Source organism: Mytilus californianus, unplaced genomic scaffold, assembly GCF_021869535.1.
Source record: "Mytilus californianus isolate M0D057914Y unplaced genomic scaffold, xbMytCali1.0.p SCAF_2, whole genome shotgun sequence".
Taxonomy (NCBI): domain Eukaryota; kingdom Metazoa; phylum Mollusca; class Bivalvia; order Mytilida; family Mytilidae; genus Mytilus; species Mytilus californianus.
Window position 1 is genome coordinate 85,235,833 of NW_026262668.1, and position 288,358 is coordinate 85,524,190.

The 288,358-nt window shown below is 32.1% G+C and overlaps 3 protein-coding genes across 6 annotated transcripts; 2 read left to right on the plus strand and 1 right to left on the minus strand.

Moving 5' to 3' along the window:
• Positions 1-34,380: 34,380 nt before the first annotated feature.
• Positions 34,381-151,238, minus strand: LOC127730341 (muscarinic acetylcholine receptor M2-like). 2 transcript variants are annotated; one of them, XM_052238709.1, is made up of 5 exons: positions 150,966-151,238; positions 112,538-112,616; positions 93,704-93,809; positions 56,275-56,363; positions 34,381-43,198 (listed from the first exon to the last, which is right to left on the minus strand). In XM_052238709.1, exon 5 carries the CDS (start codon positions 43,163-43,165, stop codon positions 41,108-41,110), a length of 2,058 nt encoding a protein of 685 aa, XP_052094669.1. In that variant the 5' UTR covers positions 43,166-43,198; positions 56,275-56,363; positions 93,704-93,809; positions 112,538-112,616; positions 150,966-151,238; the 3' UTR covers positions 34,381-41,107. The 2 variants fall into 2 exon arrangements, with proteins under 2 accessions (XP_052094669.1, XP_052094670.1); XM_052238710.1 differs by lacking the exon at positions 150,966-151,238 and adding an exon at positions 116,420-116,692.
• On the plus strand, positions 149,556-229,922 carry LOC127730342 (low-density lipoprotein receptor-related protein 6-like). 3 transcript variants are annotated; one of them, XM_052238714.1, is made up of 8 exons: positions 149,556-149,585; positions 208,333-208,368; positions 212,297-212,477; positions 212,791-213,012; positions 214,872-214,987; positions 223,161-223,436; positions 224,529-224,561; positions 229,817-229,922. In XM_052238714.1, the coding sequence occupies exons 3-8, from the start codon at positions 212,392-212,394 to the stop codon at positions 229,888-229,890; spliced, it is 807 nt and encodes a 268-aa protein (XP_052094674.1). In that variant the 5' UTR covers positions 149,556-149,585; positions 208,333-208,368; positions 212,297-212,391; the 3' UTR covers positions 229,891-229,922. The 3 variants fall into 3 exon arrangements, with proteins under 3 accessions (XP_052094674.1, XP_052094672.1, XP_052094671.1); XM_052238712.1 differs by lacking the exon at positions 149,556-149,585 and adding an exon at positions 197,291-197,368; XM_052238711.1 differs by lacking the exon at positions 149,556-149,585 and adding an exon at positions 204,669-204,793.
• A 12,442-nt stretch (positions 229,923-242,364) lies between these two features.
• On the plus strand, positions 242,365-272,876 carry LOC127730343 (low-density lipoprotein receptor-related protein 4-like). Its single transcript, XM_052238715.1, has 8 exons — positions 242,365-242,465; positions 246,377-246,412; positions 250,194-250,374; positions 251,728-251,958; positions 258,522-258,637; positions 260,930-261,208; positions 269,061-269,093; positions 272,377-272,876. Exons 1-8 carry the CDS (start codon positions 242,408-242,410, stop codon positions 272,445-272,447), a joined length of 1,005 nt encoding a protein of 334 aa, XP_052094675.1. The 5' UTR covers positions 242,365-242,407; the 3' UTR covers positions 272,448-272,876.
• Positions 272,877-288,358: the final 15,482 nt, after the last annotated feature.

Genomic DNA, 288,358 nt, shown 5'->3' on the forward strand with positions numbered 1-288,358 from the left:
TTTAACGTCCAGAGATCATGGAAAAAACTACACAAGAGGTATCGTATTTTACGTCCTTTTTCCGACTGGAAAATATAATCATAGCTGACGACAGAATCACGCCCGTATCGTGCAGTGAAAATCCAATCTTGAACAAAACAGCAGTAAGTTTGTTTATTTTTTCGTTATTCTATTGTGATACATTGGTACTGAGTTATCTCTATTTATCATGCACTAAGAAAAAATATGTTCAGTTCTGCATACGTATTAATAACAAAACTTATTTCATATCGGTTAAGAATTAGCTCTTCTTATTGGATAACAAGGGGCCATATGACATTCTTTATTCTTCAGTAATAAATTATATCGGTCTTTAACAGAAAAAAAACGGACCAGAAAACCGGTCGTTAACGGACTTTTACATGTTAATTACCAGTGGGGCGTGGTTTTTCTGTTAAGAGTGATGTCGTTAATCATAGAATTAAAGAAAACTTTATTTTGTATTCATATACTGAAAAATTGCACCTAAATGAATGGCAGTGACTTATAGTAATCACTATGACTGGTCTTCACTCTTTCCTAAAGAAATCGTACAATAACTCGAGTTTGCTTTGAACAATTTGAATTTATGAGAATTTATAAAAACATGGTTCCTTAATGAAATAAACATAATAGTTATTGAAGAACTGGTCATTGTTGTGATACATGGACTGCCCGTAGGACAGTGGTATTGACTGCGACAGCGATAATGAACTCGCCTACGGCTCGATCATTATCGTTGTCTTAGTCAATACCACTGTCCTGTGGGCAGTCCATATATCACGATAATGACCATTTGTCAATAACTATTATGTAAATACAACATTCTTCATCATCGGCCCTGTTAACATCGCTCGACAAATGTCACACTCTCAGTTAGCGCCTCAGTTAGCGCCTCGGATTAGTAGAATGCTGTTTTATAACCTTGCAGGTATGCAAAATGCCACCATGGATTAATCTATATTTAATATTTAAAAAGTATATGTATTCTTCCATATACTACATATACTTATATAAAAGTACGGCTGAGTCATTATCGCTGTCTTATTCAATACCACTGTCCTGTGGGCAGTCCATATATCACGATAATGACCAGTTCTTCAATAACTATTATGTTTATTTCATTGAGGAACCATGTTTTTAAAAATTCTCATAAATTCAAATTGTTCAAAGCAAACTCAAGTTATTGTACGATTTCTATACGAAAGAGTGAAGACAGTCATAGTGATATCTATAAGTCACTGTCATTCATTTAAGTGCAATTTTCAGTATATGAATACAAAATAAAGTTTTCTATAATTTTATAATTCTTGTTGTTGAGTAGTTTGCCTCTATCAGCATCGGAAAGTACGGCAAAACGATCATTTGAGTTGTCTGTAAAAGACGTGCCTTCCAGTTCAGCCATGTTCCAAACATCTGAATCGCGATTGCGTTTTATTAAAGGAACTCTAAACAGAGAAACCACGCCCCACTGGTCATTAACATGTAAAAGTCCGTTAACGACTGGTTTTCTGGTCCGTTTTTATCTGTTAAAGACCGATGGAATTTTTTACTAAAGAATAAAGAATGGCATGTGGCCCCTTGTTATCCAATAAGAGAAGCTAATTCTTAACCAATATGAAATAACATATATTTATGACCTCATTATTACACTTAAAGATAATTTACCATTAGTTGCCGGTATCTTTCAGATTTTCTTATCGATATATTGTGGCATCTATGGACTGATATTGTATTTAACTTCTTTGCTCCATTTATAGAGTTTATTGGTGTCTAAGCAAAAACAAAAACTCATCAATGGATGTCAGTGTCTGTGCGATACATAGCCAGGAAACATTGCATGACAACGGAATGATAAGAAAACTTCCGGCGGTCATTACAGCTATTAAATTCTCGTTACATTCTCATCACGCAATACTTCATTCAAGTAGACCAGTTTCTTCATTATCAATATATAGACTGTATCAATTTAAATAGAAGTGTTCTGCAATCAATTTAGTCCTAAATACCACTGAAAAGAAAGCCGAGAAAAGTTTGTATGTAAAATTTTATTCGATCTTCTGAATAGCGATAACATTTGTATTTTATCAATTTGTTTCCTTTTCATGATAGAAAGTGAAGTAATCGGCTGATTTTAAAATCTGAATAGTGTAATTCAGAACCCACCAGTGAATATTTTTAATTGGAGTCATTTGCGCGTTCATCACAAGTTAAACAGACGGCTGTCAATTAGAGATATCAGATTTAATTTCTTAGAGGATTTAATTTACAATCTTGTTGAAAACCTGTTAAGTAGAAACTTGATATATTAACTAATGTTTTCCTATTTTGAAAGTGTCTTTGTATGTTGCTGTATACCGGAGGCTATTCAAGCAGAATTTAAGAATATTTCATCTGTTCGAGAACGTGAACAATAAGAAGACTACTTTCCAGGCAAAAACTACGATGTACAGATAGAAATAAAATTTGAGAATTTAAATAACTTTGAATTAATTGCTTATCTTAAAATGATCAAAAGATATTAAGACTATACCTGCAGGTCAGTTTCTTCAAGCAAGATATCAAAAATCTAAAAGCGTTGTTTTATTCCAATTATAGTTCCGATGAATTTTAAGCTTGTGATCGTTATCTCTGACTTTTACATTAACCAAATGAGGAGATATGAAAATGGCCGTTTTTTACACTTGAAATTGCAAATATGAAAATTGCTAAAAAGTAAAACCATTGAAGCCTTTAAAATTTATGTAAACTTCATTGAAAAAAGTGAACAGGTTAATAAAATATAGATACATAAGTGCAGAAAAGTCACTAATAATGTCATGAAAATGTCGAAATTGACATATTTGACCTAAAATGGCAATTTTACACAAAGGTTTTGGATAAAATAGTTCTGAGAAAAGGCTTTACCCGAAAAGATATTTACACACATTGATATTTTTGTAGAATACATCTAGAAATACAACACAACTTTAGTACTTGAAAATCTGTCACAGGCAAATTTTAATTTTTGTTCATGACATAACTAGTATTACGAACGATGCAGTTTCTAATTCTTCTCGCAACATTTCAATTTTGTGGTCAGCAAAGTTTTTGATATTTCTTATTGTCAATTTTTTCTTTTTTGTTTGTAGAAAAAGGGTAGGATATACAAATGAGTCAACCAAAGACCCCAAGTCGAAGAAAAACAGTCTACACCATAATGTCAAAAGAAACCTGACGACAAATCCAACAACATTCTACAAAAGCATAGACAACTAAAGACTGCCATCACGAACACCACCAAAAATCTGGGCTGACCGCAGGTTAACCGAAAGAGTAAGCAGTTCCTACTGAACTAGTATACTATATAAAATGCAGTAATATGTTATGCTAAAAATAAGTGCAAAATGAAGACTACGGCTCTTCATATTTACAACGATTTGAAGGTTTTCAAGAATAAGCTCGAACACAAATTTTGTATAGGATTAGTTGCCGTATTGTCTTCATGCAATGCTACAATTACATTCACTCAAGTAATCTCTAAAAAGCTATCATTTGTACATATCACAATATTTTGTCTGAATGTCTGACTGTTTATATGAAACGAATGGTTTACAAACATGGGTCTTTAATCAATGGAATTACTACACTGGATTCATTAATTAAGTATCTGCATGGAATAAATCAATCACAAAGAAAACACATCTGAATGCCTGTGATTGATAGATGTAAATTTCACTATACAATACAACTTGGATTACATAAATTTGGAATCAACGACCTGGCGTTTTAATTGACGTTAGTAGAGCTATCCTTGATTAATGAGGACAAGATAGGAGAAATGATTTTGATTAAACAAAATTTTGATTTATTTGAGAGTAAACTATCCTTAATGGTATTATTTTCATCACTATTACAATGATATCATCCTTGAATTCAATTTGATTTACAAATTTTTTCCCCAAGTTAGTTTATTGCATTTACACGTGAAAACTGTGGCGTGCTCTATTTAAAAGGAAAATAAAATGATTCGATATGCAATTTGTTCCAGTATTTAGTACAAGTAAACGCTCGATTCATTTTTGAATATATAAGAATAAAAAGGTACAATATATTACAGCTTAAAAATGTAATGCTTATGTACGCAATCTTTTACATGTGATTGAAGAACAAATTAATTTTTTCAATGTTTGAAAATGTTTGGTTCTCGGAAATATAATATCGATTATGCATATATGTCTTTAGCCAAATGAGGAACTACTTATTGGAACTTTGTGATTTTAATGCTCTTCATTTCTAATTGTTTTGGTTTGAGTGCTACTGATATGTCTTTTGAAACAAAATGCTCTTATCGCGTACTAAATTGTAAATATAAATAAGAAGATGTGGTATGAGTGCCAATGAAACAACTCTCCATCCAAGTCACAATGTGTAAAAAGTAAATTGTCGGAGCCTTGGCTCACACGGAACAGCCAGCTATAAAGGGCCCCAAAATGACTAATGTAAAACAATTCAAACAGGAAAACGTAAGCCTGGTATCTACGATTATTTTTGAGTACCAATGTGATTTTTTCTAAATTTCACATTGGAATGTGAAATATAGAGTGAAATGGGAACATCGGCGGTCTATGCTTCCTTTAACCATTTCACGAATAAACTCTTATATATTGTAGATTTTCATCTTTTATTTTGTTGAACTCGTCTAATTTTGTTCTTATATAATTTTTGATGCAGAACAATTAATTATGTGACATGTGTTTTAGTATCACTATAAGACGCCAGCAAATTGAGGGTATGTGAATTGGATTAGTATTAAATTATTTAACAACACTTAAAAAAGTTGAAGAGGATATACTATTTTTGTCTAGCGCCTTTATTTTTTGTAAGATACTCCACAAATTTGAAAGAAGGTTTCCATAATCAATGTTAACCATCTTTTTGCAACGATGAAGAACTTGATCTTCTTCACTGTATTGGATACCTAAATTACAAACAACGCTAACAACAAAGCAAATGACACGTGTACAAGCATTTACATCAGTCTGATCATTCAAATCGTTCTTCCCATCATCGAAAAAATGTACCACAGGACTAACAATCCTCATCTTACAACACCTCTCCGAAGAAAAAGGAAGACTACTGTATTCGGGAATTGGGAACTCGGCGACACCATATTGTTGCAATGAAAAACTGATATTATATCTAGTCCTTCCTGTTTATTTTTGTTACGTTTGGAGGACGTGTTTTGTCAACAAACAATCGGCATTCCCATGGTAACTAATTTTGCTCCTCTTCTTGCCGACTTGTCCTTTATTCGTATGAGGCTGGCTTCATACAGGAGCTTCTTAGAATGAATGAAAAGAAGTTAGCATTATCCTTTAATTTCACGTTCCGCTATATAATTTCTTTTCTCTCACTAAATAATTCAAAGTTTGGTGATTTATTTTAAATGCATCTATCCCAACGAACTTGAAAGAAAAGACACAACAAAGAGATAAAATTAGGTCTGCCTCATATCTTGAATTACTTTTAGAAATTGATAATGAGGACGGATTGAGAACAAAACTTTATGACAAAAGAGATGCTTCCAGCTTCCCAATTGTGTACTCTTCAAAGCTATAAAACTAGGTTTAATCCACCATTTTCTACATAAGGAAATATCTGTACCAAGTCAGGAATATGGTAGTTGTTTTCCATTCGGTGGATGTGTTTAAGCTATTGATTTTGCCATTCGATAAGGAACTTTCCGTTTTAAATTTTCCTTGGCGTTCTATATTTTTGTTATTTGACTTTTTCTATGTAGCAACATTCCAGCAGCGCCTGCATATGGAGCAGATATCTCCCAGTTGGTACGATATTCCAGAGCTTGCGTTTTTATCATAACTTCCTTGATAGAGAGTTATTGCTTACAAGGAAGCTATTGGACCAAGAATTCCAAGTTGTGAAGTTGAAATCATCCCTTCGAAAATTTTACGACACTCGCGAGTTGGTTGACCTTTATAGAATATCTGTTTCACAGAGTGACGACGGATATGTTCCAATTGTCGTAACCAAAATCCCGTCTTTTCCCTCGAATGTGACATACCGAATTAGAATTGACATCAGGTTTGAACTAAAATAATGAGGATAACGGGTGAAACATGTGGAGCAGGATCTGCTCAACCTTTCGGATCACCCGAGATCAACCCCGGTTTTTGGTTCGTGTTGCTCAGTCTTTAGTATTCTATGTTGTGTTTTGTGCACTGTTCGTCTTTTCGTCGTTTTATGTTTTTTGACATGGCATTGTCAGTTTGTTTTCGACTTATGAGATTAAATATACCTTTGGTATCTTTTGCCTCTCTTTTTCCACTCATCAAAACTATGGATGAGTCTGATTATCAGAAAAATCTGAAAGCGGGAACCATTTAACGAGAGGAGATTTTAAGATTTTTTAAAATTATTGTAGCCGGAATACCGTCTTCGTTTCTTATCAGCTACTCTTAAGATTGTGATTAGGGTTTACACTCATCAATTCTTCGAGTGAGTTATATAATCAGAAACATTTGAAGTTAGACACCAATTTTGTAAGAGGATGAATTTTAAAAATATCCGATATTAATTATGTAGATCGTAGGGCATGTGAACTTGCTCAATAAAGTTTTTCTCATTTTCAAAATCTTTGGTATTGTCAACTGACAAAGAACATGCGATAATTTCTCAGTCTTTAGTTTTCTATGTTGTGTTTTGAATACTGTTATTTGCCTTTTGGTCGTTTTTTCCATGGCGTTGTCAGTTTGTCATCGACTTATGCGTTTGAATGTCCCTTTGGAATCTTCCGACTCTCTTCTACTGTTTAAAGGTTTTTATCGGTTGTAAGCCATAACTTTTGTTCAGTGACAGACAAGCCGCTTAACTGGGAAAAAAAATCACATAAATCCTTATATAAGGTCCTTTCTTGGGTCAGTAATGTATTTTTTTTGTTCGTTTTTGATTTGATATGTGGTGTTTTTTAAGTAATATCTTTCGTTTAGCGGCAATGTGCTCAAAACGGAAATGGAAGTATCGAAATAAATCCTAATCGGCAGTACGGGAAGGGAATTTAAGATATATCTTTTCCAAATAATTTAATAGATAATAAAAATGAAATCATGAAAAAAGGGAGCATAACAAACAATACTGTGGATGTAGCTCTTCAACTGTTTATGTTCTTATACATCCTTGGCGTTCAAATATCCCTCTTTCAGCATTCCTGTTGAAGGTAAATCATTAAAAAAAAAACGCTTCGAATGCATGAAATATGTAACTTGTTGTTTTCATTTTCTTCAGGACACAAGCTTTGTAGTTAGAGAAGCGACGCAATAAAAGTTTATTTATTTATTAATTTAGTTTTATTAGTATTAAAGATTGTACTATGTCTGTAACTGACACAGGGATGATGTAAATTATTGTTATTTTTTCAAATTGCATTTACTTCAGGATTTTCTGGCGTTTATTATCCTATTAGTACTAATATTAACCTCAATAGGTGGCTCAATGTTTAGATAGAAGGTAACTCAACTTGACTTCTCAGGGCCAGTAGTAAAACCCATCTATTGTTGGACTGTAGCATTGCATTCTTTGACCAATGATAGGACTCTATAGGTGGCGTGTTGCAATACAAACAATCTGCCTTTGTAAAAAATCATTATTTTTTCAAGAAGCAGTATGAATTTCACGCACTTCCAAGTTCAACACCTTTGTAGAACCTACTTATTGGATTTATAGTAAATATTTTCTCGTACCAAATATTCATGAAATGTTTAAAACTGGACAGTCAACAAACAACAATCGATCATACCACAATCATTTTATCAGTCCTTTTTTATAGAAGCATTATTTAAAATAATATAGCAAAAAGGGAACCATAATAGATCGTCTTGAAGTTCGTTTTGTACATTAATATGCGTGATTGTAATTGGCGTTGTTAAATTTGAATATGTTTTTAAATTACGATCAGCAGACATATTTTCTTCTATTCTTGGAAATGTTTGTCAAGAACCCCGTTCTAAACAACAAGAAGAACACCAAACAAAAGTAATTCACTTTTTAATTAAGTACTTACAAAGACATTTCAGCACTTAATAAGTGTTTTCTCTCTCAATAAAACGAATCATTAATATTGAAATTCTTTTTTGTCCTCTTTTACTTGTTATTTGTTTGTTCACTTTTTTGGCTGCTGAATACAACCGTGTGCACTGTAATTTAATAGTCTCAGTAAAAGATACATTCAGGCCATAAACACTAAACTGTTGTGTGGTATGAGCTTTTTCACTCATTGCTGACTACCTAGTGATATCTGTTTCAAAACGTTACTGTGTTGCCTAAATGTATACTTACTATACACTCGACCCTTTCTTTGAATACTTATTTCAATATAGAATATCACCACAAATGTAACATACAATCACTCATTCCTCCAATTTTCATTTTCTTTTTGTAAAAAATGCAATTAATCTCTGTCATCTTTCTACAGAAAAGTGATGAAAAATCAGAAGGTGTTGTACAAAATAACTTTTCTGCTGCTGCGTTTTACAGGATAGGTGAAACAAATGTTATAAATAACGACAAAACAAAAAGAAAAATAAACGCTGGAAAAATTTATTCCATCAGTTTCTTTCTTTTCGTGAATAAGCGCATTTTTTTATATTATATAATGAAAATGGCATACACAAAGTAAAAACAACGTGGGAAAAGCTTCCATTCTTCTTTAGGAAAACAAAATATGTTATAGAAAAACAAATATTTTTACAACATTGCTCTTTTCAACTAACAATAAATTTAATATACATAATATGAATATGTCTTTTGTGTTTCATCAAAAGTGCAATGATAAAGAATTCATGGCATGCCTGCTGTTCAATGAGATAGTATCGAAAATTTCCAATTTAACCAGAAACTTGTGATATAAAACTTCATTTGAAACATGATGATTTTCTATATTTTTTTTCAACTTGTACAGTTAAACAAAAGTGCACTGATGATTAGATAACGTTGCATGTTTACTGTTTCAATTTGTCTTATTATAAAAAAGTGGAATTTAGATGCAAAGAAAACTTAAAAGAATAATTGCCTTTCAAAAGTTCTTTTGTAGTAATTATTTAAGGTTCTAAAATGTATCGTTGCAGAGCAGAAATTGAAATCACGTCAATTATAACTAATTAATGCACTTAAAAAATGATATACGGCTTGAAATATGATTTTTTTTTTATAGAAGTATGAATTTGCAAATGCCATTATAATATTTTTCGTCCTGAACAGAATGCGTGTTGTTACTCCACTGGTCTAGATTAAAGACTAGAAACTTAAAGTTCGTGTTCCAGTTTAAAGTTAGTATCAGCATCAGTGGTTTGCTTTAGTGTTCTTTTCACATATTTAAAACAATATCAGTGCAGCCAATTAGTAGCAAGCTGAATTTTTGTTCTAGCACATCTCTGATAATTTTGTGTATATTTTTTTTATTTTACCAGGTGGGTCGTTAATAATATTCATCTCCTGTACCTTATTTAAAGTTAGTTTTTTACTTCCCTGAACTGTTTTGTTTATTTCTTGCTATGTCTTATAAAACATTTTCTTTTGTCATCTTTTTAATTCACCATTCCCCTGAATCAAATTTATCAGAGAGTCCCTAAATTATTCTGTAATATAAACATATGATATAGCGGTTTCAGTGGACGCGACAGTATAAAGTGTTTCTAGAATAAATGTTATAGCGGTTTCAGTGGACGCTACAGTATAAAGCGTTTCTCGAATAAATGTTATAGCGGTTTCAGTAGACACGACAGTATAACGCGTTTCTGGAATAATCTTTATCCGGTACGATCATAAAGCGTTTCTGGAATAACCTTTGTCAGGTACGATCAACATTCAAAGTTTGAAACAGATCAGTCAACAATGTTCTCAGATTAATTCGGTCTGTAAATGTTAAATCGATGATCTTAGTTATTATAGAATTATAAACAACTATCATACAAGTGGGATGTGTAGCTAGCTATAAACCAGGTTAAAACCACCATTTTCTACGGAAAATGCCTATACAATGTCAAGTATATGACAGTTGTTTTCCATTGGTTCTGTTGGTTGATATAGTCTAACGTTTGATTTTGTCAGGTTTTATGGACTTCCCCCTTTTTGAATTTACCTTCGAGTATTTTTGTCAATATTTTTTTTTAATACAGAATAGCCTAAATCAATTACTTGGCAACGGAAATGAAGGTTTCAAACATAGTTGTTAATTTCTGTGTCATTTGGTCTCTTGTGGAGAGTTGTCTCATTGGCAATCATACCACATCTTCTTATTTTTATATAACTCTTCTATTTAGTTATGTTGCTTTCCACTGTTAACCAATTTTTTAATAGAGATTTTCAATAAAATGACATACGTACGTAACTCGACGTACGTAACTTACGGGAACGGATATTGCCAACGTACGTATGTTTTTAATACGTCGCTGAAGTTTAAACAAAGAATAACAAGACTTTTGAAATTATACACTGGAATTGTCGTCTATATCAAATAATTTTAAAGTGATGAAAATTGATTGAATTCGTGCATTCTTATTTATCACGTGGTTATCCTGATTCCCGCCTTGATTTTCACTGACATAAGATCACGTATCAACACACAGATCCCTTACCCATCATACGATAGATTTTAGTTATCTTTCATGGTTTTGGTTATTTTTTTCCAATATACTTTGCAGATGAACGCTCCGTTATTCTATATTTTACATGCTTATTTTTTCTTTATTTGATGTTCTTTCTTTTATTATCTATCTATCTATTTTTTAAGGGAAAGAATTTTTAGAAGGATATTTTTCTAGCAATTCAGAAATGTCGAAATCAGTGATTTTCAGAATTTGTCTCTTAATGAAAGTTGAAAATTACACATACATTTGTACATACTCTTCATAGAACCAATACATCATTATGATTTTAAAAAAAACTAGAAGTGAAAAAAAAATAACTGATTAAGTAAAGAGTTATATTTTTTTTCTTGAAGATGCATTCTCATAAATTCCATTTGATAACATTCTACGGAAATATTACAAAGTACTATCAGATAGATGCATCAGTGATCTGAATATCTGCCTCTGACACAGTGTCTTGAAATAAGTTATCAAAGTGTGCTTAAATATGAATAAGTCGTGTACACCTTCGGCGTGTTTAAAACTCCTGTTTTAACCTTATTACTCAAAACTGAGATTATCTTATCATCTCGCTTCAGATTTCATGAATTTTTATTTTTTCAAACTTAATTTTTATTTAGTAGTTTTAAGAATTCAACCTTTGAGAAATAACTATTTGGATCAAGTGAGATGACCAAGTGATGATAGGTGCATTTGATAACCGGTAACTGGATTAATTATTCCCTTAAAAGGGTGTTGTCAATAAAATAATCCAGAATTTAATAACAAAATATGTAAAGATTGAAATAGCAGATTGTGTTAACTTTGAAATAATATCTATTCCAAAAAAGTATGTGTATTCAATGCAATAGGCCGATATACGTTCAGAAAGGTTGGTTATGTTGAGTAATGTCATTTTATTGGAAATCTCTAATATGACATAAAAGTCCGGGTAATTCCATAACAATTTGTTCTAACGAGTCTATTGGCAATATTTTGGTTCAGGGAAAAGAGTGAGTCTAGCAAACATGTGAGATATTAGTAAAGGAAGATGCTACTTTAAAAATAGCATAGCTGTGATGCTTTAGTAAAACAATACGACTAGCTGTATAATTTTAGTGTAATTTCTGCAAAATTAAATTCGATCCTTCCATCAAATGTTTATCAATTCATTAACACATTTTGTTTGCTTCCTGTTTTCAAAAGACCTTTAACAGACTATGGTTGATAACGTGAGAACAAGGCTAAAAGGTTGATAATATGAGAACAAGGATAAAAGGATTTATTTGATAAGATTGTAATACCTTTTATTCAGAAAACAGCACTTAAAGGATTAATTTATCAGTATTTTGTTACAAAAAAGTACATTATCTGGAATGGTTTATGTTTATATTTTTACCTTTAAGACGAGAACAAAAATATGTAATTCATTATATTAAGACGAATTTTAAACTTAATGTTAAATCAATGTAAAGATTTTCATTGTACCTTTATGTCTGCTTAATCGTACTAAGAAAATCATGGAAAATTAACATACAAAAAAATTACTTTGGTATTCATTATGCCTTTGTAGTTTAAATAGACATAACTTTAACTTCTTCTACACTTTAAAATTGTGTGATGGTATCTCCATTGCTAAATGCTAAGTTGTTTTTTTTCTATCCTTTTGCGTTTTTTTTTTATCTCAATTTCAATTTCCTAACGTTTTCGTGTACATGAATTCATAATTATTAATTCTTTCCTTTTTAAAATTATGTAGTGTTGTAAGAATAATTCAAAATGACATTTCTTTATAGTACATTAAAACATATAAAAACATTTACGGACCAAGTAAAGGCCATGATGTAAATGTACAATCTATGAAGGAAAAACATGTGAGCATCTTTTAGCATTGTGTTATCACAAAGACATGGAAACGAATTTACAAAAATCAAAAACATTTTTGTATGTAAAACAAAATTGAACAGGTTAAAAAATGCTATAAAAAAAATTTCTTACGTCCGAATTATTGTCAGGAGCCTCTGGCCTTTGTTAGTCTATCATGTTTTTTAAAAATTTTGGTTCGTTTATATGTTTCGGAGTTTAGTGTGACGTCCATTTTCACTGTACTAGTATGCATTTTGTTTAGGGGCCAGCTGAAGCCCTCTTCAGGGTGCGGGATTTTCTCGCTGTGTTGAAGACCCATTGTTGGCCTTGGGCTGTTTTCTGCTCTTTGGTAGGGTTGTTGTCTCTTTGACACGTTCCCCGTTTCCATTCTCAATTTTATTGTGTATACTTTTATTACAACATGGTGTAATTTAGAATTATGTTATAAGTAAAATAGTAGGTTGGGCTTGTCCCCAGTCAGGGGCCTGTAATTTAGTGGTTGTTGTTGTTTGCTGTCTGTCATATTTGTTTGTTTTGTTTTTTTATGTAAACAAATGTTGGTTTAATGTTTGACTTGTTTTACATCTATCATGTCGATGCCTTTTTATAACTTTCTTCACGGAAAAGGTTTTTCTCATTGTTAATGCCGTACGATGACCATTAGTTGTTTACATCTGAGTCATGAGTCATGTGGAATCTGATGAGCAGCTGTCTCATTGGCAATCATACAATGTATGATTTATTTAATAGACGAATTACGCTTGTTCTTAGTTATTATATCATACATGATCTTCTAACTGGTGCTTTTACCCGAAAAAATGACGTCATTAAACATCTTCACGTCACAATGTCCTATGCCGCGTTTTCCTCAAAATGAACCTGGGTTAACCGGGGACAGTTGATTCTTAAGATCGAAATTGAAAACTCACCTATTGGTAGAGGGAATTCAAATTAACAAGATACCAAAATTCATTTAAGCCACAAATGGATATTTCGAAAGTATTATATTATCAGTAGTGCTTGCGATTAAACATTGGAAGTCTGAAATTGTCAAATGTTGGAGAGCGATGAAACCAACACGCGAGTGATTTTTTTCAGAGAAACCCTAAGTTAACGACTTTAATACACCTATCTAATACTATCTGTATTTTCTGGTCTGCTCGGTCGTCAAATAGTATTGTGCAATTTTTGTTTAATCAAGGTTAAATGTCAGACGATATGCAGACAAACATATTTCTTTTTCAACAATCTGCAAAAAGATGTGTTCTATCTATGTGACATTATCAGGAATGGCCGCCTTTTTTTGTGACTTCATAATAGCAAATTCAAAGGAAGGCAAGAACATTTGACGTCATAATTGAATGTTGACCAATTTGAAGGAGTATTGCTACTAACAAGAAAGCTATTGAACCAGAGTTACTCATGGTTGATATGAAGTTAATCTTCAAAGTTTTAAGGAACTACCAGGATGGCGGATGGTACTAGTGAAGAAGGAACTACTTTCCTTACTTTTACCTTTGCTTAATCAGAACTGATAATAAATATCAAATCAAGTTACACTGTATTAAATAGGAGCATACATATCGTTTTGATATAAATAAAAATCTCTTTTTAAAATTCTCTTAAAGCAATGTGTTGTTCTAAAGTAATATCTGATATAACTTTATCTGAAAACGGTACGTTTGTCAAAATCGAGAACGCATTTAAGTTATGACGCGTATTAACCCATAAAGTGCTAAAAAATCCCCCCCCCTCCCCTCGAAAAAAAAGAAAAAAAAGTACTCGACGTGTCATTCACTACAAACCAGTAAAAGTCTGAAATGGCCCATATCTGTACTCGACTGTACTGAATTTTACACGACCAGTCTGAATTGGTCTGATTTTTACTTGACCCTTATCTTTGCAACTGAAAATAGTCTGAACTATTACTCGTCAAGACTGAAACAGTCTTAACCCATTCTCGACCTGTACTTTACCAATGCTATACCAGTTCTGGACCTATTTTTTTCAGTCTGAACCATACTCGACCAAATTCTAAACAATACCCGACCAGTCTGAACCATACTTGACCAAATCACCTCTAGTTTTTAAATTTTAACTGTTTATATAACTATCTTTTTGAATGACATGACAACAGCCTCAATAAAGTAAAGATTTATTTACAGATTGTTACATCCTTACGTGATTATCAGATTTATCAAATCGAGATGGTCAAATTATCTAAATTTAAAGTCTGATTCTTGTTACAAAAATATATTTTCTTTTACCTGAAAAACACACCTGTATTGAGGGTAATAAAACCTTATTAAGGTGCTTCTTGTTTGCCATGTGTTTTATTTAACAAAACTCTTAAATTAAGCTCAAAAGATTAAATAAAAACTACATAGGTTTCATGGTTACAGGTTGCACTTTGTAAATGCAGCTGTTTCTCAAACCACGCCTCTTTTGGGGAGATATAGAATATTCATAGATAATTAATTTTGTTTACATACTGGTTCCCAGTTATGATCTCTATGTTTCATCTCATAGAGACATAACTTTGGTATGTTACCAGTTAATATACATATGCATATTGTTTATATTGAAATCTGTGGTAATCCTACAGTTAAGGTAGGGGTAGTTAAGAAATTTAGTGTTAGTTTAAACTCTTAGAAGTTCGGGGCATATAAACGTTGAAAATATGCCGCACAGCCCTATATTTTGACCTTTGAAAAAAATAGTAGTGCATATGAACTTTCCATTCTAGGATATGATTTTTTTCAAAACTTCATAGTAAAAGTGTTACAGTTTTAGCCGTAAAAGGAGTTCCTATGGGAAATTGCATTAGCAATATTTACAGAAATGCAACCTATATTGGGTGGAAAAAGAGAACATACAGAATTTTACCAAATTTGGTTTATCTCAAATATTTTAATGAAATTAACTCAAATATGAAGTTTTATAAATATTTCATGAAGATTGAGAAAATCCTTGGCCTTAACTATGATGACTCAGCATAAATTCGCAGTTTAAAGTATGCATAGTTTTACTCTGAATGCAAAATAAATTCATAATATATGCATATTTGTAAGATAAATTGTTTAGAAGTGCTTATATTTACTCTTCGCAGTCATTGAAACTCACAGATCCTTCCTGAATATTATTGGTGGGGTGTTTTGTCCTGTCAATAAACCAAAAGTAAGCCGTAACACCTAAATCTACTTTTTTGTCACCGCGACATAAAAAAATACAAGCTAGAAATACAAAAATATCTCAACAAAACTTACAATAGTGTGTCCTATCCTGAATATGTACTAAATATTCCATATTGCTAGAAACAGCAGAATAATTTAGAAAATTTGAGGCCCCAGGGGCAAAAAACAGAGAAAATTGTCTACCCCCTGGGTCATAAAATAAATAATTTAACTTGTAAATGCTATGACTTTATGATTTTAAAGGTCTTTATATAGAAAACAATAACTGTGCTTGGAAGTTATGCAAAAATCAGATGTTAGCAGTCATTTCTATAAAATTCTAAGTGAATTTGTACATCAGACTAGTATCTAGATATAGGAAGATGTGGTATGAGTGCCAATGAGACAACTCTCCATCCAAGTTACAATCTATAAAAGTAAACCATTATAGATCAAGCTGCATACATACAACTATTGCAAATATGGCTTTGTTTTAACACTTCTAGTTCATATATAAGCTAAATATGTCAGATATATGGTTAGAGATGATACTGTTGTGACAAAAATTCTATACTGACCACTTGAAGCAGAAATTGTGAACTTTCATTGACAAATAGGCATACAGTAAGATGTGGACTGGAGACAGAGGTAGGATTGGATACTTTATATAATCTTGAATGTTGGAATGATTGACTGCTAAAAATTACATTTTCAGTATTCTGAAATGCTTTCAATTTGTTATCAGAACAGTTTTAACCAGGTTCTAGGCATTTCATGTCAGAAAACATGCAAATAGGGTAAGCTGGCAATAAATAAAGTCTTGTTTTCAAATTCTTTAAAAAACTGAAACAGGGGAGGGGGTATAAAATGTACAGTAAAAGTAAACTTAGAGTATATGCAGTGATTTCTTTAAGGCTATAATTCTGATAAATAAGTATTAATGTGAGAAAAAGTGTTTTTATAGAGTTTTCTATTTGAATAAATGTCTGTATAGGTTGCACTTTGTAAATACAGCTGTTTCTCAAACCACGCCTCTTTTGGGGAGATATAAAATATTCATAGATGATTAATTTTGTTTACATACTGGTTCCCAGTTATGATCTCTATGTTTCATCTCATAGAGACACAACTTGGGAATGTTAGCAGTAAATATACATATGCATATTGTTTATATTGAAATCTGTGGTAATCCTACAGTTAAGGTAGGGGGATAAAAAATTAAAGAAATGATTAAAATTGTTCTTCTTATCCCGGAAAACTATAAAGTAATACCTCCTGCTTGGGGCACACTCATTAAAAGGAGCACACCTGGTCAGGGAGTAATAAATTCTAAATAACATTAAAACTTAAATCACAAGGCCTTTTGAATTCACTAAAAATAATATAAGAGTTTAAAGAAAAATAGGATTTTGATTTTACCTGTAAAACACACCTATACTGAGGTAAACTTTTTAAGGTGCTTCTTGTATGCCATGTCCTTAATTTTGACAAAACTTAATTACTCAACCTGAATTTTTACTGGAACATAATTCCTTTTTTAAAAGGTTATCATGGATTGCTATGGAAGTTTTATAATATAAAATTCTTGATTTTACAAAACAAAGGTGTCATTTTTAAAACTTATTAAGTTTTTTTTATATACAATAAAAAAAAAGTTCAATTCGTTATTAACTTAAGTCGACTGACACCATATATTTATACCAGGCTAAGTTAGTGTTGAAAATTTGCCAGTAACCATAAACATATCTAAAACATTCAAAAACTTTGCATCATTAAAAAATTTGAATAATGGTCGATATTTCTAGTATTTTTTATTTACATAATGCAATGTGAGCATCATGTTTATAAAAATTTATTTTACCAAAAACATAATTTATTACAGGATTTTTTTTTAATCCGACCAGAAATCGATTCCTTTGATCATCTTGTTTCTATTTTAATTTTAGAGGTGATATATATTGTATATTTACATATATATATAAGTGTTGATGAATATGATATGGTGTTGATGACTATATTATGTTTATTGTGAAATATTGGTTTCAATGTTATATTAAATACATTTTGGATTTCAAATTGTTGTTCACATTTCTAGCCAAAGGAAATAACTGTTATTAAAAATAGTTTCTAAATTAATGAAATGCAATAGATAGATACATATATAGGTCTAGGTTGGTTAAAACTTGGTCGAGTATGGTTCAGACAAGGTCGAGTATGGTTCAGACTAGGTCGAGTATGGTTCAGACTAGGTCGAGCATAGTTCAGACTGTCGAGAATTGTTAAGACTTGGTCGAGTATCATTCAGACACTTATAACATGGTTAAGTTTTGGATGAGTAAGGTCAAGTACAAGTTCAGACTGTAAAGTATGTTTCAGACTACTGTCGAGAAATGTCGAGCAAATTTCAGACCAATTCAGACTGGTCGAGTGAAAATCAGTACAGTCGAGTACAGACATTGGCCATTTCAGACATTTACTGGTTTGTAGTGATTGTCTTACGCATTCAAACAAAACAGCTGTTTGAAAGAAGAAATAAAAGTCTTTACCTGAAGATAATAGCAGTACTCCAATAATGAATAAAATGACAGGTGACGATAATCAGTCCTACAACAGCTATGTTTTGTGATCGTCCTTTTTCAGTGATGATGTTGTAATTATCTTATAGTTGGCAAAATCAAGAAAATAAGAATTACCTCTCAAAAGTGAGGATGCTTACTCCTCTACTTTTTAGTCAAAATAGGTTTATAGATTTAGGCAACAGTAGTTTACCGATGTTGAAATCTCATAAATCGAATTATTCAGAAGATACAAATCAAGGTTACAAACAAAAAACTAAGGGAATCGCATGAATTATTCAAAAGGCGGAACAGGTGCGTCGACAGGATAAGGATCTCTTCCATGCATGCATCATCATCCATGCTATTCAACACTGAACAAAGAAGTCACAATCGGAAAATTACAGTCAGTCGACTATTCGTGTTTTAAAGATGTAAGACCGCAAAAACATGTCTCTAACGAGTTGAGATATAGACATATATATCGTGTCGGTCAACTAATTTGTAATGGTGATCGTAAAATTCGTAGCGTCAATTTAAGGCGTTCTTCCTCATATCTTTGTTGGAGCTTTTTCTTTTACAAAAGGAACACAACCCTGTTAATAAAGACCGTATAGTGTGATCATGCACGAGTGTAACATATTACTCGAGATATGTAAACGCCAAGCGATAGGGTAGAAGAGGACATGTTAATGATGCGAAATGGGAAATTGACAATTGGAAACTTGAAATCATCACGTTCGTCGTAAACTCTGTGTCAATATCGAGTTATGCGTTAGATCTTTTGATTTACTAAATCGTAGTCAAGCAGTTCACACTAACTTCATTTCATTATGTTCCATGAATCAAATAAATTAGATGCTAGATACTGCATATGTAAATGGGACATAGAACCTATTGTATATTTGGGAAAAGTATATTTAATAGATTGGAGACCCGGAGTGGAAAATGGAATGGTGCGAATTTGAGAAAAATAAATGACACAGAAATGAATAGTTTGTACTATTATAGCCTTTGAAAATCCACTTGAATATAGAACAACCGTTTCTTTTATTTCAAAATATATTTATACTCAAAAAGGTTTTATTCATCTTAGGTTTGACATATATGGACCACCACCGATTTCTGTTTTGAACCTCGAACAATCAATGAAATATTCTAAAATTGTTTGGTATTTATATCGCAGAATACTAGTACTAACATTAAAAAGCCACCCGAGGTCAAGATATCATGTACAAATGTCACTTAAATATCAAACCTCATATAAGAAGGCAACATAACTAAATTATTGTCTCTTTAACGAACATGCAATGCAGACTAGTAGAACACGAAAAAACTATTAACAATTATGCACGTATTTTTACTCTTGGGATTTCAAAATATTATTTTGATGGCTTTTGGAAATAAGTAGAGTTTTGTTGGACAACTTCTATAATATTGCTATATTGTATATAATATTTTCAATAAATAGTACCATGCAGTTGTACTAAAGAGATGAGTAAATGATCTGTCCTGTAAACTTAAAAATACTTCGTGTATTGTGATAAGTCGTCCTTGTTTAATACCTACGAGAAGGTAACACCTCTCAAAACGAAAGCAGGTTTTTTATCAGCTATGGTTAGAGGATCGGATAAGGCGTCTGCGCAATGCTATGCAGTGTTGCCGTAGAAGTGAAAAGTCAGAGTACAGGTTCCAGCCCCGGTTGGGGAAGAAGTAAAGAATCAAATGAGAAATCTATTGAATGAAAGGAGTTCATCAATGTATCGGTGAGTGGAATTAATGGATTTTGCTCAATAGTTTTTCTTCTTGTCTTTAAAAAGGTTTGCAAAATGTTACAAATAAGTACAAAAACAGTCTTCTAGCAGGGGAGCAAGATCAGTAACAGTATGAATGGAATAAAAAAATTCAGTGGATGCTACAAGGACTAGACAAGTATGTATGACAAACAAAGAAAAAAGTATACGAACTGCAGACATATCAACTAATTATTTGGGCTATACGAATAAAGATCAGTCTATGTGAAACTTAAAAAAAAATACACGACCTTCATGCCTAACGTAAATTCCTTTCCTATATTTAATTGTTCTTGTTGGTCAACGAGGCGTTTCTTTTACGTAAAAAACAAACTCCCAGTACTGTTTATTGTGTCCTATTCCCGATTGTGACATTTATCCTATATTTGAATTCGCATGATGGGTGCATGCATGCATATCAGGAGACGCTTACTCTGTCGACGCAACAAGTCTCAGTTATTTTGTAGTTCATGCTATTCTCAAGGTTTTTTTTGTAACCTTGATGTGTCTCTTTCTTATCAATTCCGAAATGTGGACATCGGTAAACTACTGTCGCCTTAATATCCAGATTCTATCTATAGTATAGATACTACAATAATACATATAATATCACTTGTAAAGAAATCGTTTGATATGATTTCGGTGCACATAACACGCGTTTCTGGATTATCATTCGTCAAGTATACCTAGTAGACTACACTTAGAAATAAAAAAAAATATCAAACAATTCAGAGCATAAAATCTGAAGGTCTAAAAAGAGCAGCCTAATCCTTCATAATTCAACTTTGCTTGAAGGAGGTGAAACCTTAGTTTCATAACAAATAACAAAGTTTTATGAACAGGAAGATTACAGACAAAATGCCTCTTTTAAATCTTGCTAATACCGAAGCACTAGGTGGAGGGTACCTTCGGGGACTGGTAGTCCACAGCGGCAGTACTGACCCAGAGCCATTTGAAAGATTTATTTAGTACAAAAACGGTATTTCAGACTAATAATATTTTGGTTTCATTAACAAAGCATTCTAGCTTATAGCTTCTCTTTTTTATCTAACAATTCAGATGAATAAACCTTTCGGAGAAGTAAAGCCCCATTGCAGTGGTTACGTTATAGGTTTTGGTTTTAAAATAGGAAAACAAGATTGATTCAGTTGATTATTTCTAATTTAACTTAACTTAATGCTACAGTAATTATCAGCATTAAGTGCATGGATTTGATGTTCTGTTTTCTATTTTAGTATGTATAATGAGCAGAAGTGGTGATGAAGTTCTCATCTTATTAAAGAATACAGATGAGTCTTTTGTAGAATAAATACGCGTCTGGCGTTCAAAATTTTAATCGTGGTATCTATGATGAGTTTATTTCCTTTCACTAGGTCAAGTACTTTAATAGTTTTGTAAGGACTTGGAGAAGGAATTTCTAGGGTTATGTAAAGAATTTTTCATCATATCCCTATGTTTTTTTTCACTGCCATTAGAAAAATAAGAAATGCTTCCTTTCAGTTGTTAACGTTTCATTGGTTTTATGTTTTTTTCATTATTGTAGTCTCTTTGCTAGAGAGAAATAGAGGGCTCTTGTAAATTAGATCATGATAATGATATAGATATACATTTGTATGCGTTTCCTAAATGTATTTTAAGCTTAACAACATATATCGTGAGTAGTAATTTTCAGTCGTTTTTGTTGAATTGTTGCGTAACGTAAATTTTTAAGAGTGATTCATTATCACCTGAAAATTTTGTGTAAACTTTTATTCATTTTTCAAGGCGATAGGTCTGTATATTGTTACCTCTTTAAGTGTTAATGTGTTGTGGCAATGTCTCTTTGTTTGCATATCTCAGAGTGTATATGAAATCATACTGTACACGATTTAGTCTATCTAGTTATAAGCCTGGTATTCACCGATCTATATACAAAGATCCATGCAATTAAGAGAATCGTTTAGGACAACAGTTTTCTTATGCAAAAGTATTTTGTTATCATAACGTTTTCATTTCGTATGTCAAATTGTGTCAGAAATTTTTATCTTACTCAGTTAAATTTTAGTTGTTAAAATAACATGGTTCCCTTTATTTATTTATTACTTTAACGAAATTACACGCTTTTCAAATAGATCCCTCATCTATATCTTTGTTATATGTTAACGGAGAATATATCGAAAAGCTATTTCCAGTTATTTCTGGTACACAACTTCATTTGTTCTTTGATTCAGCATTTTTATCTGTTATAATTCGTGACGATGGATTTAAAATGAAAAAAAAAAATTCACATGCATCAGGAATAGAGTAATTTCTGTCAAATAAGATAATAATTTTAGTTTTGAATATACATCACTAGAATTTACTATCTTTTTAGAATAACGACTTTTTTTCAGAACAAAATCTGATAATGATAACTATTTGATGGCTTGATTATACCACGTCATATTAATATAAATGTACTTAAATGTGTTTACTGCTTATTTCAAGAATCAATAGACCCATCAATCAAATGTATTGCATGTTCATTACTATTAAATTGTATAGAAAAATTAGAAACAAGATCTGAATGAAGATGAACTTTGTCACAGTCGTTAAACAAGAAAACCATTCCATGTGAAGCAATTCTGAAATAAAATTCATCGTGATACGACTTCAAGATTGTTTGGAACGCAGAATTCAATCTCATCGTTCACAATGTTTACGTCAGCTGAATGTTTTATCAATAGTTAAGCAAATCATTAAAAAAATCGTAGGTCGAACACAACATTTTCGTCAAAAGAAAAATTCCCTTCCAAAAATCATCACGTACAGCATGTTTATGATAAGGGCGAATAAAAAATTGTATTTGCTTTAAACATGTACCTTTTAACTAGACTAATAAGTTTAGTTTTTACCTTCTTGAAAGTCTGTTCACTTAATTTTGACATTGCATAATATTGCGTCTTATTATACTGTTCATGACGTTGTTGTTTAATCCGAGGATGGTCGCCGATTTAAGGTCAAGTTACAGTAAATGGGCCATGTCACAGATTTTCACAAGATTTTTCGTGTCACTGGGGTATGTTAAACCTAAAATCGACTAAATTGTGCATTATTCTTTGTTATTTTCTGCAATATTTTTGCATGAATCTTTTCACAATTAATGTACTTTTTCTTAGAAAGTACGTTGAATGGTTGAAAACGGTCTAAAATTCATCGAATCTCCAAATCTTGTTACAAAGGAGCAAGACGGTTGTCCAATTTTATCTTTGAAGATAGACCCGATATTATGCATCGTGTGTTCAATTAACCGTTAAATTAATTTAATTCTAATTTATTTTATGAGTGTCAACACAGACTTAAAGCATTCAGAAAGAATGTTCTTTGTTTAATTTTGTGTGTGGCACAATAATCTACAAATAACAGAATGATATTAATAAAACTATGTTTTTCTTTTTTTATATAGAAGTTTGACAATGGTGATAATATTTTTGGTATACTTGTAAATCGAAACAGGCTGATCTTAAAACCGGGAGGAATTGTGTACAGTGTGCCTGGAAGGATTTTGCCCTAAATTGGTATCAAAACTTTTTTTTGCCAAAAAAAAAACCATAACCGTTGTCTTCTTAAATTTGGTTGTTCTTAAGGTAACGTACCTGTATCTCATTCTTATTGAATATTAACCTACTGGATATTCTTACGTAAAGTTTGTAGGTTAAAATCCTTTTTTCAAGATACTCTGTCTAGTTTTATTGTCTCACATGCAATATGCAAGACATTGGGATTATTATTCGGCGGCGGTGTAAACTATTTATATAAAGCTTTATATTTTAGAAGGTAGAAGACCTGGGTGCTTCATACCTTGTATGCAGATACCTTATGTTACGAAGTTTCTGTCTGACATATGTCCATTGTCCCTGACCTCATTTTCAGCGACTGCTTGTAAAAAATTATTGTGTTTTGTCAAGAGAATTTCTGACTTATTATGAGTAATAGGATAACAATATTTTGATATATGGGTTCCTTGTATTCTCTACATGTCTGTCAGACAGGGTTCACCTGACCTTGATCTCATTCCATGGATCGGTGATCAAGATTAAACTTACATGAAAAGGGTTCGTTTCTCAGATACTATAAACAGTTTGTCAACTATATATGCTGCATGAAATGACAGTCTGGCAGGTTTCATCTGACCTTGACCTCATTTTCATGGTTCATTGGTCAATGTTAAGTTTTTTTGTGTTTTGGTTTGTTTTTCAAGTACTTTAAGCAATCGGTCAACTATATGTGATGTATGGAATGAGTGTAAGGTTTACATGCCGCTGTGTTCACTCTTGTTTGACCAAACAGTTAATTCCGGGAAAATCGTATTGTAATTTTTAAAACAATTACGTAATATAACGGCTTACTAACATGATTTATGTGTTCTTTGTTATGTTGGCAACATTAATAAAAGGGGATGTAGATCATATCCCAACGATACAGCAACCTAACAAACAAACCCCCGAATGACAGCTAAATATAGCAACGGTTCATCTCAGAATTGTAATTAAATTTGGAAAGATTGTAGGTTTAAATTTTGAAATAAAATACCAGAATTATTATGTTCTTAAGTTCCATGATTACATACATGAATATTCGAAAACTAGAGACTCTAATGAGTCAGTTTCGCTCTCCTGGATTTTTGTGTATCTTTAACTATGGCCACTCTACAACTATGTAGAATAGAATATGATTGAAGACTAAAATATCTTTTTCATGATGATGTCTAGCTAATAAATTTTTGCTGCCTACAGGTTCTCTCGGACAATTATAGCTGTAACCAAAAATTCAAAAAGGGATAAATTTTTTCCTGCTGGTCATATTTTATTGTAAAGTTTCTCACTATCTTTATAGTTTCCAAGATAATTGATAAAACCGTAAACTATTCGTAAAAATCGTCATTTAACAAAATTCTTTCAATGACGTTTATAAATAATAGCCCAAAGAGAAGCTATTAATTTCCAATCTTTATTACCCTTGTTTAGCATGTGAACTTATCTATTAATGCAAGGCGTGTAATTAATTGTATTCAATTAACGTAGAAGTACATGTAAGAACCATTCTATTATTGACCCAGTCATAACATTATACATGATGTTAGAACACTGCCATTGTCCGTATGAAATAAATTGCTTTATTTTAGTCATCATAATTACATCTTCAAAAAATGTAGAAGATATCAAGGTGACATTCAAGGTGACATTGAGGATTTATCAGTCGAAAAAAAACTGACAGCGCCATGGAAAAATTAAGAAAAACGACGAAAAGTCCACAAAAGACTAAAGACTGAGCACACGATCTCCACTAACAACATATGTCCAACTTTGTCTCTATTTTACCCTATTTTTGTTTATCTTTATGGCCACATAAGATGTTTCAAACAGATTTGTGCTATTTGTATATCTTACCATCAGTATATATGTTTTCAGCAGCAGTAATCAATACATATTCAATTGAAGGTATTATACGAACATAAAAAAAGTAACTCTAAAAACATATTTACACTACTGTGCACTCACGAGAGAAATAGTGGCTCAAAGATGAGTATATAATACTTCCCACCTGCTTCCTAAAGCAACCCAATAAGCAAAACTGCTGAACAAACCTAATCACAGCGAAACAATGTTTCAAACTGAATATATTAAATTGAAATCTGATTTCAGGAAATGGTAAACTAAAAACCACTGTTTGTATTTAGTCACTCTTCCAACTCATTTTAAATTTTAACTAATGGCGGAAGTTAAAATGACTTTTTATTGGTTATTATTGGCTTTGATCTATCTTTCAGTCACTGCGAGTACTCTCAGATCTGTAATTTGTGTCTTTCTGTGTTTTTTCTTTGTATAAATCTGATAAGGTAAGCTTTCAAACTGATTTTATAGTGTGTTCTTTATGTTGTGCGAAATAGACTGAATTTTCAGGCAATTTACAAAATGTCTAACCTTGACAGGCATTATATAAAATGACTAAAAATATCTAGTCATTTTGTAAAATGACTTAAATTTTTAAACCAAATTTAAAAACAAAACTGCCTCTTCAGTTTCATGTAGTTTGTAGAAATAGAGTATCATTGAGATATGACCTAACACACAATATTTTGTAAAGAAAATACCTAATGGTACATAAAAATTAAGTTTATTTTTCAAATACCAACTTGGAAAGTTTGTATGTATGTCATAGGTGTTTTTTTTTGTGAAACTACTTTAGATTTGTACTTACTTTTCATTTCAGATAGTTTTTTTGACTTTCTTGTCATGGTGACAGAAGAACAAATTGTTCTGACAATAAAACAAAATTAAAACAAAATTTACAAACAACTTTTTAGAAAATCTAGATTAAAAACAAACGTGTGTAATATGAGGCAGAGAATAAGGAGCGTGTTGTTTGATTGACTGATTGTTGTTTGTTCAGTGGCAACTACTTGTTTAGGACGGGAACACTTCTATAATTAATCAAATAGGTAAGTTCTGCAATGGATTGATCGGATAAAGCACAAGAATTTAGATTGCCGCTTGAAAAGAAGGTAAGTTGGATATGGACAGATGTTACCTTCTAACAGGCCACGTTCAGAGAGCGTGGCACTTTTAGTACACAAGGCATCATTTAATGTTTCCATTCAGAAATAATGCAAATTTATATATGCTGCACAGAACAACGTATTCCCCTCTAAAGCATTGGTTTCACCATACAAGGTCATGGTTGGTTGTGAGGTAAAGCAGATGCAAGTCAACCCAATCACGCTTATAATATTTTCAATCTTTTGGAAACACATGAAAAGAAGATATTCATGTGTGTGCTGTTTGCAAAACCCAATATTTTTCAAACGTTTAAATGTTGACAGAGATGAAAAAGTCATAGTCCGGGTTTCACTAAATGTGGTTGTAGTGCTAAGACCATATTTAACGTATTTGTCAAAAAATCAGGACAAACGTGCAACAGAACCTGACATCCAAATATTGTATGAAATAACAAATGATTGTCGAGTTCAGTACTTGTTGGAATTCTAAATAATTCGGTTGCATTTTTTTTTATTGATAATATAGAGTGCATTTCTTTCTAGCACACATGATGCAAACGACTAAGCCATACATGTTTTGATCATTTGTTTCAAACATACGTTTGCAAAGTTTACATACACTTTGACAAACTATGCACTCGTTAAAAATGCGTCTGCAGTTTGTCGTTTGTCGTTTGTTAGTACAAACGCTACATTTGTTTCTAACTTCAACATTTAATATATTAAAATCAATCGGGTCCAGGACCAATCCAGTATATCTTAGTATAATCCTTCGTAATTCATCCATTTTCTATGTGCATATATTTAAAGTAATTTAGGGCTGGTTTAACTCTGTGAATGATACATATTTTTTCTTGTGGAATACATTTTTCATAATTCATACTTGCATGCTTGTAGTATGAGACTTATGTGTGTATTTTAAGAATAGAAATTCATATCTGGTATGTGTTTTTATTACCAGTATTACAAAGAGGTGTTTCGGTTATGGTCATGTAGACCTAGGCCTATCCTCATCAAGTATCCCCTATATTTTACCTTTCTTGTAATATTTTAGAATGGTTCGAATTTGATTTCACTTATGGGGATACATCTGTTTACCAACAACACGTGCATGCATTATTGAAAGTTCAAAACAGGGTCAGAAAACACGGATTAAACGATGCATTTGTTTCTTCTTTTTTAGCGTTTAGCAAACGATAACAAACGCCACACAAATGCACTCTAAATCTCTTTAAATACAAGCGTTAAAGTTCAGTTATTATCATAGATAAACTTGCAGTGTTGTTCTATACTTTCAATGGCTCAGTCTTTGTGAACATTTCATTCTATAAAATAATTCAGGCATTTTGTAAAATGTCTTTCGATTCATCTAGGCATATGTAAAATGCCTGGAAAAAATCAGTCAATATATAAATTGCCTAAATCTTACAGGTATTTTAGAAAATGCCTTAAGTTTTCAAGCATTTTACAACATGTCTAAATAAAGAAAATGTCTGTAACATATATAAAAAAAAAGAAACATCTTATGTTGAATGTAGTATGAATTTTGCCATTTATAAAAACACATGCAGATGTAACTTAGAACGATTTGTTCTTCGTTGTTTTCTCATTTAACGACTTTAAAACTCGTGAATTGTTTGAGATCTATCTGTCTCTATCTGATCAAACTATAATGAACCAATTCCAACATTTGTCACTCGAAGGTAATTTATCAATAAAAATATACATTTTACAAAATAATGCGCAGACTACTTTTAACTATTCTAGTAGGGTGCAATGCAGTGCATTAAATGTTTAAATTATAACTAATGGATCCGCCTATTACGAATGCGCGATGGATTCTGGCTAATCAAAATCAGATATAAACCTGTCATTTACATAGATACTTTTCGATTGATGTAATTCAATTGCGAGGATATTGTTTTGCGTCGCGTTATTTCAAAACAGAAGCACGGCTCATTTTTCAGTTATATAGCAAAAGTAAGTGTATTTTAAGGCCAGTTTTTGGCCTCTTAATTCAAAAATCCCAAAATAGTATATCATTAGCAAATTACAGAGATTTTAAGTAATTAAAACAATTTAGGGGGAGGGGTGTCTTGAAGATCCCGGTTAAAGATGTTAATCCCAGTCTAGTTTTCAATGATATTTTAACATGAAATAAAGCACCAAAAGTTGTGGAGAAAGGAGTTCCACCATTGGTTATCAATAATATAACGTTTTATTTGTTTATTGTATAAAACTGAATAATGAAATTAACAGGACCAATTTGACTTAAACAGATGCGCTAGTGATCATCGAAGCCAAAATATTTGAATATTTGAAAACCGAACACAAACGCCGAAGAGCTGATTAAACCAAAAAGGACTATCATAGGTTAAGCAAAACCTTTACAAAACTTTCCTTATTCTGAGATTATCCAATCCATGTTAATGTATGAGTAGAAGCCTTATTCTAAGATATTTTGCCAGAAGATGTCTTACATATTATTTTCACTTGAGTCAAATATCTTCTGGATAAACCAGTTTTCCATAATTACACCAGACAAATGTGAAACATTTTGGATTTCAATGAACGTAATCTATGCGTTACTGGTAAATCATTAAGTCAAGGATTTCGTTACCACAAATTACTTAGACTTTTACTAAAGCTTATCATAAAAACAAAGATTTGGTTTAAAAAGTTACCAATTCAACACTTTAATTTTATTCTGAAAGGTTACAATTTCATTACGAAATTAGATTTTTGAATATTGTTTTTATCGGTATAAATATTGATTTTGTAATCAATAAATTGAAACTCAACTAAATATCATTGATGTACACTTATGTACATTCATGGTCCTAAAGTCTATGATACCTATATTTTGGCATTACACAAGGTCATTTTTTTCTCTGGTAGTTAATGACGTCTTTACACTAAATCCATTGGACGTTGGATGTGTACTAATTGAAATTTTAGTCTTAAATGAATGACTTTTTTATTGGTGATTATTGGCTTTGACCTATCTTTCAGTAACTGCAAATACTCTCAGATCTGTAATTGTGTCTTTCTGTGTTTTTCTTTTTTGTATAAATCTGATGAGCTAAGCTTTTCAACTGATTTTTATAGTGTGTTCTTCATGTTGTGCGAAATAGACATAGTGTTTGCACATAGGCTACATGTGAATTTACGTGGGAGATAAACTGTAACAGCCGTTAATATGTTTATCTCCGAGTTTGCGATAAATATAGATATATATATAGAAAATTTTATCACGCTGTTGTTTACAAAGCGAATGAAGCACGTGATACTAGAATGACATATACATTGAACATTTGTAAACTACCGCCATATTTGACCAATAAATTGCTTTGATCATTTAGTCAGAAAATGTATCCATCTTAAACTTCCAAATGTTTGGCTTTTTGATGAAAGTAACTTTAGAAAAGCCTTTTGGACATTTATAAAGTATCATTTTCACTTAGTAACTGTCTCTTTGTGGTGTTATAATTTAGAATTTAAACAGTGTTGATGACCTATCGTGGGTTATACCTGCATCATTCATTCGATGACATACATGTACGTTTAATATATCAATCTATACAGACGTTACGCACAATGTTGGTGACGTTTTCTGATTTCATGTACCTTTGACAAAAAAATCAGCTTTAAATAAGAAAAAAACAGGACAGATAAAGTGTAATTTTGTGTATAAAACCTTTAAAGCACTTAAGAATTTAAATTACAGATGGCTTATTGTTTTTATTCGGTTTTGTCAATCTGCTGTCCGAATACTAACGAGAAAAATCTTATATTTTCCGTGTAGACGGGTAACATACTAATGTTGTTCTTTGAGTATTCCTCCTATTTTAGGTTACTTATAAGTATATGAAACATAACAATGCTATACTATTTGGAAGAGTTAAATTAGTGCTTTGGGATGACATGTGTTTAAGACGGAGAAAACGCAATTTTAGAATTGATTAGACCTTGAAAGAAGTCATTATTGATTGTAGACACCAATGATAAATGTCACTCCCTTACGGCATAACAGTTCATAGTCCATGTATAGCGAGAGATTTATGTTATCAAATTCAGGATAGCGCATATCCTTTTGTAAAACAAGTTTGGAAAACTCTTTGAAAGCAAAGAAATCCAATGAAAAAGAGCAAATCCCAAGAATACTTCGATATCATTATCAAAAACCTAGCCTGAAATTAACTGTCACAACAACGTTTAAAAAAACTGTTGTATAAAGAAATTATCAATATTGAGTAAAACTGTGCAAAACATTTCATGTAGTCAGAAAATGTAACATGTCTCTTAATCTATAACATTTGAACAGCATTTATTCGGACATCAATCTCATTTTTAGCATTAAATCAAAAAATACTAGGTATATGAATTTCTCAAAGGTCTCCCGTCACAAAACTTTTAATTAACGTTTAACGTTAGTAATTCCGGGGTGGGTTACAGAAAACAATGTAAAATAATGTGTAAAACATTTTAGAACGAAAAAATGAAACCAGTATGATAAATTCCAAATAAAAAAGAAAATATTCAATGCATTCAATTATGTTTTTATCGATTAGTATCGAATATCAATGCGTTGAAAGGGTGTCTACCAAAATGTCACAATGTTAGCGTCTTCATTTTTGCTTTGAATTACGAAGGACAAGTTATTACAAATCTTCAAAAAAAAAGTGAAAACAACATCAGTTGTTTGAAAAAAATAATCATAATATCAAATTCCTTTGCAAAAGGAACCTTTCGATATATTTGAAATAAAGATTAATGCATAAATCATCAAAATAAAGCGGTCACATGGTGGTCTACCAAAATGTCACAGCATCTCTAATTTGACGTTTTTGACGTTAACTATATAGGCAACGTATGTTCGCATTATGGTGTATTATTATGTATTTGTAACGTATCTATTCTAATAAAAGAATAACTTATATATGAAATTAGAATATATATTTTTCATTTCACCTCGTTGAAATGGTTCCTCTTTTCATTATAACATTTATTTTTAATAAAACGTGATATGGGTACATTTCAATGAGACAGCAACTCAACAACAACAAAAAAATACATATTTACTAAAATCTTCCAATTACCAAAGTAGAAATTCAAATATTACTTACATCATATACAACATGTAAGTATAATATTCATATTAATTCAAATGTTGATCGTTTTAACTTATAATAAATTAAGCCAAACTTGGGTACAACTGCAATAAATCAAATTCGGATTTTTTTAATAACTATAACAAGTTACAGTTAAATTACAAACAAAAAAAACGTAATAAAAGATATATTCCATACGTATTTGTTAGTATACAAATAGGCTTAACCCCGTACAGTGACCGTTTCCGTTGTGGATCGGAGCTGGAACTGCCGGGGAATTTGCAAATAGGCTTACGGTACATATCCAGTTAACATCCGTAAAATGCGTGTGGGAATACTATTGTTCATTTATATATACGAAGCATTTGTTTCATTTTTTATGAGTTAAACTAATGAAAAAAAATCTGTGAGACAACACCTAACTTTGCCCCCTACTTTCAAATAGTTGCCTAAATATCTTCAAAGGGGACTTAAGTTATTGAAAAGTCGACATTTGACTTGATTTATCTGTAAAGTTTTCTTAAAAAGAGACACAATGAATTTAACTGAAGAAGAAAATGATATAGTTTTGGAATGTGCGAGTGTGTTGTACTGTTTCACCACTGTCCCAGATTAAGGGAGGGTTTGGCATCAGCAAACATGTTTAATCCCGCCACATTATGTATGTGCCTGTCCCAAGTCAGGAGCCTGCTATTCAGTAGTTGTCGTTTGTTGCTGTACATCATATAAAATTTGTATTTCGTTTATTGTTTTGCACATAAATTAGGCCGTTAGTATTCTCGTTTGGATTGTTTTACATTTTCCATTTCGGGGCCTTTTATAGCGTACTGTGCGGTATGGGATTTGCTAATTATTTATAACTTTTATAATTGTTGAAGGCTATACGGTGACCTACAGTTGTTAACTTCTATGTCATTCGGTCTTTGGTAGGGAGTTGTTTCGTTGGAATTATACCACATCTTTTTATTTTTCTGTTATTTCCGAGGCCTCGTTTGCCGAGCGATCTTAGAAGTTTATCTACAGTAACTAGGATTGCCAGTCGGTTTCCTGTCGAACGTCGGTTGTTTTCTCCGGGTACTCCGGCTTCCTCCACCAATTAAAAAAAAATGGACACCAATTTTTCTATTTTTTTTTTTGTTGTTGTCTAAAATAATGTCTTATATTGTATCATTCTCTTTGTAAGCCCATTTGATGGAAATAAAAGATCGTCATCTCCTTCTATAGCAAATGGCGCTGAGAGTGGCGTTAAATACCAACAATCAATCAATCAATCAATATTCAAACATTTTCCGTTTTATCTCGTGCTACAGACAAAATGAGAGTACTTGCATATTATTCCTAGCAATACTATTTATTAGTTTAAAAAGAGAATTTTTTCATTATTTTACTCATCCATTTACTATTTAATGAAGCGATTAAGCAATGAATGTTTTGTATTGATCTTTTTCACGATTTGCAACGCTTGTAATTTCAAGAAAAACTAAGTTATCTTTTGTTATACATAGTCTGCACTATATAACCTTGTTTGAAAAATAATCCTTAAAGTTGCTTATTCCGCACTCCCTTATTTAAAACATACGTATTCCGTACTGTGCACAATGTATTTTTTTCGATATTCGTTTTGGAAATACATGATAAAATCCTAAAAAAAAAAACATATATAAAAACGCAAAAGTTTGAGCTCAAACTTCTACCAGTATTCCATACAGCTTTGAAAAAAATGTGAATAAGTTTTAAAAAAAAAGAAAAAAAGAAAGTCAATTTATCCGAAAATTTCAAAATTAACAGCGCTACTTCTCTTCACTCTTCGTAAATATAGTTTATCCAAGTCTATATTATAGTTCCATAATTGTTGGTGTTCGGACTCAATGGAAGAAGTACGTTCTTTTTGCCTTTATTCTATGACCATGATCTCCGGTACTCGTATATTTTATAAGTTCTGACTTTCTCAAACACATATAAATCGGTCAGTCAAGATAAAAATTAAAATTATTTAATATAAAACTACGTTTAAAAATACTCTTCTTTAGGATTTTCACAAACCATGTGTTGAAAGACGCAGCATTGCCTGAAGTGTAGTTGTTTATTTGGTCATATTTTTTTCTTCAGTTAATTTTTTTCCCTCCTAATGAGAATAAGTATTGAACTTATATATAATTTTATTTGGTTGGAATATATAGAAAAAAATTTCGGACAAATAATAAAATTTTGTGTTTATATCATCAGAAATTGGTAACTAACGTTTCACAACAAATATATTACCACTTAAAAAACGTATGACAGTTCTGCTTCTATTGGTATTAGGTTAATTAAAATCCAACCAGAAATGGCCCCTCAATATTTTTTTGAAAAAAAAACCACATCGATTTATACGAAATGTATAGCAAAATATTGTAAGTGACGAATTCTTATGGCCATGTACTCACACGATATATCCCACATATTCTTTCATTCAAAGAACACAATACGTATTCTATACATTTCGTTTTACTACAGAACACAAACTGTATACCTATATCTTGTTTTAATCACATAAGACAATGTATAAAAAAGATATACTGAAACGCAATATTACAACACGTCAATATGTATATATGCTTTTTTAGTTTTTACGTTAACATTCGACGTTACCAAAAGTGACACCAATATCGTGCGTAACGTCACAATCAATAGAAATTATAAGACCGTGTAATAAATTAAGGTAGGCAAAAACACAATAAAAATATTTTGAAAATCATGTTTAATTTTTATTTATGGCAAGGGTATTATATACACAACAATTATTCGGACAATACAACAAGCTTTTGTGATAAAATTTGCTCATATCTGCTCATAATGATACCTTCGCGCTATTTTTATTCAGTTGTACAAATATTGCGTCATGTTATTAATAACAATGTTTCACATATGACAAAAGAATATATGAAAATAAAAAAAAGAAATAAATAAAAACAGAAAAATTAAATTCCACGTGCATATAAGGAAATCAGGCGGTGATGTTATGACATTACATGTATACAAACATGCGTTCTTGTCCCAAGATTTAAAATCTAAACCTCCAACCAAATCCACATCTTATTCTTGCCTGACGTAATCGGTTATCAAATTTGATATTAAAATGTATGCAGATCAATTTACATATTGCTATATGTGTTTGTAGTTGGTGAATGTATGACTAGGTTTATAAAGAAATGTCGGGAAAATGATTCTTTATCACAGGCCTTTCAGGATTTTACAATGTGGGACTATCCGAACAACTGGTATCCATAACATTACCGCGAAAGTTCATCATGTTTGTTATTGATTTGTGGCAACTAAACAATCTATAAGGTCCCTCGAATTTGGAAAACATTAAGACTGTGAATAGGTTTCGATTTTTTATTACGGGATAAACGGGAATTAATATTCCAAACCTATATCTACAAATTTCATCTAACGGATATTTTGGTCTTTAAACTTGTGTTTTTGATGATAATTGGTCAAAACCGATCTAATTGTACAATAAAAAAAAAAATACAAAATCAAAATGATAAAATCTATTGAGGTGTTAGTGTAATTGTTTCTTAAAATTTGTCTTTCATGTGCTGAGAATATCTGTTCAGGTTTTACGCTTCATTTGTAATGAAATCATCTAAAAATATAGTTAATAGAAAAATGGCGAGCTGAACAAAATTATATCTTAAGAGTGTAATTATGGAATGAAACGAAGCTTGTAGACAAATTTTCAGAGGCTCTTTCCTTTGAACTTTTTCGTTTATTTGTCATTATCATAAATGCTGAATAATCTTAAACTTCTAACATAGTTCATACAAATTGAAACTCGAATCTCCTTTTTCAACAATATAGAATTAAGGAGATGCGATATGATTGCCAATGAGACAACTTTCAATTGCTTATTGAATCACCAAAATCTGAAACACATTCGCACACAATGTATGTGTCATAGATTCCACAATTCCAATCGACATCAGGAAACGGGTTGCACGAAGGACGGTATAATATCATAAATAACATATAGCTGAGAAGTTGATTGAGCAGATTGTTACACCGAGAAAAAGTTGTCAACCGAGGCAAAGCCGAATGTTAACAATATTATTTGATTGAGGGATAACAGTCTGATCTATCACCCTCTCAGAAACATTAAAATTCTATGATATTTAATTTATTATACTGATAGTTCTGTTATTACTGTATACTAATTACTGATTTAAAATCAAAATCATTGTCTGTTAAACAATTGATTTAAAATTATATTTTAAAAAAGTAACCCGTTTAGTCATGTGTTAGAGTAAAATGTCACCCCCGTATTAACCAATAAAAAATAGCATTTTAATATGAACTATAATAATAAGTAATACTGTACATTTATTTTAATGGTAGGTTAAACAACACGTGCTGTTAAGATCCACTTAAACTCATATATATGATACTTCAAGTTTAACAAAAAAGATAAATAACTTGAAGTTTTACACTTTCTTTTGAAGGAAAATCTTTTATTTTATCAAAATCGTCATTTTAGAAAGGTACTACTACTTTATTATTGTCTTCACGGAATGTAATTCGCCGATAGCTTTTCCGTATGCAGAGACCTTAATCATCGCACCTTCGTAATAAATTCGGCTATCGCACATCACAAGCGCGAAGGGAAAACTGTGATAGAAGAAAAAATAAAAAAAAAACGTGGAAGAAAGATAGTATCAACTGATTCTGAAAGAAAAAAATAATACACCACAGCATTTAACAACTTTTATGACAAAGTTCATTTAACGAATAGAAAATATATGTAAAAAAAAAAACAAACATCGCTCTATCATCTCACTTGTTAAACACATACATCATGATAAGTTGTGTTTTTTGTTTAACAAGGTCCGATCGGTAAACTTCGGTACAACAACCAGACAGTTAATTACTATCCAAAGTTTTCGATTAACAATCATAGTATGAAACATTTTTGTCGATTAAACGTTATGGATTTGCAATAAATGTAAAAAATGTGTACAGAGGACGCAGTTAAGTATATATGAATGCCTCGGTTCAATAGTTTCTTTAACATTACAATTACCAAAAACTCTTTTAAAATGACTTTAATGATGTTTTCATTTCAACAAATTGATTTAATATGTGATTCGGATGACACGAAGATAATGTCTGCATATATGTCATTTTTGTCTAGATGTGTCAGACTCGATTACGCCTATCCGAAGTAAATAACGTCAGTAATTCCGTCAAAGTTTGGCTGGTAGATGCTCAAGCCGCACGTTCCATGTAGTTTCATAGAATAAATAAAAGGCCAAATGGACGTAATTCTACACAAGTAGGTCATTTATTTGTTCTTTTTAAAGTTTTGTTCTGCTGACTTATTGGATATCGGGACGGAAAAAAGTCGCAATTTCTACTGCATGATCATTTCTGTCACGGTATTGTATCAATCTGGAAAAGTTTTTTTTCTTGAACAAAAGGCATAAACACAAACCTACAAGGTCCATGAAAACCCGCATTCAACAATAGTAGACGTATCAATATCAGCTTCTTATAAGAACTCAAGATATAATTTAGGGGTAATTAAAGATCCATCCATCAGATATATTGAATGGCAAAAGCAAACATCCATCTACATCAAGTGCATATGCGTGACGCTTACGACATACATTTATGCAAGTCGATGACGTTGGTTCAAATGACCCTTTGAGTCGATAGAAACTGTGCGGCTTTCATGTACACGTATCTTGTCATTGTGTTTTCACAATACAAAATTTGTTTACCGAGTGTTTTACATAATTCTTAATATCAGTAGTTCTATAGGCATGTTTAGAAAGGGTCAATTTACATACTTAAAATTGAAGGCAAACCATTTCAAAGGATAATATATTGAAAGAATAAAACAGATCGCTATCTTCACAATACAAGTTAAAATATGGCGTTTAAAAATACCCATTAAAAAGTTAAAACCATGACTTCCATTTCATGTCATTCCAGTCATAATATAGATAGGTTGTGACGTCTTTTATTTTTAATTTCTACTGATAAGGTAATCTTGTTACTTTTTGATTTCCCGTATTCCAGAAAGGAATAAAAATCCAAATTAAATAAATTATTTACCTAGGAGTATCTGAAAATGCAACTGTTTTGAGTAAATAAAATGCACAGACGTTTACTAGAAATACACAATTACACTTCACAATTCGGTGTACATGTTCATACAGAATGAGTAATACATGAGTTGGTTATATTTACGTTGGATATTACGAGTTATCAAATACAATCAAGGCTGCATTTCTTTAAAAATGATGTTTTTGTCATTCAATATGTAGCATACAGATGTGGGACATGTACACGAAAGAAACTATTTCATTGTCTAGATGTCAAATCATTTTACGTTTTTGAATTCTTTGCAAAAGTATCATGAAATAATGTATGCTTCATAACTTGTTTTAGAATGAGAACATACATTCAAGTTAAGATGAGATTATGATGATCTAATGTGTTCATTCGGACTTTTTCATTTCCATTGCATATTGTTTCTTTTACCTTCTTTCTAATTTAAAAAAACATAAAAATGATACATCTTTCAAAAATATGGTCGTTTTAAATAGCAAAATTCTCCTTTATCCTCTAAATGCAAAACATGATGAATTACGTTAAACTTCAGTATGCTAATATTCATTTTTTGTCTTTTCCTATTTTGATTTTTTAAATATCACAAAGCAAACAAACACATGCTATATAGAACATTAAAGAAGACAATACATATAAAAAGTAAAGCTTACTTTAGTACATTATTCAAAAGAAGACGAATCACAGAAAAATGCTTAGTTGAATAAGAACATTACTTTCCCCACACATCTGTATTTTATAAGGATATATATAATTTTTTTTGTTTTAAATGAAAGTAAAAAAATGTATTACAATCGGAAATCTCAAACACAAAACTTATATAAAATTATTCATACCGAGTCGCAGAATTATTGCAATTTCAAAATTAACCATCAATTCAGCATTTTGTGTTTAAAGGATATGCACTAGACTTTCATTAGACCGAAGAGTGGATCAAAGGAATACAGCAAGTGTATTTTTAAATCACGTGGTATGATTTAGTTCGTGAGATTTGAGGCGATGAAATGGATATCCCGAAGTTTAAGTTATTACTTTTATAAATGAGGTCAATTTACTTTTTCATAAATATGAATGTTTATAAGAATATTGCATGAACTTTCACTGTGACAAAATAAATTATTTTCATTGTTTCAATAGCTTTGTTGGTCGTGTGTGTGCCGGTGTTGGCTATTCTTTTCGCTTTTGACGCTATAATTCGTACAGATATGAACAAGTTAAGTGACTACAAACAGCTGCGATGTACCTTTCATTAAATTTATTCATATTTGTCCAATTTGCAAAATTATGTTTTAAATTGTGTGCAAAATCAGCCACATTTTTTGCTTAAACATCCATGTACATAGTAAATATCATGAAATGGCGGTGAATATAAAAAAAAATGGCTCGTAAAAAATCGGGACTGTTTGTTACATACAGCACAACACGCGCATCAAAATATTTACAAAAGAATTGTATTTTGTGATTATCTACTCGCTGGCAAAAAAGATATTGACGGACAGTTCGGCTGTATGGTGAATTTTCAAAAGTCTCCTTTTATATTAGGCGTACTTTATTCTTTATAAATTCTTATACATCACTCTCTTGGGTCACTTGTGGATCATCGAGCCACAATACACATTTAATTTTTGTTTAAGGCTTGGTGCTGATCTATATTAAATGTGATTAATAAAAGTGCATGTACATCTTATACCGTTTTTGTTATTTTCGATTAATTTACTGGACCAAACAGACCATAAATTTTACTCTCCCCTTTTAAAGCATTTTCATATTGCTTTGGTATTATTTGAATTAAATTAAGTATTAAAATGATGCCGAAATAATGTAGCAAATTAGTATACATGGCAATTGCAAGGAACCAAGCGTTTGACACATGTAGCTGTGTAAAGTTCTTCCGTTGAGGATATGCCAATGTCCAGTATGCATAAATCCTTTAAGCTTAACAGCTGATTGAGTATTAACCTAAGATTTGGTGTAATATTTTCTAAATTAAAAAGAGAAAAACCTGTTTAAATCGTGGTATTTTCTCTATAAACAAAAACAAAAATGGAATCAATTTCAAATGTTATAATATTCCACCAAATAATGCTATATTATAGAGAAAAGGTATATGATCATTAATCATAGCTGAAACGAATGAGGAAAATGTAAGTGTCAAAAGGTCTACTAAAAAATTCGACGGTAACTGCATCAAGCACCTTTGATTCATTATCAATTAATTACCATTTCATCCAAATGAAATATTGTCCGGAAAAACGAGAGTACATACAGTTTTTATAAGTAACAAAAGTTTAACACATTTGTAACACATAATTATTGAATATTTTATAGTCTAGATGGTAAAAACATACGTTTGACTATATGACACACTCTTATATACATGTAGTATAAATTGTTGAACAGTTACATCTAAAATAAAAGTTGAAAGACATAAATAAAATCAATGATTTTCTAGACTGAAAACGACGGTTATATTATAACAAACTCGACTTTTTCATCAGTTACATTAAAACGTAATATTTTTTTTTGTTCATTGTTTATAAACAAATATTCTTCTTAATTTTTCATCGGTTAAAATAAAGCTAAAACATGTTTATCGGTGACAGTAAAACTAACCCTTTCCATTAGTTTAAAATAAAAAAAACTCTTTTATCAGCTATCACATAATATGAACTCAATTTTGTCATCATTCATCAGACAATTATTTTTTTTTATAATAATTAACTCTTTTTCATTAGTTATAATATAATTTAGCCCAGACAAACCGACTCATGAAACCTGTCAACATTGTCGAAAAACACTTATAGCGAATGTAAAGTCATGATTTATTAACCTTCTCTTTGATTTAAGTGGATTTTGTGTAACACAGTAACTAGATACATTGTGAAATAGTATACATATGAATTTCCCTGCATATTGTACTTGGATTCCTGATAACCAAACTTGTAATGTAAAATTGGCAGTGATATTCTTCTGTTGGTTGATTTTTGACAGATTATTAAGACCGGATATATAAGATGTAACTTACCCTTTAGAATACTAATACTAAGTACAGCGTCTGAACGGTATCAGCCTGATTATATATTAGGTATTAACAGAACACATGTATGTTTCGAAGTGACAACATTGCAGCCATCAATTTGACTGACATGATGAATGTATGCAATCTTTAAACCTAAAAGCATATGGACGGTAAAAGAAATTAAAGATGAATCATAGTTTTATCATTTCTCCCTTAAATATTCCCTTTTACAGTAAACCATTTATTTAAATATTGTCACGCAAAGTTTCATAAAGAAACTGTTTTATTTCTGAGTAATTGTTTGATTTTAACACATATGTTATGTTTTATGGAAGTCAAGTCTTAACAAGCGCAAGAAAGTTCTTTTAAATTGTTGGTTGGCAAAAGCGTAACAGAAAGGGTTCACAGGACTATTCAAGTAGCATAGCCAATAACAAATATTATATAATGTAGCGTTAACACAACTAAAAGCTCCACAAACACCGATGATGAATACTATTACGTGATAGGGTGTCCAACAAAGAACGTAAGCACCTAAAATAAAACTTATTGTCCTCAATGCCTTTCTTGCACGATTCTCCGATTTAGATTTTCTACTTTCGGTTTTTTGTTTTTCTCGTTCTCTTTGCTTCTGTTTTGCCCTAATTGATTTAACCAGGGCATGGAAAGGACTTCCAAATTTATGAGGTTTATCTTCTGTTTCAACAGTACTTAGTTTTTGTACCGAATTTTGCTGTTTAACTAGACTTACAGCATTGTTCCATGATTTCCCGTTAGCGGGTAACGGACTCAAGGTTGTATTAGTATTTGTACCAGTTTGATCATGTTCATCATGCATATCTACGCCACTATCTATTATCGATACACTTGTTGAAAACTCCTCGGGTATCGGTATAGGGAGATATTTATCCTTTCTCTTTTTCCACACCGGGGAGTTACCACCATCATCTGTAGATGAAGCGTATTCAATCATTGGCTCAGACAAGAGCCTAATATTTTCGGAAGAGGCCAATGATTTCAAGCTTTCCTCGTCAATATATTTACATCCTTGTAGTATTTCATTTTCAAGTAAAGCGTCCGTTGATTTTGGAGTGTTTTCAATATGTAACACTTTATTGTGATAATTGTTTATTTCCTCTGATTGCCTCTCTGCAGTGTCACTTTTTTCTTTGTCATCGTCAGAAGATGTTGGTGCAGTTATTGACAGAGCAATTTTAGAAACATGATTAAATGACTGACCTAACATGCCTTTTAATGATGGTCGATATGTTGTGTCCGTTTGAACAGCACTATTAACAAAACAGGTTTGTTCATCGTCAATTTCGTCATGTTTATGTTTAGATTTGTTATTAGATTTTCCATTTCCATAAGCTTCATGACTATCACTGTTTTCGTCGTCCGAAGCAAATGCTGGCGAACTAGACCGGTCTTCCTCTGCATGCTTTGTAAAACTTGTTGTGTCTATATGTTTTTGGTTCTGTGTATTATTTTGAACTACGGTGTCATCAATAACAGGTGATTTGACACTCTTATTGTTCTTTTTAGATTTGTTTTTACCTTTTGATAGTCCCATGGCAGTGGTCAGTCGTTTGTGCTTCGCTTCAGATTTTTTCTGAAGAGATAATGCAACTCTGTATATTCCAGCATACAGTCCAATCATTACAGCTAGCGTTGTCCAATAATATCCAATTGTAAGGAGAAAAGTAAACAAAGGATCACCCATAAACTGAACTTCACATGTCCCTTCAGGAACCGTCCGCTTACCAACAAAGTACTGCCATCCGATTATAGAAATGAAAAACACCGCTGAAGGAATTATCCACGTGAAGGCAACCATTATAACAACTCTCCTTTCAGTTCGCCAGTTTCTATATTTTGCTGGTAATTTAACAGAAAAGAATCTATCTACAGTGATGAAGAAAACAGTGTATTGTGAAGCCAGACATACTGTCCAGTCTAACGATAGCCACAAATCACATAACATTTCACCTAGAGGCCAATAACCGAGTAACAAATATAACGTGAAACAAGGCATAGAAAATGTTCCTATCAAAAGATCTGAAACTGCTAATGATGCTATAAAATAATTCGTTGGTTGCCGTATATTTCGTTCTAGAGCAAACGATAACAACACAAGTATATTCCCGCAAATAGTCACTAATATGACGATGGACGCCATTAAACCAAGTAGAACCGTAAGCCATAGTGGATTTGGGGGTGCATATCCTATAGAAGCAGTCACATTAGTACAAGTATTGTTTTGAATGCTTCCATTACATGTACAATTATCGATTATGATACTGCCTATATCACAAAATATTTCCGTTGCTGTTCTAACATCCATCATAGAATCGACTGATATGTTTTCGGTATTCATAATGGTCTATGTTTATTCACACCATCTTAATATCTGTAAAATCAAATGAAATACAATGTTATATAATTTAAAACTTAATATGTAATAAATGATTTATTCAAATAACAAATAATATTTTACATAAAGATCCCTACCCCGATGAACCTAATGTAAATGACGTTTTTCGGTTTTACACATTTGTATGTTTGGAAGAGTAACATTTCACTACATTTGTATATATGTATACACAAAACTTTCCTTGCATCATTGCATACATTCATGTAAAAAAGTGAGATGTTGAGTGTAACTAGGTTGGTTCTTTATATACAAATATATTATCCTTTCATAAACTCGACGAAAGCAAAGTTCTGAGGAGTAAATTGTCTCGGTTTTTTTAGTCCGAATCAAACGGGTTTAATACGACATCTCAAATTGTACTTTGCATGACTAAGTCCTAAGGTCAGAGTTGCGTGAGTTGAAATTTTCTTGTATTGATCGATGATCATGAAATATGACATGCAACTAGGACTTTGGAAATACATTTGAATATTGAAAAAAGAGAGTCTTAAGTGCAACTTTAATATTCCCAGATACATTATAGTTATACTTAAAAAATGGAAACTAGAACTTGTTAAATGCAAGTACGTGTAAATATCACTAATAAATTGAGTTAATTCTCTTATAGTGTAGTCTTTCAACATTATATCATTGTCACTAAAGCTATAGTTGTATTGATATAGTCCGAAAAAGCGTTAAAAATATGAAAATAATTAAGTTATCATTGTCTGACAGCATTGTGAAGGGAGATCTTTTCATAAACGATATTTCACAAGGATGTTTTATACAGCAGTTCTGTGATCCGATAATTTTTTTGAAACCATGAAGAATATGAATAATGAATAGTGTTGTTGTTCCCCAAATAGCTGTTAGAATTTCTTCATAAGCTTTTATGTTAGTTCTGGTATTGTTCGGACAATCAAACAGAAATAACATTCATTGGATCAAAGTTACAGCAAAAACAAAATTTTCCACATTTTATCAAAAATAATCATCATTGAAAAGTATTAAAAAAGTTAAATACCTAAGTAACAATGAAACATCGTAGTTGACAAAAAAAACATGGGCGAAAGACAAAAAACAATGAATTGAAAAAAGCGAAATCCAGAAAATGCTTCATAGAAATCAAATACTGATCTACACAACCTCACCAAAAGCAGTGGTAAAGTTAGTGCTATAAAAGAACAGTTCGTGCTCCAACAGTGGCACCCATTAATAAGCGGTCAATTGTATTGAATAGATTAAATATGTACGTCAGAATCAACTAATTTATGCCACTAATCGTGAAATTCTTTTCTATACATGTCAGTTAAATTATTCTATAATTATAGATATAATTAAAATGAATGATAATTCTACACTAGAAGTGACTTATTCTGACAGTTTTACCTAAAACAGATCCTGGCAGTTCTAATATATAATAATCTATAACTGTTTTGGATACCTCTATCTATTTATATACATGTAATTTATTTTTTTGAATTTATTTTATTAATGGTATTTAATGAATTTATTTTATTAATTGTATTAATCGTATTTAATGAATTTATTTTATTAATTGTAATTAATGAATTTATTTTATTAGAATTTTATTGAATTCATTTTATCAATCGTATTTTTTTGAAGTTATTGTTTTATTTATTGAATTTATTGTTTTATTTATTGTTTTATTTATTGTTTTATTTATTTGTTTCTTTTTTATTCGTTTTGTTTGTTTCTTTTATTTATAAACCTATTGTTTTTAAAATCTATTGTTTTTAAAAAAATAATCTTGCGTTGATAAATTTAGAAATTATTAAGAAACGAAGGTTCAAACTCAGTTGACCTAAAACAATACTCGAATATTTATTGATATTTTGATTGAACTTTGTTTGCTTAACGTTCACTGGCAAATATTTCATGCGCAGTCACAACGAAAAATAATTAACAATAAATCCAAAAGTTAGGTTCTTCAAAATTGGTTGACCGGGATGAAAAGTGGCGATTTTAAGTTGTTCATGAAAAAATAAGGTTTGTTGGATAGGGACAAGAACTTTGCCTTGCAACACATCTCATTCGGACCTCTTATGGTATTTTTTTTTAAACGCACAGAGAGCATAACCTGTCCCTACACGAGAATTAACGTCCCTTTTCCCACCGGACGATACTGTGCATTTCTACATTTCTACATCCTGCACATCCCCGTTATCAAATTGGTCCACATTAAGGAACAAAGTGTCCAGCATGTGTTTTTCTGACAGACGGGATAACAAAATATAGGTGACCATATTGTATACAAAAGTCAGCCGTTTTGGGGATTTTGTTATTTTGTTAAAAATATATAGGAAAAAATAAAAATGTTCTTGATTGCCTCTTTTATAAGTAAAATAATCAACATGAACGTAGGAAAAAAATACTTTACATTACAATCTTTTATGGCTATTAAACTTTTAGATATTAGAAGCTCGTTTTTGTTCATGAAATACATTTACAAATGCAACCACGTATAAGGTCTTGTGATTTGCGTTTAATGTCATCCGCCTATGCGGAAAGTCAAATAGTTTTTGCTGATCATTCTCGAGCACCGCAGAAATTAAGAAGTTCTATGTTGAATTACACTACAAATGTACGTTGTGTAACAATTAACATTCACTCACATTAGCTTAGATTAAGTCTCATTTACTTTAAAAGACAATCTGTAACTAAGTTTTAAAGACGGTTTGAAAGAAAATGCGAAATTTGCCTATGTGCTTGATTCGTTTATTTTGTTGCGTCTTCGTTGATGGTTCATAGATGCTAACACTGTACCACTTTATATATATTTCGAATTAAAATGCAGCTTTGAATACACTTTTCAGTTCTTTTTAAGAATAATGTTCAGGTGAAGTTATTGCTTATATATAATTTATCTCAAAGAACTTAGCCTTGATCATATAGACATAACAATAAATACATATATACACATTATAATCAGAAGAAAAAAAACGAAGTACGTTTCTGTACTCGCCGCGATGTTTACCAAATCTTTCCAGGACGAAAGTCTCTAAGGCTGAACTAATATTAAAATCTTATTAGATTGAACAACTCGCAGCGTTTCCAATATTATAAGACAATTCCGAACGTGTATGGTTTCTTCTACTGTCAACCGTCATTTATAAAATTTGTTCAGTAGACACCTTGTAAGTCGGCTATATTAAATTATTGGCTAACGGAGATAGGAATGGTATTACTTGATACGATTTAGGCAAATCAAATTATATTTGTTCATTTGCCATTATCTGGGCAGGGAAATGGTCAATTACTAAGTTAACAACCTTTAAATCACCAAAATGTCAGTCAGTAGATAATACATGTGTCGGTTTCATCTCGAGGGACTGAAAAACCCTGAGTTCAAATGAATAATAGGCTCCACAGAGGACAACTTGTTAAATGTTGTGGCTAATATTGTTTGCCAATGTGTCTAACAATGTTTGTTCTGGAGAAAGAAATTCGTTTTGTCTATATTTTGTTTAATAAAAAATCACAGATATCGCTTTTATCGAAAATAATCAATAGCTTTTATCAAATACATAAGACTCTTCAAAGGTCAGACTCTATAGTAAGGTGTTGAAAAGGAATAACTTTGTCAATTACTTTATAAGTTGTATGTATACATTCATAAGACCTTGGAAAAGTTAAGCTTATTTCATTTCAAAGCACGTGTCACTGTGTATTCCCAAGCCATTCTAGTGTTTCTGTGAATAATTCAACCATTGCTTCACTGTAAATATGAAAAGACATTTCGCTAAAGTAAGCAATCAAAGTATTCTGAGTCCCAACATATAATTAAGGCATTTTCCGTTGTCTTATCGCATAGTACTTTGCATATATTTCTTCGATTTTTCACGTTTACATTACTTTGTTGAATTCCTATGTTGATACTGAATTCGGATAAAACAATTGTCGTAGGAGTGAGTGTACCAAATTTAGGTCATAATTTGTATTCAGTGAGGAATGGTTCTTGCATTGAGTGCGCAAAATGGATTTGTATCATATCTCGATCCTCTTCCTGGAATTGACCCTAAATGAAAAGTAAAAACTAAAACCAATGCCAATTGGCATGATTACCGTTCTATTGTCAACTTCCTGTTCTTTAGAAATATCATATCATATGTCCTTTCTGTCGCGTAAATAATCTCAGCGGATACTTTATGCCAGAGATTTGTATCATAAAAGTTATCTTGCCAATAGAAGTATTCTGTCTCTTAAAACTCTACTTAAATTATAATTTTACGAATGAATGATATCATGACTTTACAAATTCTATGAAAAAATTGCTGTTATTTATATATTCCACACAATGTTGTTAATAAAACATTCATAAATGTTCTTTAGCCTGAAACGTCGCAGCTATAGTAGTCATATTTTACACTTTATCATGCAATCATAATACTTGTCTATTTCCCTGGGTTTTGTTGCCTTTTAGGTTTGGTCTCTCGTTGGCGTACATCCTACATATCTTATCAATATAAGTTGTAAATCTTAGTACGTATATTTGAGTTCGCTAAATTGTGTCATGTTAAAAACGATATCCTACAGGTTATCTGAACAATAGGAGTTTTATAATTCTGTCATAAAGCCAAGAAAGTATATATTCGACAATAAGAATTTTTGTGGAGATTGCACTTTATTGTATTTGATTACACGTGGAGGTAATCTTGGATTTTATTCTTCATCATCACTTACTGTTTTTTCCGGTAACGCATTCGCATTATCATTTGCGTCAATAAGTCTTATATTTTCCGTTAAAAAAATAGAGTAGTATACGGTCATCTCTTTTATCATGCACTAAAATAGTGTATTCATTCAGTTTTTAAAAGCAGGGAGACATCGTTTTCGTCATGACATTACAAGTTACAAATTTAACCTCTTAAAAGTGTATGTTATCCTATTACAACTGAATTAAAAAAGAAACACCTCTCTGTTATTTTCTTTGTGTGCTGTTGAAATGGAAGAACGTTTTCATTGTGACACGATGAGTAGTTCATAACCAAAAATGACCGTTTTACTGTTCACGTTTATTTGGTTTATTTACAAAAAATATATTATAATAAAGCAAACTGACTAGAATCGAAAAATAAGTGTTACTCCTCTCTCAAGCAATATGAATTCAAAGAAGCCAAATTGCATCGCTGAATTATGATATTTTCATGGTGACCAAATTCATTGCATTACACAATTTGTTTTAAAACAAATATGAGAAACAGGTCAAACGAAAGATATTGAATCCATTTAACATACTGATGAAGAGAAAAATAGGTTGCCAATGATGCGTTAATAGAGAAAAAAAAACCCAGAAAAATTATACCATAAAAGTTGCCTCAGGTTTAGATTTACCATCACTATTATGGTATGATTTACCATCACTATTATGGTATGATTTACCATCACTATTATGGTATGATTTACCATCACTATTATGGTATGAGCAACAACTGTACACAACACAATGAGACAACTATCCACAAGAGAACAAGGGACACGGATAAAAAACCGGCTACTAACAATGACACTTTATCTACCAGAGACCGAAGGACACGGATAAAAAATCGGCTACTAACAATGAGACAACAATACACCAGAGACAAAAGGACACGGATAAAAAATCGGCTACTAACAAAGAGACAACTATCCACCAGAGACCAAAGGACACGGATACTAACAATGAGCAAACCCCATAATGTCTAGTAAACTGTAAAAAGCCACGAAATGACAAAATACGAAACCATCCAAAAAAAAAAACCAATGGCTTGATTTCTGCTAAAAACAACAAACGAAAAACAAATAAAGGAGACAGCAACCGACGACCACCACGGACTTAAGTTAAATATGTTTGTGAGCACTAGACCTTTCACAAAATCTGGCACAGTTGTGTAAGAGCATAACATAAGAACTAAATATTAAAAGAAGTGTGGAAAGTCTTTACTAATCAAATCGCCACTAAGTATACAATAAAACATAACAAACAGATAAGGTATCGGTCTAAAAGTGTACCCGCAGTTATTAAAATCTAGTTCAAGCTTAATCCAAATAGTTATAGATAAACCAGGTTTTCCCAGACTAAAATCTGCATCGCTAAATACCCAATGGATTTATTGTATAGACGTCATAAACAGTGTGATAAAATCATGGCCTTTAAGTATGGGAAGCCCCCAAATATCCCTGAGATAAGAATTAAGACAGCAGGTGCACAACGTCATTTCCTGTAGAATAATGTGTGCAAGTATGGTGTTATTTCTTCAAAATCATTTATTCAACAGTTATATACAGAAATGCGGAAGTCCATGTTTTTGGTGTAGGAAACCAAAAATTCATTTAGATCAAAAATTATAATAGCAGGTGCACAACTTCATGTCATGTAGAAGAACCTGTACATGACTAGCTGAATTTTCTGGAGCTGTTTTCAAGGATTAACACAGTCGAGGACCCGGACGACGGTGCAAGCGACATCCATATGTGTTTCTGTCGGACGAATGTAATGATCTAATTCTCATCCCATGCTTCCAGTACAACCAAATTCATAGGACTAAAAATTGTATACCGAAACAACCGGACATCTTTAAACGATTCAATATTAGTACATGCATTTAAGAACTTTCCAGATGAAAACAAAATTTATTTGGAACCGTACAAAAAATTGCGCTTTTTCGTGGCAAGTCTATCAAATAAGAATAGTAATATCTAGACTCAATGTCAGCGTCTTTTCCAAGGTATAATGTACAAATAGAAGTTTTATACATTGTAAATACATTGAAGTAATGTGTAGGATAATCTAAACACTCAGATTTGCAATCTGGTAACAAAAGAGGAATATTTTACAATTAAAGGAGTGCATTAAATATATTCACTTTTACTTACAAGAAACCCGTAAAAAAAATGCACGAGCGTTGAAAATACTAATAGAGTTTCGAATAGGATTAATTGATCGTTGGTCGTTTAAAGTGAAGTGACAAAATGAAAAAAAAATACAAGATGAATATCAATGTGCATATGTTTGAATACAAAAATAAACAAATAAAACAAATCTCAAATGAAATTTCGCAGATACGATAATATGCTGAAAACAGGTATGACCAATTTCCCCTGACTTTATTTCACACTAGGACCTGATAAAACCGAAAACCATAATTTAAACAGATTTTTGCAAATTTTGAGTAAAATCATCAAAAGAATGAATAAGAAAGACATGCTTAACCAAAAACAAACTTCTACTAAAAGTAAAGCTTTGAATATACATTATTTCATTTAGATTAAAGACGTCCGTTTATGCAAAAGTTTACAAAAACATGCAAAATACGCAATTTTTTTGATCGAATAGTCCTCAAAAGAAACATGTAGCGTCGAATAGCATTTTGATTTTACAAAAATATGTAGAATTGTTTAAAATTGTTTTTTAAGCATATAATATAGATACCTTAATATTCAATGAATTTCTATATCTCAAAATCTATGATTATAATTCAAATTCTCATATTTTGATACTTTGTGGTAAAATAGTTTACTCGTTTCTAGTTCAACCAAATTGTATTTATCGTTTATGTTTGATATCATTTTTTTTCGAAAAATGTACTAATCCATGTGTATATTAGTAAGGTTTACATTTTATTATTGTTATTATTATATACATATATATCACTGTGGAAGTGTATACTTAAAGAGATGAAGAGCCATATAATTTTTTATATCAATTCAATAAAATTTCTGAGCTGAATGAAAGTTACTAATTGTATTATTCCATACATGCTAATTAGCATTAAGGAAATATTTATTTAGTTACAAGTGAAAAGTCTAGATGCTTTAAAAGTAAATCGATTAACTTACATTTTGAAGATAAATAATTAATCCAAAGCACTCGGATCAATGCTCTAAAACATTTCTAAGATTAATAAACCTCGGAAATACAAACATTGATCATTGTGTTCTCCTAATTATATCGTCTAAGCTAACGATGAACTCAATGAATCCAAACAAGGATCTATTCGTCGAATGACCCAATCATTAGTTCTTAAATGTATATAAACAAAACGCTCAGAGGACTCAGATGTGACGGCCATATTCCTCAATTCCTTCTTTAATGGCTTTTATTACTGCACGCAGACGATACACCAAGAAATAAAATGACGTCAGAACTCCTGAAATTTAGGTTTGTTCTCTAATTAAGTTTCGAAGAATATTTCAATCTGTTAAATTCGAGTTTTCACAAATTTTTCGACCAGAATAGAAAAAGTCAATTTTGGCGTCAATTCAATTGTCTTAAATTGTCTTTTTTTTAAATACCCCGTAACGTGTCATGTTCAAATAAATAAAGCAAGTTTATCATCACATTCATTAAAAACGTATTCCAAACTTTTTTAGAAAATGCACAAAATTTACTATAGTTTCATCATCAAACATTCGTTCTTTTTCATGTAAAATCCTTAACACAAAGCTTTCCGATTAATTGTCAAGTACTGAAAATTCCATTGCACATCTAAATCCCCAGCTGCGTTAGCTATTTCTGCTTTTGTACAATTAATGCGATTATGAAATAAATCAATTCTTTTGAAAATTCTAAACGTCTCATCCTTTTAACATCTCAATCCAATACATGCAAAATCGACATAAAAACACAGGTAAATTCAAAAAGAGATATAGAACAAAAACACGGAATTTGCTACAGAATTGATCTGTATAAGGCAAGTCAGCTTTCATCTTTATCTAGAAAGGTTGTTACTTTTTGTCTTAGAAAACTTATTTAAAATACAATTTTACACAATTGATTCGCTTTCTCTATTGACAAGACGAAAGCAATTGATGCCACGGATTCACGCTTAACAATTCGCTACATTAAACATCCGGCATGAGGGTATTATTGATCTACCGGAATCAAACAATTTCAGTACGATTTTAATATTATACACTTGTGAATCAATACATTAAGGCAAGTAACAGTCTCAGTAAAATGTTCTTATTTAAGTTTCTTCAAAATGCGGTTACATACAAAACTACTTCATGTTACAATATTTGTCTTGGAAATTATAAAAAAAAAGAATCCGTTTGATAGAAAAAATTAACAAGTTTAAACCATACGCCGTCCACACAATTCACACATTTTGGTGAACATATTAAGACAGACGATGCTAGTACATTCATTGTACTGATATATTTAGAATTTATTGAACTGGGATCAAATCATTTGACTGTTGATTTGTTTGATCTGCCGGAAAATAATTCATGTGAGAAACTTTCAAAAGGCATAATCATGTGTAATAAATTATATTTTATACAATAGTTTTTGATCTTTTCATATTTAATGATTTCTCTTATTGATGTTTTTATAAGAAATGTCAGTTTTATTTTTTGTTCTAAGCAGTTTGTGATTTCCTTTTGTTATAATTAAATTAAATGACGTGTTTCACATGTATGTTTTTGGACTGTAGAGCTGGAAGTCAGCCAGAAATTAAACCGCTTTTATGCCATATAACACCAATTGAAGGTCGTTTTAACCAGATTCTTGTAACAGGGAGCCAGACTAGTAACATTTTGTAATTGTGCGACTTTGGGTATCTGTTTATACGCAATATGAAGATAATAATTGATGGAATGGTCAATTTTTCACTTTAATTACAGCCAGTGATTATTGTTAATATTTGTAGTGTTTCATTTGTTGGATTGGTATAAAATTTGAAAAATCTATACAAAGTAAATTCAGGAATTATTTCTCTAGGTATAAATAAACAAACAATCCTAGAAAAATATCAGTCCAACAGTGCATACCAATCTTTCATTATATGCATGAAATATCATCGTGTTTGAATCTGTATTGTTTTAAGGTAGACAAGTTGTATTATTGCATTTGTTTTTATTATTTTGCTATTGTATCATACATGTAACACTTCTTTTGTTAACTATGCCATCTAAATATATCTAATAAGTCAAAGACATTTTGTGAATAAACTTTCAGTAGTTTTTTTGAAATGTTATGTATGGGCTTGGTAATTGTTGAAGGTCAAACGGTAATCTATAGTTGTAAACATCCTTGTCCTTTTGGTCTTTGATAGATAGTTATCTCATTGGCAATGCTAGCAAATGCATGTATCCCTTTTTTAACAAGTAAAGCAAAACATATCTTCTTTTTTTATTATATGTGACCTTATATCCAAGTTAGGTTGCAATCCCAGGTGTAGTATTCGTTTAAGCATCAGGAAACCACTTTTCTGCACAAATTTTAGTCTCTTTGAAGAAACTACGACATTGACCTTTGAGTTATTGACCTCAAAATCAATAGAAATAATCCTCTCATTATACGTGAAATTAAGTTCGAGTAAAGTTGCAATCCTATATAAAGTATTCGAGTTAAGATCCGGAAACGAGATGACTGACGGGCTGACTGACTGATGGACAGACGGACGAGTAAATACTTATTTAACCCTGATACTTTGTAGTGTGGGGTATAATAAATTGCTTTACTAAATTACTTTACAATCTCTCCAATACACGAATATTATGAAATAAAAGAAAGTTATTCTTTTTCCTCAAGGAATTAAAGTATCGTGTCTGATAAAAGTATCATGTTATGGGAATATCTAAAAGTATGCTATTAAATGTCATACATTCTGTACTTGTATTTAGTTTCTAAAACCAATGCATCTTTCCTTAATTGTACTTGTTGGAGGTCTAATGTATCATCAGATTAAGAAATGAATAATGTAAAACATCATTCCTTGTTTGCACAACTAACATACACTTGTGTACCGTACTACAACCGTTTCAGCCAATACAACTTGTTGCATTGAAATGTTTAATTAATATATACATATAGCTACACGTATTTTCAAATATGAAATTAATAATTATTTGACGTTCTGACCAGGGTAAATTTTCAAAATTTTGACAGGATTTTAGTCAAGTCTTTAAGTTATATTTCCACTTTCAATATTATACTGTTTGAATACTAGTATTCAAGCTCTAAGCAATTACAACATGTATTTACAAGTACACATAGACCAGCGAAATAGGCTTTTTTACCGTCTAAAAGGAAAAGAGATCGATTATTCATCTTTCGATTTTGGCACCTTTTGCCAAATAAAACATCCTTTTGAAATTCGCTGATTCCGCCATACAATTTCTTATATTACTATCATTAATTTCATATGTCATAATATTTCATTATTTCATTATGACATTATACAAAGATTTATAAATGTAGCCTATATTTGGTATGAAAGTTAAGCCGTGTTAAATAAAAGCATCATTTTGATTTCAGGCCACGATTAACATTAAACGTAATTCTGCTTAAACATACTATTAGTAACTTCGATTACTATGAATGTAACGAATTACAAACTAAAACCTTTAAGAAGACAACGCATTTTAATAGACGTTTCTGATAAAAGGAAGAGAACTCTAACTTTAATAATAACCATTGATTCATTCCAAAACTATTATACCTTTATTTTGATAGGTTTAGCAAAAAAAACGGTAGTTAATTGGAATTTCTCTATAATATCAGGTCGGCATGACTTTTACATGAATCAAGAAATCTGAATCCTATTCTATAATATAAAAAAAAAGATCACTGAAACTGAAATGTCTCGACTGCTTTACAGATTACGATCGATTTTTCATTGAAAATCTTTAAACGAGAGGTGGAAGATAGCAAAGGGAGTTTAAACTCAGAAGATGAAGATAAATGGACAACGCATGGTAAAATAAAAACAAAAACGACGAGAAAATAAACAACAGTCTACCAAAAAACAAAACATAGAAGGCTTAGGACTGAGCAACACGAAACCCACAAAAACCGAAGTGATAAAGCTCTACTACATGTATCACTCAAACTGAACATTATCAATGATTATGAAAATTGGGTCAAGGTCAGATGAACGTGCGTCTGGCTTTTAAAATTTCAAGCCTGGTACATGTATCTAATGGACAGATTCACCTTGCAATCAATATGTAAACCGAATGTAGTTGACATTTTACTTATAGTCTCTGTGACACGACGGACCTTATCATGAAAATTTAACGTTGACCAATAAACAATGAAAAATGAGGTACTTAATTGAACCCTATTGGACGAACATAAACACCTTGAAATCATTTTACACACCGAATATAACTAGTACCCTTTTACCCGTAATACATGAGCAACGGATATAATAGCGATTATTCAACGTTTAACAAACAACTATGAAAGTGGGGTCAAGGTCATATGAAACCTATAGTCAAATGTACATGTAACACCTAATACAATAATTTTATATACAGAATATAATCGACTTTTTAGTTATAGTATTTTAGAAAAGGACTTGATCACTGAACCGTAGAGTCAAGGTCGGATGAATCCTGTATGGTGGACATCTATGCCTTTATATATATGTAAATATTGTATTCCTCTTAATTGTTACACGTATGCAATGTGTCTGAGTTGAAGTTGTATACTTTTATATATCTATTGATCATACTTACCGCATTCTTGTCGAGACTAAAACAATTGCACCACACCCGATTTTTCAAGTGTGAATTGTCTCCACCATCAAAATGCATGTGCATTTATATGGTGCACATGTGAATTATACGCATAGTAGTAAATGAAAGATTTCGGAAGTTTATATGTAAGACGCGTAAACACATTTGGCGAACAATTTGTTGATTGTTTTAACTACTTCTTCAATTTGCCTCATAAACAAAAGATTAATGAAATCAAAGAGTTTTTTAACGATGATAATAATGTTCTTTGTAGAAAAATGTTCGTAATTATTTGCATGTGTCAGTGTTTATGCTCATTCATTACTATGATTTATATTGGGAAATAATTTATACAATGTGTGCAATGCATTCGTGAAATTTAAAAAATAAAATAAATCAAGGAGATGTGGTATGATTGTGTCCAGTATTCAGAAAATCTACCAAAACTTATCACATTTAAATTAATACAGTTGTTGGAATTTTTTTCTGCAAATGAAAAACAATCGACAGTACTCTTTTCTACAACATTCATAAACCTTATGTATTGTTTCATATGTAGAACAGAGATTGCATGTAAAAAGTAATACTATTGTGAAAAAACTTACCACAAGATTCAAAATTATAAAACTGAAATTAGCTGCCAAACGGTACACATGCATGTAGGTGGAAATATTTCCATAATGGTTCTATCGATCTGAAGAAGAAAAAAATGAAAACACAAACATGTAACTAATAATTTATAGTAGTAACATATTTGTAATCTATTTTATTTAATTATTTATTTAGTCTTTTGAAGTATTAAATAATACAGAGAAAATGGAAATTCGCTGGTATAAATTAATACAAAACATATACAAGGTTGTAATGATACTCGACTTTTTACAAAAGACTCTTCACTGTCGGTGATGCATAGATTTGCATGTAAAAGATTGAGTTTGGTTAAAACAAAACAAAAAAATCTCAACGACATAAAGGATCAAATGATGTCTTAAAATGTTCTATATAATGTACAGAATCACTGGCTAGGAACCATTTCCTCCAACACAGTGATTTAACATTGAGCTTCGTGAGACAAGACAAGAAGTAATACTTATACAGATACAATGAATAATAATTAAAGTCAGGTCACAGAGTAACAGATCAAGTCATAGCATGGTAATTATTTCATAATGATTACTATATCAGTATTAGAACGCGCTATGCAATTTGATTTTTCAATAATGTCGTGTTCTGCAAATTAAAATCAGCAGAAAAATTATTTTATACACAGCAGGGCGGAGAAAATCGGAAGTTTGATACAAGATTTTAGTTTTATATTAATTACAATTTAATGTTCAAAATCGAGTCTGTATTTGAATGTATTTAGATATGCGTCAAGGAATGTTTTGAACTGATGACGCAGGAGAATAAAATACCAACGATTTTCAAGTTCTGAAAATATGTATCCGAGGTTGAATGTTTCTGCTGTCCATATAGAAGAAACCCGCATATATTTCGTGTACTGTTATTTACATACGCGTCCATCCATTTATCAAGACCTAATAACATTAACTGTACCCATTTTACTGCACTAGATCCAGGTGCGCATCTTGATAATTAATGTCTCTTCAGTGATGATGGAGGCCAACATATTTGAAAGTGCTAAACCTTATACAAATGTTGAAGAGATGATGAACCAATAGGATCAAAACTAAAACCAGAATAGGACATGAATCTGAGCTATGCATGATGGAGATACATTTCTTAATTCAAAATGATTTCAAACATTTTATAACAGCAAATTTAAGTAAAGCAATATTCTGTCGTAGTTTCATGCCAATACCTAAGTAGTGGCTACTGGGCTGGTAATTACCCCTAGAACTACCAGGCATCGAGTTAGTTGTGTTTTCATGGTCAACATTTTTTCTTTATATGTATATGGAATATTTGTATATATTTAACCACTTAAACTATTTTTGCCGTTTCCGTAACTAAAAATATGTTATACAACAGCTTTATATATTGTAACTCAACTGAAACATAACCTTCAGGTATTGTGTTCGTTCATATAGTTAAATGTGTAATAACCATTACGTTTTCAAAACATCACGCCAAAGCATTTTTATTATATTGTATTGCATCTTTCATAAATCATTGATTTCAGCATTAATGAAATGTCATTGGGATAAGTAGAATGCTTTACCAAGCCACTGTTTTATTCTAAAATGTTCGCATCACTTCTTCCGGCAGTTGTAAAACTAAGTAAGCTTGATACATACAAAATGACGGCAAAATGTTGATAAACAACTCGACTGAATCTAATAAAGATCGATTTACTTTTAAAACAATACCGGGGGTCTATGATTTTTCTGCTTTCAATATCTTCATTATTCCATTAACGTCTTGTAAATTGTGCTTTATCAAATTTACCGGATCAAAGTAATTTTGACGTATACGTTAAAAGCAATTTTACTTTGATAATGGACAAAGTGGGAAATGCTGCGATACTGAACAAACGAGGTAAACGTACGGAAGTCACGTTATCTAAGAAGTCAAGATCCACGTGAGAATATCAAGAAAATAGTGTAATATGAAGTCGCCAAGATCTACTTAAAACAACTAGAAATGAATAATAAACAAAACCAAATGAAAAGACCTCAATGCTTTGAAATACTTTAATTTAAACGAAACTAGCCTATTGTGTGTGCTTTAAAATTGGGTCGACACTATGATGTCACTTCAGTGGCGCCACAGCCTAAATGCCTCATTAAGCATAATCTAATACTTATATATATAAAGGTAAATGTCTGTTAAAGGCCCCGACCCTTAGATTTCTAAGTAAATTCAGTTTATACGTCAGGACAACCTACTCTCTCCTTTATCAAGAAATATTAGACAATCAACCTAACGATTACGTAACAAAATGGCCTTTTAATGTTTGTTACGTCAAGTCGAGTAAATATATCTTCATTTTAAATAAGAAAATTAAATTAAATAAGTATTGATTAGTGAAATGTTAGAAACACTTTCTATTACAGAATGTAATTTGCGAGCAGGTTTGTTTTTAAAAGTTCGCAGTAAAATAAAACATAAACAAACGACAACATGTTCACATATGAAGAATATTAAGTTAAGTATAGCTAACATAGTAATTTAAAAGCAGAGGAGTATTTCCACAGAAAACCTTTTCTCTTAATACTTGAAAATATTATTTCAAGCATGAAGTTTTGGACTTTACCTAATAAATAAACAACGACCAATATGAATGTTTTTCAACATAACAACAAGCAACAATAATAGTAAAGATGTTGGTCACATGTTGTTGGTTGACTGAAAAACATCGTATACCCGTCTAATTAAAAAAATATAAAAGCAATATACCCATGCAATCAAAAGTCAATCGTCAGACATGTTACGTTCACAACCAAACAAAATACCAAAAGCAATGAAGAAAATGATTGCATTCTGAGATCAAATCTACTACTGTTCTGGAACGAAACATAATTGCAACAATTTATAATGACAGTATGACAAAACGTAAAAATAAAATGGAAACAGTTATTTATTTGATAGCCATCCATAAGGTAAGCAGATCAATATTACAAAAGTTGTACTAAAGAGAACATTTGAACATCAGGGTAAGAGTAAAAGGAACAATATCTCAAGTATTTAACAGTTTAAAGCAAATCATCTTACATGTACCTTAGGTCAAATATAGACACAAGAGATCAGGTTTGCTTAAACATCCGGTTCAAACATAATTAGTTAAAAATCAATAAATATGATTAAACTCGCCAGTTTTTCTCAGTATTATTGCTTAATTTTGTAGAACGCATCTGCTATTCTGTTTCATATACTACATGCCGGTATTTCCATATTGAAATTTTCATTGTTTGTCAATGTCGTTCTCTGAACATAATTATCCTGCTGTTTATTTTTAATTTTTGCTTATTAATTATTTAATCTAATTCTATGATGAAATTGTCCAATCGCAAATTTGAATTAAATGTTAATAGATTCATCAGCAATGTCACAGCAAGTCATTTTATTTAGAAATTTTGTCCTCACAGAATTTTACAGTGGGTCTAATCGGTGAAATTGGTCTAACTATGAAAACATCGATGGTAGAGATACATTTGCAGTAAATAAAAAATGTGAAGTTAAAAGAGGACTGATTGAAAATCACTTATTGACCTTTTGGAACTTCCCTACCGTACCACATGAAGTTTCCGCAAAATATATGTAACATATATAAAGCAAAAATTTCCGTTTACGACATGAAATAACGTGTCTCCGGAAAAATCTTAACTTTCATATTTAAGATATACATGTGTAGCTAATGAAGTGTATTACTGTGTCATACTGATACAGTTAATTGTCCGGAGAAGGTGGAACACGAATGATACTTACGAATGAATCCATTTATTTTTAATAAAAGATATGTTCAGACTCTTTCTTATTCTTTTCATGTCTTAAAAAAAATATGTGTTGTACAAAAAAAAAAAAAAAAAAATTTTATATGAACAATAGTTCCTTTGCAGTTCAATCAATCAGAGCCAATTACTAGTATTTTTATGTGTCAGTTCTTTTCAGAGTAATTGGATAACTGGTCTATTGGATAGACAGTCTTTCATTTAACCTTTGTACCTAGTCCATTTATTGATCATTATAATCACCTTTGCTCAATGTCAGACAGTTACATATACTAGATGCCGCGTATAACTTTTCCTTTTATGTTTTATTATTTTCATTTTTACACTATCGACTCTGAAAAAATGAGTGTAATTGTAACTTATTCTTTTAAAATGTATTCACTTCTGCAATGATGTATATTTATACATAAATGCACTTTTTTTGTTAAATAAAACCACAAGAAATTTCAATATGTCTTTTAATTATTTGTTCTGCTTAATGTATTTGAAAAAAGAGGAGAGGATACATGTAACTAGTTTCTCCTGTTAAAGTCCGTTGATGAGACATTTTAGGTAGGTAGACATTCCACAACACTTACTGATAGAGAGTTGATGCTCACAAGGAAGCACCTAAATAACGAAAGACGACAGAAAGACAAACACATCGACAAAACACTACATATAACCGTAAAGACTCACTCACAAGTCGAGGAGAGACTGGCAATGTCTTGGTAAAAAACGAAAGACGACAGAAAGACAAACAAATCGACAAAACATTACATAGAACACTAAAGACTCACTCACAAGTCGAGGAGAGTCTGACAATGACAGATAAAAAACGGAAGACGACAGAAAGACAAACACATCGACAAAACACTACATATAACCGTAAAGACTCACTCACAAGTCGAGGAGAGACTGACAATGACAGGTAAAAAACGAAAGACGACAGAAAGACAAACAAATCGACAAAACATTACATAGAACACTAAAGACTCACTCACAAGTCGAGGAGAGTCTGACAATGCCAGGTAAAAAACGAAAGACGACAGAAAGACAAACACATCGACAAAACACTACATATAACCATAAAGACTCACTCACAAGTCGAGGAGAGACTGACAATGTCAGGTAAAAAACGAAAGACGACGGAAAGACAAACACATCGACAAAACACTACATAGAACCATAAAGACTCACTCTCAAGTCGAGGAGAGACTGACAATGTCTTGGTAAAAAAACAAAAGACGACGGAAAGACTAACTAATTGACAAACCAAACACCTAAATAGAAAACAAAAGACTCATTGAGCAACATGAATGGATGATCTCGTGTGCTCCGGAATTACAATACATTATAACAATAAAAGAGAAATCGCTAATCAATTTTATATAACAATTAGACTGATGTCACAGTTGGATTTAAAGTCAATTTTATAGACATTTTAATGTATAAAAAGCGAAGCATAGTTTTAAGTGATGAATTATTTTCCAAAAGTAATTTTCGTTAGCTGTATGTTGACCTCTAGATGCTTTAGTTTTTGTCGTTGGGTTGTCGTCTCATTGATGTTCATCCCACATCTAATTGTATTCGCCTTTCTGGCTAGTATTATACCTACAAGTTTATTCCTTGTAATATGGCATTCGTATTTGACATTCGGTAGTTTATCTTGTAACTTCGATTATATTTTGCCCATTACTATCGGATTTTCTATCTATTTAGAACCAGTTATACATTGTATGTGCTTATAAGACATTGAACAGATATATAGCTTTCGTTATTCAAGCTTTAAAATTGCATTAAGTAATGGAAGAAGTGTATGAAAAATTGACATTTGGATGGCTGGAAAGCTAATTCTATGAAAACCCGTCCTTTATAGAGTAATTGTGTCGATCATCTAACGATAAGCCGATTTGGCTAAAGTAAAATTTACTACTTTTTCTGCCTAAAATTCAATGGTTACAACTATGCTGACGATTACAATATACAATATTAAAAATTATATAAATTGTCTTTGGACGTGTTTAATTATTTTCTACGTACTAGTAAAATTGAGAATGGTATATACTAGTTATCAAGCATTGTCTTTTATACCATCATACGAATTGAAGTCAGTAGTTTATATTCCATAAAAATAACAGAAAACTGTATTTGGCCAAAATTCCGACTTTCTAAATGTTATCACATTGCTGCAGGTGGCTGCAAATAGTTTCTTGTAATAACCAATGCTTTCCAAATTTTAATATGTTGTTACTGATGACAAATTGAGGTTCGATATTGACGATTTCCATTTTTACCGTTCAGGACATATGATCCTTGATAGATTGGAAAATAGACACATAACGTGGCAGGCAGAAAAAGCGCCATACATTAGTATACATAAATTTCATTCGTACTATCTATCCTCTTAAGTTCAACAATCACGGTTACCTTCAAAACACAGAAATCCCAGTTTGCTTCAATTTGACAGCTCATTTCTTGTTATTTTTTTGTTAATTTGTACTTTACTTGGAGCCTGCTGACATCTACATCATGCTGGAAAACTAGCATAATTTTATACAAGTTTATAAATTTTATTTTTGTGGAACCCACAAATGCTATAACATTTCCTTTGACGAACCTTCTTTTCATTTCCGCACAAGTAGTTATTATAAGCTCTGATGTTCATTTCTCTGTCAGTAAATACGGTATACGAAGCGATTTAACCTATATTTTTACCATTGCAAAGCGATCTAATTGATTGATAAATTGGTAAAGTGTACAGTGACCGTGCGTAACCACTTATCGACCGGTATGTAAAACTAATAAAAAAAAATCCTATGTTACTGAATAATTTACTAGTGTTATCTTTTAAAACAGTTGATTACATATGACGTATCGGTATAGACTATTTGCCCTAATCAATTACAAGGACTATTTCCCTTATCAATTCAAAGGAGATCAATACCCTCTATCTTTCTTCTACCCGAAGATACAGATTGAACAGTAAAAGTACACAGATTAAATGGTACCGTTTTTGTACATGCACATGTACACTTGAGCATTGACCTATCACAAATCCTAAATGCAGGTTTTATGTAATACAAATAAAACATATTTTACTTTGGAGCTAGAAGAAAACATCTTTGAAAATATTTACGATAAATCGATTGAACTGTAGATGAAAGAAACTGGCATATCGTGACACATATAGTAATGAAGAAAAAATAATTTTGGGATAACTGAAATAACTTTAAAGTAAAAAAACACTCTTAATCTACCAAAAGTGAACATTTATAGTTCATTACGCGATCCAACCTTCGAAAATTTCACATGTGGGCGCCCTACAATAAAACAAAATCCTCACACCGAATATATATAAACATGTCATTGAGTACCTCACTAAAATATGGGTAAAGTTAGATTCGTTTGGCAAGCTTTCGGTGATCATTACATTTTACCATGATAAAATAGAAAAATGCTATATTGGCGTAAGTTGTCAATTTCAGACAGATTAGCCCAAGTGACTCGCGGTTACTGTTGTCTTTGTATAAATTTAATAAGATATGTGGAAACTTAAGTGAGAAAAAATCCAGCAAGAAAATGAATCGGAACAAAACATTTTACGAAAGTAAAAAAAGACATACCACATCTCACATGAAAAGCTCCTAATATAAAAGTTGTGAACGAAGTCATCGGATGTTAAAAGTCTGTTGTCAACACCAATTCACTTTCTTACCTAATGAAACAATAAATAAATATAAATGTATAAAAATACAAAATACAGAGAACAGCGCATTAACAATCAGTCCAGAAATGGCAATCGACACAAGGTTAACATTGAGTTTAGTACTATATCTTTTAAAATTCATACACAAGCAGTTACATGTCGTAATAATGTACAACTGAGAATAAAAACACGTGGCAGCGAATGAATTTCACAAGAATGATTGTGAATTTTATAATCGCTCTGTCTTTAATGGTGCTTTTCATTGGTTTATAACGTTTTCTATAAAAGTGTAACAAAACAACACATCGCATCAGCCAACCACAGACCAATTGTTTGATTAATACTGATACATGTGAAAAGTAAAATAACAAAAATACCGAACTCCAAGGAAAATTCAAAACGAAAAGTCCCTTATCAAATGGCAACATCACATCAATGAATGGAAAACAACAGTCATATTCCTGATTTGGTACAGGCATTTTCTTATGTAGAAAATGGTGCATTAAACCTGGTTTTATAGCTAGCTAAACCTCTCACTTGTATGACAGTCGCATAAAATTCCATTATATTGACAACAATCAGATATAGATTTTATCATGCATTTGTCATGTTATCTATTCAAGTCATTACTTAGCTCCCGGGCTTTTCGAATCTTTTTAACGAACCAAATCAATTGTATACCATTACAAAAGCATATGAAGATGTAGTACTAATTGAGCGAGTTTTTGTGCTCAATAGTGAGTACGGTGGATACTCTATAGTAATGTTACTGGAGTTTAGCAAGCAATAATCAGACAATAAATTATTTCCCCCCTGAGGTAATTTTTTTTAATACTTTAGGTTGGTAACGGATATATTTATATCATTTCTCTCCGATTTCGACGAGAAGAAATGACCACTTACTATATCTATGCTATAATTAGTTATGCACTAATCTATCGATTTTGTATGTTCTTTTAATTAGAATTAACAAAGTAAAATATGATTCTGATATTAGTATTCGATTGTTATTTGCTTAGTTATTATTATTCACAATCAAACCGTCAAACAAAGTACGAACTGCTGTTCTTAAACAAATTCATTGCATCTAGGATTGCAAATTAATATTCGTTAATTAATCTCCAGTTAATACTTTAGTGTTCATCAAAAATCCCGATTGAATCCAGATTAAATGACGTGATATGTTTTGTTAGTAATTTGGAAACACAGATGAGATGAAATGGATTAGATCATCCCCAATGGGAGTATGATGTTTAATTTAAAGCTTTGTTCCCAAAGGGGAAACATGGCTAATGTTTGATTAAATCTGCTGCATCTGAGGCTTAATATTGTAATCCAAACATTGAGTGGAGCTATATATGTTGAAGAGATCATGATCTTCCAGTGCTTATTTATACTTTACTTTCACTTATTCATACCCCGCTAGCCACAATGTAAAACTATTGGAATATCCGTCCATCCATACGTCATTTTATTCGTCGGCAACCAATGAATAGATTATATAAAGCATGTGGACAATGTGAAATAACAGGCTTGTGGATATAAAGGAAAGAATAGTACATATTCAGATATTAGTATACGTTGTATCTATAATATTAAATGAGAACACCTGTTTTTTTTTACTTCTCCGTCAAATCAAATCAAATCAATCAAACTGGCTCTCTACACTAAAAGTAGAATGCAAACTGTAGTTTGTTATCCTCACTGATGATTATTCATTTTTGCTTAGTAAGGGAATAATTCGGGGAAAAAATAAAACCCAGATGTCCTTTCTGTCATAACCATTTCGGATTTCTTCTTATGTCATTAATGTTATCTCCCTTTAGCATGTACCCATTTTCCACCTTCACAAATATTCAAAGACGGGTGAAAAATCAAAGGTATTTGATAAACACTAACGATCCTGGTTGTGAGAATGTTTTAGATATTGGCATATGAATTTTTATTGAAATAAAGCAAATGTAGAGAAAGACTCTGAAATATTCACAAATACTAAGTACCTATATAGTTTAAAGTTTCCTCGCGGGTGACTTTGGACCCGAATCAATTTCAAGCATAATTTAATATTTTGTCAGTCCTCTTTAATTTTAAGATACAATGATAATATATATTGGAGTATAACATCAATGAGATCCTAATCGAACATCAAATAAAAAACAATGTACACACGCACACCAAAACAATGTACATACACACACTAAAAAGTAAAATAGCAAAAATACCCAACTCCAAGGAAATTTCAAAACTGAAAGTCCTTTATCAAATGGCAAAAATCAAAAGCTCAAACACATCAAACGAATGAAAAACAACTGTCATATTCCTGACTTGGTACACCATTTCCTTATGTAGAAATGGTGGATTGAACCTAATTTTATAGCTAGATAAACATCTCACTTGCATGACAATGTACATACCATCACCAAAAGTGGAAAAAAGCATTAAGATGTCAACATGAATTCGTCAACAATAGACAAGTGTCTGTATTATATGCCAGATTTAAATTTGAAAGAATCTAGACCACTAGTATAAACAAATACAGATACGAATTTCCTTACTTATCATTTCGTTACCTTGAACCTGCATGTTCCGCCAAGAATGAACATTTCTTAAATTTGTTAACTTCGCCTTCTGAATGTTGGCACAGATTTTTAAAAAGGCGCTTAATATTCTATATTCAGATTGCGCTGAATAAATGTCGAACGAATGTCTTCCTTTCTGCTTTCTATAGTGCACTTATTTGTTGTTTCTGCTGTAATAAACTTTAAAATCTGGGAAAACTGAACGAATACGAACATAATCATGCAATTGACGTGTCAAGTATTTGAATATTATAGCCAATTTAACTTCTTTTTCAATCCATAAATTATTGCTAAAGGATCAGTAATGCAATCAAGAGTAAATGATTAATTGGACAATCACGTGATAGTGTGAAGCTATTTGCGACCAATTGGTTTATCACTGCAATAATCGGCTTCCGGCTCTTGTTTTGAGTTTACGATCCATCTATGTTTCTATGTTGCGATTTATAGTTTATAACAAGAATGCATTGTATAAAAGCATCATATAACCAGTGAAAAGTCAGTTTTAAATGTACTTCATTTTCCCGTTAAATCGAAGGAATAAACATATTAAAACTGAATTCAATTTCGTCCTTAAAAATATCGTTGCAATCTCAGCATTCCTCGTACGCACACTAGGACAAACAAAAAAACTGAACAAACAAAAAAAAACCTAAAACGGTGACGGCTCTATATTAAAACACTGCTTTGTTCAGTAGATAATGGAAAAAATATGATGTACTATTCATTTATCGCGTATTTTGAAGCATTTATTTGCAAATGAACAAAAAATCTTTAAAGTTTAGTGATTTTTAATTAGAATATAAAGTTTATTATTTATATCTTTTCAACATTTCTTTGTCAATATAGACTCCCCACTCCTCCTCGCACTATTAAATGTCCATGTTCGGTGAACCGCAAAATCTAGACCAAGCCAAAATCATAATATGTTAAAAGGTTCCCATCAAAACGAACATGTGTCTTAAGTTTCAACTTCATGGTACACTATCTAAAACCTAAAATTTTAATCTGATTCGGGATCGACGGACGCACATCCCGGAAAACATAACTCCTCCCTACTATCGTAGGCGGGTCATAAAAAGTAACATGTATTCATGATCGTAGACAATGTGTGACTTTTGTTGATATTATACAAACTAATTGACCTCGAGATAAAAATTTCTGCGAAAATGAACAATCAATTTTTTTCGAGTGGCCCTTTGAATATCAGATTGATATGAAGAACTAAACAGATGGTTCAATGATATCATTCATAAAAGAGAGTAAAACTTTACAATGTCATAATGTTAAAGTAACACGAGTGGAATTTTTACTACGACATATCAAGAGTCGTGTAGAAACAAGTACTTCATGATGGTATTTAGTAGTTTAAAGTCACGTTAATGGATTATTAAGAGGTCTCAATAAGACAGAGTTGTTGACATCTGAATATCAAAATAAGATAACAATAACAAAATTTCCAATTTCAAAATTTTTGTTTGCATTTTCATATGTTTATACGTGTACGGCCTGCTATCGATACACAGTTATCTATACAGCTTTATTTGGCCTTAAAAAAATTATGTAGCATGACATCTGTTATATTGTGTTGCATTTAAAAACTTATCAAAGATAACATTCTTCAAATTAGCTACGACAGACACTCTTTTCGTCTACACAAGACTCGTCAATGACGCTCGACTCAAAACAATTGGAAGGCAAAATCAAATACCAAGTTGAAGAACATTAAAAACCGCAAGGCCAAGGCAATCTATACCTGGGCCTTAAAAACCGCAAAGCCAAGGCAATCTATACCTGGGCCTTAAAAACCGCAAGGCCAAGGCAATTTATACCTGGGCCTTAAAAACCGCAAGGCCAAGGCAATCTATACCTGAGCCTTAAAAACCGCAAGGCCAAGGCAATCTATATCTGAGCCTTAAAAACCGCAAGACTAAGGTAATCTATACCTGAGCCTTAAAACCGCAAGGTCAAGGCAATCTATACATGGGCCTTAAAACTGCAAGGCTAAGGCAATCTATACCTGAGCCTTAAAACCGCAAGGTCAAGGCAATCTATACCTGAGCATTAAAACCGCAAGGTCAAGGCAATCTATACCTGAGCTTTAAAACCGCAAGACTAAGGAAATCTATACCTGAGCATTAAAACCGCAAGGTCTAGGCAATTTATACCTGAGCATTAAAACCGCAAGGCTGAGGCAATCTATACCTGAGCATTAAAACCGCAAGGTCAAGGCAATCTATACCTGAGCATTAAAACCGCAAGACTAAGGCAATCTATACCTGGGCATTAAAACCGCAAGGCCAAGGCAATCTATACCTGGGCCTTAAAACCGCAAGGCCAAAGCAATCTATACCTGAGAATTAAAAACCGCAAGGCCAAGGCAATCTATACCTGAGCATTAAAAACCGCAAGGCCAAGGCAATCTATACATGGGCCTTAAAAACCGTAAGGCTAAGGCAATCTATACCTGGGCATTAAAAACCGCAAGGCCAAGGCAATCTACAACTGAGCCTTAAAAACCGCAAGGCTAAGGCAATCTACAACTGAGCCTTAAAAACCGCAAGGCTAATGCAATCTATACCTGGGCCTTAAAAACCGCAAGACTGAGGCAATCTATACCTGAGCATTAAAAACCGCAAGATTAAGGCAATCTATACCTGAACATTAAAAACCGCTAGGCTAAGGCAATCTATACCTGAGAATTAAAAACCGCAAGGCTAAGGCAATCTATACCTGAGAATTAAAAACCGCAAGGCTAAGGCAATCTATACCTGAGCATTAAAAACCGCAAGGCCAAGGCAATCTATACATGGGCCTTAAAAACCGTAAGGCTAAGGCAATCTATACCTGGGCCTTAAAAACCGCAAGGCCAAGGCAATCTACAACTGAGCCTTAAAAACCGCAAGGCTAAGGCAATCTACAACTGAGCCTTAAAAACCGCAAGGCTAATGCAATCTATACCTGGGCCTTAAAAACCGCAAAACTAAGGCAATCTATACCTGAGCATTAAAAACCGCAAGATTAAGGCAATCTATACCTGAACATTAAAAACCGCTAGGCTAAGGCAATCTATACCTGAGCCTTAAAAACCGCAAGGCTAAGGCAATCTATACCTGAGGGTAGAACAACCATAGTGTTTCGAATAATTCAATATTTTATAACAATAAATTTACAGAAAATCAACATATACATGATATACATGTCAACACAAAAGTGCTATCTACTGGACTGGTAATACCCTCGGGGACGAATCATCCACCAGCAGTGGCATCAACCCAGTGGCAGTTAAAAATCATCAAAGATTCCAGGCTTAAAACTTGGCACGCCAAACACGCGTTTTGATGCATAGGACTCGTCAGTGGCGCTCGATTCAAAGCAGTTAGAAGGCCAATTCAAATTCGAAGATGAAGAGCATAAAAAAAACAGAAAATTTTAAAAAAGTTGTGCCGAATAAAACTAAGATAATCTTTATCTGGGGGTAGACAAACCATAGTTTTCGAATGAATCAACATTTTATAAACAGTAATTTTACAGAAAATCAACATATCAATAATATACATGTCAACACAAAAGTGCTAACTACTGGGCTGGTGACACCCTCGGGGACCCTAACCATATCGACCCAGAAGTAGTAAACTTAAAGTGCACTTACATATATACTGACGAATTTCATTGCATAGAAACTTCTAGAACTTTCTAACAATGTTTGATTAAAACTTACAAGCACCATCTATATCTGACTACGGGTAATGCAAAAAAATTCGGATGTTCCAAATAAACTTTCTGTACCAAATAAGATTGTACTCTATGGGACTTGGAAGGAGAAATGAATAACTCGATTTTAAGGATTTTGTAACATATTTTTAGTTATCTATTTATCTTTCAATTAACCTAGTTTTCTTTAAATCGGTCGAAAAATCAAACAGTAGCACAACAACACAAAAACCAAAAAACATCTAGAGTTCAGCATACGACCTTCAACAACAGACATAAAGTCTGAGATAATCATTTCGTTCTTAAAAACAGACATCTAGAGATATAAAATGTTTCAATTTTCCTCGAATTGACATCACCGAGTTTGTACTTGCATGAGCAAGGTAGAAAAGGATCATCTAAATACCCTTCTGGAGCACCTGAGATTATCTCCGGTTTTTGGTAGGGTTCATGTTGCTCAGTCTTTGTTGTGTTTTGTAGACTGTTGTTTGTAAATTCGTCTGTTTTTCAGGGTTTTTTTTTTGCCATGGCGTTGTCAGTTTGTCTTCCATTCATTTTTATAGATATCAGTATACGGTCTTCAGCAGTAGACCGGTGTCTATACATCTTTCCAAACAATACATCTGCCTGAATCACAAGAAGTCGTGAGTAAATTAAATTGAGGCTACCAAAGAATTGCCATCAACCCAATATCCACCCAAATGACAAGAAAACATATCATGATAATACAAAACTTAACTATATTTTTTTTCTTCTTTTACAATTCGCCTGTCAACAATTTTTTTGTATTCCTTTACAATTCGCCTGTCAACAAAATGTTTTAAAGATTTAAGATTGCACACGAAAAGATAATAGTCGAGATGACACAAGAAACAATTACGAACATTTAGCCAAACAAAATGGAAATGAAAAAGCAATAACAGTACTATTTTTGAAAATAGTGTTTTTACAAACGTTTGTACAAAATTTTATGATAAAGCCTATTCCCAAATTACTTAATGATGTTATAACATAAAAATGGATCGTCTTAAAACAGCTGCATTTATTTGAATTTTATAATGGCAATTAATTCAAATTGGTGTTTCACGTGTTAGGTTTTGTTTTATTACCCTACAATTAAATAAAAGACACGCGTCATTGTACTTCAACTGAAAAGGAAATATAACTAACAAATTTTACAGAAAATGCTAAAATACATCGATCAAAATAAATAGCTATCAATATTTGTGTCAAAATGATACAGAATTATGTGATCTATTATTGATACTATAATTATTTCTCCATTTGTTATATAATTATTTATAAAATAGTATTATTTACGTTTTGAAATGAAATATTAAGTAAACATAAAATAACTGATGTTCTTATAATCTACTGTGTAAAACATCTCGTAAATTAAGCAAAGAAAAACGACGAGAAGCATATTTTAAAAGGTGTAATATCATTGATATCTGAACTTGTTCAAATGTTTTTTATGAAATTAAAATTGTCTTTTGAATAGTCCGATTCGCAGGAGTTAACTTGTTATGTTAAAGAGGGAGGATTTGCCTGTGCAATATCAGTATCAAATGGGAAAATGATGTCTTTTTCACATCAGCCATTTTGTTTGAAAACGTCTTTATTGTGAAAAAGAGGCAAAGGATACCAAAGGGATTGTCAAACTCATAAGTCGAAAACAAACTCACGAAAAACGACAAAAGAAATACAATACACAGAACACAACAGAGAAAACTAAAAACTGAGCAACACGAACCCCCACCAAAAACCTGGGTGAATCCAAGTGCTGCGACAGGGGAAGCAGATCCGGCACTACATGCGACATCCGTCGTGTTACTCCTATAAAATATGTCGATAAGTTTTATCAAGTGATTAGGCATCACAAAATAGCGGATTGGTAATTGATTCTTATCTAATCATAAGATACCAAATTAAAAAACCATCGGTTAAGTAAATGTTCTAAGCCTGAAACTTGACCGACTGTGAAAATGTGAAATAGAAACACGTTGTAATAAGCTATATTTTTCTAGCTGTCAACAAATGTCTCGTATTTTAATAATTGGGATTGTTCTGCAATCTTAGATAAAGGAATGGAGTATTGACAATTCACTTGGAAACTCAACATGTACTAATACGACACTTACCAAAGAGGAAATCCTGAACAATTAGAGGTCTTTTCTATGTTCTTATGGACTATCTGTAAAGTAAAATATTGTCCTATGAAACATTGCCCCCAAGACAATATTTCATGACTTTGTATATTCATTATGAAATAATGTCCGCGGACAATATTTTATATGAAATTTTGTCAGACGGACAATATTTCATGGAGGACATTATTTTATGTTACAATCGCCGTTCTATTTCTATGTAGAAACACTCCAGCAGGTCTGGCCATAGAATAAATATCTCAAAACTGCTAAAATATTCCAAACATTGCGTTTTCTATCATGAGTTTAATTGAAAGAGTGTCTGCTACTCACAAGGAAGTTATTTAATCAAGGGTTCCTAGTAATAAAGTTGAAGTTTAACTTGCGCCATCATGAGTTGGTTGCGGTTAAAATATCGATATCACAGATGACCACGGATTTGTTCCAATCATCATAGCAATTCTTTCGTCCGACGTCTTTGTAAGATTTATTTGTTTGTTTGAATTTTTATTCAGTTGTTTTGAATGTCTGTGATGTATGTTTACACAATGTTGGCTGCTGGATCTCATTTATTGTCACATTAACCTATTATGTCTGTTTAGGTTACTCACCCAATTTTGTCAATATAACGGAACTAAAAACAATTGTAATACCAGTGGGAGGTTTAGCTAGCTATTAAACCAGGTTTAACCCACTATTTTCTTCGTAAAATGTCTGTACCAAGTCAGGAATATGACAATTGGTTTTCACTTGTTCCGTTTGTTGATAACAATAGATTTGATCAGTTGTTATGGACTTCCCCCTTTTTGACTTTACCTTAGAGTTCGGTACTTCTTTCCCCGTCTGTGATATCACTAAATGAAACTAAACACCGAATTCGTACTTAATAAACTTATCAAACATGCAAGGCTTAAAATTGTGTACGCGTTTTGTCTGCAACAGACTCATCGGTGCTCCTCGAATAAAAAACGACCAATTAAAGTACGAAGTTGAGGAATATTGAGGACCAAAAATTCCGAAAGGTTTTGCCAAATACCTCTAAGGTAATCTATTCCTTTGGTAGAAAATGCTTAATATTTCGAAAATTCGAAGTTTTGTAAACAGTTAATATATAGTTATGAAACTATCAATGATAATTCATGTCAACACAGAAAATTACAATGTCAAAGAAATGCGGAAAACAATTACCGCGATATTCAACAAAATTCCACATTTACAAAATAAATTTATATTTACTTCTGTTTTAAAAAAGACTGCTATGAATATCATGCAAAAAATATCGTTATTGCTTCCTATAATATAATATATAAAAATGGAAATAAACGAATTATAAAAATGTCGTAGATGTTTGTCTTCAAAACCGCATATCCAGTTAAATATAGATTCTACCACTGTATCGAGTGTGATACGATATTTATCCACTCGAGACAGTTAAATTTTCAAATTTAAAACGCGAGGCTCGCCGAGCGTTTTAAATATTTAAAATTTAACTGTCGAGAGTGGATAAATATCGTATTACACGAGATTTGGTGGTGGAATCTGTTTCTCTAATGATTTTCAAACAATACGCAGGCAAATTTATTCCTTCTTTTCGAATGATCTGCAAAAAGATGTGCTCTTTCTATGTGACGTCATCAGGCATGGTCGCCTTTTTTCATGCCGTCACAATAGGAAATTCAGAAGAAAGCAAGAAAATTCGACGTCATAATCGGATGTTAACCAATGAAGAACTGAGATCAAACGAACCACACGTTGATTAAATTTTTTTTATACAATGGGTGCAGAAAGGGATAAATTGACGAAGAATTAGAGAAACAAGATTAACACAAAACGATACTATCTTTTAGAATTTACCTAAGTGATAACAAGATGAAATTGCTAATACGTAGTTCTAATGAAAGTTTGTGCTAGTCACCTACATTATAGTATTTAAAAATAAAATAGAAAATGTTATAATCTTGTTGATTATGAAACAATTAGAGAACTAAAGAAAATACAAATTTATTGAATACTACAAGAAAACTGTGTGTGTTTATACCGGCTTACAAAGTAGCAAATACAATAGCGAAATAATATAGCAAATTCAACTATATAGTTGGGATCAATGCTTTTAAAATTTGTCAGGAACTGCCAGGAGACCTGTTCTATAGTACTTTATTTGACACCTTTAGAACAGTTCCTGACAAGCTGTTCATTTGTTACCTTTAGAACAGTTCCTGACACGCTGCTCAAGCCTAGAACAGTTTTGGACTGTTCTAACCTAGAACAGTTTTAAACAGTTATAACCTGGAACAGTTCTTAGGCAGTTTTAACCTAGAACAGTTTAGGGTATAGAGATATGATGTCAGGAACTTCTCCCGTTCTTTCATTAAACCCTTGCTAGAGCTGGGTGTCTGTTTTGCAGGATGTATAAATACACAGCAACGCCGAATGGGATGTTCAATCTGATTTCTCATATGTGTAAGTCGGGGGGTCAGTAGGTGACCTGTTGCAAAGCAAAATGTCTGCTTTTATCCGATATACCCATATTTATTGTGGTAATTTAAGTGTCAGACCCTTAATCACACATTAAACTATTTTCTTAATGGTTAATATGTTCTCGTCCTCAATAAGAATGAAATAATTGCCACTGGACGCTCAATTAATCTTTAACACGTGTTTATATATATATATATATATATATATATATATATATATATATATATATATAGTAGAGCACAGTAGTAACCGATGTTCACATCTCGTTACTCATTTCTGAAAATAAAAACCGTGATTAATAGCATAAACTACAAACAAAGTGAAGACAGGAACGCCAACAAGGCGAGCGTCTACTGCAGGTGAGCGTCTACTGCTTAAAATGCATCGTAGATGTACGCCATGCAGATCCAGATTCATTTACAATGACGTAATAAGGAATATGGCATATTTTGTGCTTGTGTTAAGATCAGAATAAGCCAAACATTAAGATTTTTCTAGTCACTATTATATTTGGTAGCTCCACTTTTAATTTGTAAACACGCGAATTAATACTATTATCGAAAATATTATAAGCAAATTCATACCGTTGTCATGTGTCTTGATGTTCAAAATCGTACTTCGGTAATTAAATTTACTGTCTTACATCATTGAAACAATAATGATTGATAGGATCTGTGTTTGGTTCAGACCGAATTAACATTTGGAATAATGTGGGCATAATTGATGTTGAATATATTAATTTGTGTGATTAAATAAGTGTAATAAGATTATTATAGACTACTTTGGACAAAACTAACATAACAATCACAATTCCCATACTTTACAACAAATTTATTTAGAAAACTGCAAAATCATAAAACTTGTGGCGACAGCACAATGTTCCTTAAAATGTGCTTGTTCTGAGTGAACCGTTTGACAACCTGTGTTACCCAACACGACCTTACATAAGCTCAAACAGGCAAAAATCTAGTGCAAGTTTCTAGTTTGAAGAAAATCCTGATGCATTTAACGAGTGTTTTACTATTTCCTGTACATATAGTGTATGTAAGCTTGGTATTGTGAATACCTCTTTTGTCTAAGCATTCGGTGCAATACTTTTTTATTCACTAAAACGGCCTAAATAATTAGATATCTGCCGAATTTTACCGATCTTTCTTGTTTGAAGCGACAAATCTTGCAGTTTCCACATGATGCCACTCCATGTCCAAATTATGGCACTGGACACGGTGATTTTTGAAGTTCTGCCCTCGTCTACATAAGACTCGTCAGTGGCTTTCGAATCAATTCCAAACATTTGGAAAGCCATAACAATTACAAATTTAAGAGCATTAATAACGAACAATTCTGAAAAAATTATGCTAAATACTGACATGGCAATCTATACCTGGTGGTAGAAAAACTTAGTGTTTTGTATATTTTAACATTTTATAAACACTATATTTACAGAAAATTAACATATAAATGATATTTCATGTTTATATTATATTAATTTTCAGATTATATTTTGCTTATTAACCTTGTGGACCGTTGATTTTAATTGTTGCTTGCTTTGCGTCCAGTGACATTATACCTAATTATACTAAACCACATATGTATTATTACATAAGATTGTATAATGTCATACATATGATAGATATTCAATCTGGTAAACTCTGGTATATGATAATTATGATCACTCCGAAATCAAAAAAATTAACTGTGATAAACACCAAAAGTTGCACTCGAAAATGTATAACAGTCTTTCCAAAGAGAATTATGTTATTTATGCTATTAGTTACATACGGAAATATAAGTAGTATAGCTCATCTTCTGCTTAAGTATTTATTACTCAAACAAAAATAATTTTGTATAAAAAATTAATTAGAAATATGGAGATTTAACAGAACGAATGCCATACTGAACATATAGTTGCTTGTATCCATGTTATTTGAACTCGGGTGGGTAGTAGTCTTATTGGCAATCATACCACTACTATCTTTTTGTTTATTCAAAGCTGAAATAAGTTTTTTGATTCGAGCGTCACTGATGAGTCTTTTGTAGAGGAAACGCGCGTCTGACGTACAAAATTTAAGTCTGGTATCTTTGATGAGTTTATTTACCTTTAATCGTATATATGCCATATAAGGAAAATCCAACTACTAGTAACTGCCCCTGACTTCCTCATCAACTAAAATATTTTAAATCATGATAAGAAAGCTGCTCTTGTTTACGCAATTTAGAAATGGTTCTAGCCTAGAATTAATTCTGTCAGTTCTGCCTTAGAACAGTTTTGGACAGTTCTACCTTAAAACAAGTTCTTCTCTAGAACTGATCGTGACAGTTCTGCCCTAGGACTGATTGATTCTGTTATACCAAAAGAACAGTTCTAGGGAGTAAATGTTCTAGTAAACACATCATAGATACCAGAGTTTTAATAGTGAACGCCAAACGCGCGTTCCGTCTACAAAAGACTCATCAGTGACGATCGAATCACATAAGTTAATAAGACCAAATAAAGTACGAAGTTGAAGAGCACCAAAGAAAGAACTGTTTGTGAACAGTTCCTTATAAATATAATATACTGGCAGTTCCGAAGAGACTTTAGGAATGACCATAACTGTACTTAAATTCTTACAACAATATGCACCATTGAAAACAAAATCGCTTCGGAGGCATGAACTTTATAAAGTGTTGGGTTTTTTTAATATTTTTTACAGCACTAGGTCGATACCGCTGCTGTTGGACTATTTGTTCCCGAGGGTATCATCAGCGCAGTTGTAAGTACTTCGGTACTGACATGATTTATAACAAATCTTTCTTAAATTGTCCGTTTATTAACTTATAAATTATTAAGAAACTAAGGTTCTAACTCCCTCAGGCAAAGTTGACCTTAGATGAATTTGCATATTATTTTATGTACTTTTTGGCCATATAGCTTTTCAACTGTTTCGGTTCTTATACATCCCTGGCTTTCAAATATTTGGCTATGAGCGTGCCTGATGAAGGACACATGAAATTTATAAAGTGTTGGTTTTTTTGGACAACCATGAAACAACAATGACTATCATTAAATAGAGAGAAACGATATGGAGGGTGCAATAAAAAACATAATAGTTCAACAAAAGCAGACGACACCATAGCTAAATAGTAAAAAGAGACGAAAAGACAAACATCAATGGCAAAACATTGCACAGAAAAACTAAAATTAGTAAAACACTAACCCCAACAAAACCAAAACAAACTTAGATGGTCCGGAAGGGTCAGCTTTTTCTGCTCCAAAAATAACCTCCTTCGTGTGGTACTCTTGTTAACATACATTAATGAGTCGTATCCAGTCTTTAAGCACATTTTAAATAGCTGATTGATAAATACTTCTGGTCTAACTCTAAGATCTGGTCTAACTCTAAGACATCATTAAATTAAAAAAAACCGTCGCACATGTAAATTAAAGCTTTCACCGAGCATCTCATTGTGTCCTCAATCTAAGTTTCATCAATTAAACAAGCAATTTCGACTTATATCTGCACCAAAAATATATTTGTTTTGTGGTGCTTGGTTGATATTTGATGAATTGATAAATACCTCTTACTATCATTTATTTCGATTGTTAAAGAAACTATCATAATTTATCTTTTAAATTGTTGTTACCGTTTCAACATTATTTTAGTGCTAAAAATCATGTGGATATCTTGGACAATCTACATTCCTTTGTATACCTTCATCTCCGTTCATAATGTTGGCTTCGAAACTGCCAAATACGTAAAATGTGCCTTGATTAAATGGTATTTCGATAACTCTCGATAAATCCGAATTAAATTATATCTTTTGCAGTTTTTATATAAAAAAATTGAATATAATTAGTATTTCGTAGTGTCAGAACAATTACAGGGGCAATAACCACTGAATTATTCAAACTCTCAAATTTGATTTAAGATATACTAAAAGTTAATTCTGAACTGTAAAAGTTCAATGGAAAACAATACACAATATCTGGTCAACATAGGCCCGTAGTCCAAATTAAGATTTTAATAAACGTAATTTATGTTTAACTTGTAAATTATCATGTTAGGATTTCGTTATCATTAATTAATTTAAAATTTTACTGTATTTCATCAACACACAGATTTGGTTCGGCAGATTGGCTGTACTGGTAGAATTATTATTAAAAATATCCTAATTTTAACGATGATGTTGTTAATAGAGCTCATAAATTTAGATACAATCCATGTAAACTCATTGTACCTGTTCCAAGTCAGGAGTCCGTAATTCAGTAGTTGTTCTTAGTTCATGTCTGTCATATTTATTTTTCTTATATTGTATTGTTATTTTTTAGTTGTTGGGGCCTTTTATAGTTGACTATTCGGTATGGGTTTATCTCATTGTTGAAGGTCTTCCGGTGACATATAGTTGCTTATATCCACGTTATTTGAACCCAGTTGATAGTTGTCTCCTCATCTTTGCGATGGCAAAAAAAAAAGACGACGAATACACAAACAAGTACATAGAAAACTAAAGGCAGTGCAAGCCAATCATACATCAGTGATGATTGCGAGCTTATTTGACAAAATTGAACGACACTGACTGCTAATAGGAAAATATTATATCAATATTCCGCTTTTATTATTATTTGAAACAAAGCCGTAGCTAGTGCAACTTTAACCGTCTGGAAACACAAATAAAGAAAAATGAAATAACCAAAAATAAAGATAAAATGCCCATTATTTTTATTGCTCGATGCTTTCAGGTCATAGAGTATTTGTATTAAATCTGAAAAGACTAGCTATGGCTATCTCAACGCAGATTAAAGAGTGTCATTTGAGAGGAATAAAAACATGACGAAAACTAAAACGTTGAATTCAATTAATCTTCTTTATTTGTTTTAGCAACAGTGATATCATTCACAAGTTGAAAGATATTTTACTAATCCACTACAAAATGGAATTTACCTGGATATGATAAGGTATGTAAAAATCAATTAAAATTTCTGATGATGGGCTCCAGCTGATGTTCCAAACAAGTAAGCACACTTTTCAAATTAATTTACCTTCGAATAGTAAATGTTAGTACGGAAGCTCTAGGAAGTCGTCATGACATATACATTTACATGTAATTACGGGATGAAGTAGCCAATAATATTAAATTCACTTTGAATCCATTCCGTTATAGCTGTATCGACATACGATCTAAAGAGATGTTTAAAAATATCCCAGAATTGATCAAGCCATACTTCAGTGTCTTCCCGATAAAATGAATTAAATGTAAATTGAAATTGGACTTGGTCCATTTCACATACAATGCAATCAACAAAGTGAGTGTTTAGATAGGTTGATTAATTGCTTTGGTCATAGGGTTGAATTTGATTGTCGGAGTAGAAAGATTTGAAACTGATGTAAGAGCCATATATTGATTGTCCGTCGTTTTTCGAACAGTATATGACAAATATTTCGTAAATACCAAAACGACGAAGACATGGTATAGGGTCGTAGTCAATAAAAGAACAAAGTTTAAACTTTTTTGCATCACACACAACTTCGATGTTACATAATATTTGATACCAAAAATGGCTTTAAGCACACAGATCACACAATAAATGCTTTTTTTCGTGTGCTAAGTCATTTTGTTGAACAAAATTAAGATTTTTAAATTTCTTTATTAAAATCTGTCATCTAAAGATGGCATATTCCATAAAAAGCAGATATGCAACATTATTTCGATGAAATATTTAAACTATCATCTTACAATTGCAGCTCGAATCAATTCCAATGTATATATTTTATCAGTTGAATAATTGGAGAGTATGAGTCGACCTCTAGATACCTTTGGTGTTGAGCCGTTTAGTTACTGCCTACGTCATGTTTACCCAAACAATTACTTTAATAGGGAACTTGATGTAACAATGTATATGCAGTATTGTAAAATTGTCACTACTGCTTTGAGTCTGGTAGAAACAGACGGAAGTTTATTACCCGGTACCAAATAATCTATATTAATAATCAATACCAGTATTATAATAAAAGTTAAGGGAACAGTCCAACGGGAATATCTTATGTGCAGTTAAATTTTCAAATCTTTGGTAGAACATACAACAAACAACACAAAAGGTTAGCGAACAGCTGTGTAGACTAATCGTGAAAGATCATAGTGTACTCCCAAATCCAATGTGTATGCCCTTAGTCAGGAACCTCGACAGTGGTTATTTATATTAAATACATTTTTTTGTCATTGAGGATTTGGTGGCGACGCCTGTACATTGTTGTCTTTGTTGACTCGATGATCGATTCATGGTATAGACACCTGTCTATAATTGAGGCCATATGTTGACCGATAATAACTGTTTCGATTGAATTGCAATGTTTGGTTGCTGACATAAACAAATGATGAATTACTGTCATTTTAGAACTACATGTATGTATGAATGGGATGTTACAAAATGTTGGAAATCTGTAATATCTTATTACTTTAACCTTCATTCTGAAATGAGAGAAAAGACATATGTCAAATGAACTAAGTTCCTTTAACCTGGGAAAACATTTTTACTTGAGTGCCTCTTGCTGCATGCAAAACAATAAAAAAAAATCCCTAAACAGTAAAAAAAAAACATCAAAGGTATAGCTTATTACGCCAGACACACGTTTCGTCTACATAATACTCATTAGTGACACTTGAATCAGGGTAGTCGGAAGGCCAAATCAAATCTGAAGTCGAAGAGCATTGACAGCCAAAAGATACCGAAAAATTGTGCCAAATACAGCTAAAAGACATTTAATAAGATTCCATAAACATTTGTTATCGTTTCTGAAGTGTGCTAATATAATGGGACTCTCATTTCACTAACTGACTATATCGCTTTTTTCCAAGTGATTAAATATTCGTGTCCAATACTACAAATAATTGAGGACGATATATTCTTTCCAACGCGTGTTCTGAAGTGGAATGATTGCGAAGTAATGAGAAACAGTTGGTTACCGAGTGTTACAACCTTAATACTAAAACAGGATAAAATCAATCGCCCCATCAGTTATGAAATACTATTTCCAATTAAATTGGGGTCTTAAGTTGGTCAATTGAAGAAACAAATGTTAAATCCAGAAAAAAATAATGACTATAATGATGATAATTAAAAGCATATTGAACTTTCTATTGCTGTCTTCTTACAGTATATGTTCATAGTTGCATTTATGCAAGAAAAATGTGCAGTATGCGTAAATGAAGCGATAAAGATTTTAATAGTGAATTTTCCAAAACACCGATTGAATTATGCAGATATTTATCGCTTTCAACGAAAAGAGATATGCTACTTTACATGTGACCTTGAAAAATATAACATTTTCTGAGTTTAATTGAACACTGAATCAATTTACATGTAATTTGGAAAGTTTTATGTGAAATTTCTCTCTTTAAAATGTGTGGTTATCATTTGTTTTATCATGTCATTGACCCCGACCCGTTGAAAGTTACTTGTAAAATGATGTTTTCAATTTTACTTATAAAATGGCTATCAGTTTGTTTAAATTTTGATCTAAATGGAAATATGTAAAGACAATTATAATATTCTAACTAGGTTCAATATACCCATTGTTTAATTCCCTGCAGTAGCAAACGACTACATACATTTATGTAGTCCAGTTCACATATCTATGTTTTTTTTTTGGTTTAAATGGTTAAACAAATAGAAAAAGTTAACAGGATTCTGGCTACAAGTGGGAAGTATCTGTGATCATCGGTGACACAGATATACCATCACAGTCAATTAAATCACGATTGCGTCCGGAAAATGTTTGAAAATATTACTGCATTTACGTAACCATCTGAACCCAATTACTTCAATTCGCTAATTTATAGTTTGATATAAATAAAGGGTTCTTTTCCTATTGAATTCAAATTATGTACAAAATTACTCTGTGGATCGTGTCCTTCTGGACATTTTATCACGTTGCTGTAAAACATAAACTGCGTAGTAAATCCATCGATAGAACAGTGAAAGACAGCATGATATACTTTGTTTCTGGTAATTGGAGGTTTTTGTCAGGAACTGCTAGCATTTCTTGTCACGGGATTGGGTATCATGACTTATAGGTATTGGTATTTGCTGCCTTTCTGTTAAGTCAGTGGCATTCTGGAGTAAGAACAAAGAATGAATAACTCGCAATTCCAATGAGACACGTCTTCCTGCAAATCTTGCACGTAAAATAGTTCATCATGTCGGTCTAGTACACAACAGGATATCTTCATAATTATACATAAGCATGTTTTTGTCATAGATGTGTTTTAAGTTTTGATGAATAGTGTTAAGAAGTCACCAATTACATTTTTGTAATCTACAGATGTAGTTGCTAACTTTTCTAGAACTTTGTGACATGCATGTATTTAGCTTCAAAAACTAAAGATTTCGGGCGTACCCGATGGCGTCATTCCAGAAACACATACATATACTATGTAGCAATGAAATATGGATCAGTGAAATCCCAATGCGACATCCGTAGTATTTGGTCGGTTTGTTAAACGATTTTATACAAATTATATGTTGAGGTCTGGTTCATTTATTTCAACATATAATGCCTAAAAAACATTTCACTTCGTTGTTCTTTTGTGTCATGACACACCTTTTTCTTTTAATTAAAATCGAGGTTTTGTATTAATGCGAGTATATTTAACTTGTCGTTCGCACAAAAGTTGTATAAGGTATATATACTGGGAATAACTAGACAATTGATTTTCTTCATTTGGACCTTTTAATGGGATTTTTATAATTGATACTTTATAGTTGTCAACGGCTGTTATAAACTGAAATTGGGTAGGCTTATTAAACTCAAGAATTTGTTCAGCAAGTGAAAAAAAATTATAAGGCTAATGTTTATATATCACTTTTTTCCTGAATTATATTGATAATCACACATTTTACATGGGAAATCATTTTGTAAACAATTGATTTATAATAACACATCCCACATAAGTGTGATTTTCAATTAGAAAAGTAGCATCTGAAACCAGAAAAAGCTTTTCGATCATGCAAATTGTGATTTCACGTGAGATAATCAGATTAAAAGATCTGAAATTGATCGTTTATAAATGTAACAAAAAAATGCTGAAATGTTTGTACATGTAATTGATTGTCTATGTTCACATGAACGTAAAGGTATAACAAAAGGCAGAAGACTTAATTAAATAGTCGAGTTACATAATGGCTAGGTAAGCAATAGACGACGATGATTAAAATGTCATTCCCAATAGGAGAAAAAAGTTAAATTACAAAAATACCGAACTCCAAGGAAATTTCAAATCCGAAAGTCCCTTATCAAATGGCAAAATCCAAAGCTCAAACACATCAAACGAATGGAAAACAACTGTCGTATTCCTGACTTGGTACAGGCATTTCCTTATGTAGAAAATGGTGGATTAAACCTGATTTTATGGCTAGCTACACCTCTCACTTGTATGACAGTCGCATAAAATTCCATGATATAGACAACAATGTGTGAGACATAATGGATAAAAATGTCAAAAAAAGGGGTACAGCAGTCAACATCTTGTTATAATCTTAATCACTATAAAAACAAACAAATATATAAACATAGAAATACAAAATGGCATATAGGCAATGCACATAAGCAAAAATGAATGACACGAATACAAAAAATGACCACAGCACAACAACACAATATAAAATATTGGAAAACCCCAAAGTAATGTTTATTTTGGCAATGCTGGTATTTGAAAAAAAACACCTCCATATTGCCTGATGAATATGCAAAAGATATTGGTTGAAAATTACGAAAGCAAAACAAGCAGAAACTTCGGTACCCTTGGTAAAATATTGCTTCTAATGAAGCAGTACAACAGTCCTAAAATTTCGGAAAACTTAAATATTTCAATTATGTGTACTAAAAACTTTAAAAGTGACAAAACATTTCTATGAAGACTCAAGTATTCGACTAAAAACTAAGGGATTTGACTGTAATAACCCATACAATTAGAATGATTGTACAAGTCATGTTCAATGTAACCGTGTTTCAAATATTAGAATATCCTTAAAATTTAATGATAATTCATGTTTTCTATTACAAGATAAATAATAACGTATTTAGATAGTCAATGATGTATTATATATTTGCATTTTACATTATAAATTAGCTCTTAGATTCTCTTCAACAACACACGAAATACGTAAAGTAAGTATAAAAAAGACGCTTAAGATACCAAGGGGATATTTAAAGCTCATAAGTCAGACAAAAACTGACAAAATCATGTCAAAAAACGAAAACCGACGAAAAGATAAACAAGTCCACAAAACACTACCGGTATATAGGAAACTCAAAACTGAGCAACACGAACGCCATCAAATATCAGGCGCCCTAGAACGGAGCACAAATTATCAATACAATTAAGAGTTTGATATCAATGTAAAAATGACAAATTTGGTACATTTGACGTGTTTTTCTTCGACTAACATCTAAATGTTTCGAGTAAAATATTTTGAAAGTCAAAGGTATACAGGGAAACAAAATTACTAAAAAGGCGTATAGAACAACTTCATATCTATTTTAGCGGAGGGAATATGATGTTGTTATACTAGAAATAATAACGAATCACTCTTTACAAGGCCAATAATGATTTTAAAGTTTGGAAAAAAAGTAAGATAACAAAAATACCAAACACCAAGGAAAATTCAAAACGGAAAGTCCTTTATCAAATGTCAAACTCACAAGCTCAAACACATCAAACGTATGGAAAACAACTGTCATATACCGGAATTGATACAGGCATTTGAAACATGATAATACAAGTACACAAAATTTTCTCAGGGTTTATATATAGTTATATAGTTACGTTTATGTAATGCTTATATAACGTTGATATTGGTTTTTTTTCAAAACTGTGCAAATATTTAAATTTGGAAATTATACATCAACATTCAACGGGAATGCAACTCATAGCTGTATTGTTTTAGAAAAACTAATTGACGACATAGCTTAAATATTTATCTTCATGCTACATAAAACTAATAGCTTACAACGTAGTGCAATAAATCTGTTCAAACGAGAAAATAAGTCAGTGGTGGTGTTTGAAGACGTGCTAATATATTACGTAATATATGTTTATCAGTTTGAATTAATGTTCTTTTTAAGAAAAAAAATCACCCTAGTTTAAACTATGACTGCCTGCGAAACAACAATCCATTACACCGACGAACGGGCATGCACTTGAATATCTACATGTCAAACATCTGCTTGAAACTTTAATCGCAAACATGTAGTTGGTTGTGATGAAAATGTATAATCCAAATCTTCTACGATACACTTTTTAAGAAAAAAATGTTAATGTATATTTTTGGAAGAAACAATTCACTTGTTCTCGTTTGAAATAAGTCTTTTTAATCTTTAGTAGAATACTCGGACTCGATCTTACATTGCATGCCACGATACGCTATTTATCCAATAAGATAATTTTGTCCTGAGCATGCATGGAATGTTTGCCTCTGCGCGTTATAATCACACGTTAATTGATAATATAAATACATACTGTAATCAAAATTTACACTTTGTAGTTTGAACCAAAGCATGATGGGGAAATATATTCATCGTTTGGGAGCATAAAAAACGAAAAGAACAAAACAGCATACTGTTCTGTCTTTAATAATATAGTAGACATACATGGTTTGAACGTATCCCTTAAACCATGCCCGTACACAAGCACTGGCTACATGATTCTCTCGAGGACTGACAGCTTACCATCAGAGATGCCGTACGGGTGCACTATGTTAAATTGTTAACTTAGGGTACGATCATGTTAAACAAATCTCTCTGCTTTAAGTGTGCTATTAGTACATAAGTGAAGTAATGCTTTAATTATCGCACTATACCTATTTTCAGTTTACGTTTACGCAGAATTATTGCTGTAATCAACTCATTTGGACTCTTTTGGATAGTTGTCTCATTGGCAATCATGCCACATCTCCTATTTTATATTGTATCTATACTATTAGATGAGAAGACCTCATTTTGTGTGTCGCTTCTCTCCCTTCCACAATAAATAAATCATCATGCCTCTGTGTCCTATAGGTACCATGCATAGTCGCATCTGTCATCCTCGCTTATGATTATTTCTTTTGGGTTATTTTGGGAGAAAAACGAAAATAAAGGCGTCCGGAGATAGTTTCCGTCATCTTTTAACTTTTAACTCATAGACGAGACTTCCGTTTAAGACTGTTTAAAATTACACATAATATTTTCATAGCCATAGGTACTTGGGGACAGAACAATTATTTTCGTGTTTTTCTGTATACTATGAACATATATATACTATAAATAAAGTGTATTTGCTATTTACTATCAATTACAAGTTTACTATCCACGGCGGTCATTGACATATTAAATAGAGTCTCTATATAATATAGCAATGACCGCCGTGGATAGTAAACTAGGAATTTATATTAAATAGCAAATACACTTTATTTATAGTATATGTATGTTCATAGTATACAGAAAAACGCGACAATAATTGAAATTAATAGAAAACAAAAAATAACGGATTTTGGAAAAAAGGGGGAGGGCTAAAAACAAATTGTCCTGTCCCCAAGTACCTATGACTTTTGATACCTTTCCTAAAATTATCCAGTCATAAAATCTTTTACAAAAATTCATCCTACAACAGTTTACATACTTTCAACCATGCTCTAAATGCCCGCGATTTCGCGGGTGTGTTCTAGTAAGTTATTAAAGTAGTTCACAGTAACATAAAAAAAAGTTAAAGTAAATTATTTAGATATTTTACAATGAAAATTGTATCTTTTCAGGGTGTCGTATCGCTTTACATCCATAGTCAGTTTCTACACTAAATATGTACCCTCTTTCTTCACAACAGAGGATAATGAGAAATGTCATAACAAAAGTTTGTTCAGAGTCTCTTCATTCCCCAGATTTTTGTTTATGAAATATGTTTTCTTTGAATATAATAAACATGTAAACAAAAAAACATTTTCTTCCAACATTTTGAAAATATTTGTGGGTTCAGGCAAAAGAAAACAAGACCAATACCGGGTCTCGACCTGCATCGCCGCTTGCAATTGATTGAGGCAACATGTATTGGAGCATAACTGAGCATTTCTTTTTTTTTTGAAGCCAGGAAAATTTTGACGAAATTCTACCCAAGGTCTTTCGGACGGACGGATAATGCTTTCACCGTTAAAGGGCATAAGCTACGAGAAAAAAAAACAAATAAAATTTGATTTCTTTTTGTTCAATCATTAATGAAAGTGATATAGTGAAATAATAATTCGCTTTTAGCAGCCAGTTTGGTTCAATTTTGTCAAAATAAGCTAAGAAATATCGCTGATGAATTATACACTTGCAAGTGAATAATTCGACCTCATTAAATCCGTATTCATGTGACCTTTTATTTAACTCCTTAGCTAGAGATGGGTTACGCATAGGCGTGTTCAACAATTAAAAGGATAAGAATGTCAACATTGAAAGTGAAACAAGGATAAATCACTTGATTGACTGATTCGATCCACAAAAACTCATTCTTATACAGGTAAAAACGATGATTAACATATTTGTTTGATCTATAATATGAAATCAAACAGACCTAGAAAAATTCAATTGCACGTGTTCGCTATTTATTTATATGTATTTTTATGTTTATATCGGGTTATATGACCTTCTGCAATCTTCGGAGGTCACTTTCGATGGTTAATTAGATGGCATCTAGACTTAAATACACACGAAATACGGATACATATTATCTAGTCTATGCATTGTTAATTGTTCATTTTAGACTTTTTGTAAGTTGGATATACGTTTAAGTAGGTTATAAATCAAATATGAGAATTTGAATCAAATCGGTGAACATGAATTTGACATCTAATGCCCCTTTAATATATATATAAAAAAAACATGTTTATAACATTATTTAATAATCATGAATTTTTTTTGACATTTTGACAATGTTTTGGGGGAAACATTTTTATAAAGTTTAATAAAAAAGAGTGTTTTTTCGCCATTCATTGACATATTTTTATATATTTTTACAGTAATTTTTAATGATGACATTTTTATGACATTTTCATGACATTTATATAACATTTAAAAAAAATATTTGTATTTGCTGGATTGAAATTTAATACCACTACAATGACTTCAAAATGCAACACGAAAGTCTGATTGAATAATAAGCAAGAATTAGGAACATAAAAGGTTTGTATTTCCACCAGGACATAATAAGTACAGAGAGCCTAATGGGTTGTAATTTCTTTCTTACGACAATAACCGTTCCTTTCAATAGTACTCCAACCGCGAAATTAAAGCATTATTTCTACTCTTGAGAAGACATGATTTTGCGAGACAGCGGTAACAATCCAAATTTAATTGAACTCTCGTATTGATTGTAACCAATTTGAACATAATAATAAATCATTATAGCAATGTTTTAGGCGATTTAAAGTTGTGCGTTGCTAGTACAATAATTAAGTGGCAGTAGTTAGAAGATACACTTTGAGATTGTCCATCTGGATAATAAGCATTTAGAGATGATTTGCAATGTTGATAAATACTTAAGAATAAACACTTCAAAGAAAATTACAAAGTATCGACTCCATCTAACAAGAAAGCAATAAAATGACCACAATACAGACTGCACAAAGAATAGAGCAGATGATTATATTGCACAAAAAAAACAACACCATTTTAACTTAAGTAGAGCAGGTAACAAAAACTAATAGAATAATGTTTTCTAAGAATGACAACACATAAGTTCAGGGAAACATTTTTGTCATCAATTAGTTACATTAGATCACCTACCATTGGGTATCTACTGTAAAACGACGTAAATATTTCAACATTCCGATAACTTGATAATAAAAAAAAGATGATTTATTTAACCTCTTGTTTTTTTCTCTCTTTAATTTGCTTTCATAGTCTTTAGTATTTGATATTATGTTCTGTTATTTGAAAACATTTTTTTGGAATTGTAATAAAACCAGACAGGATGCTAAGATCCTTTTATAGCATCTATAAAGAGATACATACTTAGTACTGTTAGCTGTGGTTGTAGTGATATCAATTAACATTAAAAAAGATACACAACAACAGTGCTTGGAAACATTGACGAATCAACACGACTTGAAATCATTAAGTATTATTCATCCAAAAGTATCATGATTTGTCACCAATCACCTATAGTTCTAGTGATAATCGTTTGAATAGAATCGCCAAAATAGGCCAGTACATTTGACTTTTATTTACAAGCGACGAAAGTCGAGCTAAGTTGAGGTAGAACTACTTTGATGTTACTTTTCCATCAACATAAACCTTATCAACTTATTCCCACTTTCGTGTAGGTAGAAAATTGTATGGAGAGTTTTCATTATTAGACATTGTTTCCGAAAAAACTCATCAAAATTTACAAAGCTTATTATATTGTACGCCTAAACGAGCGTTCGGCTACAAATGACTCATAAATACCGCTCGAATCAAAAAAGTTTAAAAGGGCAAATAAAATACGAAGTTGAGCATTGAGGACCGATAATTCCGAAAGTTTTAAAGTTGCCAAATACAGCTATGGTAAGTTATTTACACCTATCTTTAACACTAATTTCACGTTCCAGTTGATTGTATGATATTTTTGATTCGAGTTTAACCTCAACTATTGCTCCAGTGATCAGGTTGGGTTTTGTGATATCAAGCTTGTTTCTTAGTATCTTTTAATACAATAATAAATAATATTTGGCATGTGGGTTGGTTGTTAGGATATAGGTCAGTAGGACCATGACTTATAAAACATATTAAAACAATCAGAATATATTTTAAACTATACTTAGTTCTAGTGTTATATAAATATTTTATCAAGCCATAAAATAAGTTTTCGGCTTTATCTATTTTGATATTAAAGGGATACATGTAAACCAATATAGTTGAAATTTTGTTTAACGATCTTCGATCTGTAAATTATAGTGGAGTAATTGGATAGCACTCTGTTCACGAGAAAAACGTCTTGTCTAATTTCGAAACCCGTACACTATTTATATTTAAGTTAAATTTATGTAAAAGTCAAACTTTATTCATGAACAGGAATTTTAACAGACACATTTATTTCTTTTTTAATGTATTTCTGACTATTGATGCTCGAAACCAAATATTGGAAATCAAAAAGCATTAAATGTTAAAGTGGAATGAACCAACCTAAAGACCACAAAAGGACGCCAACTGAAATAACAGTTAGGGAATACATGTAAATCAAAAGGATAACACTGGATTTTAACGAATTAAACTTCTTTTGACGACTGAAATTTTTGAAAGTATAAAAATCAAAATAATTTCATGCAAATACAGAAGCACTGACTAGATGACTTGTTACAATGTATAACTAGGGAGGGACTCTGTGGGATTTTTTAAAATGAAATACATACAGAAAAGGCATATTTTATTTGAAACATATAAGTGGTAGAAATAATATAGGACCAAAGTTTTCATTTTTATTTTTGACCTTTGACCCCAAGCATTTTCCTGATATTCATGAATATATACATTTTGTCTGCCAATGTTTCAATTTACAATAAAAACACACTTTAAGACTTGGTAATATAGCTACCACAGCACACATCATACCCAGAATGGGCAGAAAGGATGCAAAAACTAACTATTTTTTATAGCGTATGATCATTATACATGAAAATCTTATTTCGCACAGGAAAATACTGGAAACTTGAACCACTGTGGATTCATTTATTTTCGTGGGTACCAATTTTCGTGGATTGAGGAAAACTTGCATTTTCGTGGATATCTAATTTAGTCTGCATACATTCCTTTAGAAAATTTATAATTCGTTGAAATTTTGAATTCTGGGTCCACTGTACCCACGAAATCCACGAACATTGGCATCCAACAAATATTAATGAATCCACAGCAGTTAACAAAAAACATTGAAAAACGAAATTTTCAAATATTTTGATTTTATTTTTAATTTTACATGTAGTATAATTATGACCAAATGACTTAAACACATATAGCATTTTCTTGTTTTAGAAGTGTATCAAGTATTTTGTAAGGCTACCATTGTTGGATATAGATGTCGGTTTGTTTGTCAAGTGGAAGAACGGACCCTCCCCCACATCCACCCCAGTTTTTCTACCATTTTTTTAATATAACAATGAAAATTAATTTCAATCTTTCTTTCCTTGTGAAACCCTCTACATCAACCATGATGATTTCAAGATATCAGGCAGTAATAATAGATGAAGCACAAAAATCATAACTTGAAGCAAAGTTGCATGTCTTTCTTTTCGACCCCTTTGAGTTAAAATTTGCAGTAAATATGAAAATCAAATTATGTTTTCTATGTATTGTGTGCGATTTTGTCCCATGTACATTTACTTCATATCCGTTCATTTTCTATGTGCATAATAAATATTATACGTGCCTGCATTTGTGTAATTTTTAATTAATTTTGTTGTTTTGTTGCTGTCTTGTTGCGTTATACAACTCCTTTCACTCTTGAGTCAAGATGAAAATTTATTGCAATTTGTTTCATGACCAGTGGCAAATATTTCAAATACATTCAAGATGAGAAGATTCAAAAGGTAGGTCTTGTTATAGGGATTTATCGGGGAATTAAGAGAGGAATTTCAACAGCCACCAGCTGAAAATGTATGTATAACGAATATGAACAGAACTTTTCTCCCTTGCATTAGCATGCAGGCCCCACGAAAGAGTTGTTGCAAAAGTTCTTAACATGCTTTAAACGTGGAACTCTCTCTTCACGAGGCCTCTGACTCTTCCCTATTGTAACCGGACGTGGTTGCATATTCATACATCCCGCACAGCCAAACAGATTCTCCATTTTGGCAAGGGTTTTACTTGCGGTCGGAAGAAAACCATATTTCCATACTCCAGCCAGCATGGTACAGAAAATGAAAATAACACAGACCAGTATATACGTAACATATATATGTACAGCCACTCTTTCTTACATTCAGTTCAAAATATGAGCAATCTCATTATATGTTGTGAATAACCATGTATTAAATATGGCCATGTTAAGATATTATTATGCTGGTATCTTCCTCTGAAAATGGTAGAGCTAAATTTCCCTGAATATATTCTGGACTAGCTCCAAAGAGGCTTTATCATTACTAAAATTAAAAGTATGGTATCTTCTTGGGTATACTTTGAAAGTCTAACCACAACATTGTGACATTTCTTGAAAAAACATTTTAACTAATTATGGGTCATAGCTGCAACTATGTAGATTGTTACAAGTATGCACATGTACCACAACAATGGAGAAGAATAGTATACTTTAACAAAACCAATAAAATGAGAATGGAAACAGGGGATGGACTCAGAGACAACAATCCGACCAAAGAGTAGAAAAAAAAACGAAGGCACCAATGGGTCTTGAACACAGCAAGAAATCCTGCACCCCGCTGCCCCCTTAACAATAATGTTTACTAGTTTTTTTTAACTGGACGCCACACTAAACTCCGGAAGTAAAGCTATTTTTGATATTTCAGATACATATCAATTAAAGTTATTTTAAGGATGTCTTTCAATGCAAGATTTTAAATATCATTTTATGATATTTTGCCGCAGATATTGTTTTAAAACTGTCACCACCAACAATACATAGAACCGAATAACAATTTGAATCGGGAGATATATATGTAATGTGTAAATTTGTTTTTGAAATATTCAATTAGTATTATTTTAGACTCTAGAATACTTTGGATTTGTAACCTCCAAGTGAAATAAACTCTTTGAATAATAGAATGTTATTTTTTTTCAATATTCGATCGAAATATTTCAATACATAAACCTTTTGTACTTGAATAAATCTGTATTGTGGTGGATGAAAACGCCAACTATTTCACATACGGGAACATTTGCTCGTTACAGAATTATTTAAAATACTATTTTCTTGTCTTCAACATGCAAAGTGTTCGTGTTGGAGATTTATAAAGCAATGTGTAAATATTTTGCTTTACAAAAGGAATATTCAATATTTCTTTAAATTTATTAACATTAATTCATAAGTTTACTTACCCTTTCAAGTTGGACGCATAATTCAACAGTAATTCGTTATAAGTACTGTTCAAAAGCAGTAAAAGATCTGCCATAGTTCAGCTACATTTTGGTATACGTAGTATGTCTAAAAACAAATATATACATGTAGATATAAAACAAATGTTAATGATATCTTTTAGTATATTCTTTATTATAGAACATATTCTAAGGACAGTTCCGTACAATTGTTTTGCTATGTTTTCCTTTAGTATGTTCTTCTACGTCTCTTACTTATTTTGAATTCTATATAGGACACTTGGTAAATTCGGTGTAGTATCGCATTTTATTTTAAAAGAAGCGACTTTTAATTGAGTGGACATGGTTATTATGAGATAAGGGGTGAACATCAACGTGGCAGCAACACAGCAACACAAAAAGAGACATCTAGAGGCTAATATACGGTTTTCGTCAAATAATAGACTAAATTCTATACAATATTTCCAGCTCTACAACTGACAACAATAGCTTTTTACTTAAAGGAAAAATGTTATAATAATAATCATGCATATGAAAATTCATCGTAAACGAAAGCAAGTAATTTTATTTTTCAGTCCGTTTTAATATCTGAAAAAACTTAAGAATGAGCAACACAAGCATTGAAAGAAACCGGGGACGAACACGGGTGGTCCAGAAGGGTAACCAACTCTTGTTTTACTATTGACACCCGACTTGGGTACCTGGGTGTAAACAAATGAAAAAAAAACTGAGATTGATACATACAATGTTAATGTAATGTTTCTTGTTATCTGTTTTATGTACCTGTATGAATATTTTATTGTGTAAATATATGTAATTGTATGTGGTGAGACTATAATAAAATATTGAATCTACATATAATGATACATTCGACCCTCGTATGGAAAGATATTTTATGTTGCTAATGACAAGTAGAAACCCAGTGATCAGTCATTAACGAGGACTGAAGGTTGGGATAACGGCTACGGAATAACTCTGTGATCATCTGTGACACAGATCTTCTATAATTGAACTGGGGACCGAACAATGCTGATAATTCACGCAATGTGGTCCTCAATTTAAAGAATTTAGTGTTATTTGGTCACTCGTATAACTTTCAATATTTGAAGTCTTGGATTAGTTATTTAATGAAACCTATATTTTTTAATTTAAAGACATATATTCAAGGTATCTATAATTATTTTCAAAATCATTTAAAAACAACGAAAAGCAAAGTAGAAACTGTTTTTTCTTGAAAATCACCCTATACTACGGAGAAAATATCAAAAAGTTTTCTTTGAAATGAACACATCTTAAAGAATTATCATTCGTGTCAAGACTTTATCATGAAAACCCCATCTGTATGTCTAGCAAATCAGATTGTCGATAGTAAGTTCATACCGTGTTAAACATCAATAAAATTTCTTATCCATATTCACAAAACTCTTTGAAAGAACATTATTCGAGTGTTTGAAACTATTGTAAGCGCTATCATTACTTTGTTCTGTACATAACATTTGGTTAACATTACGTCTTGTTGTTCATTATGTCAATAAGAATAGAAGGAGATGTATACTTCAATAAGGCAGCATTGAGGCAGCAACCCAACGCCACAAATTAAAAATAACGACATCTAGTGGGCAACATTCAGTCTTAAAACAATAGACATAATTTTATGTCCATATATATACAATTCATCAAGCTTTATACCGTTACGAGTCTATAAGAAATGAAAACAAGACGTTAGAAATGTCATGCGTCCGAAGCGCTTTTCTAGATTTACCTTCACCAGTAAAGCTCAAAGCCGAATATTTGAAAGCCAAGGATATATAAGAACCGAAACAGTTGAAGAGTTTTATGATAAAAAGGGACCTTAAAAAAATAGCCAAATCGATCTAAGGTCAAGTTTGCCTGAGGGAGTTGAAACCTTAGTTTCTTTATAATTTAAAATTTATAAACGGACAATTTAAGAGTTGTAAATAGATTAAATGAAAGGACCAAAGATCTACTAACAACTCTAAAGTCTCCAAATTACAAAAACATTAAGATATGACATGATGTAGTTTATAATGGCTAACAGTTTTTCAAAACACCCGTTTAGTCAGCTTCCCGTAAATAAGTATTATGCAATTTATTTTTACAATTATCGCAACTCTAGTTAATTTCATATAATTTATACTTGAGATTAATTCATTAATCATAGTGCGGATGATACTCGCTTCTATGATAATCTGTTATGTCAAATGTGTCGATAGCCACACAGAAATCGACACATAAACTAAACAAAAATAAGCTATACAGAACATAAAATAAAACTTACGCTGGCATAAAAACTTTGATTGTAGTTATTCTTCATGTACATTATTGATAAAAAAAACTATCTATTCCAAATAAATTTTAAGGAGTGAGTTCTTTAATCCAAAGTTGACAATGTTTCAATAACAACCATGACAGATCGCTGAAGTGAGCAACACGACCGTTGTTACAAAAGGATCATGATCTGTCTACCATTCAAGAAGCACCGGAGATTCGCGATGGTATCGAGATGTTTCTATTTGCATAAGAGCGATTATATAAGTTTTTTTTCGTGTATTTTAGGAATGTTGTCTTAGATTTCTTCTTTTGTCCGGAATATACTCAGTCTTATCTGTTTTAGCCAAGAATTGGTGATAATGAACTAACAGATTTCTTTTTAGAAGAAATTTAAGATTGATGACGTTGTAAGAAAAATCTCCATGCAAACAAATTAAGTTAAATTTAACAATGCACGTAGAATACGGAATGCATGCAAATGAAATTGAAATATAGTTAAACCACTATACATATGTAGTGTTCATCGCATTACGAAGTGTCAAATCCGAAACAATATGATATATATTGTAAGTATCTATTGCAGATATATGGGCCTTCGTATATATAAACATATATTATATGTAGTACGGAAATCATAAACTGCTGTATAAATTAAAAGGAGATGTTAGATGCATGCATATACCAATGAGACAATAAAAAAGGGGGGAAAGAGATACAAAGGGACAAAAAACGAACTATGTAACTTATTTACTTAACACGAAATAATGCAAAAAGGGAAACAATGAAGTAATTTGGAACGTTCATTGTAGTCATTCCACATTTATTATCTCATTTACATGTACCCAACATCTCCTTTATACATAATACGATAGTTTGTTATTGTACGTACACTCATTTATCTCATCTGCAAAGCGCGTCAAGGAAAATGTCCACATAAAGAACGGAATTAAAATACTGATACAATTTACTCTTCAATATTTAAGAAACAAAATATGATATGCTTAAGGAAATTATACGTAATGCGCAATTCAAAACAGGACCAGTTCGAGTAAAAACTTCGTGTTTAAAATCTCAATCAACAGACTTCCTTCAAGTGCATATGAAAGAAACAAATTATTTTACTGTAAAACTGTTTCCAATCTTGTTAAATGTGTAAGTGCCAAACCAAGCCTAAAGAAGTTTAATTGGTGAATTGAATGACTGTCAAATATTATGATAGAAGGCTAAGACGTCCTTTGATAATTGGAAATTAACTTTGAAAAGCTTTGTACTTCAAATTTGAAATATTGCAGAAAATCGCAATTTTGTAAATTGTTGTTGCTGAAAATAAATGTTGCTTTTAAAACTTGTAAGGAGGAATGACTGGTGAATATAAATAAGAATATTTAGTCATATTAGGTTATATTAAATATTGTTTCTAATTTTCAAACAAGTAGCCGATGTATTAAATTTACTGCATGGCACTATTCATAATTATATTATCAGGTTATATGAGAACGCACGTTATCCAGAATTTTAAATAGTCAACTTTTGCATTATATTTGTTTGTATAGCGTGAATAAATGTCGTTTTTATATTCTCTAGAAATTGATGAGAGCTTTTAACAACATTTTGAGTTACGAATTAACAACAAAAACTTATGAACACTATTATAAATTATAAGTGACACTTTTACAATAGAAGCTCTGTTCATTTACCCTTTTTCATGCAGTTTTATGGAAATAAAATTTACATGGCGCCAAATATATAAGATACTAACTGAGAGCAATTTTAATGTTGGAACTAGAAGTAATATAACGTGATTGGGGAATGGCCCTTATTACTATGAATATAAAGCTTTTAATCTATTTTGAAAATGAATATATCATACAATCATTTTCTTAACAGTCAAGCATGTTAATTGAAACAAGTTGAAGCCACATTGCATTGACTTTTTGTGCAAAGTCTAATTGAAAACTTGCATATTGTATATTAGTCTACGAAGTCAGCGAAACCTTTTACTGGTTTTCTGTATGGATTTTGCCATAAATCATATGTTCCGCCATGTCATTTTTAGAAAAAATAAATATATCTGGTTAACAACAAGCTAACATACAGCTTTTCATGATTTTGATTTCTAATTTTTTACAATGAGTTTGAGAAAAAAACAAAACGTATTCAATTTTTTCTTTTTATAGTTCTGTTTCAAGTTCTGTGGCGTGTTGTGTTTTAAAATAATAAATTATCAATAAATGAATGATCCATTCACGAGTTAACAACAACAAAACTGCAGTTCCAAGAGGTTCCATTGTTGTTCACTTAAAAGCGAGCTACGTGAACTTATAAAAAAGCAAGCATCTGAAGAATAGGGAAGACAAAAGTGAAAACTTAATTATGCGGCATTTGTGAAATTATTGGATTTTTTCGGGCAACAAATGATAGAATTTGTAGAACCATTCTCAAGATTTCACATACAATTTATTTATCCCGTATGCGTGCCTTCAAACGCAAATATACATCGCTATCGTTGAAAATATCAGGTATCGCTTATTTTATGCTTGGGAAAATCTTGATGTTACTGTTCATTTTGTAAGATATGAGCTTTTTAGTAAATCTTTACAGAGCTTTTAGTAACTGCAATAGGCCAGTGAAATATGCAATCCGACATCTACTGGTTATTCCTTGTATTTAATTGAAAATATTGTGTAATTCAAATCTACTCTAAAAACTTTTCCCATTCAATGAATTTGTTCTCGAAACGAAATACGATAAAATATTATGCTAGCCGAACTTTGCATCACTACCTTTTCTTAAGCTTCGCACAAATAATGTTTTTAAAAAATTACAAAAACCTACTGTCATTCTAAATAGAACGAAGTTTATGACACATCTTAAATGGAACATAAGCAACAGAAAGAAAGTTGAATTATTCATATATATTAGAAAATCTGGGATCCATTACTATAGACTCGGGTATGTATTTTTTTTTCTTCCAGTTAGAACATAGAATCCGGCAATTGTTTTATTACTTTTATACTTTTCAACAATGCTGAAAATTAATGTATGTAAAATGAGCATGTACAATGCCGTTTTTGTCCTGTTGCGTTCTTATCAATTTAAACGGCGTCTAATAAGACCAATTACTTGCACATATTAAATTTTAATATATATTTAGTTAAAGAAGACACAAATGATGTTGTTGTCTGTGTGTAAAAAGACTCCATAAATGAATATGCACTGCCAAATCACTTAGAAACACAGCATAAACACTTTTACGGACTTATAAATGACTCTTAATGGTAAAGCTTAAATAACGTATTCGAAAGTTTTATAGACGCCATCCTGACTTGGTTTAAACTTGTAGATAATAGCGCTATAACAGATGACCATAAATATGTTCCATTTGTCGTATCAACATTGCTATCCTCGTTTTGAATGATCATTGAATTTAGTTGCTATGACGGGTGCTACGTCTACTAATGGAAAAGGAGATTCTTTCCTTCCCTTCTGGAAAACATGTTTACCCTGGTATTCGGTGTGATTCAAATTGTTCAACATTTCGTTTTCTGCGTAGAAAAAGTAAAATGTGTCAATATTATTTACGCAGCTAATACATAGGCAAATTAAAAAAAAAATTTAAATAGAAAAAAAAAAAATAATTAAAAAAAATTGTACTCGAAATCAAACGCATATTTGTCTACTGGTTGACGTGTAATATTTCGTATCATGAATGAAAGCATTTGATTTTTTTTCATTAAATCTTGATTTGACGGCATGAATGACTACAGTTGCACTATTTGACATCATTTATGACTTTTCATTTGTATATATTTTAAAGACATACATATTGAAGATAAGGAACAAATCAATACAAGGGCAAAATTGTATTCGGAATGGCGAGGACCAATGCAATACTCGAGTTTGTTGTTGAATATCAAAATAGGAGAAGGTGCTTGTTGGTGAAGAACAAGAAATGAAGTATCTGATGTCGTTCATATTTTTAAGATTGTCTAGTCATGCAAAATATTACACATAGCAAAAAAGTTGTATTATATCTGCAAAATTGGCGCCAAAAAAGGTAGTGATAATTCATTTCTTTCTACTCCAAAGATTTAGTAGACAACCCGCGTATAAAGACCGTGGTAATGAATGTGTTATCCTTGCCTGCACACAGGAAATTCACAATTTGGCAATATAGGCGTCTTCATGTGGGCAGCAATATCCTTTGACTTAAAACTTAGTGCATATTTAAAAACAATTAAACGGTTGATCTTTATAAAGACAATATTTTGCAGCCACCTAAGTCAATATTATTGGCCGACAGAGGGAGATGTTTTAGCAGAACAAAACCCGGCCCATACAGCAAGGGTAACCATGGATTCATTTCTAACTCAATACAACACTTGTGATGAATGTATTGCCATGGCCTCAAAGTCGCCAGATTTGAACACCATAAAAAAAACTTGAAACGAATTTGATAAGACATGTCCTTCAATGCCAACCCCAACCAAAATCATTGGACCAACCCAGTCAAGCGTTGCAGCATAAATTGCAATGGATACCACAGGTCAGATTACAAAATTTGATTCGACCCATGCCAAGGAGATGCAGAATATTATCAGCTTCATATAATTGTCACCATAGATACTGACTTTAACGTCGCCAGAAATTTGCCTTATTCTTGAGGATTGTTTTTCTTTGTACATGTAAACAAATCTTTTTGAAGAACACGTCATAAAATTTAGAAAAATCCAAAATAATTTTCTCTTTTTGCTGAGTATATATATTTGAAGCGTCTTTTAAAGACTCTAGTCTGTAGACTGTATTAAATTGTCAAGGATAAATGGACTCCTTCGCACTTAAGCAAACTAATCGACGATGGTATGTTTTATAATTCATATTATCTATATTACTAAATGAAAAGAGTTGAAATTGGGTGTCGCGTTTTCTTCTTTCACATAAAATCCACGAATATTGTTTAATACCACAAAGAGGTAATGACCAGCGTAGTTTATTATGTGTTCATTTCAAGATCTTTTGGGGGTATTTAGGGGTAATAATCGGAAAAAAGCCAGTTCGTATCGACCGTCTTTCGCGACGTTCGGCTCTGAAATTAACGTGCCGTCATCATTTCCGTCATTGCACATCTGCCCGGCAAAATTAAATTTTATTTCGTAGCAGATACGGTAAATATTGACCTTACACTGAAACACTTTGTGATACACATTCCCTTGAAGGTCTCAGCAATTTAACAACAGATTTTTACACGTCAAGAGCTTTTCCTTCCGGGGAACCGCATCAATTCAACATGAAAAGGGTGGGGGGATTACTTCAGTATTCGGCTAAAAATGGGTACCGAAGTACGGCTGGAATGTGACCCACCACCACTCATATATTAATGCATAAAATGTTCAACCCTCTGATATATGGGGGTGGTTCTGAGCACGGAAACACCAGAAATCAGGTGCGGATCCAGGATTTAATGTTAGGGGTGGGGGGGGGGGGGGGTGCAAAATATTGTTCTGCCGGACGGATCATGTTGCGAAATATTTTTGGGTAAATTAGCAAAAATTTATGTGCCGTCATCATTTCCGCTTTGTCTGAAGTATTATGGTCTGCTCAGCAAAAAGTATACCCTAAAGGGTGGGGGGATTACTTCGTTTTTCGGTTAAAAATGGGTACAGAAGTGCGGCTGGAACGTGACCCCCATTCATATATTAATGCATAAAATTTTCAGCCCATTCATACATGGGAGTGGTTCTGAGCACGAACATATTCTGTGACACGCTTCAAAAAGATTTAAGATCTTAATATCGCCTTACACCAAAACAATATATCTTCAAATTATGAACCAAAGTATATCTCGCGGGTATTTTCTAGTAGAATAAATAAGAATGAAACATACAAAAAACCTTCATATGTAGTAGAGATCATATGAAACTGCAATGTGACACACCGATACAAAGCAAATTAAAACTTAATTGTACAATTCAATAATTGACAGTCATCCTTAAAGTAGTATGAACAATGTCAATTTGTATTCACAATATGAACAATGTAAATTTGTATTCACAATATGACCAATGTCAATTTGTATTCACAATATGAACAATGTCAATTTGTATTCACAATATGAACAATGTCAATTTGTATTCACAACTTAAATGTACTCATTTGATGGACTGTTCGTTTATGTTAGTTCTAAATCCTGTGTGTTATGCTAGAAGATGTATTTATAAGCTCTCCCAATCAAAATTTTAAATGAAATATCATAAGAATATAAATAAAAGTTTAATTTCAGACAATCAATTATTCATATCTTACTTCATAGTGCACATTTTCTTTCATTTTGTTATAAATGTAACAGAATAAAATTATGTTTGGTCTCCCAGATTTTTGCGTCATTTTAATGCATTGCATAGACCTATTTTTAAAATCTAATCTACCTAATGGGCCAGGCTTTTTTATTCTTTGATCGTGCAGTCAAAATAAATCCAGCGCATAAGCACTACTACTTTAGTATTTTAACTGAAAGGATGGCATTCCTACACTTAATTTTTTTTTACTAATTTGATCATTTGTTACCATACTGTATGTATTAACAGAGAGAAAAGGACTGTTTGTCCTGTCAATATGGATTTACCTTATTTGGTTGGAACAAACATAAGAACATCGTGAGGATGTTGTCAGGATTAAGGGACAATTATGTCCACTCACTGACCATTGACCAAAACTGACTATCATTTGACAAATTCAATGTTAAAATTATTATACGAGACCGGCAAATACTACAGTTGTATAACTGTGTTAGAAGAAATTAGAATTTATTGATTATCTGTGATGCAATAAGCAATCTATTCTAATTATGAAGAAAAAAACCCTGCTATTTAGTTCTGTGAAGCTATGTACATTACGTCAACGTTGATCGGCTGTCACCTAATTCTGCTTAATCGAACAATAACACTATAATACAATTTATAGAAAGGAACCTAAAGTGTTATATTTCTCTTTAGAGTTTGATAAGACCATGGTATCTGCAAAATAACCAGTTGATTGTCCTGAAAGCAACACTAATTTCACAAGAGGACGAGCGGAATATTTCTATAGATCAGCATATATCAATTACAAAGCTATGAGTTCTGTGGACTTTGATGTATGTAAAGGTTAATGGTTATTTTATCTCTCGATCATCCAACAGCACGGAATCAATCGGAATCATAAAATGTATAGATCATCCATCCTTTTGTATATATTTTAAGTGAAATATTGCAAAAGGGAATATTTATTGACAAGTTTTGTAATACAACTTAAAAGAAATAAGCTAGATCCCTTTAAAATTATACGGACTCAAAGACTGTGATAAATAAATAAAGAATAACATTTATATGTTGAATTGTTTTCTCGGAAACAGTGACTGCGTCTCGAATCAATATTTTGGTATTTTTTCTCTACGACGACGTCATCAATCATGGCTTTGAAGTAATACTAAATTACGTCAGAAATTAGTTTGAATTCAATACTTGTAGCAGTGCAAACACATATTTTGAACAAAAAGCTAGCATACAAGATCAAATTACATTTGTATATGCGCAGAATGGCTAACACAATGAAAAGATGTATCAACAATATACATGGCTGTATGCAATTTGATTTTTGCAAAGTTATACGTATAAATATTGGGTACTCGATATTTTTTACTTAAAAATCGTTTAATATAGACGTATCAGTTTATTATACTCAAAACACAACTAACAATTAAGATTATCTTTCAAAATAAACATATTTGCTATACTGTAACGTGTATTTAGATAAGCAGTTCTATGTAAAGTTTATTGTAAATTAATAACAAGGTTGCATGCTGTTTGTTTGTTACATACCTCAAGAGCGTGGAACCGGAGTCAAATTTATGCATAACTATTTAAATATTCGTTAAGCTAGTGCTTAGCTTAAAGTTAACTTTTAAAAATGCAGTGGGGTAATAATTACATGTTTTATTTTTGTCTTAGTGGTTGCCCGGTTTTAAACCAAAAACAAGACTTAGTATTCTTTTCAAATAAGAAACTTTGATATTGAAGGCAATTATTTGCATGCATTTTCATTTTAAGGAAAACAATAAAAAGTTATTTCTTCGGAAGTATCACCATTTTAACCAATTTAGAGAGTTCCAACTTTCGATAATGTGAAAAATTAAAACCTCCTGTTCCATAGTTATAATACAAGGTAGGTCTTTATATCTTAATCCATGCAATATGTAATTTCAATCACCAGAATTACAGTCTTCCATAATATATAAATAGTAATTTTATTGCATATTGGGTATAAGCGTTCCTGATGAAGGTAAATACAGAAAAGTGTTAAGAACAAACGTTTAGTGTTATTTTTATTTCATTTTTAATTTGGTTCATCCGAAGTTCTTTGCTGGATATTATACCTTCATCAGGAAGTTCTTTGCTGGATATTATACCTTCATCAGGAAGTTCTTTGCTGGATATTATACCTTCATCAGGAACATTCAAATCAATAAAAACTGAAAGTCAAAGATGTATAAATACTCAAGGATTTACATGACCAAATGAAAACTAATAAGAATAGCCACATCCTCCTTAGGTCAACTTTAAAATCAATCTTAATCTTTTAAATTATCGAAAGTTTGAACTATCTGAATTGGTTAAAAATGATGATACTTCAGGAAAAATAACTTTTTATTGTTTTCATAAAAATGAAAATGCATACAAATAATTGCATTCAATATTTAAGTTTGCTTATATCAGTACGAATATTTTTTATTTACAACCTTTTACCCTTGATCTACATGGATGTGTGTTCCTGACAGATACACATTCCAAGAATGAAGATACTAAAATACATATCATAAAATAACTAGTTTTGGATTCAATAAGACTCGCACATGCATAATATTCATTTTTTTTTGCAATTGCAAAGTTAAAACAGAAATTTTCACCTCATTTACAAACAAAAACGTTCCCAAATCGATGATTTGTTGCGTGCATGAAAATGTGAAGACACTAAAAATCGAGGCAAACTCACACATTTAGGACACGTATTCAATAATCAGAAAAATAAAATTTACAAAATAGAATAGAAAGATTTCAAGCACGACTTTTATCGTTTATCAGTTTATCAGGTTGAGCTGTACGTCTGCAAAAATGAATAGTTAATTTTTAAGTCTAAAAAGTATGCAGGCATAGTTGAACTCTAGAATTTAATTCTGATGTGTATTTTTGGTATATGCTTACGTTTCTCATCAAATAAAACGTGCACAATAAAATGATCCAACATCTTTATTAAACAATACGATGTGCACTTTGCAGCTTTTGCATTTTACATAATTTGTACAGCAGAATTTTTTTCTGTAGAAAAGAACATAGACCCAAAACTCAACTGTAATATACGGTAGAAGTAGTTCCTTACCCAATTACATATTTATACAAAATATTCGGTCAAAGTGAACTGAATGAAAAGAGGAGATTATTGCGTACATGTATGTATGTTTTAATAGAGAGTTGTACCAAAGTGGCTATATATACAATTATTATAAATTTCGACTATAATATTAATACAAGTAATAGCTTTTCTCAAAAACTTGCCATTGATGAAACTGGATCATTCAGAATAGCATTGCATTGGAATTTTTAATGGGGTGACCAAAAAAAAAACAGGACAATACAAATTATAAGATTTACTATTTTATTTTTGAAGGAAATGTGTAAACACTGGAAAGGCTTTAATATCGTACTCATCTGCGTATGTATATATATATATATTTGTAAAAATTTGGCGCCAATAAGTAGTTGTGATTTTATCGGCCCAATTATCGGCAAATATTTTATTTATCTACTTTTTCGTTGTTGGCTTGTTCTTTGTGTTGGGAAAAAATGGCCACTTCAGCCTATATCTGTTTCATTCCAAGTCAGTATTGAAAAAATGGTGAATTTTAGGGAAAATTTAACATTTAGGAATACATATGGTTGACTTTTTAGATGTAAATATTTGAGAAAAAATACTCAAAAGATGGAGGTATGGTAAGAGCTATTATCAGCTCTTCGAAGTTTGGATGTACCTGTAAAAACCTTAGTAAAACGGGATATCACATCCTATTTTTAACGGTGATGTTGCCTATAGTGACCGTACATTTTGATTCGATAGTAAACTATTCCTGTGAATAAACATTTTTTAAAATGTTTGCAATTTAACACTCAGTCTGTAATACGATATTTAAATATTGCATTTATCGGTACTAACAGTGATTCTGATTTTAATAAATTAAAACATAAATAAATATACGTATTGATATAAAGTGATGAATGCTTAAGGTCCTACATCTTGTCAATACTTATATTTTGCATTGAACAAGGTTATGCGTTGCCCGGACTATTTATGGTCTAAATACGTTACTGATTGATAGTTTAGATTGGAAAAACATGGTTTATTTATTAGTTGTAATAGGCTTTGAACCAGCTTTATGTAATTGCGAGTAAATTAAACTACTAATCTCTGCTGGTACTTTGTGTTTTCTTGTGCTTCGTGCCTATACACAATTTGAATGAAATACTTATCCTGTGTCAAAAGAAAGTAGAACGGATAGCTATCTTTGTAAGCGAAGCGTGGACAGAGGATCAGTATTTCAAAATAAAGAATCAAGTCCTTTGGAACTGATTTTTACAGTTTGTTCTAATGTTGTGCTGTTTCACCAACTGCTGCAGGTTAAGAAATGATAGAATGCTCACAAAAATGTTTAACCACACCAAATTATTGATATGTATGTTCATTTATGTATATCGTTCCTTGGTTTATGGTGAATAATTTTCTTATTGACAATCATAACACACCTCCTTATTAGGCCCCCGCCGCAGCAGGGGGGCATTAAATGTTACCCTTGTCCGTCCGTCCGTCCGTACGTCCCAAAATTGGTTTCCGTTCTCTAACTTCAGTTTGCCTCAACCAAATGTTATGAAACTTATACACAATGCTTATTACCAAAATAACACAGATCAAGCTTGAATTAGGGTGGCGTCACTGTTATCGTTCTTGAGTTATGGCCCTTTATAACATTATATGCAAGCGGGGGGCATCATCTGTGTCCCATAGACACATTCTCCATTTTTTTATGCTACAATCAAAAATGTTTTTAAAAATTTAGATATACCAATTAAAAGTTTTGTGTATGAAAGAAAAAGTGATCTAAACTTATATGTGCAATAGTCAAGTAGCTATAACAGTCTCTGTACAATTTATTAAATGACACGACTATTGGTATTGATGAAATGTCAGTTTCCCATAATGGTGTAGAGAAAGCCATTTGACATTTGGAAAATTGCATTAATACGAAATAAATGTACTCTAGATATTCCTGACAGTGAGTTAGGATGACACTTATTCAATACTATCCTCTTACCAACCATCAAAGGCATTCCAGCAATCAAGTATAAAATTACTTTCCCCTCGTATACGTGGACTGACCATTTATTCATGAGAGTAGGAATTAAAAAGCCTGTCTTTTTGTATGTTTTATGCAGTAGCTTCCCTTTTTGGTTAGACTTAAACATGCTCATACAAAGACCGTACTTTGACCTATAATGGTTTACTTTTATAAATTGTGACTTGGATGGAGAGTTGTCTCATTGGCACTCATACCACATCTTCTTATATCTTTATACAGTTACAACTTATCTTCCTTTTATTAATTCATTAGATGCTATCCTTACGGTAGCAGTATGTTTTTTTGAATAAGATAGAAGATGAACATTGCAATATACATAGTTGACATACACTTGGAATTGTTCAGACAATTGATGGAAATTCCAATTTATGTGTATTTTTATTTTTTTTTAGATAATCGTTGGAACAAAGAGAGTAAATAAAATATTTAAACCACTATCAGTTTAAAAATTCATAGTTTATACAACTTGATTACGTATTACTGTAATATAAATATAGAATACTGATATTTAAATCAATGAATTTAAAAAAAAAAAAAAAATGTGGTACGATTGTAAATAAGACAACTCTCCACCAGAGACCAAATGACGTTAAAGTTAGAATCTAAAGGTCACCGTTCGGCCTTCAACAATGAGCAAAACCCATACCGCATAGCAATTTATAAAAGGCTTCGAAATGACAAATGTAAATTAATTCAAACGAGAAAACTAATGGCCTGACTTATGTATATATCAGAATTATGAAAAGATTGAAATGAGGTTCTTGATATTAGTACATGTGACAAGAAAGATTTAATTAATGATAAAGTTTCACTATTGTTATTGACGTATTATTGAAAACATGACAAAAGTAACTCGGCATAACCTTAGTACACGAATAGACAGTATTTCATTATTTCCCTGTATTTGAAAGACATATAAAAAAAAAATACCCACATGTTTCATACCCATGACTTAGTGTTTTGAATTTTCATTGGAGTTCGGTATTTTTGTTATTTTACTTTTTTCATGATGTACATAAAGGAAAATTAATGGTTGATTCCGGTCTAAGTTCTGGTATACGAATTGATAAGGAAAACCACCTGTACAAAATGGAATCCAGTAAGATTCAGTATCCTCCTTATACAAATTGAATTCTGATTTATATTTCTTTAAATACAATACAAATCTGACTTTCAATGTCTACTAGTAGATATTTGGATATCCAGATTTGTACTAAGAAAATCTTAGATTTCAATGAATTTCTAATAGGATCCACGATATAATAAATTACTACTAGTTTGATTCCAGATTGTGTTGGATTTTTTTTATTTTGTTTTACTCTGAATTTTACTGGAAAACAAATATCTACTAGTAGATTTTTGTTGATTTTGTTCTACTCTGAATTATACTGGAAAGCAAACATCTACTAGTAGATTTTTGTTGATTTTGTTTTACTCTGAATTATACTGGAAAACAAATATCTACTAGTAGATTTTCGTTGATTTTGTTCTACTTTGAATTATACTGGAAAACAAATATCTACTAGTAGATTTTTGTTGATTTTGTTTTACTCTGAATTATACTGGAAAACAATATTAATAAATAAAATTCATTTATCGATCTGTATTACTAACAAAATCTGATAAACAATTTGTTTACATTTGACGTAAACTTTATCGAATTTCTTTTCAAATCGTTTATTTATAACATTTTTCTGGTATTTTTTGTTTAGCAATCAATTTCGGCATAAAAGTATGAACAACGAAGAGTATTACATTTTACTTCACAATTTCAAACAGAAACCAACTGACAGTCTTCACTCGAGTTTCTATGTTTTTAAATGCTGGAATATGTGAAATTTCCGTGTACTATGAAGGGTCAATGGATTTGATTGATTAATGGCTGTTTAATTTCCAGTGGCAAATATCAAATGTATATTCAGACGATAAGGTATTAATGAAATATAACACTCTCACTTCAACTGTTATAGGAACAAACTGAGAACTACTACGATTGTTCTGGTGGTATAAAAAGGAAAACATAGTAAAACATGTTTTTATTCTGAAAAGTAATGATTTAAAGGTTAATTATTTTAGTATTTTAACACAAACATTATTATGAATTAAGTGTTTATAAGTGTCCATCTACTGCAATCCAGAGTTTACCTACTACAAATATGGATATCTCAAGTTCTATTAGTACAAATGTACATATTGGAATTTAAATAATAAGTTTTGATAAGTATGATTCATAATAAATCAGAATTCCGATTTGTATACTAGGAAGATTCTAGATTCTATTAAATTCCAATTTGTACTATAGCATTTACATGCATATTATATTCATGCAAACATTCTACAAATAAGATATTCGAGCTTAAAATACGGTTTTAACAACCTGTCATTCTGGAAATATCTTATGAAAATCATAATTCCGAAACTGACACATCATTTTTATATGTACATACAGTCTGCAAATTTTTTACCTTGTAAATTTGGAGTTGAGCGGACAATCGGTGTAATGCAATGTTTATCTATCAAAGTTCAAATAAATCAGCTATCCGTAAATAATGATCAATTCAATAAAATCGAAACCTTTGGAATATTCATATTTGAAGTATGTAAACAAATATTACAAAAAAATATATTAATCTTTCTTAAAGCTTTGGAAGAAGTAGCGCATACAAATAATAATTATGGTCCGTTTCTACAAAATTTAACGATTTAGGTTATTTTGTTCAACTACTCGTCACTATCACTCATATTTCACGAATTTTATGCTCCTGACAAAATGAACAACTTTAGTAGGTTTCAAAACACTCTGCTAAATTTACACATTCTATTCAAGAAACTGTGGAAGTCGAGTGAAACAAGTCATAACAGACGGGTGGACAGTGCATAGTAATCTACACTTAAGCAAGGCTTGGTAGAGTTTAAAAAAATTAAATTTAGCTAGACATTGATGTGAATATATTTTACCCCTATTACACTGCTAACAGACAAGAAAGTAATTAAAATCTTTCATATGACAGTTTTATACGTGTCTATCCAAGCTTTGCCAGGATACGTCTGCCAAGATAATGATATAAAAATGCAAATTGTCAATTTTTGATGTTTGATCTCTTACACAGTGTTTACAGTGCTAGATCGCTAAGAATTTTATTTTTTTCTTATTTCATATTACATTACTAAAACATATCTGTTGATTTAATTCCATTTTATACAAATCTATATCACGCTTCATTGCTTTCGTGTTTGATGCATTTGATCCCAGTACACTAAAAATCATACTTGATTAAAATATACCAGGAGCAATCAAACGGCCGGTATTAAAATTGTACTCGATGATAACTGTTATCATGATCTCTCCAGCAATGCAGCTTCTGTGGAACATATATGAGAAAATCTAATTCTTTGATGATTCCCTTTCAATTTTGTATTGTGAATATTATCTTATGTAAATCTTTTGTATAAACAGTTTTTGTCTCATCTTTTGTCAGCGCTGTAATTATGTCTCTCGGTATAAGGTGTAGATTACCATGATTACTATTTTGTATTTATACATTTTAAGATTATGATGTGAATGTTCGTGAGAGACTATATTTTTAAACTGAAATAGGAAGAATATGGTTTTCAAATAAATTCAAGTCATTCGATTCATACAATTGACCTCCTTAACCCCATTATTCATAAATAAGTCTCATGATGTATTTAAAGTAAAGAGCCTTTGTTCAAAATAGAATATTTCATGGCTGTACTACATCTACAAGTCATATTGAAGGAATGGTTGTGTGTTGTTCATTCAGCTCGTTATTTTGAACTGTTTTATGTCAACCCTAGTTTTTACTCTCAAGTCTTCCTACAAATATCTTGAAGGTTCCTAGAGATATTGTATTGTCGGATAACGAATAGCAGCATTATTTTGTTGATAACGTTACCAAATATTTATTTAAATTATTGATGTCCCCTAAATATTTGTAGGGATTAAAGATCAATATCAAAGAATATCAATAATGATGATGCGTTACGTTTGATTTTGCTATTATAACACATTTGGGTGGTCTTTGAAGGCCTTTTAGCTACTTTAAGATGAAGAACAGCAATACGCTGTTCCTGTTACTTATGGTTATTTTCCAAGCAGTATATCTCGGGAATATTGTTTCATGTATATTCCCCTTTAATTTCGTTTTCCTAACAAATTATGTGTAATTTTAATATTACTAATTTGACATTTCTGAAAAACATAGCTTTAACATACGACTCTAGGTGACAGTGAACTAAAGTATCCAGGTCATATTCCAACAATCTGAGTCTGAATCATTTTTGGGTTCAAGTTTAAAAATATTCCACCAACTTATCACGAATATACTGTTAAAATTTAAGGATATGGGTATAACGGAATTTTCTTGAATAAGCATCTTTGATTGCTCGGAGCCAAAATGTTACAAACAACAACAAAACAAGTGTGAATAAACAACTTTGCTCTTAGAACCTTTACCTTTGTTCATGTTGTTTATGTGAATATTGCAAAATTTGGTCAAATGAGTCTTAAAAACCCATCAACATGTATGTTAGAAAACGTTATCAGTGTAGAGACCCTGATGTACGAAAGATCATACACTCAAGCAAACCGTTTTTTTTTTTCGATTGGAGCGCCTTACTGAATTTACCTCCATATATCAATGATAAAGAAATAAAATACAAATCTAGAATGCACAATTATTCCATTACTAAAGAAAATAACAAACAAAAAATATTTTTCCGTTACGTAAATCCAGATTGTTCCCTAATGATATCCATTTTACGGAAGATTATAACGGAGAACGATCTAAGATTGCAGAAAAATAAATTCCATCCGAACGATGCAACAATTCAAAGCATATTATAGCATTGTAGAAGAATATGGTGATAGTGTAAGAGATTCTGAAAAGAAGGACATCCTCCCCCCGAAAAATAACAAACAAAACATTAAAAAATAAACCGAGAAAAAAAAAGCACATTGCCTTCAATACTGCTGAAGATTTAAAATGCATTGTATAGTTAACTTGCAATTCTTTTTTTCCTTTCATCATTAATTTCTACTGAAATTATCTAGACATCACATTTCAAAGAATAGATAAACTTACCTAGAAGTTCTAATTGATCCGGGTTTTCTCCTTAGATGTGTTGTATTAGCAATAATTTATCTTTCCTCGTTATTGATTCCTGGAATAAAAGAATGCATTTACTCAGCAGCAATATATTAATCTTGGATCCACTTTACATACAATGTTATGTTACAAGGCATTTTTTGTTCGGATTCTTTAAGTCCATACTGGTACAGATACGATAATATTGAATTTCTATTAGATATTTAAAATAGTTGTTCTAAATCCCACGTGATCGTCGAAGAATGGTACAGCTGGTAACCTCAAAAGGAAATAAAGCAGAAAAGGACGACAAATGTTAAATAACGCCACGATATCGGTAATATTGATAAATCATCGATTTCAAATCATAAAGTGGCATGATGTATGTTTTTGCCAATTGAGGTAATGTATTTCAATTAGATTAATTATTACATTTTTTTTATACTTCAACAACACCTTAATTGAAATTTAATTACCATGATTTTACAGACCATTGAACTTTTTAAGAACCAACACCGAAGACAAATGGTAAATTGATAACAAACTGTTTGTTCCTTAACTACATTAATTGTTGTATTTGTGCGTGGCTGTTTTAATACTCCAACTTAATGACTTTTCCCGAAAGCTATTACATGAACTTTATATTTGTTTTGATAAACGGGCTGTTCATGATTTAAGAAGATTCACTCATAATTGAAAAGGTAACTAATTTAAATATAACCTGCCATAAAACTAAACTTATCGTAAGATCTTCTTATATTAGTACAGTTATTATAGGTACTGATAATAGAAGAACTCTTCAAAAACCACCGTAAACTTGAATCCAAAAATGTATGTTATATCAAGTAGCAAACTGTTTGTCAATTATACTTTTATGTTGATTGATGACTGGAAAGATAGATAGTTTGCAGAAACATTGCTTATGACCGATATTTGCTTACTATATAGCTACCGGAGGTCTAGTAGAAAGGCTTATATCTTTCCACGATACATACCTAAATTTCTGTACTAATATTAGGTTGTGAAGATTGCTAATTGCAGAATAATAGTAAGAATTAACAACCTGTTGATATTCAAAATATACACAACATGTGTTAGTTACTTATTCTTAAAGAATTGCAAAACATTTTTTTACCAAGAACGAAGTCAGAATGCTTCAATCGAACAATGATACTTAGGCTAAAAGACAATTACCGAAAAATTGAAAAAGAAAAAGAAACAATATCTACTTTAATAAATCAAGTGAGAAAATAATGACCTTTGGAAGTTTAACACAACTGCTTCATGTTACTACTTTAAATGCAAAGAGGTAGGACCAATTTCCTCTGAAGTTATTTTAGACCAGGGGCCTGTTTATCGAAGCTGTCCTAGGATTTGTCCTAAGACCTCTCTTAGGAATAAATAAGGATAATGTTAGGACCGACTTACGAAATGTCTCAGCATGTCTCAGCATGCACATCGAGGCTATTTTATGACTATCTTAGGTCCTAACCGCTGTCCTAAGTGTTAGCGTAAAAAAAAATAAAATTTAAAAAATTTAAATGTTTAAGAATGCATTGAATTTCACCAGTAGTTAATAATTACAAGAATAAAAAATAGAAATATTATTAGTATTATCATAAAGAAAAGAAATAATATTTATCTAATAATTTTACATTCAAACTTTATGAAACAAAAACAAAAATTCATGGATCACATGTCATTTGGTCTCTTGTGGAGAGTTGTCTCATTGGCAATCATTCCACTACTTATATATTATTTAGAAAAAAGGGGATCCATATATAGGTGGTGGTCGTATTTGTTTACAAATTAACCATCATTAAATATATCCTAAAGTTATGACCATCCTAAGACCATCTTAAGACACCTACTTAGGTGTCCTAAAGTTAGGACGATTCCTATGACTTTTCCTAAGTTACGACATGTTTGATAAACGCACTTAGGACAAAGATGCGTCCTAAGATGATCTTAGGACATGTCCTAGTCCTAAGAGCGCTTCAATAAACAGGCATGAGCCATGTCCGTAGAGTCCTTTAATCTTTGATCTACAATTCACAGCATCACAGATTCAAATGCATAGTTAAAGGATCTAACATAATTTTACTATTTTACTGCATTTTGGATCATTTGATGTCCGAAGATTGCACAAAAACTGCAATTTTGACAATTATGGCAATGTTGGTGGTATGATTATAGCCTTTTTTGGCCCTTGGAATTGCAAAAATATTAAAATTATTCAAGACTTTTAAAATAATAATTTTATTGATAATCGAGCAAGTTTATATGATCTGGAAACTTTAGTGCAGAAAGGTCACTAGTGTTGTCACTATGACGTCGTAAAGATTCTGAAATTGACATATTTGACAAAAAAAAGGCAGCTTTTTACTCATAGTTTTTAGATATGACCGAAAGCTTTACACAAACAAGATATTTTAAACACAATGACATGTTTATAAAAAAAATGTTTTTTTAGCAAAATAATTGTTATTTTCGGTAAGACTAGCTCATATTTAAATGTTAATAAAAAGATCACAAGGTTTCGACCAGTTTTGCACTTATTTCAAGAATATGTGAAACAAACTTCAATATTCATAATTCAAAAAAGTTCATTCGGACTAATATCTTATGACCTGAAGGATGTTATTTGGTAGATTTATAATGCTTTTTGGTTTTCGAATTCAAGGGGCCAAAAAGTTACCTTATCAAACCTCCTCCATTTGAGAAAATGTATTTATCCAAAAAGTATGAGAAGGGCATTCTCTACCAAAACCGAAATTTGGTGGAAAGCAAAGCTATTCAGTGTCCATTGAATAAAAATTCATTCATTTTGGATAGAGATGTCCTTCGATTCAAAATTTATCGAAAACATGTAAAATTAGCAATATTGTCAACAGCAATATGTAGTGCTGAATAATATTTTTATGAAATTTAAATTGGTTAAATTATTGATAATGTGTGTGAGAAAATTATGTAGACTGAGTCTTTTTAATATTCAATTATCAGTAAGTTTAAACAACTTCCAGATTTATGTCCCTTTGAGTGAAACAAATACAGAAGAAATTGACACTACATCCTCTCCACCATCTACAATGTACATGTAGTGTTATATTTCTGCATTCAAAAAACTTATCTTCAAGTCATTATCATCAGAGTTAGATTCATAGTAAGACCAAGGGATGAGTCTCAGGACAAATTAAAAGAGAACCCGATTCAAACTAAAATTTACAAATACATATAAACATAGCAAAAACAATAATGACGGCTTTCAAGGTAAACAGAAAGTCCCTTATTAAAGAAAAAGCATTAAACTAGATATAATAATATTTTATTAAACTCAAAATTTATAGACATAAAATCTGTTATTTATAATTCAATCGGAAGAAATAAAAAAAAAACCGAAGACTCTAATAGAATGAAAAAGACTAAGTTATAACTTCCTAACAACTTTTCGTTCCAAATGTGCAAATGAGATTCGTATCATTATATTTTCCACGTCACATGTAAATGGAAATTTGATTACACATTTAAAATCAAAAGATGAAAAACAACGTGAATATAAACATATCTATAATGACGTTAAAACATAGTAATTATTTAGATATACTTCTGCATTCAATTGATTGTATTGTAAACACTCTGAAGAACAATATGGAATATTAGACCATGTAATATCTGAACAGTTTAAATCTGTACGTTTTTGTTACTTGTATGTGAATAGAAAAAATGTTTATCATATATATATTATGTATTAAAACAAAATACAATTTTAAAAATATTAACCGATAAAAATATTTCAGTCAAGAAATTATGATCTCATAATATCTATAAAAGAAGAAAAAAAAGATAACACTTTATGGTAATACATGAAAAATCACTTACATAAAGACTCTAAAAATATGTTGAAGTTCATTATCGTCTTATTTAGGTACCCAAACAATCTGTTGTTAGAATGCACTGAACGTTAAATCTTTCCCTTTATTTCATGTCCATTCGCAAATATTGACATTTCCTCAGATTTAAATTTGTTTAAGTGTAATTATTTTTTACGAATCCCGCAGAAGTAAAACACTATTTCTTATTTCACAGTCGATGTCTAATCAAAATGAAATTCATTTTACTGATTAATCACACATTTTCCTTGCGTTGCTAGTACAAATGTGAAACTAACAAGCATTAGTTCTAAGCTGAATCATTCAGATTCTTTATCGTTATTGGATTCTAATTGTAAATATTGATGGAAATAAACGCTGCATTGATCAGAGTAATTAAACAAACATTGGTAATATTTATCTTCCCATCTACCGAATGTATACAAATCAGAAATATTATTCGTCCAAAAACCAAACACAGCAAAACTAAAATTGTCGCATCTTTGTAAACATATCGTACTGATAGCTACTCATTGACGCATTCTGTAGCTGTGATAGTAATCAATTAACATATATTTGTCTAGTGCAGCAGTTTTGGTAATATTTACATAAATTAATATTATATCGATTTCATTTACCAAATATAATAGGAAACAACAAAAATAGATGAAATGATTAATATTTACATTGCTTTGCAGATCGCAGTTATTACAGATCTGACGATCAGCATCTGACGTTCATATACAGGTCATGTACTTTTATTTAGATTGCGTTGATTGATTATCAAAAAATTTCTGAGGGAGGTTTTTGTAGTTATCATACTAATTTAAAAACTGAAAAAAAAATACGATCTTGAGAATATTAATTTCATTTATATCATTGCAACGAACTGGCTGTGGAAGTCCACACGTTCAACGGCGACATTTAATCAGCAATGGGTTACCGAACACTCTTCTTTCACTACTTTTAAAATAACCATATAATAAAGATGGAAAAATAAAAGGAAGAAAAACATTGCAATGTATCGAAAGCTTACCGAACAGATATGTCTGCTAGACTATAAATTCAGTTTAAGTACTTAAAGAACTGACTTGTCTCTATAATAGATGTCAACAAACCTTTAAAAGAACAAACATTTTTAAGGACTTGTCTATTTTTATCCATAACAATTCAAACCAAAAAATCTGATCAAATGGACAAACATGTTCTAAAACAGAACTAACAAAAGACATATAAAAGTACATACACATAACTCAAATCAACAATTAAATGACTGTAATATTAATATTTTCTATGAAAAAGTACTACGCTAACACATGCGATTTGAAATTCATACCTAGCCCAATAATTGGGCCTTTCATTTTTAGGAGTCAACTAAGTAATATCCATTGGCGGATTCATACTGTCTATGGATTTTCACGTTGTCCTGATGACGAGAAACTCCAGCTCTGAATGAAGTATAAACATATGGTAATCTTAGAACTTAATCCGTCCGTCAAAATGTCCCCGCTAAAGTGGGACTTCCTTTTGCCTCGCAGCGACACGCTCAGTCGAAATGGGGAAGTTAAATCCAATGCTCAGGGTAGGGTGAGTGCACGCTCTTTGCACATTAAAAACACTACATATGAGTAGTCCGTAGATGTTCTCTTGCAAACAAAATCTGCCTCTATCCAACATACCCTCATTTTCTAGTGACATCCGTAATCCCGGTCGTCTCATCTTGCAGAAGTCGTCTTGAATATGCATGAAATATTTGGTTATGCAAACAACAATCAATCAATCTGGATGTTGAGAATTTTGAATATCTAATGAATGACAACAACTTTCATATTTGAAGCAATAAAGAATAACATATACATGCATTTAGTAAATGCACCATCACCTTCTTTTATCTCTTATTTTTATGTCTTTATTATTTGTCTAAATTTACATATTTGAATTTTTGCCATATTATTATGCAATACAAGAACATGCCATCTTTCCACTTATTGATGCTCACAAAGAGCAAAACTTTTATTTAGCGTTACATTATGGGTTTTTAGTAATACAGAGTGATTGTCGTTGGTTACTATATGCCATATCAAGTTTTTCGTGCATTGTAATGGTATACACCAGGCCGTTGGTTTGCAATTTTTGTCATAAGGAGCTGTGTATAGCTTACTAGTATACATTATGGATTTGGTTCATTGTTGAAAGTCGTACGTTGACATGTAATGTTTCACATTTTTAGGTCTTTCCACTGTTCTGTGAAAAGACCTGTTGTATTTGTTCTGATTACTATTTTTTTCTTCCGCCAAATTTTGTTATCGCGTAAATTTTTTGTTTCGCAATATGTCGCTAAGATATTTCTTATTTAGTATCATACAGTTTATGCGCTTTTTATTTTAACCCATTCTAAGCCGAACAATTTCCTTTGTAAGAGTTATCTCCCTATTCACTGTTTATCAAGTGTGTGCATCTCCTTCGTAACAAAAAAAGATATCGACAAAATTCTTTTTCTAAATTGTTCGTTACATCCTCAGAAATGTTTGGCTAATTTGGATCGAAGCGATTTGATGAAATTTTAAAGGAGTTATCTACCTTTACCAATAAATTTGTCGGTATGTTTTTTAACTCATAAACAGTTAACCGTATAACCCTGGAATCTTTTTATTTGAGGTCCCTAGGTCCGAACTTAGAAAATAAAGTCAAGGTCAAAGGTCAAGGTCAAGTTCTCAATTTTGACTTTTCCTTGTTTTTGCATTTTCTCAAACACTTTTAAAGATATATATGAAACAACAAGTGCAAAATATTTGCTTTATTGTAATGAAGATAAGTTACATTTGGTCTGAAACAATCTAATGGCATCTTATAGGAGTAAGTGCCCCTGAAATGTCCAATTATAAGGTTAATTGATTATTACTGCAACTTGGTTCATTATAAAGCCATATGACCTTTTACAAAAGGTTGGATGACATATGACCTTGAAAATTGACAACCGGAAGTGACCTTGAGAAAACCAGAAGTAGCCATTTTTGCACTTTCTTCATGGAAAAGTACTCGGAATCCATATATTTTGTAATTTTAATACATTAACTTATCACTGAAGGCTAGAAATGACTTTAGATAAACCGGAAGTGGCCAATTATCTCCTGGTTTACAAGCAAAAGTATATAGAAACTATATATTTTTGGAATCAATGTGAAAGAAACTATTATATGAGACCGGAAGTGACATTTTTTTCACCGGAAGTAGCTAATTATCTCCCTTATTTCACTCAGAAGTATATAGAAACCACTTATTTATCGCATCAGTATGAAGACACTGGTGATAAGATGACAATTTTAACTTTGAGTAAACACGAACTAGCTTCTTTTCAATAAATTTAAAAATTGCTGTGGAAAGACCTTCAATTGTTCTCTGAACAATTGGTTTTTAATTGTCCTTGGTCTTTTTGGATACGTGTCTTATTGACAATCATACAACATTTCATTATTTTCAAACACAATTATTTCTTACATTTTAGATCCGACCGACATAGCATAGCTCTATAAAATTATGTGTTTCTCTATAAGGTATATGTGTAAATGCTCTTTTGTTCCGACGTTGGAAAGTTCCGGGCGGAAAGAACTAACTAGCCGAAAAGTTCCGGAGGAACTTATCAACTAGTTACTTTGTTCTTCCTCTGGTTTAAAAGTTCCACCGGAACAAAGTGACTAGTTGAAAAGTTCCAACGGAACATATCAACTATTTAGAAAGTTCCTTTTTGCCAAATTAGTCAAAACCGGAATTAACAAACTAGCCCAAAAGTTCCAACGGAACTTATCAACCATGCAGAAAGTTCCATTTGGAGAATTGATGCAAAGTAAAAGCGCAACATATTATATTTGAACCTTTCAAAGGGAAACCAAGATACTGATTACAAAAGTCAAAAGGAACTTATCAACTAGCCACAAAGTTCCTCTTTGGCAAATAAGTCAAAACCGGAACTAACAAACTAGCATAAAAGTTCCAACGGAACTTATCAACCAGTCACAAAGTTCCATTTGGAGAATTGATGCAAAGAACCACATGAGGAGGGGGGTATTCTTCCCTATCTTGACGGTACTATGAATACTAAATTTGCATGATAATGCAACTTATTCCGTTTTATGTGAGCTATGAAATACAACTTAAATTTTGCATATTTGTCCCCAAAGAAACCCCTTTCAGTGCGTTGGGTATTCTTGTAAATTAATGATTTGCTCTTATATATACTGATACTCATTAATCCCCCTCTTTCTACAAAAAGGACGAAATATGGTATATTCGGAACGATGTAACTAGTTGTTCTGTTCCGCCAGAACTATTCAACTAGCTACATTGTTCCGGGAATTTTCAACTAGCTACTTTTTTCCGGAACTTTTCGACTGCACTCGGAATAAAACAACTAGTTGGAAAGTTCCATCGGAACGAAATAACTAGTTGAAAAGTTCCGCCGGAACAAAGTAACTGACGGAACATAGTGGCTGTTACATATGTACAAAATATACATGAATACTGTGTTTTGACCAATTAAATTATATATACACGTGGGTGCGTGTTTAATTTTGAAAGCTGAATATCGCCTATTCTAACAAAATACACACCTTTAGAATTAAAATAAAACTACATAATTATGATTTTTAATCACATTCCTGCACTTAAATATGTCTTCAGGTTATATTAATCCCTAAACAGACAGCTTTGTTCGATTCCACGTAGTTTGCATACAAATGATAGAAAAACGTTAACAAGAAAATCTTATAAGACTTCATTAGAATTTAGACAGAACTTTGAAACTTGGTTAAGCCTTATCGACCCAATAAAACAACGATTATATACATCAGCAAGATGTTAATACGTTATTATATCCATATAGCAGATTGATCATAGGTATCACAAATAAAATATATTGAAATTTTATGATCTAATGAACAACAGAAATAGAAATATGTAAATTTTACAGACTAATTTAACAAAAGGTTGGACTCAAGGGTAACAATTCTAACATTGTTTTAATATTGAACTTAAACAGATATCAGCTGTAACTGTTTTAAATCATTTCATATCATTCTGATTCATCTGGTGCTTATAATGTCTCTTTACCATGCATTTTGGTTTTTGAGAATACAGACATATATAAATAACAAATAAGAAAGCTACATTGTATCCAAAACCAGCTATGCTGAATAGAAAATCAGAGATGTAATTTATCAAATAAAGCAGAAAAGCCATAATTAGATAAGCAAGTACGAAAAGGAAAATATGTATCAATTTTGAAAAGTGTTATGTTTAAATTATATTACATTTTTGTCATTTAATCACGATTTCCTAGGGTTGCTGCTCATAAGGAAGCTATTAAACCAAGAGTTCCAAGTGGTGAAGTTGAAATCATCCCTTCGTAAATTTTACCGACGCCATCACGAGTTGGTTGACTGTTATTGAATATCTGTTTCAAAGAGTAAAACGGAGATATGTTCCAATTGTCGTGACTACAATCCCTTCCCGTTTTCCCCTAATGTGACCTAACGAATTAGACTTAACAGTGGGGTTGTACTAATATGAGCAACACGACGGGTGCCACATGAAGCAGTATCTGCCTACACTTCCGGAGCACCTGAGATCACCCCTATTTTTGATGGGGTTCGTTTTGCTCTGTCTTTAGTTTTCTATGTTGTGTTTTGTGTAGTTTTGTTTGTCCTTTGTTTGTTTTTCTTTTTTAGCCATGGCATTGTCAGTTTATTTTCGACTTATGAGTTTGAATGTCCCTTTGGTATATTTCGCCCCTCTTTTAGTTTGATTGTAGTCTCCTTCCTAATAAGTGAGGTACTGACACTATTTGTCCCTGTAGTGATAAGAAACATCAGTTTACAAACTAATCTAGTTTAATTAACCCGTGTCTATTCTTATAAGGGATGTAGTGATAAGAAACATCAGTTTACTAACTAATCTAGTTTAATTAACCTGTGTCCTTCCTTATAAGGGAGGTAGTTACACTATTTGTCCATGTTGTGATAAGAAACATCAGTTTACTAACTAATCTAGTTTAATTAACCCGTGTCTATTCTTATAAGGGATGTAGTGATCAGAAACAGCAGTTAACAAACTAATCTAGTTTAATTAACCTGTCTCCTTTCTTATAAGGGAGGTAGTGACACTATTTGTCCCTGTAGTGATAAGAACCATCAGTTTACTAACTAATCTAGTTTAATTAACCTGTGTCCTTCCTTATAAGGGAGGTAGTTACACTATTTGTCCATGTTGTGATAAGAAACATCAGTTTACTAACTAATCTAGTTTAATTAACCTGTGTCCTTCCTTATAAGGGAGGTAGTGACACTATTTGTCCCTGTAGCGATAAGAAACATCAGTTTACTAACTAATCTAATTTAATTATACTGTCTCCTTCCTTATAAGGGAGGTAGTGACACTATTTGTTCCTGTAGTGATAAGAAACATCAGTTTACTAACTAATCTAATAAAGACTGATAATCAGGATGTAATGTGTTTTTAATATTTTCTTATACAAATGATTCATGCACGAAGAAAAATACAAAAAGGGTTTTTTTTTTAAATGCAACCAACTCATAATGATGTCTCTAAATTAGACAAGAGATCAACCCGGCTGTTGTTTTTTTTTTTTTTTTGCAGGGTTCTTGTTGCTTAGTCTTTAGTTTTGTGGTTTGTTGTTTTTCATTTCGCCGTGTATCTTTTTGACCATGGTGTTGTCGATTAATGATTTTGAATTGTTTCCTTGGTATCTTCTTTCTTTCATAAAAGACATTACAACCAATTTGAAAGAATATTTAATGCTATTCTAAAATTCACCATATTGTAGCTTCGTATGTGCACTTTGAGGTTTTCAAAATAGTATATCTATACACGTATTTTTAAAGAAGATGTAGGTTATACATAAATGAGACAGCAAGTGGACGACACAAACATTTTAGAAAAAAAGTGTATCATAATCTATCATTCATAAGTTATGCGATTAGACAAAAAGTAAATTTGCAACTGCCTTAGACAATGTAAGCCTAAGACATCTGAGCAGACATCTTTGTTTGATTCCACGTAGTATTAAAAACGTATATAATCTATCATGTAAGTGTTTTAGTTTATTAGTTATGCGATTGGACGAAAAGTAGATTTGCAACTACTTTTGACACAGTTAACATAAGACGTCTGAGCAGACACCTCGGGTTATTCTGTTTATGCCATTTTGTTTTGTATGTTTTTGAAAACGTTTTAATTTTCAGTTTTCCAGTAGGCTACAGCTAAAACACGCAATACAAAACATGCACAGTTCAGAAACTAAAATGATGACATTAACTTGAACCAGGAAATTAAAAAAAAACGGTACATAAGTTTGAAACAGGATCAAAATGTGCTCGTTGCTACAGGAGTGGGTCTAAGGTTGGATATTGCCGTTCAAGAAAACAAGTAATTATAACCCGTTCCATCTAATACAAATCAACGGTACGGAATAAACATCACACTTATGTCATGTTGTTATTTCATTTTCTTTAATACAGAGTTTACATGTGTTTCATATATGGATTATTTAGCACATTAGTAGCCTTTTTCTTTATCTTCATGTAAATCATTTTTGACATTTAATGTAATAACCAGGATAAACTACGCATGGGATAAATCTACATCTTCTTGGGAGGTTGATAAGAGCTTTTTAAACATCCGGGTTTCTTTGATTGGCCAGGTGATTGCAGTTTGACAGACAATATATGAATTGTGCACATTTTTGTCATATGCTTATCATAACAAACTGTACCATCTATGCGTATACCCTCAAAAATGATAATCGTACGCTATATATTGTACACAGTTTATTTTGTTTGCAGTCAGACGTTACTAATGACCGTTGAGAGAATTTTCTCTGAATATCTTGTATGTATATATTAGCCAAAAATGATTGATATAAAATTATAGAAACATTGACAAGGAATACAATTACCAAACGATTCATTAATCAATAATTGATAATAAAAATACTACTTATTAAACAAAACGTTCCGAATTGTCCAGAAAATTATCCTGTCCAAACATTTCAACAAATCCTTTAGGTGGTAAGAGGAAACCAACAGTATCTGTCTCTCTCAAGTTTATAAACCCGTCACATATGACGAAAACTGGGAAAATGATCATGTATCATATTCAGTTAAGTGTATCCAGAAATGTACAAAACCCACCATTTTATCACTAGAGTAGCTGGGATAGTTTTGTATGTGTATAATTGCCCTTAGATATCATTTATGTTTTATACCATCACTTATTCGGATAGATTGCCCCCTAGGTAGGAAATTTAGAAGACAAGAAATAATACTGGATCTGACGTCGTGCAATATAACAAGAACCGATCGAGACGTCACCACGGATACCAATCTTACATCATGGATAGCAGTGTGCCTTTACCGCCAGATTCGACAAACAACTCGGATAATTCACATTCAGATCATCATCCGAAGGACAGTAATACCAATCATCGCACTATGTTGTGTTCATTTACAGTCTATTTTAAGAATCTTGGAGATATCTAAGTAACAGTCAAACGGAAGACTTCTGAATTCAGAACCCTATAGTTGACGAAAAGGTATTCGATCACTACTGTGACTCGCTGATTACATTGGGTAGATATTCCAACTGTACATGTTTTGGGATGAGGTTATATATTAGATGTACATAAGTAATTTCAATTAAGTGCTGTGAATAAATCAGTTGTGTATATTGGCGACTTGCAGGTCAGTTGTAATGGCTTTTTAAAATTCTGCCCAAAAGATTACAACACATATGGTTTGTAAAGGATTTTCATTATGGGAAAAACAATTCTGCACATGACAAGAAAGGGAATCATTTTGACCGGATATATAAAGTCTTATTTGTGTAGACTTATAATGAGCCATATTGAGATTTAATAAATAAAAAGGGTCAAGGTTAAAATATAAAATACAATTAAGATCCGTCAAATATTCATGGCTCTGCTCCTAATTAGGAAACTCTTCATTGGTTGTCTAAAGCCATGTCTAATGTTGTTTTGTTTGGTGTTGATGATAGATCTTTCACAGTATTCCGTTAATCTATTCAAATCTTTTAGAGACTCCGGACAATTTAAAGCTATAGTTTTGTAAAGAAAACTGGCTTTAATAATTGTTGAAGACAATTGATTTTTTTCATAATTGGATTAGTCCTATTTTTAACGTTCATAAACCACATGCAAAATTCATCTCCCAGTTAAAGAAAAAAATCACAATTCTGGAAAATGAAGTGTGTATTCAATAAAAATTATCTATTGTTTTTATGGTTTTTCACTTGTTTTCCTAAATATAGTGGCGTTTACTTAGATAAGAAAATAATCAAATTTCTGAACAAAAATAGCGGCGGCTAGAAAAATAATTGGTTAAAATGTGTAAAATGTACAGAAATGCACTCTACAATTGTTATCTTAAACGCCAATCGATCTTTTATAACATGTTTAGTAATTCTCATGAGGTCTCATTACATTGAAAAATGTCGGTAATTTGCAAGGAATATGTTAACTTTTTAGTACGCCTAATGTGAAGCAAAATATAAACAGCATCACAAAGCAATAGAAAACTAGGTTTTTCAATAAACGATCAGATTTATTAGTCATTTTGCATCAATATTTATAAATACATGCTCGTTTGTAAAATTCCTAAAGGTTATATATTTTGATCTAATACAGTTCTATAACATATAGGAAATCCGAATATGTAATCGATTACAACGCGTTTAGCCCATCGTATTGAGTCAGATTTACCTGTTCGTTTATCTTAATTTCATTGCCTAACTATTATTATTTCATATCGGTTAAGAATTAGCTTCTCTTATTGGATAACAAGAGGCCACATGACATTCTTTATTCTTTAGTGAAACATTCCATCGGTCTTAAACAGAAAAAAAACGGAATAGAAAACCGGTCGTTAACGGACTTTTACATGTTAATGACCATTGGGGCATGGTTTCTCTGTTTAGAGTAATGTCCCTTTAATAAAACGCAATCGCGATTCAGACGTTTGGAACATGGCTGAACTGGAAGGCACGTCTTTCCGATGCTGATAGAGACAAACTACCCAGCAACAAGAATTATAAAATTATAGAAAACTTTATTTTGTATTCATATACTGAAAAATTGCACTTAAAAGAATGGCAGTGACTTATAGTTATCACTATGACTGGTCTTCATCCTTTCTATAGAAATCGTACAATAACTCGAGTTTGCTTTGAACAGTTTGAGTTTATGAAATTTTTTAAAAACATGGTTCCTCAATGAAATAAACATAATAGTTATTGAAGAACTGGTCATCATCGTGATACACGGACTGCCCCTAGGACAGTGGTATTGACTGCGATAGCGATAATGACCTCGCCTACGGCTCAGTCATTATTGCTGTCTTAGTCAATGCCACTGTCTTATGGGCAGTCCATATATCATGATAATGACCAGTTCTTCAATAACTATTTTATTATTAATTTAAACAATTATCATACTAGATTATCACGAGAGCTCCAGACTGGAAAAACCACGACTTGTTTTACATGAAGGATTTTCCATGTCAGAATTTATATTTTTTTGGGGTCTTTATGTGTTTTGGTAGTTATAAATCCTTACTTTCAATTTTGGGGATGAGCGTTCAAAATGAAGGAAGTTAAATCTAGAAAAGTGCCTCGGACGCAACAAAGGAGTAGGTTTACTAACACATAAATAAACTCATCACATATACCAGATAATTTTGACCCTAGAAATCGGAAAATTTTTAAATGCGTTAAGGTTGTGAAAATTTGATGAATAGATATGTTAAAATGTCCTATTGTTTCAGTTTTTCTGAAATATTGTTAATATACCATATTCTTTACTGTTCAACCAAAATTTCAATGATCGAGGGGTGGCGCCAAATATGAAATCATGAAGAATAGTATAAAAAAAACAGTAACATATTTATACAAAAATAGACTAAAATGAAAGCTAATCCTATTTCCATTTAATATATTTATAATATATGAAGCAGACATTTCTTAATATACTTTCAAAAAAATATTAATTTATTGATTGATAAACATAAGATTTACTCAAACAATTGAAGATTTACAAATACACCTTTACAGGGCCGTTTATTGGGGTTGCTGGCTCTACCTCTTTATATAGACAGAGTTATTTTCATTTTTTATGCTATTTTTAATACATTAATACCTACCTACAATATTTCAACTCTTGAAAGAACTGTGAAGAACTTGATCTTTTCAAGCCTATAGAAGGAACTTAAAAAGCTAGAGTTGAAAACAGTTATTCGTACAGTTACACTTAATATGACTATTGTCAGTGAAACCTGCCTTTCCTTAATTCAGTTATCTGTACATGGTGGTAAAAAGTCTTTACTTGATATGAAACAACACTAAATTGCATTGCTTTACAAAACTTTTATGAAATAGCAATTAGCGAGCGATAAGACAATGACGAGACAGAACTATTAACGGATATTAGTGCCAAATTTATATCACGAAATTCGTATTCATAAACATTTATTATAAGATTGTCACGCACAAGGCACATTGTTTATGAAAAACGGAAAACGGCTAAACCTGATCGGCATTTCAATTTAGAATGTAGGGTCACGTATAGACAAATGATCAATTAGTTCATTAAACGAAAAGATAAAAGTATTGGAAAAGAATTTACTACAGTATCTTGAAATATAAGGATATATCTAATATATATTAAAGGAACAAATCGTATTTACTCCTGCTCTTCAACTAGAAAGTATCTGGAAATTCCTAAATAATGACCTTAATCTTTCAACGGGTTAATCAGGCTTAATCAGGACGGTCAATGAGAACATAAACCACAGTATCACACATAAGATGAACTAATAGAACCATGGGAAATTACCTCAAAACAAAACCATTTCTATATGGAACACAATACATTCACAGGACACATTGTATGTAGATGTATTCTATCCGTGCAACATTAGAAATACACTATTAATATAAATCAAAGAAAGGATATCAATATGCTGTGGGATAAAAATACACTTGAAAAATACACAAAGAAATAAACAATGGATAAATGAACGTCGTTTTTCATGTTGGAGGTTGCTTAAAGATGATTAACGAAAAAGACCACATCTAACAAATTATGTCTTTGAAGTAAAATATGCTAGAGTTATCAATACACTGTACATAAATCTTGTAAGGAAGGATGAATTTAGGAAATAAAATCATATAAACTCCATACATAGTAAATACCACAACTTTGATTAAAATGAAGAAAGTAAGACGTTGTAATGAAAAGTAATTGTGTTGAACTTACCAGGAAATAAAGGGGATCATTCACCTGCACACATTGTCTTTGAATATATATATAGCAAAACTAATTAGCAGCACGTGTGCTAATAATTAAATACTACTAATTTCATAAAATATCAGAATTAAAGTACTGTAGTTGATTCGAAATGAAACTGATAATTTTTGAAAACTTTTCAAAATATAGATAATCAATGCATTTTATCTATTTAAAATATAGTAAGTAACCATCTGAAGGTAATTATGCCACACCAGTGAAATTAGCTGTTATCAGAATGTTATTACTTTTTTAATAAAAAGATATAAATATTTCATAAAAATATTGCAAAAATGTACCATACCCTTCAATATCCTCACTTCTCATTTAATTTCTAATTATATGTTAGGCTTGTATACTCTTCTTGACATTTACTTTGTAATTTGCTGTGAAAAATAGGAACCAGTGGGCTGGAAATTGAGGAAAATGACGTTAAACATGAAGATATATGGGTTAAATCTGCCAGCCAGCAATGATTTCACACCATTACACAGCATACTGACAGTTCATCAATAGTTTATTAAAATATCATATACTCTAACAACTTTAACAGTATAGTATGAAAAAAACAGTTTTTGAACGACTGTCTGATTTGTAAACCGTCGGACTAAGTTCTTTTTCAGCTTGTTAAATGCAAGTTTCTGAATGTTAAGATAAACAAACTAAACTAAAACATAATAAAACACAAAAGAAATATAAATACAAATTATTAGCTATAGCTATTATTTTCCCCCATCGTCAATGAAATTGGAGGCTCAATGCATGTATGAGCATTTTTAACATTGAAGACTATGATATAATTCAGGACTATGATCTTTTTTTATGTTTGTCTTGTGTTGCTGTTAATTTTTGCTATTTTCATTTTTTCTTTATTTATAAATAAACTCATCATAGATACCAGGCTTAAAACTTTATACGCTATACGCGCAATTCGTCTAGAAAAGACTCATCAGTGACGCTCGAATCAAAAAGTTAAAAAAGAACAAATAAGTACGAAGTTATAGAGCATTGAGGACCCAGGTTTTGCCAAATACAACTAAGGTAATCTATTTAACAGTGTTTGCACAATACAAATATGGGTAAACATTACCATTAAGGACAATAATTCCTATTAGGTATCGATTGACAATTTCGTCCATTTGATATATATTTAGAGCTTAATTGTCTTATTGATCTTTTATGCTGTTTACAGTTTTTCCTTACCTACTTTCGTTTTTGTCAAAAATGCAAAAATGGTAAAATAGAGACAAAACACCTATAAGGAATCGATTAACAATTTCAGCCATGTTGACCTGTTTGTAGATCTTGCTGATATTTTTGCTAGTTACACCCTCTATCTATTATCTATCTATTATAGTTATCGAGATAATATGTCAAACTGAAAAGAAAAGTGTAAAAATTGTCATTTAAGGGCATAACTCCAATTAGAAGAAGTCTGACAGTCTTCTTGTAAATGGACAGTAGGAAGATCTCAGCATTCTTAATATTTCTGCTCATGTCAGATTTTCTCAATCTAAGACATAATAACAAAGATTTGAGTTATAACACTACATCGTTGTGATGTACGCAAAAGAATTTGTATTGACGAAAATCGAATTGAAATTGCACAGACTTCACACTTCTGGAGTATGTTAAAGATATTTCATAATTGTTTGGGTATAATTACACATACATTTGCATTTTTCCATAAGACTGCATATCAAGAATAAAAAAATCTCTTTAAATCAATATGTAAAAACTGTAAAAATCTTACATCGAAAGACAAGTACACGTTGTGTACATTTTGAATAATAAATGAAAGTTCATATTTCATCTCTAAATAATAAAATAAATAATACGGTTCTTAAGATAAACAGCCATAAGATAAGTAAACACAATGAATCAGAGAAATCTAACTCACCATAGGTTGACCGATACGATTTGTCTGTTGCTAAATTCACTAGCGACATGTTTCCGCAGTCTTAGATCTACAGATATCAGAAAAGTTGTCTAATCTGTAATTGTATCGATAATGATATATTAACCGAGAGTGGATTCGCATGGAAGATGATGCATACATAACAGGACATACTTACCCTGTCGACGCACCCGCTCTCGCTCCTTTTGGGGTTCATGTGATTCCCTCATTTTTTCATTTGTTGTCTTGATTTCTCGTTTTAATCGATTTTATGAAGTTTTAACATCGGTAAACTACTTTTGCTTTAATTAACAAGACTGGTCATGTGCTTTATTTATATTCAGATTAGACAATATATGAAATTAACGAATATATTGTCCAATTTGTGATGGCGGATTTTTCGTTGGATTCTTTTTCGACATGTGGAAACCCCTGTAGACTTTAAAGTAATCTTTTATTAAGTCTTCGAATACCTTCAATGTAGGTAAAGTTCTGTTAACAATAAGCAATGTTTTAAAACATAAAATATTGTGTACCACTGCTTAATTGAAGTATATTTTCCTGCTTGCAGAACACTAATTATTCTATCAGTTCTTTTTTTTTATCTCTTAGTAAAATCCACCTCTGCTAGATCAGAAGCCTATAAAAATCCAGAACACTAATTATTCTATCAGTTCTTTTTTTTATCTGTTATAAAAATCCACCCCTGATGGAATTGGATGTCAATATCAATGCAGAACTATAAACGGAACACTACCTCCTATAGTAATGTACCCAAAAGTACACGAAGGCCGTTGATTTATATATATTTTACATCACTGACCACATCATTTTATACAATTTCTTCAATATTTTTCCAAATTTTTTAAGATAAATGAAATATTTATGATCATTTATGCTTAGACAGGTTACCTTTCAAATAAAAATGAAGCGAAAATAAAACCATAAAGAAGTATACCACCTTTAATAACACTTAACTCGAACAACAAGCAGGACGAGTTCTAAGTCCTGGTCATTTTTTGGATAGTCAAGCTTTACCGCTTATGTGGGAACTAACAAAAAATGACTTGTAAACTTCTTTTTAATTTGATTTTATCTTTTATTAAGTCTTCGAATACCTTCAATGTAGGTAAAGTTCTGTTAACAATAAACAATCTTTTAAAACATAAAATATTGTGTACCACTGATTAATTGAAGTATATTTTCCTGCTTGCAGAACACTAACTATTCTATCAGTTCTTTTTTTTTTTCTTAGTAAAATCCACCTCTGCTAGAATCAGAAGCCTATATAAATCCAGAACACTAATTATTCTATTGATATGAAATAAAAAAAAACTCTTCACTTCTTATTTGAACTGTAAAACAACTTGAACTTTAAAATGTATTTCAATCAAATTTCAAATCTACTCAGTCTTTTAAGCCACACATAAATTTGAAAAGTTATTTGGCTTTAATAATTCATTTCAAAAGGCCAATACTGCCTTAAGCTAAGCAATACACAATAACACATATCTTTGCAAAATACTATACATGAAAAAAAAGGTATTTTCCTACAGTTTCGTCGCGTCGAAAGGTTAATGCAGCTAGATAAATAGATCTCTTAGTTATAACGGAGGCTTTCAATAGCAATTTAGTAGATAAGGTCACTATAAAGGGTGATTTATCAATGTGTCGAACGTATGTTTTGTGCGTGTAAGTTTCCAGATCGTGGTTGTTTCTGCTTTTTATTATCATAACCATGTTCAATAGTCTATTTTCCAATTACCCATTTGTTTCTGTTATTACCCGATCTAAATACAAATTGTTTTCCATACGAAAATTTTAGAGTGTTCTACAACGGACAAAATGAGCTGCAGCCCATGTAGAGCTAGATAACGTGAAAGCGTTATATAGACGTTATTACCATTTATTAAATGAAAAATAAAAATATCGATATCAAGTGTTTAGTTTAAAAAAAAAAGATTAAATGTTATTAAAAAAATAAAAAAATTAAAGATATCACACATTTCGCACAGATAAATTTGCACTTTCCGTTAGCTCTTCATTGTCCATGAAAATATATGTCACTCCTAAGGGAAACAACTCACAAAATGGATCTTTAACTACAGTGTCAATAAAGGAATTGGAAAATAGACTATTACAAATCGAAGAAGAAAAAAAGGATTTTGTTCGATTATCATTTGAGGGTTTACATTAAGAAATCACTTTCGTATGACCTCTAAGTGTAAAGTGCATATCAAATATTCAAATTGTCATTTTCACTTGTATGAATAATTCTGGTATATATTTTTACCCATTTGATGCATTGTGATTGGAAAGATGTGATATGTAGACGATTTTTCTACTAAGGAACTCAGATTTTTCAACTTGAGTAGGAAACACAAAAAGAGGATGGGGAAGTCAACACAACCGTTCTAAGTAAAAGAACTTCACAAACGATATCATGTGAAACATTAAAATCAATAATATGATTTTCTTAATATGTATGCTCTTTTGCATCAACTATAGAATTATGATTATTGTATTATAAATTTTACGTTTTTTTCATTTTTAGATCAACTCATATCGAGCAACTAGATAACATTTAAATGTTTTTGATAAAATGCCCTTTTTACTTATTTATATGGGATATGCATCCTTTCGGAGAAGTTGATAACATTTTCTGATTAAGAAATATACACTATAAAAAGAAAGACCTTCTGTAAGTTATATATTGCATTTATTTTTATATTTTTGTAAATGATAAAAATCTCAGCATTTGTAAATGTTGGTGCCTCTCAAAACAAAAACAAGCAGTCACACAGGTTTCAGAATGTAGAACCATCTATAAATAGATCCACGTTAAACGATTAACAAGATGAGTAGCAAAGTTCAAATACTTCAAAAAATAAATATAATGGACGTTACCCATATTGTTTTACTGATCCTCGTTATGAATAAGCCAACAGAACAACACGTTGGATCAGCATTGATCAAAAGGAAAGTATGGACAATCCAGCAATCAGATAACAGATTAACGGAAGATTCTGCATACCAATAGCTTACTTTAGGCAACTGTTGTTTACCGATGTTCAAATCTCATAAATCAAATAAATCAAATTTGGAAGATACAAATTAATGTAACAAACAAAAAAGTGAGGGAATCGCATGAACTCAAAAAGGAGCTAGACCGGGTGCGTCGTCATGATAAGCGTCTGCTGCAATGAATGCATCACTCGCAAAACAAATACACACTCAATCAATTGGAAGTTTACAAATGAAAAAAGAAAACGGACGATGGAATATACCTGACTAAATGGAAAAGAGGATCACTTGAGCACCTGAGATCACCCCTAGTTTTGGTGGGGTTTGTGTTTCTCAGTCTTTAGTTTTCTATGATGTGTTTTGTGTACTGTTGTTTGTTTGTTGGTCTTTGTCTGCTTTAGCCATGGCGTTGTCAGTTTATTTTCGACTTATGAGTTTGAAAGTCCCTTTGGTATCTTTCGCCTCTAACTTTTTTCAGAATAGGGAAATATTTGATATTGAACCGTAGGAGAAAACTAATGCCCGCATGATTGGTATATCGATTTTGTTTTTGTTATACGTCCAATGGCAAATATGTCGTGCATGTTTAGGACGAGAACAAATTGACAATTAATACAATAGGTACATGTCGGTCTTGCAATAGGAGGTTCGACTGGGGTGATGGGCGAGAAATTTAGAATGTTACAGAAAAGGACGCCCAAGGTTTGCAAGGGTTTTACTGCCGGTCGGCAGAACACCTAAGTGACCATATGTATATGCTACACTCACAATTGGAGTTAAGTTCGGCATTAGAATTATATCCAAATCTAAAATAATTCCCGTAAATGGATCATTTTGGGGAACAAACAAGCAATGCATTTACTATATTTTACTCTGTGCAATACACTGCTAGATGAATAGTTGGATCTAACTTTCTGTTTCAAGGTCACCTTGCGAAAATGTAATGTAGTAATAGGGTATGATATATTTACGAACTTAACACTCTGTACTTGATGACGTTAGAACTGATAAAACAAATTTCTATCCAGGCTTAAGATATCGAGTTTTAACCGCACAAAGAACATTGAACTTCATTGAATGGTACTGAGCCCATTACTAAGAATTTATTTTATTTCAAAAGACGATCACAAGATGTAAAATTCTATAAACAGATAAAATGTTGTGCATTTCGAAATAATAACGAAGTTCTAATCGACCTTGAATTGAGAATTTTCAATTATTTTCTTCTTGGATTTCAGCTGATTGACATAACATTTAGACCAATGTTTTGTTTTACTGCGGATGCATGTAAAGATCTTCAATCTTACTTTCAAGAAAGAAATATATGCCATGTTTCGGAAAAGTAACTATTGAGTAAAATGTAATTGGCCACTTTTCACACGCGGCAAGTAACAATGTTACGAAATGGTATATACTCGACGGTGAGGTTGTCAAATTAGACTTTAAATGTGGGTATCGTATCAAAACACAATAGTGCTTCAAGGATTTAAATTACCTGTGTATCAATTGAATCTTGTGTTTAAACTGCATATTACTGATGTCCATGTATATTTGTTCCTTATAACAGACGTCCCTTTGAAAACTTTATTATACATAGAAGATTTCAGTATAACTTTTTCTTCTAAAACAAATATTCCATAAAAATAATTCTGTGAGGAATAAAAATTTATAATTTCCCATAATATTTCTTCTTTTTGGAACACTGACAGGAGGCAAGGGTATTGCAAAAAGGATATAAAATCTAGAAGAAAAGAGAGAAGGGCAGCCGGGAAAAAGGAATAATGGATGAGAGAAAAAAATTCCCACCAACCCTCATAAAAGAGAGGCAAAAGATACCAAAGGGACATTCATTTATAAATTATAGCAATATGTACTTGTTATTTAAAATTTTTGCGTTTTCGAAATCAATAGCGGCGGACCATTTAACTTAAAGGGGGTGTTTACCTGAGGTCGGAACTTTTTTCCTAACCTAGGAGCTTTTAAAACTTTGCACAAAGTGTTTATATACATAGAAAATGTGCAACTCCTTTTATAGATTTTTTTTGGATATAGTTTGCCGTTTGTGTCGGCGGTTGAAACTTCGTGAATTTTTGGCAATTATACAAATGACCAACATGACACCTTTATGGCCTCGCTAGCCCTTATTAGACCTTGGAAAAGATTTTATTTATACATGTAATAATCTGTTAATACCTACTGAGGAAAATTTTAATTTCCCTTACACTAGTTTCATGTAAAATGTGACTGGTTCGACCCAACGAAATGAGGATCTTTGGAAAAGACATCCTTTACATATTCATGCAAAGTTTCAAAACATTTCGCATTGTAATTTCTGAGGTATGAAATTATCTAACCAGTTTGACCAGCCTTTCAAAGAATCCGAAAAGTACTACCTGTCATATGGTCATTTTTGTATTCTTTTCTTTCATTTTTTGCTTATGTACTTTGTCTATAGAGTGTCTTTATGCCATTTTTTTTTTTTTTGTTGAAATAGATAGTTATTTTTATAGTAATTAAGATTATTACACAATGTTGACTGTTGTACACCAATTTTTGACGTTTTTACTTATTATGTCTGTTTGTTTTGCTTACACATTGTAAATTTGTAATGGAATTCTATATGACTGTCAAACAAGTGAGAGGTTTAGCTAGCTATAAATTCAGGTTTAGTCCACCATTTTCTACATAGGGAAATTCCTGTACCAAGTCAGGAATATGACAGTTGTTTTCCATTCGTTTGATGTGTATGAGCTTTTGCCATTTGAATAAAGGACTTTCCGTTTTAAGTTTTCCTTGGAATTTGAAAAAACAAGTTTAAACTGAAATTGAGATTTGTTTTGTAAAGGTTCTATGTAAAATGTGACTCGTTTTTCGCCGGTTTGACATCCTAAATACATATTCCTGCATATTTTTCTTTGAGGTTTCTGTTCACTCTGCGAGTGCACAAATACATGCTTAGATACCAATTCTTTGTGAAAATCTATGCACGAGAAATACTTCTTAGTCGACCGTAGAAAAAAGGCGACAACTACATGGTAGGTGACATTAAATGCCCACAGTGTTAGCGGCAATTGACAGATATTTTCATGTCATTTACAGACCACACATGGAGCCGCGTGAAAAAAAATTTACTCCAGATACCGACATCGCATACATACGCAAGTATATAAGATTCACACGCATTAGTTTCCAAGGACAACAGGATGATGCTTTCTAAAAGTGCATACTTGAATTACCACCAACCCCCTCCCCTCGCACACACGTACACTTTTCCCGTCCTATAATCACAACTAATTATATTAGAAATGATTATTCTAAATTAATATAATTTAAAATGAACCAAGATTTGTGTAGGATACCTGTTAATCATCACGCAAATTGAATTTTACCGGTTTCAATCGATAATCAATGTTTTGACACAGTCCCCACACAGTGTCCACACATTTAAAACCTCAGCAGCGTCGAGTACGTATATACATTTTCGTAACACGTTAATTATTGTTTACGATTTGCTTTGTATTTATTTATGAACAATTATCCAAGGAATGCTCTTTTGAACAAAAAATACACGTATGGAACTGAGTCCAAAAGTACATATTATAAATATTGTTGTAGCTCTATCATTCAAGATTCCAGAAAATAGTAACTTCCCAAAATATACACTTGAGCATAGTGTAGTTGTTAAACCAATACGTTTCCAAATGATATAGTGCTTATTATTGAATTCATCCGACCGCTACAGTTAAGACCATTAATATTTAGAGAGTGCAAATTCGTTTTATATAGTTTTTTACAAGCTTTTAAGTTTTTACGTAAGACTTTAGTCGGTTAACCTTTCTAGCATCTACTGTGAAAAAATCCTCTGTATATATTCAGGTTTTGCAGGTGATAGTTATTCAATCATAGCAGATACCGAATTCATTGGTGAAATATATGCTTCTCATATCACCTTCCTTAATACTACTTTACAAGTTAGGGATGAAATTATGCCAACAAGTCTGAACTACCATATTTTTATATAAAAACAGTTGTATTTTCATTGTTTTACAAAAGTCTGCATACAAGCATCGAACATTTGAATTCTAGGTTCACCTGTACTCACGAAATCCACGAAAGTTGGTACCCCACGAATAATGATGAACGACAGTACCAAAATTTTAGATAAATAAATACACAAATGTGTGTCTATGTTTTGAATGTATATCAAAATACATTTTTTCTTTCTTTCTTTAAGTTTCTAGCGATCCTTCAATTATTGAAGATTATTCGCCGGGCGTCGACTATAAAATTTTATAATTTACATTGTAGCAAGAAAAATAAAAAGAAACAAAATGAAAAAAATCAAAATAATGTATGTACATTTGAAAAATTTCATTTAGATAAAACTATATATACATTTGATAACAAAATAGTTAGGGATAGAAAATGGGGATGAGAACAGATTCGGAGATCATACTCTTGAATCCCTGTACTGTACTGCATGATACTATTTGTTGTGGCAGATGATTCCAATTTATAACTGTTCGTGGGTAAAATTAGTATTTATAACTGTCTTTAGATGTTTGTATTTGCCTAAATGAGTGTGGATTGCTATGTCTAGTTCTATTGTCTAGTGGGATCAACAGGTTATACAGTATGTAGGGACTGCAACAATTTCGTGTATAATTTTGTAATAGAAGACAAGTCTGTATCGTAAACGCCTAATTTCAAGTGGGTACCAATTTAAGTCTGTCATCATTTCAGTAATTGAGCTGGTGTTATGGAAGCGGTTGCATGAGAAGCGCGCTGCTCTTCTCTAAACTTTTTCAATTTGTGAAATTTGCTGTTTTGATGTGGATCCCAAATAGTTGAGCAGTACTCTAGTTTTGGTCGGACAAGAGCTTCAAATGCATGAGCTTAAACTTTAGGTGAGGCTATTTTTAGGTTTCTACGAATAAATCCAAGAGACTGATTCTAGGGATAAATATATCATAAAGTCATGTACGATTTCTACATGTACTAGTTACTAGTACAGTCGTGTACGGTAATTCCGCCCGTCCGATAACTCCGCCTGTCCGATAACTCCGCCTGTCCGATAACTCCGCCCTTTACTTCCGTGTGTGTCTCTACAGAAAAATTTTCGTCTGCTATATTATTTTATTTTTGAAGAAAACCATTTGCTTACGTCATATCAAAATCAAAGGGAGATAATTCAATTTTAAAACTATGAAAAGCCAAAATAACAAAATTCCAAAAAATCTTTAAGATCCCGTATCTTTAAGAAATATGTATATGGAAGTTTAACACAAGCTTTCTGGGTTTTTTTGTGATATTTTTTCGATTCAAAAGAATAAAAATAAAATATATTGTCTCTGAAATAAAATGTTGGGTTATATTTTTAAATCACTATATTTACTGCACAGACTTGGAAATAGATAGTTGACAAGCATGATGGTGTCTTAGCTGCATTTCTGAATACTGAATGATGGAAATTTTGTTATGGGAATACTATTAACCATTCTATTGACATTCTTATCTTTTTTTATAATCATATTTTTACTTTTCTTTATTTTCTGATCTTATTAAAAAAATGTTTTTACATTTTGGTTTGTTCTTCTTTTTCACCAATTTCTTTATCATATTGACGTTAATTTTTTAATATTTCGTTCTCTTTTCTTATTGGTCCATCACTAATACATCATTTCCTAACGTTGTAGTTCGTCAATATATAATGAATCGGTCTTCCATACATGTTTACTACGCATGCGCGGACTTACCGGACAACCGCACTTCCGTGAAAAACACAGGTGACCCATTTGTCTGATTGTATTTCTAATCATTTCAGATATATCTTTGCGGAAATAAGATAATATACGTAACATTGAGTTTTCAGTGAAAAGATTTAAATACAATTTGATGCAATTTTTTTATAATAAAGAAGAAATATACACGACCAAAGCCTTAGGTGGGCGGAGTTACCGGTCTGCATCGTAATTGTGGCAATACTAATATTTGTAAATGCATATCTTGCAATTGCTTTTACGTTTAAAATATTAAAAAATTTGAAAATTTAACTGTCTCGAGAGAAAAAATGTCTATCATACTCGATGCAGTGCTGAAATATATATATTTTAATGAGTATATAACAAATGTGAATGAGTTGCATATTTGATACTAACAGATTAATTGAGAGAATCTATAGGGAAAATATTCATTAAAATATCTACAGTTGTTAAAAAAAACGCAAGTATATTATAAATTCTTAAATTCTTATTTTTATCATAAAATAATTCAAATAATGTTTTTTTTTGCTTTCTAAACTTTACAAATTTACCATGGCAAGAAAATGCATAATTACCTAACAAAACACATCAGCAACACTCACACACAAAAACAAATAGAAAAAGATCGAAAAAAGGAAAAATAACGGCATCTAAACATCGTAACACAGATCGTAAAATCCATGGTAATTTCTTTGTTATGTTTACCTGCGGAAGCTGAACTTTTTACTGTAAGAATTCTAAAAGCTCTTACAAATTTTTCTGCTGAAATATTTAATGATGCTGGCAAATTTACGACCTTAATAAGCTATCGATAAAGATCAAGCCATTATATAATGAAATGTTTGCGTTTGTATGTGTACTAAAACAAAGAATTTACCTTCATACTTGTCTGACTATAAACATAAAACAGGGGTATATTCAGATAAGAAGTGTAGTTCACAAAGTTTTAAGTTTTAGATGGTTCCTTTGTTCGTATGCACGTTGGCTTATTTAACGAACACCTGTCTTGTTGCTTTAGACTTGTATCGTGCGACAATTGTCCTTAAAAGATCTATTTTACTTAGCCGACAGTACGAAAATGAAAGTATTCAGCGATCGTAAACATGCAAATATATTGGAATTCTAAAGGTGTATTTTATATAAATGGCTGTTTTAACAGTTGATAAGTTTGTAAACTTGTACAGAACACTGAGTTAATAATAGGATCCTCTGAATAATTAATATGGCAACCATACTTGACAGTTTTCACTAAGAAGATAAGTAATGCCAAAAAGTCTTGGTTTTATGAACTGCCACTGTGTTAATTGCACGATATAATGTATTAGAATGCAAACTTATATAAACCTTATTTACTGGTTGTGTCCATCAATCTTCCAAGAAATTTGCTACATTCCTGTAAGATCTCAAATGGCATGAAATATTTTAGACGCCAGTCATTTCTGACGCAAACTGATTTTACATCTTTACTTTATTATCAAAATGGTGTTTGATTTTGAAATCAATATTTAATGTTTATTACTTGTTAGTGGAAAATATGTGTTTTCAAAATTATGTAATTTGTAACAGTCGATAGATCAAAAGAAATAGTATTATGTTTATAGAACAGAATTTGTTTCGATGAATTTGATACAAATTGTATATTGTTTTCGGTTATTCTACGATCTGTTAGCAATATTGACTAACGAGACAAGATCAACGATAAAACTAGGTGTACATATTCATTAAAACAAAATGTTATAGCTAAGGATTATGTTGCTCTAAAACGATATCACTTGAACATGAAGTAATCCTTGAATTTGTCAAAACATGTGTACTGCATTTTTTTTTTTGCACATATATTAAGTTTGTGCTTTTCATTTTAATTAAAATGCAGATTCGTGTATTGCACTGACTTATTGAGTATTGCTATTCTATATCTCTCGTTTTATCATTTGTCTTTAGTTACTAGTATACAAGTATATGGGTTTTGGTTGCCATATGGTATATTTTATTGTTTCACAGGATCTTTTAATGAATTATGGTCATTAAAAAATGAAAACATCACGTTATAAATTTCATGCTTCCGAAGAGCTTTTCTGGATTTAACTTCATCAGGAACGCTCAAAGCCGAATATTTGAAAGCCAAGAATGTATAACAACCTAAACAGTTGAAGAGCTATATGACCCAAAAGGACCTAAAAAATAGCCAAATTTATCTAAGGTCAACTTTGCCTGAGGGAGTTGAAACCTTAGTTTCTTATAATTTCAAAATTTATTAACGGACAATTTTAGAAAGGTTGTTATAGATCATGTCAGTACCGAAATAGTGACTACTGATCTGATAATACCCTCGGGACTGATAGTCCACCAGCAGAGGTTTCGACCACTGCTGTAAAAAATGTAAACAACACGTTATAAATTTCATGCGTTCGAAGCTCTTTCTGGATTTACCTTCATCAGGAACGCTCAAAGCCGAATATTCGAAAGCCATGAATGTATAATAACCTAAACGGTTGAGGAGCTATATGACCCAAAAGGACCTAAAATTTTTTATCTAAGGTCAACTTTGCCTGAGGGAGTTGAAACCTTAGTTTCTTATAATTTCAAAATTTATTAACGGACAATTTTAGAAAGGTTTGTTATAAATCATGTCAGTGCCGAATTAAACGACTAAAAGGGTTTCTCGTCACCACACATTTTTATATAGAAAAGTAGAAATATATAGGGAACAATGGGTCTGCAGTTCCTTCTTCATTGAAGTTTATTTTATTATAAAATTGAGAATGGAAATGGGGAATGTGTCAAAGAGACAACAACCCGACCATAGAACAGACAACAGCAGAAGGTCACCAACAGGTCTTCAATGTAGCGAGAAATTCCCGCACCCGGAGGCGTCCTTCAGCTGGCCCCTAAACAAATATATATACTAGTTCAGTGATAATGAACGCCATACTAAACTCCAAATTGTACACAAGAAACTAAAATTAAAAATAATACAAGACTAACAAAGGCAAGAGGCTCCTGACTTGGGACAGGCGCAAAAATGCGGCGGGGTTAAACATGTTTATGAGATCTCAACCCTCCCCCTATACCTCTAGCCAATGTAGAAAAGTAAATGCATAACAATACGCACATTAAAATTCAGTTCAAGAGAAGTCCGAGTCTGATGTCAGAAGATGTAACCAAAGAAAATAAACAAAATGACAATAATACATAAATAACAACAGACTACTAGCAGTTAACTGACATGCCAGCTCCAGACTTCAATTAAACTGATTGAAAGATTATGTCTTCATCATATGAATATTCTTTGGTATCTTTAAACTTTAGTAATGGAAAAATGAGATGATGTATCAACTCATGACACGAAACAAAAAACAAAGGAACAGAGCTATTGTTGCTGTTCTTTATCTGAAAGTCTCAGTGAGGCCTTCAATAAAGAGAAACAGCTTTTATCTCACTGCAAGTTCAAGATTGTCCCGAGCAGCAGATTAAGCTGCTTTCTTTGCTAGCTGTCGATCACACTACAACTGTCCATTGAAGAATACAACAGGGGGGTAATATAGAAATATAGTTATATACTAGTATTTAATCCTATCTGGCAATGAAATCTAACAAAATAATACCAGTTTGTATGCGGCATGCAATATTTTTTTTTAAAGTTGCCTCACACTGCATGGTTTTGAAAAGAGCTAACGAAATATTTCAAAGTTTGTATAAAAAGATCAATTGACACAGATACATCATGATGTATCCCTATAAATAAGATTTTATATCAGACTTTTATATAACCAAAAATAATTTGTAAATGATCACTCAGGGTCTTCACTTCAACTAAATGGTTCTTTATTTGTTGTAGGGTTCAACTGCTCAATTTCAAGAATTTTTTATAATATTTTGCGAATATTTTCCTTTTTATCATTTTCCTATTGAGTTGCTTCGACTTCTACGGCATATGATATTTATTGTAGGTTTGCTGTTGTTTAAGTGACTTCTACCTGTTTTGAAGAATGCTGTACGCTAATATAGAGGTATCTTGATTTGGAAATATAATTTGTTGTCAGTTTAGGTCAATTTGATTAGATATGACGAAATTCTAAATCATTTTAAAGTTTCAAGGTAACGCGGAAACACATATCCATTACTGACATTGTTAGCATTGATATCATTGTCCTTTATGGCTGAAAATTTTTATGCAAATCAGTTATTTACATTTGGCATATCAATACGATATACATTACTTGTGTCATAATAAATTACTTTGAATGGTTGTAATTCAAGGATAAATAGTTAGTGAAAAGATTAAATCAGTGATGTTTTGTATTTTATAGAAATTACTTTTTTTCGGATCAATGTTTACACTGTGTACAACAAAACCGACGACTGAAAATTAAAAAAAAAACGACATCAAAGATGAATCAGAGGATGACTATTGAACGGTAAAAGCAGATAAGAATCACCTTTCGTTTTATTGTGATGATTGAATTATTTCATAAATACTGAAAACACTATATATTCTCATTGCATAGCAATGCTAATTTCTTTTCTTGATATGAGTTAACAATATACGGTTCCACGTAAATTCTTTGTATACTTTTCTTCGGTAAATGAAATAACTATAAGGCTAATTGGATCGTAATTCATTTCATAGAACATTTACTGTGATTTTTTTTAAATTTTAATTAAAATAGACGGCAACCCAATGGTACATATAACCAAAAGACATGTAAGGTCGAATCAGAACTCTAACAATAGACATGTGTCTATACAATAGTCGTACATGTACCTATTTTGGTTTGTGTCTTGGTTTGGCTTGAACAATCGACGTCATTCAACGATCACTTTTGTAATCAGGGAAAAGAGGATGGGGAAAATTGCTACGACAAGTTCAACAAAAGGAAAGAAATGAAAATGATAAAAACTCAGTGTTATTTTACAATCTGGATTTTTACAATAGCTTTGAACTTGCACAGTAACGTTTTTTGAGAGATTTTGGAAGCAGCCTTGGTGAATAAAAGATAAACCAAAAATAAAAATGCCCTGTTAGAATGGAATACATATCATTACCAAAGAAATGGTTTGGTGCATATATTTGAACATATGTTAAATATTTATTATAAGACGACAGCCGGGACGTGACTTAGATCATTATCTATTATTGAATATTCAGATGGGTTGATCGATGTCCCGAGAGTACATGTATCAACCATATGTTTACACACTTTCTTTATTCGCACACCTCTTACTCTACAAACCGAATGACATTGGATGGTGCTATATAATTTATCCAATATGATAACAAAGTTATCTGTTTAGTCGTAAGTATTGACCCCAAAGGTGAAGGCTAGTGCAAAAATAAGATATATTCTTGTTTATGTAAAAGACCGTTTTAGTATTACCCTCCAGGCGTCTTTTGATGCTTATTTTTATTGTCGTTGTTTGTAGTCTCATGGACGAATATCCAAATAACATGGTATCCATATTTCAGGTCTGTAATATCCTTAATTAAAGAAAAGCTCACTGGAACTGATGGTATCAAGAAATTCATTAAACTTGGAATTATGAAGTGAACGTTCAATCAAAAAACAATCAGCAACAGAAGTTTAGCATGGTAAGTTACAGCCCCAAATCACAATCCTTACAACACAATTAATTATTTTTACCGCCAATATAACTCTCGAATTTGCATTGATCACCTTAACGATAGGCTCCTCAGTTCTTAGAAAACATGTCATACACTCTTTATCTTCCGATGTAGTTAACAGACTACTAATAACTATCAGTTATTAATTAAAAAAAATGTAGCTGGGTAGACAACTCATACATACTTTTGTTTGTAACTAGCAGTTGTTAATACAAGATGTAGTTTAGTAAACGACTACATTGTAATAACTAGCAGTTGTTAATACAAGATGTAGTTTAGTAAACGACTACGTTGTAATAACTAGCAGTTGTTAATAAAAGATGTAGTTTAGTAAACGACTACATTGTAATAACTAGCAGTTGTTAATAAAAGATGTAGTTTAGTAAACGACTACATTGTAATAACTAGCAGTTGTTAATACAAGATGTAGTTTAGTAAACGACTACATTGTAATAACTAGCAGTTGTTAATACAAGATGTAGTTTAGTAAACGACTACATTGTAATAACTAGCAGTTGTTAATAAAAGATGTAGTTTGGTATACGAATAATAACTAGCAATTGTTAATAAAAAATGTAGTTTGGTAGACGACTCATACATAATTTTATTTGTAACTAGCAGTTGTTAATACAAGATGCCACTGCAGTTACTTAGCAATCTATAAATATTCACATTCAATATTATCCGATTTTGTAGTTTTATGAAAATTTTAGTTTATAAGGTGACCGGTTTTTGACAAAGGGATTCTAATTGTTTTTTGTTTGTTTTTTGAGTGACGAATGTGTTGTAAATGTAAATGAAATCAGACCTGGGTTAGATTGAATTAACACTTTACTTTAACTAAATTCCATACACACGAATAAAAGACATCGACCTGTCTACAAAAAGACATAAAGTGTTATCGTTAGTGTGATCATGAAATCACTTCATTATCAGTTGGCGAAAGTATGGAAATGAGTGCAAAACAGCTTGGAAATGCATTGAAGCATGTTCAAGGCTTAGCTATTTGATAATTTGCAAGGAATGATCGATAAAACTATTTATTTTTATCAATCTCTAAGTGCTTAAACGATACAGAATATGCAAAAGCGTACTTACCGAAAACAAGTAGGGCTAGACATGTACTTTATGTGATTTTCTACATGACTGTGTGACAGAAGTAGAATTCAATGAATTATTTCACGATAGAAAGACTAAATGTAATTCTTGAAATAATTCTTTTCTGAAAGTACTTCTGCACATTGTATACTGCTGTGTGTAGTATGAAGTAAACTAAAAACAAAGAATATTCTGAATATATCAATTTTAGATTTAGAAATAAGACTGAAGAAGGAAATGGGATGAACTGAATGAATGTTGAAGCTTTAAGTCTCGCAGGTATCATATTTTGTACAATTTTTCCTCCCGAAATATAAAGATTTAGCGAGGAATTCGAAGTTATTACTACCTGCAAAAACTAAAACTAAACTTCATATCATATACTGCCTATAAATCAAACTAGTTAAGGAACTGTCCTTTCATATTTTCTTTTTAGTTAACATCGAAAGGGATAAAATTTATAGTTATACTTTTGTTTGTCAATCCTTGCTCTGATATAATTTTTGATTAACAACAGTTTGCTAGTATGTAGCCGTGAACAAGACTTAATGGTTCTTCTGGTTTTTTTCAGCGTTGTAATTCTGTGGAGATTTACTCAGGAAATTTCCCAAGATCTTGCATTATAATAGTGTTGCCGTATGAAGTCTGCTCCGAAATGCAGTCCCCTATATCTATGGCTTTCAATGTTTAGGTTTGAGCGTTGCTGACCAAGGTAAATATTCGGACGTACGGAATTTATAAAGTTTTATTTTCATTTAATACCTAAATGTTAAGAACTGAGCTTGCATTCAGAATCTGCGACAATCCGTTGATACAGTATGGTTCATTATGCACGTCGATTGGAGTTAGTAAAGACAGTTGTCTATTATTAAAGACCGTATATGCTTAGTTAGTTCTTGTCCTAAAGATTCACTTTATTCAAAATGAAATTACCCATATCATAAGGTTAGCTAAGAATGTATTATTTTCAGTTATTATACATTGAAACTCGTAAAAAGCTTGTAATTAGAGTAAATAATAAAAATTATCTAATCGCCTCAAATAATGATTAAAAGAATCAACAATTTTCTCAATTTACAATTCATTGTAATTTTCTTTCGTCAAAAGAGAGATAACCAAAGACTAACACAGACCTGATACTTTTTAACCTGCCGGTTCTTTCTTTTTTATCAAAATGAATGAAAACATGTTTTTCCCGATTAAGATGTAGTCATATCAACTGAGATAATAAATTTCTAAAATAATCAAAGAAAAATGGCCTTTTGTATTATTCAGGTGATTTGCTAAACAATTTTTACAAAGATGGGTATTGATTTTGAGCAGAGAATAATAGAATGATACATACATTGCAGAAGTAGTCAATGTGTCTAATGAAAAGTGCAAATCTGCAAAGGAAATTAACTGTTGAAATAAATGTTTAAAGAGGTTTAATATCACGCGTCGATTCAATTACCCCCATACAAAGCTTCATATTCGAGTTGCAGCTGATATTTCACAATACATTTTTTTTTATATTTTGTTACCCTGAAATTATGTATACATGCATGTATAAATTGTTCGGTTTATTTTCAGTTTTGCGGTGAATTATATTCTAAAAATACAGACGAAATATAGCCAATTTTTTTCCGAATTCAATTACTATAAATAAAAAAAAACGCAAATATAGGGTCCGGGTTTTTATGTAAAAATAATCTTAATCTTAATTTATTTCATTATCAAATTAAAACATAACTAAATAAGTATAGTCATAAATCCCGTCGATAATTATATTTTGGCATTGCACAAAGTCGTTTTTTCCGTAGACTTTGTGTCGTCTTTATACTAAATCACATGAATGTGTACATATTGATATTTTATAAATTAGATTTATTTATTAGGTGTCACTGACGACCAGATTTATGTTACTGCCATCACTCTAAGATTGCTACTCGGTGTCTTTTGTCTTTTTGACTTTTTGTTATTTGTTTTATGTGCTTTTTGCCGACCTAAGGTGTAATACCACCATTGATTTTCCCCTATTAGTCTTTGTTAAATTTGCACTTTTCAAAAAATTGTGCAGAATTTATCTTTGTTTCAAATAAAGAAATACTTGGCATGAGTAAAGATTTATCCTGTCCAGTTCTATAGAAAAAATTTCACATAACATTTCATTGCATATAAGAAAATAACCATCACTGGAAGTTAACCAATCAAATTTTTCCCCTTTTTTAACCTGTGTACAAGCTTTAGTAACCATGTAACCTCAAGTTTCCAAAATATTCTATAGAAACCCCAAATAAAGAAATAATGGTGCTTTGAAATACCCAAGATATATGTTTATGACTCAGAAATGTTTTACTGCAATGAAATGTAGGATCAATTACCTACAACTGTCAAATTCAAGGGAATATTTTTTTTCGACCTATTTTCGTATGATGCAACCGGATGTGACGTACTATGATTTGGTGGTATTACACCCTAATGCGTCATGCCTTTTTAAACCAATTGATTAGTTCATTGATTGTTGTTTGCTTAACGTCCAGTGGCAATTATACTGGTTTTAATAGTTTGTTCTTAATTATGCTGTTACACCACTGTCCCAGTTTAGTGCGGGGTTGAGCCCTCAAAAACATGTTTAATCCCGCCACATTATAGGTGCCTAACCCATGTCAGATGCCTGTAAATCTATGATAGTCGTTAGTTTTAATATAATGTTCAATGGTTCTTTAGGTTTAAACTGTGATAACTTATGTTTGCCAGATGTCTATTTCCTATGTACCTATGTTAACTAATGACATACTGTAAGGTTTTATTTAAACGTTTGCAACTTGAATATTGTTTTCCAAATTTGCACATAACATTTGTAATTTACTAAAATTTAAGGCATCCAACATGTCCTTATTTATAATTTTTTGATATTTTATGTCTTCTCCTTGCACAAATTACCATTCTAAGCAACACTTTGTCAATTCCTTTCACGCGGCCTACCGATAATAAGATTGAGGTCATTAATTTTAATTAGGGGTATTGTTCCCCGTTACGTACCCCTAATGGCCGTTGAGGACTGTATGATATGGCAAAACAACAACGCGTCACTATATAAAAAATTGAGGATATTTAAAGAAAACAAAACCATCAAGATGTTCAAGCAAAAAACGATTAAGAGGTATCGTCGTATGTTGTTTGTTTTCAGTCAGGTTGCAGATCATCTGAAAGGTCATAAAACATTTACGTAATATTTGTCTGTAATTACTCAAGAGATACTTATTTAGTTATTATAAACTAAAGTTTGACAGCAGTCATTTCTTGCAATGGCTGCAATGAAAAACCTTGATTTCCCACTCTAATAAAAATTGATATTTTACACGTGAAATAAATCCAATATGTTCACTCCTCCGATGTCAGGCGCTACATCAACATGAAGTGAGTACAAGTAGAAAAAAAAAGTATTTAGTTTCTTGCATGTTCTAATTCATTTACATAAACAATTAATGTTATATATAAAAAGAATAACTAATCCAAGATGTCAAATATCTAAAACTATTCATGTCGTGTGCTAACGACAGGGACAACTCACTCTACGCTTCGCGCATTCGTGAATCCATACGTTGTGCGGTCAATCGTAGAATATATAAATTATATATATAATATTTTTTAATTTTAACCCAGAAAAAAACCTAAAGTTTGCAAGCAAGTACGGTAACGATTAATAATACAATAGTCAAAAGACAAAATTACAGAACAACAGCAGCCATATTTTACATTTGTCTAAAATACAGATAGAACTAGTCTCCTCTTGAATAATAGGTTTTCTTTAAATGTGAAAAATTGTGATATGGGTATACGTAAATGAGACAGCAACCTAACGAGATAAAAAAAATCAAGTTACACCTAGAGGTTTCCAAGCTTTGATCAACTATCATAATAGACAAGTGTCATACAATATGTCAAGATCTAAGTTGTCCCGATTCGAAGTATCGAATAAACATCCTGACCAGTTGAGCTCGGTCTGTCATATGTAAAACACACATTTATGTTGTCTATATAATCGTGAACATCTATATCGTGCAATAATGTGACAGTTCTTCCCCGTCATTTATATATCGTGCAATAATGTGACAGTTCTTCCCTGTCATCTGGGTAAAATGACTGCACCAGAATGTGTAACAATAAGTACCAAGTTTTTGTAGATAGGTTTCGTCTGTTTTCTTTTTTTATATGCAAGCTATAACCGTTTCGTGTGCTTAATGGTAATTACGTTGGGATAAGCTGAAGGAATATATGAAAAGAGGGAATTTGAATACTATATATACGTAATAGTGTTAAATCTTTGGAGATAATCTTAAATTTGCTTACTTTATACCAGAGATAAGCACTAAATCTGAAATAATATATCCAAAATGTTTGCTTTGGATGAAAATTAAGATACATGTACTGTCATGACTACCATCTGGGAACAGAGATTGAACATGTATTGAGTAGAAATGTACATTTCTAAGAAAAAATACTCAATATGTCATATCTAAACAGTTTGATTGGAAGTTTGATTTAAACATGTAAAATAAAAAACATCAAGGAATAAGAAATAACGTCCAGCCTATATTAAACAAGGTTTGGCGCAAAAATGTGTACATTGAAAATATTGTTTAACGAAATAAGTCGTATTTCTATAATGCCGGACAAAAATCATCACTGATATTTATTTGGTTACTAATGTAACCGTGAGTAAATAGAGACTGATAAAAACACTTAAAAAAAGAAACAAATCAGGATATAAATACTTAAAATTCACATTGATCTTACCTTTAAATACTTCCGCTTTCACCAGAATTTACAGAAATCTCATTTAGTTGTTAAAATCCATCCTTATTTTATGTAAAAGCAGTTTCCCGAGTCATCGCTTAAGTAGCTCTGCATTGATCTTGGTTCAAACAATCAACGCTTTATCGAAGAGACAGGTAAATAAGGTAATTAAGGTATACTCTGAAGAGCTGATTATTCACTCAAAGTCAAAAGCAGGTTGCTTTTCTGTAATTATGACTTTCTTTTGATTGGCAGGTATAATGCTTAAATGATATATTCAGGGCGTTGTTCATATAATTTTTACTTCTGACATGTAGAAATGTAATGATTTTTCACATATTTTTAAGAAAAAAAAGGTGAATACATTGTTCATAATACGTACAACGTTCGTGTATTCTATCGATAGCCAACGATGAATAAAATTTTAGTTTAAAATTAATTTTCCTAGCAATTATTGATATTCAAACATAAATGCATCGTGCATCGGTATCACTACTTACTGGAGGAGAACATCCCTTATTTCTGCATAATGTATATCTGTATTTTCCAGAAATAAATTACGATTCCAGACATAATTTATAAAATGGTATTCACCACTCTTCTTTTTCTCTCCCTTATATATGTTAGCGGCAATAAGTAAAATTAGGCATTAAGCTTAAATCCTAGGCAATAAGCAGAAATTTTCAGGCATTACGCTTATTTCCTGAAATATAATGATGACTATTCAACCTATTGCCAAACATCATTTCAGGCAATAAGTGAATTTTTGGATTTTTTTTTATCTTCCAAGTAGATATACAATCGTAAAATATTCTTGATTTAAAGTATTTCTTAAATTGTATTCCAAATATTGATATACACTTGGTCTAATTTAAAAGATTTTACAAAGATAATTTTTTAACTTTTAACTTTTAGAATCCCCAGAAAAAACTATAGACTACTGCAATTAGAAAAAAAACGTATGACATTTTTTTACCTTAGGGGACTTTGAAAGATTGATAAGTAGAGTAAAGGAGAATGATGAGAAAAAAAATCAAAATCTATTTTTTTCTTTATCGTGGTACTTTGGAAAAGAAACATTTAACATTTTTCTTGTTTGGGCCTTAATTTTATAGTCGACTATATGGTATGGGTTTTTCTCATTGTTGAAAGCCGTAATGTTGGCTATAATTTCTTACATCAACTTCATTTGAATTTTTGTGGATTATATAGTTGTCTCACTGGCAATCATACCACATCTCCTTATTTTTATATGAACAGGTCATGGCGACAGAGACCGTATGATTTAGACAACTTAGTAGTGACTATATACAAAGTAAAGTAATAAAAAATACCGAGCTCCTAGGAAAATTCAAAACGGAAAGTCCTTTATTAAATGGCGAAATCAAAATTTATGCTCAAACACATCAAACGAATGAAAAACAACTGTCACTTTCCTTATGTAGAAAATGATGGATTAAACCTTGTTTTGCAGCTAGCTAATCCTTTCACTTGTATGACAACAATTTTTGACCAAAACAAACAGACATTTTAGGTAAAATGTCAAAAATTGGGGTACAGCAGTCAACATTATGTTATAATCTAAATCACTATAACAAATAATAACAATTTCAACAAAGAAAAACGAAATGGCATATAGACACTTTATAGACAAAGTACATAAGCAAAAATGAAAGACAAGAATACAACAATGTCAATATAAATATTTCTTCTGATTCCATGGCTATGCAAATGTTTCCATCGAACAATGTCTTTCACTTTTGGAAAATTGTAACACGAAGAAAATGTATTTAGGAAAGGGAGTAGAATGGAAAGCCATTTTATCCGAAGAGTTCAATAGTAGAGGACAGGTTGATTTAATGGATTTCCAATTAAACCAAAATGAAAACTATAAATGTCTTATAGCATACCAAAATCAACTTACAAAAGTTTTTAACATTAGATTTTGTACGTCAAAATGTGCTTTTAAAAATAGAGGTTACTTTTGTTTTAATGAAGGGCTTCATATTTTTAACGTTTTTATTTTTTAGTGCGTCCCATAAACTACATTATCACAATGGTCGTGAATTTACAGCTTTGGTTATACCCGAGTTTAAAAATAAAGTGGTCAGAACTGGTGACTTTATATCAAGGAGTTGACATTTTAAACTTCAGTTCTAATCATGTTATTATGTACCAAATGTGTTTTAATTTTGAACAAATATTTTTTTTTACTCGCATTTACATTTTAGGCATTGAGATTAATGCCTTGGGACATTTTTCAGGACTTAAGATTAATGCCGAACACTATTTAGGCAATAGACTTATTGCCTAGGCGTTAGCTTATTGACTAGGATTTAAACTCAATGCCTAATTTCACTTATTGCCGCTGACATATATATATTTATATCATACTGTAATGAAATACACCGGCTAATCCTGTGTTTTGATTGGTCACGTTGACAGGATATATGAGCTCATATCCCCTGTGAACAAAAACGAAGATCAGAATAGTAATTAATGTTTAAATCATGACAAATTTTTATATTCTGACAGAAAATATAAGCCCATATCCCCTGTGAAGATACCGAATAACATATAATATGTACATCACGTATTGTGTTACAAATCCAGAAAGAGTCGACTAACGAAGGCTGTATTTCAGCCTAGTTGGACGGGTGGTCTATGTCGCTTATTATTGTCACGATGTCACAGCAGCGTATGTTCTAAGCCACTGTAGGAAGAACAAACATTTTCATAAGAAAATTTGCAAATCTAACATAGTGGTGAATTTAAGCAAAAGTATATGTAGTTAGTTATGTCAGCCCCATAGCCTTAGGTCATCAGATGGAGAAAGTCTGAAGTAAAGCTGTCACACATTTAAACGATTAAATATAAATATATGTATTTGCTTTGCTTTTGCGCCAATTGACATTTCATTTGAGTTAACAAAATCTTTCTTTTGCTTTTTCTGTATTGAAAGAGACTTTTTACAATAATGTTATAGCATAGTTTTGGTAGCATAATATAATATATTTATAATAAACCCCATTCATCAATAACCCAAAATGAAAACATTATACATCGATTAGTTTTTTTGAAATGCTGAGATTGTAGCTGAGATTGTACTGTTTGCATGTCTAAATCATGTTTGACTGTATCATTCAATGTTTTTATATTGGGTCTGTTGTCTGTTCTGATTCGGGCTTTGCTACTTGTTTTGGTAAATCTATACGGTTTGTCTCCGTTTTTTTTCTCAGTACATCAGATATACTAAATGTGAGGTCTTAAAATACAGACGTATAATCTTTATTTGGCTCCGAGTGAAGTATGTGCATTTTATTACCTCGAACATGTGAACATTATACAATTTTATACCTTTAAGTGACACTCAGTTTTGTATAAGAAATGAGCATGCACTCAATTACTCTACAACATTTCGTAGACGAGTTTCGTATTCAGGATACAATTTATATTAAAACGTTTCCGTTATATTTTACCTGTTGATTTTTGACGCAAATGAAAACAATCATGTAGCGCAAATGAAAAATCCGAATAAACGATAAATAGTTAAGGTGGTACATAACACTACAAGGAGATAACTCTGTAAAAATCAGCTGAACGTTTTAATCACGTTCTATTGTTAGGGAAATATTAAGCTTCTCAATAATCAAAATTAGTGTTTTCAAACTTCTATATATCCAATGAAATTTTTTCGATAAAGTGTGTGGTTTAAATTTTTTGAAATTTTTATATTTTTGTTAAAGGATCAAAGTAAATATTTTGAAAAATTTTTGTGAAAATTAAACGAGACAAATCAATTTTAGTCAAGGTGTTTGGTACCACCTTAAAGAAATGAATCCGAATAAACGTTCATAGCTCCAGTTCGTGAAAGCGTATATTGCATTGCAACACTTTGAAGTATCTGTGGTACCCTATCCAAATTATAAGCGTATATTGAATTAACTTTTTGGAAGTTCTATTGTACCCCTATCCATCGTGTTCTTTTTTTCCGCTGCCAGTTTAAATTTCCCTTCCTTCATTTTGGTCGAATCTACTGAATGATTTATTGTTGCTTATTTGTTCTAGGCCCGAAAATGCTTCAAATATTTGCCTCTGGCTGCTAAGCCATCACCAAAGAATGAACCATTAAATATGAATTCAAGTCAGCCAATGCTGCCTGTAATAATTTCATATTTAAAATTTGTTTTAATGCATACCCCTTTACAAATTGTACTTGCTGAAAATCTGCGATATAAGTTTCTTCCATTGGATATATAAATAACTATTCTCTTGCAACTAGAACACATCACAAATGGATGCTTAATATGATACAAAATGAGTGACTTTTCCTCTAGATCGAATTCTGAAAATGGAGAGTAAGTACACATATTTTATTTCAATTCGGAGATCGACTTACTAATGAGAATAGTTGGGTTTTTTCATTATCTTTATGTATAGGCTTATACAGATGTGGTTTCATATTATACCAATCGATATATAGACTTTGTTTTAATATATGATCACATTGTCTTATCCCAGCTGTTACCGCTGCATACAAACGGTTTTTAGCCATAAACCATTTTAATGTCATAAAATAATGTTGCCTTTTATTATATGTGTTAACATACGAAAAAACGCCTCCTAGATCGTTATTGGAAAATCGACTAAAACACAGTCTCTAAAAATGAGTTTGTTTTCTAAAATTAGATTTTTATTGATATACAATCCAAAAACTTCTTAATAGTTGAAAGAACTCGACAATCAGTTGATGCTTCAAGTTATAATTAACGAACTGAAATGTATATATTGAACTTATTCCACATTTTGAGGTGTCTATGATTACACAAATCACACAAGAAATCAACCTCAAAATGAAAATAGAATTAAGCCAAAACATGCTATTAATGATAAAATGAAGTTTCATTTCGATGCTTCTCTCACGCAACGTTTTACTTGTAAAAGACTTCCAGGAAGTACCACCAGCTGTATTTAATGGATAGTTTCTTCTGATCTTGCACGCCATACATTCACTTTCACTGGTAGCAAAATACTACCGCGCTCCATGCCCGTTTCAAAACTAACGAACGTGATGATTGGAAACTCTTTCTAATGAAAAGGAAGTTTTAAGAGTTAAAATAATCTTGGGTTCTTCAATGTACAGCTGTAGTGTGGTCAACATCTAACAAAGAATTCAACCCAAACCGAGACTAAGGACCATCTTAAACTTGCAGTGACGCGAAAGTTTTGTTTCATTGTGCATGTAGTTTTTGTCACGAACTGAAAAAATATATCCTTTCAATCTTATTAACAGAGTTTGTCTGTTTTGAAGTATGAAGGTCCCGTTTATAAGCTCTTATATTTGTACAATTATGACGTATTTAGCGCAGAGTTTACAGTTGAGTGAAGAAATCAATCGTAAAAATAATCAGGATTGTGTTCATAACTTAAATGAAAACATGTCATAAATGTCCGTAACTGATAATTTTGATGTCCGTACACAGTTCTCTGATTATTTAACATAACTGGTATATGGTGGGCTCGAAAGTTGTTTTAAATTAGAAAATCATCACAACAAAAAATAACAATAATTTACAAGTGATATATATCATAATTATAAAAAGAAATGTTCAGCAGCTCGTGAATTGTTTTCCAAATTTATTTAAATTAAAGAGATACAAAGGTTGTATGAACGAATCCTACAACACAAAGAGATAAAACATATTTCGAAGGAAAGAAAAATGATAATCTACTGCAAATATCTTATCTATTGAGGATATTGCCGTAGTTATTTTGAAAATGACTGTACAACACTCCCTATCACCCTTATCTTTACTGGGGTAGAGAAAATCTATACATGAAACCAAACACTCCCTATCACCCTTAATCTTTACTGGGGTAGAGCAAATCTGTACATGAAAGCAAACACTCCCTATCACTCTTAATCTTTACTGGGGTAGAGAAAATCTATACATGAAAGCAAACACTCCCTATCACCCTTAATCTTAACTGGGGTAGAGAAAATCTATACATGGAAGCAAACACTCCCTATCACCCTTAATCTTTACTGGGGTAGAGAAAATCTGTACATGGAAGCAAACACTCCCTATCACTCTTAATCTTTACTGGGGTAGAGAAAATCTGTACATGAAAGCAAACACTCCCTATCACTCTTAATCTTTACTGGGGTAGAGAAAATCTGTACATGGAAGCAAACACTCCCTATCACTCTTAATCTTTACTGGGGTAGAGAAAATCTATACATGGAAGCAAACACTCCCTATCACCCTTAATCTTTACTGGGTAGAGAAAATCTGTACATGAAAGCAAACACTCCCTATCACCCTTAATCTTTACTGGGGTAGAGAAAATCTGTACATGAAAGCAAACACTCCCTATCACCCTTAATCTTTACTGGGGTAGAGAAAATCTGTACATGAAAGAAAACACTCCCTACCACCCTTAATCTTTACTGGGGTAGAGAAAATCTATACGTGAAAGCAAACACTCCCTATCAACCTTAATCTGTACTGGGGTAGAGACAATCTATACATGGAAGCAAACACTCCCTATCACCCTCAATCTTTACTGGGGTAGATAAAATCTGTACATGGAAGCAAACGCTCCCTATCACTCTTAATCTTTACTGGGGTAGAGAAAATCTGTACATGGAAACAAACACTCCCTATCACCCTTTATCTGTACTGGGGTAGAGAAAATTTATACATGGAAGCAAACACTCTCTATCACTCTTAAACTTTACTGGGGTAGAGAAAATCTGTACATGGAAGCAAACACTCCCTATCACTCTTAATCTTTACTGGGGTAGAGAAAATCTATACATGGAAGCAAACACTCCCTATCACCCTTAATTTTTACTGGGGTAGAGAAAATCTGTACAAGGAAGCAAACACTCCCTATCACTCTTAATCTTTACTGGGGTTGCTAAAATCTATACATGGAAGCAAACACTCCCTATCACCCTTAATCTTTACTGGGGTAGATAAAATCTGTACATGAAAGCAAACACTCCCTATCACCCTTAATCTTTACTGGGGTAGAGAAAATCTGTACATGAAAGCAAACACTCCCTATCACCCTTAATCTTTACTGGGGTAGAGAAAATCTATACATGAAAGCAAACACTCCCTATCACTCTTAATCTTTACTGGGGTATAGAAAATCTGTACAACACTCCCTATCACCCTTAATCTTTACTGGGGTAGAGAAAATCTGTACATGAAAGCAAACACTCCCTATCACCCTTAATCTTTACTTGGGTAGAGAAAATCTGTACATGAAAGCACACTCCTTATCACCCTTAATCTTTACTGGGGTAGAGAAAATCTGTACATGAAAGCAAACACTCCCTATCACTCTTAATCTTTACTGGGGTATAGAAAATCTGTACAACACTCCCTATCACCCTTAATCTTTACTGGAGTAGAGAAAATCTGTACATGGAAGCAAATACTCCCTATCACCCTTAATCTTTACTGGGGTAGAGAAAATCTGTACATGAAAGCAAACACTCCCTATCACCCTTAATATTTACTGGGGTAGAGAAAATCTGTACATGAAAGCAAACACTCCCTATCACTCTTAATCTTTACTGGAGTATAGAAAATCTGTACAACACTCCCTATCACCCTTAATCTTTACTGGGGTAGAGACAATCTATACATGGAAGCAAACACTCCCTATCACCCTTAATCTTTACTGGAGTAGAGAAAATCTGTACATGGAAGCAAACACTCCCTATCACCCTTAATCTTTACTTGGGTAAAAAAATCTGTACATGGACGCAAACACTCCCTATCACTCTTAATCTTTACTGGGGTAGAGAAAATCTATACATGGAATCAAACACTCCCTATCACCCTTAATCTTTACTGGGGTAGAAAAATCTGTACATGGAAGCAAACACTCCATATCACCCTTAATCTTTACTGGGGTAGAGACAATCTATACATGGAAGCAAACACTCCATATCACCCTTAATCTTTACTGGGGTAGAGAAAATCTGTACATGGAAGCAAACACTCCCTATCACCCTTAATCTTTACTCGGGTAGAAAAATCTGTACATGGAAGCAAACACTCCCTATTTACCTTAATCTTTACTGGGGTAGAAAAATCTATACATGGAAGCAAACACTCCCTATCACCCTTAATCTTTACTGGGGTAGAAAAATATGTACATGGAAGCAAACACTACCTATCACCCTTAATCTGTACTGGGGTAGAGAAAATCTGTACATGAAAGCAAACACTTCCTATCACCCTTAATCTCTACTGGGGTAGAAGAATCTATACATGGAAGCAACCACTCCCTATCACCCTTAATCTGTACTGGAGTAGAGAAAATCTTTACACGGAAGCAAACACTCCCTATCACCCTTAATCTTTACTGGGGTAGAGAAAATCTGTACATGAAAGCAAACACTCCCTATCACCCTTAATCTTTACTGAGGTAGAGAAAACCTGTACATGGAAGCAAACACTCCCTATCACCCTTAATCTTTACTGGGGTAGAGAAAATCTGTACATGAAAGCAAACACTCCTTATCACCCTTAATCTTAACTGGGGTAGAGAAAATCTATACATGAAAGCAAACACTCCCTATCACCCTTAATCTTTACTCGGGTAGAGACAATCTATACATGGAAGCAAACACTCCCTATCACCCTTAATCTTTACTGGGGTAGATAAAATCTGTACATTGAAGCAAACACTCCCTATCACTCTTAATCTTTACTGGGGTAGAGAAAATCTGTACATGGATACAATTACTCCCTATCACCCTTAATCTGTACTGGGGTAGAGAAAATTTATACATGGAAGCAAACACTCCCTATCACCCTTAATCTTTACTGGGGTAGAGAAAATCTGTACATGAAAGCAAACACTCCCTATCACTCTTAATCTTTACTGGGGTAGAGACAATCTGTACATGGAAACAAACACTCCCTATCACCCTTAATCTGTACTGGGGTAGAGAAAATTTATACATGGAATCAAACACTCCCTATCACCCTTAATCTTTACTGGGGTAGAGAAAATCTGTACATGAAAGCAAACACTCCCTATCACCCTTAATCTTAACTGGGGTAGAGAAAATCTGTACATGAAAGCAAACACTCCCTATCACCCTTAATCTTTACTGGGGTAGAGAAAATCTATACATGGAAGCAAACACTCCCTATCACTCTTAATCTTTACTGGGGTAGAGAAAATCTATACATGGAAGCAAACACTCCCTATCACCCTTAATCTTTACTGGAGTTGAGAAAATCTGTACATGAAAGCAAACACTCCCTATCACCCTTAATCTTTACTGGGGTAGAGACAATCTATACATGGAAGCAAACACTCCCTATCACCCTTAATCTGTACTGGGGTAGAGAAAATCTGTACATGGAAGCAAACACTCCCTATCACCCTTAATCTTTACTGGGGTAGAGAAAATCTGTACATGAAAGCAAACACTCCCTATCACCCTTAATCTTTACTGGGGTAGAGAAAATCTGCACATGAAAGCAAACACTCCCTATCACCCTTAATCTTTACTGGGGTAGAGACAATCTATACATGGAAGCAAACACTCCCTATCACCCTTAATCCTTACTGGGGTAGAGAAAATCTGTACATGAAAGCAAACACTACCTATCACCCTTAATCTTTACTGTGGTAGAGACAATCTGTACATGAAAGCAAACACTCCCTATCACCCTTAATCTTTACTGGGGTAGAGACAATCTATACATGGAAGCAAACACTCCATATCACCCTTAATCTTTGCTGAGATTCCTCAAACTAATAATAACAAATAAAGTACATTCACTATTATAATGATATATACACAATATACAATTTAATATAGATATTAATGAAAAAGCATATTAATTTGCACAATTCATGAAAACATGTAAAGTAAAGTAAAATCTAGACTTTGGTAAGCATATTCAAATACTTGATATCCGATAAGGTCAGTTAATTTATTGTTATACAATTATTATTGCAGTTCTTGATTACTTTTAATGTAAAAAGTATTTTCTATTGTTTTCACAGTATAAATTTCAACTCCGTCCATGACGTTAAGGATTTATGGGGATTAAAACACGCTTTAATCTCAGTAAAGAACATACATTTTACAGTTACTTACATCATCTATATTTTTACGGTTGATTTCTTCACTAAAGACGTATAACATGTGCACGAGATACGCTCCCGTTTAGTTTCCCATTTTATATAAACGCTGACACATACCAATACATAGGCAGAATTATTTTTTATTCCTACGATTTAAGAAACGATTAACTTATTCAATTTTCGTTTGCCATCTTTGGATGTAGATAACGCCACGGACATCTTTTTACCTCAGTAGAGGTACAACCGAAAGGTACAATGTATTGTTAAGCTGTTTTAGAGTAAAAATACCAAGTCAACAGTCTTACATTACCAATTTTTCTTTTTTTTTAAACATTCCTCTTATGCCATTCATTAACATTTATCGCAGGGATTGGTATAAATTTATTTTTAATCTTAAATGAAGAGATAATGGAAATGAATTAATATTTTTCGACAACATGGCAAAACTGATGGGTATTGTCAAGCCGTATTAAAGGGAAAATACCAAATCAGCAGTCATACATTTCTATTAAAGTTCTTTTGTGTTTAAAACTAAAACTAGGGGCTCTCAAGAGCTTGTGTCGCTCGCCTGTATCTACCGTGGTTTTGGAAATCATGTAAAATAAGGTCAAAATTATAATAAATAGTATTAGATACCCTAATAATGATTGAGGCCAAGTTTGGTTTAATTTGGCCCAGTAGTTAAAATAAAAGCAGGTCATCCCATTGTAGTCTTACAATAGTTACTGAAGACCCCTTATCATTATTTAAATTAATTTTCAAGTTGTGACCATTTGAAATTGTTTTCTTACAATTTTCCCATCGACTTCTATAGTAAACCCCTATGTTCTACTTTTAGCCATGGCGGCCATGTTGGTTGGATGGCAGGGTCATCGGATACATTTTCCAAAGCTAGCCTATTGAAAAATGTGGCTAAGTTTAATTCTATTTGGCTAAATTAAGTGGAGAAGATTTTTGTAAAAGATTACAAAAATTTAAGAAAAATTGTTAAAAATTGACTTTAAAGGGCAATAACTCCTTAAGGGGTCAATTGACAATTTTGATCATTTGTCTTATTTGTAGATCGTAATTTGCTGAACATTATTGCTGATTACAGTTTATCTCTATCTATAATAATATTTAAGATAATAATCACAAACTGCAAAATTTCCTTAAAATTACCAATTCAGGGGCAGCAACCCAACAACGGGTTGTCTGATTTGTCAGAAAATCTTAGAGCAGATAGATCTTAACCTGATGAACATTTTTATTCAGTCAGATTTGCTCTAAAAGCTTTAGTTTCAGAGATATAAGCCAAAAACTGCATTTTACACCTATATTCTACTTTTAGCCATGTCGGCCATGTTGGTTGGCAGTCGGGATCATCGGACACATTTTTTAAACTAGATACCAAAAATGATGATTGCGGCCAAGGTTGGTTAAATTTGTCTCAGTAGTTTCAGAGGAGAAGATTTTTGTAAAAGATTACAAAAATGTACGAAAAATTGTCAAGAATTGACTTTAAAGGGCAGTAACTCCTTAAGGGGTCAATTGACACTTTTGGTCATGTTGACTTATTTGTAGATCTTACTTTGCTGAATATTATTGCTGATTACAGTTTATCTCTATCTAATATAATATTCAAGATGATAACCAAAAACTGCAAAATTTCCTTAAAATTACCAATTCAGAAGCAGCAACCTAACAACGGGTTGTCTGATTCGTCTGAAAATTTCAAGGCAAATAGATCTTAACCTGATGAATATTTTTATCCAGTCAGATTTGCGCTAAATTACTTTCAGAGATATAAGCCAAAAACTTCATTTTACCCCTATGTTCTATTTTTAGCCATGTCGGCCATGTTGGTTGGCAGGCGGGGTCATCGGACACATTTTTTAAACTAAATACCCTAATGATGATTGTGGCCAAGGTTGGTTAAATTTGGCCCAGTAGTTTTAGAGGAGAAGATTTTTGTAAAAGTTATTGGACGACGGACACCAAGTGATGAGAAAAGCTCGCTTGGCCCATTGGGCAAGGTGAGCTAAAAAAGATACGTTTCGTTTTTAAATTGAAACTTCTTATTGACACAAGAATACAAAATATACATGTATGCCGCCGTCAAAGCAAAATACTAGGCATACACTTTCTAAATTAAATATCTGAAAACAAAGTAAACAAAAGGACCACTGAAATGTGGCTCGTTAAACTGAAGACCACTGCCAGGATTTCAAGTTAAACATGTTGTTAATTGAAAATTGTACAAAAATACGTTATGGAAAACCATTGATAAAAGAGAAAAGTCTGGGAGAACATAGTTTATTTATTAGTTGAAATTTTGGCTTTGCACTAGCTTTCTGTAAAGGTGATTACTATTAGATCTGTACTTTGTTTGTGTCATTTGTCTTTTTTTAAAGTCTACCTTTCGACAACGGGAGGAGATTCTATGTTTTAGCAGTATTTTGTCTTTTTCTCCTAGTTTTCGTACAAACTTTCCAAGACATTTATCTTATCTTAGACATTGACTTATATTATAATATTTGCAATAAACAAGTGTTACTATAAGACGACAATGACCTACATGTGACATTAAACTTTGACATCAAAGTCAGAATAATTGAATTTTGGGATATTATCGTGTCCGGAACCTAACTTTTATTCTTTGACATAATACTTTTGATATTTGGCTCATTGGGGCGACAGTTCAGTACGACCGACGTGTCGTGTTACATTGAAGATGCCCTCAATTTGACTTTTGACCTTCAAGGACCATCATAAACAACTTTATTCTTGTTTTCCATGACAAAGCCTTTTCAGCGCAGCAACATATTTGCTCCTGCGGGTCATGGCTCAACCCCCTCATATATTAAATCGTTAAATTTATTAATAGTGTGTCAGACTACCAATCCTCAATCACATATATTGTCAATTACCTTGCTTAGACCTTTCTAGTTTACCATATGTTTTGTTCCCAAGAGACTTACCCTGCCCCCTTCATATCACTTGTTAAAACTGTTTATCTCCCATTTTTCTAACCACATATATTCTGAACTGCAAGAGTATTCCTTTTTACAGCTCTATATGTTTTGTTCCAGTGAGTCCTTCACTCTCCCTCCATGTGGTATATATGATGAGTTTATTCTCATATCATACATTGTTCAAATATCTATACAACTGTCATATGTGTAACCCTAACCCATAAATATTCTATTTGCAAAGGAAATACCTTTCCGTTAGTAGGATTTGTTTGTTGTGACTTTACCGAAATGACTTCTGTGTGTCCACTTAAACAGTTCCACCTATTTATTTATTTTTGCGTTATTATAATATCGATCTGATAATTCAAGATATTTCCAACTGATTTTCACAGGGTTTTTATGTAGTGTTGGTACACCAATGTCCTAGATTCGAGAATTAGAGCTCTTACAAACATGTTAAAATCGCCACATTCTTTATTTCCCTGTTTCAAGCCAGGAATCTGTTATCTGGTGACTGTATGCTTTATTTGTTTTAGGTGCAGTGTTGTAGTATAAACCATGTCTTTGGTTTTCCCTCTTGAACACAATAATTGTAATACCGCGGCCTTTTATAGCTTACAATACGATATGGGTTCTGCTCACTGTTAAAAGCCTTCCGGTGACGTGTAATTGTTAAGGTCTTTTTCCTTTGGTCTTAATGGATAGGTGTCATTAGCTATCATACGCATCTCCTGATCTTTTTACATTCAATAAAAACACGGATTTGTATAGTAAGAGATTCCAATCCTTCTTACTTAACAAATCCTTGATAAAAATAAAATTGAGAATGGAAACGGGTAATGTGTCAAAGAGACAACAAAGAGTGAAAACAGCCCAAGGCCACCAATGGGTCTTCAGCACAGCGACTTTACACACAAGTTAATAAATAACTTCAGGTTAAAGTAAAAATGAAAGATAAAAAAAGTACAAACGGACAGTCAAGACATCAATTGATGTTTGCAATGACAATGGTAATCTTAGAAGTTTTAGACGTATTTTGTTAATAAAAAGTAAAATCACAAAAATACTGAACTCCGAGGAAAATTCAATAAGGAAAGTCCCTAATCAAAAGCATCAAACGAATGGATAACAACTGTCATATTCCTGGCTTGGTACAGGCATTTTCTTATGTAGAAAATGGTGGATTGAACCTGGTGTTTAGCTAGCTAAACATCTCACTTGTATGACAGTCGCATCAAATTCCATTATATTGACAACGATGCGTCAACAAAACAAACAGACACAATAGGTAAAAATGTCAAAAATGTCAAAAATAGGGGTACACCAGTCAAAATGCATGACTCAGTGGTTATTTTTTTTTTCAAAACAAACAATTTCGTCTTTAATTCATTTTATTAAAGCACATCAATCAGTAAGCCACCTTGGCGCATTTTTTTCATCTTTTGATCAACTACGCTTCAAAGATCGTTTTCATCCACACACATTATTTGTGTGCATTAGTAAAATTAGGCCGATGCATTACAAATTAAGAATTGCCATTAAACATATTACTTCCAGATTACATTAGCAATATTATTATATTTAGATATACGAAAACATGAAACGATTAAAAAAAAATGAGTAAAACTTATCTTCAGCAGCTTGAAAGTAAGAAAAATAATTTGATTTGAGAAGTAAGGGAGCTACCATTTGATTTTAGGGGGGATTGGCTACGATGAAATTTGAAAAAAAGGCAGGACAGGAGTTTTGAGTAAAAAAAAATACAGGATAAACTTTGCAAAAAAAAAAGGCAGGATGACAATTGATGTAAAAAAAAGTCAGGATAAACTAATAAAAAAGGCAATATCAATGGCAAAAACAACCGACAACTTGTTTGAAATTGAACTGTTCATTTTCCCTCATAAACCTGAAAATGAAGCACAACTATAATTTTTTGCTAAAGGTTTATGCTTTTGACGCTAAATAACTTTACAAAGATGTACTACTTGGTGCTTAAAATTCAATGATAAATAATTCTTGCAGTTTCATTAGAATAAGCCCTCGGTATTGGCATGTTCCATTCGCCCAGTAGCCCTCGGTATTGGCATGTTCCATTCGCCCAGTAACCCTCGGTATTGGCATGTTACATTCACCCAGTAGCCCTCGGTATTGGCATGTTACATTCGCCAAGTAACCCTCGGTATTGGCATGTTACATTCGTCCAGTAACCCTCGGTATTGGCATGTTACATTCGCCCAGTAGCCCTCGGTATTGGCATGTTCCATTCGCCCAGTAGCCCTCGGTATTGGCATGTTCCATTCGCCCAGTAACCTCGGTATTGGCATGTTCCATTCGTCCAGTAGCCCTCGGTATTGGCATGTTACATTCCCCCAGTAGCCCTCGGTATTGGCATGTTCCATTCGCCCAGTAACCCTCGGTATTGGCATGTTACATTCTCCCAGTAACCCTCGGTATTGGCATTTTCCATTCGCCCAGTAACCCTCGATATTGGCATGTTACATTCGCACAGTAGCCCTCGGTATTGGCATGTTCCATATTTGAAATCTGAACAAGAAAACAAAACATTGCGTTCTATAGTAATGACGTATACCGTTTCTTCTGATAACGCGTATTGACTTTTTGTAATTTTATGTTCAAACTTTCAATTTAAATGCTTTTAAATCAACTCACAGGTGTTTCCGAATGTTCTTTTTTTTTAAATTTATATATCATGATTGAAAAAAGATCACATGAACATATTTTATAATGCTTTACAGTATCTTGATACTAACATGCAATCTCTTACAGTGCGCTTGAAATTTATTAGCTTTCTAATGATCTTCTTGGTGCGTTGTAAAATCGGTTTGTTAATAATCTAAGCCATTTAAAAATTATCTACAACATACTCTCATTAAGTAATAATTTAGAAAGTAATATAAGTTATTCCTGAACATTACGAAGATAATAGATTTTTTAAAATGTAGAACATCTGGAACTGCAGGTGAGTGATACTATTGATCGATAATGGCGGATATTAAGTCGGTATATTTTAGTAGGTGTAGCACTTGATTTGCTTGGTTTGCTCTGTCAGTGCAGAATTTCAAGCACTGCAAGTGTAATCTGTGACCGTGAGTACTTTTTTGACATTCCATTTCAGATCCGAAATTTATTGGAATTTATTCATAGATAACTTTTGTTTTCATGACAATCGGAAGAATAAGAAGTAATGTACATGTAGAAAATATGTCGATTATCAAATGTAAGGAAATTACCTATTCCGTCTAAGCATTATGTTTTAAGGCATTGTCGAGAAACATTGAATAAAATTGAGAATGGAAACGGGGAATGCGTCAAAGAGACAACAACCCGACCAAAGAGCAGAAAACAGCCCAAGTCCACCAACTGGTCTTCAACACAACAAGAAAATCCTTCAGTTGGCCCCTAAACAATAATGTATACTAGTTCAGCAAAAATGGACATCACACTAAACTCCGAAACATATCAATGAACCAAAATTTAAAAAAAACATACAAGACTAACAAAGGTCAGAGGCTCCTGACTTGGGATAGGCGCAGCAATGCGCGGGGTTAAACATGTTTTGTGAGATCTCAACCCTCCCACTATACCTCTAGCCAATGAAGAATAAACAAACACACAACAATACACACAGTAAAATTCAGTTCAAAAGAAGTCCGAGTCCGATGTTAGAATAGGTAACAGAAGAAACTAAGCAAAATGACAATTTTAAACATAAATTAACAAACTTTAAGGACTACTAGCAGTTACTGACATGCCAGCTCCAGACCTCAATTAAACTGATTGAAAGATTGTCTTCATCATATCAAAAACAAGCACAATAAAAATTTTAAAAAAAGCCGTAACTAATGATAAATTTTGACTTCTAATCTGAAATACTTTCCTTTCGTATTTGTTTTGAATTGCAAACTTATATCCAGTATTTCTAATTTGCGGGTTGCAGGTTACAGACTGCAGGGCATGATCTGTGTCTCTGCCTCTTCCATAATATTTAACTGACTTGAAGATTGCAGCCCGAAACCCACAGCCTGCAGCCCGCAACACAGTCCACAACTCACAGCCTGCAACCCACAACACACAGCCCACAACCCGCAGCCTGCAATCTGAAACCAGCAGCCCACAAGCAGCAAAATATAATATTAATTCATATCTCGTTATGGAAACTTAAATATAAAAGAAAGCTCGAGTTATTTGCAACCGGTTTTATACGGAGCTATCAAGTGACACATATGTTTTGATGGTTCAATTTGAACGTCAATACACATCGACAGTATTGGTATGTAAGGGAGCTACCATTTGATTTTTAGGGGGGGGGGGCTAGGATGATATTTGAAAAAAACAGGCAGGACAGGGGTTTTGAGTAAAAAAAAGGCAGGATGAGCAACTTGGCAAAAAAAAAGTCAGGATAAACTAAAAAAAAAAGGCAGGACCGAAAAGAGTGAACAATAAAAAGGCAGGACAGAGATTACAACTAAAAAAAATGCAGGACAACATTTTTCATCCTAGCCCCCCGCCCCTATAAAAATCAAATGGTAGCTCCCTAAGTTATAAAAACATCTTGATTTTAGCATTATCATTTGCTAGTTTATAGATCAAGCATGTTTTAGGCGTTATTAAATCGTTACGATCAGGCTGTTGCTCCAATTTACATTTATCAATTTAATTAATTTATGAAAGATAACATTATCTTTATGGTGTTGTACTGTTCAAATAAATTTGCACCCCAAGATAACTGTTGGACATCGATTTTCCATAATTTTATTTCACAAATTGTATACGGTTATTATTTTTTTTTCATTTCTGCCATTTCTATGGGTATTATAGTATATCCTCATTAGCTTTCATATTTTACATGATTATGTACATTGTACATGTCTGGATTCAAAAAGTTACAACATTTCATGGTGAAACATCTAGTGCACTATGGGTCGTTTAGTTAGATGTACTCCATGCTTCATCTGTAAGTCGATATCATCAGGGAATATTTATCTATCTATATATTTAAATGAGAAGACCTCATTTTGTGTGTCGCTTCTCTTCCTTCCACAATAAATTAATCATCATGCCTCTGTGTCCTGTAGGTACCATGCATAATCGCATTTGTCATCCTCACTTATGATTATTCCGTTTGATATATTTTGGGAGGAAAACGAAAATAAAGGCGTCCGGATATTGTTTCCGTCATCGGACGGACTTTTAAGTCATAGACAAGACTTCCGTTATGGACTGTTTTAAAATTACACATAATTGTCATATGTACTTGGGGACAGGACAATTATATTCGCATTTTTTTGTATACTATGATCATACGTATACTACAAAATAAAGTGTATTTGCTATTTACTATCAATTCCAAGATTACTATCCACGGCGGTCACTCATATATTATATAGAGAGCCGTGGATAGCATAGCCAGAAATTAGTAGTACTTTTGCTAATTAATATTCATAATATGTAAATGAGAATTGTACCACGTGATAATAGTTTGAACTGGACTGGCTTGATATCATTAAAATATTTAAAACACGGTTATTATAAGTTGCCCGTCACAGAGTCCTTGTTTATAATCACTCTGATATTTCCGTAAAGTTGTCAGGCGGTCAAAATCAAAACAATGAACGCGAATTTAGTGAATTTTTCGTGTTTTCGTGAGTTTATTCTTCTTGAAATAGGGGCATTTTAACTTTAACTTTTGTCATCATTTTTCGCAAAATAAAGACCCCTGTGTTCAATAACACGGTATTTTCTCACTTTCCAATTTGGTCAGATTCTTTTAATAATCATATGCATTTGCTTTGCAAATGAATGTTTTTCATTGGATAATTTAAAAGTTTTTCCTATTTATTATATTGTATGATAAATTGGAGTTCAAACTTGTGTATCGTTACTTTTGTTGACTAGTATATATATGACTTGAGAACCCCATCCGTAATACCACCAAAGAAATATCCGTGCAGTACTAACGCAGTACAGATTGTAAATTAAATTTATTTAGCAGCAAATTCTTCAACTGAATTTCATATCTGGTACATGGTGATTAAAGTGCTATATAAAAATAGACGTAAATATCTCCCGATGCTCTTTGAAATAATTTTTTTCTAACTAGTCACAAAATGTCAACACAAATGCGCCAAATACCGATGAAATATAGAAATTCATTATACAGGCTAGTTAACAGATGGATGTGCTCTACTATATAAGTGTTCTGTGATAGCAATCTTATTGTTTATCCGTAAGTCTGTCTTCCTCTAGTATAAAGTGTGATAGAAGAGTCTTATTGTTTGTCCCTAGCACCGTCGTTCTCTAGTATAAAGTTTGTAAAAGTAGAGTCTATTTGTTTGTCTGTACGTCTGTCTTTCTGTTTTAAGAAGTGTGTGATAGAAGAGTCTTATTTTTTGTCCGTACGTCTGTCTTTCTCTGGTGTACAGTGTATGATAGTAGAGACTAATTGTTTGTCCGTACGTCTGTCTTTCTCTGGTATAAAGTGTATGATAGTAGAGTCTTATTGTGTGTCCGTACGTCTGTCTTTCTCTGGTATAAAGTGTATGATAGTAGATTCTTATCGTTTGTCCGTACGTCTGTCGTTCTCTGGTGTACAGTGTATGATAGTAGAGACTAATTGTTTGTCCGTACGTCTGTCTTTCTCTGGTATAAAGTGTATGATAGTAGAGTCTTATTGTGTGTCCGTACGTCTGTCTTTCTCTGGTATAAAGTGTATGATAGTAGATTCTTATCGTTTGTCCGTACGTCTGTCGTTCTCTGGTGTACAGTGTATGATAGTAGAGTCTTATCGTTTGTCCGTACGTCTGTCTTTCTCTGGTATAAAGTGTTTGATATTAGAGTCTTATCGTTTGTCCGTACATCTGTCGTCATCTGGTGTACAGTGTATGATAGTAGAGTCTTATTGTGTGTCCGTACGTCTGTCTTTCTCTCGTATAAAGTGTATGATAGAAGAGTCTTGTCGTTTGTCCGTACGTCTGTCGTTCTCTAGTATAAAGTGTATGATAGTAGAGTCTTATTGTGTGTCCGTACGTCTGTCGTTTTCCAGAATAAAGTGTGTGATAGTAGAGTCTTGTCGTTTTTCCGTACATCCGTTTTTCTCTAGTATAAAGTGTGTGATAGTAGATTCTTATTGTTTGTCCGTAGGACTGTCGTTCTCTTGTATAAAATGTATGATAGAAAAGTCTTATTGTTTGTCCATACGTCTGTCGTTCTCTAATATAAAGTGTGTGATAATAGAGTCTTATTTTTTTTTGCGTACGTCTGTCTTTCTCTAGTATAAAGTGTGTGATAGTAGAGTCTACTTGTTTTTCCGTAGGTCTGTTTTTCTCTAGTATAACATGGTATGTGGTATGGTATAAAGCGTATGTTACAGTAGGGTCATATTGGTCATCCGTACGTTGGTATTTCTCTAGTATAACATGGTATGTGGACATAACATGGTACCAGTATGTGGACAGTAGGGTCATATTGGTCATTCGTACGTCGGTATTTCTCTAGTATAACATGGTATGTGGTATGATAAAAAGCGTATGTGACAGTAGGGTCATATTGGTCATCCGTACGTCGATATTTCTCTAGTATAACATGGTATGTGGTATGGTATAAAGCTTATGTGACAGTAGGGTCATATTGGTCATCCGTACGACGGTATTTCTCTAGTATAATATGGAACATGGTATGTGGTGTGGTATAAATCGTATGTGACAGTAGGGTCATATTGATCATCCATACGTCGGTATTTCTCTAGTATAACATGGTATGTGGTATGGTATAAAGCGTATGTGGCAGTAGGGTCATATTGGTCATCCGTACGTCGGTATTTCTCTAGTATAACATGGTATGTGGTATGGTATAAAGCGTATGTGACAGTAGGGTCATATTGGTCATCCGTACGTTGGTATTTCTCTAGTATAACATGGTATGTGGACATAACATGGTACCGGTATGTGGACAGTAGGGTCATATTGGTCATCCGTACGACGGTATTTCTCTAGTATAATGTGGAACACGGTATGTGGTGTGGTATAAAGCGTATGTGACAGTAGGGTCATATTGGTCATCCGTACGTTGGTACTTATCTAGTATAACATGGTATGTGGTATGGTATAAAGCGTATGTGACAGTAGGGTCGTATTGGTCATCCGTACGTCGGTATTTCTCTAGTATAACATGGTATGTGGTTTTGTATAAAGCGTATGTGACAGTAGGGTCATATTGGTCATCCGTACGTCGGTATTTCTCCCGTATAAAGTGGTATGTCATGGTGTAGTCTTTGTTTAGTATAAAGAGTTATGTGATAGTAAAGCTTTTTATGTACATCCTTACGTCTGTCGTTCTCTACAATTAGTGTATGAGTTTTATTACCCGTCTGAACGTCTTTCTCTAGTAAAACGTGTTATGTTATTATAGTATATCCATATTGTTTGTCCGTAAGTCCGTTTTTCTCTAGTTTTTTATGAGTTCTGTGATAGTAAAAACTCATTTTGTTGTCTTATTGTTGATTCGTACGTCTGTTGTGCTGCTTTTGATTTGTCTTGATCGGGGTTTGCCAAATGGGTTTTGAATCTGAACCCTTTTTAATGCAGTTATAGTTCGGTAGCTATTCAGGCAGTGAGATTTGATATATTTGATGCCATTTATCTTTATTTTTACAACTTGTTTTTACCCAGAACACACATAAATCTTGTTTCCAATAAAATATTTTATAACCTATCTACAAAATATTATACCTCAATATAAGTACAACATGACTTTCAAAATTGTTATTCTTGGAAATAACTTGACCCTTAACAAAATTCCTTTCGTACTAACATGCATCACTAGCATAAACAGTTAACGTTTTCGTAGTAAATTTCAATTAGAAGCAAACAAGATCAATCGATACCTCATCCAGTTGTTTTTCTTAATAATTTGAGGAACGCTAATGTAAATTGTCTATACTCAAGAACATCACCAGGTGCTTGTAGTATATTAAACAATTAACAAAGTCTTCAACGTTTTCTTTCGAAAACATGTGCCTGCCTTATAAAACATTGCACGTTCTTCCATTTTATGTAAGAACACAAATGTCTGGTTACATAGAGTAATGCTTGTATATTCTTCGGTGTCGATTTGTTTTCTTTGAAAAAACCTGCCATGCAAAAAAGTCATACAGCAAACTTTAAGTAACATTTTGATTATGATGTTCGATGTGCTTCTTTTATTCAACAATTTTTTTTAATTTTCAATTTCACTTAAATATAAATTATGTTGCAGACCATTGGAAGTAACATGTTTGGTTTTTATTTTAAATGTGACTGCTTTCTCCTAACAATAATAAGGTCACACCAACGGTTTATTTGACTGGATACTATTTTATATTCCATGTAGTCTTTATTTCACCTATGTAGGTAACTGATGTAGAAACAAGTTGCTTTTCGAAAAAAAAAGACAATACGTGAACCTTAGAACTTTTTTATTCTAATTATTAATTCAACTGAATAAGAAATTATATATCAGTGTTTGCATGTGATAATATTTTCTTTTTATTGTAAATCATTACAATTGTGGCATGTTGAGAGAAGTGTTTAATATATAGCAATGAGGAAAAAAAATAGATTCCCATACGTATAATTTCTTAAAGAATAATAATGATTCAAAACATGGGGGACACATGTATCTTCTTCCAAAAATTCATAAAATTAATCTAGAAATAAGTAATGAGGCATTGCGAACTGGTCAGCTAGCAGGACACATTAATGTTCGTTACCGACCAATCATCAATAAATGCAACTCTCCCGCGAGAGATACTTACTTTATCTAATTATAAAACCATTATTGAAGAGGCATAACTTTTACATTCAAGATAAAAATATTCCATTAATAAAATAGAGTCACACGAGGTAAAAAAAGAATGCATTCTTATTGCCTATGATGTACGTCAAGGTACACAAATATGATCATTGATAATTTAGAAGAAACTGTTATCTATCATGCATTAGAATTAATTTACACACAGGAGAATATACTTTAAAGATTGTCAACAAAATAGATATAACTGCATTTGTTAAATTAATTTTTAGAAACAATGAATTTGAGTTTAATGTACTGTTATACAAACTCATTATAGGAGCGCTCATGGGTGGTATATTTTCACCAACATCCACAGATCTGCATCTGTCTGTCCTATTCATTGAAATCTTAGATAAGTTCCAACGGAGAGAAAACATCAAATTACATTGTCAATAGGGATGACGGTTTTATGGTCTTCACAGGCAAATTAGAGCAATTTGAAGATTTCTTTAACCTAGCAAACGAAATAGACCATCTACTTAAATTTAGTTCTAATATGAGGTGTCGACGTCTAGTATGACCTATTTAGAGGGTGGTAAAGGGTTATTTTCGTGCAACGTTTTCGTCCTTTTAATTTCACGTGATTTCGTGTTTCAACGTTTTATTTCTCGTTTTCTCGTGTTTTTTTCGACGTGCGTGCTTCGTGTTTTTCCTGAATTATTTTCCGTGTTTCGTGTCGGTTATTTTCTCGTGCTTGTCCCGCATTTGATTAAGAGGTAAACCGGGAATAATTCAAAGTCAGCCCAGATATTGTTTTAAATTATAAACTAATTAACTGGTCCCAAGATATTTATTAATAGCCTATTGTATTACTATGATAAATCGTATGCAACTAGAGGACGCGAAAAAAGTGACCACATGCAGGGTCGCCATGTCAATTTATAATGACTGCATGATCTCCAAGAACGGTTGAGTAATAATTTTTGGTACTTATTTCCTAAATATTTACGATTTTATTCCTTGGCTTCGTTTTTCCAGAGTGTTTTTTTTCCGTGCAACGTTTTTGCAATTTGTTATTTCACGTATTTCCGTGTTCAGACCCCCCCGTTTTTACCACCCTCTATTTAGATACCGAAGTGTACACAGGTGATCGATTCCATAGTAATGGAATTCTTGATGTTAAGTCACGTATATTAAAAACACAAAAAGGTATCAATATTTACCAATCACTAGTGCACATCCAAAACACACATAGATTTAAGAGTATTAATTTACAGTGTGTGAATAATATAAGAAATAATAGTGACAAAAATGAATTAAATAAACATTTAATTAGCTTACAAGATAACTTAATTGATAGAGAATACTGTAAAAAGGAAACAGTAAAAGTTGTAAAAAATGTATATTAACGAATAGTCTTTTAATATTTTACTTGTTTTACTTTCAGTTGAAACATATTTTTTCTATCTGATTTGTCTAATGACAAGTATGCATAATGATTTTATTGTTACAAATCAAATCCCAAAGCCCACTATAACTCATTATGTAGAAGCCACATCACTATTTTAAAATATCTCTCTGTGAATATCTAGACACATATGTTTGATACCATATGCATAGGTCGTTATAATCAAATCTTGACCATTTATCTTTCACTTGTTTATCAAAGGGTACAACTGTCAACTTTGCTCAAGTCAGTAAACCCTTGCAATGCATAAAATGTAGCTTTACAATAAATATACATGTTTGAAAAGGATCTATAGATTGCTTATTATCATATATCAGATAAGTGAATTGGCGATCTGTGAAAATTCTTTATTGTCATGTTTTAAATATCTTAGATACCCCGTATGGAGGTGCTCTTAATTGCAGGGAGCTTGAATACAGATAAGATGAATAGGTATTCCGAATGAACAATAATTTAGCTTCCGAATATTTCTCCATAGACTATATTTCTAACTAATTTATATGCGTGAACCCTCAGGGGTTCAGGGTTCACGCAATAATTTAAAGTTAAGGTAATGTACGCAGAAATCAAATCTTACCTCAATCTTATTTCTAGTTTAGCCTCCTATTGTTCAATACAGTCCAGAAACAAAAATTACATATTTTACGTGCTGTTTTGGTTGACAAAACTTAAGTTCTTTTTAAAGAATATGGTTTTTGATTTATTCTAAGCAATATTAAGGAAAAGTAATTATAAGATTTCAAATATGGTGCATTTAATTAATTTTTTATCATGACTTCTGGACTAGCGCCCCGAAGGTAGCACAAACACAAACCAAGTCGATTTCTATTCGTGTGCTTGTGTTTTTCAGGTGTCAATAAATGGATAATGTATTCAAATCTAAGAGATGATTAATGATCCTGAACTTATTTTGGTATACGATATTTTTTATCTTTATTTTGGGGATGTTTTTGAATTATTTGTCTTTATTATTTTTTACACGTAATTTCTTTTTAATGTATTATATATAGAAATAAGAAGATGTGGTATAATTGCCAATGAGACAACACTCCTTCAGAAACCAAATGACATAGAAATTAAGAACTATAGGTCACCGTACGGCCTTCAACAATGAGCAAAACCCATACCGCATACTCGGCTATAAAAGGTCCCGAAATGGCAAATGTAAAACAATTCAAACGAGAAAACTAACGGCCTGATTTTGGTACAAATCAATGAACGAAAAGCAAATATGATATACAGCAATAAACGACAAACACTGAGTTACAGGCTTCAGACTTGGGACAGGCACATACAGAATGTGACGGGGTTAAACATCTTTAAAGGGGCCAACCTCTACCTAACCTGGGACTTCTTTAAGTGTTTTCCAGTGTTGGTTTTTAGCAAAACTGATCAGAAATACATTTATATAAATCTTATAATTAAGTATGCCAGACACGCGTTTCGTCTACATAAGACTCATTAGTGGCACTCGATTCAAAACAAATTAAAAGCTAACTCATTTCGCAGTTGAAGAGCATTGAGAATAAAAAATTCAAGAACATTGTGCCAAATTTGGCAAAGGTTATCTATGAATGAGGATGAATAATACCTTAGTTATGAATTAGTTTTACATTTTACAGAATTACTTACTACTGATTCAGATTTTACCCTTGGGAAAAATTGTCCGCCAGTAGTTGCATCGACCCATTGGTTGTTAAGTTCTTCAAAGAAACCATGATTTTAACAAAGTATGCTAGACGCTCATCAGACTTATCAGGGACGCACCTTCAAATCAAAGGCCAAATAAATTACAAAGATGAAAAGCATTTAAAAATAAAAAAGTTTAAAATATTGTGTCATATTTGGCCTTGACCATTTATGCCTGAGGAAAGAAAATCTTAGTATTTCAAATCGTTTTTAATTTTTTGAACAGGAAATAAACAGAACATGATCGCATCAATAATATTTCATGTCAGTAAAGAAGTGAGGAAAACCCTAGGGAACAAAACACCCACAAGCAGTGTCATCGACCAAGTGGTTGTCGAAATCCATCAAAGATACCAGTCTTATAATTTACTACGCTAGACGAACATCAATTATCTATCGTGTCAGTACAGAAGTTACTGATAACTTGGCTGGGGATCCCCTCGGGAACGAAACTTTACCAGCATGTCAACGACCCAGTTGTTTGAAAATCTCATCAAAAATACCAGGCTTTATAAAAAATTATTCAGTACACCAGAAGCCGTTTCATCTTTACAAAGCTAGACATATGGTAGTCAACACCTGGTCTCTGGTTAATAGTTGTCTCATTGGCAATCATACCACATCTCCTTATGTTTAACATTGTATGCAGGAGATATGAAACAAATGAACAACTTGTATTTACGTCCGTTTATTTGTGACCATAAGTGTTTTTACAAGTATCTTCTTTTTTTATTAGGTGGCTAGTAAATATTTTTAGGCTGTCTTAATAATCATTTACAATAAGCTCTGTTCTAATTTTGGAAAACATTTCATCGAGTAAGTCGTTTACATTTGAAATTGTTAATACGATAAATTGAAAAAACAATGCTATCAGCAACTGAGGCTCCAATTTGTTGTCAACTTTTTCTGAAGTTCAAAATAAAAATTACTGCACGATTGTTCAGAAAACTAATACTCGATAAATCTTGTATGTTCAAATTTATTAATCCCATTTTCAATTCTTAAAGAAAACATGTAAAATACGTCAGGATTCCAGACTTTATAAATCATCCGTTTTTCATATAACAATGAAATATGGACTAAAAGGGATTAATGTATGTCAAAAAGCAATAAACAACGAATCTTTGTACTGGAAAAATATGACATTCTGATGTTCGAAACGTTGAATCGTTGCATGATTTGTCTAAAACAAACACGAACAATTACTTGCGGTATTACATGATAGAACTGGAACATGACAGGTATCGAAAGATCTACTACTTTATCTATTGCATTAAGCGAAAAAACTCGAATATTCAAAACCAAACTTTCAATAAACATATGAACAGATGTACTATTATATTTCAACTGCTTAACAGTCCAGCTCTACAGTACCATCTGACACAAACTCTCCTTATTAGGACTCCGTCCACAAAATTGGCGGGTGCCCTGTTGTAATCACTCTGTATGTCTGTCCGTCTGCACTTCTGTGTCGTACGTTAAGTCAAGATTACCTTAACCGATTTTCTGTATTTTTTATAAACTTACAGTGTAAATATCAACTACAGGGGAATATCCCTTAGTTCCCTTTTTTTTATGAAATTTAGACAAAATTTGTGGTAAAACTTTGCTTTTGTTACAAAACTACACATTCTGATAAACATCTTTTATTCTGCTAGAATTTCAACAACAGTTTGCATATAAGTTACGATATGATATTCATAATTGAACCAAATGACAATAATTGGGTTTTTTTTTATGAAAAATTCACAAATTTTGAGAAACTCTTTTTGTTTCGGATTTCAATGAAAATTGATCTGTAAATATAAAAGGCTATATCAAATTTATTCCAGATGTCAAATTTGTTTAAAATATATGTTAATTTGACTTTCCGTTAAAAAATAGCGGAGAAAAATTCATTTTGTGCTACTAGAACACAGTGTAGGATTTCAGCAAAAAAATGATTTACAGGTATAATATGCTATTTCAAAATTGTTTCCCGGAGTCAAAAACTGATTTTTTTTTAAATTTAAAAGTGGGGGATAGTTGGGGCGAAAACTGAGTTTTTAACAAATTATGAAAAATATCTTCTTATGCCAGGAAGATTTCAACAAAATTGATACATATACACAATTAGTTATTACAATGTGATTGAAGTGCCAAAAAATCATGTAAACCTACTTTTCGTTAAAAAATAAAACATTTAGAAAAACAACTTTTTATGCTAGAGTTCAAACAAAAATGGATACATTGGTATAATGTGCTACTCCAAATAATGTCACATATGTGTTAAAATGTTAGTTTTTGTGAGAGAGAGAGAAAAAAATCACAAATTTTGAGAAACATCTTTTTGTGTTAGGATGTTAACAAAATTTAATATTTACTTGAAGTATGTATTCGAATTTTTTCCCTGGTGTCGAAATCAAAATGATTTCCTCTGCCAAAAAACTATTGGTTGCCCACCATATACGAAAATGCCCTTCAATAAACATGGTGCTTGGATTTTAACATCCTGAATTACTTGCTGGTGTTAAAATTTATGAAAATTAATTGCTTTGTGCTCACTAGTCTCTGCTCCTCACCCATAATTGTTCATGCTGGGCACTTGCTGACATGTCAGTTTTCTAGTTTTTATATTGATAAATATTTCAGCATTACATTGACAGGATCTGCTTACTCTTCTCGAGAATCTGAGTACACCCTCGGTGTTTGGTACAAAGTATAGGTGTACTACCACCATTGATTTTCCCCTATTAGTCTTTGTTAAATTTGCACTTTTCAAAAAATTGTGCAGAATTTATCTTTGTTTCAAATAAAGAAATACTTGGCATGAGTAAAGTTTTATCCTGTCCAGTACTATAGAAAAAATTTCACATAACATTTCATTGCATATAAGAAAATAACCATCACTGGAAGTTAACCAATCAAATTTTCCCCCTTTTTTAACCTGTGTACAAGCTTTAGTAACCATGTAACCTCAAGTTTCCAAAATATTCTATAGAAACCCCAAATAAAAAAATAATGGTGCTTTGAAATACCCAAGATATATGTTTATGACCCAGAAATGTTTTACTGCAATGAAATGTAGGATCAATTACCTACAACTGTCAAATTCAAGGGAATATTTTTTTTGACCTATTTTCGTATGCAACCGGATGTGACGTGATGTGACGTACTATGATTTGGTGGTATTACACCTATATAACTAATCTGCATATTTTAAGCAATGTCGCTTTAAAGACATCGAATACATTCTGTTCATAGTTAGTTTGTCCTTCATTGGATATGTTCCCAAAACTAAACTAAGTGCAAACTATAAATACTTCGTGGAAAATAAAACAAAAAGAGAAGTCGAAGGACAGACAGCAATGATGTCAAAAATACAGATGACGAAAACTAAATACAATATGTCAAACAATTCGCTCGTGTATTTAACAACGTATTTGATTTTAACGAAAGAAATCTCTGTATTACTGAAAAATTATTACACCAGGGTGTTCGATATCACAAACTTGTCAAAATATTTACTAAATTTTATATTCGGTACAAGGACATCATTCGTAAATATAAATCAACGTGTAGACGTCTTATACGTTCAGGTATTTCACATCCCATCTTATATGGTAATATTCTATACAAAGCACAAAAATGTCGTCATTCACCTCAAAAGCTAACCTAACCTTTAAACAGACTTATTCAGAAGGAATATAGATACGATACTGTTGTCAGGTCATTAAAGATGGCATTTATTGGAATTAATATTGATTCATTCATAGGGTCTTTGCATCGGAAATAAATACATGTATTCTAAAACCAGTTTTTGGCATGATGCGGGTTATGTTCTTCTCGTATTTTTTATGATGGTATGATACTAAACCCCTAACGGGAGTGATCATTGTGCTTGATTTTCATATGATGAAGTAATAATCTTTCAATCAGTTTAATTGCGGTCTGGAGCTGGCAAGTCAATAACTGCTAGTAGTCCTTTGTTAATTTATGTTGATCATTGTCATTTTGCTTTAGTTAGTTTCTTCTGTTGCCTATTCTAACATCTGACTCGGACTTCTTTTGAACTGAATTTTACTGTGCGTATAACTGTGTGTTTGTTTATTCTACATTGGCTAGATGTATAGGGGGTGGATTGAGATCTCACAAAACATGTTTAACCCCGCCGCATTTTTGCGCCTGTCCCAAGTCAGAAACTTCTGGCCTTTGTTAGTCTTGTATGTTTTTTTAAAAATTTTGATTCAATTATATGTTTCGGAGTTTAGTGTGACGTCCATTTTCGCTGAACTAGCATGCATTTTTTGTTTAGGGGCAAGCTGAAGACCGCCTCTAGGTGCAGGATTTTCTCGTGGTGTTGAAGACCCATTGGTGGCCTTGGGCTGTTTTCTGCTCTTTGGTCGGGTTGTTGTCTCTTTGACACATTCCCCGTTTCCATTCTCAATTTTAATGTTATTTGATGGTAAGTAGTAACGATATGTGACTGGAAGCTGTTATTTTGATAAAAAAATCTGCATTCCAAATAAACTAATCACAGATAACTGGGTTAAAATTTTGTACGCCATCCAAATAAAGCTAAGATAATCGATTCCTGGGATCTTTAGTATTTCGAAAAAAAAATCAAAGTTTTGTAAACAGTTAATTTATAATTATGATCATATAAATGATAATTCATGTAATCTCTGATGTGCTGACCCCAAGATAAATATTTTTAAAAATTAGTAGGAACTACATTGTTATGTTCCAAACAGAGAAAATATAACACAAAACAATCGAATTTAAAAGTACTTCAAGATTTAAATGTTAGAGTTCGCTAAGCTTATCTAAAATTTGGCAAGTACATTTCTGAAAAAGAATTCTGACAGCTGCTACATGTATAACGAATAGTTGGATTTAAATGAACAAAGGTTTCAACCGAAGAGATAGCATCGCTCACGTGGCTATTGTGTCTATCTTTGACTCGACAAGAATAAAAATGGTTCACAGCAACAATTATTTGATTTCATTTGCATATAACTGTTAAGCTTTACAAAACAGGTTTTATATCAGTTTTAAGTTACCAACATTTTATTATAATTCCCAAATTACGAGCATTGCAATTTCCTTTATGTGTTATTTGTAAGAAGTTTTCATATTCTTTTCTTTTGATTCGTTTTTGATTAATTATGTTAATGATGATCTGTTTAATAAGACCTAAGACACTGCACTAGGTATACATCTTTAAGTAAATACCAGGATAACACATACTTTGTAGGTTATCTAATCAAAATTAGTTTCAAATTATTTACTTTTCTGGATTCTTGTTACAAAAGCGATAAAAGATGCACACATTATCATTTATCAGTATTTTTCAAGTTAATGCTTAAATTCATTAATTTTTGTTACACTTTGGTAAACTATATAGACAAGTTGAAGTGTGATTATAAATATGATTTATATATTGTTACATATATTTTGAATTATATTTTGTCCATTTTATGGGCCATAAGAATGGAATAATAGTGCACTGGGCAATTAACATAATGAAAAGAGTGCATGTTCACAGACATTTACTGTAATTTTAAAAGATAAGTTTGATTAAAAACGAAGGGTTACCTCGACAAAAGAAAACCTCTCAGTGACGTCATGTGGTTAAACCAAACATCTGGTAGGGAAAATACTGAGGAAGAAAAAAGTTTGGTATTTGAATCTGCTTTAATTATTGATAAGAAGATAAAATCGATTACAAAGTGCATTTGGTACACTGTAAAGACGTCAAATATAACTTTCAACAGACACAATATTGCTTGAGATTTTTTACAAGGTATAATAATCTATTTGATTGTTTAGCTTACAATTAATAGAGAAAAAATGGCCAACAGAAATTTCATTTTTCATTTAAACCATGATATGAAATCAGAGTTATACAATTACACGGATCTAGTCATTTTGAAACCCCCGGACACCATGAAATGTTCACATAATAAAAAAAAATTAATTAAGTTAAATTTTAAAAATAAAAAATCGGAAAGGGGAGGGGGGGGGGGGGGGGGTTCAACCCCAACCCACCCCGGAATCCCCCTCCCTCACCCCTGGATCCGCCAATGATTACAGATGCAATAAACACATACACTAAAATTGTTAAATATTATCATTACATGTACTAGGTTGATTCCATTTTTGAACATGATATTTATAATGCTTGTTGAAAAAAATAAACACATTAATGAATGTAGATTGCAGCAAGCAAAATTGCCCGCCTCTCTTCAGGTTCTGGGACATATGTTTGGTAAGCAGTTTAGGACAATTAGCATGACCGTACAATGTACGACTATCTATACAACAATGAAATAAACAAAATTAAATAAAGATAAAATCATACTTGCACCAAAACAATTACAATGCCTTCGTATTATTGGATGAAATAGGTCGTGTATATGTATATGTTTTAACTGGCATGGATGTTGCCATTTTTATATATTTGCATCATTTAATAAGCTTAATGACAACAATTTCCGTGTCCTTCAAAATAGTTGTCGTTGTCATTTGATCTGACCTGTCTTCGCTTTCCCTTAGATACATGTCAAGGCTTCGTTTCTTTATATATATATTTAATAATTCGGCCCAAGAAGTTCTTTAGAGACAAAAGTTAATGAATTTGGCAATAAGAAAAATCATGACAAAACATGTTTCCTGAATACCAGAAATCTTTGATGTTCAGACGTAATTCATGTTAAGCAATCTGTGCTTGAAATAAAACATCAATTATATCCTGATAAACCCATGACAGCTTCTTCCAAACGTTTTAACAGCTTTAACTTATGATAAGAAAATCAACTTCTGGCTATTTACATTGAATATAAATATTTCGTGATAAATTAATACCCACTAAATAATAGCTATTTCAGATGAAAGTTAATAGAATTTTGAAAGACCTTGAACAGTTGATTTGATTAATCAAAAAGATTGGCGTTAATACATTTTTGTGCTCTACTAAGCATGTAAATGATCTTAAATTTTTCACATCTTATTGTTTTCTTAATCAGAAGGTAAAAGGTCTGATACCTATAAACTAAGATATATACTTTTTTACAAGGAGACAAATCAAAAAGATTTTATATCCAGTTGTATGGGATAGATATTTCATTTCCTAATGACTTTTTGATATGGGTATGTAGAAAAGGGTGGGGTGGTGATTACTGTGGGTCGTCACAAAAAAAGAATTTCCCATCAAAATAACAATAAATCTAAGACACCCTAAATTTAAAATCTGAATTCAATATGTATCTAAGAAAATAATCAATTCCTTGTTCAAAGAACTCAAAAGAACTGTATAGAAAGTAAACAATATAAAAAAATATGATGGATGAAGCGTAGAATCATTTCCATGCCCTGTTAAAAGAAAAAAAAAGCAATATTTTACAAAAACAAAAGCTTCAACATTATCACTTTTGTAATTTACAAACATTTATCATATTCAATCATTAGGCATGCATTTCAAATGTGATGCGTCGTTTTTAGACAGTTATTCTAGCTATCAAAATGATCTGGTTTGATAGATTAAGATTTGTTTATATCTTGTTACGGAGGAATATATAGCAGGTATTTTTTTAATACTTCCATCGTCAAATACTTGATGGACCGTCAGTATAATGATGCAACACAGATAATATACATCAACTCAAATAGTGTTAAGTTTAAACTGTATTTACAGAAATGGTAAAAGATTCTTGTCCACTTTTAGAATCCATATTCAAAATATCAATTCCAGAAAATCGGTGCATTCTGATACATAACTATACTGCTGATAACATAATGATGTCATTGGAAGAAGAAAAACGTATTGGTCGAGTTTAACTTAACAAGGAATTTAGCTGCATAGGAAATATTGAAAACATCCTTCGATGGAGACTTTATATTATCAAGCATTATATCCAAATTCGATTACTGTGATCTGTCCCATTCAAACTTAAAACAAACGGATAGTTGCATTTAAAGCAACAACTTTTCAATTCTACTATTTTTACATTCCCATTTTTTCTGTATTATTTGTCATGGAATTTTGACTAGATGTCTGTTGTTTGTTTGTGTCGTTTGGATGCTGTCTCACTGACATATTCCGTCATCTTCATTATCAACCAATCAAACACTTAGTTAGTTTCCATAAACTGTATAGTTATTTCTACAACGAAACTTTTAAAATTTACGAGATGCAATTTTGATCACACAAAACATAAATGTAAATTTTGCAGCTAAATGACCGAATTCATATGATACTTGAATGATATTTCCAGTAGTTGAATTTTGTTAGCCTGACATTTAAATTTTAAACAAATCTAATAGTTGGGGTCTTCAATGTGACTTAATTTTTTACGTACAATATTATCTAGTCCGTAGGACTAAAATGATTACTACTGATCAAGGTCCGGAGTAATCATATGAAAGTGAGGCAAAAGATACCAAAGAGATATTTCAACTCGAAAACAAATTGGCATGGTAAATAAAAAAAAAACGAAAAACGGCGAAAAGACAAACAACAGTACACAAAACACAACATAAAAAACTAGACTGAGCAACACGAACCCTACCAAAAAATCCGTGGGTAATTTTGGAAGATATACACAACAATAACACACAAAAAACATACTTGGGATCTAGAAACAAAACATAGATCCCGACACTTAACCAAAATGAACTAACTTAAGAATCGACAGTTGCTATGCCTTCCGTCGGTGTACTCGTTTAATACCGTAAGTTATTCATGATACAATTTTGTTGTATACCCGTCGTTAACAAACACAAGTCATAATGTATAACAATCTACTAAAACGTTGTTGTTTGAAGCTATTAATATAACCATAATCCTGATTATTATTTTAGATATGTAAAATCAATAATGGAAAGAAGTACAGTGCAAATAAGTGAAGCTTAAAATTAAAATGAAGCAAATTTCAATGACAGAAAAAAATACTTAAACTGCAAACATTCAGATATGCTGTATAATTGACACGTATAATCGAGATAATTAAATCTGAAATTTCATCCCGATAAACATATATAAAAATCAGGAGATGTGATATGATTGGCAATGTGACGACATCCCAAGAAACACAAATACAAACCAAAAAGGATGTAAAAGAGAGGCGAAAGATACAAACGAGATATTCAAACTCATAAGTCGAAACCAAACTGACAATGCCATTGTACATAACGAAAAACTTACAAAAGCCAAACAACAGCACACAAAACACAACATATAAAACTAAAGACTGAGTAACATGAATCCAACCCCAAAAAAACGGGATTGATCTCAGGTGCCCGCTCCCACATGTGGCATCATTCGTGTTACTCATGTAAGTACCAACCCGCTGAGAAGTTACATTCGAGGAGAAAAAGGACGGGTTTGAGGTTACGACAATAGGAATATATCCGTCGTCGTCTATGACCAATAAATCAATGAAACATCAGTACAATACAACAAAATATGATAACAAGAGGACAAGATACGAACCATAAATAAGTGTCTAACCATAAACATGTTGAAAGCTCTAAATCGCGGGTTGTATCGCAATTTTCACTGACGTATAGGAATTTCTTCTAGTGCATTTTGCAAACAATTTTTACATTAAAGATTAATTTTGTGATTATCTACATTGTTTAATGGAAAATGTCCAAGAGAGAAGATTAAAACTCTGACGAATTAATTGATATTTGATAACAACTTGCAGTTTATCAAAGCAAATTCACTAAAATTTATCTGCTATTGATTAAAGACGAACAAATATACATCGTCTCCTAGTTCTTACTCTCAAGATTACATCGTCTCCCAGTTCTTACTCTCAAGGTTACATCGTCTCCCAGTTCTTACTCTCAATGTTTGAATCGTTGAAAACATTTTGAAATGTACATGTATTTAAAAGGTGTTAAACGCAAACTACAGAAGATACCAAAGGGACAATACAAATATCACGAGTCGAAAAAATGCGACAATACAAACGAAAAAAAGAAAAACGACGAAAGACAAACAACGCCACAACGAAAACTAAGACCGAGCAACACGAACCCCAGCAAAAAGCAAGGTGAACTCGGATGCTCCTTGAAGGGAGTTAAGTAGATCTTTCACCTCTAGTGGCATCCGTCGTGTTACTTCTTAGTTAAAAGTTTAAGATGGGTCTGGACTCACTTGATGACGCCTAAAGCATGGAAGAGCTTTATTTGGTATACGACCATTGGAATACATGCGTAGTAATCTTTGACACAGATATTCCATAACAGTCAACCAAATCATGATGGTGTCCATAATATTTTCGAACGGATGAATTTAACATGACCAACCCCCTGGCTCAAAAGCTTCATTGTAAGGAGCATCCTCTATCATAGAAACCGTAATAAAAATGCCAGATCCGGAATGTCATCAAGTGGAAGGTATTTATTCCATATGCAGGGGATGCCTAAATGTCGCTACATAGAAGTGGAAAGTTGGAATCATCTCTTTTGTTGTAAATTTAAGATGTCAACTGTTCCTCAATATCAATTTTTAAATGCAAGTCAAGAAATGAGGCTGATGTATTATATAGGTACTAGTATTATATACGTATAATTCATAGAAGAAGTTTGTGATGTTTTATCTTGAATTTTAAATTATGGAGAGGTAACACATGTTGGTTCAATTGAAGTACAAATGGGCAGTATTGCTTTGAAAGATTCGCTGTAATAGATAACTTTACAAGTTTAGCTGCGGTACGCCTTTAATCAACTACATATCGCATTTCAGTATCCTTTTTAGCTTATTGAGCTTTTCCAATCACTTGGTATCCGTCGTCTGTCGTCGTCGTCCATTAACTTTTACAAAGAAAATCTCCTCTGAAACTACTGGGCCAAATTTAATCAATTGGTCATATCATCAATGGGGTATTTAGTTTAACACATGTGTCCAATGACCTAGTCTGCCGACAAACATGGCCGACATGGCTAAAAATAGAAACAAAGGGGTAAAATGCAACTTGTATCTATATATATATATATTATCTTGAAAACCGCTATAGAAAGAGAAAATCTAACAGGTCAAAAATGTTTAAAATCATGAGATCGACATAATGACAGTAATCATCAAAACTATCAAACGCCTTCTTATATGAGTTATTTAACCTTTAAACGACAAATTTTACCATTTTTAAAAAATGTTTGCCTATCATCTAGAGAATTATAACAGATAGAAAGGAACTTTGTAAAGCAAAAATTACCAGCAAGACAAGATCAACAAATAAGCCAAACATGATCGAAATCGTCAGTCAGCACCTTATGAAAGTTATTGCCCTTTAATGACGATTTTTACCATTGTTTTTGCATTTTTGCATAGTATCTTGAAAAAGATGATAGATGAAATGAATGAAAAAAATAAGTGTACGGTTTCTTATACGTTTCAAAATGTTGGGTGTCGACTCTGTAAAACTTCTAATAAATAAAAATGAAAAGAAAAAAAAAAAAGAAAAGAAAAAAGAAAATACAATAGCTATGGGAAGAATAAAGTGAAATACTGTTTTGATTAATTCAAAACTTTGTACATTGTAGGTCATGGGAATGTAAATTAAGTAACGATATATTTAAAAATGTAGGATTACACAAATAGGCCAAGCATGATATACTTTTGTATTCCGCCAAACGGATGTATTAGCTTGTATATGACGTCCGATCTTGAGGTATATAAGTATAAGATATAAATAAAACTTGCATAACAATATTGAAATCACCAGTCTTGTTGGAGAATTATAATTCTACTGCATTATACCGAATGCACAAAACATTTAGATCGATACATGTACAACTGCTAGTTAGGCTAAGTGTATATATCCAATCTTCTGGGTAAAACAGTATACGAATATTCAATTTGGTCATTTCGATTAAAACCCTTTGTATGGATCTGATGATTTCATTCCTTTCCAATACTGTTCAATGTGTGAGGTGCGTTGGGCGCCCACAAACATGTTTAATATAAAAATAAGAGGATGTGGAATGATTGCAATGAGACAGCTCTCCCCCAGAAGCCAAATGACGTAGAAGTTAACAACTATAGGTCACCGTAAGGCCTTCAACAATGAGTAAAACCCATAGAAACCTAGTAACATATAGAAGGTCGCGAAAGGACAAATGAAAAACAATTCAAACGAGAAAACTAACGGCCTGATTTATGTACAAAACAATAAATGAAAAACAAATATAATGTATAGCATCAAACAACAACCAATGAATCAATGAATAACAGGCTCCGTACTTGGAACCCCGCTATATTATGTTTGTGTCTGTCTTTAGTCAGGAGCCTGTAATTCATTGCTTGTCGTTTGATGCTATATATCATATTTGTTTTTCATTTATTGTTTTGTACATAAATCAGCTGGCTATTTGTTTTCTGCCATGAATTGTTTTACATTTTGTCCTGTATGGGCCTTTTATAGCTTTTTATTGAGTGTTGTGCTCATTGTCGATTGCTGTACGGTAACATATAAATGCTAACAGCTACGTCATTTGGTCTCTGGTGGATAACTGTTTCATTTGCAATACTACCACATCTTCTTATTTCTATGATGTTTCCATCAAGCTTTCAACTCAAGTACATATCTTATGATGACATGATTTCAATACCAATAAGCTCGCACAGATAAATTATGTACATCCGCTAATGATATAATTGATTGATAATCAAGATATGTTTTGTCTGATTAATTGACATTTTAACTAAAAAAAAAACTTCAAGTTCCTTTTCAGAGTATGCATAATTATTTCCTAAACAATTACACCGTATAACATTTATTTTAATTTTGTGAGAATTTCAAGAAAACGTGCAGATAATTTGTTTCACAGGTAATTTATTATTCACTTAATCACGATTTAACGGAAACATGTGCCCATTTTCCATTAAAGTTTCATGCTACGTAATTTGAATCTGCATTATTTTGAATGGAAATAATGACCCCAATTATATTAATTGTTAGAAAAATGTGTTATAATTGGGGTAGTTACAAATTACATATCCATTTTCAAATGAAAACAATAACTCTTGCTGAACTATTTACTACAATGTAACTTAAGTGGAAGTTGATCTTAGACGTTAGTTTTTTGTTTTTTTTTTTATTTCTGCCCTTTCACTTTCCCACATACGTTTTAGAGTTATGCTTCTTTTAATACATGTACAGTTATACTAAAAGTAAATATCCGTAATACAAATAAGGGAACACTAATAATATTCCCTTGAACTACAATGGTATCACCATAGACACTTATTTATTTTGTTTAAACCTTTACAGGGGAATCTTAAGAAGAATGAAAAAAAAAAAATCTTATCTTTAACATCACGTTCAGCTAAGCCGATCTGTTGCCTCATTATTCCTTAATCAATTTAGTTTGATGACCATATTGATACCATCTACCCACATGACCCTAAAACTAGGCATACCACAGTTTCGCCTCAAGTGTATCTTGTCATAAACTTGAAATCGAGTACCAATCCTTACGATATAAAAAAAAAAGATGAATTTAATTTTTCCCATTGTTAACTTTAAATTTCATACTTTGCAGCACCTGTGTATATTTCCAGAAAATATGGTTTATCATAATATGTATTTCATTTATCAGGTATTGCTGTTTACAAGGAAGCTACCGACTACATGGTTTTTTTAGACGTTGATATATCATTTCCAGAGATATACGGTTACAATCATAATATCTATTTATCGTTGCAGAATATCTGAGTCACACATGAAACAAGATATGATCTTTTTGTCGTCCATTTCTCGCTATCGCCTACATGTTCCATCCGATTTTTAATGCCATGACAAACATAACATGCATGACGGATGCTACTAATGACGAATGGCCTGTTTATTCCTCAGAGGATAAGAGTTCAATCAGTGGTGTCCAGGTTTCCAAAATCTTTAGATTAATACCGTTTAATGTTATTATACCATAATATTAAGTTCGATACCAATACTGGTTAAATGTTCAGATATCGCGAATAGAAGAGCTCAATACACAAGTTCGATGACGTAGTCGCGCGGTTTTGGTTCTACTTTTTGGGTTTTTTTTCGTTATAAATAAGAAGATGTGGAATGAGTGCCAATGAGACAACTCTCCATCCAAGTCACAATGTATAAAAAGTTAACAATTATAGGTCAAAGTACGGCCTTCAACACGGAGCCTTGGCTCACACCGAACAGCAAGCTATAAAGGCCCCAAAATGACTAGTGTAAAACAATTCAAACAGGAAAACCAATACCTTTTTATACATTTAATTTTCTATGTAATGTTTTAATTATTAGTGTTTGCTCTTTTAACATTGTTGGATTAATTTGTATGGTATTGATTATCCTTCCTCGTATATACATTTCTATTTAAAGACTTGGTATCTTCTAATTTATCTGAGAGAACTTGCTACCTTGATCCAGACAAATTGTTCGTTTGTATCGAACTTTTTTTTAGTAAAATGCTTGAAACTTCGATAATAAGTACAAGTATTTATTAGTCAGCTGTTCTGTAATGTATTGCAATGCTGGGTAAAGTATGAACGTAATATTTTGAAATATGTCTGCGTTGTATTTTTCTATAGATAGATTTTATTAAGAAGTTTGAAATGCTTAATGCTGGAATGAAAATATAACATGCTCTTAGAGCGTAGTAAAATTATCAACTTCTGTGTATTTTCAAATATTATGTCAGTAATGAATTTTTATAACATTTCTACGCGTGTGTCGTTTTCATTTTAATCAATCTGGTCTACAATACTTTCTAGATGATTTCGTATCTTCGAAAAAATATACCACAGGACTAACAATCACCATATCTCCGTAGACAGAAGGAAGACTTCTGTATTCGATGATTGGTAACTGCGACACTATATGGTTGCAATGACACAATTGATGGTAAATGTAACTATCTAGCCCTTCCTGCAGCTCGGTGATTGTGATTAAAATTTCTCTTCTCCTCGACGTAGACGCAGTCATGGTCATCGTCATTTTACATCACTTGTCTATCATACAAAACACGTTTGATATTCATCACATTTGCACGAAGATTTATTTACTATACCCTTTTCAATACTTCATTCTCTGTAAAATTTGTGTTGGAAACCACTGTTACAAATCCCCATTCAAACCAATGCAAACTTACAGCTTTCATTTCAGATATTGCCCGTCGTAGATTTTTAAGATCGGTTAGCATTGACAAAATACCCAGAGAAACGATCGTTTTAACATTTTCCGTTGCCAACAAAGATCTCAATGCCATCAATTCAGGCAATATATTCTTCATAAATCAGTAAAGTTGTAAATACAGAATAGTATGTATGTATCATCTCTTATAATTGCGCCTAAAATTTTCAATTACAAACTCGTGTTGCATGATCTCAATATTGACGCCTTCAAGTCTTAACCTCCTGATAGAACCTGTGCTAGTTCCCCATTCATATAAAATTCGGCTGGCCATGTTATTGCTGATTACCTAAACAGTGTCAGAAACACTATCCTGCGAAAATACCATGAATCGATCAATTGGACACACAACTTTAAAATACTTACGGATTCCGTCGAGGATTATACCAGACAATAAACTTAACGCGAAAAAGAATATATAGATATTATTTCCGAATGGTTTAAGACGGTGAGGCTGTTACTACAAATTGAGACTCTTGTTAAATCTATCTTCAAAGACCAAAATATTGCTAAACACCTGTCCTACCTCCACGACATTATATGTTGTTGTCTCTCCAAACAAAATCGTTTTTGTATTCATATCACATTACATAAACTGCTTGACAAAGGAATTAAGTATAATATTGACAATTCGATTGGAAACTCGACATTTACCCCCACGAGACTTACTAAAGAGGAAATCCTGTATAATCATGGGTATGTTCTATGTTCCTTTGGAATTTCAACCAAAGATGCAGAACTAGATCTTGTGTGTTTTACAACAAACAATCGACATTCCTAAGAGAACCACTATATAGATGATGTTCTCTCACTGAATAATTCAAAGTTTGGTGCCAATGTTGAACTGATCTATCCTCCAAAAATTGAAATAAAGGATACCATAGATTCAATAAGGTCTGCTTCATATCTTGACTTACATCTGAAAACTGACAATGAGGGTCGGCAAAACAAATTTTTACGACAAAAGAGATGATTTCAGCTTCCCAATTGTGAACTTTCCATTTCTGTGTAGCAACATAGTGGTAGCTCCTTCATATGAAGTATATACAGTGGAGATCACTTCTAGCCTCTCATTAGAACTGTCAGAATAATCTGTCATAGAACAGTTCTACTTAGAACAGTTCTACCCTAGTACTGTTCTAAGTAGAACTGTCAGAATCAGTTCTAGGTAGAACTGACCAAATCAGTTCTAGGTAGAACTGTCAGGATCAATTCAAGGGTAGAACTGTCTAAAACTGTTCTAGGTAGAACTGTCCAAATCAGTTCTAGTCGTAGAACTGTCAGCAGAACTGACCAAATCAGTTCTAACCGTAGAACTGTCAGCAGAACTGACTAAATCAGTTCTAACCGTAGAACTGTCAGCAGAACTGTCTAAAACTGTTCTAGCCGTAGAACTGACCAAACCTGTCAGGATTGTAGAACAGTTCTAAATGACGTCATTGCAGTTTTCCGTAACGAGAAATGTTAAAACAGTGCTGTGATGAGAATTTTTTAATATATATTATATTCTTTTGTCTTATTTATATTTAAGACAAAGAGTTCTTTAAACTGTTCTATGGATAGAACTGACTAAATCAATTCTAGCCGTAGAACTGACTAAATCAGTTCTAATCGTATTTCACAGATGACGACGGATTTGTTCCAAATATCGTAACCGCAATTCTGTTCTTTTTGTTCTCGAATGTGACATTACCGAATGAAATTTATTAAAGAATAATTTATATACTTACATGTGCAACGCGAAAGGTGCTATATATGGAGCAGGATCTCCTTAATCTTCCAAAGTACCTATATAGTAAGATAACCCTAGCTTTAGTTAAAAGGGGTCCTTGTTTTAGTTTTAAATGTTTACATTTTTGCTATTTAATTTTTTTCCATGTCCGTGTTGTTTTTATTGATAACAGTCCCGAAAATCATGTTTCAATTTAAAAAATTGTCATTCTGTCAAGTTTTAGGGTTAGAAAAATTACATGACCGATGATTACCGAATGCGCGAGTGAGCACCTGCGATAGCCCCCGTTTTATGATGGGTTTCGTGTTAATAGTTTTCTTTGTCAAGGTTTGTAGACTGTTGTTTTGTCTTTTCGTCGTTTTTCATTTTTGCCATGGCGTTGTCAATTTGTCTTCGACTTAAGAGTTTCTTCCGCATCTTTTTATCAACGATTGACTTAGTCGTATTTGACACAACTTTTCGGAAATTTCATTAATTTGTGCTCTTCAACTTGTTATTTGATTTGGCTTTTTATGTTTGTTTTTCATTCGAGCGCCACTGATGAGTCTTATGTAGACAAAACACGCGTCTGTCATACTTAATTATAAGCCTGGGGTCTGTTTATCGAAGCAGTCTTAGGCTTAGGACGTGTCCTTAGACAAACTTAGGACATATCTTAGTCCTAAGTGGGTTTACCAAACATGTCACAACTTAGGATAATCATAGGAATTGTCCTAACTTTAGAATACCAATTTAGGTGTCTTAAGATGGTCTTAGGATGGTCCTAACTTTAGGACATATTTAGGATGGTTAATTTATAAACAAATATGGCCGCCGCATTTATACGTTTAAGAAGAAGGGCGAATAATATTCCATATATCGGGGTGTTGCTCTTCAGGAGGCGGTCCACAGCCAGTCTTCCTGGATTCCGTTTGTATTCGGGCATCCTGTTTTTTAGCATTATTTGTATACGTGCTCCATTTCTTTCTAACTGTTGTAATTTAATCCACGGTTATTTTGTGGTCTGCATTAGTTTTACTGCATATTGAATTCCAAGCCCTCTTTTTAGCAGCATTGGTTGCAACATTTGACAGTTTACTAAAAAGCAAAGTTTTACTATTTTCCACTTCGTCCAGGAGAGTCTGTAATACTGCATCGGTAAAATTCGGATTTCGTCTCTTGCTCATATTCACACGTATTTGTTTTTTGCAGTAATAAAATAATTGAAGTACTATGTAGACGAAACGCGCGTCTGGCGTATTAAATTATAATCCTGGTACCTTTGATATCCCCGAGTGTATCACCAGCCCAGTAGTCAGCACTTCGGTGTTGACATGAATATCAATTATATGGTCATTTTTATAAATTTCCTGTTACAAAACTTTGAATTTTTCGAAAAACTAAGGATTTTCTTATCCCAGGAATAGATTACCTTAGCCGTATTTGGCACAACTTTTGGAATTTTGGGTCCTCAATGCTCTTCAACTTTGTACTTGTTTGGCTTTATAACTATTTTGATATGAGCGTCACTGATGAGTCTTATGTAGACGAAACGCGCGTCTGGCGTATTAAATTATAATCCTGGTACCTTTGATAACAATTTATATGAAAGATGCACGATATTTGCCTTTGAACTTTTTAAAGTATGAAACCGTGACACTTCGAATTCAACTCACTCAAAACATATAATGATTTCTACTGATTACATATTTAGTTTTAACTATTTATAATTAGTTTGTTCAATTCTTATATAAAAAGTAGTTATAATTTTTGTCTTATGTTTTGTTTCATAGAGTTTAAATATACAATTAGTATATAAAAATATTGATTACCTTTAACTTAAAACTAATAATTGTTTTCTAATTATTAATCTTTTTAAAATTATAATTATTGGTTACAATATTTTAATTTTTTCATTTTTAATTTGTTTTTTTTTTACGCCAATACTTAGGACAGCGGTTAGGACATTCTAGCTAAGATAATCCCAAGGTAGCTTCGATGTGCATGCTGAGATATGTCGTAAGTCGGTCCTAAATTTATCATAATTTCTGTCCTAAGAAATTATTAGGACCGATCTTAGGACAGTTTCGATAAACAGGCCCCTGGTATCGTTGATGAGTTTTTACAATAATATAATTATTAATCATATGCATTTCGCCAATAAAGAAAGTAAGTAAGAATTATTGTTTACCTTTAAAAAGAGAACATGTACTTTCAAAATAGCAAGTTAGTCTACAGTGTTCTATTATATGAACTACATGTACATTGACGCAAGAACACATGTTCAGTATAAATTACAGTTAAGGCATTCAAAAAAATTCAAAAACTTGAAGGCTTAGAATAAAAAATATTCAACGTAGAATGCAGACAATCAAATTAAAAAGCTATAAATAAAATATAATCGAGTGGAAATTTGTTCATCTTCATTGTTTGATCAATACGTGATTAACCTTTGATATTTAGCTATAGTAGTTAATCACTTCCATGCGTATAACAAACCAAGTTTCAATTTAGGAAATACCATCATTATATTCAGAACTGCAGACACAAGATGCTTTCAGTCTTTATAAAACATTGTCGTAAGGGTACATAGAACTATTATCAACGGTTATACACATCATTTTAAATCACGACCCGAGTTCAGATAAATAGAAGTATTTATTTTATGTTGAACGCCCGTATTAGGCAAAATAATATGCAGGGATATTAACTCCTTAATGTATCTTTTGATGAACTATTTAGAAAATACATCGCACAATGCATGAATGAATCGTTTTAATAAAAGTATTCTCTTGAATACAGAATGAGGTTGATAAAAAAATACAGTGTATTAAGCCTCTGTTTTCTACTAGAATTTAATTTTCGTATTTATTTTTTACAATGTATTGCTCCATATATTTTTTTCCATTTCCATCTTCACCTCTTTGCCATTATCAGAGACATACACGCAGATTACTTAGATTTTTTTATACGTCAAATTACTTCAATTAATTTAGAAGTACTGTATTGCAAGCTGAATTATATAAAATGAAACAATATGTAGTTGACCTGAAAATGAAGAACATGCGTTTCTGAAGTTGGTACATTTTGAGATAAGTTTCACTACAAACCAACAAGAGTCTTATGCAAAAAAATTTTATAATCTTTCTTTTAATGAACCCCCCCCCCCCCCCCCTCTTTCGCTTTATCTTGACACCAATGCTCTGCAATTGCAAATGCTTTTTTTATTAGACTCGACATGGATTAATTGATGTTAATTAATAATTCTTAACGTGTTTCGATCGGTCTAATAGACTGTTACCAGTTCTTACCATATCAATATAAACGTAATTATACTGTTTTCCTTGTACTTTTATATGTTTTAATACTATTTCATTATTTATAAACTGCAAAATTACAAGACATATATGTATCATTTATAGCATGGTAATACCTAGGCAATTGCTACTGTATGAATGGTATCCTAATGAGATTGACAGTCAACTTGCACAAACCAAGTGGTAATTATTCAAACGTATGCAGTGATGTTGTATATATAATAAGCATGATAAGGTAGTATGTCACTCGAAATGTAACAAAATGTTCCGTTTTCACATTGAATGTTCAGTAAATGTTAAATTGTGGTTAATTTATTTTCATTTCGGATGTATGAAATCGTTTAGTTACTGTCCTTATTGCTCTGTAATATTTGCTGCTCGGGTAATGAAATGTAATTTGATCGGCTCTATCTGATAAAAAAAAATCTACCTTGTACGTTAGTTTGTCCTTTTTCTTGCCTTTTTTGTGATTGAATTGACAATGATTGTTTTGAACCAGCAAAACAAAAGTTACCATTTTCTCAAACTAAACGCATGCTTATTCATATAATGTCAAAATAAACTACAACTGTTTTCATGTCCATGTTATCTAGTTATAGTGATATTTGCATTTCTGTTCACTTTTCTTTCTGGAATATTAGTTGAATAATATTATGACTGATGTGTCTGATCTTTTTTCATTGGTTTGGACAATAAAATATGTTTAAACTAAACTAATATCATTACGCCTTGGAAGGCTATTTTATTTTTTGCTTGGACGCATTTATATGACCATTATCGAAAAATATCTTCAGCAAACGTCATAATTATAAGGATGACATCAATGCACTGATTTCGACGTGCAATAGTTTCATGTTAATCTTTTCATCGTTTTAATTTTTTTCATAAAAGCGGAGGCAAAATGTTCTAATAGGAGGATTAAATGTTTTTACTTTTAGCATCATGCGGGGGATAAGAATAATCCGCCTTTAGTTCCCTGTTGTAATATTCAATTATTGTAAACTGTATGAATAATTATATTTGTAATTTGATTGATACAAAAGCTGCTTTGCTTCCTGTAACCAAGTAGTACAAAATTTGTGTTTTGGAAGAAATCAGCTTACTTAATGTTATAATGGTTGATAAAACAAATTATGTCGAAACTGTGAAAACATTTATTGTTACAATTATAAGAGCTTAAATTGCATGCCGGAAAATAATGTAATTTTAATGTTAAGTAATAATGAAATATAACTCCTACCTTGTCAATTGAATCAGTTTCATACGATACTTCTTAGATATTCCGTTTCCAACCTCATTTTTCAAACATCAGCAACGTGATCTACGTCAGAAGGTTAGGCATGGTTTGAATCACTGTCAGAGTTATTTTATCTGACCATAAGTTTATTACAGGATGATGCGGTCATAAAAAAATTGTTGAATACGTAAGTGCAAAACTGTGTTTAAATCATTTCATTTGCTTAATTCGAATAGAAGAATTAAACATGATACTACTTTCAACCTCCACATTGAAACTGCCACTACATGTATCTCGAAAATCCCATATTTAGTACGTGTATTATAACTTTCTTGTCTTTCTCTTCTAACTTAAAATAAATGGTTTCAAAATTTGATTTGAACAATATCCTTGCCAATGTATCGCTATATGTTATTTAAGTTTCTTTTCAGTTACATGTTAAACTTTGTTGAATGTGTTATCCCACATAAATTTTGAAATATGCATATGCGTTGAATTAAAGTAAATATATCCTGCCCCGTTAGAGATATTCTTTCTGCAGTTGAAAAACAGGTTAATTTTCGACTTTTAAAATATTCATCTCGCCTGTAATATAATATAATATATTTTATTTTATTGGTATAAATATTGCTTTTGTTATCAGTAAATTAAAATCAAACTAAAATATTTTGTATACATATGCACATTCATGGCTCTATAATCTGTCGATACCTGCATCTTGGCATTGCACAATGTCATGTTTTTCTCTGACTGTTAATGACGTTTTTACATTGAATCCATTGGATGTTTGATATGTACTGATTGACATTTTAGTCTTATATGCATGATTTCTTTTTATTAGCTGTCAGTAACTGTGAGTACTCTCAGATCTGAATTTAGTGTTTTTTGTTGTTGTGGGAATGTATAAATACCCTGCCACGTCAGGTCTGTGATTTTGTTAGATTTTTTTCTGCTTTTGTCGATCTTCTGAGTTAAGCTCTTTTCAACTGTTTTTTATAGTCTGTACTTATGTTGTTCTGTTACACCACTGTCCCATGTTAAGGGAGGGTTTGGCGCCAACAAACTAGTTTAACCCCGACACATTCTGAATGTGCCTGTCTCAAGTCAGGTGCATGTAATTCATTGGTTGTCGTTTGTTGCTGTATATCATATTTGTTTTTCGTTCATTGTTTTGTACATAAATCAGACCGTTAGTTTTCTCGTTTGAATTGTTTTACATTTGTCATTTCGGGGCCTTTTATAGATGACTATACGGTATTGGTTTTGCTCATTGTTGAAGGCCGTACGGTGGCTTATAGTTGTTAACTTCTATTTCATTTGGTCTTTGATGGAGAGTTGTCTTATTGGTCATCATACCACATCTTCTTGTTTTTATATGATTTAGAAGTACATACATAAAATATGAACGATAAAAAATGACTAAAAAGTAATATTGTCTTAGACGTTACTTATTTTACAAAAAAAAATCATGAAGAAATAAAGATTACAAATTGAAAAAACTCAACTAACAATTGAGGTGTAAAAATTCGGTCACCTTGACTTCCCCAAGTAGAAGCTATGCAATAAAAAAGGGCCGCCTTCTGGCTGTGTGGGATGTATATTTAAGCATTAACGTCCGGTCAGCATGAGGACGTTAAATCCGATACCTTGGGTTGAGATAGAGCCACGCTCTTTGCACGTTAAAGTGTAAAACGGAAGTATTTTTCTTTAACAGGTAACAACACTAACAATGCTATCATTTTCTAAATTTACCACTTTTTACAATTAATTTTATTATTCTGCTTTGGAAATTGGAAACTACTAGTTAATTTTGAACAAATATTTATTTCTTTGCAACATAATGAGAGAACTTAACACTTTTTCATATCAACTTAAACAGCATGAGTATCCTGACGTTTTGTCAGAGTATATTTGTTTTTATTTTATGTCTTGCCATTCCTAACATCATTGCTTATAAGATTGAGTTCAGTGTTTCTGTACCAACATGTGTTAATGTTATAGTCCTAATCAAGTATTGTCGAAAAAACGGAAAGCCAAATGCATGGAAAATTGAAGAACACCAGCACGATGGTCCTGAACAGAACAGCGAAAGTTGTTTTTGGTCAACTTAAACTAAGGGATAACAATTAATAATAATTTACAATCATGTCACTGGAGAAGTTTGAATGATGATACCGTGACAGCCTTAAAGCAATGGAACTGACCAAGTAGTAGTATAATATAAGTTTAACTTTGGCTCTTCTGTACATGTTCTTTTTGGTGATATATCTTCCGTACGTATTTATGTATCACAGGCTTTCAAACCCTTGGTTGTGAGTTTTCCTGATAAAAGTTAATCAAGAAAAGCTCTTCACATCTTCCAAATTTATAAAGAGTCATTTTCATGTTTTAAAATGACAAAATCAATTTTGCTTGTCTAGAAAATGTTTTAAATCCATTATTTTCCGGTATATCATACGATTTGTTCCCCGTGAACATCCACCGATATCCGTTTTTTTCCAGTAATGACTGTTGTAAATGTTTTATGCTAGTATGAAATTAAAACATTGAAGAACATCAAAACAAAGGTCCTGAACAGAACAGCGAAAGTTGTCGTGCGTCAATTTAACCTCTGGAATAATACCGATCCGAAGACGTTACATATTAGCATGATGTAGACGACCACAGAGGTTCAGAAAACATGACTATGTCAATTTCATGTTCACATATTCCCTTAGCCACTAGACAACAGTGATAATCTTTCTAGCCGTGACATATATTCTAGCGTTAACCACCATGCAAAGGACGTTTGTACTGTCCAACATCGGTTATTCGGTAGCGACCTGGTTTAATGAGGCATCGCCAAACACGGAGACACCCCTAGCTATGAATATGCACCTAGGAAGTGCTGAAGTATGGTCAATGCTGGTATACAAATATAAACATTTTGTTTTGACAAATTGCATTGTCAAAGCTGAAAAGAAAGTTTAAAAATAAAGAAACCTTTCACTTCAACATCGTTCTGTTAAATTAGCAGGATTTGCTTTATTTTTTATTTTTTGTTGTTGCATATTTCTATTGTTTAGGTTTTTGTAGGTTAGTGGATTAAAAAGATGCCATTTTATGTTATCATTACTGAATGGATTTCTTTAGTATTTGATTTTAACGTCCTCTAAGCTTTATAAGTTTAACAGCTAAGTACTCTGATAATAAATAAACACAATGACAGGAATCTTAAAAAATACTGAACAGTAAAACAGACTCCACCAATCACCATGAAATCTCCGAAAGTAAAATGAAAAAGTACAAGGTACAAAATATGAACCTGATTAACGTGCGCAACCATCTTCTACCTAAAAAGACATGATTTTCGTTAAAGTAAAACTCATAATAAAATGCTGGCATTGATCATTTTAAATATTAATTGAAAAAAGAAAGAAACCAGAAGTGACAACTCCATTGTTCTTGGCCCTTTTCAATTGTCTCGCTCTGAGTTCAAGCGATTCCGTCAGTTTGTGTGTGTTACTTTGATCATTCTTCTTAATCGATTTATGAAATCTGAGCATCGTTATAGGACTATATACATTTGATGTATGGTAATAGTTAACGGTAGATAGCTATAAAGAGTCAACTTCGTTATCATATATAGCAATAACTTACCTTACATACTAAAGTAATGTAATCAGTCGTTAATTCCTAGGTGCTGCATTAAAATCTTTTGGAATCAAATTCCAAGATCATCTAGATCCACTTTTGTCATTTCAATTTTTAAGATATACCTAACTTAGTATATGTAATGATGTTCTCATCTTTAATGCTACACAGCTGAATTGTATTTTTGTTTATGTTGTAGTCGTAAAAGTCAAATGGTTTGACTTTTCATGTTAACAATCTTTCGAATACTCAGACAAACCAAACAGTGTCAATTCAATTCTGTATAAAATCGAACATTAACAGACTAATAGATTTCTACAGGAATAAGATGGCATATTAGGGATTTAGAGTTCTTTTTTAAATCAGTTCTGATTGTTGCTCTCCATGGACTTAACAAATTTATCTACCATAGGTTTGATTCACGAAACTGAATGCACAGACGATTTTGATTTACAGCATCGCATTTTGTTTCTGTAATTGACAAAGCAAGTACAGAAATAGACAAATATTGATTATCAATCAATTTGCTATAATTGTCGGATTACCTCCTCATTATAAAAGCAATAAATGAATTTACAAGTTGATTATGCAAGAACAGGATCAATCGATAAGTTTTCCAGTCACCGTGAAAATGTCAGGCTAACAAGAAAAATTGCAAAGTTCTTTTAATTTGTCAAAGAAAAAATTCGATTTTTAAAGTATAATATTAATCTTCTTGAGAAATTTACAGTAATCGAAAAAGAGTAACATTTGTTAAATTCATCGTCCAGATACACGGTGCATAACTGGTTTGTGAGGTCTTTTTAATGTTATTTTAGGCTTATCGCTTTCTGAATTCTATTTTTTATAAGGACAAATTTTCACAATGCAATACAGTGCATCAAACTAATTTGATATCATCTATATTGTAAAACCTTCATTCTTCCTACAACAGAGGCTTAATTACTTAATCTTAATTTAAGTACCGGACTTATCCAACATAAATATAATGCATTTGTTTTGACCTATGGAGCATCTCACACATTTGAGTTATCTCCCATTTTATCAAAGGGACATCCAACTAAAAATAAAACAATTATAAAACATGTTCTATAGCTCAATAAGATAAAGCTTTCCCAGGGAAGCTTGATAAAATTTTCGACAATATACTTAATGATACAAGCTGAATTCATACCGTAAACAAGTTTTATGAACTGCAATAAAGAGATAGATAAACACAGTAATACCTTTTTCTGAACATGACACTACCACATATTTTCAGAGATATCATAGTTTATTTGCTTATTAAATAGATATAATCAGGTAAAATAAATAAAGAAACATACAGTTTTCTCAAGTTTCGTTGTATGTACAAACACTTTCCATGCATGTTAAAGAAACACTTATAATTGATAATTATATTTGGTAATAACATTCTCCAGAACTTTTGCCTAACAAGTCAAGAACCTTGAAGGGACACTAAAATGATGAATGACGTAATTGCAGTACCATACAAATGACCTTTTTTATTATAGTATAAAAGAGAGGCAAAAGATACCAATTGGACATTCACTCATGAGTCGAAAATAAACTGACAACGCAATGGCAAAAAAAGAAAAAGACCAAATTTAAAGACAAACAAAAGTATACAAAAAACAATATAAAACTAAAGAATGTTTAACACGAATCCCACCAAAAAACCGGGGGTGATCTGAGGTGCTCCGGAAGGGTAAGAAGACCCTGTTCCACATGTGGCACCCTTCGTGGAATTTAGAAATTTTAGGGATTTTGCAGGGTGTGTTGTCCTTTAGTTGACGATTCTAATTTTCATTTTCTTTATTGATGCTGTCTTATTGGAGTTTACTTTGCAACGTTTATAATCATCAATATTAAATCAGTTTAACTCTACAATTTCGTTTATGCAGCAAAAAAACATCTGATTGCGGGATGAATTATAAAAGATACAGCTTGATTAATTAATAACCAAAATATGTTATGTTACGCTATGATCGGAAAATGCAAAAACACACATGTGCTTCTTCGATTTTAAATTGTAGTTTGCATGTACTTGAATACTTAGTCAGACTGTCACAAGTATATATCAAGCGAATATTGCTTCGTGAAAAACACAAATTTTAGAAATCCAGAAAAATTACAGGAAGCAGGAATGTTGTTTAAAAATTTAGAAACGCACTTAGCTTAATGTATCACGAGGAAGACTTCAAGCTGACAAAGCAAAAGATTGACAACATTCATCTTTAAATATGTATATTTATTTCAGAAGAAGAGGATGCTCTTTTGAAAATTCATAAGTTTTCCTTTTAACAAAAATAACTTCCTTGATTTAATAATGAAATATTATTCCACCAATCTAGCAGGAAGGTTATCAATAAAAAGTCCATACAACTTTGTCAGAGTGGGATAATTTAATCCATGTGCACGCAATCGATGAAAACATTAAAACTATCAAAAGCAAAAAACTGAATGGTTTTATTTAAAGGTAAAAGAAAAAACCTGACATATTTTAACAAAATTTGCAGTTCTCATCATATCATTAATTCAACTGCGCATAAAAATATCAAAAACAAAGAAATTAAAGATCTAGAACCACCCCATTCCACTTGTTTATAAACAAAAACATTTAATCTAGACTAGTCTAAGGTTTTATTGAAAAGCAATCCTGTAACACTACATTACTACTATGTTTACCATATTATCAAGCACAATCTTAGCATTTTACTTGGTGGAATTAAAATTTGGTAAGTTATGATTAATCTATATAATGTAATAATTAAATACAGAATTGGTTAAAAGATGAATTTTTTCTATATCATTCCGAGACTCCAATATCAGCCCGTAGCGATAGAAGTTGATCTGATACATGTATCGGTAGACGGATGATAACCGGACTGACATGGAACAGGCCATTTATAAAATTGTTTAACATACAACATATCCGTCTAGTGACCAGGGGCCGGTTTCACGAAGCTATCGTAAGACCTGTCATAGGATATATCTTAGGACATGTCTTATGATACTCTTATGACTATCCTATGACTTATCTCAGACCTCGCCTCGAAGCTGTCTTAGGATGATCTTAGCTAAGATATCATAAACCTGTTGCCAGCTCTTTAAATTTTTAAATATTAAAATGGATTTATGGAAAAACTCATGTAAATGTAGTATGTGTTTCCCATAAATTATTAAACGTATTTATTAATATTCCGTAATTAGATAATTTGTAAATATTGATATAAAACATTAGTGTATAGATAGATATAGGAAGATGTGGTATGAGTGCCAATAATACACTAATATACTTATAAAAATTCAAATTCAAATACAAATTTGAGAAAAAAAAAACCTAATAAAGTGATGATCATTTTTTTTTGTACAAGTGAGTTGAATTCAATTTGACACTGCATCGAATGTTCTTTATTGATAAATCATTGTTGATAATCCGTCAACCTATAAAGATTTAGTTAGGAGCAGGAAAGGGAGATTAGATAATAAAATAATAATTAGATTATTTTCAAAATTACTATAGAAAATAAGTGTAATTTATATAAATAAACTTATGACTATCCTAAGACCATCATCAGACACCTCTCGTGTAGTCCTAACTTTATGACCATCTTTAAGAGATGTCGTAACTTATGACCACTTTATGAAACCAACTTAGGACTAAGATATGTCGTAAGACCATCCTAAGACATGTCTTAGTCCTAAGACAGCTTCGTGAAACTGGCCCCTGGGTAGGTAGAAAACTTAACTGATTATATCTGTTATTTTACAAAGTGATTAAAAGACAAATATGGAAATGAATAATTGTGTGCAAGTATCTACATATTTGAAATTATGTTTTTTTTTCAAGGAGACAGAAACCAGGCATATATTGAAAATCAATGTATAATTGCATTCTTTTAAAAGATAGATTGAAGATAAGTAGAAATATTACACTACGTTTTTCACTTGAAAACTGAAAAATATATAACTTGGTTAACAAAAGATGTAAATGTCTTGCACAATTTTAGTTGAAAACTAAAACTGAAATACGCAAACTTACCAAAGTTTGTCATGCTATTTAATATCCAATTCTTATATAACGTCATGCTCAATGTAAATTAAATAAAATAAACATGCAACGATTTTTAGTATTATCATATCATAAGACAATTTTATTACATCGCGATGACCTTGAGGTCATTCCGATGTATTGCTATCGCCTAGATTTCCATTATGTAAATTAGTTTTGGGTTTGTAACCGATCTATAAACATGATAAATATGCGCACATAAACGAGTGCAAAATAACATTCCTTGTCATTTGATATAAATACATCTCTTCAATGAATACTGATAAAAATATTTTTGTTTACAACATAAATTAATAATGTGAAAATGTTTTGTAGTTAGATATATATATATTAGTAAAAAATCATTGATAATATCAATACACACGTACCGAAAAATTGTGTTAAAGCATGCGGAAGAATATCTCAAAGAACATTTTGCGACAGGACCGGTAACTCTGTAATTGTTTTTGCGGGAAAATATGAATGCCTACTCGTATCCAATCTTAGAAAAATCGAATTTTTACAGAAAAGTGTCCACCATGCACTTGCATTGCACTATTATTAGAACAGTAGAATAGAATGATATACAAACGGATGCAAATCATATATATATGTAACTATTATTTTAATATAATATATAACAACAAATCAGTGTATACTGATTTGTATCACTACAATATAATAGTTATTACGGTGAAGTTGAATTTCCTGTCATTTATTCATCATACTCGCACGCACTTGTCTAGAAAAAAATATATCTCTGTACATTAACCTCAGTTTCAGGTAAAGAGATATGTTGTTTTTTTTCTGAGACAAGTGCTTTTGACCATCCTCAAGAACTTGTGGTCATCCGATGTTCAGTACTTCAGTACTTTGATTATAGCTACCTGATGAGCTCACGTAGGTTTTCAACAAGTGGATTTTGCATAATTGTGTTTTTGTCAACCTACTTTTTGGGAATAAGATATTGAATGCTCTTTTTTGTGTTATCGGATACAAATTTGGGGAAAGTCCATACTCCTATATGTATCACGTTTTTTACCAAAAAAAATAAAGTGAAAACCGGAAAAATGTGTATCGCCGCCATGTTGTTGAAGGTTTTTTTTGCGCATTGTATGAAGACCCATATCGACCCTTCTACCATATATATGCACCCTTCGAAAGCATCTTCTTTTTTGTAAGCAAATAATAAAAATATATACATGAACACTAAATAAAATTGTTTGTTAATTTAACATATCAGACGGCGGGAGCCATTATAAAGAATTATCAGCCATGGTAACACGAGTAGCACTTGATTTAAGCGCATCATTCCGATATAGGTTGCTTACATCTCTGGCTGTATGAGGAAGGTGCTATCTGATGAGCTCCCAAAGGTTATTAGTTTTTAACATGTGGATTTTGCATATTTGTTTTACTTTTCACCATAAACTACTCCGCGGCAATCAGATATTCAAATTTTGAGGAAATCGTACGCTCCCTTGTGGTGTAGTCCGATACAAATTTAAGGGAAATTTTTATATCTAATTGCCGAAAAGTCTTTTGCGTTTTGGGCGAGAAACTGTAATCAACAAATTAACATATACAAATTATTCAACATAACCGATATCGACAATCGACTCCTTGTAGAAGTTATTGACCTTCCATGACTATTTTTACACTTTTCGGTGTTTTTGGCACTTTTATTTTTAAAACTCTGATAGCTGGACTATCTACAACAAAGATGATCGATAAAATGAGATCATCAAATAATTATATATATATAAGTCAACATTACTGAACCTGTTCATCGAATTCATTTAGGAGTTATTATCCTGTAATGGTGAGTTTTATCCTTTTTGTGTGTTTGGCTATTATCTTGAAAACAATAATCGATAGAGATAAACTGTCTCCTGCAAATATAAGATTACACATTTTAAGCATTTATGGCGATTATTGGTACTTTGATAACTACACAAAAATAGAGAGAAACTGTGAACAGCAAGACGAGATCTACAACAAAATTGTGGAAATCGCTAATTGACTTCTTTTTGGGTTGTTGTCCTTAATTGGCTTTACCTTTTTTTTCAAATATTCTCCGAGTGGATCTAGACCAAACTTGGGCATTCTTACTTATTATGTGCAAGATAACTGCCACTATTACTGCTAATGATTTAAATACTGCATAGTTTTACCAGTTGGGAGATTAAGGTTTCTGTGAGCCATCTGTTTTTATCACTTCAGGTAATGGAGAGGAGATTACCCCAGGATCATGCAGTTGTAAGTATATTTGTTTGTATAGCACTTACTTTATTTTCCACATTTACAACAAATTTTATTTTCTCTAGAGTTAATATCATATCTTTCAGTTTCAATAAGTAATGTATTAGAAGATATTTTGAACTTGTAAAATGCTTTGCTGTAATGCATAAGTTTAAGAATAAGTTTAGATAAAGTATAATAATACTGTTAAACTGTAAGGGCAAATTTATCATTTTCTATCATAAATTTAATGCATATTACTTCGAGTTCTTAAATACACTCAAATAATATATTAGCCAAAGAAATCCATACATTTCAAATGTTGAGATGGGGAAAATCCATATAAATCATTTATTATATATCTAGCACATTTGACAGTAAACTGACCATTTTCACGTTCTTAAACAAATAATGCTGTTTATTGAATGTGTCACTGTTTCCGATTTTACCTCTACAAGCCAAAAGTATGATGATTTTTGATTCATGTTTATTTTCTGGCACTGAAAACGATTGTTTTGATTCTGCTGCTGTCAAATTATTATCAACGATAATCGCATATAAAAAAATAGGACTCATGAAAGTACAAACGCAGAAATCAAGGTTTATTTATACCCGATAGGATAAGATAGCATACGGATAACTGCAAAAATGCAAAAGACAGACAATACAGTAGAAAGTGACCGATGTTGGATTCACTAGTATATTGATTTTTCTTTCTCTATATGAGAACCACTTTGTTTTAAAAAGTGTGCCATAAATATTGCCATAACATCATCGATATGTGTGAATAAAAGTCTAAGACCAATCTAAGAATTTCATTCGATGCTCAAATCCTTTATAGTCATCACAACGTAGTAACGGGAGTATACAGAATTTCGTTTCGAATGTTAACGAAGCCAAGATTGTATAAACACATTATTACTTTGCACAGATGTGGTCATGGCGAGAATTTTCCGACGTTTTCCAAGACATGTAAACATGCATAGGGGTTCAAGTTAATTAGTTATAAAAATATATAGATTTGTTACATGTACATGTACATTTGGTAATAACGTGTACGTTCTTGAAATAGGTGTATCTACTTATAATTTAAACCAAACATAGAAATACAGCAGTCTATGTTGCTAATGTGCAATAACTGTGAAAATATAAACCACAAGTTTATTTCATATAAATTTACTATATCTTTAATGGCCCTGAAAATAAAATATGTCACATTTTTATAGATAATTTACATATCTTCAAGGGTTCTGTATCCGAATATAAGTGAAAATTACTGTTAAGAATTGAATTTCTAGGTAAATAAATAAATACATCAACTATGTTTTGTTTTTATTCTAATGTAAAAAGAATTGTATGCCAAACCTCCGTGTTTTGTGACCTGATTTTATGTTTCTCCCTCATCTGTCAAATATTAACTCTATGCGTTGGTCGAAATCAATTCCACGGCAGCTATTTGACTGTTAAAACTGTGGTAACAGAGCGAGTTAAACTTGTCTTTCTTTGTTCGTTAATCATCTGTTTTAATATAGAAAATCTACAAAAAAAATATATGAATGTAAAATATACAAGGCTGAAACATTTAAAAGAGGGAAAACCATAATAAAAAAATAGTAGCATCCAGTCCAAATATATATCAAGTAACAGCACTATTATTGCTGTTCTTTATCTTTGAATCAGCCAGAGCATAATGTTTAAGTTACTGTAGATTCATTCATTTTGGTGGACAACAATGTTCATGGATTGAGGGAAAATTGTATTTTCGTCGATATTTGATTTAGTAGTTTTGCCAAAGTCTGTATCTATGCCATAGAAAAGTACTCCGTCTTTGAACATTTAGATTTGTCTTTTTTAATGTTCGGGTATTTAAACATAACAAATTAAATCGATTGTCTTTTGGCAAACAAAATTGTTACAATCAACACAAACATCAAAATCGTTGTTACCAAGTAACTTGATGTAAAGAGAGTTGAACACATTCGAATAAAAGCAAAGTGTATATAAATAACTCTACTTTATTCGTAGTTTTTGTACTTAACACATTCCATATAGCTCCATACTATGAACTATTACTCAGTAAAACTATGACGGTTTTAGGATTGAAAACCTCGTCAAATGTGTACCAGGCTTATAATTTTGTACGCCGGGCGCGAGTTTCGTCTACATAAGACTCGTCAGTGGAGCTCAAATTAAAACAGCTGATAGGCCAAATCTAATACGGTTTGAATTATAGATAATTTCGAAAGATGTGCCAAATACTGCTGAGGCAAAAAAAAAATTATACCTGGGAGTAGAAAAATCCTTTTCGTCATTTTCGTTGCAGTAAATTTATAGAAAATGAACAAATCAATGATATTTCATGTCAGTTTATAAGTGTGGCTTCTAGCATGGTGATACCATCGGGGAAGAAACGTCCACCAACTGTTTAAGCCCTACATATGTAAATAGGTCTTTTCGCCATTTTTTTTTCTTGAACTCTGCCCCCTTAAATATGTACAATTTCATGCGAAAAATTATTATATCGTTTTACACATTGTACACTGAACGCTTTTTTAACAGTGCAATTAATAAAAAGACAATGCGTTTGCAGTAAAGTAAAAATAATTTAATTCGTTTTTACCTAAATAGAAATTGTTTTCTGCTTCTAGTCTCCTTTTTTTAAAAACTTTTCAATGTATTACATCGATGGCTTTCTATTTTACAAATACCATACTTACTAATACACAAAACACAAAGAAACGAACAACACACGACCCAGATAGCCTGATTCGTTTCAGGCACATAATTTGGTGGGGATAAACTTTTTTTAGTTTAAAGTGTGCTGACATCGGACTCGGACTTCTTTTAAACTGAGTTTTACTGTGCGTATTGCTATGTATTTCTTTATTCTACATTGGCTAGAGGTATAGGGTGAGGGTTGAGATCTCACAAAACATGTTTAACCCCGCCGCATTTTTGCGCCTGTCCCAAGTTAGGAGCCTCTGGCCTTTGTTAGTCTAGTATGTTTTTTAATTTTAGTTCATTTATATGTTTTGGAGTTTGGTGTGACGTCCATTTTCACTGAACTAGCACACAATTTTATTTAGGGGCCCATTTCCATTCTCAATTTTATAAGGTTGAGTGCTCGCAAACAACCCAACGCATTCGTAGCAATTCAGTAGTTGTCAGTAGTTGTCGTTGGTTGCTGTCTGTCATATTTATTTTTTGTTTATTGTTTTCTCAAAATCAGGCCGTTTGTTATGTCGTTTTAATTGTTTTTTTATTTTTGTCATGTCGGGTACTTTTATAGCTTACTGTGCGGTAGGGGTTTTGCTCATTGTTGAAGGCCGTACGAGGACCTATATATAGTTGCTAACATCTACGTCTTGATGGTGTCATGCGATTATTTGTCTAATTGGTAATTAAAGTACTTCTTATTTTTATATTATGTGGGAAAACTCCCTCTTCGCCTATTTACATTTAGAAAAAGTAAACACACAATCAGCCTACATAACTTAGCTACAAACTGGATGACAGCACTAACTTGAACGATAAAAAAAAAGACGGAATTTAGTTATCAAGATGAAAATATGCTCGCTATAGAAGGAAAGCCAAAACAATATTGTATCAAGCTACAAATCACCTTAGTAACGAAAAGTGGTGAATATGTTAAACAAGAATTGTCAAATATATATCATCTCCCAACAAAACAAAAATTCCATAATATATGTTAACCCATTATCGAAGTTCCTGACTTTGGACAGGCATCTGATGTCTATATTTTCTGTCTCAACCCTTTTTTATTGGCTTTGCCTCGGAGTAGATTTCATCTTCAACGACATAAATAGAACAAGATGACATTATTCTGCTTATGAACTACATCTAGTTGCAATTTTTAAAAATTATAATATAATAATAAATCAAAAATAAAAAGAAATTGTCCTGCTAATTCGTCAAATGACTTTAGTTTCAGGAATTGGACCACAACTTTTATTTTCCAACAACACACATGTATTGTTGAACGCTTTGGATAGTGACAATTCAAGGACTCTTGTGGAGACTATGGCTGGTTCTGTTTTATTTGTTGACTATCATTTCGTGGATGGATCTATTTACTGGTCAGATCTAAATAAGCAGATAATCAGCAGGTACCATTGGAACTGTAACTTCTAAGTTATATAACTTGTGTCCGATTCTTTTGTTGTGTATTTTTTCGACAATCAAATAAAAACTTATGTAACTGCATGTAGTTTTAATTTTTGAAATGCCAAAAAAAAAAAAAAAAAAAAAAAAAAAAAATTAAAAATAAAAATAAAAAAAAAAAAATAAAAATAAATAAATAAATATGACTCTTTTTGAATTACTTATTATGCAATCATTTACAAACAGTTTAGTTTGTTACGATAAAATATACATTAGTCGTTTTTTGATGTTGTTTGTATTTTTTTTTTTTTTTTTAAGGAAATCGTGTCCATTAGGTAATGAAAACTCTGTCATAGAAATTATAATTCAAAACTCAAGACCCATGGGAATAGCCGTAGACTCACTGAACGATCATCTTTATTGGGCAGACCAAGATGGAGCGGCTATAAAGAGGTCTAATTTAAATGGTTCCAACATTGAAGTTATTTTAGACAAATCATTGCAAACTCCAGTTGCAATTACTATAGACACCTCAAACAGGTAAATAATGAGAATTTTACGATATCTAGTTAAAACAAGGTGAAAATTTTAGAGAAAAATGTCAGTCTGAACGTGTAATGGTACTGTTCATGCTTTATGCGTCCAATAAACACACTTAAACAAGCCAGTACATGAAAACATGCAAAAACATTGGAAACATGCATTGTAGCAGGTACAGTTTATAGTTGATAAATATAGATACTGCCACTGTATAGAATGTGATACGATATTTATCAACTCGAGACAGTTTATTTTCGAATTTAAAACGCGAGGCTCTCCGAGTTTTTATATATTTAAAATTTAACTGCCGAGAGTGGATGTATATCGTATTGCACAATATTTGGTGGTGGAATCTGTTTCTCTAATGATTTTAAACGAAATTCAGACAAATTCAATCCTTTCTTTAGAATGATCTGCAAAAAGATGTGTTCTTTTTATGTGACGTCATCAGGCATGGTCGCCTTTTTTCATGACGTCACAATAGGAAATTCAGAGGAAAGCAAGAAAATTTGACGTCATCATCGAATTTTGACCAATGAAGAACTGAGATCAAACGAACCACACGTTGATTAAATAAAAACAATCAACAGGTCAGGAAAAGGATAAATTGTGTAAGAATTAGGGTTTTACTATTGATAGCCAGTACTTCGGTACTGCCACGATTAAAATGATATGTCTGTTTATAAAACATGCAATTGTACCAAAACTAAGGTTGAAACTCTCTAAGACAAAGTTGAACTTATACTACTTTGGCTGCACAATTAAAGCAGATCTGGTTTATATGCTCAAAATACATTGTGTATTTGACTTTCCAAAACAGTGGTCTCGAGCAAACTCGTTGAATGCATTCGAGTTCAATTTGTAACACGGTTCTGACACAATGAAATCGGTTTCAAACCTGTTTCTCATGTTGAAGAATTGTGATTTAGTAAATAGAATTTTTATCTATACTTTCATAAGTATGAATAAGTCAAGATGAGATGTTATTTCAAGGAATAAAAACATCGACAGAATCATATTCTTAAATCAAACCAAGCAAATTAAAATGAATCCTGGCTTAGTATAAATTATAGATATGCATACGATTGGTTTGAAATAGTACTCGACCATCGCCCTTTTGTCATGCTAAAAGGCTCAAAGAAGACTATGCTATATATATCTGTTCAGAACAAAACCTCTATGACGTTACAAGTTGAAAAGATTCTACATATAAAGAATGCAAGTTACTGAGAGCAAGCTATACGTGTGCGTACGGAAACAGATAATATTATTAGGTTAATATAGACAATTGTGATAGGTAAAGATATATGACAGGGGTGGGTAGGTTTGGAAAATGCTCACAGTATACCCGTTCATGCATATCAAAATTATCAGACGACTACTTATGGGAGTTATTGCCCTTTAAAAATGATTTGTGACAAATTTTAACGTTTTGTCTAATGAACTTGTACTTTGAAAATAATATTGTAGATCGACCGAAACTGTTAACAGAAAAAATAATCAACAAATATACAAGATCTACAAAACTGCAGATAAGACTGAAACTACCAATTTATCTCTTTTAAGAGTTATGTCCTTAAATTACAAATTTGTTTTACAAATTTAAGCTTATTTTTCAATAGTCTTGTTAACAATAATAAAAACGGAAACAGAGATTGTAAACAACAATACAAACTTTCAGAAACTTGACATAGGAGGGATGTTTATGAGGCAAAAATCTCATCAAAACCTAGTAAAATAACTAGACTAAGTATTGTTTAGGATAATAGAGTGTTTTTCATCGTTCATGTTAATCAAAATGTCCTTCCCCCACATTTATCCTATAATAGTAATTCATATCAATGTATTATCTTTTACAGCTGGTTGTACTTCAGTGATCACGGCAAACAGACCATCGAGAGATGTAAATTTGATGGAAGTAGCAGACGGACATTAATAAGTGATGACGTTCAGACTCCATATGGTTTAGCTTTAGGTAAAGAATTGAAGGTTCTTCATCAATCTGTACAATGTCTAAATAAGCAATTAATTTTACGTTTCACTAAGGCTAAAACGTTTTAGAAATGCGAAGCTGATCTTTGCATTTGTGCCATTTTTTTATTAGCTGAAATTCTTTTTACTAATATAATATTTTGGGACCAATATAATATTCTGATCCAATTTACAGTAAAAACACGCGAACAAGGAGAGTTTATATAATTATTGTTATGATTATAATTTGTATAATTTTCGTGTGTCATCTGCCTCCTGTTCATCACAAGAGAGTGGACGTTGGATTTATACTTATAACAGGATAGGCAGATGAGTATAACTTTTTTTCGATAAAGCACAAACACAATAGCACTACATATAGATATAAGAAGATGTGGTATGAGTGCCAATGAGACAACTCTCCATACAAGTCAAAATTTATAAAAGTAAACTATTATAGGTCACAGTACGTGCATTACTTATCATTAGTTAATTCGATCTGGCAGGGTATGACTTTTTTGTACATTCGCATTTTTGTTAACATACGTTCGTCTCTATCGTACCTCTGATACTTTTCCGAGCAATTTCTATGTTCTCCTACTTTCTAACATTGTATCGAGATTAGCGCTTGTTATCAAGGAACATACTATTATCTTTAACTGAAAACCTTTACAGCAGGGATATAGATATCATATATTTGTAAGCTTTTACTAAATGATATAACTAATAGTGAGACTTTTCTGGATTTAAATTCATCAGGAACGCCGAATATTTGAAAGCCAAAGATGTATGTATTAACAGAAAAAATTGATGAGCTATATGACAAAAATTACCTAGAATAATAGCCATATCCTCTTTTATAACCACTGGGTCGATGTCGCTGCTGGTGGACATTTTGTCCCCGAGGACATCATCCGCCCAGTAGCAAAATTGCATGAATTTACTGTCCCTCTGGTATCTTTCGTCCCTCTTTTATAACCACTGGGTCGATGTCTCTGCTGGTGGACATTTTGTCCCCGAGGACATCATCCGCCCAGTAGCAAAATTGCATGAATTTACTGTCCCTCTGGTATCTTTCGTCCCTCTTTTATAACCACTGGGTCGATGTCTCTGCTGGTGGACATTTTGTCTCCGAGGACATCATCCACCCAGTAGCAAAATTGCATGAATTTACTGTCCCTCTGGTATCTTTCGTCCCTCTTTTATAATCACTGGGTCGATGTCTCTGCTGGTGGACATTTTGTCCCTGAGGACATTATCCGCCCAGTAGCAAAATTGCATGAATTTACGAAGATCTAACAGGATACTGGCTCGGACGTCGCCCAGTATAAAAAGGTCCGAAACAGACGTCACCATGGACAAGGTGTCGTCTGATAAGGCAGGTGTCCCCTCATCACCAGACATGACAAATATCCCAAACATGACTCATTCAGATCATCATACTAGTGACAAAAGCAATAGTACACATACACAGCCATCTTCAGTTCTCCTTAAAGACAGTTTGGATTTTGATGACTCTGAACAACACTGTCTCATTTCGAAATGTGGAACAAATGGCTGCAAAACTTGTGAAATTTTAATAACAGATGCTCAATTCACTAGCAATTTAACTAAAAAGTCTTATTTTACTAGAAGTTACGATGATCTGAATTGTAAATCTATAAATGTGGTCTTCGGATTAGAGTGTAACCTTTGCGGATTGGTTTACGTCGGTGAAACGAAAGGAAGGCTAAACAAACGTATGTGCGGCCATAGATCAGATATCAACCTCAATGCAAACAACATTCTGTACCAGCATTTTAATCAGCCTGATCATTCCATCGTTTCTATGACAGTTCGTATTATCGAAAAAATATACCACAACACTAACAATCCTCAACTTGCAACGCCTCTCCGTAGACAAAAAGAGGACTACTGGATTCGACAATTGGGAACTGCGACACCATATGGTTGCAATGACAAAATTGATGGTATAGGTATTCTATCTAGTCCTTCCTGTAGCTCGGTGAATGTGATGAATATTTTCAACTCTACTCCTCGACGTAGACGCAGTCATGGTCATCGTCATTATACATCACCTACTTTCCATGATGTCTCTATTAATGACTTGCTGCCATTTATACAAAAGCCGTTAGGTATTCATCACATTCGAACGAAACTTTATTCATTACCCCTTTCAAAACTTCATTCTCTGTTCAATTTATGTTTGGAAACCACTGTTACAAACCCTCATTCAAACCAATACAAACTTACAGCTATCATTTCGGATATTGCAAGTCACAGACTTTTCCAACCAGTTCGCATTGGAAAAGATCAAAAAGAGAAAAGATCTTTTCTTAAACTTTCCTTTGCCAACAAAGGTCTCGATGGCGTCAACTTAGGCAATATCCTTCATCATAAATTAGTCCAGTCGAAAATACCTCCTTATTTTAAAGATCAGTCTGTACTAGTAATTTCTTATACCTATACCAAACCAATTGCAACTAAAATTTTCAATTACAAACACGTTTTGCAGGATCTCAACATTGACGACTTGAAGTCTTAACCTCCTGATTGCACCTGTGCTAGTTCCCAATTCACATATAATCCGGCTGGCCACGTTATTACCGGAGACATCATCATTGGCAATAACACTTCCCTGCGAAATTTGTTATCCAAAGGTCCGAAATATCGTGAGCCTAAATCCATCAATTGGAAATGCAACTTCAAAATACTGATGGATTCAGTCGAGGATTATGCCAGGCAATGGGCTAAACGCGAGAAAGAAGACGTAGATACTCTTTCCGAATGGATCAAGGCTGTGAGGTCGTTGATACAAATCCGAATTAAGAAACTAAATGGGTCTATCAATACCCACGCTACGTCAATTTTTAAAGACCAAAAATGTTGCAAAGCACTTGTCCTACCTCCATGACAAATATGTTGTTGTCCCCGCAGATAAAGCCCCAAACAACATCGTTTTTGTGTGTAAATATCATTATATAAACTGCTTGATAAATGAATTAGGTATTGACAATTCATTTGGAAACCCAACATATATCCTCACGACACTTACCAAAGAGGAAATCCTTGATAATCATAAGTCTGTTCTATGTTCCTTTGGAATTTCAACCAAAGATGAAGAACTGGATCTTCCATCACTGTATTGGATACCTAAACTACATAAGTGTCTTTACAAACAACGGTATATTGCTGGGTCTTCCAAGTGCTCCACGAAACCTCTTTCTAAATTATTAACATCTACTTTATCAGAAATCAAAGCCGGGCTCCAAAGTTATTGTGAAACTGCCTATTTTAGAGGTGGCGTGAATCAGATGTGGATACTAAACAAGAGGCTCTCAAGAGCTGAATCGCTCACCTGTATTTCAGAGGAGAAGATTTTTAAATGTTAGCAAACTTGATGAACAAATTGTGTAAAATTGTCTTTAAAGGGCAATAACTCCTTAAGGGGTCAATTGACAATTTGGTCATATTAACTTTTTTGTAGATCTTACTTTGCTGAACATTATTGCTGCTTACAGTTTATATATATCTATAATAATATTCAAATAATAACAAAAAACGGCAAAATTTTGTTAAAACTACCAATTCGGTGGCAGCAACCCAACAATGGATTGTTCGATTCGTCTGAAATTTTCAGAGCTGATAGATCTTGACCAATTGAACAATTTTACCCCCATGTCAGATTTGCTCTAAAAGCTTTAGGTTTTGAGATATAAGCCAAAAACTGCAGATGCGCATATCGACAATAAATGTATCTTCAGTGATGCTCAAGGCCAAAATATTTGATAATCCAAAACTAGTTATCAGTTGGTGCCTAATGTATTATCTGGATGTTTATATATATATATATATATATATATATATATATAAAATAAGGAGATGTGGTATGCTTGCCAATTAGAGAACTATCAACCAAACACCAAAGGACGCAGATGTTATCAATTATAGGTCACCGTACGGTACGGTCTTCAACACACTAGGATAGACCTCATACCGTATAGAAAGGCTAGCTATAAAAGTCTACAGTATGACAAAATGTGAAACAATTTAAATGAGAAAACTAACGGCCTGATTTATGCTAAAACAATAAACGAAAAACAACTATGGCAGACAACAACTTAGTCTACTTCTTGACTTGAGACAGTCACATTTGTGAGCACCTCCCTAACCTGGAAAAGTGATGAAAGAGCACAACATAGGAACACACTGTAAACAAGTGTGAGCTTTTTAAAAAGCTGTGGACTGCTGCGCTCTATCCATATTTAAGGTAATACGTGTGCATGTGGTTGTTGATTTAGTATTGAAAATGTGGTATTTTTAGATATTGATTGATATAAAATGGATGTCTTAGACTTGGAATATCAATTTTTGTATAGTCATTAAGATGAACTTTTCTAAAATTTTAAAATGATTGTTCAGTGTTGTACGTTATACACCCATGCTTTTAAAAAATAATCGATTTACTTGTTGAAATTTAAAACATTTACAAAACACGACTCTCGAGGTGTGCCTCTCTGGAGGTATGCCCAGATTGGCAGAAGTTATAAAATACAGATAATGCATTTTTGTAAACATTGTATAGGAAGTTTAAAATTGTTTAGCTAAACAAATCGTGCATATTATAGATCAACAAAGCAAGTAAACAGGTGTTAAAAAATTGATATTTCAATATTGAATTTCAGTATGCAATATTTGCATAATAAAACGAACATGAATTAATAACACTTGATCGGAATTGAAATACACATAGTAAATTTTCAGGCATTTGATGTCTTATCCTAAGACGAGAAAAGTCTGTAATTCTTTATCTCATTTAAGCCAATAGCTGTTGCTGTATCTCAGCCGAATTATAAAGCGACCAATCAGAATCTTTATGTGATAAGTAACTATTTCAAGATGGCGTGTATATCGACTGAAACTAATAGCTCCGCACCGTGATGCGAAGCAAAAATCAGTTTGAAAGGTCTTCACTCATCGGCCCGAAGAACAAAAACAACTAAAAAAAATATTAAATACCAATCTAAGTTTACTCGCAGTTACTGAAAGCTAGTTCATAACCTTTTACAACGAATAAAATATGTTGCGCCCGACTGAAATATCAATTAATTCACTTCCAACGGATTAAGTGTTAAAACATGAGCTTGTGCAATGTTAAAATATAATTAATAAGTCCAGCAGGATCAATAATCATAATTGTTCACAACTGTATAGCAATACATATTTCGATTTGTTTAAATAAAATCGATGTTAGCACCGATAACGACAATATTCAAAGATCTTTCTAATGCGTTAAATGCTAACCTTGAAGCATAAATTTATTCTAATGTATAGAGTAAAGTAAAATCACAAAAATACTGAACTCCGTGGAAAATTCAAAACGGAAAGTCCCTAATCAAATGGCAAAATTAAATAATAAAACACATCAAACGAATGGAGCTAATGTATCTAAATTTACGGGCTTTATATAAATAACATCAACGTAAAATAAAGTGCATACATTTGATGCTACAACTTGCTTTAAAGTCAATATATATTTACAAGTGTAGAAAATGAATTAACTTTAAAACGAAAATATCACCGATTTAACGTTGAGTGTTATTAAAATTTAAAATCAAATGAAATCTATACGCATCTTAACGGATTTGGTCATAAACTATGATTCATAACAATACAGAAACACGTCTATTATTAAAGGTGTGCAATGGATGTTCATTAAACCTGGCAATAAACTGTAAAGGAGAAGATTTACAGTTTTAATCATTTCATCACAGTTCCAGCAAGAATATCTTGCTTATTACATGAGCAGATTTCATTATTTAGGTTAGGTTAAGAGTTTTTGTCCCCTGCGCGACGCGCTGCGTGGGACACGCTGCGTGGGACATAGAAATACTGGGTGTCCGTGCGTCTGGGCTTGTAAAGCGCTCACGTGTATAATTCATGTCAGATATTTATGAAATTTTTATCAAAGGTTAATATCAGCAATGTCCGCACACTTTCGAAAATCAGTGCCGACTAACGATTTTTAAAAGAGTAATGCCCCTTGTAAATATTACTTTTATGAAAAATTGCATTTTAAGTGTTCTAAACATTACATTTCTTGTAGGATTGTTTTCAAATTTAAATCAAAGGTTTACATCAACAATGTGTGGTAAGAGTTCGAAAATCAGCGCTAATGAATTATTTTCATGTTCTTTAGAAATGTAAATTCTATAGAACATTGGATTCTAGTTATAGCGCTCATCTAGTATGCAATTCTTGCCTGATATTTATGAAATTGATACCGAAGGTTTATATTAGCAACATCAGTAACGATAAACTATTTTTAAAAGAGTAATACCCTTGGAAATATTAAATTTATAGAAAACTGCATTGTAAATATAAGCGCTGACAAGCCTACATTTCTTGCAGGATTTTTATGAAATTTATATCAAAGTTTTATATCAACAATTGTAAGAGTTTGAAGATAAGGGCAAATCAATTATTCTTATAGGAGTTATGTCTCTTTATTTAAATTACTGCCCTTGGACATATAAAATATGCCTAACGCGGAGGACATTGGAACTCTGTTCTTTTATTTTATTTTGAGAATTTGGGGTTAATGCATGGTTGATCTTAGATAATTGGTATAAAGTTACTCTTTTGTCAATTTTGGCTGATTTAGAGGTTGAAATATTGTATCGACAACTGTCTAATGTTAAAGATTGTATGCTGACCTCTAGTTGTTGTTTGGATATTTGTGTCGTTTTATTGATGTCGCAATGACGTGTAACACATAAAGACAACAGAAGTATACCGCTGTTCAATAGTCATAAATCGATTAAGCGAAAACAAATCCGTGTCACAAACCAAAACCGAGGGAAACACATCAAATAGAAGAGGAAAACAACGGAACAACAGAAACACTGAACTGCTACAAAACAACAGAAACACTGAACTGCTACAAAACCAAACACCAACAGACATAGAAACGGACTACTTGATAACAACTGCCATATTCCTGACTTGCTACAGGACATTTTAAAAACTACTGCTAAATGAGAACATTACGTGACAGGAATACAGTACAAATAAACGCAAGAACACTCAGGACAGAGAAATACATAAATACATAATATAATAGTACATTACAACATATAAACCACAGAATAACAACGTACACCTCCCATTAGTTTACAACACTTGTCTTATTATTCCCAGCTATGTTTTACCATGCCTCGACGAAGTCGAAAAATAGTAATTTAGGCGTGCAGTTTCCGGCGGCGGCGGTGCTGTCAGCAATGTTTTAGTTTGTGGTTAAGGAACTACTAGTGATAGATCAATGGTATTTGGTATGCAGTTGTATAGTAAAATACCTCCTTACCTTCAAGATCAGTCTATATCATCTCTTATACCTATAACAAAACAATGTGACTAAAATGTTTAATTACAAACACGTGTTGCAAGCTCTCAATATTGACATACATCATTGTCTATAACACTTCTCTGCGAAATGTGTTATCAAAAGGCCCGAAATATCTAGAGCATAACATATATTTTTTCCTTTACTGAAGCAATAACACAGCTATCTGTATATCAGGCGATCTTCAATAAAATGTTCTTTTATATGAAAAAATGTTTCAAGTTCAATATTTCACACTCGGTCAAGTTTCAGGGTTATAAAATTTACATGAATAGTGGTTTACGAATTAAGTGATGTATTAGAATTAGAAAGATAAAAGTCAACTATCAATCCGAATGCCTTTTCACTAGATATAGCTTATCAACGTATTTTATATGAATAACACGACGGGTGTCAGACGTGTAGCAGGATCTGCTAAGTTGTTAACCCTTCCACAGCACATGATATCACCACGGGTTTATGTTTTGGTGGGGTTCGTTTTGCTCAGTCTTTAGTTTTCTATGATGTGTTTGTCTTTTCGTGGTTTTTCGAATTTTTGCCATGGCATTGTCAGTTTGTTTTCGACTTATGAGTTTGAATACCCTTTGGTATATTTCGCCCCTTTTAAAGTGACTGCTTTGATATTTATTAAGCGACAAGATGAATATGTGTTTGCATTATATATTCACCACTTGAAATCATCTTATTGGATCAAAATGGATACTGTTCCGATACAATTTACACAAGCTCTTTCAGAAATGTATTAATTAAAAGACATATTTATGTTTACATACAGATTTGAACTCAAAAAGATTATATTGGACCGATTCTGCATTGTATCACATCAAATCTTCTAATTTGGACGGCACTGATGTTAAACTAGTTTCTATAGATGTATCATCATTGGTAGACAAAATAGAAATTGTTGTTATGGGAATCGACTTATATGGATCTTACATGTATGTTAGTAATCTTGGAACTGGAATATACAGGATACAGAAAAACAAAGAGAATGCCGTGCCAAAAAGAATATCTGGGACTCATCATTCAGTTTACGGTGTAAAGATAACAAGTAAGCAATCATCGAAAAAAAATATCTGTACCGTTTTCTTGGTTAACATTATACACAACATACATAGGGAATCATGTTTATTTAACTCATAAAAGAAATAAATGTACCAATTTTGACTATCGGTGCGTATCCGACAACAAGTGATCCTATAACAACATATTTATCGATAGGGTATCTAATATTCATACTTTCAGACCATCCGTATAAAATTTCTTCTCAACTTCCTGACCTGACGTGTTCCAAATTTTAAAACTCATTCAAGCCAATAAAATCGTAGCCACACCAATAAGCAACCAATCAGAACCAACTTTTGCTTAGTAATAATTTCAAGGTGGCGCATATATTAACTGAAACTGATAGCGTAGCACCGTTAATCAAATATATACTATGTATAAACTTATTTTATTGTTCAAAAGAATAAATGTATCAGACAAAAGTTTTGTAATGTCTTCTATAAAAACTGTTTCAACAAGGATTGGTTTACGTTACTTCTAAATATGATTTTATTTATTCGCATGGCGGTCGATACATCATCCATAGCAGTATAGACGTTTCCCTGTCGATGCACCTGGTTTTGTTTGATATCTTGATTTGTCCCTTTTTAATCGATTTACGAGATTTTAATATCAGTAAACGTACGACACACAAAACACAAACATGCAACTAGATGTCAACATAGAGTACGAAACGTCATAGTTTTGGCCGAAAATGGTCCGTTATGACCCTACTTCTTTAAAAGATATTATCCGACAGAAAACCTGCAACTTGCATGAAATCCCCCAAATAAAAAAAAAGATCATTAAAGGAAAGAAAGAAAGAAAATCAACTTCTAAATAATCATAGATACCAGGATTTTGTACGACAGACGCGGGTTTCGTCTTCAAAAGACTAATCAGTGACAATCGAATCAAAAAAGGTAAAAAGGCCAAATAAAGTACGAAGTTAGAGATCGTTGAGGACCCAAATTTCTGACAGGTTTAATTTGCAAAATGCAGCTAAGGTAATCTATTCCTGACTTATGTCTGAAATACTGAAAAGTTCAGACATATGCTTGCACATTGTACTTACAATGTTTCATGATTTATATTGTAGAAAGCCACACAAGTGATGCAACAACGGTGAAAGGTAAGGTTGAATATTTATTCCAAAAACAATAATATATAATTTAAAAAAAATGTTTATCCATTTAATAACTGGCAAGAGTCAGAAACAATGCCTCCAATGTATCTGTAACTCTCCCCCCCCCTCCAATGACAAAAATAAAGAAAAAAACATCAATTACTTATTCCGGAATTACCATTAATCCTAGATCTTCTTGATGTACAATTCCAATATTTTCTAAAGAAACAGAACAAAAATTTACATAAAAAATTGGACCGACATATAATTAGTTGACCTTAATTGATAACATATATTACCGACATTTTAACACATTAACTGGACAAACCTCCATGGCTAGACGCTTTCATGAAAACAGCGGGATAAAAGAAATGGGATGATAAATAAAATATAAGTTTAACATGTAACATATAAATCATTACTTGATATACTGTATTTGATTGTTCAAAAAGCAATTGTTTATCTCAATGCAACTTTTTTGTTTAAGGTACATTCTATATATTAGTAGTATTGAAATATTTACCATGGTTTTACTGCCGGATGTAATAAGTCTTGGTACATGTAACTGTATTACTTTAGTCAAGTCAATCCTTTTGTGAGATAAAATATTTTCCTGAAATATTTTTATAATGAATATTTGATAATTATTCCCCATTTACATAATAATAATTCGTTGAATAGCTGTGCATTTGTTCCAATTAAAAAAAAACTACATATCCAAAATATCAAATACTTCACTAAATCATATTATAAGACCGACCCTAAATTATTTTGCTTTGTTGAAAAATGTTTCTAAATATTTTATTTATCCAAGTTCAGGTAGCAATACAATGTTAGGAAAACAATTAAAATTGACACTCTTAATTTTTAACCAACCTCTTTTACGTTCTCATTAATGTGCATAGTGTATGTAAAAGGTAAAATCAACAAAAATACTGAACTCCGAGGAAAATTCAAAAACGAAAGTCCCTAATCAAATGGCAAAATCAAAAGCTCAAACACATCAAACGAATGGATAACAACTGTCATATTCTGACTTGGTACAGGCATTTTCTTATGTAGAAAATGGTGGATTGAACCTGGTTTTATAGCTAGCTAAACCTTTCACTTGTATGACAGTCGCATCAAATTCCATTATATTGACAACGATGCGTGAACAAAACAAACAGACACAATAGGTAAAAATGTCAAAAATAGTGGTACAACAGTCAACATTGTGTTATCATCTTAATCATATAAAAACAAACAAATGTAACAAAGAAGCACAAAAAGGCATACATCAAATTTAACATTTTTTTTATTATACGATTTTATTTATCTATGTAAAATCCAACCATAAAGGATGGAAGGTTTTAAGTACCGGCATAGAATCGCGCGTTTGACATTACACAGGTAGATATATAAAAAATGTTTTAAACAACATCTTCCATATATTGGATTTCCAATAGGTGAAGTAGTGCATTATTAATCTTTTTGGCGTAACTATGGTAACAATCCCCCTATATTTGCTCCAAATTTTGTATTTCAAAATATCAAACAATAATCTCACATGTTTTTCACCTCTTGTTTTCGCATTGGAAAGTTCGTGCGAAATAAAGTGTTAATAAACATTGTTTGGAGACGAAAGTACAGACTGTCAAACAGAACATAGCCCTTAAAACATACCTAAAACAATCTTGATGTTGTGTATAAACCAATTTTGAAGGCATTTTATTATTATTCAGCTGTCTAAAACTTCATTTTATTGCACAACAACTTTCATCACTGAAAACTTCACCTAGAGCGAGTGCGAAACCACACTCCTAACTGTGTATTGCTGCTTGAGAGAAAACGGATACAGTACATTTCTTAGGATAAGGGTGGAACAGGCATGAACGTCGACGATTACAACCTTCCTTTCTAATAAAGTACACTAGAATTTATTCCTAAAACAATTCTTACTGATAAAAAATCAACTGAAACATGAATAAAAGGTGAATTGGGGTTAACGTCAGTACGAAATCACCCCAATGACTAAAAAAAAATGTACAGAAAGCAACATATATTCTGTAACAATACACAAATATCCATACATCAATCAAGCTTTAATTGTATAAAGCAATTGTCAAGTTCCTTTAAAGGGACATTAGCTGTCAAATTCATTTTCACCGATTTGACTCAAATTCTCATATTTAGTTTATCATAACATACTAGAACATATATATCCAAATTACAAAATGTCCAAAAGAAATAGTTAATAAAAGATTGACTCGATATAATGTACCAGTATTTCACGTGTATTCAAGTCTTGTTTCACTTTTCAATGTTGAAATTCTTTTTTTTTTTAAATAACTAATTTAAGCTGTTGTCACACCTAACGGGATAGCTCGGACGGACGCCGAACGGATGAAAAAGTTTTCTGTTGTGTACTGACCAAATAAAACGGACGCGTAACGAATGCCTAACGGACACACACATGATATGCAACGTACGAGAAACGTAATCGTACCGGACAGAACGGATGTCGAACGTACATCCAACGGACGAGTACCGCATAAAACGGACACCTAACGGAAGCGTACCGGTTCAAACGTATGAACAAGATAAGCGGAAAATTAAAGGCGGCAATAATAATACATGTAAATTACATACACGTGACCTTAAAATAATTAAATATACCAAAACTGCGTCCTCTTTCAGGACTAAGCCATGATCTTGTTCACCATTTCCTTTGTCTTCTCCTTCTTCTCCTTTCGACAGCTAGTAGGTTTATATTTGCAACATTTAAGTTTAGTCTGGCCTGAATAAGAGCTGCTTGATAATGAAGACGTGTCCTTACTCCAAGATCCATCATGAATAATAAACATTCATGACACTCAAGAAATCTGACATACCAATAATTTGCATTTCTGACTCAAAATTTTCAATTGGCATTTATCCGTTTTACATTCGGTTCGTATCCGTTTTATCCGTTATCTTTCCGTGCATGTCCGTTTCACATCCGTTCATCATCCGTTATACGTCCGGTAGAAGTCCGTTGGTGAATTGGTCTACCGGACCTCCAACGGATGTATAACGGACAAGTAACGGATACAAAACGGAAACGGAACGGACGAATACCGGACGTTCAACGGACACTTCATCCGTTGAACGTCCGTTCAAAGTTTGGAACATGCTCACAATTTTCCACCGGACAGAACGGACGTCGACGGATAAAACGGACGCTGAACGGATATAGACGGAGGTTTAACGGATATGAACGGACGTCAAACGGACATGAACAGATTGTAAAAAAAGTTATCCGTTCGGCGTCCGTTCGCGCTTTCCGATAAGGTGTGACCGGGGCTTATAAATGCGCAACCCATCTACAGCTAAAGTTGCAAATCAAGGTAGCATCAATACGGATTTAAATTAATTGAATTGTTGACTTGTAAGCCAATAATACTCCATTTCAGCGGGTTTTAGGCTTATTTTGACAAAATTGAACAAAACAGACTGCGAAAAGCGAAATAGTCTCTCAATTTTCCATGTTGATTTTGCTATTTGATTAGGGACTTTCATTTTTGAATTTTCCTTGGAGTTCGGTATTTTTGTTATTTAACTTTCTAATAGATATTTGACGCTAAAAAAAAATCACATTTTGATTGTACATCTTTATCGAAGCCTTTTTAGAAGTCTTAGATACCAATTCGCCGTATGGTGTCAAAATTTGAATGAACGGGAGCCAGTAAAAAACGACAAAATACATTGCAAACTATATTACTTTAGTCATGCAAAAACAAACAAGAATTCAAAATAATGGGTTGCCGTTTCCGTCTTATTTTGATTTCAAGTATAAGTCATTTCATCTTCAGGTTAGTGAATTTTTGTTTAATTTAAGAAGTATTCTTTTTTTTTGAAAATGTGTATGCACCAATTGTACTGTTGTTTTACATTAAAGGATTAAGCCAATGCAAAACAATGTTATATTGTGTTGTTTTTACAAGTAAAATACAAACATTTTTTACATGTATCTTGTGTAGTTTGTTTGTTTAGGAGAGGATGTATAAACATATAAATATCAAACATTGACGGAATTTGACGCATTACGTTTGCGCGCATTTGGGTTTATTTTTTTTTACGTGTTCGCTAATTCATTTTACAGGTAACACAGGTAAAAATACACCATTCATAATAAATATGACTATAATTATTATTAGTTTTGAACATATTTGTAAATTCAAATTATATATTTTTCATATTGAATTCGAAAAAAATAGAAAGTGATCATAGCTCAAGACATACATATAACTTAATAACGAATATTTTAGAGTAAAAAGTATTCTATTTCCTAATTTTACTAAATAGGGATCGCTTTAGAAAATAATTTAAGTCATTTTGTAAAGTTGCGTCAAGGCACAAACACAGAGTTTCGTTTGTCAGAAATTAATCGGAGAAAAAAGCATTATTCTCCATATCGACAGAACACACAAGTCAGGGGATAATCATTTCATGGCGATGCACCGTATATAATTGCAAAGGTATTTCACCAGATTCTCCATTTCCTCCACCACAGTCAACAGAATCCAGGCGTATTACAAACGGTCAGGAATCAATCCATGCTCACTACAATGAGCAATTTTATTCAGCACATCCATGTATTTTTGTTTTTTGTGTTTCCTTAAAGCAGTGTGCTTCAAATATTCAGCACGTTACGACATGTGATTATATAAAATCAGTACTTTTAAATTTGAGATTCGCTGTGTTTTTACAGTTTTATCTGTATATATCTCCAAGAATAAGTGTTAATGCATAAAAAACGGACTTATCTTGCTTGAAAATCATAATCAAATAAATAAATTAATTAATTAAGTACACTCTACCTGTGTTTACCTGTAAAAGAATGAGCGCAAATGTAATCAAAAGCTTCTCGCAAACGTAATGATTTTTTTCCGGCGGAAATCTACCAAATGGCTCGTATTCTCCTGTATAAAGAGCTTGTTATAGACCTAGAGTGTAATATATCCATGGTTGGGTTATAACTTGATTTTTTTTATAAAAAGGAAGAAGGGATGGGGTAAAAATTGAAAATTGGTATCTTGCATCTCATATGGTTGGGAAGAATATAGTAGGAGATTTTTCTTTATCTTCTGCACTTTTACACTATTCGGGATAGAAAAATCTATGTAATAAAATAAAAATAATATTTTACGCAACATGTCTACATCGAAGTTTTTTAAAAAATCAAAATGTTGTTGGATATTTCATATTTCATACAATAATGTTTTTTTTTGTTATTTCAGGATCTGTTGGACAAATGATTATACTGTTTGCTGGAATGCTATTTGTTGAATTTCAAAACATTAATTCCATATAAAATGAATGTACAAAATTAAAGAATAAACTCTCTTTTTTGTTTATAAGAATGATATAATTTGTGTCTTACAATATAGATCATTCATAGTCTTTTATAAACAACGAAGACAACTGGCGAGTTCAGGTCTTTGAACAAGTAAATACAAATTTAGCAGGAATAGATTTGTGGTGTGTTATGTGGATCGTTATGAGGATAAAAGATAGGGCAAAAGCACACACACATTACAAATCATAACAATTCATTTACCTAATCATTACCGGATACTGAAATTAAACCTTATAACATACAAATTTCTAATTTTGTATCATAAAATGGTCGACAGCATTGACATCAGGATAACAAAAAATAATAATTACATGTCATTTTATTAAAGGTCTGTTGTCACTTTCAAAGTTTTTTTTATACCAAGAAAACCTGGAAAAAGTTTTTAAAGGTTTTTTTTTATAGTGACAACTGTCAAAGAAAACTTTGATCAAAAACTTTGACGGACTATGATTGAATTTTCATCACACATTTCTGCAGTACGGATCATTATATACTGTGAATTCAAAAAGCTTCATGTAGCATTGTCATAAATACTGTAAATTGAACACGATGTAGTGCAGTCCTCATAATAAATCATTGAAAAATTCCAATGACATGTATAGTGAGGTCAATCATGTAAGATTTAACTTCAATATAAAGTGCATTGATAACGGGTAGAACATACCAACGCCAATAGGACAGCAATCCAATGCTTAAATAAGCATTACATACTTTTGGGGGTCATGAAGTTATGTGGATTATAACAATAGACAGGTGTCTATTATATACTAGTATACTAATGTTAAGCTTTAAACCATCCCGAATGAAACAATGTTGGGACGAACGCTAACAGAGATTATCAAAGATCTACCACCAAAGCCCACCATCACCAAACTTCTGCTTAAATCTATATTGTAGTTTCTTGAGATCCAACCCTTTCTTTAATTTCGGTCAGTGGAATAGCAAAGGTACATAAACAAAAAAATACATTTGTAATGACAATATTCTATATAACCACAAATAAAAACAAAACAACTACAATTAATAATGTGTGTAAAAAAATAATCGCAGTCACTGAAAGTCGGGTCAATGCACTGAACCTGCAGATATGAAATTATGCCATTCTACACTTATATCTCGGAAACTGCACTTCAGAGTGTATTATATCACCACCGACAGCTCGGGAAGACACAATCTGGCGTAATACGCAGAATACATTTGTAGAGGATTGTGATGCAAAATAATGAGTAAATAAAAATCAAAATAAAAAAACACTTTAGTGTTATTCATACTATGAATTAGCAAATTGATGTCCAAGGCGTAATGATCAATGACTCAACAGCGACAATACATCTATGATCTTTATTTATGATTATACGTCAAATAAGCTAAAGAGAAATATATAAAGCCTTTTAAGGACAATTCATGAATTTTTTGGTTATATGAATATTATTAATGTAAAAAAGTAGGTGTGACGTGTGTCTTATTCACTCAATTCACCCATATTTTTGAAACCAATTAGTTAACAGGTTCGACTGACATATTGATGACATTTCAACCTTAAAGTGTTTATGCAATAATAATATTACGTTCGACGAAATCTATGACGTCACTTCTAGCAAATATTCAGGATCATATACATATTGAACCGTTTGAGAAATTTACACAAATGTAAAGTCGTCCTGTTTGTCACCAACTTTGCGTTGAAGATTAACATAAGTTATGCAAATATCAATGTTTAAAAAGGACAACGATCACTACAAATGTTAGATTTAATAAGAGTGAGTAGAGATGGATTCATTTTATTTTAATATTGGGAAATTTCTGAATTATTCACAGAAAATTTGTCGTCTTAATATCTGCAGGTATTGTAAAAAAATGTCTATGCAGTGGTGTTTTGATCTCTTTTGTCATGGCATTGCCAGTTTGTTTTCGACTAACTTATGAGTTTGAATATCCCTTTGGTATATTTCGCCTTTCTTTTAGTAATCGAGTAAAACATTTTGGTTTTGTTTTTAGTATCATTAACGTTAATTGGAGTTTGGTATTTATTTTTGGATTGTGTCCACCCTTTTTATACCGTAGGCCCAATACAGGTATAGTGCTTCGCGATATGTCGTTTTCATCTAAGTTATAAAGTTGGTTCAATTTATTGTGGGAGTGATCCAATTTATCAGATTCATATAGTTAGTATACCTAAAAAACTACGTCAAATTTCTCATTTTTCATTGGTTTAAATCTTTTAAATAAGCCAATGTTGCCATGGCTCTGAAAGTTCAATTTGGCAGAATTAATTTTACAACAAATTTCCCAACCAGTTCTGAAAGTTGACTATATGTAAATGGCATTTGATCTTTACCAATAACAACAGCTATTTTATTATGAAAATTATGATGTCGAGCAAAGCACACTTTCTGCTTCAAAATGAGGTTTGCGTTCTCTTTCCAACGCTATGTTTATAAGCATTATCATTATGTAATGCTATCTTTCTTTTGTTTTTGAAGATATAAAGACGTATACCGTTCGTATAAGTGGTTCATAAGTGGTTATCGTTTCTCGTTTTTTATATAGATTAGACCGTTGGTTTTCCTGTTTGAATTGTTTTACACTAGTCATTTTGGGGCCATTTATAGCTTGCTGTTCGGTGTGAGCCAAAGCTTCGTGTTGAAGGCCGTACTTTGACTTATAATTGTTTACTTTTAATACATTGTAACTTGGATGGAGAGTTGTCTCATTGGCACTCATACCGTATCTTCTTATTTATGTATACTGTTGACTGTATTTGTTTACTGTAGTTTAAGTTATAAACCTACCAATTTATTAGTGAAATTAGTATAAGAAACAGAATGAAACGAGGTGTATCAACCGATTAAACATTTATTCTATGCATGAATTACCCGACATAAGAGTCCAAGGTTATAGGTATAAGCAAATATCAAAATCAGTGGAATTGTAAAAAGAATAAGGATCTTAACAGGAAACCCCCCCTAGAACGTGTCCGATCGCCCGAACGTTTCCATATGACGCCACTGAGCTCCCAAACATGTCTAGTTGATGAAGGAGCCAATACGTGTCCTTTTCGTAAACGCTCAGACATGTCTATATTTAAAAATAAACGTTCAAACGTGTTAATCTTAATCAAAAGGTTTTTGTTATGGCAAATGTTGATTGAAATAGAATATAGTTGAGATTAGTTCAGGGACCTTAAACTTACAGTACACAGAAAAAAAACTCTCGATTAGTTTATAAAATGTTCTTCCTTGTTCGGTTTTTTTCAAAGGGTACTGTTTTGATATTGTAAAAAAGGAACAGTAGGACAGAAGCCTATTATTAGAGCTAAAAGTTTTGAGATGTTATGGCGTCTTAAAGTGGACAGGTTTCGGCGAATTACATTTGTCGGACACGTTTGGGGGAGGTAAACATCGGACGCGTTTGAGCGAATATGACTGTTATACTGAATGTGAATTTACATTGCTGTGCGGCGTGTCTCGGTGTTTTGTATATCCAACATAAATGGATTTATTTTGTTGTTTCTGTTATGGTTTAGGTTGGATAATCTGATATGTCTTATCGTTTGTAGTCAAAATAATTATAAAATTGCCTTTCAATACCATTATTGTCATAAAAATTGTTTGGATCAATATTGTGAAAATAATTGTATAAAGTTCCAGATTGCATGTTAGTTACGTAAGCGCGTCACTGTTTTTGATATCCTGTGGTGTTTTTCGTTGATGGAGAATATGTTAAGGTTGTTCTGTGGATTGTATGTTGTGTCGACTATTATATTATTTGTTTGTGCGTTTCTGTTATGAATGTTCTTGCGTGTGTTTGTACTGTATTTCTGTCACGTAGTGTTTTAGCGATATTTTTCAACATTGTCATAAAGCGGGAGGTTTGGCATGCCATAAAACCAGGTTCAACCCACCATTTGTTTTTTTAAATATCCTGTACCAAGTCAGGAATATGGCAGTTGTTATCTAATAGTTCGTTTCTATGTGTGTTGTCGTTTTTTTTTTGGTTGCACTTTGGTGTTCCTGTTGTTCATTTGTTTTCCTCTTATAGTTGATGTGTTTCCCTCGATTTTGGTTTGTAACCCGGATTTGTTTTCTCTAAGTCGATTTATGACTTTTGAACACCGGTATACTACTGTTACCTTTATTGAACGAAGTAAATATTCAGACAGGTTTTTGGGAAAAAAAATTGGACATGTTTGGACGAGATATGGTTTTGAAGACACGTTTGGGCGAAAAATAGACAGGTTTGAAGAATTGGATACGTTTGGTGGGATGGACACGTTGTTTTAGAGTGTTACATGCATATTTTAGAATAATTTAAATTCTTCGATAGCTATTTTTGATAATAAACATGGCATGGAATCTCTTATTAAATTTGCTAAATGCAAACCAAAAGTAGTAAATTATCACGAATATGTCAATGTAAAATGCATTACGCCCTTAAAAGGAAATCATGGACAAATTTTAATGATAATTTAGTGTCAAATATTATAAACGTACTATCATACATCAATAAACTCATCATAGATACCAGGTTTAGAATTGTGTACGCTAAACGCGCGTTATATATTACTATAAATTATCACTATTGATATCCATTACTAACCAACACATCAAAGGTCACGCAGGAATAAACTTTCAATTGTCTCTACGACATAGTTTTTTATGCGGCCATTTTCGGTAAATTTAGTGTTCAAAATAAAATAAGATTTTTACCTCCGGGTAAAAATGGTCTTACATGCATATTTTAGAACCTCCGAGCAAAAATGGTCTTAGCCAGATATGGCTCAACGTTTTTTTTGGGGTTTTTTTTTCAATGCTTTTGATCTTTGGTATTGATTTGGCCCTCTAACTAGTTTGATTCGATCTGCACTACTGTGTTTTATGTAAATAGAATCTGAGTTTTCTATACTAAATAACAAATCTGGTACCTTTCATGATTTTTAGATATGTATTGTAATAACTTTCATTACACCGTTTTATTATTAATATATCCCCCAGAACTAGAAATTAAAGAAACAACAGACACGGCTTCCTCCGCCTCATTTTTAGACTTTTACCTCGAATTTGACATACACAGTCATCTCACTACCAGAATCTATGACAAACGAGACGATTTTAATTTTGATATCATCAATTTCCCCCACCTAAGTAGCATTATACCAACTTCACCTGCATATGGGATATACATTTTCCAACTTATTCGATATTCAAGAGCTTGCAGCTCCTACTCAGACTTTGTAAAACGTCACCAGTGTCTGAGCAGAAAGTTGATGAACCAGGGGTATATCAAAGAACGTCTCGTCCTTTTTCTAAAAAAAAAGTTCATCGGAAGGTACCAAGACCTTGTTGATAAATATTCCGTATCAACTTCACAAATAATACATGATGGTCTTGATGTATAGATTCTGCGTACTGACGTTGCTTATCATCTTAATTACGTGTTATATTGTTCCTTTATTTGTTTTTGTTCTGTTATTATTATTACTGTTACTGTTTGGTCTGTTTTCTGTGATATCTATTTGACGTGGCTCGGTACTTATACATCCCGTCAATGTAAAATTGAGAATGGAAATGGGGAATGTGTCAAAGAGACAACAACCCGACCATAGAACAGACAACAGCAGAAGGTCACCAACAGGTCTTCAATGCAGCGAGAAATTCCCGCACCCGGAGGCGTCCTTCAGCTGGCCCCTAAACAAATATATATACTAGTTCAGTGATAATGAACGCCATACTAAACTCCAAATTGTACACAAGAAACTAAAATTAAAAATAATACAAGACTAACAAAGGCTAGAGGCTCCTGACTTGGGACAGGCGCAAAAATGCGGCGGGGTTAAACATGTTTAGGAGATCTCAACCCTCCCCCTATACCTCTAGCCAATGTAGAAAAGTAAACGCATAACAATACGCACATTAAAATTCATCCAGAAGTTCTTTAGAATTTTTAAGAATCCACATATGGTTAATGTGTTTGTATTATCTTTCATTTTGTTGGTGTGTTTTGTACGTGCGACTTTATGTGTTTCTTTGGTACATATGACGTGGCTCTGTACTTTTAAAGATCCCACCATTTTGTTATTGCTCTATTATAATACCATTATGTTATTGTTCTATTATAATTTTGAAAATACTTTGAACAACAAAATTATTTTACTCGCGTAGTGGTATTAACCATATGTGAAATTCTAAAGAACTTCTGGATAATTTTAAATCTCGGTCTTTTTCTGAAATTAGTTCTAACAAAAACTTTTTATTTTTCAACCTTGTATACCACCATTCCCCATGTGAAATTATAATTTTGAAAATACTTTTAACGACTAAATTATTCTATATTTCTTCCTGTGTGACGTTTACAATTTCTGGCATCGAACATGCGACTCTACACTAAGAGTAGAGGACTTTGAATATTTCAATCCTTTATGGGTTGATTTAAAATACATATATAAGTAAGCAATGAATGTGGTTGTTAAATTTGATAGATGCTTTTTGTGCTTCTTTGTTAAATGTTTGTTTGTTTTGAGATTGTGACACAGTGATGACTGCTGTATCCATATTTTGACAATGTTACCTATTATATCTGTTTTGTTCACGCATCGTAAATATAATGGAATTTGATTCGACTGTCATACAAGTGAGAGGTTTAGCGCTATAAAACCAGGTTCAATCCACCATTTTCTACATTTGAAAATGCCTGTACCAAGTCAGGAATATGACAGTTGTTGTCCTTTCGTTTGATGTGTTTTATCATTTGATTTTGCCATTTGATTAGGGACTTTCCAATTTGAATTTTCCTCGGAGTTCAGTATTTTTGTGATTTTACTTTTTATGTAAAATATGTTTTTTATATAATATTTTTTTTTTATTTTCTTAAAGTATTTAATCAAAGGGATGCAATAATTCCAAGTTAAGTAAATGATATGAATAATGAAAATTTAAGTGTATACAATCACCTAAATTTAATACAAATAAAATGATCTACTCAATTCATATATGCACCCATTTATCTAACTATATTTCGAAATGTATATTCTTATGCAGTTTTTAAGAAATGAAGGTTTGATCGAATATGAAATACAAATTGATTTGAGCTAAAACAGCAAATTGTAAAATAATATACAACGATACATGTAATCATGAAAATCTTATTATTTACTGTTTTCAGCAATAAGATTTTTTTCTCACAATATGCGCGAGTTTGAAATTGCATTATGTATGCATTAAACTGATCTTTGCACGTGAAAACCCATATACTGCTCAGTAGTTCTCTTTAAACTCCTGTGATTAGTTTCACAAAAAAAACTTAGAACTTAAGTTTATCGTAAGTATACTGAATTATTCACGACTTACATCAACTTTAATCGTAAGATTTGTTGTGAAACTGGTCACAGGTCATCATCCTATGAGAGCTCGACTAAAATGACTGCACAAAACTATGACGATTCCAAGACTCTACACTTAAGATATTTAGTTTAAATTTAGCTGTTTGCAGAAAAAGTCAATGAACTGTTGTATTAATGATATGTAAACTATTCTACCTACGTATACATATGAATTGACTGTGAAACTCCCTAGTTATCCTGTTGCTACTATGTATTCACATGAAAACTCAACTAACTGTTATGGTCAATTAATTTGTTATAACATCAAAGAAAGATGTTTAGACCGAAACATGTATATAAGTCAGTAGTTTTATATTAAAACATATTAAAATTGGGTATGTTATTTAAAGTATGAAGTTATGAACATTGTGAAAGAGAGGCGGAAGATACCGAAGGGTTATTTAAACTCATAATTCGATGACAAACTGACAACGCCATGAAAAAAAAATCAGAAAAATCATCAAAAGACAAACAATTGTCTACAAAACTACAGACTGAGGAACACGAAGTCTACCAAATGTTAATATAAATATTTGTCTGATAAAAATCACACGTACCGAATACGTTTTGTTTGATAGTGCGTGCTTACATTTGCCAGATTCATTTAGAATACTCAAAAACCTCAGTCAAACATTTAAATTTTCCTAATCGTGCAAACCAATGCTTCCTTTAAGCAAGACATGGAATTAACTGTTAATGTCCTAGCCAGTCCTGAGAGTATTCAAAAACCATATGGAATATGATACACTTTTATCATTTGAAACAGCTTTTATAAATTGTAATTATTAAAATCATGATCTGTAAAGTATGTAGTCATACGATGTACACATTCTGCTCCAATCTTAGGTTTTCACTCTTTTTCCAATGCGATGAATACTGATTGAAACTCTGATGTATTGATATCTTTCTTTTTGCTTGTTAATATGAAAAAGTATCCCGATGTTTGTATTAAAAAACAATAATGAAAGTTATACCTAAGATAATCCACAGTTTTTTGTTGGTCGAGTTCGTGTTGCTCAGTCGTGAGATATCTATGTAATGATTTGTGAAATTGTGTCTCGACTTATACGTTTTGAATGTATGCTTTGTACATTCAACCTAATTTTTATAACTAGACCAACTTAATTGTGAAAGCAATCAGAGTCGCATGAAGTTAATCGGAAAGAAACAAGGTGAATCAATAGAATAAAACACCTCCCTCTATGAAATGCATCACCCGTCGTAAGACTCAAGGGTTATAAGAATATTAATTTCAAAGCAAGGGGAATGGTAAAACGGATAAGGATCTCGTCTTAATCCAAATTATTTGATGTTTTTCGTTTATTGTTTTTTACATAAATCAGGCAGTAAGTTTTCTCGTTTAAATTGTTTGATATTTGTCATTTCGGGGCCTTTTATAGCTTACTATGCGGTTCTGGTTTTGCTACTTGCTGAAGACCGTGTGGTGACATATAGTTGTTAACTTCTACGTCATTTGGTCTCTGGTGGAGAGTTGTCTCATCTATAATCATACCACTTCTTCTTATTTTTATATTATGAAATTCAATTGTTGAAAGTAAACAGGCGTTAGTATAGAACTTGAGATAAAACTATAACAAAAATACCGAACTCCAAGGCAAATTCAAAAAGGGGAAGTCCATAAAAACTGACAAAATCACACATTATAACTCAACTGCCATATTCCTGACTTGGTAAAGGCATTTTTTGAAGAAAATGATAGGTTAAACCTGGTTTTATAGCTAGCTAAACCTCCCATTTATATGAAAGTGATTTATAGATCTGTTATATTGACATACTTGGGTAAGCAACCCAAACAGACATAAAAGGTTAAGGTGACAATAATTATGATCCAGCAGCCAAAACTGTGTAAACATACATCACAGACATACAACACAACTGACTAAAAATTCAAACAAACATACAAATTAATCTTAAAAAGACGCCAACAAAAAAGGTGTAGTAGATATTTAAAAACGTATCATTGATGCCAATATGAAAATTTTGTAAGCCAGAGGCGCGTTTTGTTTACAAAGCACTCATCAGTGACGTAAATTAGACATTGACGTCACAAAAAACCAAAGTATTTGTCGTTGATAGTACATACCGTATATAGTATACACTTTCTCAATAAAGAAAAAAATAAGATAGATATAAATACAAGAGTAAACAAAATAGAAAAAGCACTGTAAAAACCCGTTGTGGCCGAATAGCACATCAGGACCCACCTGCCCAAAGTTTAAAAGTCAAAATCCCGATAAAAACAGAGTAGCATCAAAAGTCAAACGACGAAAAGAAATATAAAAGCACGAAGACAAACAACGGAGAAACTAAAGTAAAATAAAAAGATACACAACTTCAGCACATATAATCTATAACTGAAGACCATCTTGCACCATTTGTGAAGAAGACACTGAATATTTATCTATTAGGTCTTGGTACTTTTCGATGAACTTTTTAAAGGACGAGACGAACCCTGGCTCATTATTTTTTTTCTCACACACCGATGACGTTTAACAAAGTCTAAGAATCAGCTGCAAATTTTTGAATATCGTATGAGTTGAGAACAGTATACTCCATACGCGAGTGAAGTTGGAATATTACTGCTAAGGTGAGGAAAATTTATAATTTCAAAGTTGAAATCGTCTCGTGTGTCATAAATTATGGTACTGAGATGGCAGCTGTTGTCAAATTCGAGGTAAATGTCCAGAACTGATGAGGAGGAAGCCGTATCTGTAGTTTCTTGAATCTAAAGTTCAGGAGGATATATTAATGGACCCAATCAGAAAAGTTTAGATTGTTAATGGAAAGAACATCATCAATATACCTGTATATGAAATTATATAATCTAGCTTCTTTGATCTTCTTGCTTTTACAAGTGTCTGAAGGAACTCCGACTGATAGGAAAATAAGAAAAAGTAGGCCAGGAGATGTACAAAGTTGGTTCCCATGTGTATACCGACAACTCATCACCAGAGACCAAATGACATAGAAGTTAACAACTATAGGTCACCGTACGGCCTTCAACATGAGTGAAAACCATACTGCATAGTCAGTTATAAAAGGCCCCGAAATGACAAATGTAAAACAATTCAAACGAGAAAACTAACGGCCTGATTTATGTAAAAAAAAACCAATGAACTAAATACAAATATGTTATACAGCAACAAACGACAACCACTGAATTACAGACTACTGACTTGGGACAGGCACATACAGAATGTGGCAGGGTTAAACATGTTAGCGGGCGCCCAACCCTCCCCTAACCTGGGACAGTGGTGTAACAGTACAACATATGAACAAACAATAAAAATCAGCTGAAAAGGACATAATCTCTTTAGTTTTAAGACATATGTTTGAAGATACAAACCAAGAGAAAAAAAAAATTATGGCAGCTGAAAACTGAGCGAGACCGGTTGTGTCCAATAGATAAGCGTCTTTTTGTTGCAGACTGGTTACGATCGGGAATAGAACACAATCGGTAAATTTACAGACCAAGCATGGAGATCGATCCAACTAAAATCGAGGTACACTGTACGTAAGTTGGTATTTCCACTACCTTGTTGGATACTATAATGATTATAAATGTAAGTAGAAACAAAACTCAAATTACTATGATAGTAAAATAGGTGGCAAGGAGCTTTACAACTCTTCAACATTCAGTGTTTTGCCAGGGAAGACTCATGGCAAGATCCCCTCTGGTTTTGCGTATTCGCCAATGCAGTTAGAATTATAGACACACAGATACTAATTTTTTTTACAAGTTATACTGCTGGTGGCATTTTTATTGCCTGTAAGTGAAAGCAGGTTTACATATATGTTAATATATATGAATAAAATATTTCTTAAGTATTGAACAGAAATATCTTGTCTCATGAAGGATAAAAGCGATCGACTTTTAACATATCTTGATTACTTTTACTCATTGACCAAAGAAGTACTTCTTGTAAATTGATATCATTAGTATTATTTGGGTTTTTAAAAAAAAAAATTTTAGAAAATGAGATGGTGGTCAATTACACTAATAATTATAAATACATGAATAAAAACACACGCTTCAGTCAATTAAAGTACACCAATTGGTAAACGAAATCTAACATTCTGATGATTAATTTAAAAATTAAGAAAATGTGGTATAATAGCCAATGACACAACTTTCATTCAAAGACAAAATGACGTAGATATGAGCAACTATAAGTCTCTGTAGCTGGGCCTGTAACAATGACCAAAATCTATACAGTCTAATCTGGTCAAGCATCGATTTCACGATCAAATTAAATAACTGCCTATTTTAGTGAGTTGAACCATTTTGACATTTTGAAATACTTCTTGTTCTGATTCTTTTCCGGTCGTAAAGCTTGATCAACGTTACTTATTCTTTCACGATATATTGTCTCGACATACCGTATAGGACAATTAGTTAGTCTGTCTTAAATCAAGCGACTGTTGGTTCATGTACGCTCAAAAACAAAAATTTTGGAAATCAAAAAATATCTGAAGCAGGAAATTATTATAAAAAAAGCAACTACTCTTAATTTATAACGAGGAAGTTTCACAAGCAAAAGCTTTAATTATTAAGTATTTATGTCTATTTTGGAGGAAGACGTTTTTTTTTCTTTCTTAAATTCATCTGTTTTTCCTATGAAAGAGATAAAACTTCCTTGACTGAATAAAGAATAAAGAAAACATATTTTCACCAATTGATCCTTAATGAGATAAAAGGAATGTTTACAATAAAAAGGCCGAACAACTTTGTCAGCGTAATATGATAATTGGATCTGTATGCACACAATTGGTAACAATACATCAACACCCAATAACAAAAGAAACAACAAGGGTTTTATTATAAGATAAAACAAAAACCCTGACCTACTTTAACATCACTTTTAAGTGTTTAAATCTTGTAAAGAATCAAAACCTAACCATATCACAATTTCAATTGCGCATTAAAAATAAAAATGTTTCTGATGGACAGGCTGAACAAAGAAACGTTGTCGATCTATAACCACCCAATTCCATATTTGTTTTTATAAATGAGAACATTTAAACTAGCCTAAGGTATTATTGATAAGTAATCCTGTAACACACCATATTGCTATGTTCACCATATTATCAAGCATAATTTTATCATTTTACTTGGTGGAACTAAAATTTGGTAAGTTTTGATAAATTTATTTTAATGCACAGATTAATGGATAGATTTTTCTGTATCGGCCAGATTATCACTCAGAGACTTATCAGCCAATGGCGTTACATGTAACGTTTAATGTTTTCGTAACATGAGACAGGTACTACCTGATGAGCTACAGTTCGGTATATTGGCTATTAACAAGTGGACTTTTCATGTTTGTTTTACGCTTCATCATACTTTCCGCAATCAGATATACAAATTTGCAAGAAAATTGATACTCATTTTTACTGTAACCAGATAAAAGTTTGCTCTTGTACGATATTTTACGAAAAATCCCGAAAAGTTGAAGCCGCATTTTTTGTTATCACCGACATGTTGTTGAAGGTATTTCAGGCCATAGTATGTAGAGCCGAATCGACACTGCTACCATTTATGGTCCCTTCAGGTGCATAATATTCTTCTCAAAAATAAAATAATGTACAAAAGTGATGTTTACTTTAAAATTTAATAAATTGTTAAATTGAACGTATCAGATCTCCGGAAATGGAACTCAATAGGGAGCAGGAAAGGCCCATGGTAAAGGGTAATCCTCCAGGTCACGCGAGGAGCGATTAAGGCTTACCTGCCCGGTTAAACTGATATAGACTGCTTAATTCAGGCTGTAATACGAGACAGCTGCTACCTGGTGACCTCTTGATGTGTTTTTTGTAACACGTTGATTTTACATGTTTCTCAATTTATTTTGTCACCATAGTATTCGTCATCAGGAAATCGTAGTTCCTTTATGATGTTTTACGAAAAATCCCGATAAAACGAAAAGTGGAAAGGAGGTTTATCGCCGCCATATATATGTTATTGAAATTTTTTTATAACCATAGTATATAGATCCAGATCAAACTTTCTACAAATTTTGGTTCCGTTGGGAATATATTACTTAAGATAAATGTAGCATATTTTCTCGAAATATATCATGATTTGATAAATAAATGAAATCAAATACAAATTGTATACTTGTTTCGGTATGCGTTTCCCAAAGGCACCTCATGTTGATTCTCGAGAACACACGTTTGGAAAACTAAATACACAATTATATAAAAACCGGGGGATAGAAACTCACGAGAACATATCCTTCTTTAAATAGAAAATGAAAGAGGCTACAACTCGGTGTGTCGAGGAAAATTTTCTGCTTCACTGTTCTCAAAGACAACTGATAAAGACAAAATACTTGACCAAACAGATACAAAAAGGTCAACATTAGAAAAAGGTAAAAACATTACAGCTATGATCGGCTTTTATCTGTATAATTCCTCTTTAGTTTTTGGCAATTCGTCTAGTTTTAGACCCTCAAAAATACCAATATAGTAAGAAACATCCACAAAACTGACACACACGTAACATTTGTATGACTTAAACATGTGCCGGATCAGACATAAATGTACGTACTGCAATGCGGATATTTTCACAGGTTATTGATTTTGCGATTTAAATGCACAAACTATTTGCACATCAACGATAACTTCGAACTTTTATGTATAAAATTATATCAAGGGGCAATAAAAACATAACTCGAAGAAACTCAAAAAGCATAAAAATGAAAAAAAAAAAATGAAAAAAAAACAACAAAATGCGAAGAATCAACACAAATCCTTTAAAACTGGAGATGAACAAAGAGCTAATGAAAGCTATACAATGCCTGCATAACTACTTGCACCCGTCGTGTCTTGTTAAAGTCCAGTAAAAAATGCATTCGTTGATTATGATCTACGAGGAAAGTAAGACTTGAATATGAGACTACGACAAACAAAGCATTTCAGTTTTTTGACTATCATCTTTGGACTTCGACAATTAGACTTTAGATATTATTTGTCATCTCTAAGACTTGTTCAAATTTTCTTAATATACTATCTTTTGGCTTAAGTGCATGTTTCTACTTAGTCTAGTTCTATGATGGATTACTTTATATCTACGTGTAACAGACAGTTTGAACTTTATCTTGATAACGGAAAATAATTACTTACCATATAGTTACGTACACTAGTATATCTGATTTATATGCTTTGTTTACATCTTGTTTAGTTTTGGAAAGGGAAGGAAATCGTAAACACCGAACTCAATTTTGTTACATCTCTCGACCGATTAATGAATATTTGTTTAACTTTATCCCGATTTGAATCATTATTTATTAATCAGCAAATAATCTTTTTATAAATTGAAAATACCATCGTCATTGGTGACAAAACTTATCCATAACGTTCATACAAATCATCGTTGAGCAGAGATCACTTCAACTTTACTTTACATCAACCTTGGTTAAAAAGCTTTGAAGTTAACTTATTAAGGTAATCGCGATGAGAACGCACATCTTCAAATATTTTATATGGGATAAGGGCGATCAAAAAGAGATCTTACTTCAAAAGTACAATATCAGGGAGAAAGTTTAAACAGCAAAACTGATCAGCAAGGCAAGATCTAAAAGTAAGTCAAAAGACTGAAATCGCCAGTTGACTCCTTATAACATTAATTGCTCCTCAGAAATTAATTTGTTGAGGGTATTATTGGCGAAAACTATTGCAGCATTAATTATCAGCAAATTAATATCTACAAATATATATCCAACATAACCGATATGGACAATCAACTATTTATAGAAATGTCTGTTATTGACACATTTTACCCATTTTGGGGCTATTTTCTTGAAAACTCTGATAGCTAAAGAGAAACTGTACACAACAAAAATGAGTCAGCCTAACTGAACTTGTCAATCTTATAGGAGTCATTGCTCTTCAAGGGTGAGTGACCCTTAATTTGTGTTTTGCTATTATCTTGAAAACTATGAAACATAAATTGAGAGACAAACTGTTTCCTGCAAAAATTATCAACAACATAAGATCTACAAATATAAGTTAAGTCAGTCAACATTTTTTATTGACTCGTTATAGCAGTTACTGTCAATGGACGTTTATATATTAGCATGTTTTTCATTTGTGGCGATTACTTTCAGTTGATATATATATATATATATAAAAGACAGAAGAAACTATGAACAGCAAAGACAAGATCTACAATAAACTGATGAAAATCGTTAATTGAATTTTTATTAAGGTTACATTTGTCCTTAATTGACGTTGCCATTTTTATTTACGGTGGGTCATCGGTATAGATTTCCTCAGATAGAATTTTCTTATACTTTGCCAAATGAAAATTTTATCATGCTTTTTTTTCAAAAATATAATAAAAAGTATGTGTCACTGTGCTATTTTTCAAGCTACTAGTCGTGCAAAATTATTGCCCAAATTTGCATTGATTATTCATGAAAAAACTCTTTTTTGTGAATAAAAAGAAATCTATGAGAAAGAATTTTGAAATAAATATGAGAATATAGGTTTTATAATAAAATTATGCTTTAAGAAAATAAAAATAAAAACAGTGTCACCGAACTTGTTCTTGTTTTTTGCTACAAGTAAAAAAAGACAATTTCTTTAATCTTCCTTCATAATAAGTTTACTATTTGGGTTATCTCCCCTTAAATGGCTACGTTGCAAAATTAATTAAAAAAAAAAACCATTTGGTATTTGTTAAAACAGTCTGAATGAGGCAATAAATCACATAGTTTTTGTTATTTAAATAAACAGTCTACATATAAATTGCCAATCTGTCTCAAAATTTGCATTGTTAAAAAAAGAACTTACCGATTGTGTACTGCTTTTTTACAATCCAAGATGGCGGTATACAGTTAATCTACCTTAACTGTTCTCCGAGTGGATTTAATTTGGATCAAACTGGGTCACAAATTTACTTAGTGTGTGAAAGATGCATTCCACTATTGCTTTTGTTTTTAATGATGCATGTTGTTATCAGGTGAGCGATAAAGGCTCCGGTGAGTCTTTTGTTTTTTTCACTACAGCATAACAAAAAAGAAAATTTATACACTGCAGGTAATGGAGAAGATACTACCTTAGGATCTTGTAGTTGTAAGTACATTTTTGTTTACCACTTACTACATTTTGTACGTTTACAATACCATATATTGTCTCTGGAGATACAAAAAGGAGCGGAAAATACCCAAGGAACATTCAAAACTCATAATTCGAAGGACAACTGACAATGCCATGGCAAAAAAACAAAAACAAGAACAAGTCCACAAATCGTTACATTTGAAGCTTCTTTTTGTTATTCTATTATGGTGCAAAAGGTTTGACCAAAGCATAATTCCGCGCTTCATACTTAAACTGTGAGCACGATCAATGCCTTTACAACCCTATAAAATTCCAAAAAGAAGCAATCAATTCTTGGTACCAAGACCTTGTTGATAAATATTCCGTATCAACTTCACAAATAATACATGATGGTCTTGAAGTATAGATTCTGCATACTGACGTTGTTTATCATCTTAACAACGTGTAATATTGTTCTTTCATTTGTCTTTGTTCTATTATTAATATTACTGTTACTGTTTGGTTTGTTTTATGTGATATCCATTTGACGTGGTTAGGTACTTATACATCCCGTCAATGTGTTTGTACTATCTTTCATTTTTGCTGGTGTGTTTTGTATATGCGACTTTTTGTGTTTCTGTGGTTCTTATAACGTGACTCTGTACTTTAAAAGATCCCGTCATTATGTTATTGTTCTATTATATGTCATTATGTTATTGTTCTATTATAAATTTGAAAATACTTTGAACGACAAACGACAAATTTATTTTACTCCCGTAGTGGTATTAACCATATTTGGATTCTTAAATATTCTAAAGAACTTCTGGACAATTTTAAATCTCGGTCTATTTCTGAAATTAATTCTAACACAACTTTTGATTATTTAACCCTGTATACCAACATTCCACATGTGAAATTATAAAATTGTTTTGAATAAACATTGAATGACAAAATTTCTTCTTATGTGACGTTTACATTTTCTGACGTCAGACACGCGAAGCAATGAATGTGGTTTTTAATTTGATAGATGCTTTTGTTCTTTTTCGTAAATAATTGTTTGTTTTGATATTGTAACACAGTGATGACTGCTGTACCCATATTTTGACTATTTTATTTATAATGTCTGTTTTGTTCACACATCGTTGTAAATATAACGGAATTTGATAAGACTGTCGTACAAGTGAGAGGTTTAGCGCTATAAAACCAGGTTCAATCCACCATTTTCTACATTTGAAAATGCCTGTACCAAGTCAGGAATATGACAGTTGTTGTCCATTCGTTTGATGTGTTTTGTCATTTGATTTTGCCATGTGATTAGGGACTTTCCGATTGAATTTCCTCGGAGTTCAGTATTTTTGTGATTTTACTTTTTTCTTATAATAAAATAACTATGTTACAACTATGAAATTATGCGTTATAACAAGATATTCGTTTTAATTGAAAAATGAAATATCATTTTGGAATGCCTGGCGAGTATTGTCAGTCAAAATTATGGATTCTTATAAAATATTCATGTAATGTAATTATAGAAAACTAAAGACTGAGAAACACGAACATCATCATAAAAATTATTGCTTTTAATTCACTCGATAAGTAATTTTATTTTTAAAATACTAGGAAGTGAATTCATGTGTAATGTAAATGGTAGTGTTCTAGATCTGTTCATTTAACTTCTTATGATGATGGCTTTTACCTTTTGCGATAATCAATTATTATATTTCCCCCATCATTCGATATCAAATGTATCAATATCCGGGGAGATGATAACAAATGCAATGTAGATCTGCTAATTTTTCTTTTTATCAGACCTGTAGTCTTATACACAGTGTTGAAAAATATAGGACGAGCTTTAGAAACGGAGAGTTTCTCCTGTTTCGAATACAAATCCATTATGACGATCAAAATGTCCGTTTAGTTTAATCTTGTGAGCTTAGACTTGATGACAACATATTGGCTAGTCGTCGCATCGTCCTCATATGACATCAAAATTTTATGCTCTGTTTAATACCCATTGGAAATATTTTGGCACTATACGTTCAGCTGCAAGTATTGGAAACTTATTTGGTATTAATATATGACCAAATAGTTAACTACAAAATTATTATTCTCTTCTGTTATCTTTACATAATTTTTATTTAATTTGAAAAAGCGGACTTGGGTATAGGTCAATGAAACAACAACCTAAGGAAACAAAAACAAAAAAACATCCACAGGCCAAAAACGATCTTTAAAAAAGGTAAGTCTCTAGACTTAATGTCAAACTTCAAATATCACCTTTCGAACACCCTTCCCCCCAAAAGAAAAAAACATAACAAAACAAGAAAAAAAACAAAAAAACAAAAAAACAACATAAAAACACACACTTAATAAAATAACATATCAGTATATGAAAAAATAAAACCTTAAGTTTGATGCAATTTGCAACTGATTGGTTTCAAAGGTATATGATTTTACAGAATCCACAAAATTGGTTTATTTTAATCTTAGCAATTCCTTCTTTTTGATTGGTACCTTGAATAAATTTTCTAAAATCAATATGAAGTAACAAAATATTTATGTATGATATTTTTGATAAAAATAATGTATGATGAATAAACATATATTGATACATATGAATTGTAACGTAGACAACACTAAGGGCTTTGCTTCCTTTTGATAAAGTATTCATAATGTCAGTAATTAAAATTTGTTATGTTTTGTACATATTGGTTATTTATTGTTAATATAAGTCCTTTATAAATCTATAGTATATGTCTACAAGAAACTATTATTTTTTGGGGGGAGGGATATCTTGAAAAAAATAGTTTTATGTAAATAGCTATATTAAGCCTTAATAAAAGAGTTTAAAACTGTTAATCATATTTATCGATATTTTTATTGAATTATTAGTAGATAACTGTGTTTCAAAAAAAAATTATTCTAGAATTCATTAATAAACATATATATTGATACATAAATTATTTGCTTTGTTGTTTAAATGTTTTGTTTGGAGCAGTTATAGAACAATATATACCATTAACAAAAGAATCATCCACCATAGAAACAATACTAGGAGATTGATAGCTAAAACACAAAAAACACTGTATCCAATTTCATTGATGTCTAAAGGAAATCCATCATCCCATGGAATTTTAGAAATCCCTTATGATAATTGTTGTCCGATGGGATTTTTTAAACAATTATCCCATGGGACCCAACAAAATCCTAATATAATACTAAATCCTAAGGTAATGCTCAATCCCATGGGATTTTGCCCTGTCCCATGGGATTTTGAAAATCCCTTGTTTTTTTTAAAATCAAATTGCTCTAAATATTTAATAATAAAAGCAAAAAACCAATGAATTTATTGAATCCCATGTAATTCTGCACATTTTGGTTATAGAAATGACACTGTAGTTCTAAGGAAAGGCGGTTGAGGATTTGCAAATGAGTGTTTGGCAAATTAAAAGTGTCCAGGTTATAGGACAAAACAAAACATTAAGTTATGACTAAACCAAACATTTTAAGATATGACATAAAAAACACTAAGATAATTATATGACAAACCAAATCACTGTCAATTTGCCCGACTTTGGCCAGGCATATAATATCTAGTTTTTTTTTTATCTCAATCCTACTCCAGTGGCTGTGTGTACAGCAACATCATAAACAGTGCAATAGGAAATTATTTAGTGCATATACCAGTTACATCGTTATTATCATAACCAATAAATTAAATGATATACTGATATACCGATACCTATCTTAGTCCATAAAAATTTGAAAAGCATGACTGTGAATCGAAATTGTTCCGCTATAAGTCGTCAGATGACTTTAGTTTCAGGTATTGGACCACAACTTTTATTTTCCAACGGCACACATGTATTTTCGAAAGATTTGGATAGTAACAATTTGAGGATACTTGTGGAGACTATGGATAGCTCCGTTATATATGTTGACTATGATTTAATAGATGGATATATTTACTGGTCAGATCTGGATACGAATACAATCAGCAGGTATCAATGTTACTGCTAGTAGTTTTTAAGTTTTGAAATGAAACAAAATATACATATATATTTGGTTTACAGTTTGATTCAGAAGAAACACCGACATAGATAGATAATACAATTAATTATCTAATTACTTCCACAATTTGATATTAATAAGTATTGTAATTTTCAGTGTTATCAATAAATGTAATGTCAGTATTACAAATCTAATCTTGAATCAATCCTAGTCCTATCTTATTTTTGGGAAATATTTTTACAAATTCTAATGTGACGTCACTTTGAGTGTTTTTTTGGAATTTCAAATGTGACGTCACTTTGTGCGTTGAGGCTTTGGCTAACTCGGCTGTGTTTTTTTATGTGTTGGAATAAGTTGTTTTATGTAATGTATCCGTTTTTATTCTGTAGTTAGTCCCCACTTCGGTTTTATCATGTATATCTATTATATAGTCATTTTATAAAATTTACTGTTTGCAAAATTATAAATTATTCTAAATAATAAGGATGTTCTTGTCCCAGGCAGAAAACCCTGGCCGTGTTAGGCGCAACTTTTTGGAAGTTTTGGTCCTCGGTGCTCTTCAGCTTTGTACTTGTTTTGGCTTTCAAACTTTTTTCATCTGAGCGTCACTGGTTGGTCTTGTGTGGACGAGACGCACGTCTGGCGTATTGAATTTTAAGCCTAGTACATTTTGTTAGCTATTATTCGTGTGTTTCTTTGTCCTATATGTTCTTCCATTTATTTGTATTGTGGTCCTGTCATGTGATGTTGTCGTTTTGGTGTTGTGTTTGACGTTGCCATAAAAGCGGGAGGTTTGGCATGCCACAAAACCAGGTTCAACCCACCATTTTTTTCTTAAAATGTCCTGTACCAAGTCAGGAAAATGGCCATTGTTATATTATAGTTCGTTTCTGTGTGTGTTACATTTTAATGTTGTGTTTTTGTTTTGTCTTTGTTCTCCTCTTATTTTTGATGCGTTTCCCTCAGTTTTAGTTTGTAACCCGGATTTGTTTTTATCTCTATCGATTTATGAGTTTAGAACAGCGGTATACTACTGTTGCCCTTATTATACATAAAGATATATACGGGAAGTGAATCACACATTTTTATTATCAGATTTTCAATAGCAATTTTCATCGAAGGTGTTGTACGAGATTCTAAGCACTTAAATTTGAATTCGTTAAGCAAATTTAACAAATTATTATCTTGTAAATAAAATTAACTTTTGCACAATGATTCAGTGTATTTCGTTGTGCTTGTTGCCTTTTTTAGTACCCAATAACGGAATTGTTCACATACATGATATTTTGTTGGCCCATATAAATCCATTTATTGAATACACATACATGTATTTTTGTTTGAAGGAGAAGATGCAGGTCCGGAAACGAAAAATCGGATAAAGAGGTTATAGTTCAACAACAGACAAATTCAAGGCCTATCGGAATAGCCGTAGACTCACAGAACGGTCACCTATATTGGGCGGACCAAGATGGAGGACCAATAAGAAGGTCTGACTTTGATGGTTCTAATGTTGTAGATATTTTAAACGAATCATTGGAAAAACCAACTACCATTACTATTGATATTTCAAACAGGTAGGCAATCTCAACTTTTTACTACGAATTCTTAAGGTATGTGTGTACATTTTTTGCTAACTAAGCTTTGGTATTTGGCTAAAAATGGGACAAAAATAGCAATCTAAATCTTGTAAGTGGTTTATATACAGACACACTTAATTAATCAAGATCATGAAACTTGGAAAAAAAAGTCGTCATTTGCCGTTAAGGCAAAAAAAGGGGAGAAAATAAACATGCTTAAATTCCTGACCTTTATCTCGCTTGCGCAAGGTCGCGTAAAAGGTCATTGACGAAGCGTCGTTAATGTGTATAAAGGAAACACGTAGACGTTCAATAAGTTAAAAAAAATGATATTTTTTGTGCATAATAATGGAGAACATCATATATATAGGAAACGCTACAATTTATAGTCTTAGCGGCGAGCCATTAGTTTACATTAGGTACATAACAAAATTATATTTTGTTAATACATTAAATGCTTAACACAGCCCAAATCATTATGAACCATTGAATTGTGTATCTAAATATATTTATCAAAACAAATAATATAAGTTTTGCTCGCATAAAAAATTCCGGACCAAACCGGTGCGTATCTTATAAAAGGTAGAAAAGTAACTTCCATTTTTTGCGATAGATCGTGATATATTTGAGAAATTTAAGTTATCATCTAAACTGGGAAATGAACTAAACAATTTTTACAATTAAGAGTGCGACATGAAAAAATATATGAAATGTAGTATAAAATATCGGCTGCAACTTATATATGAAGCTTTTATGCAGATAAAAAGATATGCATGATAAGCAGTCAATCAGATAGGATTCATCAAAATTAGTTAACCTATTTGTTTTTCAAACGTGAAATTGGAAGCCATTATAGGGATGAAGTTGTCAGTTTAGCTCTTGAAAACCGATAATTTTATCCATTTGGCGTCATTTCTATCCTTATATGGCAGTTGTATTAAAAGACAAATGTATTTACACTCAACTTTTTCTCAGCGGTTGCAAAGCACTTTTTCTAAATCAATTTAGTTTTGAATCGGAATGACATAGTCACTTTAGTCTTTTGATGTTCTAAGACAATGTCATAAAACTATGACAATGTAATTTACAGCGTTCAAGCATCACCGCATGTCAAATTTTGTACAACAGAAAAGCTCATTGGACATTGGTGACAATTTGTCACGCCTTCGTGAATCGGATTCCTATCAACGAACTTCAGTAAGCTTTCATTAAAATTATTTCACACACTGTATTTTCTAAACAAAACAAAAATATTAATTTTAGTTTATTTTGCATTGAATATGTAAAGAAGCCATTCATAATCTTAAAAAATGGTTCACTAACGGTTGATAAAATTTAGTAAGTCTGAAGATAAACATAAACATTATGTCCAGTTCGCGTTTAAAAACAGGCTCTATTCGGGCACTTTGAGATGTTTCAGTGATGTACTTGTTTTGTGTGTAAATAATTATAGAGGTCAATTTTACTTTTAATTAGTTGCATAAGATGTGTTTTCTTCTTTTTTTAAAATTCATATCATTCTTCTCTGATATTTCCGGTTATCTTCTGACAATTTGTTTAGAAGATGAATGATTTAGCATATTTATACCAAAAAGTTTAAATGTAACTCTCGGTTGATCAATACCGTTGAAAGTACAATATCTAACAAAAGACAAAAATTGCTAGAAGAAAATGAGCCACTCGTTCTCGAATTGAAATTGAATATGTTTTTATTATCCGTTATTTGATTTTATGAGGTAAACAATAGAGTCCCCTTAAATATCTTCTCAGGACAAGAACGAAAAGTGGCGAAACATAACTGCCAACAACGAGCGATGACTTCTAATCATATAATACTCTTGCAATGGATTTTTAAATGCAATGTAAAAATTATCAATTTAGAAATTTCTTATCCCGAATTTCTTCTTTGTTAAAACTATAATACATCATTTCATGGTACACCGAACCGAGAAGTAAAATGAAATATGGTAATTGTTTCATCATATATTTTGGCCATCATTTGTGACTTTCATCAAGTGGCATTCCCTGTTGATCACTTAAAACACTGCACAATATTAAATTGTAGCTTTAGGCTTGTAGGCTGTTTTCTGCTCTATGGACGGGTTGTTGTCTCTTTGACACATTCCCCATTTCCATTCTCAATTTTATTAGAATGATCGAAAATAGAAGGGAACGAAAATGAATTTCAAAATTTTAAAAGGCTTAATTTTATCTACGTTCTGATTTATATCTTAAGGTTCTGGTTAACTTAAGACTTAGAATAATTCTATTCAGACTATAATTGAATTAATACTTGTAATTCGAAAAGCAAACTAAAATTTCAATTTCAGAATTGCAAAAACTGCAGAGTTTTCAGGAACCAAACTTCATTTATAATTTTAGCTATTGACATTAAGAGGCCCATCTTTTTGCGTATAAATTGAAAAAAAGTTGGAAATACAAATTTAGCAGGCCTGAAAGTGTGTCTTTCAGATGAAGAGCAGCAATAAAATGCACTGTTCCTTTGCCTTTGGTATTGCAAATTGCAAGTAGGGACTTCGTGTTGTAAATTAAGTATTTATACACCATGTTCCTTCTTTTCCAGTCGAGAATTGTTCAGATTTGAGGAGTAAGATACAGGTAAATTGAAGTTTTTTTTCACATCGAACAATTCATGTGCTATGGGAGCAGCTATGGCCATATATTATTGATTAATTTAGCCAGTTAAGCATACATATTTTCTTTCGATTCCAAGAAGAATGGACATGGGATCTGCATTTTAATTAGGCTGATTTACTGCTAAATAAAGTAATACGTTCCAATCGAAATTGTCTTCAGAACGAACAACTTAGGTTTCGCTTGCTCGTACTTCTTTCTGTCGTCCATACAACAAAAATTTAAAAAAGAATCAAACTCAAGATTTGAACAGTTTCTTAATTCTGTGCATAACATATTTTTTTTAACTGTCAAGTCGAAAAAAAAAAGATTTCCAAGAAACTGAAAAAAAAATAATAATTTGACTGTGTTTTTTTCCAGCGCAAGCTATTTTGTACTTGTGGTCATTTTTTAAACGTTGTTTTTATTTTCAACAATAGAGATTGAAACAGATATTTTTTTTTTTTATCATGATTTTTAAGGAAACTTTGATTACATTTTAAATGAAAATTGTGTAATTCATTAACTGGTCCTTTTTTTTTGTATTGATGGTTTACTACCTCATTTAAATATATCCTAAATATCTTGATCATATATAGAGAAAGATAATTGAATCCCAGATCGTATTATATAATGGACTAGGTTTGTCATTTTTACTGTCCCCTTTTATTTATAGATGATCATTCCACTCCCTGTGGAATTACTAAATCGAATTTCAAGTACATGCACGAAGAATTTTGTCTGACGTGAAAATAAGTAGTTCAATATCTCACGGCTTCATTTAATCACACAATGCACTGATTCTTTACAATACTTTTACGAAATTATTTGAAATCTTATTTTTCGAAGAAAGACCTATATTACAATATATTACAATTTAGCATATTAAGAGTACATCGACATACCGCTGCATGACAATTCATCATTTTAAGACGGCATGTTAACCTGTCACTAGTATGCACCTGCTAGTATCCAATCAGCTGTTCTATCGCACATAGTTTGACGTACGGTGATGCTTGAAACAATGTTATTTATAGAATGACATTGTCATAGTTTTAGGACACTGTTGTTATTTGTGATGTATCTGAATCAACATCAAACAGTAATGTACTTTATTGTCGGAGTTGTTGACTACTGATTCAAAATAATGTTGATTTCGACAACGAGCTTTGTAACGTAAAAGTTGAGCGTAAAAAAGTTTTTTTTTAAAAGCATCATTAAATGTACTTTTAGGTCTTTCGTCAACTTTTAATTATCGAGAAAATGAGAGATATTTGTTTATATTAAATGTTTGTTGAAAACTAATATCCAGAAAAGTTCAGAAAAAAATCAAGTTACATACATATATTCGAATCAGGGAAATAACAACTTCTGTCATCTATAGTCGTTTAGATTTCTTGGAATGTAGAGATAATTATCCTCGAATTAAAAGTTCTACATTTAGATAAATTATCTATGAGAAATATTGTTTGAACGAATTCAAACACAATTAGATGTTTGATATAAAAATAAGAAAATGTGTTAAGTACTTTGGTGACCTGTAGTTGTTGGCATCCTTGGTTTTTACTTTATTTAAAAGTTAGTTGACTCATTGGCAATACTATGACATCTCCTTTTCTTTATATCGACATCTATTCGTGTTTGAATTTTAAAATATCTATATGTAAAATTTTGATGTGATATCCCGTTTGTAATAAGATTTCAACTAGACTTCCAAACCAAAGCTTTACATGTATGATACAAAAACGGGATATTATAGCAAGAACAAAAAAAAAATATCGCTCAGTACAACGGACTACACAAATTACCAGCACCATAGACATTAAACAAAGACAAACGACAATAATACATGGTCCAAATAATTGAACTTGGTAAAGGCACAAAATACGATTGGATTAAATAAGTTTTAAGCGTCAACAACCATTCTTTGTACCCATCTTGATCACATGTCGTAAAACTGAATCTCACAATAAAATATCTGCACAGGATGACCGCTTCAGGAAACTTAAACAAGGAAATACAGAAAGTATTTAATTTGGAAAACAGGGTCAAATATGCTCAATACCACAGGAAGTTAGTTAGCTTAGGTAGCTATAGCAGTGGTTGGATACTGCCGCTCAAGACAAAAAAGAAGAAAAATCCAAAAATACTCTCTTAACAGGTCTTTTTTCTTTTTTAGCCATGGCGTTGTCAGATTATTTTCGATTTATGAGTTTGAATGTCCCTCTGGTAACTTTCGCCCCTCTTTCTCAAGAAGTCTCATAAAATTTATTGAAGTCGTCTAAAAATAAAGTAAAGATATAAGTTATTTATGGTAACCAAATCCTCTACTATACAATTTGCCAGCTTTACAGATAACGTTTTTTTAAAGTCAACTTAAACAAGGGCATCACAAACAAGTTGGGGGAAACACACCGTCAGAAGAGGGCAAAATGAACAACACATTCAAAAAGGAAAAAAAAATATCAATAAGGAACGAAAATCGTCTGTTTTGTAGTAAATGTTAGTATAGAGGTTCCCTTGTAAAGCAGAAATATCAATAAGGAACGAAAATCGTCTGTTTTGTAATAAATCTTAGTATGGAGGTTCCCTTGTACAGCAGAAATATCAATAAGGAACGAAAATCGTCTGTTTTGTAGTAAATCTTAGTATAGAGGTTCCCTTGTATAGCAGAAATATCAATAAGGAACGAAAATCGTCTGTTTTGTAGTACATCTTAGTATAAAAGAGGGACGAAACATACCAGAGGGACAGTCAAACTCATAGATCGAAAACAAACTGACAACGCCATGGCCAAAAATAAAAAGACAAACAGACAAATAATAGTACAGATGACACAACATAGAAAACTAAAGACTTAAGCAACACGAACCCCACCAAAAACTATAGAGGTTCCCTTGTACAGCAGAAATATCAATAAGGAACGAAAATCGACTGTTTTGTAGTAAATCTAAGTATAGAGGTTCTCTTGTAAAGCAGAAATATCAACAAGGAACGAAAATCGTCTGTTTGGTAGTAAATCTAAGTATAGAGGTTTCCTTGTAAAGCAGAAATATCAATAAGGAAAGAAAATCGTCTGTTTTGTAGTAAATCTTAGTATAGAGGTTCCCTTGTAAAGCAGAAATATCAAAATCAAAAAAAGAATAGTTATTGCTGTTTATATAAAGTCAGTACCCTTGAAGTAAATCTCTAAAATAAAGCTAAAACATCATCAAGGTAATGGTAAGTTTTATTAAATTCTTTCATTACCGGCAAATTGAATTAAGACGGATCTTCAATGAGCTTGGTCAAAATATGTGATTCATACCAATGCAAGAATAGGTCTGTTGTCAATAAATGAGCAAAATGTGTGACATAGAAATATCTACAAACTACCAATAAACTTTATTGTCGAAACGCACATATAGTTTGTCAAGGAGGAAAATTAAGAGCTATAACAATCTCATCATATTTTAACTAAGTGTATAGTCTTGCATACTATATTTATCTTTTTCATTACCAAAAAAAAGCTTTTATATGGGTTGACGAAAATAAATTCCACGCGCGACATATAAATAAACGATAGCAAGTGAGAGGTATGATTTTAATCAGACTAATAAGAATGATATTTCAAAGGAACATAAATTTTGATCAAATCAAACAAATAGTTCTGCTTGATAGGCCTTATGGAAGTGTGGAGTAAAGAGGGTCGAAAAGTCATAACTGGCAACGGAACTGTAAGAACCATTTTTCTAAAGTACATTATGTATGCTAAGTGTTTTGTATGCTCCAGAAATAATAAATTCGACTATTTAATATGCTTTATAACAGACTGTAATAATAAGTTATTTCATAGTTGTCAGGGAACTAGTCAGAAAGGACAGAAAGATTAGTAGTAGAGCACGTACTGGATACCGAGATATCAAAATGTTTATATGTTTTTACAGATGGCTGTACTTCAGTGATCATGGTAAACACACAATCGAGAGATGTACATTTGATGGAAGTAGCAGACAAATACTTATAAGTAATGACGTGATATCACCTTATGGTTTAGCTTTAGGTAAAGAATTTACTTTTACAAATATGGAATTAAAACGATAGAATGTGAAAAATGTCTCAAACTGTTGTTTTTTTTTTACATTTTTCACGAGTATAGAAAACGAGCAGAATTTCGATGAATGTCAAGCTACCTATTACTAATATTGTACCTACCGAGTACCAACCGCTATAGATGTCCGAAAAATTTCACTCATTTTGTAAGTATTTAATACAGTTTCATATTGTATTGTCGTCTTAGTAACTTTGAGTTATTTTGTAGATTGAGGTAAGTTTTTTTTTTGAAAAAATTATAAAATAAAACATGATAAGTTACCTAGCTTGTGATCGAGATAATTGAGATTCAAAATTGTGTTTTTATGCCCCCGCGACATAATGTCGCGGGGCATATTAATTAACCCCTGTCCGTCTGTCTGTCCGTTCGTTCGTCCGTCCGTCCGTCCGAATAAGGATACATTGTTTGTCAAGGTATTTGGACTTAGTCATTTTTTTGGTACTGAGGGGCATATTTATTTACCCCTGTGCCTTCTGTCTGTCTGTTCGTCCTTCCGTCCGTCAGGATAAGGATACAATGTTTGTCAAAGTAGTTGGACTGAGTAATTTTTTTGGTACTAGCTGCATAAAGAGATCATGGTTTATCCGGCTATATCCTCCTTCAGTTTTGAAGATGCAGCTTTAATATTTTGTAGGATGTTCATACACATAATGGAGGTGTGCATGGCCACAGGATTTTGATTTTTCTCAAATATTCTGAAAATGACAGGTAGTTGGACTTAGTCATGTTTTGGTCAGGCGGGGGCATCATTTGTGTCTTACAGACAGCGTAACAATTTCAAATTGTATGCCAACATATCTGTTTGTCAAATCTAAAATATGTGGAACTATACTCATGCATATGGCAGAGCAGAAAAGTGGGGGGAGGGGCGATACTGTCCATATCTAGTTTGTAATTTTGTTGAATGTATCAAACCGTTGAGATTTTCTAAAATTGATATTTTTAGTATTAAAATACTAGAAGCAAAATTTATTTTATTAAACAAAAAGGGTTAATGTGTACTAGCAAAAATAATAAATTACATGTGTACAGTACTTTTTTAATTTCAAACTTGGATGAATATTCATATTACATGTCAAAATAAGTTAAATTATCTTGATACGATTGAAATGAAGATTAAAAAGCACCCCAAGTATATGCATGCTAGAAAGGACGGTGTAAACATCTTGTGATTATTCAATCGTTCATCATGAATATAGAATCAAGAATATAGAGTGCAACCCAAATATACTTCAATTAAAAAAAATCGTCGTAAACATGTATTCGTACAAACAATAGTGTCAAGAACGTCAATGTGAACTGAACAAATTAACATCGTTTCTGCATGATAAAGCAATGATCTCATCTATGAGACTCAGTGAGTTTGTCTACTGCATCAATTTGTTACTTTAATTTTGAAATTACAATAACTTGAATGTTTAAATGTAATGTATGGGCCAAAAACGAAACCAAGTTAAAAACATTCTTTTCCGGTACTTTAACCGCCTTAAATGACTAAATCAGCAAATGCTTGTTATTTATTAAAGATTAAAATACAAGAGTAGTTGCTGATCATTTTCAACCTTTCTATAGTGGGAACCGTTTTTTTTTTTTCTAGAACACGGATACGACAACATCAAACAGAGACACTATATTGAAAAACCGTAATATTAACAATCCGTAGTTCGTAACGACGTAATGGTTTAGTTTTCTGTGACCTTTAAAATTTGATGTTCGTTTATTGCAGAAATATATTATTCTATTAATAATAATAATATCTTATATTATTTCTATTTTATAGAAATTATGTTTATTTTGTTATTGTGAAAATATTTGTCATATCAGGATTTTTCTTGATTTCTAACACTTGTGATTTCTAACTTGTTCACAATTGTTCAATTTTCAAGTAACACGTTACAATGCTCATACATTTTTGAAATATACATCTTGCCTATGTATACATGTTTTCAGTTGTTGCTATGTTTTTCAATATAAATGACCATAATTCAAAAATTTCAACATCAATATTCAACTCATAAACCAGATAGCAACATTTTACTACAGCTGACTTCATTAATATGAAGGATGTCATTTTGAAATTTCGAATCCAATATCAACGTTTAATTTGGCTGTTCTATTTTAGTTCCCCATTCTATCATTTATTCTCTATTCGGGCTTTTTAAATTTTATTTAGTAAAAAGAGTATTTATGAAAGTTATTCCAGAAAACCGCAACATACGCTCTGAATATTTATTTACACAGATATGGACTCGAAAAGATTATATTGGACTGATAGTGCATTGTATCACATTAAATCTTCAAAGTTTGACGGCTCCGATGTTAAAACACTTTCTATAGATGTAACACCATTAGGAAACATAGGCATTGTTGTTATGGGGATTGATTTGTACGGATCTTACATGTATGCTAGTAATATTAACACTGGAATATACAGGATACAGAAAAACAAAATTCATGCCGTGCCAGAAAGAGTATTTGCAATTGAGCAAGATGCTTTAATTTACGGTGTAAAGATTATAAGTAAGTACTTATTCGTATACACTGACTGAATTTAAATACATTATCAGGGGTTCGTAGTCTGACATCGAAGACCTTTAAACGAAATTTATTTTTCAATCTCGAGGTCAATCGGAAAGAAAGTTTTAATCATACCAATCCTTGTTGAATTTCAAATTGTATGCAGTAACCAAACCACCGTTAAACATGGCCTTCAAGTTGGTTACTTATTCCTTATTCGTTACCTTTTAGTTATTTTCTTTACTTTTTACAACATTCTTTTCTTTGATCATTCTTTTCTTAACAAATTTTTGAGATATTTTGAAAGGAAGCATGTGTGCAAACCACAAATTACCCTGTCTAGGCGAAATCAGTCTGTAAAACGTGTATTCAATCTCAACTTTAGACTATCGGATTTTAATAACTAGCCTTTTTGCTGCCTTTTTTTCTTTTTTTTTCTATGTTCTTCGATGCAAATTTACCCTGTAAGCGCATATGTATCCGTTTCCGCGCTCAACTGCTACCCTGTCATTTATTCGCTACTTTTTTGTTCCTTATTCGCTTTGTAAACGTTGCCCTTCGTTAATGATTTCTTTTCTTTATTTTCTTGTGTCCGGTGTTAGTAAAGCCCCCGTCACACTAAACCAAGACCATGAAGATCCCACTTTGATCTATAAAAAATAAGATCGCGGTGAGATTGTGGTTTGGTCGGCTTGAATATTCAATATTTCATAGTTTTAACGTTCATTCAATGACCTTGCTATGATCTTGATAAGATCCTGCTACGATTCCGCTACGATAGTAAAACGTTCTAGTTATGATCTTGTCACGCTCTTGCTACGTCTAATAAGACCTTACCACGACTTATACGATCTCTGTATGCTTCTACCAAGACCTTCCCGATCGCATTACGATCTTATAATACGAGTCTACTACGATCGAACCACGTTTCAACTATGTTGTCACTGCGCTCTAAGTCCTATAAATATCTAGACTTTTGAAGACCCATTGGTGGCCTTCGGCTGTTGTCTGCTCTATGGTCGGGTTGTTGTCTCTTTGACACATTCCCCATTTCCATTTTCAATTTTATTTCCCATTGTACACTCAAGTTGAACTACAGGTAGGAGTTATTGCATCCGTTTTATTTTCATATCAATAGAATGAGGTCGTGCAATTATCGTGGCTATAATGTAGTAGTATCGTAGTAAGGTCGTACCAAGGACGGCAAGCGCGTAGTAGAAGCGTACTATTGTCTTCCTGATCGTAGTATAATCGTATCAATATCGTAGTAGAAGCGTAATTAAGACGTAGTAAAATCGAGATAGTTGCAGTGAAATTGTAGTAAGGTCGCAGCAAAATCTTTTCCATTTACTACCCGTTTGCACCACGTTTCCATTTGAATGCTTCTACATTTACGCCCATCCCGATCTTACTACGTCTTTAGTACGACCTTCCTACGCTTTTACTACGACTAATTTTGGCGAATGTTTTGAGCATGTTTAAAGTTGGTCGTGGACCTCTACGATTATGAAGACTTTGGCACGTCCTTCTAACGACATTACCACGACCATCACGATCTTACGATGAAATTTTTCATAATTTCAGAGGTAGTAGCGGGATCGTGGTTCTAGTGTGATGGGTAGGGGGGTATATGCGGCAACGTATAAAAAAGGAAAAAAGGCCAATTTGGTCCTTCAAATAGAATTTATTGTATTACACTTAATTGAGTCTTCTTGATTTGTATTTTAATCATTGAACCATTAAAACATACTTATAGAACGTATTTGTAGTGGTCGACGATACATTTGTATTATTTTTCAGTTGAGATATTTCTGGTAGACGAGAGATATTCCAATTTGAATCGTTTCCGCTGCCCTTATAAACAAGCCATACATAAACGTTATGTAATTGTTTTGCTTTGAAATAGTTGTTATTTTAAACATTACTGTCAAGTCTTGTCATAATCAGTTCAATAGTTTAAGAGAAACATAGTATAATGTAAGACCATATCATACAGCAATTTCAATTCCCCAAAATCCAAATCACGCCGCATCATGAGTAAATGCAGTTTAAACTAATAAATATCAAATATTCATCTCATCTGCTTTAAAAACGGTTAATATGATACAAAAAAATACTATAAGATGATACTAATAAACATCTGTATGCACCTCTTTGTCTTCACTATAAGGTCACTTTAGGTCCATTTATACTTAGTATTTCTTTTTTCATCAAAATTCCAACTTTTTAGGCTAATGAATATAAATTTCGGGATAACTATAACAAATAAATGTACGAAATGTAATAACAAATCAGCCATTGAAGAGTTCAAGCTGAATGAACTATTCCTATAAAAATTTACTAATTCCCTGGAAGTACTTCCTTGAAACTTAGTTTTCGGCGCATTCCAGAGAGAAATACATAACGATTCCCTTTTAGTTAATAATTTATTATAAAAGCTTTCAGAATAATTTAATTTACTTATTATTATATATTTCTTAAAGATTTAAATAGGAACAAAATATGTTTAAAGTCTAAAATAAGAAATAGAGAGAAAGGTAAGACAAAACTCACTGTATATGGCTTGCTCTATCCACCAATTTGACAGATCATTCATCAGTATAGCCATATTACAAAGCATTTTTCTCAAATTTGGTTTTGAGACTCAATCTACTCAGAATATTTATTTTTTTTGCATTATTTCTGTCAAAAAGCATGAAATTAATAAAAAAAAAAAACAAATAAGAGTACATTGCACATACAAGGTCCCTAAATGGAAGTCATACCACTATAACTTTTTTCCCTTTAAATCTTTAGTTTGTTAAATTGGCATATTTCAAAAAAGGCAGTGGCTATTCTTCCGGCTAGCCGGGAAAATAGCAAAAAATGTCTATACTTCCGGCCATCCAGAAGAATAGCTTTTCGCTGCTTTTATGCTATTTTTCCTGCCATACATAACAATGCATGATGGGTGTTTTTGGTTGAGTGGTTATTGTAGCATTCAGTGGAGAAGTAATTTTTCTCCCGTGCAAACACTGAGAATTGGCACTATTCATTGGACGTTAATGATTATAAGCATATGATAAAACGTTCTTGAAAATAGTAATAAGGAAAAAAAACTAAAATAAAAAAAGAATAACCATGGGAATAAACTCCCTATGTACCAACTTCAATTTTTTTTTTTACTACTAACTGATCTTTTGAAAACGCCGATTTCCCGTAAATATAAACAGTTTGTCATCAGACAAGATATATCAAAAGAAATATAAAAAACATCGATATGCAGCAAAGACACTTTTGAATTAAGGTCATTCGGTAAAAAATTGTGCAAAAAGTTTCCATTCACTAAAACAAATCAAAATGCAAATGAATTTGCTTCATAATATACAGCATATGTGATCCTGAATTTATCATTTCCTTGAAGTTGTAAAACGTCACCAGTGTCTGAGCAGAAATTTGATAAACCAGGGGTATGTCAAAGAACGTCTCGTCCTTTTTCTATAAAAAATTCATCAGAATGTACCAAGACTTTGTTGATAAATCAACATAAAAAATAATACCTGATGGTCTTGAAGTATAGATTCTGCGTACTGACGCTGTTTATTATCTTAATAACGTGTTAAAGTGTTCTTTTATTTGTCTTTATTAATATTACTTTTACTGTTTGGTCTGTTTTTGGTGATATACATTTGACGTGGCTCTGTACCTATGCACCCCGTCATTGTATTGTTTGTATTATTTTTCATTTTTACTTATGTGCTTTGTCCGTGTGACTTTATATGTTTCTTAGATACATAAGAAGTGGTTCTGTACTTTAAACATCCCGCCATTGAGTTATTGTTCTATTATAACTTTTGCTTACTTTAAACGACAAAATTATTTTATATCTCTACCTGTGTGACGTTTGCATTCTGACGTCAAACACGCGATTCTGCGCAAGAGTTAATGTTAAAATTACGATTCGGTCCCAGTGCTTAAAATACCTCGATCCTTTATGGGTTGATTTGGCATACATAAATAAGATACAAAAATAAGTAAGCAATGAACGAGGTTGTTAAATGTGATATATGCTTTTTTGTGCTTCTTTGTTTAATATTTGTTTGTTTTTGTTGAGATTAAGATTGTGACACGGTGTTGACTGCTGTACCCCTATTTTGACATTTTTACCTTTTATGTCTGTTTGTTTTATTCACGCATCGTTGTCAATATAATGGAATTTGATGCGACTGTCATACAAATGAGAGGTTTAGCGCTATAAAACCAGATTCAATCCACCATTCTCAACATAAGAAAATGCCTGTACCAAGTCAGGAATATGACAGTTGTTGTCCATTCGTTTGATGTGCTTGTGCTATTGATTTTGCCATTTGATTAGGTACTTTCCGTTTTGAATTTCCTCGGAGTTCAGTATTTTTGTGATTTAACTTTTCAATGAAGTCGTCAATTGATCTTGAACGATTTTTTATTTTAAATGTATGAGGAAGTTTTGCACCAAACTGTTTCTCCGCGGTTACAAAGCTCGTTGTCGAAATCAACATTATAATGAATCAGTAGACAACAACTCCGACAATAAAGTACATTACTGTTTGATGTTGATGTAGATACATATACAAACAACAACAGTGTCCTAAAACTATGACAATGTCATTTTATCAATTACATTGTTTCAAGCATCACCGTACGTCATTCTATGTGAGATAGAACAGTTGATTAGATACTTGCAGGTGCATACTAGTGACAGTTTGACATGCCGTCTAAAAATGATGAATTGTCATGCAGCGGCATGTCGACGTACTCTAAATATGCTAAATTGTAATATATTGTAATATAGGTATTTCTTCGAAATACAAAGTTTTAAATTATTTCATAAAAATATTATAAAGAATCAGTGCACTGTGTGTGTAAATGAAGCCGTGAGATATTGGACAACGTATTTTCACGTAGACAAAATTCTTCGTGCATGTACTTCATATTCGATTTAGTAATTTCAAAGGGAGTGGAATGGCCATCTATAAATAAAAGGGGACAGTAAAAATGATAAAACTAGTCCACCACATAATGCGATCTCGGATGCAAGTATCTTTCTCTATATATGATCAAGATATTTATTTATATGTAAATTAATGAGGTAGTAAGATCTACAAATAAGTCAACATGACCAAAATGGTCAATTGACCCCTTAAGGAGTTATTGCCCTTTAAAGTCAATTTTTAACAATTTTTTGGTAAATTTTTGTAATCTCTTACAAAAATCTTCTCTAAAACTACTGAGACAAATTTTAAACAAACTCGGCCCCAATCATCATTAGGGTATTTAGTTTACAAAATATGTCCGATGTCTCCGCCTACCAACCAACATGGCCGACGTGGCTAAAAATAGAACATAGAGGTAAAATGCAGATTTTGATTTATATCTCTAAAAACTAAAGCATTTAGAGCAAATCTGACATGGGTTAAACTGTTCATCAGGTTAAGATCTATCTGCTCTAAAAGTTTCAGACAAATACAAACGCCACTGGTTGGTCATGTGTGGTCGGTACGCGCGTCTGGCGTACTAAATAATAATCCAGGTATCTTAGCTGGAAGACGTTTCGTCTACGAGGGAATCATCAGCCCAGCAGGCATCACTCTTTGTTTTGACGTGAAATATCATTGATAAATTCATTTCTGTTAATCTACCGTTGATAAATTGTAAATTCAATTATAAACACTGAGGTTGTCTCTACTCCCGCATAAAGAAAGCTTTAACCGTAATTTGATACAATGTATTGGAATTGTTTGTGTCAATGCTCTTCAACTTCGTATTTATTTGGCTTTTAATTGTTATGATTCAATCGCATCTTTAGGGTTTTGTTTGGACGAGACGCGCATATGGTGTCCCAAATTATAAGAATAGATTCTTTGATGATTTTTTTAATGAATTTATGCCATCGAACTTGAAATAAATGATATCCTTCAGTTTAGTCTGCCTCATATCTTGATTTCCGTCTAGATTTAGACAATGATAGTCAATTGATAACAACACTTTACGACAAAATTAATGTTTCCAACTTTCCAAATGTGAATTTTCCATTTCTTTATAGGAACATTCCAGCAGCACCTGTATATATAGTCTGTTTTCCTGTTTGAATGGTTTTACACTAGTAATTTTTGGGGCCCTTAATAGCTTGCTGTTCGGTGTGAGCCAAGGATCCGTGTTGAAGGCCGTACTTTGACCTATAATGGTTTACTTTTACAAATTGTGACTTGGATGGAGAGTTTTCTCATTGGCACTCATACAACATCTTCTTATATCTATATCTACAATTTGAGACGATATGCCAAAGCTTGCGTTTTCCGCCATGATTCCTTCGACAGTGGGTTGCCGTTTACAAGGAAGCGATCGCATTTAGGGTTGAAAGTGGAAAAGTTGAAGTAATCCCTTCGCAATTTTCATGTAGGCCATTACGAGTTGGTTGACCGTTAAGGAATATCTGTTTCTTAGACGACCTTTTTTCGTTCATGTCATCGACTATTAAAAGACTTTTCACCGAATTTGTACTTATTATGAGCAACACGACAATGCTACTAAAGGAGCAGGATCTACCCACCCTTCCGAAGCTCCTGAGACCTCTCTAGTATTTTGTTGTGTTCGTGTACCTCATTCCTTAGTTTTGTATGCAGTGTGACTTGTTTGTCTTTTCGTAGTCTTCGTTTTTGCCATGAAGATGTCAGTTTCTTTCAACTTATGAGGTTTGAAATGTCCACTTGGTATTTCCCCACTCTTTATTTTCCGAAACAGATCATATCACATGGCGGAAAGCATAAACATTTTCGACCTTGAGTTCAAGAGCCTCTTCATCAAAAATTTCTGCGTCAACTAAATTGTCTATTACCAAATTCTTTATTATTTGTTTTCTCATAGATTCTCTAAAATCTATTTGTAGATCTTTAGGAAGCAACACTTATTCTTCTTTCTTTAGTTTATCAAACCCTTTCAGGTCTGGCGTTTTTAAAAATTTACCAGCATCAAATGCCATATTGTTGACCTTTGTTGGCTAATTCTAATTCAATAAAAATACTGAAAAAAAATAATCTGATATTAACGTTATCCCGGACGAACCCCCAATTTCTGTTACGGCCAGAAATCACCTTTAAATTATAGTCAACAAAAGACACAAATCAATAATAAAATTTAACAAGATTTATAAAACACAAGTTTAGATGAAGTATTACACAAATAGAAACGTCAACTTAACTGTCAAAATATAAGTCCGATCCTTTGTCTTTTCTTTATCCGGAATCCTTCTCGTAACTATACGAAAATCCAAACAGAATATTACGTCCAATAAGTCACAATCTAGTATGATGTTGTTCGTAAATAAAAGTGTCAGTTGAACAATTACAGAGAATTTCTGAGAATCCAATGTCTATGTCTCAAAGTTGAACAGAAAGAAAACTCCTAGAAAACTGTAGAACGAAAACTTCTAGAACAATATTGACGTTTAAATTACGCATCTTTTATTATGATCATTCTGGAATCGTTATGTAAGTAAAATAGAAAGTTCTAATCATTCCGTGATCGTTTCAGTGATTTCTAAACTGCACAGTTACATTATTATTTTGTAAACAACTATAAGGCCACAAAAAACAACTATAAGGCCAAGGTAAATAAATATAATAATTACAATATCATAACAATGCATCGACCTTGGATTTAAAATAATAGACATTCCATAAACATTTGCCAACAATTTTGATTAAACGCAATATTGATGTACAAATTATAGAGGTTCCCGGGGCTAAAATTAAGGATATAATTCTTATATGTAATGCGCATCAATACCGCATATGATATATGCTTGCTCCTTGCATTAATTCTTAATTATATATTGTAGAAAGCCACACAAATAATGCAACAAACGAGAAAGGTAAGGTTTAATATTAAACATTCTTGATTGTTTGACAACGTATCTATTACGTTTGGAAGACGTATTTTTTAAAAATCAATAGTCTTTCCCACGGGAACCTACTGTATTCATGTTCTTGTCAACTTGTTCCTATATTCGTATGAGGCAGATTTCATAAATGAATGTCTCTTGAAGAATAAAAGAAACTAGCATAATCCTTTAACTTCACGTTCCGCTATAAAGATGAAATCCTCTCACTAAATTATTCAAATGATTATGTTGAACATCTGGCGTACAAAATCAAAAGCCTGGTATCTTTGGTTAGATTTTAAAACCACTGGGCTGATGCCACTGCCGGTGGACGTTTCCCCGAGGGTATCACCAGTAGTCATGACTTTTGTGTTGACATAAACTATCATTGATATATTTTTTTTCTGTCAATTTACCGTTTATGAAATTTAAAAAAAGGTCGAAACACTAAGAGTTTTCTCCCCTCGGACATTGAAAGCCTGAGCCGAATTTGCCACAACTTTTAACAGTTTCTGATTTTCAATGATCTTCATCTTTGTATCCGTTTGAACTTTTTAACTGTTTCGATCCGAGCACCACCGGTTGGTCTCGTATGGTCGCGTTGCGCATAAAAAGCATAAAAAGCTTTAGCCGTAGTTGACCCAACTTAAAGTAATTTTTGGTTTTCAATTCTATTCAACTTTGTATTTATTCGGTCTTTTTATTGTTTTGATACAAACGCCACTGTTGGGTCATGTGTGGTCGGTACGCGCGTCTGTCGTACTAAATAATAGTCCAGGTATTTCAGCTTGTAGACGTTTCGTCTACGAGGGAATCATCAGCCCAGCAGGCATCACTCTTTGTTTTTACGTGAAATATCATTGATAAATTCATTTCTGTTAATCTACCGTTGATAAATTGTAAATTCAATTACAAACACTGTGGTTGTCTCTACTCCCGCACAAAGAAAGCTTTAACCGTATTTGACACAATTTTTTGGAATTGTTGGTTTTCAATGCTCTTCAAATTCGTATTTATTTGGCTTTTAACTGTTATGATTCAATCGCATCTTGATGGTTTTGTTTGGTTGAGACGCGCATATGGTGACCCAAATTATAAGCATGGATTCTTTGATGAATTTTTTAATGAATTTATGCCATCGAACTTGAAATAAATGATATCCTACAGTTTAATATGCCTCATATCTTGATTTCCGTCTAGATTTAGACAATGATAGTCGGTTGATAACAACACTTTACGACAAAATTAATGGTTCCAACTTTCCAAATGTGAATTTTCCATTTCTATATGGGGACATTCCAGCAGCACCTGTATATGAAGTCTGTTTTCCCGTTTGAATGGTTTTACACTAGTCTTTTTTGGGGCCCTTAATAGCTTGCTGTTCGGTGTGAGCCAAGGATCCGTGTTGAAGGCCGTACTTTGACCTATAATGGTTTACTTTTACAAATTGTGACTTGGATGGAGAGTTTTCTCATTGGCACTCATACAACATCTTCTTATATCTATATCTACAATTTGAGACGATATGCCAAAGCTTGCGTTTTCCGTCATGATTTCTTCGACAGTGGGTTGCCGTTTACAAGGAAGCGATTGCATTTTGGGTTGAAAGTGGAAAAGTTGAAGTAATCCCTTCGCAATTTTCACGTAGTCCATTACGAGTTTGTTGACCGTTAAGGAATATCTGTTTCGTAGATGATCAGGAATATGTCCCCTTTTTTCGTTTATGTAATCCACTATTAAAATATTTTTCACCGAATTTGTACTTATTATGAGCAACACGACGATGCTACTAAAGGAGCAGGATCTACCCACCCTTCCGGCGCTCCTGAGACCTCTCTAGCATTTTGTTGCGTTCGTGTACCTCATTCCTTAGTTTTGTATGCAGTGTGACTTGTTTGTCTTTTCGTAGTCTTCGTTTTTGCCATGAAGATGTCAGTTTCTTTCTACTTATGAGGTTTGAAATGTCCACTTGGTATTTTCCCACTCTTTTTTTCCCCAAACAGATCATATCACATGGCGGAGAAGGTTTTTAAGATACTTCATTTTTATATTGTTAAAAAATAATTGTGTAAAACATGAAAATGGACAAGATGCGAAACGAGATTGATACTGTTTAATGAGATCGAGTAAGAAAATGATAATCTACAGGTAAGAAACGGATAATGTAAACGTTTGGTATAATTTGCCAAGTAATATTGTATTAATGATCGAATGCAGGCGTAGACGCTTATGGCCACTACCTTACTTTAGTATGTGGTATATACAATAGAAAATAATAGAAAAAAAATCTAACGCAGTTAACTATCAATGTATCAATATAATAACAAGGTATTGCAAGATAAACAAAATAGTTAGTTCTGCAACAAGTTGGTGTTGTGCACTTAATCTGGATACGTTCACAAATCCATGTAATAGTTTTCAAAATAGAAATATAGTTGGGATCAGTTCTAACCGCTCTTCAGAACTATCAGAATAATCTGTCATAGAATCAGATGACAGGATTTAACCAATGTACAAATCTTGTAAATCGATAAGGAAGATACAATTCAAGGTTGCAGCAAAATGAGGGTGCGCCGACAGGGTAGACGTCTTCTTCTATGTATGCATCACCTGACATATGAATCCACACTCAATTTGACTGAATTGATGAGAAGTTAGAACTGATCCCAATTGTAGTTTGTATCTAGATATTTCTAAGTATTAAAATTTTCAAAATATATAAATACTATGAGTTTAATCTAGATTTTGTCCGTTTCAAATTGAATTGAAAAAATTGCAATATATCATTAACTTGAAAGTTGTCAAAAGTTCGTTTTGTATTCATTTAAGTTGTAATATTACACAATTATATTAAATATGTCATTTTTGTGCTATATTGATTTTATAGCATTAACTTATTTCATCTTCATGTTAAAGTATAATTGATAACACTTATATAACGCTGTGTTTGTTGGGAAGGGGTATTTGAACAAATAAAAGCAAAACCTGGTCAATATTCTTCCAGTTGTTAGCTCGTATTCGTCTGTACAAAAAAATTGTCATTTACCCATTATTGATTATTCAATAGAAAGTGAAGAAGCGAAGGGGTAAACATTTCAAAATGCCAATTCTCATTTGAATTGATTTAGCAGAATATATCAGTCGATTTTGTATGTACTACACTTTATCTGGGAGACAAATCACTGTAATACGTAATTACAGGTCTACACAATAACGTACAATTCTTTATGGTATCGCATATTTCAAAAACATAAAACTTTTATGTTATTTTCAGGACATGTTGGACAAATGCAAATACTGTTTGCAGGAATGATATTCGTTGAAGTCCTACTCAACCGGATGTAAACGTAGTTTCAATTTAACATTTATGTACAGATAAAATGTATCTATAGTTTGTAACATAGACGGTGCCAATTTTACTGCACCATATGCACATTTCGACAATTAGTTTATATTCAGAGTTGAAGAATTTATCTTTTTTACAGTTTATATTAATAAAAAATAATACTGTGTTTTACAAAATATATCAAACCTGAACAACGACGGCAACTGGCGAGTTTCTGACTTTGAACAACCATGTTAAACATTTGGCAGGATGATCTTGTGTTGTAAGAACTGATATTCTGCTTTGTTATCTTGGTCGATAGAAGAAGCGATACAGTTAAGCGCACATACATTTAGAAATAATAATAATTCAACTGCATAGCTACAGTAGTACAGTCAACTGCAATTAAAACTAATAAAATACTAATTTGTGATTGATATCACAAACAAGTCTGTTGTTATTCGTATGTTTCTCTGTCCTATATATTCTCCCATTTATTTGTATTGTAGTCCTGTCATGTAATGTTGTCATTTTAATGTTATATTTAACATTGCCATAAAAGCGGGAGGTCTGGCTAGCCACAAAACCAGGTTCAACTCACCATTTTTTTCTTAAAATGTCCTGTACCAAGTCAGGAAAATGGCCATTGTTATATTATAGTTCGTTTCTGTGTGTGTTACACTTTAATGTTGTGTTTCTGTTGTGTCGTAGTTCTCCTCTTATATTTGTTTTTCTTCAGTTTTAGTTTGTAACCCGGATTTGTTTTTTTCTCAATCGATTTATGAAATTCGAACAGCAGTATACTACTGTTGCCTTTATTTCTTACTCTCTAAAATTGCGTACTGTACTTCAAAAATAGCTTTTTACAGCAAGTAATAAATAATGAAGTCGGATACGATTAAGAGCAGCTCTCATAATAAATCAGTAAAAAATTGGAAATATTAAGATTTTTATGTAATCCACGAAGTTTTATACCAAACTTACAGTATGTAAAGATTTGAATTCAACATAACATGCATAGATAATAGGTGGATAATAACTCAACAAACTTGTTAAAAGGGAATCAAAATTGAAATCAAGACAATACAAAAACGAGACCAAACAAACGTAATCATAACCAAGCCAATAAGATTATTTGAACACTAACAAAGTTTTCGACAGCCTATGTGCTGGCTTTAATTTTGTTAATATCGAAATAAAAGTATTAAAAATGCTCTACCATTCCATCTATACCGATTATGGTCCCCTTTTCACCTTTTTCATTTTTTTGTGTGTAAGACAACTGTTTCATTGACATTTATTGGGTATAGTGAAATTTTATACATAAAAAAAGCTTTTAAGTACTTATAACAAACAGAAGCCAACACCATTCAGGCCGAAATTTGACACAGCAATTTGCAACATTAAGTTAAACCTGGTTTTAAAACTAGCTAAACCTCCCACATGTATGACAGTCGTTTATATAGATATAAGAAGATGTGGTATGAGTGCCGTTATAGTTCCGTTATATTGACAAAATTGGGTCAGCAACCAAAACAGACACAACAGATCAATGTGACAACAATTGGCATCAAGCAGCCAAAATTTAATAAACATACATCCAAGACATGCAACACATCTGACTAAAAATTAAAACAAACACACAAATAAATATTACTAAGACGCACTGCACGGACTCAAAATGAAACTATGTTGGAATCAATCTAGTGTCACTAATATTAACATCTGATTTCAATATCAACGTACACGACGCGGGTTTCAAGTAAAACCTGAATGAAAAAAAGAAGCGAAAGATACCAGAGGGACATTCAAACTCATTAGCTGAAAATAAATTGAAAACGCCATGGCCAAAAAAGAAAAAGTCCAAAAGACAAACAATAGTACACAAAACATATGCACAAGACAAAAAGTTGGAGAACTAACATAAATTTAAGACTTGAATGGATCAATATTAAAGGAATCTAAATTGAAATATAATGCGATGCATGGTCAAGCTTTCCAGAACGAATTAATCCAAAAAATAATTTGATAAACTGAAAACTGAAAACCTAATACCATTAACATGCATTATTTCAATCATGCAAGTACCGGAACATGTAATTTTGAGCAGGCTATGTCCGCGGTGTCTAAATGCGCAGATGGTACCTACTTATACTGACGATCAACCAGCAACTTCACTACTAACCATGTGGTACCTGCGTGGACTGACAGTCTACCAGCAGCAGCAATACTAACAAAGTGATTATAAAAAAGAAACTTGTAATGCCGATTTGAGTACACATGAAATGTGTCCCCCAATAAGTATCATTAGACACCTCTGTGACCGAGGTTAAGTTTCCTGTGTCTCGAATACGAAATAGGTTACTTAGAGTAAGCATCTTTAACTTTTATTTTGAAGGCATCAAATAGAAAACATTCAACCATTCAAATATTTTGTTCTTCAAATATCATATATATATATATATATGTGGCCTGTTATCTATTAAATATACATTCCTCGTATTACAATGAACGAAGGGTGTGATATGAATAAATAATGCGTATATGTGGTTGGTCTTTCCTGCAATGTGTTACGAAATTGCGACATTTCCATATGCTATTCGTTAAGTCAATGATGACATTCAGGTTCACATTTTCCTATTGGCAACGCACATTTGTGATTTCTTTGATGATAAATAAAACCCTCAGTTGTACACAGATTATATGTTTACGTTTAAAGTCAAATGAAACGAGATTCTGTTGAATATATTTGTTACGGAAATTATTGAACAAATGCATGCATATTTACGAAACGTAGTACTCTGTTCATTTATTTTTTGCTATGTATATCAAATTCATAACGTACAAACGACATAATAATATTTCCTTCGGTGATTGTTGTTCTATAACTTTGGCTACTTATTAACTTTCGGGTTTCATGACCGAAGTATACCGATAGTTACCTTGATAAACAAGCAACACAGAAGAATTGAGCACATGCAAATTAAGTGAGATGATAAAATGATGTTTATTTCTTGTTTAGTTTCTTCCCTGCATTCCGATTGATTTGCTAATCAATCTTTGTCATAACAGTTGTAAAATTATTTTCTGTATTACATTGTTTCCTTCAGAATCGGTTCTCTCATTAAATAATGCAAAATTTGGTGGCTATGTTGAGCGCATTTTTCCCATCGAACTTGAGATGAAGGATACAACAGATATAGTTAAGTCTGCCTAATATCTTGACTTTCATATAGAAATTGATAATGAGGGTCGATTGAAAACAAAAGTTTACGATAAAAGAGATAATTTCATCTTCCCAATTGTGAACTTTCCATTTCTATGTAGCAACATTCCAGCAGCGCCTGCATACGGAGTATATATTTCCCAGTTGATACGATATTCCAGAGCTTGTATTTTCTGTTATGATTTCCTTGATAGAGAACACCACTTCAAGCACGCACATATTCATGATCATATACATATTGAACCGTTTGAGGAATTTACACAAATGAAAAGTCGTCCCGTTTTTCACCACTTTTGCATTGAAGATTAACATAAGTTATTCTAATATCAATGTTTAAAAAGGACAACGATTACTATTAATGCTAGATTTAACAAGAGTGAGTTGAGGTGGATTAATTTCATTTGAAAATTTGGAAATTTCTGAATTATTCACAGAAATTTTGTCGCCTAAATATCTGCAGGTATCGTAAAAGATGTCTGTGCAGTGGTGTTGTGGTGGATTTTTCTCATTTCTTTGTATGTCCAATGTATATTCGTTTTACCGGTTTCACGTCAGTTGATGTAACGACTGTTCAAGCACTATATGATGCGATCAATTCGAAAATCCCTTTACTTATAATATTCTTTTAATAATCCAAGCATCATCATGTTACAAGACCCTGAGTTAAATAATTTATAATAAAATTTCAAATATTTCAGCTCGATTTCTTTTTAAAATAAAAATGCCACATTTGTCGATACTTTTACTGGTCTTACTTAATAAATATACGCAAAACGAATTGCATTGCATTTCTGATGAGCTTTAAATATAGCATCTTGAATGATATTGCATTCAACACTTTCTCCTTGAAGCTAAGTATACAATAGAGAAAATCCGAGTAAAACAATGTTTGCATGAAAGCAGAAAATAGAAAAATAATATAAGATTGCGGAAATGGACTTTGTTTTAGTGTTGTTTTTGTGCTTTATGCTTATTTGATGAGTCAAGCTATATTCAACTGATGTTTACAGTTTGTTTATATGTTTTGCTGAACTTGGTACAGTCATTTTCCAAGGAAAATGATGAGTCAAATCTGATTTTATAGCTAGCTAATCCTCCCACTTGTATGACAATTATTCATAGTTGCGTTATATTAGCAAAGCAAGGTGAGCTACCCAAACAAACAATATTGCTTAATATTACAATAATTGGGATTCAGTAGCCAAAACTGTGTAAACATACATCACAGACATTTTAAAATTGCTACTTTTATTCATATATACACAGATTGTATTCAAATTATTCATGACAAGTCAATGAATTGCTCCATTCGTATCTTCATACTCCCGTTTTACCTACATGTTTCATGTTATCTCTTTTGCAATTGCATTGTCTGTTTGTTTTCGACTTATGAGATTGAATATCTCTTCGGTATCTTTCGCCTTTCTTTTAATTTAGCAAAAATGTAAGGTTAGAAAATGTTGGTTATGTTTAGTATCATTAACGTTAATTGGAGTTTGGCATTTATTTTTGGATTGTGTTCGCCCTTTTTATACCGTAGGCCCAATGTCGGTGAAGTGGTCCGCGATATGTCGTTTTCAGCTAAGTAATCAAGTTGGCGCAATTTAGTGTGCGACTGATCCAATTTATCAGATTTATATATCTAGTATACTTAAACAACTATGTAAAAAAAAAAAGTAAAATCACAAAAATACTGAACTCCGAGGAAAATGCAAAACGGAAAGTTCTTAATCAAATGCCAAATCAAATGATAAAACACATCAAACGAATGGACAACAACTGTCATATTCCTGACTTGGTACAGGCATTTTCAAATGTAGAAAATGGTGGATTGAACCTGGTTTCATAACTCTAAACCTCTCACTTGTACGACAGTCGCATCAAATTTCTCATTTTTCTTTGGATTTAATCTCTTAAATATGTCAATGTTGCCAGTGCTATGAAAGTTCATTTTGGCAGGATTAATCGTCCAGTAATTTTCCAATCAGGTCTGAAAGTTGACTTAATGTATTTGGCATTTGAACTTTACCAATAGAAACTGCTATTCTATTATGAAAATTATGATGTCAAACAAAGTACACTTTCCGCTTCAAAATTAGGTTTGCGTTCTCTTTTCAATGCTATGTTTATAAGCATTATCATCATGTAATGCTATCATTCTTTTGTTTTTGAAGTTATAAAGTCGTAAATCGTTGACTGTATTTAAATACTATAGTTTAAGTTATAAACAAACCAACTTTATAGTGAAACTCGTATAAGAAACGGAATGAAACGAGGTGCATTAACCGAGTAAACATTTATTCTATGCATGAATTACCCGGCATAAGAGTCTAAGGTTATAGGCATACGCAGATATCAAAATCAGCAGAATTGTAAAACGGAAAAGGATCTAAACAGGAACACCCCCCCCCCCCCCATCCCCCCCCCCCTAAAACGTGACCGAAAACATAACTCAACTCTCAAACATGTCTAGTTGATGAAGGACGTCAATACGTGTCCTTTCATAAACGCCCAGGCATGTCTATATTGCAAAAACGCTCAAACTTGTTAATCTTAAAAAAGGTTTTTGTTATGACAAATGTTGATTGAAATAAACTATAGTCGAGATTATTTCAGGGACCTTAAACTCATTAGTGCAAAGAAAGAAAACTCTCGATTAGCTTATCAAATGTTCTTCCTTGATCGGCATTTTTCAAAGGGTACTGTTTTGTTGTTGTAAAAAGGAACAGTAGTACAGTAGCCATTTCCTTTGGAATCCAGCAAGACATTTTCAATCGTATGTATTGGTGATTTTGCTTAAGACATTACTAATGTCACAGAGGACATAATAATTATTATTAGCGCTAAAAATTTTGAGATGTTATGGCATCTTAACGTGGACAGGTTTCGGTGAATAACAATTGTCGAACACGTTTGGGGAGGAAAACATCGGACGCGGTTGGGAGAAGTAAATAAACGGACACGTTTCTGGGAAAAGAATTTGGACATGTTTGGGCGAGATATGATTTTGAGGACACGTTAGGCGAAATAGACAGGTTTGAAGGATTGGACACGTTTGAGGGATGGACACGTTACATGCATATTTCAGAATAATTTCAAGTCTTCGATAGCCATTTATGATAGCAGACATGGCATGGAATCCCTTATTCCATTTGCTAAATACAAACCAAAAGTAGTAAGTTAGCACAATATGTCAATGTAAAATGCATTAGGCCCTTAAAAGGAAATCATGTACAAATTTTAATGATAATTTAATGTCAAATACTTAACACGTACTATCATACATCAATAAACTCATCATTGATACCAGGTTTAGAATTGTGTACGCTAGTCGCGCGTTATATATTACTATCAATTATCACTATTGATATCCATAAATAACTAAGGCATTGAAGGTCACGCAGGAATAGTATTTCAATTGTCTTTACGACATCGTTTTCAGTGCGGCCATTTTCGGTTAAAAATACTAAAAGCTTTCTACCTCAGGGCAAAATGGACTTAACCAGATATGGCTCAACATTTTTTTGTTCAATGCTTTTGACCTTTGGTATTGATTTGGCTCTCTGACTATTTTGTTTCGATCTCCACTACTGTGTTTTGTGTAAATGGAACCCGCGTTTTGCATACTAAATAACAAGTCTTGTACCTTTCATCATTTTCATATATGTATTGTAATAACTTTCATTACACGGTTTTATGCAAAATATGTTTTTTTTTATATTTATATAACATGTTTCAAACATAATAAAATACACATCAAGCGTATGATCTAAGTAAGTACCGACACAGCAGACCAAAGCCAATTAACTAATAAAACCTCAATGCGTTGACCTTAATAGACCAATTGATAAGAGAATTACTAGCGTGAACAATGATTAGAGATATACAGCTAAATATAAATAAACCTTGACCGCAGATAATTGATAGCTATTAACGACCACTCTTATAAGAACGATCACAGACACTATACCATAATTACAAAAGTAGTTATTGTTGATATAAAGCCTGTAAACGTCCAGCAGGAAGTATTTCAGATACCCAGTCTGATATTGTTGAAGTACTGAAAAAATATAAAACATGATAAAATAATTATATTTATTATGCAAATATTTGGGCTTAAGGGCAACACGTTATGTTACAGAAAACTTCCTTGGCGTCATTGAATAAGAAGCGATGAATGTAAACTAACTGACGCCAACATTATACTTAACTATCCGAGCAGTGTGCGCGGCACACTGTGTGAATGCTTGAGGATATTTTTTCTCTAGTATCATGTAATTCACTCAGTTCTGTCATATTGTAAATCAAGAACAAAACAAATTACATGCTACCTGCAGTTGACACAAAGCACACAGTATGTACATAAAATGATAGTGTGTTCTCAGATAATTAAGGATAATGTGCCGCTAAAATACTGTGCCTGAGCTAGCCACATATCTTTGACAGAAATGCGTCACCATAGGGGTATTTGCATACACGTGTGTGTACGTCTACCAGTCTACTTGTCTCAGAGTACTTTAGCAAGCCGTTCCCGAGCGGTATAGCCTTACTTGATTTTCCACGTGGTACCGCATAAGAGTAAATCTTTGTGGGCATAGACCGACGTGAAATAGAGCTGTTGAGCAATCAAGATGAGACTATTCCTCGTTAAGGTACGTAGGCACCCTAACTACTCAGAAAATGTTCATAAATGTCTGGCCTTAACATTTATAATAGTAACATAACGTGAACCATAAAGGCACAACATCTTCGTAAAAAAAAAAAATTCGGCGGTGTTGGGGTGGCTGGAGGGTTGATTTGAATTTTTTGCACTGCTACTCCTACTAGCTAATTAATGCAACTGACTGAATAATCCTGACAAAGATTGAAAATTAACACGTGCACCAAGTTCATGAGACGGTTAAGAAAACATTGCCGTCTCGACCACAGACATCATAAATCTAGTAATAAAATGTGTATCGTCCACCTAAATAAATAATGGATTTTTGACAGAAGCCGAGTCGGACAGAACATGAAACACTAATATAAACATCAATTAAAAATTTCTAATTTATATAACATGTTTCAAACATAATAAAATACATATCAAGCGTATGATCTAAGTAAGTACCGACACAGCAGACCAAAGCCAATTAACTAATAAAACCTCAATGCGTTGACCTTAATAGACCAATTGATAAGAGAATTACTAGCGTGAACAATGATTAGAGATATACAGCTAAATATAGATAAACCTTGACCGCAGATAATTGATAGCTGTTAACGACCACTCTTATAAGAACGATCACAGACACTATACCATAATTACAAAAGTAGTTATTGTTGATATAAAGCCTGTAAACGTCCAGCAGGAAGTATTTCAGATACCCAGTCTGATATTGTTGAAGTACTGAAAAAATATAAAACATGATAAAATAATTATTTTTATTATGCAAATATTTGGGCTTAAGGGCAACACGTTATGTTACAGAAAACTTCCTTGGCGTCATTGAATAAGAAGCGATGAATGTAAACTAACTGACGCCAACATTATACTTAACTATCCGAGCAGTGTGCGCGGCACACTGTGTGAATGCTTGAGGATATTTTTTCTCTAGTATCATGTAATTCACTCAGTTCTGTCATATTGTAAATCAAGAACAAAACAAATTACATGCTACCTGCAGTTGACACAAAGCACACAGTATGTACATAAAATGATAGTGTGTTCTCAGATAATTAAGGATAATGGGCCGCTAAAATACTGTGCCTGAGCTAGCCACATATCTTTGACAGAAATGCGTCACCATAGGGGTATTTGCATACACGTGTGTGTACGTCTACCAGTCTACTTGTCTCAGAGTACTTTAGCAAGCCGTTCCCGAGCGGTATAGCCTTACTTGATTTTCCACGTGGTACCGCATAAGAGTAAATCTTTGTGGGCATAGACCGACGTGAAATAGAGCTGTTGAGCAATCAAGATGAGACTATTCCTCGTTAAGGTACGTAGGCACCCTAACTACTCAGAAAATTTTGGGGAACGATATTATATTTGGCCAAAATAAAATATCATAGCCCAAAACGAAATATGTAACGTTATGTTGCCTGCCCAAGTTGCATATTGAGTAACCCCAAAATTTGAAGATGTTGTGCCTGATGAAGCCTTGTGTCTTGTTAAAATTAAAGTTGATCTAGAGAAAATTAATGTCAATATAAAAATCCTTAACCACAATATTGAGATCAACGTGAAAAGAAAAGACACAAGGCTAGGATGTAGGACATGTTACAAAGTCATAACCGATCGCGGATTTAATATCCGATTTAAATGTTCTACTGTAGCGTTTAAAACAATCTGATTTCCAAAGTCCCAGTGATTGTATCATGCTGTCCTCAATACCTTTAGAACTAGCGCTAGTGGCCGCACCTGATCGAAAGGAATGTCCGCTATAATCCTTTTCACAATATCCTAATGCCATGAGTATTGTTTTAAGCTTGCTTATAAAATAGTTCCGGGAAACTGGGTTTCCGATATTTCTTCAACGAAAAACGAATCATTATGCTTTGCGTTTATAGGTTTCGTCTTACACTCAGCAGCTGGAATAGCAATTTATACGAAAAAGCGATGTCATCAATCCTGAACAATGAAATTAATACCTTGTCGGAAAATATCCGTCTTTGTAGCTTTTAAATTTATAGTTACTTCCCTTTCTGAAACGAAACATCTGAAATAGCAATTAATACGGACAAGCGATGCCATCACTCTTGAACAATGAAATTATAATGCTGCTAGCCACGCCTGATTGAAAGGAATGTCCGCTAAAATCGTTGTCTAATTGTGTTACTGGACAAAATATCTCTATGCAGTCTAAATGGACTTCGGTCGGACAATAAATACTATTCTTGTAATTGATACAATGTATTTGAAAAAATTACGTCGGTGAAATAGTAAGCTTACAATATGTCAAATGTAAATATAAACAGTGATGAAGATAATTTGTCAGCAAAAGTTCTAAATTGCAGTTTTTCACGCGATCGTATGTATTTAGGCCTCTTCAATAACTTCAGTTGATCATGATGTCAGTTCTTCACATAAATACGCTATAAGTATCACTTATCCAATTGGTTGAATGAACAACAGACAAAGAGCTTCTCCTCCATATTCCAAATATGAAATAAAGAAAAAACGAATGTAACTGTGTGCACAATATCTGGTATCATTTAACATACTAAACCTTACTAAGTAATAATCAACCAAATTACAAAAAAAAAACAAAAAAAAAAAACCAACTACTAGTAAGTAGTAAAATAATAGTTTCAATCAATCCAACTATTACTGTATCGTGACATCTGAACTTGTGATGAGTTAGATGTTTGCCCTATGTTGAAGTGTTAGTGTGACTTGAGATAAAGGACGGCAATGAAAGCATATTGTGATATTGTGTTATGAATTGATATATACCATATCCTTTTCTACTTGCTCATAGTATGTAATCGTTGTCGGGGACAAATGTATATATATTAGGATAAAACGTTAAGTTGCATGACTTGTCTATCATTCATTGTGTCATGGAACCTTAATTTCGTTAATTTTCCTAATCTGTAATCAGATTTACGTAGGTAAATTGATAAGGTCGTCGTTGTTGAATACTTGAAGGTTAATTGTTTGATGAACTATAACAGACAGTCTTAATGACTGTTAGTTTAATGTACAAGTAGTTTTGTGGACTAGAGGTAAATGATATTTGATGGGTGTTACATGTAGAAAGTGTCGAAAACTTTCATGAAGTGAATATAATATATGACATGCGGGAGAGTCGAGTATGAATAGTTACAGCGAATGGACATGTATCTGCTTAACTATGTAAATTTGGTAAAGTGTATATATACATGAATGAACATACATTTGTAAAATTGTAAATGTGAAATTGCATTTTTAAACCAATGCATAGGAAGAACCCCGTGGCTTGCCCAATTGTACCGCGATTTCGCGGGCATCATCTAGTACCATATAATAAATGTGTTGTAGTCCGATGATTTTACTCTCATTCTCATGATTCTTGTGAATCCGTAGCATAGTGTCAAGTAAGAGCCTCAATGCAGAACGTAGTCTTGTTGAGTGTTAACAATAATAATGTATCATGATCTATAAGAGTATAGTGTAACGTTTACTAAATACAACCTGGTGTAACATCTCTGTAATCATAGTTCCATATGTACATGGTATACAGAATCTGAAGTCTATGTGCACGTGCTAAATCAGGTGATCACCATAAACATGTCAATGATAAAACAAATATTAAATAGAATTTCACATTCAAGATGAACCTATGCACTTGCGAACCTTGTGTAACACAACAATTCTTTAAAAATAAAAGATATATATATGTATATATAAATAAATAGAAAGTAATTGTTTCTGTCTCTTGCCTACACGCGTACGTTCTATGAATGTCGAAAATATATATACAACATCGTGAACTCAATTAGGCGCAATAAATTCTCTTCTGTAGATCTTATATCGAGTGAATGTGTAGATAATTCAAATGATCATGCTAAATTGCTGCTCGTCAGTTTCAAACTGCACGCATAATTTGTTGTATGACCAAAATATGAATTGAGATGACATGTCTATCGATTATTAATCATTCAAAAATATCTATTTTAACGATAGCTTTCAGAATCAATGAAAAATCTAGAAACTGAAATATACAATAAACTGACCTGTCTAGAAGATAAATTTGTACCAGATTCTCAAGACACGTCTAAAAATGTTGGTATACCAGTGCAATCTTATCTGTAAGCTAATATCCACTCCGAGTCATTAGCAGAAAATATCGGCATTGACAGAAACGCAAGCGTAAATAACAAACTAGTGAAAAATTCTGACGTACGTTTAGTGTTGTATACTAGATATATTTATATACATAGTTGTTACCATTTGAAATTTAGCATCCATTTCTATATGAACAAATAATTCCGTAGCGTCTAATAGAACACATCACTAGTAATCAGCCTACTCGTTTCCAAGTAAATGTAATCTCACAAATTGCAAAATAAAGCATTTATTCCCATCCGGATCCGTTTCGACACAATCTAAAGTGTCAAATATCGAGTATAATTCTAAATCTTCATACCTCTTGTTGAAAATGTTGCGGGTGTATAATATAAACACAATAAGTATACTGTCGTAATTCGTATAGTTATGTTGGCATTGTAAGAATAGTTATGAAATAACCGAAAAATTTGATTTGAATTTTTTGCACTGCTACTGCTACTAGCTAATTAATGCAACTGACTGAATAATCCTGACAAAGATTGAAAATTAACACGTGCACCAAGTTCATGAGACGGTTAAGAAAACATTGCCGTCTCGACCACAGACATCATAAATCTAGTAATAAAATGTGTATCGTCCACCTAAATAAATAATGGATTTTTGACAGAAGCCGAGTCGGACAGAACATGAAACACTAATATAAACATCAATTAAAAATTTCTAATTATCATTTTATTCCTTTTTTCCTCAAGTATTTAATCAAATGATGCAAAAATTCCAAGTTAAGAAAATGATATGAATAATGAAAATTCAAGTGTATACAACCCCCAAAATTTAATACAAATACTTTGTATCATAATATAAATCTTTATCTTCATCTACTCAACATATAAATGCACCCATATATCTCACTATAAATCGAAAGGTATAGATTTTTATGCAGTTTTTATGAAATGAATGTTTGATCACATATGAAATTAACAAACTGAATTAAGATAAAAAACATCAAATGTTTAAATGATATGCAACGATACATAGTATTATGAAAAGTTTATTATCTACTGTTTTCAGCAATATGATTTTTTTCTCGCAATATGCGTGAGTTTAAAATTGCACTATGTATGCATTAAACTTATTTGTGCACGTAGTAGTAAAATAAAACAGCATGTTTACTGAAAACCCATATACTGTACAGTAGTTCTCTTTAAACTCCTGCTTATTATCACATGATAGCTCAACTTAAATGGCATTAGCTGTCGAATTCTTGTTCACCGATTTGACACAAATTCTCATATTTGATTTATAACATACTAAAACGTATATTCAAATTACAGAAAGTCTAAAATAAACACAATTATCAATGCATGGACTCGATAATATGTATCAGCATTTCATGCGTATTTTTGTCTAGACGTCATCTAATTTACCATCGTAATGACCTACGAAGACTGTCGACAGTAATATATCCCGATATAAACATAGATATAAATAGAAAGAGAAAGCGACCACGTGCAACTGGATTTTTATAGGTCTGTTTGATTTTATATGGTAGGTTAAAAAGTATGTTTATCATCGCTGCTAAAAGCGAATTATTATTTCACTATTTCACTTTCATTAATGATATTTTAATGCTTTTATATCTCATAGCTAATTCCCTTCTAAATGATTGCACAAAGCGATGACGATTCCAAGACTCTACACTTAAAATATTTAGTTTAAATCTACCTGTTTGCAGGAACAGTCAATAAACTGTTGTATTATTGATTTGTAATACTATTTTAAACTACTTATTAGAATACAAAAGTGAAAGTTATACTTGAGAAAAAGAAAGTTGTTTTTGTAGGAGTTCGTGTTTCTCAGTTTTTAGATATATATGTAAGGGTTTGTGATTTTTTGTCTCGACTTATACGTTATGAATGTTTGCTTTGTAAACTCATCCTTATTTTTACAATCAGACCAACTTATTTGTAAAAAAAATCAGACTCGAATGAAATTAATCGGAAAGAAACTAGGTAAACACCTCTTTCTATGAAATGCATGACCCGTCATAAGACTCAACGGTTATACGCATACTTAAATGTCAAAGTAAGGATAATGGTAAAACGGATAAGGATCTCGGCTAGATCTTAATAATTTGATGTTTTTCATTTATTCATTTGTACATAAATCAGGCTGTATGTTTTCTCGTATGAATTGTTTCGTATTTGTCATTTCGGGGCCTTCTATAGCTTACTATTTGGTAGAGGTTTTGCTACTTGTTGAAGGACGTACGGTGACCTATAATAGTTGTTAATTTTTATGTCATTTGGTTTCTGGTGGAGAGTTGTCTCATTTGTAATCAAACCACATCTTCTTATTTTTATATAAAGAAATTCAAATTTTGACGTTCAAATCTGACAGAGCATTACAACATGTATATTATGAAATGAAGTCGTTGGATAGCCATTTTTAAAAGTATACAGACGTTAGTATAGAAAAAAAAGTTCCTTGAGCTTGAAACTGAAAATCGTCGAATTTAAGATATTATATACATCGCCATGTTATTACAGGGACCTTAACATCGGTCAAGAACGAAAGGTAGACATTTTCTGAAAAAATGATAAAATATAATCTCAATCTAAAATAGATTTGAAACAGTGTCGTCTGTTAATTAAGGACGCTCTTTCATCCTATTGTAAAAATTGATATAAACGGGTAAAATCTGATAAAAATGCCTCTTGATTCTCATCTAAATAGATGTATGAATATTTTAGTTATTGGAATATTGCATTTTCAGATTTAATTTAATACGCCCATTTCTAGAATAAGATTTATTCTTTTGTTCATAAATCAGGCCGTACGTTTTCTCGTTTCATATATGTGCTATGATTTTTGTTCATTGTTGAAGGTCATGCGGTGATCAATTTTTGCTATCTTCTACGTCATTTAATCTCTGGTTTTCTGGTGTCTCATTAGCGATCATACCACCTCTTTTTATTTTGATATGTCGTGTATCACTTCATCCCTCTTCCAAATTACTATTAATACGAATGTGTCAATGAAAAATGCATTTTTACCTTAAAAGGTATTCGTGGACAAATTTGCAATGATAAAGTAGCCTGAAATACTATGCGTTTACTATTATATATAATTATCAATTACAGTATCACTATTGATATTCATTCAATACCAAAACACAACACACTCAAACATGAATATTCTTTCAATTACCTGCACGACCAATAGAGAAATAGGAATAAAAACATTTTATGTAAATTCACTGTTAAAAAATTATGGTCATTCCACTCAATCAGGTGTTTTACCCCAGGGCGTAGATGGCCTTAGGTGTGGCACAACCTTTTAGTACTTCGGTACTGACATGATTTATAACAAAAATTTCTAAAATTGTTCGTTTATAAATTTTGAAATTATAAAGAAACTGAGGTTTCAACTCCTTCAGGCAAAATTGACCTTAGATGGATTTGACTATTTTTTAGGTACTTTTGGTCTTATAGCTCTTGAACTATTTCGGTTCTTGTACATCTTTGGCTTTCAAATATTCGGCTCTGAGCGTTGAAGGTAAATCCAGATAAGCGCTTCAGACGCATTAAATTTATAACGTGTTGTTTTTCATTTTTTTAACGCTTTTCGCCTTCGTAATGGACTTGGACTATAACTATTTTTAATCGAGTGCCACTTGTGTGTTTTTGTAGACGAAACACTTGTCTGGTATAATGAAATAAAAAGTTTGGTACCTTTGATGATGGTTATATTAATTCGTATTGTTATAGTTTTCATAACACGGTTTTAATACTTATGCGTTCTGTTGTTACCATATAACACCCATACTGTGTATATGATTGATTATTTACTACCCAACTGGTCCATCATTATAAATCACATCCTTTGAAAGTATTCAATCAAGAGATACGACAATTCTAAGATAAGATAATGACAATTAAAGTATCTAC

Coding starts and splice junctions, on each gene's coding strand:
- LOC127730341 (XM_052238709.1), bottom strand. CDS start 43,165: ATGAATACCGAAAACATATCAGTCGATTCTATGATGGATGTTAGAACA.
- LOC127730342 (XM_052238711.1), top strand. CDS start 204,736: ATGTTTACCATATTATCAAGCACAATCTTAGCATTTTACTTGGTGGAA. Junction 208,369..212,296: donor TACCCCAGGATCATGCAGTT/GTAAGTATATTT, acceptor AAATGACTTTAG/TTTCAGGAATTGGACCACAA. Junction 223,437..224,528: donor TTACGGTGTAAAGATAACAA/GTAAGCAATCAT, acceptor TTTATATTGTAG/AAAGCCACACAAGTGATGCA.
- LOC127730343 (XM_052238715.1), top strand. CDS start 242,408: ATGTTCACCATATTATCAAGCATAATTTTATCATTTTACTTGGTGGAA. Junction 242,466..246,376: donor CTTGGTGGAACTAAAATTTG/GTAAGTTTTGAT, acceptor TATACACTGCAG/GTAATGGAGAAGATACTACC. Junction 258,638..260,929: donor ACCTTATGGTTTAGCTTTAG/GTAAAGAATTTA, acceptor TTATTTACACAG/ATATGGACTCGAAAAGATTA.